Source organism: Streptopelia decaocto (assembly GCF_964273445.1).
Source record: "Streptopelia decaocto genome assembly, chromosome: 8".
NCBI classification, from domain to species: Eukaryota; Metazoa; Chordata; class Aves; order Columbiformes; family Columbidae; genus Streptopelia; species Streptopelia decaocto.
In genome coordinates this window covers 18,375,658-18,664,015 of record NC_138662.1, presented here as the reverse complement: position 1 = coordinate 18,664,015, position 288,358 = coordinate 18,375,658, and the positions used below count along the sequence as shown (strand labels likewise).

At 43.4% G+C, this 288,358-nt stretch overlaps 9 protein-coding genes and 1 long non-coding RNA gene across 14 annotated transcripts; 4 read left to right on the top strand and 6 right to left on the bottom strand.

The window, feature by feature from the left end:
- Positions 1–68,886: 68,886 nt before the first annotated feature.
- Positions 68,887–71,835, bottom strand: LOC309443210. The gene is made up of 3 exons (XR_014184760.1): positions 71,733–71,835; positions 71,218–71,275; positions 68,887–69,584 (listed from the first exon to the last, which is right to left on the bottom strand). It is a non-coding gene; the product is annotated as an uncharacterized lncRNA (long non-coding RNA).
- Positions 71,836–81,694: 9,859 nt separating this feature from the next.
- KLF15 (KLF transcription factor 15) lies at positions 81,695–95,607 on the bottom strand. 4 transcript variants are annotated; one of them, XM_082059946.1, is made up of 3 exons: positions 95,248–95,607; positions 89,894–91,001; positions 81,695–83,891 (listed from the first exon to the last, which is right to left on the bottom strand). In XM_082059946.1, the coding sequence occupies exons 2-3, from the start codon at positions 90,934–90,936 to the stop codon at positions 83,723–83,725; spliced, it is 1,212 nt and encodes a 403-aa protein (XP_081916072.1). In that variant the 5' UTR covers positions 90,937–91,001; positions 95,248–95,607; the 3' UTR covers positions 81,695–83,722. The 4 variants fall into 4 exon arrangements, with proteins under 4 accessions (XP_081916072.1, XP_081916070.1, XP_081916071.1 ...); XM_082059944.1 differs by lacking the exon at positions 95,248–95,607 and adding an exon at positions 92,152–92,635; XM_082059945.1 differs by lacking the exon at positions 95,248–95,607 and adding an exon at positions 91,476–91,497.
- A 5,279-nt stretch (positions 95,608–100,886) lies between these two features.
- On the top strand, positions 100,887–130,063 carry CFAP100 (cilia and flagella associated protein 100; the record flags this gene model as incomplete). Its single annotated transcript, XM_082060356.1, is given in 16 exon segments — positions 100,887–101,099; positions 115,799–115,875; positions 115,877–115,941; positions 117,995–118,072; positions 118,558–118,664; positions 120,167–120,359; positions 120,657–120,724; positions 121,355–121,518; positions 122,148–122,228; positions 122,782–123,201; positions 124,611–124,659; positions 125,239–125,390; positions 126,184–126,325; positions 127,205–127,407; positions 128,933–129,026; positions 129,944–130,063. Coding segments are annotated over 16 exon segments (2,220 nt in total). The 3' UTR covers positions 130,058–130,063.
- Positions 130,064–130,629: 566 nt separating this feature from the next.
- ZXDC (ZXD family zinc finger C) lies at positions 130,630–143,276 on the bottom strand. The gene is made up of 10 exons (XM_082059727.1): positions 142,198–143,276; positions 140,965–141,117; positions 139,936–140,014; positions 139,708–139,838; positions 138,835–139,005; positions 137,579–138,264; positions 136,815–136,899; positions 135,042–135,214; positions 133,790–133,891; positions 130,630–132,793 (listed from the first exon to the last, which is right to left on the bottom strand). Exons 1-10 carry the CDS (start codon positions 143,249–143,251, stop codon positions 132,707–132,709), a joined length of 2,721 nt encoding a protein of 906 aa, XP_081915853.1. The 5' UTR covers positions 143,252–143,276; the 3' UTR covers positions 130,630–132,706.
- Positions 143,277–145,545: 2,269 nt separating this feature from the next.
- Positions 145,546–182,662, bottom strand: UROC1 (urocanate hydratase 1; the record flags this gene model as incomplete). The annotated part of the gene is made up of 20 exons (XM_082060107.1): positions 145,546–145,772; positions 146,259–146,358; positions 151,494–151,575; positions 154,407–154,506; positions 155,220–155,318; positions 156,223–156,293; positions 158,983–159,104; positions 160,493–160,565; positions 160,796–160,893; positions 161,567–161,746; positions 162,452–162,514; positions 162,962–163,050; positions 166,613–166,756; positions 167,647–167,713; positions 168,694–168,755; positions 169,439–169,567; positions 172,464–172,523; positions 172,789–172,882; positions 175,503–175,633; positions 182,537–182,662. 20 exons carry the CDS (start codon positions 182,660–182,662, stop codon positions 145,632–145,634), a joined length of 2,031 nt encoding a protein of 676 aa, XP_081916233.1. The 3' UTR covers positions 145,546–145,631.
- A 2,185-nt stretch (positions 182,663–184,847) lies between these two features.
- Positions 184,848–231,390, top strand: LOC309443402 (netrin-4-like). Its single transcript, XM_082060320.1, has 10 exons — positions 184,848–186,247; positions 192,988–193,529; positions 203,832–204,095; positions 216,470–216,596; positions 217,116–217,304; positions 224,999–225,212; positions 225,996–226,132; positions 227,096–227,164; positions 228,287–228,457; positions 229,083–231,390. The coding sequence occupies exons 1-10, from the start codon at positions 186,181–186,183 to the stop codon at positions 229,217–229,219; spliced, it is 1,917 nt and encodes a 638-aa protein (XP_081916446.1). The 5' UTR covers positions 184,848–186,180; the 3' UTR covers positions 229,220–231,390.
- A 5,630-nt stretch (positions 231,391–237,020) lies between these two features.
- Positions 237,021–244,449, bottom strand: CHCHD4 (coiled-coil-helix-coiled-coil-helix domain containing 4). The gene is made up of 3 exons (XM_082059711.1): positions 244,245–244,449; positions 242,242–242,340; positions 237,021–238,148 (listed from the first exon to the last, which is right to left on the bottom strand). The coding sequence occupies exons 1-3, from the start codon at positions 244,264–244,266 to the stop codon at positions 237,856–237,858; spliced, it is 414 nt and encodes a 137-aa protein (XP_081915837.1). The 5' UTR covers positions 244,267–244,449; the 3' UTR covers positions 237,021–237,855.
- TMEM43 (transmembrane protein 43) lies at positions 244,449–256,747 on the top strand. Its single transcript, XM_082059710.1, has 12 exons — positions 244,449–244,695; positions 245,407–245,556; positions 246,590–246,724; positions 247,444–247,538; positions 248,056–248,105; positions 249,418–249,487; positions 251,288–251,358; positions 251,519–251,640; positions 252,210–252,284; positions 252,366–252,467; positions 253,964–254,081; positions 255,073–256,747. Exons 1-12 carry the CDS (start codon positions 244,546–244,548, stop codon positions 255,273–255,275), a joined length of 1,341 nt encoding a protein of 446 aa, XP_081915836.1. The 5' UTR covers positions 244,449–244,545; the 3' UTR covers positions 255,276–256,747.
- An 885-nt stretch (positions 256,748–257,632) lies between these two features.
- On the bottom strand, positions 257,633–270,534 carry XPC (XPC complex subunit, DNA damage recognition and repair factor). Of its 2 annotated transcripts, XR_014184756.1 has the most exons (17): positions 270,361–270,534; positions 269,003–269,198; positions 268,182–268,306; positions 267,253–267,376; positions 266,280–266,364; positions 265,835–265,992; positions 265,502–265,622; positions 264,783–264,872; positions 263,425–264,357; positions 262,812–262,972; positions 261,890–261,971; positions 261,298–261,432; positions 260,635–260,804; positions 260,245–260,338; positions 259,661–259,750; positions 258,344–258,992; positions 257,633–258,070 (listed from the first exon to the last, which is right to left on the bottom strand). XR_014184756.1 is itself a non-coding variant. In XM_082059921.1 (16 exons), the coding sequence occupies exons 1-16, from the start codon at positions 270,461–270,463 to the stop codon at positions 258,780–258,782; spliced, it is 2,880 nt and encodes a 959-aa protein (XP_081916047.1). In that variant the 5' UTR covers positions 270,464–270,534; the 3' UTR covers positions 257,633–258,779. The 2 variants fall into 2 exon arrangements, 1 of the variants encoding a protein (XP_081916047.1); XM_082059921.1 differs by having other exon boundaries at positions 257,633–258,992.
- Positions 270,535–270,566: 32 nt separating this feature from the next.
- LSM3 (LSM3 homolog, U6 small nuclear RNA and mRNA degradation associated) lies at positions 270,567–274,655 on the top strand. Its single transcript, XM_082059940.1, has 4 exons — positions 270,567–270,642; positions 272,397–272,507; positions 273,827–273,922; positions 274,256–274,655. Exons 1-4 carry the CDS (start codon positions 270,622–270,624, stop codon positions 274,334–274,336), a joined length of 309 nt encoding a protein of 102 aa, XP_081916066.1. The 5' UTR covers positions 270,567–270,621; the 3' UTR covers positions 274,337–274,655.
- The last annotated feature ends 13,703 nt before the right edge of the window (positions 274,656–288,358 follow it).

Below are 288,358 nucleotides of genomic sequence, written 5' to 3'. Positions count from 1 at the left end.
CAGATTTTTCACAGTGGTTTAAATAAATCAAGACCATAAAAGGCCAAGACCAAGAGTAACTATTGCATTAAAGGACATTGTTCTGAATCTGGAGTGCCTAATGCAACAGCCTTGTGCCTTCATTCTTTGCGTTGAATACAAGCTGTACAGGAGCAGGGTTCAAGAAGTGAGCACAGAATTGTCTTCCTGAAAATGTATTAAGCATCAATTCTTTTTTAATATAACAACTGGATATTTACAGCTTTGGAAAGACACCACAGTGAGCCACACTGTCCCTGGCGCTTAGATGGGACAAGCATGGATGGAAAAAAGACAACACAAGGAGATGGCACCATAAAGCATCTTGTTTGAAGTCCAAAGACGATCGCAATCCCTCTACAAAATTCTGCTTGGCAACATTAACGCCAGGGCTCTGCCTACATGGCATGTTCAAAATCAACTCGCCTGCACGTACATCCAAGCGTTGCACGTTCTCACCAAGGGGCGGCCAGATTTAAACACTCCTGAGCTTTGGGAAGGTCTGGATGAAAAACCACATGGCCCAGGTCCACTTCTCACTGCAGCCAAGTGCCCAGTCCTGATCTCATTGAAAACAACGGCAAAACTCCCGGAGAACAACCCTTCTCGGAACTGGCCAACTGTCTGTCATTTTTCTCACTACATAAGCTCTTATTTTTACTATTATACCTGACCAGACTCTCCAAGCTGTGGGTTTTTTCCCACCCTGATCTCACTTGAATGATGTCAGATGGGGTTAGGGAGACAAACGCAGAAATGCAGTAAATGCCAAAGCTGGAACCAGCAAATCCAAGAAATAAATATAATAAGTCGATCCAGTGCCAAGGCTGGATACAGCAGCTGAGGAAAAAGGGAAATGTAAAACTTTCTTGGCAAAAGCACACGGATTCATCCAGCTGAAAGAGGCACATTCCAGCCCACACCATTGTAAGCAATAATCTATGTCTCCCTCGAGAAAATACAGATGTTTGTAATTTTTTTGATTTTTTTTTTTTTTTTTAAACAGCTTGTATGAAGTAACCTTGTTGTCTTGAAAAATTCCTCTAGGACTTGGTATTGCAAATGTTACTTCTGTACAAACTGTAAACTGCTGACTCAAACCAAACACACACAAAATTACATACAGGACAGTTTTGAAATGCATTCTAGTAATAACAATGTACTTCGACATTGACAGAGTCTAATGAATTAAAAATGCATTCGGACTAGAAAAGATGCAATTAATAATAACAATATAGCAATGGCAATCAGATCTTTTATTTTCTCTAGTGTTCTCCTTTGCATCATGTATCTTAGAATTTTCTTTGCAGAAATGATACCCATGAAAACTGAAAAATACTCTAATCCTTTTACTTCAGTTGAGCTGATACTGCAGTAACTTCATTGTCTTTTAATCACATGTTGCTGATTTACAGGAGTGCAAGTGGCTGAAGAGCACAATCATCACATTCTTAGGGAGGCTTACTGAACTTGGCACCAAGTCCTTTGCTGGCAACTCCTATGATCTGGGCCAGGGAAATACTTTAGCTGAAGAGGCCTGATTCTTCTCTGCTTTCTGCTCTGCATTGTTATTTACGTCTGCATACGGTAACCGTCAACCGCAGCCCTTCGGAATTTCACATCTCGTGGATGTGAACAGCTGTGTGCTCTTGAGCACGCAGGTAAGAAAAGTTCAATATGCAAACACATTTTAGTATGCAAGTTCTCAGTCACCATGATTATTCTTTCTCTGCATTAACCAGAAGTCTGATTTTTGATGTTGCTTTCCCTAGCTTAGAAGTGCCTCCTGGCTGGAAGTCAGCCTTTGGGTTTTGTCTCCTCTAGGGAAGATGATGAATTTGAGAATTTCAAATACCTCTTCACAGAAGGGCTCAAGAGCACGAGTCACCACTCAATCTGTCAAGCTCAGAACTGAACCCCAAGGCAGTCACTAGGGAGAAGCATCAAATCTGCAGCTGCCGTAAATCCTCTTGGCTTTGTTAAACACTGCCAATTTATATTAGCACAGAATCCAGCCCGAAATTTGAAATATGTCCAGGATGGACCTAAATGTGCTTATTTGTGCAGTTAGAACACTTAGAGAAAGGTGAACATTCGATGCCCTGGAAATGATAGACACCTACTACAGATCAGATCACGGACATCAAGAACAACACGTCAGCTTCTGTATGGACATCAGCACCCAACGCTGAGAGCACACGCTCCCACCGAGCAGTGCACACATCCTCTTCTACGAGCATTGCCAACGACTACAAATTCCAGTCCTTTCTTTGAATGAGCCCTAAATGGGATGATGAGGAGGCACGGAATTCCCCAGGTAGCTTATAGGTGCTTTGTATAATATTCCCTTTTACGTATTCCATATGTTATAATACCTTTTACTTGCAGCAAGTGTCTCATTAGCCACAGCAAGGCAGACCAGGAGGATGCAGGTGAGCAGAGAAGCCGTTTTCCACAAAGCCCTTCATTATCTTGCTACCTCAAGCAGATTTTAAGCATTTCATCTTTTTTATGTGAACACTTCTCTGACAAGCCCTCAGTACCCTCCCTGGTAAAACATTCTGTTGTCTAATTGATCGAGTTAAAATGCTTTTCAAAATTTATCATTTAAATCTACCTGTGCTTCATTTCACAATCTACGTCTTTGCATGCATCACGTATGTCTCTCTCTGACATCGCCTCCTCCTGGCTTTAGTTTTTTTTCCATTCTCAATTATTCATATCCTGGTCTCGCTCCTAAGCCTTGTAGGAAATTAAAATTGGCCATTTAAGATGCACTATAAAAATAAGACCACTCCTTCCTCTTAAGAGGACACATGGTTTATTGTTTTCCAAACTCTGCTGCATCAGCAGCTCCAACCAGCTATTATAAAAATGAAGCCGCCAAGGCTGGTAAAAGTCACTTTCTTATTAGTGTCTAATTATCTACCAGGAGATCTGCGTCCAGTCCTCAGTGTCACTGCAGACATCTGATACTGGCTGTGGAGAGCGGAAAATTTATGATTTCATTTTTAAGGAGTCTTGTAAATAGAAATGGAGAAAAAGTTGGAAAGCAATTAAAAACCTGATGCAAACTATTTGTATTGCCAGAATCCATCCCCTTCAATTCATCTCACTCCACGGCTCATCCCTTGTGTCTAACAGACTCACTTTTCATACAAGCTGCACATGTCCCACTGGTGTAAAGCCCCTGAACTGAGAGTGCTTTAGGGTGTGGAGCTATATCACATCTTCCCTTCACCTGTAAAATTGCAATCAGTAAGGAAGTGATCAGACTGTGTTCCTGACAGTGTTTCCCAAAATGCAACTCCAACCTGACACAACAGGGATATCTCTGGAGAAGACGCCAGTTCAGGATGGGAGGATGTGGTTTCTCACATGACAGGTAACTGGTCTGTGTGATTCCCTGCCAAGGCACGTTTTGGATACATAAAGTTTACGCAGGCTAAATGGAAGAAATTTACTTGAGGAAAAGGTTCATTAAGGATTAATTAGGATTAGCCCACCTTGAATCAGTACTAAGTGATGCCATGCTGGCAGACCACTGCGGAGGTCTCTCCAATTCCTTCACATATTTAACACTTTAAGATCATAATTCGGGAATAAAAATTAAGTATTAAAAAAGCACTATTAAAGCAGCTAGTGAACGAACTACCATAGTAATAGGTAATTTCCTTCAAAAGTCAATGCAGAGTACTCAAAACTACATGTGAATAACTTGGATGAATTCATGTAAAGCAACAGTCTCCCAGTGTACTGAGAACTCAGACATTTAACAAACAAGGTTGTTCTCTGGTACAAGTAACTACTGGCTGTTAGGACTTTTATTTTTCCACCCCCCTTCCATTGGCAATGGATTCAAGACACAGAGTTTAGATCCAGATCCAAATAATCCCCAAATTCAGGGAGCTTGGATCTAAGAATTGAGTTCAATTCAATCCCCTCTTTTTAAGTTTCATTGTATTTTGGTCTATCTTAAGCATTAACAGGATCAGAATAACTATTTCCAGGATCCAATTCAAAAGGGAGCCTTCAAGCTGCTAAGAAATGGGTTTGCCACTAAATTACCTCCTCATCTTCCAATTTTGCTGCCTAATGAAATCTGGGCAGCTGTTAGCAGTTTCTTCAGAGTCCTGATTTGTAGAGTTGCAAACTGAACAACATGTAGCTTGTACACAACGCTATATCGGAATGCTTGTCAGACACGGTTCTTATTCAAAACTAGTTAGCCATCAAAAATTATAGAGAGATTTTCCTCCCTCAGCATGAGGAAACTTGTTTTTCTCTTCTGAATTTGTTGCATCAAAAAGCCTGGCCAGCAACTGTAAAACTTAACTCTCCAAGGATGGTAAAAATTATCTACTTATTGCTTTGTAATTATCTGAAAGTTTTGGATGAAAATGCTTGGAGTCCACTATCCACATTTCATCCTGGCTGACAAAGCTGGCAGAGGATCCGGCACCAAGAACAGAAGAGCAGGAAACAATTTGGAAACATGCTCAATCTGGAAGATAATCCTTTGAAACTGCGAAGGAGCCTCTGATTAATTGGTCACTCCAAGCATTCGTGACTGATTCACGTTAGAAGAAATGGAACAAAAAGCCACCTCATTTGGGACTTGTACTTTGAGCTGAACTGAACCGAGGGTAGGGAATTGTCCTCATCCTGAGGGTGCCTTAGCAAGGCTGGATCTGTGAGGGCAAAGGGGAATAGGAAAGCCAAATATATAAAAGTTCTACTTTTCAGAGAGGAACAGAGGATTTAATCTTACAGTTTTAAATTGCCTCCAGTTTATATCGTTGCACCTCTGGGCTAAGATCTCAGACCGACTGGCCCACATTACACCCTGCAGCAATCCATTGAGGGTAACAAAAGGTGCAGCAGGTAGGGCTCTTGGAGCTGAATTTAAATATTGTTTCAAGACCTTGATTGTACAGAGCCCTTGGACATATCCTGGGGTTCAGAGAGGAGGGACAAGGTCTCCTCTTCCTCCCCACTCCTCTCCTCTGTCCCACAGCTCAGAACAAGAAGGAAAGGGGTCAGGGCAGGTATGAGGACGGGGAACCTCGGGGGGTCCAGCTCATTCCTGAGCCCCCACCTGCTGATTAGCCCCTCGGTCTTGACCGTGTGACGTGGTAGCAGATATGTGGGGTTTCAGTCTCCCTCCACCTCCCAGCACATCTGCTGCTACCATCAGTCAGGCAACTTGTCTCAGCAAGTTACACAGACACCCATCACAGCTGGAGACCGAGAACAAGCCCACAACCTGCCCTGGGGACTCTTTCTCACTTGTTCAGCACGCACATTTCTCAAGTGGTTTTGTTCCGTTGTTCCCCTTTAATGTAACGCTTCCCACATCTCAGCACCCTTGAACAAAACCATCTCTCAGCGCTCCCCAGCCAGGCTCGCTGCCTCTGCAGTGCCCACAGGATGCGTGTGACTCAAAGCACATTTTATAGCGATATTTCTTTGGTTCTGAATGGGTTCTAATGCTGCTCTCCATTGCCTCTGTCAGGTAACAGGGACAGCATCTTGCAAAGCAGCCCTTCAGCACACCAGCAAGGAGCATTGTAACTAATCATCCTGAATCTCCATCCCAGTTCCAGACTGAAATATTCACACTTCTTTGCAAGCAATTTAAGCAACTTTTTAAACAAACCCAAACTGTTGCTAAATTGTTAATAAACCGAAAGTTAGGCTCTTAAAAGTCTCAATCGGAAATAAAACTGAAATTCTGCCCCTAACTTCCTTTCCTGCCTCAGACTACTATAGTAATAACCAAAGCAGAGTTAAAAATGCCAGCTTTCCATAGGATTAACAGCTATTTTATTACTATATTTTTTTAGTAAGAAAAGAAATTTTAAAATCCCTTGTTTCAGAATTTAATTGGCTGGTGTCTCCCCGTGACGAAGTCAAAACACATTCATGACATGACATTCATTTATCTTCAAACCATTCACTTAGAGTTAGTGCCATGGAATATGGATCTCATTGAGCAGGGTGGAAAACAATCCAAATATCTTTTGGAAAGAATCATTTTATTACAATTATGTGTTTTCAGAACAAACTGAAATCTGATGATTTCCGAGCAAAAGGACTCTAAAGCATTTTCCTCCAGGGAATTAGCTTTTGTTTAGGGACATTCCAGAAAAAGCATCTGAACAGATATATTCTGTTGGCTGAGACTTTTTTGCAGACTTGGTTCTGAATGCTGTTAATTAACTGAAGAGGCCCCAAAACAAAGCCAGTTCCACATGAAAGCAGCAGTACACCAGACGGCATCCAGCTCGGAGCTCCATGATGAAACTCCTAATGCTCATTTGTTCTATCTTGTGCCATTTTGCACCTTCCATATCCACCACATTTCACTGCTGTACAGGACAAGAGATTATTCCTGAATGAGGTTAAATCCCGCTCCTTGCTCTGTTTCTTTCTTTCTACTCAACCACACTGAGGCAGCCACCTCATTGTAACCTTTGGTACCCGCATCCATCATCCGAGCTTTCTTCCACACTCAACGCTTGCTTCTCAGAGGTTGTGTTCAAGGGGAACCAAACAGCACCTCAGACCTATTTGAAAGCAATTACCATGCCAAATTTTCTGTACCTCAGTATGATCAAGGGCCCTGGGGGCTGCTGTGTCCAGCATTCTAGAGCACATGAGCCCTATGGACCCATAGGTGTGGGAGCCATAAGTCCTCTGGCCCTTTGACATGCAGGAAAAAGAAGTTGTCTCAAAACCAGACTCTCCCCTCAACAGAGAGGATTTATCCTTTCTCTCAATGGTACAGAGTGCTTAGATCAATAAATGAAAACAGTAAAAGCCCTAACATTCAGGTTTTACTCTTCCATCTTGCCCAGTCGCCGCTTCGCACCATGAACGCCACCTCCAGCCTCCCTCTCCTACACTCCCAGGACGTGTGAGCACGTTTTTCTGGGTGTTTCTGTATGTTTTTCAGAGGATGTATCAGTCTGTCAGCCTCACTGACAACTGGAATCACTGCACCACCCCTCCTCCAGGCTAGGTTATATTATAAAAGAGTTCAGTGCTTCATTTCTTGCTTTTCAACTTAGGCAAACCAATTTTACCAGGACTAAAGCTACAAAGTTTCTTCTTCCCAACTATTTAACCCAGTTACTGTACACAAGCAACTATGCATTTATTCTCATCTGTTATTTTACATTTCCTTCCTGATTTCTTTTGAAGTCTGCGAGTACACAGTAATCAGTTACAAGCCCTTAGACGCATACAGTAGCAATTCAGAGGGGACATTCCCACCAAAACCAAACATAACAACAACAAAAAGCAGAATACCCGTACTGTTTGTCACAAATCAAATCCCACTATCCTTCCAAAATACTATTATCTTCAAATTATGTACCCTAACTCATCATTAGCTGACTTACAGGCTGCATCTGCTCCTGAAGATCAAGAGCACGTTTGCAAACACCAGTGTATATGAGATTCACGCTTGCCCCAGGCCGTATTTCATTTCACATGGTGGCAGTTTCTCTTTGATCAGAGGGTACAATGGGCTCTCTGTACAGCCAATACGTTCTGTTTTTCTGGAGATAGCTACATGTCCGGTAATTTGAAAATAAATAAAAAAGGCAACAGCTGAAATCCAGATGACTTAAGTACTTTGCTAACAAAGAAAGATTGTTGGAGGCTAAATGAGAATGATCCTTCCTAGAAAGAGCTACGAACAAGTAAGTACTGCATGGTGAAATGCTAGATTAGGATTCAAATGAGTATTTCTGCATAGATCATAAATCAAACCGTGCAGTGGAAAGGGTTTGAAGAAGAGCAGAGCAGATGTGGAACAACTGCCTAAGTGTTCTGTTATGCCCCTTCTAACATAACAGGTTTCTGGTTTAAGGGCTGGAGTAAAATTTGGAGTTATCCTGAATATCATGCCAGCTTTAAAAAAGGCTGTGAACAGAAAGACAGGGGATAACACTTTAGATTTTCCCCTTTCTATTGGACGCAGCCACTTCTTAGTCACAGTCTGCAGCTTCAACCTCCTCTTGCAGTCCAGATGAGTTCAAAAAAATGCACATTGCCCTGAATTTCCTCCCTCTGACACCGATATCAACCCTGAATGCAGAGTCATGTGAGAAGGGTGCACGTCTGACCTGGAACAGATGCAAATCCATGTGAGGTCTTGCCCAGGAGAGGCACATGTCTGGTGTTTGGGGATGATGGGACTCGAGCTGTAGCCTGAGGCTGCAAGCAGGGAACATGCAGTAGGACTTCCTCACAAGTACATGTCTTGGCAGTCTGTGCACAAAAAGCAAAGTTAAAAGAGCTAATCAGGCATCTTTTTTTCCCCCAGGTAAGAGAAGCTTCCAGCTGCAGGACTACGATTTCCTAGTCAGCAGATAACTATGGTGTTTCTTGGAGATCAGTGCCTAAAAGTTGAAACACCAAAAATATATCACAGAATCACAGAATCGACTGGGTTGGAAAAGACCTCAGAGATCATCGAGTCCAACCCTTGGTCCAACTCCAGTCCATTGACTAGATCAAGGCACTAAGTGCCATGTCCAGTCTGAGTTTAAAAACCTCCAGGGACGGCGAGTCCACCACCTCCCTGGGCAGGCCATTCCAATGCCTGACCACTCTCTCTGTAAAGAATTTCTTTCTAATATCCAGCCTAAATTTCCCCTGGCAGAGTTTAAGCCCATGGCCCCTTGTCCTATTGCTAACTGCCTGGGAGAAGAGCCCAATCCCCACCTGGCTATAACTTCCCTTCAGGTAGTTATATATATGAGGTTTTGTTTTGTTTTTAAAAAACAAGATATAACTACACAAACCCAGCACCACAGTCTGAACCTTAGGCTTCACTCTCTCAAATTACAGGCCTCATTAGGCATCCATGTTCAAGAGGGCAGGTTTGTCCCATGTATTTCAGACCTCCTTGCCAGCTGCCGGTGAACAGCGCTGGGATGAGGCACTTGCCCAGTCCCTGTGGGTACTGCCTGCAGATATGTCCTTGCTGCCATAGACAAAGAACACGAGCCTTCTGCTATATTCACCAATAAAAAGGTGGGAGGCTTTTTTCTCCCCCAAACAAAACAATAATATACTGAGGTGGCTAAGTTGCCTGCGTGGATTGAATTTGGTCACCTTGTGCATGCACAAAGGAAATTGGTTAGCTATCATGTGGTCCCATGAGCCCTTTTCTTAGGAGGCCTGCGTGCAGGGCATGGTTAGAATCCAGAACTTTTTGGGGACTTGACATTTTGGGAACTTCTCAACAGGAAGCCACTTATGCACCCCGAAACTGTGCCTGCATCCTTTCCCCCTAGACCACATCAGTTAACAGGAAAATTTAAGCGTTTTGCCTCAGCCCATGTCCTTTTCACAGGGGCCCTTCATTCCCCGACTCTAACAAACCCCGGCCCCTGCTGAGAGACGGGGTTTATTAGCACAGGCTCAGTCCTGTTGTAACACAGCAACGCAGCATTGAGCCAGCTCAGGATGTGGGCACAGCTCACTCAACTTCCAGCCAAAGATCTTCTGGATGAAGCGTCCAAAATCGCTATGTAAAAATTACAGCTCCTCTGGTCTTGGTTTGATGCCGTAACTGCCAGTCCAGCGCCAGCACCTTGGACTGACCAGCCCGTGAGTTGAGGAACACACCATTAGGGGCCATCCAGAATAAATTTGGCTCAAATAACTTCCCTAATGACAAGCAAGAGTTTGGGGGCAAAGGCTGGCACAGACTCCATCACAGCAGGGTGTTATTCGTAAGGGCACCCTCCGGTATCATCTGTACCCCTCGGCCTTGCTCCAGGTCACAACAAGCTCCTGCCTCTCTGCCCAACACAAATTCTACCCCGGAGTATAACCACCCTGTGCCTTGGACAAAGCAGAGGCCTTAGGAGACTTAAAGAAAGAAAACTGAAAAGTGAAAGGCTGTATTATATGCTTGCTCCAAAAGTAGCCAAATTAACCTTTCCTATCCTAAGGAGTATATGTCTTTGCTTGAAACACTTTAATTTGTCCCATATGTCAGTCAGAAACAGTCAAAACAGATTTAGAAATAGGTAAAAGTCATGTGCTTTAAGACAAGGCTTTGAAAATCCATCAATAGAGTCACTACAGCATGAGTTTGATGGGGCTTCATTTTTTTGTTTTCTCCGAATAGCCACGTATGTGGCTGCAACATTTCTGTGGAGACAAATACATCTTTATTTTAGTTACTGGAGTCCTCTCAAAAACGCATCTAAAAATCCTTCGGGAGCAAGGAGGAGCCACAATGGAAAGACTGATGGATCTGCAACGCTAGAGCGGCTCACACAGTTCAATTGCCATGACTGTTCCTTTGTGGCCGCGCCGTTAGCTGTGTGCCACCGAGCCTTAAATACACATTTTCAACTGTCACATCTAATATAGTGGACCCTGGTGGATAGTTAAAGACAAAAGAGAAAAATAGAGCAGCATGGAAATATGATGTGAAAAGACTCACTTTTTAAATATGATAATAGAAGCTGTTGTTCAACATGGTGCCTGATGCCCAGTTTATTCTGCTGGCCTTGCAGAGATAAAGAACTCAGTAACACAGACTTTATGGGCTTACTTAGCTGTACGCTCTGCATGAAGAGCTGACAGTATTTGGAGACTCTCCTTGCTCCTTTTTTTGTGTGCTCAAGACCAGAATATTCTCCAGCAATGCAATTTCAAGCTGACGTATCCCAAGACCAAATGGAAACAATAGAGCGAGATTAATGGTCTATGAACTTTGAAGAGAACAATAGCATGATCTTGGGATGAACTAGAACACGTGAAACGTAATAATCTGGCGGCGGGGGGGAGGGCAGAAACAGTTCTGCAAACAGAAACCTTTTCCACGGCTTATTTAGCAATGAGGGTAAAAGGAAAACGTGCCTGACTGTTTTGATTTAAAATTTGCTGGCTATAAACAAAGATTTTGAAATAACATGAGTCAATATCATTTTCCTTAAAACTTGATACAAGGTCTAAAAGCCAAGTTCTCCTCTGGGCGAGGCTGATACCAGTGTCATCAAGAACACAATTTGTGTTGATTGCATTTGGCGCCTGATGACGCTCACACGAGACACAGGGGCAAGAAGAACTCCATGAATGAATGGTTTTGATCTGCAGACAACAATGGGTTTTTCCAAGAGGAAACGTGCTTCCATTATCAGTACAGAATGACTCCACGGTAAATCAATCATTTGTATTGCAACTGAAATATTACTCCATTATACATTAATGATGCATGCAAGCCCTCCAATTTTTTTGTTTGTTTGTTTCATTCTGATGCTTTTTCCAGCTTGTTAAGTGTCTCTCAAAGGATCTATGAACTAGCAGCAAGAGTTTAACAAAAAAAAAAGGCAAAACAAAAATATCCTAAGTAGTATTAATATTATACAGGAATCCATCCAAATCACAATAAAACAATACTGACAGAACACAAAAACTCTAACTAATCACCTTAAGTCGTCTTTCAGTCTCTGTCTTCAATTGCATCAGCCAAAAATCAGCCTTACAAAACATTTGTGAAGAAATGTAAGCTTTGCAGAAGGCAACCAAATCTAAGGCCAGGCTACTCAAAAAAACAAACATTTTCTAGAGCCTGGCAAATGCTTCCATGACCTCTGGAATGAGTCACACGCAGCATTCTAGAGCATTGAATCCTGATCGCTGATCACTTGGTGTCACTTAAAAACCATTTATGACATGTAGTTTCTCTGGTATCTCTCATAACACCTTCTCATGCAACTTCTCTGACACCTTTTCAGAGATGCCATAGACTTTTTCTTGTAGCTGCTTTTCTCTGAAGCAAGTAGAAAAATGGCAAATTATTACCTCTCTGCCCAGCACAGCTAAAATCACCAAAAAGTCCCAGCAGGAGGATGAAGCCCAAGGCGAAGACAAGTGCCTAAGTCATATTACTTCAGAAGCTGAGGTTAAAAACACCGTATAGGAGGTGGTATGCAAAGTTTCTCAACATGGGTGATTACACTTTACTGAATGTGCAGCAAGGAGAGAAAGATCCTAGAATATTTTTAAGTTAAGATTGGAAATACTCCTGAAGAGCTCTGAAGTCAGAAGAGCTTTTGAGGTTTTGTTCCTTGTATGTGCTCTGAATCTATTATCGTTCAAAGCATTAATGAAAAAGCAGATGTGGGGAAGGGGAAGGGGTCCCTGGTAGAGAGAAAAATCTGGGCTAGATACTGATATCCAGCTGTTGAGGCCTCCTGAAAGCCATTGAAAACCAGGTTTAAATGAGCAGTGCACTCTCTTTGTCTGGAGCAGAGGAGGAGGATCTTTCTATGTTCTACTTGCCTCTTCCAGGTCCATCAGATTGTGTCCACTTTATCTAGATGAAGCATGAGCCTGGTTACCATTAACAAGGTGCTGGAGAGATACCAGGGTTATCCTTCCTACCACACCTGTTGTGTTTGCACAATAGGGTTCAAGGCTTTTATGCGCTTTTCTACTGGCCTTGCATCCAGGCTAACAGACTCGAACTGTCTCCCAGTAACGCCGTAAAGGAGTCAGTGGGTTAGGCAGATAAGTTATCTTTAACAACTCCCTAACCACAATGAACTCCCAAACACAACCTCATTCATTTCTACTACGGTGTCCTGGTGAGCACTTCGTAGTCAGCATATCAAAGCTGATTAACAGATGAAATAAAAGGAGCAGAAGCATTATCTTCATTTATTCCCAGGAGAAATCAGATGTTCTGGTATCACCAGCGACATATCTGCCTTGGCCAGCTGAGAAGGATTTAGGAAATTTAGAGGATTTCAGAAGTGTCCCAATTGCATCTGCTATTATTTTTATGACCTATTTCCTATTACCAAGCAAAAATAATGTGGGTCAAAACAAAGAGGAACTTGCTATGTGTCACAAGTAGAAGATACAGTTCTAATATTTTCACGTTTTGGATCCAGATTAAGTCTCATGGCTGTTTCTCCTTCATGTGCAGAGACCATAGTTCCCTTCACCCATCTCCAAACATTTTCACAGGCACAATCAGCCATTATATGCAGAAAATTAAAAACAAGTGGGGAAAATTAATCCAGCCTGTCAGAGGCATACAAACAAAATGAGTATGGCCAGCTACAGAACATCTTGAGTGCTTAAACACTTTTCTTACGTTGGTATGTACTGTATATAATAGACAACTGTTGAAGAAAGTGATCTGTTCTCTGAAGAATGAACAAGTAGAACTGGAGTCAGGAGCAGAGGAAATAGCAGGAATGTTAGACATTTATCTTGCATCTGTCTGCACCACCAAAAGGAGAGAGTGTTAACCTACATTGGCCGGCAGCTGGACAGCAAGGCTGGAAGGACATGGGTTGGGAAAAAATCTGAAACCAATGTTCCAGGCTACAGTATTTTCAATTTACAAACACCTGAATAAGTTGTACAGTATGGGTGAGCAGACACAGCCCTCCTTCTACTTTGAGAAACATTTCGGGCAAAGCAATATAAAGGAACACTTTTAAAGGATGGCCAATACTCCCACCATGGTACAACCCATAAGGTTCACAGATTTCATACATTCACTTCCAAATGAGGCTTCAAAGGCAGGGATGGTTGTTTCATTCTCTTGTGCTATTATACTTTAGAACAGATTCTTCATAAAAATGTCCCTGCAACCTTTTAAGGAGAAAAAGTAATGAAGGCTGGTTCCACAGCATATTGTGATTTAACTTTAAAATTAACACAGACTAAGGAGCAGGAGACACACAGCTCCCAAGAAGGATGAGAGAACATGAGCAGTAACACAGTTGTTTCTTCCCTCTTTCTTTAATTCTTGTTCGCACCTTGCTCGTTTGAGTAAGTCACGGGGATGAAGACTCCTTGTGGAATGGTTCTGTGCTTTTCATACATCCCACCATTCCCACAGGGGAACTGGGGCAGAGACAGAAAGCAACACCTGGGTTCTTTCTGCTCCCCAAGTCCCTGCCACATCAGGGTGCTCACTTCATTAGCACCAAAAAAGCGACACCTTTCACCAGTACAGCACCTGGGCACTGGTTGTCCATTTCATGTCTGGCACCAGCAGCAGCAACTAAAAAGCTGAATAACAGCAGAGAAGACAGACAGAGATCGCTCTGCAGATACAGGCATGACCAGATGCAGCAAATTCCCAACAACACCCCAGAGAGCTACTTAAGCAAGAGTGAGCACTGACATTTTTTTGTGACTTTTGGCTTTGGGGAGGGCGAAGCTGTGACCACAGCGCATGCTGTGATGGAAGGAGAAGACAGAAAGGAAAGTGATGAAGGCAGGAACAGGAATCATTTTGCACTGCGTGGTACTGCTTGACATTTACACTTCAGAGAAATTTAACCAGTTGGATGCAGAGCCAAGAGACCACACTGGGTGGAGTGCCAAGTATACAAACTCAACCTGTGCACAGATGCCTTTCCTGGGGACTATTCTCTGCAAACATTCCCAGCCCCATCCTGAGCTCCATACAGAAGGGTCTCCACTCAACCAGCATACCTCAACATACTTGGCATGAAGAGGAACTGGAGTTGAAGGCATTTGGTGGTTTGGAGAAACACATAAGGTCTTATTTCACCAAATACCTTTGTTTTTCTTTTTTTATAGGAAACTTTTTTTTTTTTTTTTTTTCATTTTGGGGATGTTATGACTGGAATGTACAGAATCCATGAGTCTGTTTTCTTCTCTTTTCTATTCCTTTGGACTTTCTCCCTCGGCTTCTTTCTCCATCAGAGGACCTTGCAGAACAACTTCCTTCATGTGTGCCTTGTTTTCTATGTGAGTAAATATGTCTCCTGGCATCCTGTTTAGCAGAGATGTATGCTTCCTCCAACACCCATACTTACACCCATTAAAACAATTGAACCTATTTCTCTTCTAACCTTTTCTTGTTGCACTCACACACTTGGATCAGAGATCAGCTCATCCATGCTGGAACTGGATCTCCTGTGCATGTGTGAAAACAAAAAACGCCTGAAGTTCAATGAAGACAGGACACTTGGCCAGAGCCACATGTTCTGCCCCTTCCACTCTATTCTAGCACAGAAAGCAGAAATAAAGGAACACTAATAAGTAAATTGAACATCCTGGCTGCTTCGATACTTGTGTTCCCTTCTCGTTTGCTTTATAGTCCTTTGGCTTGCTCTTCCCTGTCACGTGAGCAGTACCAAAGAAAGCCAGATCCTTTTTACTTGGAAACTGATGATGTATGTACCCGAGTGTTGATCCAACTGTTTTTGTGGCCCAAGAGTAACGTGTTTATCTTTTTTTGTCCCCTCAAGCCTCTTAATATTAATAGGATGGGTCTATACAAAGCCCCAGCATTTATAAATTCCTTCACTCTAGCTTCCTTTTCCAAGGCTGCCATGCAGTTTGAACACAAGCCCAGGCCAACTGTTTCCACATCCAAGCATCCCGCCCTATTCTTACGTTTATACCACTTGCCCTGCTTATTCTAAGTTTCTCCTGGCTGATTTCCCAGAATATCCTTTGCCTCTGGCAAGATAATTGCACAAGTCTAAAATACTGTCGCCACAGACCTTAGCTACAGTATGTAGTGTTCGCAATATATCCAGGGGGCTGGAAGCCCATGGGGGAGAAGTGCCAGTTCCTGAAGAGTTAATTCTCTTTCATGTTGCAGAATCACATGGTTTAGAACAGTGACTCCAAGTATAGGGTTTAGGATTTTCTAAACCTGGGGGAAAAAGTTCAGTTTTTATCTACTAAGTAAGAAATAATGAGCAGGGTAAAAGAGGCAATCTTTTGTCAGCAATAAAAAAAAAAAAAAATGACTTAAGCAAAGTGGATATTTTCACACTTTAATTTTTATTTTTAGTACAATACCTAGTTTTCTGCTGAAAAGAAGAGCAAATGGAAAATTTTAAGCTGCTGCCTTAAAGTATTTGATCCACTCACACTACACTTTTCTTAACTATGCCCTTAATACACTAACAGAGAATGAATGTTACCAGCCAAATGCCAGTCGATGACACAGCAGAGACTAAAACCTCAGGTCAGTGACCTTTCATGGGCGCCATGGAAAAATTCAGTCTTCTTTCCAAAATTAGAGGGTGGGGATGCTGATAGACAACACAGGGACGCTGGCAGACAGCGTTTGAGAGCTGGAAGTTTCAGAGGTAATACATTACCCTCTGCAAGGGGGCAGCTGCCAGCTCCTGCTGCTGTTGGATCTCAGCAAGGTCCAGGACCCAGCTCATTTCCCAGGTCTGCTCCAGCCCTTCTGCTGCCCCTCCACATCTGCCCACTGCCATCCTTAACACGGTCTCTGTGCCAAGTGGGCACTGAACGACACTGCCACTTCTTCACAGGCAAATTGCAAAGCATCCTTCACAGAACAGAATTTTTCACGTTAGAAAAGACCTTTTCTTCCAATTTGTGTGCATTCCTGCAGTTTGTTTCAGGCCACATTGTACATCTTGGTGACACCAAATGTTAGCACAGAGAATAAGCAGTATATGGGTTTTTACCTTTACTTTTGAGGGCAGACTCTTCTGTCTTCACTTGCACTGTTTTAGTTTTGCATGTGTGGTGGGGACGAAAATGAAGGGCAGGTCTCAGCCAGCAAGGTTCCCTTGCACTCAGGGCAACCTGAGGGTAGCGTCATGAGGGTTGTTTGTGTGATCTTGGGATAGGAAGCCAGACGTAGGCGTAATTGCAAGGACAACAAGCAAGGCATGGTAGAACCTTCATGATCCAAGTATTTGTTTTCCCTCCACCACAGCCCCAGAAATCCACTCTGGTGGCTACTGAGGGAGGGCACAAGGCACCTCAAGCAGCAGGAATTGAGTTCCTCCTACCATCCTAAACATCTTTCTAGACCAGTATTATGTGCTTGTGTCTCCCAGCCTTGAGTTCTGTAAGTCATGTTGACCTTCCTCCTACCAAGCACAGTATGAAAGTGCACCTTCCACAGAAGAAACACTGTTGGTTTTGGGCTCCTGGTGACCACAGTTTGGGCCAGCGTCACTACACCAGAGCTGGATCACTAGCTGTCCACTACATCCCTCGTCATCTCAGACAACAGACCTCCAAGTTAATTCTCACTTGTGCACAAATGCTCATTCTGGTTTTTAAAGGAAAGCACTTTAGCAGCAGAGTAATTATATTGAGGGGAAAACAAAAAAAAGTGCTTTGCTTCAGCAGAAATCCCTACTTAGAAATAAAGAGGAATGTATTGCTCAAACAAAAGATGAAACAAAGATCAGTGATTGCCACGCTGCTCAGCAGCAAAGACACTGATCAAATGTGATTGAACTCTGTCCAGGATGATATTGATTATAACTGCTTGCTATCCACTTTGATGAGATTAAAGAGCTTGGATTCTGCTCACAGTTACACCACAAGTTTCAGTGAAGTCACTTTGAATCTGTACTGCAGTCACAGGACAGCACACTCCCCAGGTCTGTAATTCTGCCCCAGTTCAGTTTCTCTCACGTACTTCATGGCTGAATCTCCACTGCTCGGGTTCAACAAATACTGAATGAAAAAGGCAATTCTTCAAATACACATTCAGGAAAATGTTAACAAAGTAATAAAATATCCAGTAAGTCAGAAGCACAAGTTTTGTGGTGTGTCAGAAAAGCAAATTTTATTTGGCGTTTGGGAGAGGAAAATCTAAAACAATTCCATCAGTTGGTAGAAACCCAAAGAACAGTTTCATGTTAATACGCAAATTCAGAATTCCAAACTACACTACAGAGTCTGGCATTGCTGGCTGGGCTGAACAAAGTACAAATGGGGGGAAGGCAAAGAGGAGGGGGGAGAAATGGAGTTTAAAAAAACCAGTTTGCACACAAAACCCAACAACCCTTATTCTTATTTTACTCATCCGCATGAGCAACACAGTTAAGGAGAGTATTTCAGCAATCTGTGTAATTTTATCTTTCCTGTGTTCTTCTTGGGACACTATGTGTCATCTCTGTTTGCACAATAGCCAAGTGCCGGATCCTGCTTTCTCTGCCAGCCACACAGATCATAAATCAGAGAGCGCAGCTCATAAATCATGTGCCACTGAACACTGAATCAAACTGAAACACTGAGGCAAAGACTCTGCCTGGTAGGAGCTGCAGGACTTTAAAGGGGCTGGGGGCAGCTGAGGTGCCCCCGAATGCATGGGGACAGGCACAAGCACCGTCATTCTCAGCGGTAACCGTCCCCTGGTGGGTGTCCCGGCCACGCGGCGCTGCGACCCAGCCTGCTCCTGCTCCCGTTGCAAGCCCATATCAATTCCAATGCCATGTACATGAACTGGACAATGTGATTTTCCACCATGACCCTGTAACCCAGTTTGTAAACATTCTGCGTAAAGCATTCAAATTTCTGTGGCTAGCAATCTTTGCTTTCAGTGACATGAAGGTTGCATTCAGTTTCCTTCTAAGCCCATTTTTATGGGAAGGCAACCAGTTTGCAAACAGCCCAGTTCTGCTCAGCGAGACACTCCAGGAACATCCTTCTGAAGCTGTAACGCAGCCCCGAATGCACCACAGCTACTCAGAACGTCCAGCTAGCCTGGCTGCTCATGTGAACACTCTCCAGCCCAGGCAAACACGACATCTTTACAACCCATTCTCTTTCCATCCATACCCTCTGCAATGCGTGTTGGAACACCTGCGCAGACATTGTGCCACAGCTACAAAGAACCATGCAACGTGCAGCTACAAAAAACATACACAAGGCTTATGTGAATGGGCTCAGCACCGAGCCCACAGCTCTTCTCCCAGCTCACTGCAGCAACACATCTCTGGCTGTGGGTGGGGAACATGCTTGTGCTTTGGGGAAGAGCAAGCTTGGAGTGACTCAGTGTTGGTTTTGGCTCTCTGTTTTTAAAGACATGGGGAGGAGAAGCTAAAAACATCCCCAGTGAGCTGAGAAAGTTTTCACTGTAGGTCTTTCTCAGAGCCTGATCCCTATTGTCCTGAGTAGTGCTGAAATACATGCAAGAAGGTCTCTCAGAGAAGGTTCTGGATTGTAGGGGAACAGGAATGATAAAAAGCCGGAGGCACGGGCACAAAACCACGTGGCAGTGTCACTTTCTCCACAGAAACCTTTACCAAGCAATGGGCTACAGTACTCTCATGCATGTTTGGTGCCATTCATGTAAACACACCCTTTACCTGTGTGCCCATATAACAATCTCAACAGAGCAAGGCAACTCATGGCAATAACTATTCCTTCTATTCCACCTTTGCTCCTCTCCAGATATTAAGTATTCCAGGGAAATTTCACAGATAGAGGAGATGCGAGTGCTGAGTAGCACCCAAATACGCACACATTCCCACCACGCTGCTGGGAACAGAGCCCACATGCCCCATATCTTCTAATGCCCCCAATTTTCTAATGCCCTGCTCAAACTGCTCTGAGCCATCCAGAAGAAAATTAAAACCAACACAGTATAAGGTAAAACATGCCAAATTCCCAGCTGGTGGAGCCCCACTGAAATGTAGTGAGTTATGCAACTGCGGAACAGGCCTAAAATTGAATATAAATATTATTTCTCTAAATGAATGCAAGGTTTTGTTCCCAGTAATCTTTAGCGGTATCTACAAGCCAGAAAAATCTGCGTTTGCATCTGACTCCTTCTCCCCCACTCTTCGAGTTCAGAAGAGTTTGGATCTATGGACTTGGTTTGGTTGCGAGTTCAGATTAGGAAAGCGCTAACATTATTTCAACTGAGGTAACACTGAAATGCATACGCTGACCAATGGGTTTGGTGGACTAGCCGACAGCACTGCAAGACCCGATGTCCCGCTTAGCAGAGCCCGGATCTGTGACTATGTCCCTCCTAAACTTTGGTGGGGGTTTCACAAGTCAGAAGAAAAAGAAAAACTTGGTTTTCCTTCAAAAAGCCAGGAAGTTACATACAATGAACACAGACATCAGTCACAAGCTACTGCAGGATTACATATTTAGGGTTTCCTCACCTTACACATCCACACAACATCTACAACAAATGAAGTCACTGAACCAAGACCATTTGTTTCCCCAACAGCAAGTTAGTTAAACTGAAAAAGATGTTGGTATGGTGGACTAAGACTAAGTAAAAATTGTGATTTAACCACAGGCCACTGATTATACGCTCCTGAAGCTGAACTGGAACAAAACAAAGTCTATAGGTTACACTGAGAGAATTACAGAGTACAGGTTCTCTCTCTAGATATCAACACGTAATTTGCCACAATAGCACTACTTTTTTTTTCCCTTACCTCCCTTTAAGTAGTATAAGGTAACATTATATTTTCATGCCTATGGTCTGCACTACAAAAATCCATTCTGCTTCACAACAGACTGTTTTTTCCAGGAATTAGATATCGACATCTCAATACAACCCCCACAAAATACAGGACAGAGAGAAGGATGGACCAGAGGAACTTGGCGTCTGGACCAGCTCAGTGTGGGTTGCAGTCTCAGAACAAAGGCAGCAAGTGGGAGTTGAAAAATGGTGGTAAATTCTTCTCTTCATGGGCTAAACTCCAAACACATGCTTGTATCCACCTTGCTACTCAATTACACCATTTTGCTTTAAACTGATGATCTATAGGTTATACCAAAACCAATGTAGACTTCATACGGTTACTCTGGTACTGGTTGCCTCTGGTACAGTGTAAACACTCCAGGACACACAGAAAAGAGGCTTTTCCCTCCCTTACCTTACTTTTTAAAAATTTGGGTTTATCTACTCGCTAGTGAGAAAGAACACAAAGTAGCAGCAACAGCACAGTGCCTTCCCACAACAGTATTCTGAAAATGACACTTGTAAACAGTTCCATCAAGTAGAGAACAATAATGCAATTTGGCAGAAAGAATCTTAGAAGCCAAGTTACACAGAGAAATTACGGTTAAAATTACATTAATCAAAACCAGTTAGGAAAAGATGAGAGGAAGACTCTGGCAGAACATGTCTGGGATGTTACCAATTAAACTTGTTTTTCTTCCTAAAAGGCAATAGCATTCTTTTCAATTAGCCTCTGTCATTGTAACTCTAACAATAACCCACGGTGCAATTACTATTTGAGCTACTTGAAAACTTAAAGTATGCACCCAATTTTTTTTAAAAGAGTCCTCTGTGGACGACCAATGGGGCTGGGTAGAAAGGAATAAACATTTTACTTTTTAATTTCTGAAGCTAAGTTATATTACACGATTGATTCAAATGCTGAGAAGCCATTCTGGGAACAGTAAAAAACAACCTACAACAAATAAATCAACTAGCTAGGAGTCAGAAACGAGCAGAAAGATGTTTCTTTCCAGATTTAGCTTTAATGTTCTCTGTGGAGCAACACATTGGCATTTATGAACCAGCACAGTGCTCTGCACACGCTATTGCACGACGTGAGCTCCCACTGGCATTGCTCCTGGTCCCGCTGATGCCCTTGGCACTGAAGAAGTTAATGCTTGTAGGCTGCAGTACTAACCCCAGCCTGGCTAATCCTCTGGCATTGCTACACTTTGCAACATAAATGCTCGGCAGAAATGAGATTAGAAAACTTAAGGGCATTAATGAAAGCCTGACCTATAAAAACTCCTCAAAACACAGAGACGCTGCGTTTTTCAGGTTCCCTGGGCTGAAACGCACAGATTCTCCTGTTTGCTCCAGCGATACCGTTCAGAACTAGAAGAATAATACTTCAGATCTCCCAACCTCACCAGAGAAATCTGCAATTCTAATAAAGAAGGTTCATTATTAAGTTACATTTTGCCTTGCTGAATTTGTACTAGAATCCAGTCTTCATAGTTCCTTTCCTTCTTTCACCACCAAGGACACATGTCTTCCTTTGTACTTGCTGTCATGTGCATTATAAAAGATAGCGAGGACAGGAAAGGTGAAAGTTTGATAACAGTTACACCATGTGACATGGGAAAAATTCAGTTCAAAGACAGCTGATAAGACACGCTCTAGAAACACATATTAAAACAACTACATATTAAACTTTTGAAATACACCTGTTCTTGTTGAGAATCCTTTTTATATCCTACACACTATGCTGAAATATCTTAGTGGGGAAAAAAAAAAAAAAAACCTGCAATATTTTCAAGTTCTTTCTTGTGTGTGGAAATGAGTTATCGCTAAGAATGTTACAGAATTCTTCATATCTTTACTAGAGAACGGAATGCAACAGCCAGATGATGCATCTGCTTCCCAGCTTTTGCAGTGCTTTTCCTGCAGCAATTCAAATTCAAATGGATATTTTCCCCTTAGACAATGTGATCCTCTGAAATCCATTAAAGATTTAACGATGGCTTTTACAGTCAGGTCTATGTTATGAATGCTCATGGTTGTGGCCTTTCCCCCAAATATGTGAAATAGCCAGTTCCCACCTGGCCACTTTTAACTTCCTTCTATTGTTACAGAAGGATGAGACACAAAGCAAGATCATGACTCAGGAGATCTGAAATGGCAGAGATTATTCTTGCGGGCACAAATAATACCTTCTCCTTCCAACTGGTGAGATACTCACCCCAACACACTGTACGAGATAAAAGTAAAACAAGCACCATGAGATATAACAAGGCACATTGGAGGGTTGAGAGAAGGATTCAATGGTTGTACAGATAATGAGAAAACATTCACAGTGACGCTAAGTAGGATATGAGATATTTACCTTCAGGCTCCAGGATACAAGCCAAACATTAACTGCTAGGTATTCAGAGGAAAACGTCTTTAAGTAATGATACCCTATAATTATTTAACAGGATTTTACACCTTGCTCTGAAGCATCTGGTGAAGTATTACTCTGGATGGTGCACCTGGCTTGACAGCTTCTATTCAAAAGGGTGGAAATACTCCTACTTTGTCCTACAAAGGAGTAGCAAACAACTCATAACAAAGGCTTCACATACTCTAGTCATGATCAGTGTCCATTCGATGCTAATAGGCATTTTAAAAGCAGCTCAGCTCTTTTACAGAATATAGTCTTAAAATAGCCCAGCATAAGACTTATGGTGTGCTGGCAAACCCTACATGTTGGCAGCCCATCTAAGAGCACTGCTGGCAATAACAGGACACTTGTTGTCAGTATTCGATCAAACATGATCATTTGAACATTGGGAAAGTTTGGAATGGCTCCACGAAAACCTGTCTGATGTCAAATTAGCATCCCAGCCAACCAGCAACCCAACAAAATTTTCAAAGTGTCATCACTTGACTAATGAACAGACAAAAAAATTACATAGGCTTATAGGTGACACATAATGCATGTCAGCTTGAGATATTTACTTGCAAAAAAGGCATATGCTAAAAATAGTATTTGAAAGACGCACAGATGTAGCAAACAGGTATTTCTAGTGAAAGCCCCAATGAAAGGTAATGACTAGAAATGTCTGGTGAAGCAGTCAGAGGAATGTTTAAAGAAAAAGCCACGTCAGAGACTGAAGTCACAGCCCCAAAGCTCCTGTTACTAATCTGGGAAGTGATGAACAAACAGGGATGGAATAGCCAGGATTCCACCAGCCGGGCTGGTTCTGCCCTTTACGTGCTCTCCTGGAGTGCCTTTTTTGTATTTTCTTTTTGGAAACAAGTGCCATGACTGTTCATCTGTATGTGTCAGCGTGATGGTAGCTTGAGAACAACCTCAAACTAAAGCCAAAGCAAATGAATCTGTGAGATGCTCTGAAGAACAGACATAGTTGGTAGAAGCACCTTGCGTCAGCTCCTGCAGCAAGAGGGCATTTACAGAAACATAGCTCAGCCAGAGCAGAAATACCCTGGGCATGACACTTTCCATTCCAAGGAATCCCAGAGACAGCACCGTTTATTTATAAGGCTACCCTGTTAGAGATATCCCAAGGCCAGCATCCAGAGAACTTGTCTTTTCCAGTATGTGCGTTGCTGCAAATTTACCTAAGGCACTACTTGCAGAAAGAGCCTGAGGAAAATATCTGTGACTCAAAACCAGTGATTGCAAAAATGCATCACAAATAATGTTATTGCGATCTACCATGTATGTAGCACTGCCCAAGACCGCCAGTGTTTTTCTAACACAAATTAGACTATGGGTTTGATCAACACGACTCTGGTTCTTTCAGGGGTTATGATTAAACCCAAGGCTCCACTAAGACTGTGGATACGCTGAAATTCTTGAGAATTAGACCTGTAATATAAGGAAAGGGGAGCAGCAGAAAGATAAAAGTGACCCTATTCATGTTCCCAAGAAAGTGAGAGCCTTGATATTACGACCTTGGTACAATACCTGGTATCTGATGGGAACAGTTGTGTTACGCAGGATAAGCGGCTCTGATTCCTCCAGGTACTGGGTGTCACAGGCTAACAGTTTTACTGCCATCAGCCCCAACTGGTACCCTGTGGATAATGCTCAGCTCCCAGATGCAGACTCAGCTTGACAGGTATAACCTGGGAATGACTTCACTCATCTCCTCATTTATGTTGGCACAGGCAAAGCTAAAATCAGTGCCTTTGTAAAGGGCTCAAGAGGAAATACTCAGCAGAAGGGTAAGGCAGATCCATAACAACACTAACAGGCATCCAACGCAACAGAAAAACAAAAGGAAATTACTTTTCCATACATTTCTTTTGTCTCCTTTGTTATTAATTCAGTAGCACCTTAAGACTCCAACACGGATCAAGGCATCATTTTGCTAAGCACTGTATAAACATGCAGGGTGAAATCTGGACTCCAGAATCGAAGTACAGTTCTGTTACTAATATCAGCAGAGGCAGGATTTCTCTCAGAGCAATAAAAATACCTTAGGGCCGGGATTTTCTAGCTAAATAAGCAAGACCAGTAAAGTAGAGAACAGGAAAAGAGAAGCATACAGTTCAAAATTTGACCCAAGTTCAAAATTGACAGAGCAGATCAGCAGCAAGAGAGAAGCAGAACTCCAAACACTGTTTCATACACTGCAGTCCTTCATGATACAGCAGCAAATTCTGCTAAGCTACGTGAATTAGTGCTTCATAATGGTCTGAGCCCCCTGCAGCGGTACCTCCTCACGAGGAAAACACCATTTCCTAGGAAATAAACCAGGTCGTTTCACCTGGGAGCCTCTACTAGACTCACAAGCAAAAATATTGGGCAGGATCATAAAAGTTCTGTGATGGGGAAGAGCTCCCTGCTTGTATCTGCAGGTGTTTAAAAGGCACAAAGATAAGGTTCTTAGGGACTTGGTTTAGTGCTAGAGTTAGGTTATAGTTGGACTCAATCTTGAGGGTCTCTTCCAACCAAAATGATTCTATGATCATGAACTGGTGAGAAGAGAAGCTGGACACTACAGAAATATTTTAAGCCAAGGTGAATGAAGCACTTGTACAGTCCCAGCTACTGGTGCTAAAACACACAAAAAGAATCGCATGCAAACACCCAACACTGATCTAAACCAATTAGAGAACAGAGTTACATCTTGTTTGTTAATTTGGCTTTAATTAATTTCAGCGTTACGTCTTTCCGAGGTACTAGTTTTGTTGGAGGCCTCCACTGTTTTATAATTAGCATCCTTTAATTATTCCATGCCCAGTAGCTTTAACCAGGGAGTTTTCCACGCAAACACATAGAGAGAAGTCTGAATTTTGTACTACACCATTTATCTGCATTCCCTTTTCCTTTGGCTTATTTCTTAGGATCTGTCATACAATACACTAAGAAAAAAGACAGGGTCAGCATGAAGAAAAAATAAACCACTGTTTTCTTTGGAGAGGCAAGATCAACATGATTTTCATGCACTTGTATGTGTATTCATGATCCCAAAGTAAAGAGTCTCTTAGTCTAAGAGCCTGGAATGTAAACACTATCACAGCTGCTAATGTGGGTGAAAGGAAAAGAAGGGCAGAAAGAGATGCCGAAAAGTCTTTTCCTTTTGCAGGTGTTGTTCTTAAGCACCTGACCAGATTCAGGTTTCATTTACACCAGTGGAATATTGCAGTAATCAAGTTTAATGTCTAAAGCAATACAATCGTGAGATCAGAACGTGGGCTACGGGATTATTCCTTTGTGAAACTGTACAAGTTAGATCAGTCTAGACAAGGAGATGCTACTCTAACCTGAGGCTCATCGGAGACCTTTAAACTTTGAACCATCCCCTAGCTTTATTATAAGGAATTGTGTCCTTGCACATGAATTTTCCTTTCCGCTGGCTGACCTGCCTCTAAGAGGCTTTGTAGTGTCCTCAGGAATTCAGCTGGAAAGGAGTTTCCTCCCTTCTGCCTTCAGTTTGATAGCAGCTTGCAGCTGAAGGGGCCCTTTCCAACTTAAACAGCTGACGAAAAGTAACAACTGCTCCACCAGAATCCCTCCTGGTTTATTCCAGGGTAACTGCAATCACAGTTTGTTACGGTCCTGTAGGTTATGTAAATAGTTAGAGTAAATAACAGGTCTGCAGCAAACAAGCAACGTAGCTGTCCTCTGACACAACAGGTGAAAGTCGAGCACAGCCGAATGAGGGTGTCCACAAGAGGGACGTGGAGTCACGACCAGCATGAAAGAAACACAAACTCTGTCCTGATACCCTAAAGACAATGTAGAATGGGCTCTATTCCAGCATATTCCAAACACAGTGCTCGGTATCTACCCTGATGCCTATGAACACCTGCAATTTTGCTGTCATCCCCAGCAACGTTTGCAGCGGGCACCCACACTGCAGCCAAGTCTCACCTGCCTCTCCAACCCAGCATATTGCAAGACGTAAACGTGTCAGTTCTGGCCAAATACCAGGGAGAAGGATAAATGTGTGGTCCTGCAGTACAGGGTCTGAGTGTCTATAGACCCTACACTGTCTCCCCACGGTGTGAAACTCCACGAAGATGCGGCTGACCACAAAGACACAAGGAAGAAAGTGAGGTGGGAAGTTTGTCAAATTGGATCCAAAGATCACATAGGGCCTTACCATAGATCAGAATCCCTCGCATTTGAGAGCATCTCCCGGATTCTGTCAAAACAGGGAGCCAAGTCTGCACCTCACCTGAGCTGCCTACATGATGTCTTGAGCCAACCAAGCCACCAGAACTACGGTGGTATTATTTCAGGTGGCATCACTTTGGTATATGCAAACTATGGATAGGGCAGGACGCTCAATCTCTGCCTGGTGCTCACATCTTAGTGCCAAAAGAGCGATTTTGCTCAGGCAAAAGGAACTCAGGCTCTCAGCCCTGAAGTCCCTCCATTCAGCCCTCAGACTGCTTGGAAGACGGACAGACCTGCAGGTGTATCTCATTCTCTAAGTTTACAGCTGATCCCTCCATCAAAGCCAATTGTAGTGCTGGCCAACTAGAAAACAAACACCAAACACCACCACCATACAGAAGTGAATAGATGACAGTAAGAAAACCAAAGCCTCTGGGAAGAAAAAACAAACCAACCAACCACAAACACACAACAAATTAAATTAAATTAAATTAAAAAAAAAAAGTGAACAAACCCCAAAAAACACGATTTGTGAATTATTTAGTAATAGTGGGATGTTAAGTGGAAATAGACTGAGGACATTTCTCTTACGCCACTTTTATGCCAACATAATTCAATTAGTACTGCTTTGCTTAGAGCAACGATTTCGTTCTGCACATACCAGGTTTGTCATTAGGCATTTGTTATGTGACAGTGACTTTTTTTAGTTTAGAAGTTCATTTAACCAGTGACAATATGCCTCTCCTTTGTAGCTCCTGTTTTTTGGAAACAGCTGTCTATTGACATTAGCCTTTCAATTTCCATGTTTTCAAACCTTTTAGAGGGACAGAAATACTAGAGGCCTGTGCACAATCTTATACTTGTGGCGTGGAAGGGGCAGAGAGAAAGGCTTCAGAGACATCCAATATTGCACACTTTTTTTGGATGTGGTAAGAACAGATTTCTTGAACAATTTCTCAGACATTACGTTCATGTTCTTCACACACTCAAGGCCAAACTATGGTCCTGGTTACCTCAGTTGCTTTGGATGTAGGCAAATCTTTTGAGGTGCTCAGAGTAGTGCAGACTGGTGCCAAGAAGGACTAAATCCTGAACCACGCCTAGGAATTGTTTGAGAGAATGATGGACGGCATGTGAGGGACAACGCCAATAACAAAGGTATAGATGACTGAGCCCCCATGTTCTCCAAGAACATTTCTGACATACTTTAGCATAGACACAGGCTTAAGGACTAAAGTGATTTTCTCCTACTACCACTGTGTAAGTACCCCACAAAATAATAGAGAGAACATTTCCCTCTGGAGTGACAGCTTAGCCACAGCTTTCATGAACAGCATACATACATACATAACATTATAGATTCTCTGAAGTGATACAGACTCATTCATTGTATTCGATAAGTTCAACTATAAATACTGTACTTTAAAGACAAAACTGTTCAAAAGCAAAGTTCTAAGAGCAGTACGTGGCTAGGAAGATTAAAGCTATTAAATATACAGACGCATACATTGCCCAGTGATGTGTTAATCCACATCTATAACGAGGCAGCTACTGACAGCGTTCAGGAAGAGCCTTCACAGCTTACACAGGACTCAGCAGATACAGACACACTGATTTTGGAATCGGCTTTTTGCACTTCCATCCAAAAAGTTAAATCTACACAAATGTAGATTATGTAGAAAGCCTTTGAAAACCTCACCTGCGACATCAGGTAACCAGTGACTTAAAATACATAACATATAAAGTATTCTGAAACTATTTATTTGGGACAGGACTCCAACAAATCCTTCTTTTTTGCCTCCACTTCCTGCCCCCAAACTATTAATATCAACAGTAAAATGCTGAAGGACTAAATAACACCGTTTGGCTTCAGTCAGACTGGTGAAAACCTGGAGCAGCCCAGCTGAGGCCAGCGTAACTGAGATCAGAATTTGGCCTGGACTCAACAAACTAAGCCAAATTCATTACCACGCTTTCCCTACACGTCTGCATATTAAAGAGCACGTTTTTGGTTGGTGGTGTTTGTTATTCTTTTTTTTCTTAAGTGCACATTTCAGCCGGTCTAAAAGTACATTCTGTAATTGTGACAAAAATGCCAACTGACGTAAAGAAGCTCCACAGATTTAATAATATTTTGCTTGGAAATGGGTGTATTATAGAAAGGCATTACATTTTCTAATCCAGTGTGCCTTGGCTCCGAGCTGTAGGAAACACCTTTCTGAGAAGGAAGAAAAAGGAAACTTTTCCCCCACAAAGAAAGCCCCAGCAAAGATCTCAGCAATAACAATTCTTTTTATATAAGCTTGGCCATTTTCTTTAGTGCCTGGATGAAGACAACTTAAACAAAGCAAACAAATGAAAAGCAGACAGAAAAGAGACCTGAGGATTTGGGGCACACTATAGCAGTCCAGCATGAAAACCTTTGTTCCTGCCATCTTTTGCTGTTATCAATTAAATGCTTTCTAGGCCCCAGCCCACTATCAAAGCACTGAATGAAATTAAGTAGTTATCTGCCTGCCTCCTTGGTCTTCTTTCAAGTTCTTGCCAAGTTCTGTCCCCATATAAACAAGTTCTTTGCTATTCAGTCTTAGTCCATATTAACAAATGTGGGCTGTAAAAAATCCAGGCACAGCAGCAAGGGGAAGGGGCCATAATCACACAGCTCTGAGAGCACTGGACATAGTGCAAAAAACAACGGTGAAGGGAAAGAACATCCCTTGGCAACACCCAGCCCTGAACACCATGTCATGGTCAGACTTGGACTACACTTTCAAGCGCTAAGAGCTATACCAGACAGTTATTCTGGATGCAGACAACAGCAACTAAAATCAGGATCCAGGTCCCAAAGCCAGCACATGATTTTCTCAGTAGCAACAGAGCCGTTCGATCTGCCTCTCCAAGAATGAGAGAGAGGTCATTTATTTCATTTTCTCTTGTGGTGCAGCAAATGCTGGAGGGGGTGATCTGGACCTACAGGAACATTCTGAGGAAACATTCTGCAGAACCTTCAGAAGAACCAGATTTATGGTCAGTTTGTCTTTTCTGCTTTAGTCCTTCAGTTTTTTCCATTACCTCAAGCACTCATCCTCTTTTTAAACCCATTCTCAGGACCTGTGCTCCCAGGACACTCATATACCTCCCCTCTACATATACTCTGTCCATGCAATAGTTGTGGGCTGCTCCCCTGCTCCTTTTCACCTTCTCCCATGCATCTCCACATACCTCCCTTCCCATAATCATCTCCCAGTCTGGACCTGTGAAGCTGCTGGACTGAGAAAGAGGAGGCACCCATTGCGCTTGAGACCATTCTTCCCAGTTCCCATTCGTGCTCAAGTGGATTTTTACACAGCTGTGGCCTCCAAGGCAGCAGCAGCGACTTTTACATCCACTCAAAGGCTGGTCCTCACTGTCAGATGTTCTCATAGTGGCTACGGAGTAAATTAAGCCTGGGCTTAACAAAGGCTATTTATGCTGTCTCATTTAGCAAAGCTCATGTTTATGGGGATTTATTAGGCACTTAACTGCACGAAAGAGGAAAATATTTACTTGTCATTTCAATTGCCCCGTATGGCTCTCCGACTCAGTGGCCTCTGAAAACACACAAATATTTTCCAATAAACAAAGAACTAGTTCAAACTGCTGCCCATTGAAAATGAGAGACTGAACACAAACAGATTGGATTCAGAAGCTTTTTTTTCCCCCCAAAAAAAATGGAAAGGATCCACTTTTTTTTTTGTTTTTGACACTGTAATGTGACCCAAGTCTTCAGTTTGAATATCTACACAGGGCAGTGATTCCTTTGGTCCTCAAGGAGCAGGTGACTTCACCAGATAAGAGAAACACAGCATTAAGCTTAATGCTATAATAATCTCAAAAGTACAACAGCACACAGGCATCATTTTGACTCTCTACTTTGACTACTAACCAGCACCAGTGAAGATGGAACCAGACTTCTTGCAAGAAAGCATCTTCCAGACTGAATCCAGGTGTAGAACTGTTAACAAGTGACTTCCCTTTGTAGGTCAAATTCATATACATGCGCAGCCACATGAATAGGACCCAGAAAACAACATGAAATCATAAAACTGAGCAATAACTAAATACCGGAGTCACTGTGTCAGATTAATGACTAGGCTGAACAGGCAAAAAAATACCAAAAAAAATGGAGTCAAACTGAGCCTGTTTATATCAAGAACAAGGTGTTTCATTATCATTAAGGCTCCTTATTTTTTTGTTAACAGTGACTAAGGCAGTTTACTCTCACAATTGCTATTGGCTTTCAGTGTAAACAACTACTACCCTTATGGTTTAACAGAATATTTAGCAAGCTACATATTAATACTGGCACTAGTGTCTGCGGAACAGACGGATGTCTCCTAGGAATGGATTTCTATATCTGTTTGCTCTTAATACCACAGGGCATCTGTCCAAAACTGTGTACTAAAAGAGTGTGAACATTTTTGCATCTCTAAGAATTAGGAAAAATCTTCTACATATCAAAAGTTTTCTTCCTAAACTATTTCAATCAGCTGCTTCCATTTCTAATTTTCTGCTTCATTTCTGGTTTATTTTTAACGACAGGAATTTGATATTACATGACAACCTTGCTCATCGCATAATTGAGGCAAGCTGCCTCTTTCTTCTCCCAACTGTTTGCAGTGAGAAACACAGTTTCTAAATCAACTTTTGTGTGAAAGACTTGCTCATTAAAAATTACCTAAAAATAAAGGAAGCTTCTGGATCTAAGGCAAGAAAGTAATCATTTTTTGACAGAAAACGGAATTTCATTCCTCCCCAGTGGAAAAATTTCAAAACTCACTGCAGCAGTAACATCTTGCGTCTGTATATAGAAAGATCTTATTTCTCTGTACATAACAAGTGACATACATTTAACATTTTCAAAACAGAAAACACAAGAGAGGCTCAAATATGACCTGCTTGATGAGTGATACAATTGTCCTTGCTCAGGGCTTCTTTATGTCCAATTTCATCCCATAAATGCTGATTTGTCAGGCAGCATAATTAGTGGGGAAGCGGAATGGCATTAGGAGACTGCAGGGACACTCACCTCTGGATATCAGGAGTAACAAATATCTCCTTTGCCTCCTGAACCTATCCCACCAAAAGAACACTATCTTGTGTTCACACCCATTTCTCGCAGGTAAACCATTACCAGTAATATTTAAACCCTTTCTTGGGTTGCCATACTATTTTTAAGCCAGTTCCTGAGCTTTATGATCTGTAAGTCTTACATTTATTATACATCAGCATATTAATGTCAGATTTTCCACACTGTCCTTGGCATTATGTCAAGATGGTGTATTGCACACAACCATGAGGGAGGACTGATATACGGATCATAAAGTTGGAACAACCCAAGTGTTTCACATATTGACTTTTGATTTTAGAAGAGACTCATCATGAGGAAGAGTCACTGGGTTATTTATCATTTCTCCCCTTTCAGAGATTACGACAAACCGGGATCTTTACTGTGGACTGTGAATCATATCAAACTATGCTACATTCTGGAAAGTCCTCCATCTCATATGAGCGCAGATCAAACACTCGAATTATCCTGTCAAAGAAAGGAAAATTCTGCCTTCGCAGCATCGCAAGTCTCATGATTTCAACTTGGCGCTTGTGATCAGCTCTCAGTCTTGTGATTACCAAAAGGTTCCAGCTTCCACTTTAGAAAGTCAGTGTCTATTAGAGAACAGCATAATCCTATGGTACCCTTAAACCCAACTGGTTCCAAGACTAAGCCACAGGATGCAGCATTTAACTGTTTGTGGGGAAAAAGGCTGCTTTTCACTGTCCTTTGGAGTGAAAATCACACAGAATCACAGAATCGACTAGGTTGGAAAAGACCTCAGAGATCATCAAGTCCAGCCCTTGGTCCAGCTCCAGTCCATTGACTAGATCCTTTATTATAGTTTTTCCTGCTTTGTGGAAAACCTATATCCCAAAAAACTGATGTTAGAAAAGATGTTCTCAAATATCAAAAGCACTTCTGGATTCCAAAAGCTAATTTTGTGGGGTTTTTTCTTACAGTTTCTCCACAGTTTTTCATTACTTAGTGTTCCAATAGTCACAGCCAGCAGTATTTAATGACTTAATTTAATGACTTAAACTGACATTTTAAAATTCTAACTACTGCCCTCCCACCTACAGGAGAAAAAAAGATCACTGCATTTTCAATTTTTGCAGCAGTCACTATATAAACGCTGCATTTTGTGTCACTGAGTTACAAGGAAGCCTTGATATCTCATAGCACCTAGAAACTGTAGCTTTTAGAAAACAAGTTGCTCATTTATGAAAAGGAACAGCCTGCAGATTAAAGAGAGACAGACTGATATGTCAAGTGGCATTTATTTCCTTCCCTTTTCTGAGGTTTCAAACTCAAATCATTATTGCAAACTACAGTTGCAGTTGTTGGAACAGACTCCTCATGGAGCGAATGTGTCACTGTGGATTTTACTGACAAGGAATGACAGGAGCAGCCTTGAGCAGCAGAACGATTGGGCATCTTCTGCGTTCGGATCAGAGACTTGGGAATTTTCATTTACATCCATGGTTTTGAAGATTCCATATTCTTCTAGACAATTATTAAGAATAAATCTGACTTTTTGATTTTTTGCATGATTCACCTTTATATTAACCTAATATAACTCTGCCTACCACACTTCAGCAAAAGGGACTAGATCCTTACACTTAACCATATGTTCTAAATTGAAGATTAAGTTGCAGAAAGGATAAAATTAATTCTTCTTTCCCTTTAAAAAAACAAACAGACAGAATTAAGATAATTCCCTCCAGCTGCTTCCAGTCTAAATTCCATCTTGTGAAGGTCAGTAATTCAGATTCAGTTTAGTACCAAAAGCGATACATGGAAACACTAATGGTTTATAAAAACCATAAGAACCATAAATTGATTAACTGTATTGTACTAAATTAGACTGGGGGGAAAAAAATATCAAGTTCTGAAAAGGTCCAGATAAAGCTAGAATTCCAGGCCTGATTAAAATACATACACGAAGCAAATTAGATATTAGACATGAGAAACAAGTAGTCTGCCCTCCGAACTAGTTCAGGGATGACTCAGTCCAACGTTGTACAAAACTGACAAGATTTATACTGCCCAGAGCAGTTGAAAAGCTTTATGTTTACAACAATGGTTTGTATGCATCTCTGCCCTGACATTCCTTCTAGAGTGCTTTTGTAAGCCTCCTCCATGCAGAAATTCCTCTTCAACCTTTAAAGCAACAAAGAGCAGATCATCACCAGAAAGCAAAGAGCACTCTGACCAGCTGCAAACACAGAGGGGAAGTAAAAATGGGATTACGCAAATTACAATCTGGGATTAGAAACAGGGAGAGCTCCAAATCTCTAACCCTCTATCTGCTGATCTCATCACTGCAATTCTTCCCACCTCCCTTAAGATCTTGACCTAAAAAAAAGTCAGAGCCAAAACGTATGTTTATTTCAAAACTCTCGCTACAGCCTTTACATAAACGGTTCCTGTAGAGACTGCTGGAAATTCCACTGTTACAACCAGGAAGAAAATGCCAATATTGGACTCTCCAGTATCACATCCAGCAGCTCTCAAAGTCCCCAACTTCTCCTCAGGAAAGAACCATCTTCCTTTCCACATCCTATAATCACTGAACAGACAGGTGAATGGGCGTTTTGAGGTAGCCAGAATAATTAATTCCAGCTCCTTGACAAGAAGCATCTTTTTCCAGACACAAGGAAGCTCCAAGGTAACTCACTCTGCTTCACCAGTGGTTCTAGAAGTACAATCCTTTTCCTCTGTCTGGATGCTGATGCCTTTCAGAGAGGCTGTAAATGGCTATTAAACATTTCACCATCTCTCCAATCAGATTAATGCAAGATTCTAGTTTTGTCTGGTCAGTACCTGCTAAGGAGAAAAGTGGGAAGCACCAAGTAGAAATGGAGGAATATGTTTAGCTGAAGGGGTCAAGCCATGCGAATGGAGAATAACGCAGTGGGAAGACCAGATTTCTGTAAGGCAACGCTACTTCTTGCAAGCAATTTTGCCTCACCAGTTTCCATTAGAAGATGCTAGAAAGGTAAATTTGTTGAGTTTATTAAACTACAGGCCAAGAGTCAAAGGAAAAAATCAAAAAGAGGAGTATAAAACAAATGCTACAGTATTACTACAAACAGTTATAGAGAATTTTGTGTCCCTGAAATGCCTTGCACGCTGTAGTTCATTTCTCAGCAGCTGCCAAGGCTCTGCATGCTGCAAGGATCTGACCGTCAGTCGGCCAGAACACAGACTGACCGACAAAGCCGAATTTGTGCCCCAGCTCAGCGCGTTTTCCCCTCCCTTGCACTGCACTGGGCTGGGCAACCTCAGGAAGTTGCATACGCGACAGAAAGTCACCCGCTTCCTCCCTTTATACGCTCTCACATCGATTTCTATCACCTTCACAGTTTCCCCTGCCTCTTCCCCTGCAACACCTACGCGTCACTTCGGCTATCAAGAGGTTCAAAGGAGCACTGAAGCAAGCCTCACAACAACTGCAAACCCATCAAAACTACCGAACAGAAACCAGGAGCTCAACAATTTGACCTTAACAGAAATTGTTTCAGAGGAGTGAGACAACTCAGGCAGACCCTCAAAGCAACAGGTTAAGCAAACACTGTGTGTGATTTCTCAGCTGTTGATTATATGTCAGTGTTTGAATTAATTTGCCTAACAAAAGCCACTTGTATACAAGAGTGATCAAGCAAGGTCACAGTGACATCTGGCCCTCTGGGAGCAGCTGGTTGCTCCTCTAACCCCTTTGCTCACCGTGCTGTGCACAACGGCTTTGGTCTCAGCCACTTTGATAATCAGCTGAGCTATTCCGAGCTACAGAGCTTCACATGGAAGCAGAATCTGGCCTCAGGCTTTTAATATACACCTACGGCTGACAGAAAGCAAAACTGAGGCCACAAGCACTCTTGGAACCTGCTTTCATCAAGGGACACTGGAAAACAGAGAGACACAAACTGAAATCCAACCACACAATTCAGCAGAAATTCAGCAGGGTTACAATTGTGTAACTGTTGCCACAAGTTAACTAACACATGGCAAAACAACAAAAAACCTTTGTGTTTCATCCCCTAGCACAAACATTTCTTCAGAGTTTGAGAAGGACCCCAAACGTGTCTGTACTGAAGAGGCACTTTGGCATCTCTTTCTGCAGGGCTGAGCCTTCACCAAACAGAATGAGGGATGGAAGGTTCTGAGCCAGGACACCCTGAAGTCAGGGGGACATTGGGGTGGTTGGTACCTTGTCCAAGGCACATACACCTGAGCAGGACAGGGCGGGTTATGCAACTTCATTTTGCTGTTGGTAACTGCAGCATTAAAAACCTAAGAGCAGAGCTTTATGCAGAGGAACAACCATTTTAATTGTTTCTAGCCCCATCTGTACTTCACTTTCTCCTATCAGGCATTGCAACCTTTTTGTTGCTTATAAACTTCTTCATTCATTAAGTTTAAAGATTCAAAGTTTTGACCTTGTGTCATATACAGAGATACTTTTCTACTGTGTTAACATAAAGGTGCTTTTTAGGCATGTTTTCCCACATCTGGATGTCTCAGAAGTGGCAGAACATCTATCACATGAGATACTCTGGGAAGAGTTAGCAGGAGAATTATGCAGAAAATCTACATGGGAAAGACAGATGTTTATATGGAAAAAGAGTTGCCATTAATCACAGCTATTACAGCACTGAAACCTATCAGTACAAGTCCATGTTTAATGGAACAATATGTTATGGGACAAAACATCCTACTTTAAGATACCAAGGCCCGGTCTGACCCAGTTCACAGAAGTTGTACTTTATTAACAAGTGTTATTAACTTCAGTGCAATTACTCACAGAAGGGCATTCACAGGCAAAGCCTGATTCAGTAACCTCCATAACATGACTGAAGTTGTGGTATGTGGGTAGTCAGCACTACTTGGGATGACTCAGGTCACTCTAAACATAAGATATTCACTTTGTCTTATAGCTTTAGATGTTTTTAAACCATAGGTAAAGTGATCTCATGATGTGCTGCTTTGCATCTCATTGCTCAATCAGGTATTGCTAAACAGGAGTGTTAAGTAATCCATTATGTAGTACACAGTACTCCATAGTACTACACAGTACATAGAATCCCACTCTAATTCCAGCAGCAGTTTGCCGTGTAATTCCTGGTACAGGCAATAAATTACTGTGTCCTGTATACTTTGCATTTTTAAGGGCTGCAAAGAATGCGTTGCATAACCAATGACAGATGCTACAGGGAAGTTCAAAACAGTCTGAAACAGTCAGAGAAGCTTCTGACGTTCAGCACTCAACTGGTCACTACAGACCCACCCCTCTAATCACTTGACTTATTTCTCTCTGTCACTGGGCAGTGACAGATTTGGTAAAACTGCAATACAGCAATGTGTAAAAGGAGGAGAGGAGAGATGCATGCAAGTCTGAACTGGGTCATGGTCTGTTAGCAGAGCTGTGCTAGTTTATAACAGCAAAGATTTGGTCTTGTAGTTGTCCACACGAAGTATTAGTCAGAATATAACTCTCCCCAGATTAAGAATTCAATTCTGGTGTTAAAGCCTTCTTGACTTTAAGGAGGTCACAGTTTCAACCTTAAGAAGTGGGGGGGAGACAGGGAAGCGATGCATGGGCTGTAATTCTTGCTATTTCAGCTGCCTTTTTTTAATCTTCAAAAGTTTCTCATATCTCAATCTCCCTTGGCTGATTTCTTGTGCTAAGGGAGAAGAGATAAATCAGCATTCCCATGCTTCAGACATGCCAAAGCTTTACTGTTGTGGCTTTTTTGAGGGTATTAGAGTCTGAAACATCTCCCTTCACCCAAACCCAGCAAGTGCAACAGCTTACGGATGAGCCCAGAAGAGTTCACTATGAAAGCAGATCACCTAAAAGAGAATTATACCTCCTGATGCAGGCTGAAGTTCTACATAAACTTGTCGTCTTACCCTGGCTCTAAGGGAAATCCTTTGGTCTGAGCAGCACCATGAGGAATCCCACCCTCATCTGGAGCTGTTATTCCTTAGCTGACTCAGATTCAGCAAGGAGACCTTTGCAGTACAGAACACATGGATCTTGCCAACATTCTGCTCCTATTTGTAGCAGAGCAGGAAGGTCTTCAGCTAAGTGAAATTAGCAGAAAACCCTGCATAAATTCCCATTGGTTGTGCTAAGTAGGAAACAGGTAGCATGTACACATCTCCCTTGGGAGACAGCAAAGATACAAGCCCATCCAGGAGAGACTTTATGGATGGGTTGGTGTCTGTCACCTTTAAGAAGGGACCAGTCTGGGTTGAATCCACTCCCAGATTCAAGTCTTGTAGCTCCTTGGCTAACAACCTGTTCCTTGCAGCAAGCTACAATACAGAATAAACAGCTACAAAAACAAGCACAGAGTCTTCAAACAGAAGGCTGGAGTCATTAGTGCCGCCAAACCCTGAGGCGCTTTCATCACTTCCTAGACTCTACTACAAGAATTTGCTTTATTAGCTCTTTGTATGGGATAAAACACCCTCAGTTTTCAGAATGAGGTGAAGTACTGCCACTTCAGGTACCACTAAGTTCTGCAAACACTTTCATAAGCTGCCTTTGCTGCTGAGGACAGTCTTGCCCTTCATGCCTGATGCCTTTTTTTCCCCCACTGGGCTTTCTTAGTCTGGTTCATTTCAATAATCAGATTTACACTGGGGCAATACAAACTGTCACAGTTGCAGAAGCCAGCAGGAAAGCTATGGGAGCAGAGCAGTCATTACCTGGACTAGCCTTGCCAACCAGAACCACGTTCCTGCAACAGCTCTCAGGTGAGCTGAACTGCTATAGTATGTCGAGCCCCTTGCAGATACCCTGGCTCCCAGCCAAGGCAATAAAGTTCTTGCAAACTCAGGTTAAATTACCTTCAACTTGTATGTGGTCATTTTGCTTCTGAAATGCCAAAAAACAAACAAACCAACCAAAACCCACAACATAAAATATATTCCCCTCTCATCTCCATGTGAAATTTGTTCTTATACTAAACCCAGCTTAAAATCTTCCACCATTCAAAACAGGCCTAGACTTCCAAGCAATGCAAAGACTTCAGTAGCAAGCAGCAATACGAAGGGTTGTACCCAATAAATTAGGATCCAACCCAGTTAACAACTCTCTGTAGACACACTAGAAATACTATCAGCAAAAGCCAAGAAGAGAGATAATTTTGGGAAGGTCTTGCTGGACTTTTCTATGACTAACAGGAATTTTCCTCATTTTATGTAGGGGGAAAAAAGCAGCAAGAGACAAGCTATTTGATTATATGCAGACGGTGCAGGAAAGAATAGGTGCACTGGAAGGCAGATCGTACTTCACCTGCAGATCTATACATAAGAATTCAGATGAGACATGCACCAGCTGCAATGGTGCAGACTGCAACACAGAGATGACAGTCTGTGCTATCCCCTTACTGACCTGTGATCAGCTTTCTTGGACTATCTTGTCCCGCTGGTGTTGCGGTCTTGCGCTAAGCATAGACCAAATAAATTAATACAGGTCTCTGGTGAGTCCTTCTCTCAGTCCCATATCCAGGAGGAACCAGAAAATGTCATCCCCATTGATATAAAGGGGAATAGAACAAGAGCAACGCCTACCAGCTCCCTTCTTGCCTGGAAAGAAATAATTCCCTTTACTTGTCCCAGCCACTTAAGCACATGCTGTTTGTGTGCAAGAACTCTGTGCTTTAGAGACATGGATATGAAGGGCAGGGTACAGCATGCAGGCAGGGTAAGGGGTACAAGGAAAGCAGGCTGAAAAAAAAGCAACAAAACAAAAAAAACCCACCACACACACCAAAAAAAACCCCCACAAACCACGAACCACCCCACATCAATCATCACCCAGACCATGCTTCTGTGAAGATCTTTGTTATTTGAAAGTAGCTGCCAAACCTTTTGAACAAACAGCTCTTAGCCTGAAGAGATCACAGACTGTTTGCTGCCTTTTATTTGTGGGTGGACGGCATTATTTCTTCTCCACAGCTGAATGACACTGGTTTTTGAAAAAATGAATTACAAAATGGGAGAATTGCAAATACTTGTCTGAGCACAAATGGCTTTGTTTGCCTGAGAGGGAATGCGTTTATTTGAAGAACAATCACTCCTGTACAGGTATCCTCAGAGAACACACATTCACAAAAGCGGTTGAGTTCCCACAACAGCTAATGAGTGAGTGTGAGCAGCTCACTGGCCTCCAGTGAGGTTAACTGAACACTTTCTCAGTGCTCATCTCCACCCAGAAGCTGGTATTCTCAGCCTTGCACCAAGTGATCCACCACCAGCCACACGTCTTGCTGTTGTCCCCATTAAATTACACCTGTTTTATTTCTTACCATTTATCTCGCCTTTACACGTCACTGGAAAACAGAAGTGTACTGCTTGGGAAAATTACTCCTTTAGATAATTTGAAGACTTGTGGTTGGACATAACACATTGTAAAGAAAGCAGATCTAAAGGTCAGTGCTTCTACAAGTACTCCCTTCCATCATCACCCCAGGAGCTGTAATTGGGCAATGCAGGCTGGCCTTTTACGTTGGTGTCTTTCACACTCCTACATAAGGTCCCCGGACCCTTTCCTGCAACAGCTCCCCAGCTGCAGACACACACCACACACCTTCATCGCCAAGATCTTGCACAATTTACTTGCAAGTCTGTGAGGCAGACTCTGCTGCCCATTCTGGGCTCCGTCTGGGGAGGAAGGGAAAGTAAACGCTCCCGTTTTAGCTTCAGATTATTTTAAACACAGGATGACAGATGCTCTGCAGTGGGAAGGGCCTCTGCCTGCACCTGCAGCACAAGTGCACACAAGAACACATGCATGGGACTGCAGGAGATGGGGAGAACAGCTCAGCACATGTTCTTGCCCAGCCAGGTGACCCTGCTGCATCCTGAACAGCAGTGACACAATGTGGGGTCTGAATTGGGTGTTTCCTGTCTCTAGGTCACGGGTTTCTGCCATAAACACCTTACATTAAGAAACCCACAAGAAACAATTTAACACGAAAGTAGGTGAAAGCTCCCTCCCTTCTTGTTATTTGTCCCCACGTCTTCAGTGGTAACGCCTGGGATTGCCACAGCATAATGACACTTTCTGCCAGGCTCCAAGGAGGAGCAGTTGATATTTCTGGCACAGGGAACCATACTGTCTCTCTCTTGTGAGCTGCTATAGCTCAATCTGAACTAGATCTAAATCCCCAAATTTGGTGAAATAAATATTGTCAAGCAGATCTAAGCATCACAGTCACTCCCTTTCCCAGAGGGGTCTGAGCTGGCCTTGTCACCTTTGACTGCCAGACAGTGCTGAGCTTTGCAATGCACGTCTGTCTTCAAGTCTCCTCAGCATCAACGCCTTCCACAGGAACTTCCTCTGAAATCCAACACAACCCAACCTGTCCGGTATTACCAGAAGCAAACAAATCCAGTCAGACACCACAGTTTATATCATAGTCTATCAAGTGTCACACTTCAGCAGGCCATTGCATTGAAGAGGATTTCCCACAGCTTGAGGATACTATCGGTTTAAATCTATAATCACCTCTACCTATTAGTCAGCACAGAATAGAGTCTCAAGAAACCTGGCTTGACACAGGACAAGCTCAAAGATCAAAGTAGGAACAGGAATTACTGGAAACCAGCATTTCTGAAAAAGGCTACGGGACATTTGGCTGAAAACATGCCCACTGGCAACAAGCACTGATGAAAAAATAGATCTTCATGTGTATGGTCTGATCTCTACCACATGATCCTAACTTAGGAACTGTGGTAACTGTTCCCCATTGCTTACAGAGACAGCCAGGCACATCCAGATGTTATTTCACCAAAGGTCTTCACACTGGCTGAATCACCCTGCAGGTACATGGTTAGTTCTCATCAACGAGTCAAGGAAGACCTGAGGAGTAACAGATACCTGATTCTTGTAGCTAGTGGTGACAACTGTCAGCCTTGCAACAGTAGTTACACAGACTTCAGTCACTTGGAAATTGCAAAATCAAAGGCAAGAATGAGAATGCACAAATAGAAAGGAAAATATTCATTTTTTTAAAATTTTCTGGGTTTTTTTGAGGTGTGACTGTGACTTGTGACTCCACACGCAATAGCTTTTAAAAACAAATAATCAACACAGGGCATTATCACCACAACAACTCTATACACTTCCCAATCTACAAAACTGTACTGAAAAACCATTCTTCCCTTTCAAAGCTTGGTCCCAGATCCCTAAGCTTTCCTTCAGTGATTTTTGTAGCTCCAGAAACATTTTGAGGTACAGATCTTGAGCACACAGTTTCTCTACACCCATTAAATCCATTTGTCACCTACACAAGACAGTCACATACATATTTTTCAAAGCCTCACATTGTAGAATGATACTGGCTCCATGCCTTTATAAATTTCCTTCAGACAGGATTTGGGAGGCTCCTTCATTAGCCATCCAAAGTGTCCCCAAGAGACCCACTATTTTGCTGATATTGAAGATCTGTGCCCATAAATCCCCTGCGCACCAAGAGATGCTTGGACAAGACCTTGTAAAACAGAGACAATTACCTTGTCAAAGGAGAAATTGATCCCAATCCCTGTCAAAAGCAGCCATCACAACCTAAGAGCAAAACCTTTCTGTTCTCCTTCCTTTTCTTCCTTGCAAAAGGACTCCCAAGCAGATGCAGCAAAGTGAACGCATTTCAAGAACAAATTCAAAGCACATACACATCAGAGGGTTAAAAGTGAAAAGCATACCCTATTCTCAGGGACATTCTGCTTCGGTATTTACAGGCCCAAATTCCACAAATATACATGCCTGTACTTAATTTTAGTACAGAAACCTACAGGTTTCTCTAGCCCACTCAAGGAAACCACAGTAAGGACATTCCCATCTGCAGAACCAGGGCCCAAGGCTGTGGCCTCTGACCAGTGTAGGCTGGGGACGTATCTCCCTCCATAAGACAGAAGTCAGCAGAATAAGGTCACAAAACTGGAGTAGGAACTGCAGGAAAAACAAAAAAACCCACACACAAAACACCAAAACTGTTGGTAAAGGGCAATGCCACAGTGGATGGGTCTGCAAGGCCAGTTTAATTTGCTTCTCTACTTCAGGAAAAAACCTGCAGCCTGAATGGTTTTCCATGTCTACCTGCATCCACCTGGTCCACTTAAGTGTTGGTATAAAATAGGACATGTTGCAGCAAAAAAGTGAAAGGGTAAAGCCCCTAATCACACAAATGGGAACCAGGAAGGACAAGCACACAGAGGGAGATCACGAGCCTCAAGCATTCCTAATCTCAGCTCATGTATTGGAGCAGCAATTTAAGCGCATGCTGTAGCCACCTTCTCACTGTTGTCAGGCCAGAGTCTGTTCAGCTGCATCTTGTCTCCCAGAGGCAGCCTTGCAAAAAGACTGTTTTAACAATCTGGGAGGCAATTAATAGCGTGGCATTCATCTAGCAATATCTCCTCCCTCCAGGCTTTGATCACCCCATAGTCCATTTATTCTTAAAAGTCATAAGAATGCAAACAAGTGTTCAGAGTGGGGTCAGGGATCTACACCTTCCTTTATGTGAATCATTACAACAGGGACTCGTGTTGAAATGACCCTCAGTAAAGACATTTGGTGAAAGGTACCCCAAGAACATAAACACAACACTTGACTGTTAGTGGAGTCACCATCCCTGGAGGTGTTTAAAAGGCACTTACGACGAGGTTCTTCGGGACATGGTTTAGTGCTAGAGTTAGGTTATGGTTGGACGTGGTGATCCTGAGGGTCTCTGCCAACTGAAATGATTCTATGACTACGAGGTACCAGCCTATGGAGGCTTTTGAAACGCATCAGTCTCACCTCAAGTGCCTGGCCCTGCAATACATGACATGTCATTAGTGGGGTGATTTGGGGAGCCACTTGAACTGCTATTGTCCGACTGCTCTGTTCCCAGACAGCGTGACTTACACAGCAGAATTTTTCACGGCTTCATCATAACTTAAAAGTTTCATATCACAAACCACCATCTATGCAACGTTTTAGACTGTTTCACAATTTGATTTGCATTGCTGGTCTTCCAGAAACCTGTCATAACATGTTGACAGATGGTATATCTGGCATTTAATGAGCCTTGGTTTTTCACGTTGGTCAGATTTAGGAATTGGCCTGCCCCAGGTAGCAGCTTATTTTACTAGTTTTCCATATTGATACCAAGATCAAGGATCTCAGTCATGCACAGTCCTGCTGAGCAGGAGCTGTACAAATGCAGAACAAAAAGATACCTCACGCTTTTTACTCCACTTTGAAATAGATTTTTAGACATCTGACGACAAGATCTTCCTCTCTCAGAAGCATCACAGGGAGCAGCATAGAGGTGGCCTGCAGAAATTAAAACCTTCCATGAAACTCCCCAGAGGAAGGATGGAGTAGATCAGTAAGCAGGCTTAGATCAGAAATGGGCATTGGGACATGTCTAAAAATGGATGGTTCAGTGTGTTTTCTCCTCCCATCATTTAAAATGGCCCACACAAATGCATACACAGATTTCAGTTATATTCCCACCACTATCTGGTTAATTTTTTTAATGCATCCATCTTTTTGCTCAAACCAAGCACAAAGTGGAAAAAATAATAAAAATAATTAAAAAAATAATATCAACACTGTGAGTTTCAATCTTCCCTTTTGGGTGAGGATTTTACCGGTATTATTTCTACACACACCAAGTCTGCAGTTCCTCGCAATTCCCAAAAAAAGCTCAGAAAATGCTGACTAACCCTATTTCTGAGAACAAGTGATCATGCAGACGGCAGCGAGACGTAACTTGGTCAAAGCAGGAAATTGCAATGCTAGGAAAACAGAATGGACGCACACACCTATAGACAAGCATGTACACATGCCTTTGCATGCTAGTTCTTACTCACTGTCACACACAGGGTGTTTGTGCATCAGCTATCGCTGTAGACCTCAGATCTAAAGAGCTGCAGAGGCCATTAGACACCTAATCACCCATGATTAATTCAAATGGAGCTTTCTCATTCACAGGGACACTCCCTGACTCTGAACAAGAACAGCAGAGTGTTCTCTATTGTGTCTTAACATGCTCTATAAAGTGTGGTGAAAGAAGGCAAGAAATTTATCCCGGAGAAAGACAACAGGCTAGTGGTGTTTTAATAAACTTGCACATTAAGTTCTTCACAAACGCAGCCTCCTATTAACAGTGGTGAGCCAAAATTGCTGACCAACACGCCTCTGGGATGGTCCCTTTAGAGCTCTGAGTGCACATTAACATGCCAAACACACTAAGGTTTAACTTCTCTCTGTCCCTCTCACATCCCATCTGCTATTTCCCTGAAGTGAGACCCCAGTTTCAACAACATGCACCAGTCACATGGAGAAAGACACATTCTGGCAGGTTTGTAGCTACATCTGCTGTTCCTTACATAAATAAGCCTTTCATATTTTAGAAATGTTAAGTCATGGACTTGGAAGCCCATTCTCACCTGTGAACTTCAGCAGACAAAAGCTAAGCAGGTTTCTCTGCATTAGGCTCTAGTTTCTGGGTACGTGTAGATGGAATGATTTCCCATAGACAGACTTTCTTATTCAAGGACAAAAGTGGCTGCAAGGTCAGGATTTTTCAAAGCCATGTATTATTCCAGAGAATTCACTTCTACGACATCCAAAACTGTGCACTAGAAAGGTAGTTTATACCTTATAGATAGGAACGACCATCTAGGGTTGAGGAGACAGACAGGGATGGCACAAAAAAGAACCAAAACCAAACCATGAAACACACACACCAGGCTCTACTAAAGCTTTCACATTGTGACACCCAAAATCATTAGTTCTAACCAGAAGTCACACCCAGAATCCTTAGATGACACTCCAAGCTCTTTCAACTATTACATGTGTGGTCTCGGTCACTCCCTGCCTCAGTTTCCCCAGTTACACAATCATAGGTTCAATTCTTATTTGCTAACACTGAGAGAATGTGGATAGGAGAGGTTTGGGGGGCCTGTTTTCTTCTTTTAGTCTCCCACGCTGCCCATGATTTATTGCTTAGTTTCATGCAAAAGCTCTGACTCTATTTCTTTCTTCCAAAAAACTCCAGGGGCTCCACCTTGGCTTGGGAGATCCAGTTCCACCTGAAAACACCCAGAAATTCTCTCCCCACCCTGAAATTTCATATGGAAGAACCACGCCAGCTGCATCTGCCAAGCTCTGCTCCGTGACCACAAACTCAAAGTAAAGAGATGCATAAACCCAATGTGGAAAACAAAAGAGGCTCCAGGACTGTGCCTGGGCATTAAGAAACACATGCACATTGCAGCTGGGCCCTTCTCTTGACACCAGGTATTATATATTAGCTGACCTGTCAATACTTCAGTTCCAGCCAGAGAACAGTGCACATACATCCCCTACCTAAAATGAGTCATTGCAACAATAGAAACAAAAACAGGCACCACAATTTTCTAGGTAAGTAGAGACAAACAGGAAAATTAGATGGAAAAAAAGAAGCGTAGTCAAAAGAAAGCAATGAAACATCACAGAAACACATGCCAGGAGCTCCAAATCCAAATGACCCTATGCAGTCCTCCAAATGTACCTGGAGGGTAAAGCAAACACATGCTCCCACACACATGCTGCAACCAGTTTTTGCACCAGCAAACCAACACTATGAAAATAAATAAACCCAAAGGCATGCAGAGCCTTACCTGCCGTCCTGGCACTGCCCACCCAGCTCCACCTGGACACAACGCTCCTCCAGTGGGGTGGGAAAACAAGACCAGCACTTCACCTCTCCCACCTCCAGAGCAACCAGGATGCTTGTTCCTACAGTTCAACACAGCTGCTTTAAACAGACACACCTGCAAACTGAGCCCACACACCCCACTGACCAGAGAACACAGACATTCAAACCCCCCCACGGCCCTCAAGCCTTTTCCTCAAGGGAAAAGTAAGAAATTGGTAGAATATAGACACCTTCTTCCAGTGTTTCACACAGGACTCTTAATTAACGCTCCAGTGAGAGAACCACACTGGTCCCTCATCACTTTCTACAAGGAGGTTCTGGAGCCTGTGGAGAAATGAGAGGTCTCTGCAGGGATGAGACTGGGCTGGGCAGGGATTCGGAAACTCCTATCTCCTCCTGGTAGACTGCAATGGGCCTTGGGATCTGTTCTCAAATCAGCAGGGTGTTTCAGAAATCACTACGCTTGTACTTTTGCAGTACACAAGAAGCCACAGGCTACTGTAAAATGGCCACCAGCAGAGGCATAACATCCATTTGAGAACAGGTGATATGACACCAGAGCTAAATGGTGTCAAGACTACAGATTCTTCCAGGGTAAAAACCCTTCTGAAGCCTGCACACAGTTAGTGCAGGCTTTATAATATCACTGCACGAGTCACTGGACATTTTGCATCCTGCAGTTGCTGGCAAGCCACACATTTATCTGTCCCTTCTATTCACATCCACCTTTTCTGTGAGTATGAAGACAAAAGAAACCTTTTTTAAAAAAAAAATAAAAGGGGGGGAGAAGGTTAACCTGTCTTCTCAAACAAACCGAATTAAATGTCTGGTCAGAACTGTGAGTTCTCCTTATGCATCAGAACCATCCTCTGGCTTCATGGAAAGGACCACAGAACTGATAGAAGATTTCAATCTACTTGATTTCTCAAGAAGAAGCCTTAGAGTTCATCGGCTGGAAGGTCTATCCTCTGTCAAAAAAAGGAGCTGTAAGGCTAAGACTTAGATGCATTCCTCTCACACATCACTCCTTTAAATTACCAAACCACTGCCCTAGGTTGACACACTTTATTCAGTTTTTTTTTCACTGTTCCCAGCTTGTCCTTAGAGCTGATGAAGTCACTTGTCCTGTAATTTGATAGCAAAATTCACCAATACAATCCACACCAGCTCCCAACTGGCTGCCAGAGGACAAAAAAAGCCATGTGATTTCTATTAACATTATTGGATTTGAACCTGGGAGTTGAAGAGCCACATATCTCACGGTCAGTCCTTGGCCAAGTCCATTCCCTGCTGCTCTCCTCTCTTTGAGGATTCAGATTTCATTCAGACAATGAGACACTTGTCTGGCCAAACACCACCTCCACCCCTAGCTAAACTAAATCCAGTTATCTGCATAAATGCTGAGCACAGACTTAACTATGTGAATCTCCAAAATACAGCATCTGAGCAGACACTTGGATGTGATGTCTCCTATGACAAGTAGAGCCAAGCCACCTGCGCTGCAATTACATTTATGCACCGGCACTATCTTCCAGAAAAAGTACTTTAAATATAGTAATTACTTTGGATTCACAGCTAAGCGTAACTGCTGACACCACTTTGCAGATTAAAAACCCTGAGGCAAAGGTATGTTAAGCAACCCAGATCTATGGCAAAGCTTGGAACAAAACCCACTCTCTCTGCTTTATAGTGCTAAGCTGTAACTAGAAACACAATCTTCCTTTATATTAACACCTCCTCTGCCTGGTGTCGTCGAATAATGAGATAAATATGGCAACAGCATAACTGGAATGCAAATGAGTTGGTAGCCCTTGATAAGATTGTTTTCATTACAAGGTGATAACTGCCTTGTGAGTTTCCAGCTGACACACGCAGAACTGGCAATAGCCTTGTGGTCTTGCATGGAGCCTGAAATGGATCCATTCCCACTTTTTCAGTTGAACGTTGAATGTTGTGCATTGATTTTCTACTCAGCCCAGCTGTGTCCTTCACAACCAGGGGCCTCAGGCAGTTGGCCTGAGAGATTACTGGAGAGCCGGAGATTTTGACAGGCAAGTTCTATTAGATGCTACACCATATCTCTGTTTGAAGGGTGTGGAGGAAATACTGTCCAACCTCTTAACTGAGTAAAAGGTCCTTTGAACTGTAGTTACCTGTTGGCACAGAGTTCAGTTAGGCAATCTTAATTGTTTGTGTTTGATTGTACATATAAAGAAAATGTGAAGCTGTGTCACTTTGAACCAAGATATTTGCAAAAATATGTAGATAAACATCTCAGGAACACACTTCAGGAACACCTAGAGGTCTCTGTCAGGGGAAAAACAGATGAGAGAGCCCTCGGGACAACTCATTACCTTCATTCTTCTGCTTGTTCATCCATTCATACACTCACCATCCTCCTCTTCAGTGTCAGTGGTTTTTGATAGAAAAGTCTCAAATAGACAAAACACAAAATCAGTACCCTCATATGGTGACCAGTCCTCATATTTGGACTAGATTCTCCCACAGCATATACATTTTGGGAAAGTGAAGGTTCATGTTGCACAGAGACCAGATCTCGGACCTACACACATAGCTGCAAAGAGTCACAGCGATGGGCCATTATCAAGGGTCTTTGTGGTACTGCTGCTAGCATAAAAATACACACAAGAAAACACAAAGTATTCTAGTTACCCAATATACAGGCATCCCACGCTCCCTGTGGCCGGCTCTCCAAGGGTATTTATTATGTGCTGGGGGGGTATTGGTAATGGAGAGACTACCAGAGATATGGAAGGGCAGATAGCTTGCTTCACAGAGGGAGCACTGACTGTATTGTAGAGGAAAAATATAGTGATGACTAAGGGAGGGAAGACAGAAAAGGAAGAAGGTATTTAATGTCAAAGGGCTCCAATGCACATCGTGATTTTTAGTATCAGCCCTTCTGGGTCTACCCATATTTATATGGAACAATTCCTGGGTGGTGAGTGAGAAAATAAATGTAGTTCTGTAGGCTACATGCCAGAATATTCGTGAGAGCTGCAGATGATTTATAGCTTACCAAAGACACTGAGATCAGTGTTTGGACCACACTGGCTATTTTTCTATGACAAGGCACAGGTCTATATAATACAGAGGGATTATGACCTATCCATCCATCAGAGTCACTCATGGGACATCAGGTTTCTGATGCCAGGGAAAAAAAAGCTCTCATTTGCTGCCTCCTGGCTCTGCCCCATGAGCTGCAGTGTGTCCTGTGCACCACTAGTGTTTCAGCCTCTTTGCTTACAAAGCAGATGTTTGACAGGCACAGAGATAATTCCTTCAAGATCTGTAGCAGCTGTGGCCAGCATTCAGATAAGAGGCCCTGTATTTCTACAGCCACCCAGCCAAGGCCTTATGCAACTTGGTTAAATTGCCCTTGGAGACACTGCCTTGCCAGCTCGAGTAAGTGGCAGACACCTCTCTACGGGAGAAGAAAAAATAGGTCTTTTGTTAAACGTCAATTTGTTTTTCCTTTGGGCTCAAATTTTGAAAAACTTTATTTTTTTTTTTCCCCTTCTGAATTGTTTTTGGGAGGTTTTCATAACGTGGAGTCTTCATGCATCCAAACATGGGCTGCTCCTACCCCTGCCAGCCTTCAGTGCTTTGGCGTGGAGGCAGCTCAGCTCTGTAGGAACCCAGATCTTTCCTGAGGTCCATGGTGTTGAGTGGCCATTTTCATAACCTTAGACCTCCTCCTATCTGCCTGACACTGTTTGCTTTGCACAGGGCACAGTCTGCAGTTGACGTGTGGAGCTTAAAGGATTCTCTTTCTAGAACTAAAATGCCATTCTGTGACCATTCATTAAGGAAGAGACAAGAGAAACCAGGCTGAACTCAGCAGAATCCTTTGGGTGCCCCTCAAAAAGCAGAAGAGCGCCTCGAGAAATTTTCCACACAAAATGAGACACGTGGAGATGTATTATACAGAGGTACTCTGGACACAAGCCATCTGTGGTAGCCTAACACCGACCCAGTTAAAAAAGCAAACTCAGTGTCAAGGGTTAGTGCCTTGGTCTCAACACCATCAGGTGCTACCGATTCGTCTTTTGCTGGCTTAAATATTTTTTTTTGCTATAGTCCATATCTATGGTGTCATCACAACTCCTTGTTTCACTGAAATCCGGGGTTGGTATACGTGGTTCAGAATTTACATACAAACCCTGTGTTCCCCTGCAGACAAACCACCAGGCAGCAGAAAGTCTACTTGGTGCATTTCGCATGTGGTTTTGGGATCCCAGGAGTAATAGAATATGTGCAGATGACATGGAAGAGCTGACACCAAAGCAGCTAGAACTAATCCACTAATCTTTAAACTAGGAAGGCCTTGGAAAAATGCAAGTGGAAGAAAAACTTCCATATTCTCAATGAGGAGCTGAGAATAAAACAGAGCTTCATCAGTCCAGACGTGAATTTCCTCAGGGTTGATTATTAGTCTGGGAGTGGCCATCACAAAGGCAGATCTAGGAAACAGAATAAACATGAGTGAAGTTCAAAACAACAGCACATGACCACTCTTTGCAAAACAGGAGTCATAAAAACACAGAGGAACTATTAACACTTCACCCTCCTATTGCACCTCCCTTTAGAGGACTTCAATGTGCTTCACCAACCACACGTGTCAGATTGCGATACCTTTACTTGTGCACCTTGCTATACATGTGACCTAATTTGATTTTATGGTTCAAAGCAGTATCTTAAGTACAAAGGGATCAGACTTCCAGTCAGAAATTATTGCCACTGTCTCTTGTGTTTATGTTCAGAGTCCAACGTCACATCAGTTACAAATACAGGAGTCTGTTGACCAAGATACTAGTCAAGGAAAAATGGAAAACTACCTGAGGTGTTAAGCAGTGCTCTCAGTGGTTGCTACACTGCATATGCAGCATTATTTACTGAGTGGAAAGGTACGAAGGGCTTTGGCCTCCTCTTACACTTGCTCTTTCGGATTCAGATGGGAAATCATCTCAGCTCCTCTTTGCACATAAGTGGAAGGTCACTGAAGACAGGCCCGTCAAGCTGTGGGTGGACAGAATCAGGAACCTGTTCTGTGCTACATTTTGCCCTTGCTGACAGAAAGGTCACCCACAACGGCAGTTCCATAGCAGGTAAAATGTAATGATCATCATAGCATGACATATTGTTGTTATGGTGACCCTAGTAAAAGTATTCACAAGGCTTCTCCTGCCTGTAGCTGTCATTAACAAGGATTTCCTCTTGCAACATATTGCAGTTCAGTTAAATGATAATTCCACTAAGGAACAGTGTCTGTAGAGCAGTGGTGTGTGTGACATGATCCTGCAGATGGTCAACATTAAAAAAAAAAAAAAAAAAGAAAAAGTCTTAGATGTTTTTATGGCCGTTTCACAGCAGTGAGAAATGAATTTGGATTAGATGGGAATGAATTAGATTATTTTTGTTTTGGCCTATATTCTGGGGGATTTCTGGGAGCTTGAAATCACACTGTGAATCCTTTTTTCCAAGCGGCAAGAGCTGGAGCAGAATTTCCTAGAGCTTTTCTGCTGTTTTCCTCAACTCTCAAGTGCAAATTGTGTTGATTCTTCCCCTTCAGCTCCTTCCTCTGAATTTGCTTAAGGGAGTGTTTTGGGAAAGTCCTGCTGAGCTCTGGCCTGGCTCATTGAGGTAGGGACTATGTGCGAGTCCCCTGCTTATACATCACCTTGACAGCCCAAAACTCTCTGTTCTGCCATAACCCAACTAACATCACTGATTACTCACTAGACCCTTTCTGACTTTGTATCACGTTCAGGGTTGAAGTGCCCACTAATACCAGAGATGCTTCAGGAGGTTGCTGTGGGAATAACAGAATCATAGAATCGTTTTGGTTGGAAAAAGACCTTTGAGATCATCAAGTGCAATCACTAAACTGGCACTGTCAAGTCCACCTCTAAACCATGTCCCTAAGAACGTCATCTGTGCATCTTTTAAACACCTCCAGGGATGGTGACTCCACCACTGCCCTGGGCAGCCTGTTCCAATGCCCTACAGCCATTTCCATAAAGAAATTTTTTGTAATATCCAATCTAAACCTCCCCTGGTGCAACTTGAGTCTATTTTGTCTCATCCCATCGCTTTTTACCTGGGAGAAAAGACCAGCCCCCCCATCACTCCAACCTCCTTTCAGGCAGTTGCAGAGAGTGAGAAGGTCTCCCCTCAGACTCCTGTTCTCCAGGCTGAACACTCCCATGTCCCTCAGCCTCTTCTCATAAGACAGCACCTTAGTGTTTCAGCCGCTAGCCCATACTACTGAATCAAAGAAAGCAGCTGAAATGCTGAGCAAGGGGAATGCGATCCTCTCATTTATCTGTGGCACAGAGCAGCTAAAACCAGAGCTGCCCAAAAAGATGAGGAAGAATGCTCTGAAGTACCTGTGCAGCCCTGGGAGCAGTTTCACAGCAAGTATCTTCATTAAAGTGCTGCTCATTAATCATGTATTTCCATTTCTAATGGTTCTCATTGCTTGTTTTTTAGCTTCTTCTTGTTCTCCAGAATGGTTAAGTTCTTCCCTTCCCTTGTACAATTGCTCAACATGGTCACAATTTTGAGACAATCTGTATTAGTTGAGGGCAGAACTTGGACTGCCATGCCAGAATTTTGCATTCGCAACTTTTCTGCAAGCAGATTTCTTTGGTTTAACCCTCAGGTCAGACATCTAGCTGATATATATATAGAAATGTCTTTCCATGGACCCAAAATGAATCTGAGTGTCCACTGAGAGAATTATTGATTGCGACTGCTTGCACTCAGAGTTGCAACACAGAGGAGAGTGGTTTTTTGCTTTTTCTCCCCCTTGTCGCTTTTGGAAATTTCACAACCTTCAGTTAGCCAGACTCCGAGTCTGAGCTGAGGATCTTGCAACACTGGTTTGTCAATGCCACTGAAAAACAAATCTGTACAGCGTCATAACCTTCATTGATCCACCAGGCTGGATCCAAGCTGATAGCAGCTCAGATGAGATCTCAGGAAAATAAATGTCAGACTTGTTGATTCAAACTGACATGGAATTGCAGACTGGCAGACATAAACCTTCTGGTTAGTGGACAGACTGCATATCCCAAGGCTTTACTCAGAACAGGCTCTGACAGAGTATAAGAAGGGGAACACCTCCTGGGGTAGGATTTTCCCATCTAGGACTTTCTCTTCAAGAACACACCTCTACTCAGAGTAACCAAAAACCCAGTGGCCAGACATGTTGACAGGAACCAGAGCACAAATCTGCCCTGCCTGATCGATATAAGGGACTTGAACTTGGGGAACAATTGCCTGATATTGTCACGCGAGCAAGGGAGAATGTGCAGAAGTGCTACATGCTACAGTATACTAGTACATATATTTAAAACAAGCACACAAATATACCTCACACTGAGTCTCATGGGCCTGTGAATTTGTTTGCTGCAGGATGTTATGAGTCCAAAGCCATTAACTGTGTTCAAAAAGAGGATCAGCCCATGGCCCATCTCTGGTATTAACCTGAAGACCCATACAGACATTCTGGCTTAGATCCTCTCCAAGTTGTTGACGGCTGTAACTAGGATGACAGACCAGTTATACCCATTTCTTTTTCCCTTTCTGCAAGTAGCCACCACTGGCCACTACCAGTGAGAGGAGCTCAGGCCCTGATTAAGGTTAAGTTATAGTCTAGACTTTAGCCAGTGAGTCAGAATTTCCTGAAATTACTGAGGTTCCACAGCAGGTGCTGGAAGTATTTACCACGCTACAGCCATGAGTCTTCTTTTCATAACACAGCAACATGTGCCTGATTTTATAGGCACCTGTGTTTTATAGCCATTGTGCCTCAGGAATGCAAGACTGTGCAAACGTTACTGATTTTCTTTGTTGCTTCTCCAAATTTTGGGTTTGCTCCATAATCCAACATTTATTTGCATTGGAATAGTCAATGGAGCCTGGAGTATCTAGGGCTCTCACTTCATGGCAATAGAGCTGCTGTGTGTTCAGTGCATATTTGTTGATATTTCCACCCCCTGCAGCTTCACCAATGACCCTTGCAATGCTTACTCAGCACAACAGGACTTTGTGTGAGTAGGTTGCATAAGTGGAGGATGCCTGGGGAAGGCTCTAAATCCCCGGCCTGCTGCAGGTCTCCTGACAAACATATTTTCCAGCAGATTTGTGCAGAAATAAAGAATCATTATGGGTATGGTCCTGCCTTATGCTGAGAGTCTGGATCTAAGAAAGGGCTTAAGCTTGGGAGCCTTTTTGCAGGGTTTAAGCATGCTTGTACATGCTTTTGTTGGAGCTAGACCACAAAACTCAGCACCTCAAAGCACAAAGACACACAGCTGCAGGGCAAAAATCTAGACAATGGGAATTTTTGCTGTTGACCACGATGTTATCGGAACAAGTTTCAATATCTATCATCACCTAAGGGTTCTGCTGCTGCTGCCAGCAAGAGCAGAGGGACAGAAGCAGTAGCTGCAGCCTCTACGAGAGATTCAGCAGCAGGTCCCTAGGAATAGTCAACGTTCCTCAAACCATGTCCCTCCTTTATAGCAGCAATAGCCAACATGGCCTTGCAGCCATCAAACAGTCACAGTAGGAAAGTGTCTATGTTGCTCATACCAAAGGCCAACCCTATGAGCATTGTCTTCCAGTCTTCCATTGGATAGGTAACTACGCTTTATAGCACTTTATAACACAGAAGAGGCATTGCAGACTTGCTGTAGTGCACGGTCTTTGAAACCTATAGCACAGGGCCAGGGATCCCAATACCACCCATCCAGATAACCCCATACAATCAAGGTTCGCTAGTTCTGCTTGAGCCCGATGAGAAGAGCTTTAGGAATGCTCCCATTGATGCTTTTTGGTATGTGGGACCTGAAGGCTGTTGGTTTTGTTCATGTTTTCTTCTTTATTTGCTTTCTGTTATTACATTAATGTAAGTCCTCCTGGCATGTTCTGTTGCCTGGATCTGGCCCACGGTCTTGTTATTAATGTCACAGACAGGGTTATGACCACTTGTGATAGCACATGCAAAAATAACCCTTCAGAAGATAAGGAAGCCACTGGAAGGACTAACATACCAGGAGGCAGGCATTGTCTCATGTCAATAAACGATTAAAGAGGGAAAAAAACATGTGGCATGTAAGAAAGTCTGCATCGAGCATTAGATTTTCCTTTAGATCTCATCCCAGGCTCAACAGAGAAAGGTTCAAGGACTTCACATTGGCTTCATCTCCTTCAGTGAGAATGTGAGGAATGACCTTTCCTAGAACCTCTTCCGCTTTTCCTGGAAATAAGTTTTGGGTCACATGATAGTGTTTTGCTGCTCTTTAGGAATTCCAGATCCTGAATGAGGCAGAGTGTAAACAAGGAAACCTGATACCTCAAGGACAGAAGGAGAGAGAGAACAAGATGTCCACAGACGCGCTGGAGTGTGTTCCAGCATTGCAATGTGTCCTGTGGTTTGTTTATAAATGTGCCTGTCTCTGGGTGTACACACACACACACATATATACACACTCCTACAGAGTACATACTATCATTTTTTATCCCACGTCACTAAAAGCAGCCCAGAGGGACTCAGTCATAAACAAAATGAGGTTCTCCAGGACAGACACTGTTCTTTCAGCCCAGTCCTGACCACAGCCCTGGCCTTGTGTCTTCAGCTCTGTGTGGTTTCAAACCCAGTGATTTTCTGGCACAAGGCGGGGATTGCAGGGCCTTGTTTGTGGGTGCAAGCAGGTACATGAGCACCCACAAGCTGCCACTTGATACCAGCCTCTCTTGGCCGGCTGGTTATTAAAATCCTGTCTGGTTTCTGAGGAACACGGATGACTTTGTGGCTGCTGCGTATGAGACGTGGGGTGGGTGCTGGAGAGCAAAGGGAGGATGTTTTGAGCTAATAAGCAACGTGACTAAAAAAGAGATAGGACAGATTCCTCAAAAGGCACAAGGAGAAAAACAAAAAGAAACTTGTATAAGCAGGGGCAGCAGCTGGGCTGTTACACCGCACCACTGAGACCCTTGCCCAAAGGGAATAACCACAGGAGATGCCTGAACCTGTACACCAGCACATACTCTTTCTCCTCCCAGTCAGATGCCATTTGCAGTCCTATGCCAAACACTCGCATTAACTCCAAAGAGCTCCTTAATCCTAAGACATTTTGAGTCTTAGCATTAAACATTTACCTCTTATCAGAAAACTAGTCTTAAACCTAACATAGCTGGAACTCAGCCAAAAATAGGGTCAAAAATGGCTTTTTCTCCCTCCATTTAAAATAGAGAACTTTTAGACAGTTGGAGACAAACCTTCGCTACCAAATCCTTCCCAAGTGAGTGAATTTATTGCCATTTGCAAAATGTTGACCAAGGAGCCCTGTTTGCTTATTTATTTTTTGGAGGCATAACCCTCAGTGGTACTGTGAGGGGAACATGCACAACCATAGCAACCAGGCCATTAATTAAAGCCTTATAAAACCTCAGCTGAAGTTACTGGAAGGATTCCCATTGATCCATTAGATTTTGGATAGGGCTTGAAATACAACAACTGAAAAGTGCACAGCGACCTCTTCCCTCTTTTGCTGGGTTTCTCCTGTTATTGGTATTTTCCTGTGTGTGTCCAATGCTATCGGGATCAATGTCTCTGCCAGAAAGAAAAGGTGGGTTTTGTGTGTGGCCCCTGCAGCATTGGTGCTAGAACTTGGTTCAAGTGGCTGGGTGTTCAGCCCACTGATACGGGCTGAGATTTACTGGTCAATGCAGACAGCAATCTCAGGGTATTTAGCTGAACAATTTCTCATAACAAAAATATTGTCTAGCACTGCATGTGAGGCCACTGCCCAGAGCCATTCAAAGAAGTTTTCCTCAGTCCTCTCCATTGTTATACACTGGTTTAGCCCAGAAAGCACCAAGACCAAAATATATAGTATATAAATACTGAAACTATCAGAAAGAAAAAACCTCACTCATCTCAAGGATTATGGCAGTTTAGCTTCTTGGTTAGAGAGCTTTTGGGGAATCATTTTGTTCTAGCCCTGAGCTAAGCACCTGCCATATAACTTTTCGGCTGCAGTGTCACTTTCTGCAAAATATAACTAATTATTATTTTTATATGTCACTAATATGACTTGTACCCAGCCTAAGAGGCTTAATAAATACTGGATAATTCACAAAGAAATACACATAGGGTTGCAACACAATGACAATACTCATCACATAATTGAAAACTTCAGCTCCCCTGCTACATCAATGGGGCCATATGATGTTCCTGCTATTCCTTCTTGCCTCAGGACAGCTGCACAAACAACTCACCGCGACTCTGCCATCCTGCAAAGAGCTGGATATACCCTTGGATAGATGTCAGTGAGCTTCTTTGGCCATGAAAACATGGGGAGCTGCTTTCCACCCTCTGCAGTGTCATAGCGGGCAGCTGGGCTGTTACTGGGGAGGAGGAGACAAGCCAGAAATCACCCCCGATTTATCTCAGGCCGACTCGTTCATGCAGCCATAGCCTGGAGCTGCTGCAAGGCACTTCTGGCCCCAAGTTTTCATCTCCGAATCCTCTAGAGATAGTTCTAATGGGCTGAAACATCTCAGAGGAAGATTTAAAAAAACAGCCAACAGTGATATCTTCTGCCAATCAGCAAATTTTTTTCTGACATCCACCCGTGTGTGGATGCCTGATGGTTTACATCCCTTCTGATATTTCCTCTATCACTTATAACTGTGAATTCTCTTATTAGTCATACTGCACCACTTCCAGCACACCATTTAATCTTTCTTCATCAAAACACCATTTAAACAAAGATTAGCCTATTTGAAATGTGGCTGCTGTCGTCACTTCTCTCTGCGCTGTATTTATTCGCTACGCTATTCTTTTTCGAGGTAGTCGTGCCAGGTAGCTTTTGATGAGTAACACATTGTTCACATGTTGCTGTCACGTAGCCAACAAAGCCCCAAAGACGCCATCAGGAGTAAAAATAAAGCCCATTGCGCGATACTGAAAAAAGCTTTTCCGCATAAGAACGTGTGCCCTACCCCATCAGCCAGCTCTTTTCCATACCATTCTCTCAGTCCCCCTTTGGAAAACATCCTGCTTACTTGTGCAAAAAGAAAGCACAAATCCCCTAGATTTCTCTTGAAGGAAGCATAATGTCTCATAATGTTCACTTTATGAACAATTAAAAACCTAATTGCAGATAGAAGTTGTTAGGGAGCGTGCAGAATATTCCTGTGGCAGCTACAGCCACTTCAGAGAGGCGAATTGTCCCTATTTAGGTCCATGTGAGAGCGTGCCCATTTCTTGGCTAAATAGTCACACAGGCACCGTGGATGTTTGCAAGCACAAGCTAACTTATGCTAATGTTGCAAATGTGTTTGCAAGTATAAGTGGTCAGCTTCAGAAATCTGTTCTGTTGCCTTGCTGTGTAGAAGAGGCCAGCAGAATGCACTCTACGTGCAGCACAGACACCATTTGCATCATTGCTCAATGCCCACAGGGCCAGGGTTAATAAAGCAAAAGGGAACAGAGCACCAAAGCACTGTTGATAACTGTATGTGCACCAGAGACCATTTTATTGGCCTTGTGGAGGAGCTTTCTATCATCTAATTGCTCAACATTCAAAGCAATACTTGATACTGCTTGTCTACAGATCTACGGTTCCAACCAGAAAAATATATAGACTGACAAAAAGGGCGGTGTTGGGAAAGTCACAGCAGGAATTGCAATGAAAAAGTATCTAGCCGAAGAAAAAATTCAGTGATCAAACGCTATGAGATAAAGGTTGGTCTAGAATCTGTAACAAAACTCAAACTTTGCATAGCAAGGGTGTAATTCTGGAAGGAACTAAGAGGTCCCCACTTTAATTTGAAGTGGGCTGCATATTATTCCCATCACAAAGGTAGGAATGAAGGTTAAGGGTCTGCCCAATGCCGTATGGCAGAGGATTAAGCAACAGTGGAGTCTAGTCATTGCTCCTTACGATACCATTTCCTACCAGATCTAATCCTATACCGTTTATATGCTTCTGAGCATCCTCAGGTTCTTTGAGAAAGGTCTTGGAGCTGGTCTGAGATGGCCAGAAGTCATTGCCAAACAGATAAGGTCACTTTTACCTTGCTTAGGACAGTGGTTCAAACGTTAATTTGTGAGGTCAAAAGCAGAGGAAGAATTTGTGATAAGGAGAAGATTGTAAACAAGAGTAGAACAAGAAAAAGGAGAGCGAATACCTGCTGTGTTTTGCTCATGGGAAATGGAGAGGGAGCAGCCTGAGACAAGTGTGGAGCTGGGGGTGCAGAATGAGACCAGAGTGGAATGAGCAGGGCGGCCAAAATCAAACCAACTACCTCTGAAGGGGAGGCCTGAGAGATCCCCACATCCCCTTCTTCACCACACAGGGGGATTTGGGGATCTGAACTAGAGGGGACAGGGGAAAGAGGAGGAAAGACACACACTTGCAAGCCAGATGCAGGCAGCATGTCCTCCAGAGCCAGGTCCATCTGGGAGAAGGAGGGAACCTGGCCAACCTGGGACCCAGCTGTCATTTTAACAACCAGATGGCAGGCTCAATGCCCAGCCTGAGGGCAGGAGCCTGTATGTTCTCCTCCAACAGCTAGGTCACCTTTTTGCTTCTCACCCTGCACCAACAGCCTGATTTGCTGTCATGGAAGCCCAGAGAAACCAAGCCAGATGCTGCCAGATCAGAGAGCTTTGGGGTGGCTGCACAGTCACACTCATGTGGGTGGGAGAGCAGTCTGAGTCAGTCTTTTACAAAGGGGCATTAAAAGCCGCAGGACAGTAGCTGCTTTCTGAAGTGTCCCACTGTCACTTCTCTCTAGCAAAGGCTCCCGCAGGGTCCCAGCCGGCTGTCCTGGCTGGGCAGACTGCCCCGAGGGAGCCAGGCAGGACCTGAATCAGATTGTTTTGCACGTGTTTTAATCAGCAGAGCAATGCTTCATGACTGCTCTTGTACATGCCAGAAACAATCCTCCTGCACAGAGTTGTCAGTGATATTAGACAGAGTGAGAAGGCAAGAAGGACCAAGCTCACATGGGCCAGAGCTGCTAATTTCAGGGTCAGATTGAGAGCCTGAGGGCTGGGCTCTGACTTAGGAGAAGACTTTCCTCTCAATTCAGTTGGACCCAGTGAACAGGCTCTGTCTTGGGGCAGAGGAGAGGGGGTGACAGAACAGAAGCCATGGCTTTTTATGAGAAGCAGTTACAGGCTGGGGTTTTGCACACACGCACGGCTTTCCTCTGATGAGTTTGTGTTTGTCCTTCTTATTGTTCCACTGCAGTCCCACAACTGATGATAATAAGATAATGCTGAGTTTGAACAGCTGGAAGCTTATAATTACTTCTTTTTAAAGTCTGTACAGTCTGTATACACATATGTGTGTGTGTGTATACGTAGATGAAGCTGTAGCTCACCTGTTGATACCCTGTACATCCTCTTTATCAACCAGGGAGAGGTGAGCAATACTTAAAGACACTGAATAAAGAGACACAGATTATAAGGGGCTTAACCCTACTCAGGTTGCCATCAACAACCAAAGTCCTGCTGCCTTCAGTGGGGTGGCGAGCCTGGTCATGCTTTAGCACTGTGGTGATCTGTGCCTAAACCAGTCACAGATCAATAGATCCATATCTGAGTTTGGATTTTAGACTCTTTTGGGCAAGAAACTCTTATTTTCAGTGTGTCTTTAGAAATATGAAACCCCTTTTGAACACGATAATAAATCCATTACCACTGATAGCAATTACCATAAAGATCAGTAGCAAACTCCTCTGGCAACACACAAGAAATAGTTGCAGTCTCCCCCAAAATAGTGCCAGCGAATTGCCCAGAGGTACGCCTAGTCATATTCTCATTATTTACCCCACTGGAAACAGGAGGAGACACCAACAAAGCCAATGAACCACAGCTGAGTTGGTTGTTCCCCAAGATTTGTACCCATCACCAAATCAGACCGAGGTGTGCTGGTACACAAATGGAGCCACGGGGAAAAAGTCTTACTCCCAGCAGCTTCCCGGGACTGCTGTAATGAGGACAACATTTCTCATCTGTGGGTCTGATACTGCCCAACACCAGCAGTTTAAGCACAGACTGCTAAAGATCCCCTCGCCTTGCATGGGCTCATGATCAAGTTGTAATTGCTCATCTATTGCATCTGTTTGAGTAACTAAAACCAGCTGTCTCTGTGCTAGTATCCATCCAAATACATTTTTTTACTGTTAATGTAAAGAACAGTTTAGTGGCCTCTGCCCTAACTGGCCCTTCAAAAGTAGCACTGGTGTTTTAATTCCTTCCAAGTTCACACAAAAATGTAACTCCCCAAAACAGTCAGTTCCTGTCCTTTGCTATTATCCAGCACAAGGCCTGAGATGTTTCCCACTTGTATGGATTTATTGCCTAGTAATTATCGTTCATGAAATCCATTCACAGTAAAGTGTGTCCTGGATATTCCAACTCTTCCTGGCAAACCAAATGTTTAAGATCATGAGGGGTATAAAAACATAAGCAATCGTGTTTGAATCACTTTTGAGACAACAGATTAGTTTTCAGGGTCTGGCAGTGCTTATAGCATAAATCACACTTTAGATATGGGAAAATACTCTTAGATTATCTAGCTCAACTGTTTTTGCAAGTACATATTCTCTGCTGTCTTCATCCAAACTTAATTTGAGAAATATCTCTACGTATGAGATTTCCACCACTTCCCTTTGGGATTATCCAACAACTTGACAGAAATCACTGTTAGGAAATATATCTTGACATTTAAACCTACGGTTTCCCTTGCTCAGTTTAAGCTTTTTACTCCTAACGCTCAAACGCACATTAGTATCCCATTCTCCTCATCACCTTCTTTCAGTGTTCACAGCCTCCAGGTATTTGCAAGTGGTTCAAATGTCCTGTTGTTGTTCACCTTTTTCCCAGCTGACCCATGGATGGACAAGAACACTTCTCCAGCTCAGGAATCGCCCTTGAGCTCTTGGACATGGTGTTGCAGGCAGCAGAGAAAGGAAGAGAAAGGATTGCTAAGGACAGGTCAGTAGCCAAGGCAAACAGTCACCCTCACTCAAGGGAGCCATTTCCAGAATTTCGAATTATTTCACATTTAATAGGTGTTTTTCTCCCTCTGGTAATGGTTTGATCACCTTTCCCCTAGCTGAACCACTCCTCCGACAAGAAAACAAGAGCAACCAACCGAGACGTGTTTGGAGCTAAAGGCTGCTGCTATTTACTTGCGTATTTTGCTTTCTCGCAAAAGTGCTTGGTACATTGTGGCCTTGACGCTGAGCAAGGAGAGACCATGTGTATGGGGCATGTAAAGTACATATTCCCCTCCTTGGCAGGAGGCCCTTGGCAGCAGCAGCTCAATGCACAGCTCAGTTCCCCGACTCCCTCCTCCCCACCCCGGCTTTATTTTGCACTGGACACAGGCGAGTGCTCTGCCCTCTGCTTGCTGGGTACCCTTGTGGGGACACGAGTGGCCCTGGCTGAAGGTCAGTTCAAAGTCAGTCCAAAATTCTCACTGATTCTTCCGAGGACAGGGTTTCACTTTAAATGATTGTTCTTCAAAAGCAGTGAAGGATTAAAACTGTGCCCCATGAGAGCACTGGTTAAAATGGAAGACTTGCTAAGCAGTTACAGGGTCCAAAAAAGAGTTACAGAGGGTCAAGTTTCCAGTTCAGTGAACCCTGTCAGCTGTTCCAGGGCACTGCCTTGTTCGGGAGAACAGACTTGCCATCCACACACACCAACGAGAATTAAAGGCTGAGCTTTCCAAAGCTTGAGGCCTCGGAGGCATAGAATTTTTGTTTGTTTTTCTGCTGATTGGGAATCAGATTCCTACCAGACCTCAGCCCAGGAAGGCACACACTCTCCTTCAAGGTCAGAGAAGTGACGTTATGTGGATTTGATGATGTCTGGCATTGCCACAGCACCCGCAACAAATCCATTCAATACCATGACCCACGTGGCTCCCGGAGAGGTGCAGGTTCTGCTGAGAGCCGCTCACCTCTCCCAGCAGAGAGCCGTGCTGGCAGGTGCTGTCACTGCTCTGGGGGCCGGTCCGTGCAGGGGACCAGGCGCTGATGTGACACCAGGCTGCGGTGCTCCCTCTGCACCGCTGTTTGTTGGCACAGAGGAAGCTGGCAGCAAGGACAGCAGAGAGGGACCAAGATTATCAGAAAGGGAAGCGATGAAGGAAAGAATCCAAGGCAAAGATAAAATCTTGCCTCTCTTTTTCAGTCTCTCTGACCTTCTAGCAGTTGGTTACCAATATGCTCGTACCACCTGAATATGAAAAAGGCAACTTAGGGTGCACATCAGGCAGTTACCTGTGTTGCTTTACATTTGCAAAGATACCTTGCAGCAAGCACAGAATTGTTTCATTGCCAACAATTTATCCTGATTTAAAATCAAAGCAGAACAGAGTATCTCCCCAAAAATGTTTGAAACAACCCCCCGGGCCAAACTAGGCAACCCCTCAGCCTCTTTTACTGAGGGCAAAGCTCCTGCACAATCATCTTCCAACACACTGTAACCTGCAGCTGGGAGGGGAACAAACCTCTTCTCCTAGAGATGAAGTGTTTATAGAGCAGCAACCTGCAGCAATGGTAAGACCAACACCAGAAGATATCAGGTTCGGCTACTTTCATACCCACATTCCCTGTGTGGAAATGTCACCAAGTGCATGAAGTTGAAGCGCAGCCAGAGAAACATCTCACCCCTTCCTACAAACCCCTGTTCCTGAGGCAGTTCCCTTCTTAGTCCCCAAGACACAGATGTCCAAGGAGTTGGAATGCTGCTTCCCCCACCTTAGCGCCTACACGAGGGCCCAGGTGAGGCAGGGTGTCAGAAGTAGTACAGTCACAGAACGCCAGAGAGCTCAGCTTAGCTCCTCCATACACCTCTCGTGCTGCCACAGAGAGCCGGTCCTACCAGTGCAACACGACCACCCACATGTGCCAACAGCCCCGTTTGGAACACAGGAGACCTGGCCACATGAAGCTCTATGGGGGCAAGAGGTTGGCCATGGTGCCAGCAAGCCGAATGACCTCACACTACTCCCTGATTGTTACTCTGAACATATACCATAAAATGCCTTTGTGGTAGGGGGATCCCAAATCTATAGGGTGGGAAGGTCTGAAGGTAAAAAATTCTAAGGCTTGAATGAACAACTGCTCTGAATGCAAACCTGAATTCAGTGCAAGGTCAGCACAGTTTTTCTTGTTCAAAAATATCAGGTCATGACATAGCTTGTAGCATGAATATCGGTCAAAAGCTTCCTGACAGACCCTGACCCATTGCAATGCACAGCTCTCTCCTGTGAGAATGCAGTGTGAAGATCTACACTGTGTCCTGTCATCTCTGCAAGGTATTTCATCAGTCACCAGGCTGTTCTGCAATGTGCTTAACAGCAAAATTGTGTAAGCTCAAAGAAAGTGAAGGCAAAGAGCAACTTTAGCAATCCCTGCCCAGAACAGTGAAGGTGATGAAGGCTGCAAATGGTCCTGCCGTTCAGTCACATTACAGCTGGTGATTAGATATTTGCAGAGGGTTTTGCAGGTGTTCGCAATCCAGAAACAGGGAAGCAAAGGCTCTGAAAGGAGGCATTTGTGAGCTCTTCTATTGCATCAGGCTGGTTGACTAAATGCAGCAAACAGTGTAAAGTTTCATGTCTGTGGTTTCTCCCTTTGCTGGAGCTGATACCACAAGATAAAATTGTGGTTTACAATGCCTTTGTAAAAAAAAAAATTGGTAATCAACACTAATCATAACCAATGCTCCTTTGCAAAACAATAGCCAAGGAAAGGAGCTGAGCCTGGGTGGATTTAATCAGCTTCATTGACATTTGGTTTGATTAGTGTAACTGGAACTGGTCTCCTATCTTGTTTAACATAAGAAAGTCTTGCCAGCTGACTACCAGTAAAGCCCCAGACTGATCATCAGAACTGGTCTTCACATTAGGTGGGGATGGGGGGAAGAAAAACCACCAAACCACATTTTTCTTGCACTTCCACAGAGCTTTCTCCTGTTCTGAATGACACTGCAAGGGCTGACAGTGGCTTCCTGCTGTCCACAGGATTTCAGCTAAAAAAATGCCTTTTGCTTCTCACTGAGTTCTCTTGAAACCAATACATTAGATTAGTTTGCACTAGAATGTGAAATGGGGCTATGGTATCCTTGATCTTCCTTTCATTCCCCCATGCTGCTCTTCTGCTTTGAGGGATATACACCACAAGGATAGTTTTCCAGAATAGAGGCATCCAGAAAGGAATGCATGCGAGCAACCTGGGCAAAACACACATGTTGCCCTCAATGGGGACTTAGGACGCGTCTGGATTTGTTTCACGTTAAAGGCATGTGAGGATCATTCCAGTGAAAGGTGCTGAAGCGGCGCAGACTGAAGTCCTGTATTGATCTCCCTAACAGGCAACAGCCACGCAATGCGCCCTGGCCCTGACCTGGCAGGGACATCTGTCTACTGGCTATGTGCACCTATTGCCATCAGGAGACATTTGTGTTTTACACTGCTAAACAACTCTGAAGTATTTGTTTTTTATGGCTCATAACCTGGCATTATAAGGTACGGAGGAAATCTGCAGGGTAGGTGCTTTATAAAAAGGGTGGGATTAGAAGCTACCTCTAGCAATTCATGCAGCAGCATCTCGCCGACTCCAGGGATGCTAAAGAGAGCAATACCAGTTTTCTGATCACAGATAATGCAACCAATCCATTGAAAACCTTACTTTTAAAAAACATTAAAGCAATTAAAAGCTGACTCAAAGATGTGGTGATGAGATACAACATCTTTTTGCCTCTAGATAACTGGTGCTAATTATATAGATTTCATTTTATGATGATGTTGCAAAGTCATGATAGCTCAGACAGTTCCCAGGTGAAATGAGCTCAGTTCTTCATAGACAGGGCTTCAGTGAAAGCCCAAAAGCAGTTGCCTTCAGCCAGGCCTCCAGCTCGTGATCTCAGCACCAGGGCAAAGTGCTGGCAACGCCAGGATGAAGACTCTCTTTCAAGGATGGCTTTTCCCTCTTGAGAAGCAAACCACATTTCTGCTATCCTCCCAATAGCACAGCGGCAGAAGGTGTTTTACTGGCAGTCTTGGAGACAAGATCTCCATGGTGGCAGTTTGCAGTCAAAATAAAAACCCAGAGAAATAAGAGAACACAATAGAAGAAAAAGGGAAAAAAATTATAAAGCAAGTAGAGAGCACTGATTGGAGCCCTTTGGGATTCTCTGCTAATGCTGCCCTGGGGACTGACAGATAATCCCAGGGATTTGACTCCAAAAACTTCTGCCAGCAGCATCCTTTGGTCCTAGTAACATAATGAAACACCTCAAAAGGGGCTGCTGGAGATATTTGGGTTCCCATGTGGCTAATTATATATCTTAAAGTTGTGGAGGGAGCGGGTGTTTCCCCCATAACAAAAAGTTTAATTGTAGAACTCCACACACTCTTGCTTTCTAATGCAACACACATAGGGAATCTCGTACATCAGCTACAAAGTGCGTATTGTTCTATGTCAGCAGATAAATAATTCACCATCTGAAAACTTGGAAGCTTTTCTCTTACTTCAGTATTATTGTTCCACTTGATGCATGAAGTTGGCAGCTTTACTTTCTTCTTCCCAAGAGAACTGGATCACTAAGACTTGAGTAATTTCCAGGCTAATACCTCACTGAGATATTTTTGTGTGTGTGTGTGTGTGTGTGTGTGTGTGTACGTACATGCATGCATTCCCATGGAAGAAGTTAGGTAGAGAGGCAATTTAATTTGCCTTTTATTGTCGTTCATTCTTAATCATATACTTAAAAACAAAAACCAAAACCTATGATGTTGCAACTGCTGCCTCTTGAATTTCTTCCAGTATCTTTAAAAATCTATGGTGTTCTATCGGCCAAAAGTTTCAGGGGAGGAGGAAAGGGCTGTGTTGCTGATTGAGGGTTTGTTTTTGTTTTGCTTAAAAAAATATATATCAGAGTGAATTTGTATTAACATGTGTCTGACCAGGGTGGTCATTGCTGTTCTTTATGGCAGCCTATCCCTTGCTAGACTATCCCAGCAAACAAAGCAGCGCACACTTTGTGGCAGGCATGAACTAGTCCCATACCCCATTTTTCAAACCAAGGGGAAGTCCAGATCTTTATCCAATAGCCCCGTTCCTATTTTTCATTAGTGCAGAAAAACCAAAGATCCACACAGACCTCCATCAAGAGATCAAATTCCTAATGTGATTATGCTTTTATTCTGGTATTCTTAATAGTAATTAAAATTGTCTTGAGGAGGAATGTTTTTCATTGGTTTCAGCAGGCTTGGGATGAGAAACAGCCCGGAGGTTTTTGACAAAACATTATTTTGACAGAAAATGCAGACTCACTGAAACTGAACCAGTTCCTGGGAACAGCTTTCCCAGCGACAGCTCAGTAAAAATGCTGTTATCTCAGGTCCACAATGCACTTCTCAGAATCCGAGCAGGAAGAAAAAACATGAAGTAGCAAAGTACTGTTGGCCAGGCCATCCATCCTGATACAGGAGACTCCAAGTCAGGTCCAGACTGTGGATTTAAACATGTATCAGCTGCTCCAAGATAATCCAAATTACTTGGGCTCCAACTATTTTCAATGGGCTGCCTCTGCTCTCTGGTTTGGGAGCTGTCAGTCCATCTCAGCACGGAGCAGGACTATTTTGGAAGGTTTCAAGTGCTCTTCAGGAGAGGAAAAAGCATTTCCTGCCAGCTGTGCTTTAAAATCAGGCCATAAAGCTTTATGTTTAAAAACAGTTGTGAAACATGACTCAAACGAGATGCCCTCGGGGCTGCGCACTGAAGACAGCAGCAGCTTCGCCATCAGCTTTGATGAGCGCTCAGCTATACATCTGTAGTCCTACATTTCATTAAAATATTTATAACTCTATAAGAGAGAAGGAGCATTCTACCTAGAAACAGAAGCATGTGCAGTGGTTATACTCTCATTATGGACCTCTGCATGTATCAGAGATAGAGATGCAATTGCCCAGACATAGAAAGAATTCTTGTGTTTGAAAACTATAGAGACTCAAACAACAATGTTAAGATTGACATTCAGAGAAATACACAGAACCGAGGAGGTTTCTACTGCTGCAAATACAACTGGCCAAAACCTCATCTGACATTAAATTCATACCTGCAGTGAATTCAATAAGGTGATACTGATTTACACCAGCTAAGAAGTCATCCCAGACAGAGTATATAGAATGGGACCAGCATGCAGGGGAAATTTTGAATGCTTTATGTCTGGGAGAGGTTCAAGAAGAAAGGACCTTCTAGCTGGAAGGTGTGTTTGAAAGGGACAGAAAAGCAGTAGCTGAGATCTGGGACATCACTGCACACAAGCACCTGCTGGAATCGGGGCACAGTTTTCTGCTGTCCTTCCAAAATTCAGCTCACATCACACCTCAGATGGGCACACAGCACACCGAGGGCACGTGCACTCACGGGCCAGAATTACATCGCGTACAATCACAGCTCAGCGAGAAGAACTAACGAGTCTGTCTGCTTTCTTAAACCAACATCACAGAATGGCTTAGTGCACATCAGAGGAGGGCACAAAATTTAAGGTTTGTATGGGTTTTTAATTTTTTTTTAATTTTTTTTTTTTATAACAGTGCTCAAGAGCCGATGGATTGGGATGGGGTTGCGCAAGGATTGCATTAAACCCTGTGGTACATTTCCAAGCCTTGTTTGTCTGAACAATTGACTCTGAGCACAGACACTTATCAATAGAAGCCGAAGCAAATTTCAGGACAAGCTGCTTTTTTTTGCTGACTTGAACATCAAGGTCTTCCAGGGCGGCAGTTGCTGTAGCAACAGGAAGGAGCTCATTAAATGATCAACCTGAAGGCCAAAGCTATCAGAGTTGAAATGACCAAAAGTTAATATTCAACCTAAATATTCTTATTTGTTTAAAAACATCCAGCTCAATTTGTATTAGCAGTTGCATCATGGACCTGCTTCAGAAATAGCTATTTGTATGTGTCTAAGCATGTATTTTTTAATGATTTTTCACAATCTAACAGCGTTACATATTATTTTGTTTTAAGAGCTAAGGACCGTGATCCATCTTTAGCCTCAACAGATTCTGTCCTTTGGACAACTATTCTGGGGGCAAGTTATACTCTGCCTTGGGCCCAGCCAGCAGAACCAAATGGAAATAGATTCCTACAGCAGAATTAAGTGACCCATCCCCTACTATTGCTTAAACATGTCTAGCCTCTCTTGCTGCTGTTTCAAATGTCTGGCAGGCCACTCTTTCCACAGCTTTCAATATTAACTGCTGTTTTTCATCAATGAAATAGCATCTGTGGACAGCCAAGAGGGACCTATTAACTGGGGCTGCTTTATGCTTGTCCACCAGTTGAACAAGGACACTCTAAGCAAGAATCTCATTTGGTCAACTCCTACTTAGTATAAAACAACACATCATCTTCAGCACATGGATGCTAAAGGACCTCAGTAGACCATTGCTTTCAATAATCTCCTGTGGCTATGATATGGCCAGACTAAGTCCCACGTGTGTCTGATAACACCCATTCCAATTGAATATGGCTTTTAATGAAAATACCATGAGGAAAAAATGCCTCTCTACTTTCTACTTCCAATCCTGGCTCAAAGAAGAGTTTTGTCTGCCCTGGAAATATACATCTGCCTACAGTTTATTTTTGGGAGACCTCATTGCAGGTGGTAGCTGTTGGCACAAAATATTTGGATGCAACCAGAAACTACTAAGAGTAATTTGTCAAGTCTATCCTGTCCTAACATGAAAGAAAAAAGTATATGTGGGAGAGATATGGGATGGAAAGTCTATCTCACAGGATGTCTCCAGGCTGTCCAAGGCTTTTAATACATAGAAGAAATGACAGTTCACCATCATTTGTGACCTAATTCAACATAATTTTGTGATTCTCATTAAACATCAGCAGGTCCCAGGCAGAAAACGCACATCATGCAGCTAATACAGCTACATACACATCACTGAATCACAGAACTTTCTAATACTTCTGATCCTCCTTCTAGGTATCAAACCCAGAGTCAAGACTATGCCAGTAATTCAAACATTCAGGTTTCACATGTTAATGGTCAAAAAAATTGCCACATAAAGCTGTGGAGCATGACTGTTATCCAATAGCTTCATACAAATGAAATTATTGCTGCTGCTGATAGAGTGGGGGTGAAATCAAAGCTTAACAAATATGTTAGAGAAGCCAGGCCTAGGTGCAACTGCCTGTCATGTGCTCAAATAATTTTTAGCATGAACCTGACATCTCCTTCACGCCACCACAGCTGGAAGCTGGAGGCTTTGTCTTCATCCAATGTGAGACTATTTGTTTCATTATAAAGAGGTATCATTCTCAATTGAAACTGTTGGGTCTCTTGCGGAGCTAGAAAACAGCACACAGAGATACGAGACACCCACCCACACAGCCCCAGATTTGGCCACACATCCTAACGTGTCCCAGTTAGGCAGTACCTTGCCTGGGGGTTTTTTGCTACCCTTTTGCCCCTTGTTCAGCATGTTTCCGCTGACCCTGTGAGGAAGCAGAAATAGTAGCATGGCTGAGAGAGCTTGCAAACAGGAATAGGAAAGCAAGAAGCCATCAGGATGAATCCATCCGCTCAGGTTTTTTTAGCTACCCCCACCTCACAGCTCATGAGCCACACTCATCACCAGGTCACCCTGATCTTCCCTTCCCAGACACCCTACACCAGGACCTGGGAACACTCTTCCCCCATCTTCCTCTTGTGCTTCCTTCATCCTTCACCCTCACATTACACCTCTGCCAGTAGACAACCATGAATCCAACCAGGAGAGGTTTGCCTTGAATCACCTCTACACTGCTGCTGTCAAAGGGCCGCTCTGCAAGCCAGCAGAGGTATTTCTGCAAGGGTGAGAATCAGAGCACGCCTGAGCCACCCTGAGAAGGAACCCTTCAAGAGGTAAAACCTGGAAAAACAAACAAGAACAAAACAAACCCCCACACCCACCAAACAGCAAACCACCAAGGCTCAGCTTGGCTGTTGCGCTATCTCCTGGCTGCTTGCTGAGCCCAAACCCCAAGGAGGAAGCGCGCTTGGACTTCACACACACGCAGTCAGCATGGAAAGACGCTGGGAAGGATGCCTGCACGGCGCTTCTCTCAAATACTCCCCCCGTATGATCTGACTTCAATCTGCAGCTGTCAGAGTCAGCTCTGCACTTGGTGATCGGAGGCTCTGCTGCCTGCTTTCCTAAGGCAACACTTGCTCAGCAAACACAAATATGTTTACTGTGGAAACTTTGTACTTGCCTTACTGCCCTCGCTCTTTGCCAGGTGTTTTTCTTTTTATACCCGCAGGAGACGCAGAGCTGTGTTCTAATATAGAAATATAGGTTCGTGTGCGTGTGTTTATTAATAAACAGGTAGGCAAATCTATCCGTTTGCTGCCTCATTTGAGTGATTTATTCAGTTATTTTTAGATCTGTTAGACATACAGACTCAAAGCAGTAACATCAGGGACTGGCTACTGTAATATAACCAAGCTACATTCACAGACTGATTTTTTCCGGAAAGAAAGAAAGAGGTTACATAGCTACAAGGGCACTCAGCAACAGTCAGCCCTTTTTTCCCCTCACCGATTTTAAGCTGGTGTCATTATTGTCTTCCATGATGTTGCTGTGGGGTAAATCAGCAGGAAATTCAGTGGCCAGGTAGACCAGGATGTCCTCTAAGGGCTGCAGTACAGAACCATGCCTAAGCATGCCAATAGCATTGCTTAGAACAGCATATTTTTGTAATAAGTATGGGAAGACATACACACACGTGCAAGACATCACAAGAACAGTCCTACCCAGATCCATGAGGACACACCACAAGGAGAGGACCTAACGCAGCACAGCCAGGCAAGAGGCGGCTCACAAGATGGGCCACAAAGCGAGATCCCCTAAACAGTTACAGGTCAGTCAGGGTCCCCCAAAAGGTTTTGCTCTGACAAGACTGTTCTTGCCAGTTCCTGGGCTCTGTCTCCCTCTGAAAATTGCACAGGGCCTCCCCGAGACGGCTGCCATGGGTTTCATACCCCTCTGGGGATACAAACACAGCTGAACAGGCATTTTCACTGTTCCGAGCATCCTCCCGCTGCCCTGTTGCAATAAGCAGAGTTGATTGTCAACTTCAGCCAAATAAGCAAGCATAAATGCCAGTAAAAGAAAATATTGCATACATCCCTCATCTGGAAATTATTTTTGTTTGTATTTATGTTCCCACATGTTGTCAGGGTGATGTCTGGGCTCAAGCCCACACGTGGAAAAATCTGGACTAGGAAACTCTTCCTGTACTAAGAAACTCTTTAGCTCACAGGCTAAACTATATTTTATCCTCCTTGCCTCCCAAAAAAACAGTATGTATGCTTTAATGGTCCAGCACCATACCTTTATCCAGTGGAGAGGAAAATAAAGATTTGACAAGAAGCTTATTTTGACACTAGGAGACTGGAGCAGGAGGAAGCCCTCTCTTCTGGGCCAGGAGAAGTAAAAAAACAACAGATCCAGAAAGGAGTGTGATCCCCTGAGTCGCACTTTGTGGCACAGACTAAGCCCAGCCACCTGAACTGAACCAGGGACGTACCCTACATCCCTCAAGCGAGACCAAACACAACCTGGACCTTCAGCTCACACACCTCATTTAGAGAGCACCTCAGCTCCCTCCCAGCCAAGCACAGTTCATCACCTCCTGGGCTTAAACACCAGCAAGAAGTATTTAACCACCAGCCTCAAGCCTCTTTCACTCCTGAACGGACCCTCTTTCCTCAAAGGAAAAACAAAACAAAAGCAAACAACAAAAAACCCACCCACAAACAAACCTCAACAAAACCAAAACAACAAACCAAGAGGTTCAACCGTGTCAACCACAGCCTCCCCAACACTGTACCTGCTGAAGGTTCGTTCCTCAAAGCATCTCACTGCACAGGCCAGCTGCTCCTTGCTGTAGTCTCTTCCTTAATCACTCCCCCAAAGTAGGTGCACCACAATCATCCCCCACCAGCACCCAACCACATTCCTACACCTGAGCTTCTCCTCTTATAGGAGCCTGGATATACCCTCAGCTGACACCTGTGATTAACCCCAGACCCAGCTGAGACTCCCAGTTCCCTCCCAGATCAACCCAGCAAGCAAAGTCGTTAACCCTGAGTGGGAAGGCTGCTTGAGTACAAACTGAGAATGAAGCCGTGACTCTGAAAAATTCAGCAAGACTTTACCCTTTGCTGACAGAGCTGAGACCTCAGCGGGGTAAGAGCCCTTTTTTTGTCTTGGTCTCTGCACCCAGAGCCCCAACAGGAGAGGCTCCAAATCTATGTGCTGCTTATAAACCTGGTGGCCACAGGATTGCAGATTAAGTGTGAGACAGGATGACAAAAGTTGCAAATCACATTTCCACTTCTGCCAAAGAGGTCCACCTCTGTCCTTCTGCCTGTCCAAAACTGGGGAAGATAATATCTCTGTATTGCCTCAGCAATACTGCTGCCCAGAGAAAGCAAAGCGTGGCACAGCTTAGGAACGACTGAGAATATGACCTTGAAGATATAAACACCTTTTCTCTGCCAGAGTATTTACGTCTTTTCCTTCGTAATGGTTGCTACCATATTGCAACTCCAATAAGAAATGTAATTCTGTTGTTCATGCCTCCATCTGAAGACACTAAAGACTTCAGTTGTGTCTTCTTGCCAGTGTTACACTTCACCCAGCGTACGCAAATGGCCTTGAGATGGTTGTCATGGGTGGATTCTGTGCGCTGATCCCAGGCAAGGGGAGCAGCAAAGAGCTTTCATCATATAGCTGCATTTAGAGGTTGCACCTATGGGACTCTGAGGTGGATATCTTCCAAAGGCGAGCAGGAAACGGTGGAGATTGTCCTGTGAAAATATCTATGAACAGGAAAGAAGTCTGTTCGAGCGAGCTGTTTGTGCTTTGGTCATAAAAATCACATTCCTGGGGTTGCTGAAAAGTGATGGAAAAGTCAACTTGAAAGAAAATTGCTGAGGCTTGAACAAAAACACATAATTCTTTAAATTCGCAGTGGACAAAAAATAAAAGGCATAAAAATCTTTTACAAAAACTGAAAAAGTCTGAAATTCATTTGACAGTGAAGTTTCGACTGGTGGAAAACCTTGAACTACAAGGAGTTGGCAGCAGAGCCAAGGGGGTTACAGGGAGCCCTTCAGTGCCTTTGCAGCCCATTGTCCCAGGGCTCCTCCACTAAAATGGACCCAGATGTGGCCTCATGAGGGGTCTTCAAGGACAAACTAAGAGAAGATTCCACTCCTCGTTCTCTCTGCAGACCGGCATGACCACAGCAAGTCCCCAAACAGCACCTCACTTAAATAAACCCCAAGTTGGCTGCAATGCTTTGCAACAGAAACTTTATTTGTCTTTCACACTAGCTCATCAATAGAGTCTTTCTGGTAAAATCACAACATCCTCAGTTCACAAGGGGAGCCTCTATGGAAAGAAAATGAGGAAGATGGAGCATCACTTCAAAATACCCAACACTGGCAGGTCCAGGCATTGCAAAACCACAGAGACTGATCCAGCAGCTCTGGGAACTGAACCAGCCCAGCCAGCATCCCCAGTGACCACCTGCCACCACATTATCACGACAAAGAGTAGAGTTCATTAAATCCCACACAAGTTATCTAATTGCAGAAGTTGAATAAAAGATCAGAATAAACAGCAGAGATTACATTGGACTAGATCTTCTGAACTAACTTTCAAAATGGGTGCTCTTACACGAGCTAAAATATTTGTGTTGGTCTTATCCTATCCAGAGGGCTAAAAAGCATCCCCCCTTCTTCCCCAGTGTACTTCAATTAATTGCATCTATAGATCAGTGTGTACATGTCTCAAGATCACATCAAACAATTAAGCTGTGATTAATGCCTGAGTCTGAGAAGGGATTGGTACATTTGGGGTTGCTCTACAGCTCTGCCACAATCTCCCCAAGAACTACTGGTTAAATCGTTTAAATCCTTTTCCTACTTGGCACAATGAAGGTGACAAGTACACTTCAGGGGGCTGGAAGCTGTAATTCCCCACTGGGAAACATGTTCTGCTCCTCATCTGGAAGATGCTAGAGAAGTGTCAAATATCATTATTAATTTAGCACAGCTAATTTGTTTCACTGAGACCAGCATGAAAATGCAGGAGCAAAGCGAGGACAGTGGCTCCAGCTCTCCTTGGATTTGGAGTTCTCTACCCACCAAGGATCTGTCAGAGGGTATCAGGTAACTCACATGAAGTCATCAGGACCAACACTAATTTACTATTCATTCCTTTAGGCATGGCACAGATTGATTCGCATTAAGCTTTCATGGGTGTCACTGATCTCATGGACAAGCCTGGATTATCTGCAAGGCAGTGCCAGGGATCCTGAGTGATGGGCAAGTGCTCAGGCAACCGGGCAGTGCCTGAGAAGGGCTGTTGTGAGCTTGGTGCTGAAGAAAATCCACGCTGTCTTGAAGGCAAATGTGTTACTAATGTGTGTTTATTTATCAGTTGTTGGAATACCCTGCGAGGAGACTAAAGGTCCCGGGTGGCAGGTAAATGAACACCCTCCAGTTGCACCATTAATTCTTTGGGAGCAAGAAGGAGAGTTTACCAGCAAACTTGTCAGCTGTGACTAACTCAATTTTCTGAGCGGGGACAGATTGCTCATCACCCCACTCTCCCATTTGGCCAAAGCTGACCTTCCCCAGGAGCATCTGCCGCTTCCAGAAGGGACGAGCCCATTCCAGAGGCCATTTCCACATCAGCCGAGGCAGAATGGTCCCCACATCAGCCCTGCCCCGGGTGCCACATCTGCATCGCAGCTCCACGCAGCCACAGTGTCCCAGTCGGGCCCCAGAACTGGCACAGCGGAGCCGGGTCCAGCACAAGCACTGGCCCATGAGGCCACTTGCTACGGCACAGCCACCGTCCCCACAGCCCGGCTGTTTTTCCAGCCTTTCTGTCTGCAGAATGGCTGTTCTGATGTAACGAAATTTCCAAGCCCTTTACCCTCCCTGATGCATTATCTGCCACTAGGGACACCCGGTCTAAATGAATTTAGCTCCAGCCAGCTCTCTAAGGTCCAGGACATGTTGTCCATGGAAAAACGACGCACACCGGAGAAACAAAAAAGTGAGAGACTACCTGGCTGCCGTTTATAGACTTCTCAGAAAAAGTCAGCCGTCAACAGCCAAACTCAAACGTTTGCGTCACTCCTTCACTTATGGAAGGCGAGTTTACTAAATACCTGGACGCTTTTCAGCCCAATAGCCCAATCCTTGTATTTTCAACCGTAATGTTGCAATAATGAGCAGGACTTAAGCTGGTGCCTACTGGACTCAACAGAAAAGGCGGATGCCAAAGGCTTTTTTAGATACAGAACAGTAATTCATTGTACCCTTCTTTTTGTGGGTTGGTGGACTCCACCCTCAGTCATATGCAAAACAATTCCTGGATAGATGTTTCTGCTAAAGATCTTGGAGTGTCTTGTGATTACTGAGGCTCCCAGTATTTGGGTCATATGAATAAGTAATATTTCTGCTTTGAGAAGTGCTAAGACTCACTCGAGCCCACTCCAAGAATCAGCTACAGATTCAGGTGGAGAAAAGCTGTGTCCTTACACAAGAAAGGGGACCTGAGGGACCGACAAGGAATCCCAGCCCCTTCTCTTTATGACCACCAGCTGCCCAAGGCACAGCCCTGTGACGATCATTCACTGAACCCCCTGCCATAAAGCTGCTGTTGCCCCAGACCAGCTTCCTCCTGCCAAACAAGCAGAACCCTTTCTGCAAAAGGAGCCCGTCACTCTATCTGTGCTGGAAAAGACAGAACGGTGCCTGTTATGCCATGACCAGCTTCAGTTTCTGTTTTCCTTCCTCCATTCCCTTCCAGAAAACTGTAGGCCACGCTCACCTCATTTTCTCTCTCTTTCAGGGTGGTTATGAATCCAACATGAGCAGGAGAAGCATTACCAGACCAGCACCAGTCAGAGCAAGATGAGAGCTGGCTTTCCCAACAGTTACTTGTCGTTCATGTATTTCACTCCCATTTTACCCAACGCCTTGCCTTGCTGCACTCGGCAGAGATGCAGACACTGTCCTCTGCTCGTGATGGCCAGAGCCTTGTCAGATGTTGCTCTAAACTGCGGGATGCTTGAATAGTGAGCTGGGGCTCAGCAAGATGCTGTCCAAGGCATAAATGCTCCATAGGGCAGGATGGGAGAGCTGATGAAAGCTCTCTGCAACAGACTTCTCCAAGGACCAAGAGGTTCATCCAGTCTTAGCTCAGTAAGAGATAGAGTACTTAGATGGGTTTTGCATCAGCCTAACCACAAAACCATTAAAAAGGCAATAATTGGGTAGGGAACGCAGCAAGAGATGAAGGGTGTGCTCCAGCAAGACCTGCACTGAGCTGGCAGAGCAGATCGAAGCCCAGACCTGTAAAACACTGAGCACCAAGGAGCCGCAAACCTCACGATCTAGGATCATCTGACCAGAAGAGTCATTGAGGCACATCCCTCTAGCTGTACGCAGACACACGCTAGATATTAAGACTAGAAGCTTCTTCACAGTACCTGTTTTCACACACCACACACCTTCAAACTGCCCACCCACCCCCCAAAGAAAAAGCAAGAACAAAACCAAAACCTGTGGGATAAGAGATTAAAATCCACAAAAACACAGATGTCCCAGAAGAAACAAGCAAGCGAAAACAAGGATCTGCAGTCCCTGCCTTAGTTGGAAAGTTTTTTCCCCAGATAAGCTGTGGCGGTCCCTGTCCTTGGCTTGTGCTGGACTCAGTGGGAGTTTAGCACAACTCATTCTTTAAAAGCACTGTCTCTGAATAACAAGCAAGCAAAGCACGGCAATCACCGAACCAGGTGAATAACGGGCTTCATAGGTGCTGTCAAAAGGGGAGAAGGAAAAGACTAGCTGGCTCCAAACAGCTTTCTATGTGTGTTGGCAGGTCCTTGGTATTTCTCCCAGACGGGGAGGGCATGTCTGAGCCGAGAGCCCGCGGTACAGCACATCCAGGCTTACATAACCCACAGGGCCGGGGTAATCATTAACGCTGGCTTGTTGCCACTGCCTTTGTGCTGGAGTCACCTGGTTGTTTGGATTAAATGTATAGTGGCCATTTCGACAAGTTGGAGGCTCCTGGCAGAAGGATTTAACTGGAAACAGCCCCTCGGGGAGCAGGGAACCCTTGCAAACATCGCAGGGTCCAAGCCCAAGCGCTCCTCCAGCAGCCAGATGTGCCACCTTCCATCACACCACCCTGCTCGAAGGGCTGCTTTGCTTTCCATAGCGCTGCAGCGCCCTGAGCTCCCCCACAAACTGCCAGGGGAAAAAAATCCCCCCCCTGTAACACGGGTCAAGAGAGCAGGACCCTTTTTAGGGCATTTTACCTTGGTAATTCCCAAGTGCAACACTCCAGCAAGCAAGCTCTCCTCCTCCTCCTCCTCCTCTCCTGTCATCCTTTCCAAAAGGAGATATTATCAGTGCAGCCTGACTTTATCTTATACTCTGTTTTTACTTTTCTTTGCTTATCTGATATCTCAGTATCCTACTACTCTCTGCCTTCTATAATGCACTGTGTGTTATCGATGTATGGTCTGTGCCACTGTCTGGGGCAAAGGAGATTTGGGACTTGTTGGCTCTGTTCCCATCTCCCCTCTGTGTTGCTCTGTGGTCTCAGATGTCACTCCACTGCTCTGTGTTTAACCACAAGTCACAGAAATCAGGTCACCTTTTGGAAAAATCACTTTACAATTATTCTTTTATGCTTAGTCCTTACCTCTAGTGAACCTTCTCAGCTGTCAGCTCCTCATGTCTCATAACACTGTTCCTTCACAACTAGCTTGATGAACAGCCAGAAATTGCCAGTAAAACCTTTTAGAAACATAGAGACATCTCACAGGTGTTAGGAACCAGATAATCATCATTATGTGAAGGCTCAAACACCGCACCCGTGTCCATTCACACCTCAGAAACCCAATTATAGATGTTGTAAGTCAATGAGACTTAGGCATATGTGTAACAATGTCATGCTGTGTTTTGCCATGCAGAGTTGCTGAAGCTGGGACATAATAAACTTATATACAGTTGTGGCATCGAAGCACTAAAATACATTTTTATCTTTGAGTGCATAAAGAGTAATTGGGCTTAAGGCAAGGCCACATTTTTCTCCTGAATCAGCACAGCCCAGACAGGCCGGTAATTCAACATAGAACAAACACCAAAAACTTCTTGAAATCTCTACTTTTTCACAACAAACCTCCAAAAATATCATTAATTTGCATGCAGAACTAAATCTCCTTTCACAGCAAACATGGCCCTACTCTTTCAAGGAAAATGTTATAACTTGATATAAACTTAAGTTTCCTTACTGGTATTAGCCAGAAAAACCCACACAATCCACACTCAGAAATAAAAGAGAAAAGAATAAAGAGACAATGTGTTTCACAGCAAATATGTGAGCCTAAAACATGGCTTAGATCTCAGATTTCTGCACTGCTGTGCTCCAACAGCAGGTATTTTGCATCACTCCAGCTTTAAGTATTGCCTCTTGCAGAAAAATAACACCTTCTGCCCCAGGTGTCTTGCAGGGTGAATTGCCCAACATTACAGCAATATCAGAACTCCAGAGGAGATGGGGAGGAGACTGAGATGCTGGTTCAAATAAAGCAGCTGTTTTTATGCACGATGTCGATAGGGTGAGAACAGTAGGGAATCACAGATCTTCTTGGTGCAGGCTTGCTAATTAAAGCACGTATGGGACTAGTGCTCTTAAACAAGCTGTCCTTAGGACTCTGGTCTTCAAGCTACAGCTCAGGAGGTAACAACAACCTGGAGTGAACAGAGCTTGCTCTGCCACATCCCTCAGTCCTCTTGCCAGACTCATAGGGATTCTCTGGAAAAAATAACGAGTGGTCTGGAGGTCCCAGGCTCATCAGCTGGCGTTTTCTGGTGGCTGCTCTTCAGGGAGAGTCTTTAATCCCTAAGTGCCCATTAGTCTCAGAGTGATTCTTGCTGGGAGAAGGTCTGGACCCGCAGCACCATTGCTCCCGTAGAGCCTCAGAAGTGATTTTAACACCAATAACGTTGCTGGTTTCTTTTTCCAGTGGAGGCCAAGCAAGCAAAAGCACATAGCAAGAGATGTCCTGGCTTGCAGATCACAAGAGCATCGTTTTCACGCCCCTGTTGTTACGAACGGGAAGCAATGGTTGTTGCAGAACAGGACGTCTTCTCCTCAGGCCTGAGGCATCCTTCGTACCACAGATCCTTCACATCACTCTCTCAGACGTGGGATTTACAGAAGAGCCAACTGAAGCGCCTTGGCACCAAGACCGCCGCCGTGCCAAGCCTTTCTTTCACAATCTAATCCTGTGACTGCTGGTCTCATAGCTTGCTCCTTCCATCCAAGGACCACACAAACGTAAATTAAGTCCCACAGTTTCAGCATGATGCATTTTTATCCCCCTTTTGCAAGAAAGAGAACTGCGGCACAAGGCAATCGAGTCCTTTGTCCTGGGTCACACAGTCACCGTCACAGTCTCAAGCAGATTGAAGCCCTTCCTGCTTCACACTAACCACTAGAGCTTGAATTTCCTCAAAACCTGCTTGCTCTAGTTTATTAACTACAGTTTCACTGCGGCTGCGACCTGTTCCACAGCGGTCAGGAACCACAGAAGGCATGGGATCCCAGCACGGCTGTGCGAGGGCTCTGGTGAAGGGACAACTGAAACATCTCACGCCTCCCAAGAAGAAGAAAAACTTCTGAAGGCAACTTCAGGTGTGTTCCATCATTTCCCTGTTACCCAGCACCTGAAAAGTTACATCCAGGTGAATCAAAATTTGAAGCACTACTGTCCCGATTACAGAGCTGGCCACAAAGGAAATTAATGAATAATAATTTCAAGAAGGGATTTAAAATTTCCATTTTCATTTTATTGTCAAAGTAAATATATTTTTATGAAGAACAAAAGAAAATATACAGAATTGTAACTTATGTACACTGGCTTTATAGGTATTTTTGTTTCCAATTTACACAAATTTTGATATGTTATTAAAAGATATTTTATATAGATATGCATCTATGTACAGTTTTATTTACATACATTCATAGGATGTGATATAAACCAGTCAATAGATGATAGTTCATTTATATTAATTTCTAGAGGACAAAAGGAATGCATTCGCTTTAGCCAGACCTGCTGCTCTTGCACAGCGTGGGCCCCTGCTCTGCCTAGTGCTACAATCGCAGTTTCCTATTTCCCATTTTGCCAACAAAAAGACAAACAGATGCCGCCTGCGAATGGAAAGGAAATCTAACATCCATTATAAAATCGTGCCTAATTACTGAATTCTATTTTTTTCTAAAGCTTCTTACAATCACCAGAGTTCAAAAGGAAAAACAAAGCAACGAGAAGAAACACAAACAAAATCATTTGCCTGCTACCATCTGATTATTTGTTCGAATTCCCTTCTTAGCCAGCTACTACACAAATTTGTTTCTTTTGGCTACTGTTCTCACCCATTCGCCCACCCCAGCTGCACGGAGCTCTGACATGGCTGTTGGGAAGGGGAGGATTAGCGCTGAAGATCACGCTTGGACAGAAGATCTCACGGTGCTGTCCCACCAGGCCATGATGCCTCCCACCCTCCCCTGGGTACAGGTACACCCTGCAGGACAGTGGACAAACGGAGACAGCTCCAACCAGCGAGGTGGTGACTCGCCATGGATGCTCAGGATGCCCCGTGCTCACCAGGCACCTCCAGGGCTGGTGCTCTGGTTTCTCCCCCAAGATCACACCAGAGGACAAAAGCAAAGGCAGAAACAGAGCTCAGCTGGTACAGAATCCCAGACTGGTTGGGGCTGGATGGGACCTCTGGAGATCATCCAGTCCAACCCACCTGCTAACGCAGGGTCGCCAGAACAGATCACACAGGATTGTGTCCAGGTGGGTTTGAATGTCTCCAGAGAAGGAGACTCCACACCAGCTCTGGGCAGCCTGGTCCAGGGCTCACTTCTCAAGAACGGCTTCCTGCTGCTTTACGTGCTAGACAACAGCTCTTCTGCTAAAGACAGTGGGTGCTGCAAACCAGGGTCAAAGGAAAGCAGCGTTTCCTTCTAGGTATGGGCATCCCTTCAGCCCCACAGCAGCACGGGACAGGAGAAGCTGCACATGGGACATGCTCAGCCACAGCAAAAGGCTCCGCTCCAAGCCATTTCATCCAGCCTGAGCTTCTGGGTTTGCTTGGGGTATGCCTTTGCTTAGAAATATATATGTATGAATATATATACATAAATATTTATATATAGCCCTAGCCAAGGAAAAGGTAAACGTGAGCTGGGGAAATCAGAGAGGCACATTCCAATGCTCTTCACGCCTTGCTTGCCCCGTCCCCAGCTCCCACTGTTCCTTCTCCTATGGCCAGCCCCTACAAATCCTTGGCTCAGGCAACCCAAAAAACAAAGGAGTTGTTTTCGTTTTAAAAGGAATTTGCTGTTTCCAAACTGGACAAATAGAGCAGCTTAATAAAAACTCACAATGAATGGCCTGCACATGAGCAAAGCCCTCAGGAATGCCAGGGCTATAATTAACTAGCAGCAAGCAACTCTTACATTTTCCTGTGCAGCAGAAAACAGCTAAAAATAAAACACTGCAATTTCCAAAAGCAGCAGCAGCAAAGGAGGGAAAGGTAGAAGGAAAGGAAAATAACATCCTTAAAAAAAAATACAGCAAGGAAGAAGCACCCCCCTCCCCTGACCCAAAAAGAACTTCATTCTAAAATCTTCTTTAAAGGACATGAGACACTCAGACATGGTGGTATCGAGTAACAGCATTGACTGTTCTGTGGAGACAAATAAATTATCACTAGAAATATAGTGAACAAAGTGCTGTCATCGGCTGTTGTAGGACGGCTGGGCGGGAAGGGGCAAGCGGGGCCAATCAGTTCACGGAGCGGACGGAACGGTTGCTTCGTGGAAACCGATGCACCTTGACATGTTTGGACAAATGGTCACTTCGAGCAAACTTCTTCTCGCAGACAGGACACTGGTAGGGTTTCACCCCCGAGTGGGAGCGCCTGTGCCGGGACAGCTCATCTGACCTGGAGAACCTGCAAGAGATGAGAAGACTTTTCAGATTTTTAATTATTTTAATTTTTTTTTTACATTGCTATGTCTCTCAGAACAGGAAAAACAAGTCCCCTCAGGCCACTGAGAGACTCCACTTGAGGCAAAGCCCAAACACACAAACTGAAAGGGACACAAGGGGGCCAGTCTGGTCCCAACCAGTGATGGAAACACACAGTTATCAACCTCACTCCATATCAACTCTGGACTCAGAGCAATGCACAAAGGCAACGCTTGTACTAATCTTGCCCTAAACTCAATAACATGGGTACAGCTCAACAAAAACCAGCGCTGCTCTTGATCCTCCTTCCAAAGCCTGTCCCACATGCTCTCTCCTGCAAATCCAAGCATGGACCCTTCTTGAGGAGAGATACCAACCAACATCCTGCAGATGAGGTCTGCCCCAAGCTCCCACTGGCACCAGCACAACAAACATCCAGTAACTGCATCTAGTTTGAGATAGACCCCAGATAACAGCCCAACAGAGCTGCCCAGAAGTTACATGGCTTATCAGATCCTGCTGAAAAATTGGCTTTTGTATGTGCTCCCATAAAGAGACATTAACATCCCAATACCAGAGATGCTCAACATCGAAACAGCAGAAATCCAGGTGGGCCCCAATGGCCATTAGCATAGTCCCTTCATGGGTAAATTGAAATAAAGATTGAGCCTTTAATTACCAAAACTGTCTCCCAGAGTGATTTCAATTTGGGGTATTTCCCACTTTCCATCTCCACAGAAAAATCCCCAAATAGCCATTGCGAATCCACTGGGCTTTACTGAACCCAAATCAGCTAATCCTTTGGTCCTAACAGTGGGCCTGGTTCTATTTTCAGCTTGGACGTAACTGGGAGCCACAGGGTTAATTAATAATGTCACACTAAAACAGCCCTGTCCAGATGGGTACAAAAAATTCGCTGCCTGACAAAGGGCAATTAAGTGTTTTGTTGCCAGAGCAGTAACAAAGAGCAGCACAGAAAGAGAGCTTGCAAGAAATGGTATCAGCTGTTTATTTACAATAAATAAATGAAGTCATGGGTGCTAGTTGAATAAATGGGGGAAACAACATGTAGAAAAATGTGCCCTTCTGGAGCAAAATAACACATCACCACCAGAGTGAATACGCTGTTTTTAGGAAAGGGGGAAAACAGGACTACTGGGCTCCTATGAATAAGTCCTTCATGCAAGAAAAATAAGTTTCCACATAACGGTTTTAATTAGCTCTGATCACCGCCCGCCAGCTGAGGAATAGAGCACAGGCACTGGGAAACTAGGAATGGTTTCCCCAGTTCCCACAGCTCTTCAGTCCAGGGATGCAACCCAGAGAGTGTTCAGGTCTAATGGAGCCACCAACCTGTTCCTTGTCAGTGACACATCTTCTTCGTAAAGGCTACAACAGAGGTTTCTCTTCTCCCCCAGTACCTGCATGTTTGCTTTCTCTAGCTTCCCTGCTTCTCCCAGCCATGGCTTCCCAAAACCACAGTCTAGACCTGGGAGCAGCAGGACCAGGGATTTCTCCCAAGTCCTTAGTGAGCTAGTCCCAGTGCCGCATTCCTGGAGGGATGCTCTTGGAGAGCTACGGACAAGTGGGACTAAGTCTCTTTCTCGAGAAGGTGGGATGTTGCCTGTGCAAACTCCCTCAGCAGGACTCAGAGCTGGGGAAGGAACAAACCTGTTGCCTGTGAGGGCAACCACATCCAGGGAAAAGAGGCAGCAGTCAGGGAAAAGCACCTTTGCAAAGACCCATCCGCCTATATACAGGCTTATCAGCCAAAGGAGTAAAACCAGATGTGGCGGGGTTGCCTCATCCCATGTCCTTGGTCACTGAGGTCTGGAACAGAAGTGCAGTCGCACATGGCTAATCCTGCACAAGGGCTCTGCAAGTGCATTTTGATGGGAATTGCATGGATGGTGGGGAAGAAATGGGCACATGTCAGGAATGAGCAGCTCTGCTCATACCCCGGGAGCTCGGATGAGTTCATCGAATAAAAATACACTCTGCCTCATAACGATGTCCTTAGCTGAAGAGGCAGGAATGTTGCAATACTGTTCCCCAGCAGTCACAGAAAGATCAGCTTACAGAGCCCACAGAAATAAACCTCAAGCTGTTGGTGTGTTTACAAAAACACAACGCAAAGGTTAGGACAAGGAAGCTGGGAGGATCTGGTGGCCTGGCTCTGCAGTGAAATGATATTTGCAGCATGTTCCGGCACCAAGATCATCCCAAGAAAACTGCAAATAATCGCCAGTGGAATATCAAATCCAAGCAACAGAAAGGCACCTCCAAGGAACACCTCACTATCCCAAATCACTGCCATTTACAGAAGGATTCCTCCTTCAAAAGGAAGGTGGAGGGATCTGGGCAATCCCACAGCAACTAGAAGAGCCTCCTTCAACCTCTTATCTGGTGGGACCCCAAAGAACCCATGACTGCATCTCCCTTGGAGAGAAATTGTAGAACTCCCTGATGTAGGACATGTTCTGTGTCTCCTGGCCATACAAAGACATTGATACATGGCTCACAGGGCAAGAAAGGTCAATAGCTTCAGCCTGGTACTCCATGGTCCCTACCATGGCCACCAGCCATTGGGACCAACTCAGGATGCTCCTCTCTGCAGGGGCGAGGAGGCTCTAGATTCACCCTGCCTATCCCCAAATCAGCACCTCCTGCAAACCCCTCTGCACAGCACCAGCAAAAAAAGTCTAACGCGGGACGCCTGCCCTGATCTGTCCCATGCGTGGTCCTCCCATGCACATATTAAAAGCCTTTAAACCCTCCCTACAAACCAAGCAAAGCTTTTATCACACACTGTCACTTGCAGAGCCAGCCATGGGGAAGCACCTCCAGCCAGAAGATGTGGGACAGCACTTCAACTCTATTGCCTCATCCCCCAGGCCCTGCGGGAACAGCAGCTTTGCAAACCGCTGTGCCCGGGAGGGAAAGCGAGAGCTTCTGCTCAGCGCCATAACACAGCTGCTGGGGACCGGCCCACGCTGCAGCTCAGCTTTTTGGCCAGCCTGTCTCAGGACCAGGACTAGCCAGAGGCTGCCTGTGCCAAAGGTATAAGCTGGCGTGACACGGATCAGCGCGCCGATCGGTACAGTGGGCTATCGACCACAGCGGGTCACCGGCCACTGTGAACGCCTCGCTGCTGCCTGCAGAAAACAGCTCTTGCCCCGTGCCAAAGAAGGGCACGAGCAAGCAGGGTTCACCCTCCTCCAGGGAGGTGCTTGGGGCTCTCCAGCTGTCCCGGGGGGTTAGCAAAAGGGTCTGCTGTGTGCACACCCCTACCTTGGTGCATTTAAAGCGTGCAACTTTGTCATAGAAGGGCTGCCAAGAGAGCTGGGAAAGCTTTAACCCCGCGACAGCTCAGCTACTTTGTGCTAGGCAACACTGTGTTTTGTTTTTGAAATTGCTATCTTCAGTGAGGTCAGATCTTAAGTGTCTTTGGTGAAAAAATAAATACGCAAGCACAAGAATGCAGAGAAAAGAGAGCGAAAAGCAGAGCCCAGCAGTGTTATAGTGCTTAAATCCATCCAAGATGATATAAAACTGCAAGCAAACAGAGAGTCCAGATGCATTAAGTCATGTGAGATCACAGCTCTCGCTGAACTTCTGGAAAAGGTAAACATGTTTTATTGATGAAAGGGGACTGAGTAACTCAGCGCTCAATTGGGTCTGGCCTTTGATGTGGGAGCAGCGTGTAGGGGATGTGCAGGAATGTCAGGCCGGGGCTGATTGCTGGGAGTGAGGGAAACAGCCTCCACTGATGGCTAAACCCCCCCTCCCAGCAGAGCCCTTCCAGAGTTTGGGGGTGTTGGGGATGGGGGAACCAGCCTGGGCTGTGAAATGCAACAAGAGCAATAGAGAGTTTGAAAAGCCCTTCCAGCAGCTGTTTATGGACAAGACATGTGCTCCTCATAGCTAAGGTGATTAATTGCTTATCCCTATTGGGCTCCTCATCTTTAAAAAGTTGTGGCTGGCTGAGGGTGACGGTTCAGTGTGCTCCCGATCATGGGACCTGCACTTCTCTTATCTCACCTTACACCTGTGTCCTGCTTTTGATCCACACCATTTGCTGTACCGATGGGAAGATGCAGGGACCCCGATGTAAATTCCATCTCCACCCCTTACCACCTAATATTCTTCCTAAATGTTCCCCTTGGTTCTGCAGCCTGGAAAACACCAGCTCTGTGGTAAGACAGAGCTACAGAAGGTCACCTACAGGCAACACCTCGGGCTCCTGATCCTGAGCCACAAAAGTCACTGGCAGCGCTGGTATAAATCCCAGTGGAGATCAGACAAACTCTCACATGCCACATGCATTTGTCATGCCAAAAGAAAAAAGAGAGTTTTGCTCACATCCTAGGAAAAGCAAAGGAAAAGCAAAGGAAAAGCAAAGGAAAAGCAAAGGAAAAGCAAAGGAAAAGCAAAGGAAAAGCAAAGGAAAAGCAAAGGAAAAGCAAAGGAAAAGCAAAGGAAAAGCAGCATGACACCCACAGGCAGAAGCCACATCTGCTGCCTCTGCGCACGTACTCTGGCAACCAAATGAGGAGCGAGTGGCTCCGCTGCAGGTCAGGAGCAAACCAGCCTGCGGCTGATGGGACCAATCAGCTAAATAACGTGGCTTTAATTTCAGAGCATCCTGAGCAGCAAGACACTGAGCCCGGCTGGTGAGAAGTGCCAGCAGCACGAAAAGCTAGAAAATCACCACCAGTTTGCAGAGCCACCATAAACTGAAACGGGGAAGAAAAACAAAAATCAAATAAATCAATTGCATTGATCACCTCAATCCTGCCAAGAGGCAAACTTCAAACTGGCCCAGTTGGGGAGCAGAGGATTCAGCCCCTTTGTGACCTTTTCCCTCAAACCAATCCAGCCATCTCTAACTGCTGCATGGCTCACATACTTGCATTTTTACACAATCCTCTCCTGTTACTTTTTACCTCGTCTGTTCCCCATGCTCACAACCCATTTCCTCATTAGACATTGCTCACTGAAGCTCTGTAGGATATTATTTGAAAGAAATCTGGTTTAATTTAATAGAAAGGAGTTAAGGTTTTGTTTTCTCCCATCATAATTTGTAGTGCTTTGTATTAATGCTCATCAGCAGGCAGGCTAGTAACACAACTAATTGGAAAGAGGGGGGAAGGCTTCCACCAAAGCTTCCTTAAAATAAAAAGTTGATGTTTTTTAAAGAAGTTTTAATTTTTCAACAAGTGTTAAAAATAATTTTTTAAAAAACAAAACAAAAATCAAGAGAGACCCTCTGTGAAATGTTTTGCTCAATCAAACCTGCAATCTTTCATTCAAGCGATGCTTAACTCCACCTCAGCCTTCTGGTTATGTTGTTACATCTGACAGCTTTTAGCAACTTTGAGTGGCACCCACGCTTTTTTTTCTGAATCAATGCAGAGAATAAACCCCCAAGCATGCTGGAGTGTCACAGCCAGCACTTCCAGGAGGAGTGGGATGGAGCTCATTTTCCACGAAACCGCACAGAATATTGCTGCTCTGAACGCCGCTCGCTTGTCACAGCCCCTCGGTGATCACGTCCAGCCCCGCACACAGGGATTCTGCCCTAAACCATCTACTCCAGCTCCAGCCCTCAGCTGGGACCAGCCAAGCATCTGCTGCAGCTGCTGTGTTGCAACCAGACCAATGTGACCTCAAGGTACTGCCTGCAGTAACGAGCTTAATCTGACCCTCTTGGAATGAAACACAAATTACAGTGGGATGCTTTGAGGTTTTTTTAAGACACTTAAACAGCTGGTGCCAGCAGGTGATGCGTTGCTATTTAATTTATCAAAGCCCCTGGACCAGCTAACAGGAAAAAGGTAAGGTCTTAATTCTCAAGCCAAACGAACAAGTTATAGGAATAGAAACAATAAATCAGAGTGCAAACCTACTCGCTCGGCAAGTTAAGTTGAGTGAGCAAAAAAAAAGGGTATGGGGGATAGGACAGTGCTGCACCCCAATACTGACCTCCATCCGCAACCCGGCCACGTGCATGCAAAAGGTTTTTCTCCTGTATGCCTCCTCAGGTGGGCTTTCAAATGGCTGCTTTTCGTGTACATCTTGGTACAACCAGGAAAAGAACATTTGTGCATTTTAATGAGTTCTGCTGCAGGGTTCTTTTGAAATTTCTGACCCATGATGATTCCTGTCTGACCCTGGATCATGCCTCCTGGCCCAATTGGCTTGGCGGCGATGGGGACGGGAGCAATGCGGACAAATTTAGAGGACAAGTTCAAATTGGATGACTGAACTATCTGAGGCACAAGGGCAAATGTCTGTCCTTGGATGTTGACTAGGAGTTGTGCAATTTTAACGTTCTCTTGTGCTGGTCCTTGGGAACTAGAGCTGGTGTTGGACTCCTGTTTGATCTGTACAGGCTGAATTTGCAGCATAACCGGTATCCCATTCTCCAGGGACATTCCCCCATTTGAAGCTTGGCCACCTTCCGTTGAGCTGCTCAACTGTTCATTTTTGCTCTCTTTTAAACTAGCGCTGGGTAACATATGGTCTTTCTGCTGTAGCGAAGCAACAGAAACTTGGCTGCAAGATCTCAAGTCCTTGGTCTCACTTTTAGGTCTTTCTTTGAGCTCCAACTCCATGTTCTCCTCCAGAAACTCCTCAATTTCCTCAAGCGTGGGCTGAAATGGTCCAGAGTCTTCCATATCCACAGCAAATTCAGGCAACCTAAAGTACTCCTCTTTCACTATCGGCTGAAGTCTCCTTTTGTCCCACCATGATGCAGCGGCGTTGCCCAAAGATGCCTGGGACAATAAATAGTCTAAGATACTGTCCTGACTTTCCGCACTGGATGTGCTTCCATAGCTGGAGCTGAGCACCTGGGAGTCAGGGCTGGAACAAGAACAAAAGCTGGACGAGTCGCTGTCATCTTCCGACAGGGGAGAGGGCAACATTTGGTAGGACCTCACCCCTGCTGTCATGTCCCCAAAGTATCCAAGAGAAGATCTTGTAGATGAAAAGGATTCATCAGTAGGCAGCAAGTGATCCACCATTCCTGAGCTATCTCCTAGGGTTATCCCAACAGCATATACCACGCAGCAAAAGTTCAGGTGAGAGCCTGAGTGTAGGAAAACAAAACAGCAACAGTCAGAAGTTGGTTTAATCATTTATCTCCGCGAACTAAGGCTCATAAAGCCCTCTAGCTCACGGGAAAGTCCAAAGCAACCAGCCTCGCTGAGTACACACGCTGCTACACGCTTTGATACGTCTGTACCACCCCCTAAGGACTGCCAGGGACAAAGCATTTTGCAGGATTGCACCATGTATTTGCAAAAGAAACCTTTCAGAAATCGTTTCCCAACTGAACACGCTCTAGATTTACAGCTCCCTTCCAGAATATTATTGGGAACAGAAAAAAAAACATGGGCTTTCACCTAACAGTGAAACCCAGAGCCATGGGAGAGAATGGGGAGAGAAAACAAAAATGAAGTGTTGAAATTCTTACCATCTAGAAAAACAAATAAAAAAAGAAGTTTATTGCTGGCGGCCATAAAATGCAAATCCTTTCCTTATCTTGTAGCTTTCCACCAACCTTATTTTTAACTTCCTCGGTTCCACAAATATAGGCTAATCAGCATAATGCAAGGACCAATCTGTCAGGAGCCAAAAATATTTACTGTGCTTCAGCATTTACTAGGCGGATTTTCCCCTCCAGATGCCATGAATCAGTGTGCCAACGTCACCAGCACCTGCACTGCCCCTAATAAGGCTGGCGCTGCGCTGAGCTAATTACCCTGCCCTGGCATGGCAGCTGGCGGCCGGTTTCACTCACCGCTCCATCCTCCCCTCTCTCTGCCTACGGAGGTTGGGGTGATCTGAACCTCCTGCTAGTTCCTAAACTAGGAGGGGGTCTGCAGGGATCCCCAGCATCCCGAACCCACGGCGGGCAGCGGTGCTCCCGGTGTCCCCCGCACCGTGATAAAGCGGCAAGTGGGCAGCATCCCGCAAGCCCCCACTCACGTGAGCCGCAATCCCATTGCAACCCCACGGAGCCACCGCAGCAAAATCCATCGTCCCTGGGGGGGGGGTTGGGAAACGAGCCCACCGCGATGCTCACCGACAGCAGCCACCAACCTGCACTTTCCCAGTTAAGCCGATCAAACTTCTTAGAAAGGTTTCTGGGGAGGGGAAGGTAGGAGGGGTATCTGCATGTTTGTTTTCTTTTTTGGTTTTGCCCCCCACCCAGAGGAAAAATAAAAATTGCTTACAGAGGGAGAATATGCCCCTCGGAGAGCAATCGCAGGGACCTCCAGACGGAGCAAACACTGGCCCTCAGTCATTCGCTCAAGGTGACTGATTGAAAACAGAGCTGTACATGTGCATAATAAAACAACTCTTTCTGTGGAAGGTATGCGGACTGCAGAGATAGGAGTCATTTGATCAGCCTATGAGGTTTTGTGTGTGTGTGAATTAGGAGGCATGTGACCCAGCGTGAAGGAAATGCCAGTCAATCTTGTTACACGCTGTCATTTTCCACAGGCTCTGCCGCTGCGCTTCGGACGCTTTGCCATGAATAGTCAATAGCTCCCAGTTTTGTGCAGGGAAGGGGATGCTTGTCACTGCTATTGCAGAGCATCCTTGCTGCCTCATCTCCAAAAATTTGCCCCGTCTTTGCCATCTCTGGAGAAAAATCACAAGGCGTCTATGCGCTCCGTGCTGCAACGAACGCAGAGCGAGGTATTTTTACACAACACCCTTAAAGAGCTCCATCCCAATGGCAGCATCTATTAATATTTCACAAGGAAAAAACCCCAAACATTTCTTAAAGATACAGCTTCCTCCATCATAGGCATGTGGAGGAAGTAGAGGCAGGTTGAAAGACTGACTTAAAAGTAAGATTGCATATTTTCCTGGTATGCCTGGCCCGCCAGTCAGCTCTGAACTGATAATGAAATACCCACATGTGCCGAACACGAGGAAGTTCAAGCAGAGGTTAGCGGCTCTGTCTTGTGACCTTAGCCTATAATCATTTCTTATAGTAAAAGTGAAAAGTCAAAAGAGCCAAATGACTTCTAACACATGACTTCCTTTTTTTTTTAAATCTCTGTGTTGACAGAGAGCTCCTCCAGCTGAGCCAGTCCCAGTTTTGAAATAGAAAACACAATCTGCTTCGGAGAAGTCTGTATTGGCTTCCCGTAAGAACTCGCCCTAGCAGCTTGTTTCTATCTTGCACCAAAAACTGGTGACTGCCCAGCGCAATGTGGGGCAGAAAGGGGCACCTGCCCTCAGATGGTTTCTGATCTTCCCTCCTATGTCTGTATCGTTCCAGCTAGAACTGCTGAAGAACGGTGCTGTGAGTGAAATCTGGACTGCTATGTGTTTTTTTTCTAAGAAAAGCTGGCGTGCTCTTTACGTGCAGGGAAAGATCACGCACCAAAAGCAGTTGGTAAAGTTATTAAGAAAAAAACAGTTCAAGTTTTCTTTAAATGCCTAGGAACTAGGAAGCCACATTACCAAAATATCTTTATATTTCACTGGGAATAGAACTAAATCCTCATTTGAATAAGGGCTGAAAGGAGGTGGAAAAAACCCAACAAACTCCTAGCAACTGCTGCGAGTAACGTATCCCAGCAGCAAACAGCCAGCGTGCTTATCCCCATCTCTTTTGACATGGAGCAATGTCACCCGGTGTTACCAGAGTCATTTTGAGAAGGCAGGGGACTGTCAGAGGCAAACAGATCCAGGCACACTACGGGCCAGATCTGCTTTCTGTGCTCTCTCAAAACTTGCAGAGCAGCCAAGAAGATTTTGGGGAATGCCTGGAATGCAGGATCGAGCTGAAGCTATATTTTATCCCAAAGGCCAGGCTAACAACCAAAGGGCTTTCATCCCTATTTTGCCTGAAGACACAGCCAAAGCCAGAAGATTCAAAAACAAACAAAAAGCTAGAAATGTAAGCACCTACAGAGGGACCTCAGTGCCTGAGCTGCTGAAAAACAGCCCCTTCTGGAGTGAAATACAGCAGCTGCTCAATAGCACATGGCAGCACCGCGGTCTCCAACTTTTAAGAGTTCCCTGGGTTGTTATGATGTCCCTTCTGCCAGAAACATGTTGTTCTGTTTAAAACCTGTCCATCTAATCACCAGCTGAAAAAAAATAACAGCTACAACAACAAAAAAAAACCCAAAACAAAACAGAAAACAGAGAAGGCGCATTCTGACTCGGAGTAACATTAAAATGTTAAGTCCTGGGAAGTTGTCGAAACACAAGGCCGTATTTCCCAGCCTGTCATTTCTGGACAGTCAGTCCAGGGCAGCTGATCACACAGCGCTCTATGGGCTCAGATACGCTGACAGTCATTTCCCATGTACACTGCTACAGCTCTTCCGAGTTTAGCACTAATCTATGGTTTCCCTTGTTCCCTAAAAGATTTTAAATCTGTTCAGGCCGACTCCTGCTCCACAGACAGAGCCAGAAACCAGGGAGCGAACCAGGCCCGGTGTTTCTAAGAAATTAAAATAGAAATGCACAGGGAAAATAAAGGAAAGAAATAGGAAAGGAAAGCCATCGGCTCTCATGCCTTCTGCAACGTGGCTGCGCTGCTCCCCGGACATGGGGAGGGGAAAACAGAGGGTTGTTGAGGGTCTCCCAGTTTCTTTCCAACCCCACCGCCTCTGGGAAGCTGCAGTCACATTCTCAAAGCCTTATTCTCTGGAAAATACCCCCTCTCGACCTCCAAATCTTGCCTTCCACAAGAAGATGCACTTTACCTGCAGCGTGCACCGGCGGTGCCCCCCCTGCTACCGACAGTCCCCCCGCTGCCTCTTGCACCCCGGGCTGCCCCGAAATAACGCGGGGGCATCAGCCGGGTAGCAGAACCGGCCCGGGGAGCGGGCAATTCCCACCCCAGAACAAGCACCGCCAGGTTTCCACGGCTGCAAAGCGTTTGCTTGTTTGTTTTGGAGGATTTTGCTGTTGTTGTTGTGGGTGGGGAGGGGGGGAGGTGTGCTATTATTTTTATTGTTGCTCCTTCCATCCCTCTTCAGGAGAGTTTGGGGGCCCGAGCTCCCCCCCTCGCCGTGGTCCCCAGTTCACGATGTCCAAGAGTAACCCACCCCCCCCCGCCTGTCACACCATAGCACAGCTCCAGCCTGAAAATAGCCCCCCCAGCGCTGGCCGCAGCCCGGCCCCCCCTGCTGCACCCAGGGCGGGGGGGATTTAACCTTCTATCCCCCCCCGGGGCCGGGCAGCAGCGGCACAAACAACCACCAGCCCCCCCATCGGCCACCGGTGCTGCGGCAGCGGGGGCTCCGCTGGTGGGACGCGCACCCGCGCAAACCTCCGCGGCCCTCGCACACCCTTACCTGAACTCCTCTGCAAGCCGGGGACGGCGGGGAAAAAATGCAAAGAACGCTCAGAAGAATGCAAAAAAAACAACTGGAGTAAAAAAAAAAAATCACAAATACAAGAATAAAAAGCAAAAATAATTATGGAAATTAAAAAGTAAAAAAAAAATAGAACAGCAACAACAAGACGCAGAAGACCCCACGACAAGCAGAAGGAGCCCCGGCGGGGAGCGGAGCGCGGAGCGGCGGGAGGCGGGCGCAGCTCCCCCGGGAGGCGGGTGCGCGGCTGCGGAGCGCGGCCCCGCTCCCGTAGTACTATATCCCCCTCACAGGACGGGCTCCCGGCGGGGGAGGCCGGGGAGAGGCTCGACCGCGTCCGCCGCCCCCATTGGCCCCGCCGCGGCGGAGGCCGGCCCGGCACCGGCCTCAATGGGAACCGCCGCACCGCCCGGCCCGGCCCCCGGGGCGGTACCCGGGAGGGGCAGCGCAGGGACGAGCCCCCGGGACGTGCGGGCTCCTGGAACGGTGCAGACCCTTGCAGGCGTGCACGTTTTTGGAAATGCGCGAGCCCCTGGAGGGGTGCACACGCTTGGAAGAGTGCAAGCCCCTGGGTATGGAGGGGCTCCTTGAGACGTGCGAGTCCCCCGAGATTTGCAAACCCCTGGAAGCGTGCAAGCCCCCTGGATACGTAGAGGCTCTTGGAGGGTTGCAAGCCCCTGGAAGTATGCAAGCCCCTGGATACATAGAGGCTCCTGGAGATGTGGAAGTCCCTGGAGATTTGCAAGCCCCTGGAGGGGTGCAAGCATGTCCCATGCCTTTTGCGTGCTGCACGCCCCGGCTCCTGCCCCGTTCCCACCTGCCTGCTGGAGCGTGATGGGTGATTTCCAGCATGCTAGGAAGTATTGGGGCTTGGGGTCCCTCAGCAGCGTTACTACAGACATTGCTAGTTTTTCATGTAAATGCATATACTAAATATATATATATATATATATATATACTATTGTTATGCCACGTTTGGCATGGATCAGGATCCATGTTTGACCCCTGCAGAGGTGAAGCCCAGCTGAGGAAGCGTGCAGGGCTGCCAGGTGCAGCAGCAGCGAGGTTTCTCTGCTCAGTCAGTGGTTTTCCAAATTCCGTTTTTCATTTTTCAGGTCCTGGGGAAGGTTCACTCATGATAACAGAATACAAGCTTGTGACAAGAGGTCTGTGCACCTTTTTGAGGGTTACATGGGACAGAACATTGTTCCTATTCTCCTACTGAGAGACTGTGGGCCTCAGGGCTGCAAATTGCTGTGCTGCAGGAAAAATTAAGTATTATCCCCATTTGATGATTTTATGGGGGAAACTGAGGCACAGAGGGTCAAACCGAATGTCTGTGGCGGAACCTCACCCTGGTGGGTATCACCGAAGGACCCGGGGTGCTCAGGGCTCTGCTCTCATGCACAGACCTTGCTCTTCCTCTCCATGTTATCTCAATGAATAATGCATAAATACACGCTCATCAACGTCCTACATACTCTATATACAAAAACATCAGGGCCGAACCCTGCATTAGTGTGACTTCCCTGATGTAAGAAGCATTACATCGGTAAAAACTCTGGCCTTAAACATTTTTACCCAAAATAGATTTTTGGCAAACCTTGCTTTGCTGTTTTCTCTCAATTAAAACCCCTTTGTTCCCCGAGTAGGTGAAACTGAGCTTGATGCAATGCAAAGAGCATGGGATTTAGATGCAGCTAAAATCCCAAGCCCTCAAGACAGGGTTTAAATGGAATTTGGATTGTTTGCTGTACAGATGTGAAACTCCTTTACAATGTTTACTACTGTGAAAACAACCAAAACTTACAATCTTAATTTTATCATTGTTATGACTTACATATGCATTGGGACACATTAGAGGTTTCTCTAAATTTTCTTTTTCCACGTGAAAAAGATGATTGAATTGTATTTTAGTTGCAGTAGTTCCCAACTTTCTCTAAATTGCTGGAGAAGCAGCAAAATCCCATATTTACCTTACACAGATCTGCCGCTTTTTCACATCTGCAATGGACCCATTGGTTCGACAACCAGGTAGAAACTTGTTAAAGCAGGTGAAGAGCTTGTGAGTCTGAGCCCAAGCATATTCCTGGGATGAAGAAACACAACTTCAATTCACAGTCACTTTGCTCGGCTCAGGGATGAGTGATTTTCAACTGCACTGAACCCTACAGCATCATATCTGTTCAATACAGCGATCGCTGGGAGGTGAAATACAATGGAAATAAGCAGGCAAGTGTAACTAGAGCTTCTGTATTTCTCCAGACTTCCCTGAAACAAACAAACAAAATTGAAAATGCAGCACACAATACCTGGGAATTGAGTTTAGAGCATCCCGGATGAACCCCTGACCTGAGCTCAATCATGCACTATGTGGCAAGTTCTGGACGCACAAACTTGTTGTGTATGTCCAGATACCCTTTGGTATGCACACAGGGAACTTCAGCAAAGTAAGGACATATGTTCAGTGACTGTGCCTTATGCATTTCTGGGTGTCCAGCAATCTTGCAGAGATCACTGCCCTGACCAGGCTGTTGGCCACCACGATACATTGGACAAATATCCAAAGTGCCCTTTTTCTGCCCAGACAAAATCTCTAGCCAGAGACAAACATTAAAAACAAACGAACAGGATATATAGCAGCCCAACTTCTGATACTTGGCTTTAGCATAAGGAATTTCACTTCTACACCAACCCATCATTGTACAACAGAGAATAATGAGAAAACGTGCAAAAGCCTCTGTCACTTGGAGCCCGGCTCTGGGGTCGTCCTTAGCGAAACATGTCCACAGGTTCCTCCCCAACAGCACATACATTGAGCAGAAACTTTATCTGTCAAATTTTCTTACCCAGGATGATCACCTTGTTGTACTCGTGAGTCTGCTGGGAGGGCTTCAAACCACAGTCCTGGTTTTGGAGTCCACAGGTTCACTTTGGGGTTTAAACCCAAAACTGAGAACTACAAGCTGCAGTGGCAGGTGCCAGGCTCTGGGCTGACTTGGCCACTTCTCCATCCCTCTGGGATATCCGAATGCACTTCTCAAGCTGGGAACTGATTTACTGACTGATTGTTCAGAGCCCCGTGACAGCAAAAGCAAATTGACACCCATCTAAGTTTTGCTTTAGATTTTGGAAACACAACAAGTTTTATCAACAGCAGGGCAAATGCACAGATCCAGACAAATCGGATCACTTTTGGCTTCCACTTTTTTAATGGGAACAAGGAATGACTGTTGGGCTGGGACAGGCTTTTGGGGGTGACTTGTGTGCAGTTGTGATCAATGTCTCACATCAGCTTCTTTCCTCTAGTACTGCAGCAAAACTGAGTCCATGATTCCTGGTGCAAAACACATGTCCTTTCCCCTGCCCCATCCTTTTTGGGCATCGCTGAGAGATTTGCTTCCCTCTGTTCATCTCTTCGTTAAGTCCTTTTAAAATCTGTTATTACCTCTGTCCCTTGGTTGTGCCCGGGGATTTTCCATTCTCTCATTGCCACCTTTCGGGAAAGAGCTTCAGTCAAACTGGTTCCCCTGCCCCAGCGACCTTTCTAGCATTCCTACAGCCCAGTCAAACACTGGGTTAACATAAAGTTAAGGTCCTTTTCATTGCCTTTTGTCTGGTGACCGTGTGTTAAAGATGCAGTCAGGAAAGGCAAATAAACCTCAGCATCCAAACCTTTTAAAATTTTCCTGGAGATGATAATAGCATTGCATTATAAAGTTAAAAAGAAACCATAGGCTAAAGTTGTCCCCACGCTATTATGCCACGTAGCACAGACCCATTAAAGGTGGGAAAGGCAGCAAAAGGCTCACCTGCTCCGCACTCGACGGTTTACACCTGAGAATTGTTTGGCTCTGCCCACACTTTGCCTTTCCATCTGTGGCTGTACAGAGACTGATTTTCCCTGCCTCAGTTTCTCCCATCTCTGTACGTTGTTTGTGCAGCTCTGTGCTACAAATTACTTCTCATTTTTGAAGGGCCTGGAAGGCAAAGTGTTTGAACTTCACGGAGGGGCAAAAAGAGGGATTGAGCTGCACGGGGCAAGTGCTGTGCTGACTTTAGAGGTCACCTGTGGTAGCTCTGCTCCAGCCCCTGCTATTCCCCCTTTACTGCAGCAGCAAGCTTTTAGTGATCCACCCAGCCAACCGGCCACTTGGCAAAACATGGGTTAGTCAGGCTGAATTGATCACTTGCACATTTCCATGTGATTTAAAAATTAAGGCTGCTCTTTTTCCAATGAAAGAAGCAAAACAATCAGGTAAAAAAAAATTAAAAGGAACTTCAAATTCTCTTTTTTTTTTTTTTTTAACATTTTTTTAATTATCCTCCTGCGGATTAATCCCTTCCACTTGCCACGAAGCTGGTGGCTGCGTCCAGCCGGGCTCTGCTGGGCTGCAGCTTTCAGTACGAGAACAGTTACACGGACACAGGGAACAGAAAAGCTCGTCGGACCCTCCAGTAAAGTTCCGCTCACTTTAACTCAGCAGTCCTTGACACCCGCAGATAAGGACTGCAAGTTCTCTCGGTACTACAGAAATATTGACACAAAGAATATGTTTATCCCTGATTGTGGTTCTGCAGGACAAGGTGGAAATGGCAACAGCGATCTCAGGACTTCATTTCTTTGGCCTTGCAAGGGCACCTGTGCTGCAGGGCCAACAGCTTATTGATTTTATATTTTTTTTCTTTCTGTCACTAGTTTGGAAATTACGTTGTCTTTTCAAGTCAGAGTCATAGGCCTAGAGGGAGATATGTTGGAAGAAATTCATTTTAGGATTTTTTATGTTAACACTGGACTATTAAAGACAGGAAGGAGCTGGGGAGAGTTTCTGATTTTCTCCCAACCTTTCTATCCATTACAATCCTGAGAGAGAAAATGTCAGCTGGTTTTCTGGGTGGTATTTCTCTAAGCCATCTTTAACCAGGTCCAGCTCCAACCTCGGGTTTCGATGCACAAGCCCTGCAGTGTAATCTATTGGCCAAAGCACCCACGAGCAGAGCTGCACCTGCTAGCATTATGGACATCTGAGGGAACCAGACCCCGTTCTGCAGGGTTATGGGTGGGACAGACAAGTTGCCTCATCACTGCCTCCCCCAGCTTAATGGTGAGATGAAGAAGACAACCTGGGGCTCAGCTGTTTAAACCCCGGTCCTGCAGCTGCGCAGAAGTCAATGTCTCCAACATGACACATGAGGTTCATCGGGAGAGGTCCAAGAGCAAGGGGAGCAGCCTGGCCAGGGCCATCCCTCCTGCAGATGACTCAGGGGCAGGCAGGTCTGTGGATGTGACAAAACCCATTGACTCACTTCGGGGAGATTCAGCAGCCACCTCTGCTCATCCGAGTTTAGGAAAGCAAAAGAGGCTGAAAGACGTGCAGGAAGATCTGAGACGTGAGGAATGCTGGCTCCCGTTCAGGAGCGGATCTGCAATAAACTGTGTGCCCCTGCCCTCTCCTGGAAGGAATACGCCAGAGCTGGGTGTGCTTGTGCAGGATTCTTGTGCTGAGCACTCCAGGGCAGCGGCTCAAGGTGCTGAGAGGAGATGGTGATTTTGAAGACAATGTTTACAGGAACAAACAACCACGACCGCGTTGTGCACATCGTGCGTTGCCAACACCATGGCTGCCCGAAACTGGCACACCCCTCAAGAGAATTCAGATGATTTCAAGGAAGAGCCGCCTGCCTGTCTGGCCGTTTGCATTGAATTGGGAAACAGAAAGGATGACCCAACTGGTGGAATCCAGAGCCTTACACTGCCCTTAAATGGTAAACACAATGCCTACATGAAAACACTGGTAACCTTCGCTCAGATCACAGCGGAGCATCACCAGGTCAGAAACACAGCACAGTGGCACCAACAGACAGTACTCCTGGGGTACCAGTGCAGAATGGGCGAGTGGGACCCCATCGCTTGGCCAATGATATCATGAGAGCCAGCAGGGAGGATTACTCTATAACCTCCAGAGAGACTGAGTCGAGCTGGCGCCAAAGTATAAAGTCCTCAAAATTGGGAAGATCCAGGTCTGGGGGTCTGGTCCTGAACCTCCAGCTGTGATGTTACTATTAACCCTCCAGACACACGGTTCAGTGAATATGACCCATTTGCGTAAATTCACACCTGAATATATTAGATGTTTTTGCAAAGCTTCCTTCTTCTCCAAAGTCATGCGAACTGCATTATTTTTTCTAAACACCAAACATCCAAAGCAATACTAGTTCTGTTCTACAAAGAGGACTGGTTAGCAAATCACTGCTGTTGTGATAATAGTGGGAGTGATGAACCACAAAAACCAAGTGCAAACTCTACAAATAAGTCTACATTTCAATAGTTACAGCATAGGACTATGAATCAGAAGCTCTGGAAGGGCAGGAGCAACTGTATGTGCACTATATAACCTCAAAAGTGTATCACATGCTTCAAGTTTTCTTTGCAGTTGTATTTCATCAAGTCTTTGTAAACCCAGCAAAAATATGCCAAGATCCTCCAACGTGTTGGATTGGTGAATCACCCCCTCGCAGCTGCTCAGCAGAGGGGAAAATGAGGCTGTGCATTGTAGACCGGCTGTGAGGAAATGTTGGGGGGCATTAGCTTTTACACTTTGGCTAATTGCTGCCTTCCTGATGGGGAAGTCACTGAAGACCACGATGACACTACGTAATATCTTGACCAGTTCCTCAACTGGTTTCTTTCCCTGTTCCACCCAAGTATAAGTCCCGTTTGTTGGGTTTGTGGTATGTTCAGTGCATTCCTTTACCCTCCCCTTCACCCTCTTATCAAAAGGATGAACTTCAATAAAGCAGCTCCAGCTGCCTTAGAAAGATAGAAGGTTCCCATCTTCTGCTTCAGTACAGGGGTTAAGAACAATGTTTCTGTTCATCACAGAAATAAATGTTAAATGAAAGTTGAGTTATATCCCTCCTGTGACTAATGTTCTAACTTGTTTTCTGAAGTTAATTCTTCATACACTTTTCGCCCCCCCTCTTGTTCTCTCTTACATTTGTCCAGACTCCCGTGTTCCTGAGGGACTAATTACCCACTCAGCAGTTATTCTGAAGTCCAATTGTAATAGTTGGCAAAATTCCATTCTTCCATGCAAGCTTTCAAAATAACTCCTCAATTTATTTCAAATAGCATCACTCTCTGGAGCTTCTTCCCAATTTGCATTGCCCTGGACTGAGATTTATTTCACTGGTGTTGAGAACTGACTGCTTTGCTTGTGACAAGGCAGATGGTCTCAGCAGCATAATTAAAAACAAACAAAAAAGCTCAAAACAAATGGATTGGTCATTTAAAAAATTATCCATTGTGATGTAATCATCTGTTTTCTTATCTAATTAATCTTTAATAGCAATGTAAGCAATGGAGAAAACACGGGTTGAGACCTGGATTATTCCTCTTCAAAATACAGATGTGATCATAGAAAATGTTTTCATTCATACGAACCTTGGACTTGTCAAAAGGTTTTGAGGGAAATTAGTCACACATCCTGTGATCTAAAGAGGCACATTTTCTTCTTATGCATGTATCTGGGAGCAAAATGTTCACCCCTACTGGTGTCACAAGAGCTAACAGAGAGCTAAATTCAGATTAATACCATATATTTTTTTCCAATATATATAGTGCTTGAGAGGAAACCATGTATATTGTCTGTATAGCCAGAAGTGTCTCACCTCTTCTCCTTGCTCATCGGTGTCTCCACCTGCTCCCTAAGGATGATAATCTTTGTACAATACTGAACAAACTGATGTTCATAAAATGCACTTGGATTGTTTGGTGTAGAATATATAGAAAAATATGGTGACAAAACCTTTTTTTCAGGACACCCGAATTGTGCCGGTGGCACAGAGAATATGGCAGCTCCTATGAGAAGAATCTCTGATCACTGAATGCGAGAGAGCATCACATCTCATAATATTTAATGATTTCATTTTTCCAAAACTTCTGCTTAATGACATGCTAATTCATGTTTTCCTAGAGAAAAAAATATCTCTAAACCTCTGCACATCACCCAGTATTTGGCCAAGTGGACTTGGCATCTGCCTGCTGCAGAGGCACCAAGCAGCAACTGCCCTGGGCTCTAAAGCAGATTTACCCCAATGCCTGGGCATCCTTTAGATCTGGAGTTTATTTTTAGTCCTTAACCTTGCATTTACTTGTGATCATCCTGTGAACTAATGCTGGCAGTAGGACTTTACTAGATAGTGCTATGGCTCCTGTCAATCAACAAGTATCAACTTTCTTATTACAGTTACGCACTGGTCGTGCGAACTTACTGGTTAGATGAAGTTCACTATTCTAATTCTCTTTGGAATTCTTGTCTAAATATCACAGCCCTTAAGGTAAACATTGTCTAATTTCTGCCCTGTGAAGAGCCAAGTATCATCACACCAGCGCTTCTCCCAACCAGCACGACCAGTCACAAAATTTTGCTTTTACACCCAAAAATAAGATAGTTATCACTATCAGAGAAGACAGAAAGGCTGTTGGTTCTGGGATGTCAAGCTTTTCACTTTAAGCACGTAAAATCAATTATAATCACAAGTGTAAGTTATTTGCTGATGGGACCCACAGCAACACCAGTATAATGAGGAGTTTCACTGACGGGCTCAGCAGAGGCTAAAGAAATCAATTGCAAACTCTGGGTCTCTATCAAAATTGATCCGGTAATTAAATATTTACTTTCAAGACTTGTCTCAGTCCTATTTCCAGCTTGAAATTACATCTTTTTTAAAGCTACCTCTGCTCCTACATGTTATTATAAAAAAAGTCTCCCTTTTTTATTTAAACCTAGCAAAGTTTTTTTAATACAGTTTTCTACATCTTATTGTTTCTTCACTTAACGAGCCATCAAAAATATTCCTGTTAGCATTACAGATCATCTCTTTTTTTACTTCCCCCAGGGCATTCACCACATGTGGCAGAGCCCGGGGTGCAGCTTCACGAGCAGCGCTGAGCTACGCTGGAACCGTCCCGCTGGATTTACAACATGGAAAATCCCAATATTTCCAAAAAAATCAAAACTTGGGAGCTGTCCTTAATCTGTCAGCACCTTTTCGAGAAGAACTGCCTGGGCATTCATATAAAAATTGAAACCATCAAACACTCCTTCCTTCTCCTGACCTATGTGCAGAGCTGTCAAACCGGGACCGTAGGCTGGGCCAGCGCACAGCCGGCCGAACCAGAAATATCATGTTGCTGCTCCAGGGCTGGAAGCTGCCCGCTTCAAACCGGGGCTGGCAGATGTGAAATGTCACCAGCCACCCATACCAGTGGGTAGGTCTGGCGAAGGGCTGGTGAGGCGCAGGCAAGGCTTGTCATGATGCCAAGAGGCTGCGATGAATCACGACCTGCTGAGCAGCGCAAGGGTATTTCACAACTGCGCGGTGCTGCCGGAGCCCCTGGGGAGTGCAGCAGGTTTGAGGTGCCTCGGGGCGCGGGGAAGTTGGTCTGTACTGCCCTGGGGACCTGCCAGTCTCTTCCTTCCCTGCAGCACGGGGAAACCTTCCCTGTTGCAAACAGGCAGGTGTAGCGGTGTATCTCACATCCTTGTTTCGCCAAGGCTGGTTGGGTTCGGACCGAGTCTGCTGCTTTAACTGTTGCTCTTGCCTTCTGAAGACCGCAGCAGCAAGCGTTCAAAATAGCTGCTTATAGATAACGTGCTCCTATTCTCTTAATCAGTGGAGATGAGCGTCAAACTGCAGCCAGTGATTTACTGGCACCCTCTGTCACGCTGCCTGCTGCAGCTCCGTGATAAATGACATTTGCTTGTGCCAGCCTGACTTCCAAGCACAGGAAAGGCTGAGAGTTTGCTGGAGTTTTATCTGCTCACATGCCAACATTGGTGGATGCTCCTTTTCAAAGCAACTCCCATTTGCTTTCAGTCAGAGGTTTCTGGAGCAGCAGGAATTTGCAGGGAAGAGCCCAGCATGGAAGCAGCTCCACCGTGCAAAGCAGCACAGGCCGCCTGTGCTGCCATTTGGGAACCTGTTAATTGCACTGCACGGGGTCGAACCAGCAGCAGCCGTGCAGCTGCACATCACCAGGTCGGGCTCTGCCAGCGCCGGGACGAGGTACAGGATTGCAGCCTTTGACGTCATTCCAGCAGGACCGAGCTCAGACGTCTGTCCCGAGCAGAGATTGCGCACGGCCTCCCCGGAGAACAGACACGTTGTGCAACACCGAAACAGACTTTACCGAGGAACTGGGCATCGCAGCAAATCACTGCAGCACCCCCAGGATTTGGCCTTCGGTGTGTAGAAATAACAAGGGTTTGGCAATGAAACCGGTGCACGTCTGCTCAAAAAGCTGTTTAATAATTTGCCTTCTGGCAAAAACATTTAAAATAGAGGGGGCATTGCTGTGCAGCAGCAAAATGATGGACAAAAGACCTGTTTGCCCTCCCAAGAGGGGCTGCTTGCATGGGGTAGAGCAGACAGTTTGAACAACCCTTGAATTTTTTTCATGTTCTTTGGGTACTGCCCAATACAAACAGGCTTGGGTGAGAGAAATGAAGACTACAACAATCCCATGGTTAGTGTAGGTGCACGGAGATGTTTAGGTCTTTCTCTGGAGTAAGAGAACCAATGAAGGTTCATGAGGAAGCCAAAAGATGATGTTTTGGCTTTTCTAGAAAGAGAGGATGGGAAGGTGGCCCTGCCATCAGAGCCCATAAAATCCTCATAAGAATACAAGCCAGCAGAAGAGCTTCAACAACCCAGAACAAGAGGTGCAGAAAGGAATAAAAAAGCTGAAAGAAACCCCCACCTTGAGCAGAGGCTCCTGAGCCGTGCTGGAAGGCGGCCTCCGCATGGGACAGGGCCAGCCCAAGGACTTGGCACTTCTCGACCTTCTTTTGGAGCCCACTGAGACCCAGACAACAAACAAAAAAATTTGTCGGCTCAATTACTACAGCTGCCTCCTCCCTCAGTCCCACTTTTGAGAGGAAAATGCGCCAGGAGCCTTCTTTGGCTGCCTTCAAATCCACATTGCTGCTGAGGAGCCACACAGGCTGCTTCAAGGGGCTGTCTTGAGCAGTCGTGTGTTAATGGAGCTGCAGGATTTACCCTCTGAAAAGAGATGGAGCTGTGACTCAGGATGAGCACAAAGTCCCAGGTCTAGCACAGCTTGTGGTGAAGGGGAAGGTAAATGAGGCAAACTGCTGGAGTTTTCATTGGGCTTATCCCAAGGTGATGCTATGTAATCAAACAAGGAAACTTTAAACAGCTTAAAACACCTTCAGTGAGGAACTGGACTCTGTTCCTTCTGCTGTAACTAAATATAGATGTATTGTAGAAGTAAAACTCCTTCACCATTTAACAATGCCAACAGCAGGAGATGGTTTACAAGATGCTAGCGGAACTATCACAAAAGTCTTTAACTAGTCCTTGAGAATGGTTTAGCCATAGGCCAGGCACAGAAAGCACTGAAAGATCTACAGGAAACTAAATATAAGCGTAACAGAAATCCAGACTCTCTTATTTTACAAGTCCCTTTCCCACAGCCGCCACCTATCTGAACAGCCTTAGCAAGATACATTAGATTTTATCTAGGAAGCTTAAAAAATGGGAAATGGCAAAAAGGGCTGGATCCGAAGGACGAGCACCAGGTTGCTTTCCCTGTGGGGTACTGTCTGGGGAAACTGGGAGCAGTACATTTTAGTCCATATAACACAGACGTGTGTGGGGCCATTGGAGAGGGTACAGGATGGCAAGCGTTTTCAGTCTGCTTTCCATACCAGGGTCGTGTCCTGCAGCTGTACCAAAAAGGCCCACAGCAAAACAGAGGCTGCCAATCTGAGCTCAAACCAAAACCGTTCCAAAGAGGTCATTTACCTTGGATGTGGTGTTGCTGACAGGGGGAAAAACCATGGGCAGGCAGCGAGCAGAGTCCCTGCTGAGCCAGCCGGTGCCCGGAGCTGCCAGTGCTGGGATGGCTGCTGCTCCGACACTGGGCTGGCCAGTGGGTCTGTCAATATTGCACAAGCCCTGGGGAGATGGGGTGAGAAGGGAAACCATTGCGGTAGGCACCTGGATGCACCTGAGCCTTTCATCAGCAGAAATGGCTCTTGTCCCTACACCTGACTCAGCCTCCCGGTGTTGCAAAATCCCTGCTCATATCACAAAATCACAGACTGGTTGGGGTTGGAAGGGACCTCTGGAGATCATCCAGTCCAGCCCACCTGCTGGAGCAGGTCACACAGGATCATGTCCAGGCAGGTTTAAATGTCTCCAGAGAAGGAGACTCCACACCTGCTCTAGGCAGCTTGTTCCAGTACTCTGGCACCTCAAAGTAAAGAAGTTTCTCCTCATATTCTGGTGGAACCTCCTGTGTTTCAGTCTGTGCCCATTGTCCCTCTTCCTGTCACTGGACATCACTGAAAGGAGTCTGGTCCATCCTCTTGACACCCACCCTTGAGGTACTGGGTGGATGCTGGTGAAGGGAGAAGCTGGTATAACATGGGAGGTAAATATTAGGAGACAAATGTCCATTAATTTAATCCCCTAACCTCTAAATGTCTAAAAAGCAGACATCAATCAGTGTGTGAGCCATTCTGTGGCTGTCAGGAGTCAAGAAGACACGTCCAGGAGGAAGACAGGCATTGAGAGCTCAGCGCAACGAGAACGGAGTCAGAAGGAGCAGCTTACCTAATCCAGCGGCCTCAGGAGACACCTGCCTGCGGCTGAGCTGCGGGAAAGAAGGATTTTCCTACAGGCTGAAGGGACCCGTGGGAAACAGGTGTCATTGAGTAATGACAGCATTCACACCTAGGAGAGAAAGCAGCCAAAAAACCCCGAAGTTACATTAAGACTAGTACTGGCAGCATTGTTAAGAGAGAAAGGCCAGAGGAGGGAGACATTTTTTTGAGCAGGGTCCTGTCTACCCAAAAGGGGATGGAGACTGTGAGCATTTCAAGCGTGACAAGCTCAGCGTGACAGGAAAGGAACCTTTGCTCTGTCTTGGGAAAGAGGGTCACCTTTCAGAAGTACCCACCTCCTCCTCAAACGTTGGAGGCTTTCAGCAGCTAATTCCACCTGCAAGCAGTGATGGGCCAAGTGATCTGTAGGTTGTTTTCAGGTGATAAGCCTTTGAGTTAACAGCAAATATAGGCAGCAGCCTGCTGTGTTAAATGAACTTTATTCTATTTGCACTGCTGCTCAGCTGTCTGCCGGCCACATCCATCGGGTCAAACTGTGTTGGAGGGATCTGACTCACTTCTTGCATCAGACCTGCAAGAAAATGGGTCAGGGATAATCTTAAATATCCTGATCAGCCTCCTAAGCCTGCATAGATCTCCTGCCTAAATTCATTTCTTTCTGGCAGTCTCTCTGGGAGCCAAATTTGAGGCTCATTCAGTGCAAGTAAGGGGTGGGAAGTGACAATAGTTATCACTCCAGAGGTCAGCAAAAGAAAACAGGGCTAAGGGGTACATAGCAAGGAAGTAGAGAGGAGTTTGCACCAGGAGTTGCTGTCTTTGCTGCTTATGGTCCGCTGGAAGCCAGAGCAGGTTGCGTTTAGATGGGAGCACTGGTGTTCAGGAAAACATCGCAGGACAAATCTCAGCGAGGACGGCCAGGCCCATGAGGGACATGGTGAGCCCATTGAGAAAGGAGGATCTGGCTGTGATGGAGAGGGAAGAAACTGGGAATGAAGGATGTAAGAGGAGCCCAGGGGTGGCTTGTGAGAGAAGAGGTGGGAAAGGACGGGGGCTTATAGGTGTGCTGAGGGAACTGGAGCAGGCAGGGCAGGGAACAGGGGAAGAGCCTCATTACTGGAACGACACCTTTGCCTCATCTCCTAGGGAGGAATTGCAGATGAGACCGAGGAACTGCCAATCTGGAACAGACCCGTGGTGCCTGCAGTCAAGTACCCAGCTTCCAGTAGAGGCCAAATTTGGATGCCTTAGAGAGCAATCTTCGATAGTTTCTAAGTTCCAGGAAGAGTGCAATATGTTGAGTGTTCGGTCACGTTGGGGTAGCTACAAAACCATAGCAGGGCAGACAGGCTATTTATAAGCATATCAGATATCAGCTGAGCTCTTTGCACTTTCTATAGATCATACATCAAGTCTAATGAGAAGGAACACAGGCTGAGGGGAACAAATGAGCACAGGTTAAAGAAGAGGTGTCAATACACTACATACAGGGAAGAACAGCAGCTGGCCCCGTGTCCAACACTACTTACAAGGCCTCTGATGCTGAGCAAGATCGCTTTACTGACAGCGCTGTGAGAAGGACGGGTTGAGAAAGGTGGTTTTGATGATGATTCTGCATTATTGGACAGAGAACCTTTTGCTCCTGAAAAGAAAATAAAGGATCCAAACCAGTTCATATATGTTTCATTATGCTCCCTTCTAAGGTTGTGCTGTGCCTAACAAAATAATAAGCCAGAGAAAGGGTTAATTCTTTCTCTCTCCAAACCTACTACGAGAGAGCTAGAATACAGATTTAAGCACAGACAAAAGATGATAGTTGTTCAAATTAACGTTCCAGCTAGCATCTGCTCTTCTTAATTAGTTGAAGTCTGGTTTTGTCTGGAGACAGAACTGCTGAGTGGAACTGCGCTGGCTTATTTTCTGCTTAGCCGGCTATTCCGATCTCTCTTGGTCTTTGGAAACTTCTCCGTTTCACAGAGGCCAGGGCCTGTTGTGCATCGATACTTGGTACGTACCCACGGTCTGTGTATACGTTTCACTGCAACAGGCTTAAACCTGTGTTTCCCACTAGAGGGAAAACTGACACAAGAAGATATTTTACAGATGTTCTCCCCCCTCCCAGACACATATCTTTACATTGCTTCACTTATTGACAACTCCATTTTCTTCTGCAAGCAGGCATTATCATAGAGCAGATGCAGGTGGATGGAGCAGGGTTCCCCAGGACCTGTTCACCTTCCTGTTTTGCTCCAAGCTCGCTGATCCTTCACCTCACCCTTTGTAACAAGACCTTTGAGGATCTGTGTTTCAATTGCACACAGATGAATAATTTACAAGCGACAGCTGTTGCAATAACCAAGTCCGTCTGCTCTGCCCAAGCACTCGGTGGCTTTTCTTAAATTTCCCTCACTTTCCTAAAAATTCCACGACTTAAGCAGCATTCAAAAACCTTTAAAGGAAGAAGCTAATAAGGGTGGCATATTGCAGCAGCAACCAGCATTCACAGAAAATATTCCTCTTATCTCCAAACAGGGCATTGACCCGTTGTTCAAACTCCAGGTAGGAAAGCCACTGGCAAAGCAATGCCAGATGTAATATTTACCTAAAAGGAGACATTTCAGTGGAAAACAAGCTACAGGATCTGCTGACATCCTGATGGGGAGAACAGTGGGTATTCACACAGGTGCAGGCAAAGGAGCCAGAATGGGATGTGGAAACTTTCTAGCACTTCCAAGTAATAAAGCTGTCATTGCATGACGAGCACGTTTGTGCTGTCTGTGATTCCAGCTAAGCAGCTACAAGGAGTGGACTTGGGGCTTGTCCCACCAAAGACCCACCACACAGCATCGGCGGAGTCACTGTGCTTCTCTGTGCTCAAGTATTCCACACTTAAAATAATGATGCAAATAGGCAGATGCTGCAAGAACACTGCCAGGCTGGCACCAAACGTTCCTGAACCGTTGCAGCTTGTACCCAGTGGTGCCTCATTCTCTGGCAAAGGGAAGTGGATCCCATGAGCTGCCCTGGGGACACGAGCCACAGTTTTGGATCACAGATAATAAAGCCTCTCTGGAGAAGAAGACAGGACTGAAACAGCTCGAGAGCGAAGTGAATAACAGGGTTGTTTTTATCTTTAATCCATTCCACATGAGCACAAAGAGTTTGGAGCCGTGAAGCACGTGCTCCCTTTTGCAGGTCTTAAAAATCAGCATGACCTGTAACTTTAGTTTGGAATCCTTTTTGGTCTGCTCTGGACACCCCTGTTGAGGCAACTGTGTGTGCAGGCCTTGCAGGATCAGTCTGTGTCACTACCACAAAGCTGCAGTTTCATTAACTCCCTAAGATGAACAAAACACAGGCTGTAACTGAAAGGGGCAATTCCACCTTCCCCCGGTGCATGTGTCCGTGTCCCTCTTCCTCAAGCCATCACAGTGACCATTACAACAAGGATCTTTTCCTCAGGCAGGGTATTTTTCAGCTGGATCAGTTCCCACGCAGTCACAGCAGCTGTAGTTTTGCCACAAAGCAAGGGCCAGGAAAAACGCTGGAACTGTGCCTTAAGGGCTTAATGCAAAATCATGAAGTTGCAACCTCAGGTTCCTGGGTCATTTGTCCCTGCAAATAGCCTGGATTTATAGCCCTGGTTAGGAAAGGCTCCTTGGCTGCAGCTTTGTGGCTCTCGTTGCAATGGGCCAAATGCAAACTCCTAGGTCCCAAAAGTACTGAGCTCTGAGGGAAGCCTGGAACTAGTTTCAGTTTTTGGTTTGGGATCAGGTCTCAATGGTTATTCAGAACTGGTGTTGAAATTGCAACCATAGCATTTATTTATAACCTTACCAGAGCAAACCAGTGGGGCCCAAACCAGCCCAAGCTCAGCCTCCCAGATTTTACCCTCCATTGTCTGCAGAGTTTGTGAACTCTCCATCCTTAGAAGTTTTCAAATCAGCTGGGCAAGGCCTTGAGCAGCCTGGTACAACTTTGAAGTTAGTCTGGCTTTGTGCAGGAGGTTGGACTAGAGACCTCCAGAGGTTCCTCTCAGGTTATCTTATTCTGTGACTCTGGCATCTTCTGCTGCATTTCCATCAGGCTGTGCTCCACCAGCACCACTTGACTGACCAACAAGCAGTCCCCACATTGTCCGATCCAGAAGTCAGGGAGCCTGAGCCAACCGATTTTCATGACATGAGCTGTGTTAGCTCAGGATCTAGAGCAAAGCACAGGGCTTATCTGCGTGCAGCTGTCTGAGAGCGCTGCTGACAGCCACTGCAAGAAAGACCCCTTGCCACCACAGCACACACTAGAATAAGCTTTGCATTGCAAAATAAGCTGGCCCAGATTTTGCAAAGGTCCCAAAATGAAGATTGCAGAACATTTTCTCTTCTTCTCAGCAGGAAAGAGTCTGCATTCTCAGCAGGAACGAGTGTGAAATCCAAATCACTGAGCACTCACTGCTTTTTGTCCAAGTCATTACACAGCATCCATGTGTACCGCAGGAAAAGGACAGATGACAGAGGCTGTCTTTTCATTTCCATGTCACCCTTCAGGGATTTTAGCAGCTTTTATCCACCAGATTGAAATCAGATCTGTTGAAAGAACACCACAAGTTCGTTTGAGATGAGACAGCCCAAGAACACAGTGGGTGCTGAGGCTCAGTGGTGGGACACCAAGACCCGAGTGAGCCCTGCTCCATCAGCCTGTTTGTACAGATGAGAGTGGAGCTCACAGGTCTTGCAGACCCTCCCTCTGGGAGCAATTCTTCAACAGCCAGAGGATGGGCCATATTTTTCTTGGTGCTCGTCCAGCCTGGAGACTTCATCTACAAGGTAAAAGGGGCATGAAGAAGCAAGAGCAGGAGATATGGGTCACTGAGCCAAATCCCTAGCCCTGGCAATACAAGGTTGCTGCCATCTCCTGGCTGTCTCTGGCCGTGAAAAGGTTACAGGACATATTTTTCCAGCAGAAACATTTTGCATTGAGGTAAAATCTCTCCTGGCAGTAAGCTTCAGCAGGGGGTAACAGGAGTGCCAGTGGTTAGACACCATGGGGCCATGGCACTTGGACATCATAGCTTTGCTGTTCATGGGAGGTCTCCTGCTCACCTTCTGCACTATCTATCTGCTCACCCCTGTGTGGGATGGCTCCACCTTAAGCCATAGTGACCCTTTTTCTGACAGTCACTTCCTTGTGTTCCATGACCCAAAGTGACAGCAGACATCCCTGTTGCTGTTGAGAAGCTGCGCACATGCAGCGGTCAGTGTGTCTGGCCATTCAGCTTGGCCTTCAGGACAGTCTGATGCTGGGAAGGGAGAAGAACTGCAGAGAATAGAGGCATGTTCCAGCCCTATGCTTCATCAGATGGGTTGGACATGGTCTCCAGTACTGCTTCTTTCATTGAGCTGTCACCCTGATGCAGGAATTTATACTGTGAATGAAGTACAAGTGGAGGAGAACCACATGGACACTGTTTCTTCCCATTTCAGCCCCTCTACAGAGCTCAGCAGCACGCACAGACCATGCAAGAAGTGTGCGAGCAGCCACGTATTCCCCGTCAGATCTCCCTAATCAACTTGAAGCTGCTTTCCCTCCCAGGCAGGAGAATGACAGGAGAACAGTGCCCCAGATTTCTCCTTCTTCCTTGTGTCTAACCCTGGGAATAGGCTCCAACTTGCCCTTGTCCCTCCCAGGATGGTCCAGGTTCTGCAGCCACACAGTTCACTGGGAAACAGAGGAACAAGGGCTCCAGAAAAAGGAAAAACTGCCAACCCGTTCAGTATTTCAGTGCTGTTTGCTGGTTAGTGCCAGGTTTTTCTCTTTGTGTGGTACATATTATGTCTCACAACACAGAAACCGAAGTGAAATACTTAAATAAATTAATCCCCTTGAGAAGATGCCAGGCAATGGGGAGATGACTGCTCAGTGACCTGAGCAGTATCCTGGCTACAGGATAACGACAAGACTACAAAGGAGTGTTTATCTAGATACTTAGTCAGCTTTCATCTCTGGCAGCATTTCTCAACCAGCCATTTCAAAATGTTTTGCCAACACTAATTAACCCTTGCAGCACCTTTGTGGTGGGGATCAGCATCCCCATGTCACAAATGGGGTGACTGAATGAAGAAGACAAGTAACGCGATCACATCACAAACTGGGTGACCAAGGAGTGGATGAGTAACCCCTTCAAGAAAGAAACGGGCAAAGACATATCCTGAAATCCCAAGCCCATGTCCTAACAAATCCACCCCCTACAAGGCTCTGAATCTGCAGGCATCCTTATGCTGGAAATGCAAACAGCAACCTGCCGTTCTTACCGTGCAAACTGCCCGTCTTCCTCAGCTGTTCACCGTTCAGACATTTAATAATCCCCAAAATTGTGGTGGCCTGAAGTGCACACTATATTTACTCCATTCATTAACTAATGGTGGCTAGGAATAGACCCCAGATATTCTTGTGGCCTTAAAAACTTCTTTGGCCTCAAGAAGATGCAAAGCCTATGTGGCCTATGGCCTGTGTGGGACACAAACAATGAACCAAAGCTATGAAGAGCTTGCACATTTCAAAGAATTCACAAAACACGTCTCTGCTTTTAAATAATCTCCATTCCAGTTTGGGGAAGTGTTTAGCAAGGATAACACAGAATGGGTCTATAATTGTATCATTCATTGATATAGAGATTATGCCAGACAGAGCCATAGCTGTTCAAATGTCTTAATTTTCTGTTATCTATTTCTGTGATGTTACCACTGCTGCAAATTTGCAACTCTGTAATAAACTGGTATTTCTGAACAAAGACCATTTGACATTATGCCTTTAGAAAAATGCATCTTAAGTACAATTTATGCCTGAATTATTTTTTTGGTAATGGAAATGATTCTGTTACCTCATTTTTTATACATACTCCCCAATACATTTGGGATATTTCCCAAAGCATACTAAAGATAACACTACAGTTTTCTGCATCACTGCTAAAAATCAAAGCATTCACATTCAGAATGAAGATAAATTTCTTTCTGTATAAGCGTTTTCCTTCTGTTGCCTGAATCCAGTCACTTGATAATAAGCAATTACAGAAAAGAACTATGACAATCAAATGGGAGTTTGCACTTACAGAAAATCACGCTATTTATTGCATGACTTATTCAGATGGAGAAAGCTGTTTGGAAACCTGTCAGTAAATGAAAGAAACTGCTGTTTCAGAAAGCTGAAATTGTATTAATAGAGAGTCTAAAGAGCCTAGAGAATAACACAATCCATTTAGAACGTGGTCTTCTCAGAAACAGGAAAGAGAAAATATGGGGGTTTAAGGATCTTTGCTTCTCTTAAAATGTGTTACTTCTCTCAACTGATATTTTATCAAATCATCTTCAGAATGATATTGTATTATGGAACATGATATTTGAGATTTGATAGGAGTGTTGACTTGGGGAAGCTCCAGTAAATGACAGCTCACCCTCCCATACCACACACAGTCTCCAAGCTGCGGCCGTTCAGACTTCACCAACAGAAACACCAGGGCAGAGGCTGTGAAACGACAGCTCAAAGTCACACAACGATTGCAAATCATGGCCATTTCCACACTTAGGGGCGACAGCTCCCACTTCCTCCACCCACTGCTTTCCTTGCAGAGATGGGGTTAAATACCCAATTCCCAGGCCACGTGGACTAAAATAATAAAGAACCCAGCAAGCCAGAGAGAACTCTTACACCACACGGGTTTTCTTTTCCATCCCAAGGTCTGGTGTGAACGTCCATGCGCGTCCTGCTCAGGGCACCTGGTGTTGCCGCCAGGCAGGTGGTTTTGTGAAGCCTCCTGTGGTACAGGAGGACCCACCTGGCTCAGCCCCGCTCCAGCGTCATGGGGACACTTGTCCTGGCCACAGGGGACCCGGGCCCAGCGCCAGAAGGGAGGAATCCATCCCCTGTGCCTGCGGAGGGGATGTCGCCAGGCAACGGGCGCGGGTTTCCATGGCGGAGCAAACACCAGCCGGGCCGAGCAGAGCTGCACGGCGGCCACGGACCACGGGCCGGCCACAAAACCACCGGGAGGAGCTGTTAGTTGGGTGACACGCCAAAAATAAACAGGTGAGAGCAGTCACAGCAGGGGTTTTTTGTGTTTTCAACATTCAGACAAGCAGAGGCACTGGCACGTGTCACCGGGGACCCACAGGGATCAACCGTCTCCTTCTTCATGTGCGAGCGGGGGGTGAGTGATGGAAACAAGACACATCTGCTCTGTAGCTCCAAACCTGGAGCAATTTCCCATTTTCTGCAAGCGATGGTATTATTTAAGCATGTATAAAATACATGTTCATCGAGTGCGAACATGGTGGGTGAATTTTATTGCATCATTTTTTAGAACTGTTTGCGTGTTTACTTTGGTGTACTTTTTTCTGCTTGATGCTAGGGAGAAGCACTGAATAAATGTTTCAGTAAATTAAAACCATAAATGCCTTATCTATTGATTCACATACTACTGGCCATTGGTATGTAGCTACCAAAATGTCAGAGGCAGTGAAATATATGCCAAATAATTGTAGCAACAATGCAATTTTTTATTGGCATTATTGAGCTTAATAATTATAATTAGCACAACTAGCACTTCTGTAGCTCTTGGCATTATTTCCGAAGTGATGTACAAGCAATCTATTAAAAAAACTGACCACCATAAATACCTTGATAAAATGAATATTTGTAAGTTAATCTTAGAAACAAATTCCTTTACTTTGCTAAAACTGTAGCATAAAGCACCTTTTATCTGTGAGAGTTTCACTGATAATATTCCATATGCCGTTACCCTCTGTCTAGTCCTGCTTTTCAGTGCCGTTCCCCGTAGCATGAATTTAAATCAACCACATGAAGGAGAACATTTTTATGAGGGGGGTTCAGATTACGGCATTCAAGGTGTGCATTAGGAAGGCTGAACATCCAGGTGTTCGCTGCAATTGCTCTGCATATTCACAAAGTGTATTCAACTGAACACTGCAGGCGTTTTCTGCCTTCCTACCTCTGCCCTGATGGGGTTTACTCCAAAACTTACATCATCATCAGGGGTTATGTTGTTCCAGAACATAGATGAGGCACCCCTTGAGAAAAACATCCTGTTAAGTTACGCCAAAGCTCAGAGACACATGAAATCTAAGCAATCAGTCAAGGAGGCTTTTGAAAAAGGCACTTCAGGAACAGAAAAAGAGAGATGAAACACGTGGGGCGTATTCAATCTGCCTAAATTCTACCCCAGCCACTGGGTCTCTTCAACAGTGAAAGTCTGACACCTCCAAAGAATAAGGTACTAATTGGGCAGCTGCAGAAACCCAGCCAATAGGAAACACAAAGCACCAAGGACGTACGTGGAAATTAGGCCAGATGAGTTTAGCTCAAAATACATAAAAACTGGAGGCTATTCAGAGCAAAAAACGATGCTCTAAAATAGCCTTAAAACTAGTGCAAGCGGAAGAGGATAATTTCTGCTGTGTCTTATATCAGTGCAGACCAGGAATGGTCCCAGCAGCAGAATCGCATCAATTGAACTAACACCTCCCTGGACCCAGCTTGCTGCCTTTGTTGATCAAAGGATAACTTTAACAATTGTCTATCTGTTCCTTATAAGTGAGATCACTACAATTATGCCTTTTCCCCTAAGATCCATAGTAACAACTACAAAGAAACAAAAAAACTAAGCCTTGAGTGGTTTGCCAGCCTAAAATTAAACACGACAGAGCTCCCTGCAGCATGTCTGTGCTGTCCAACAGTCCTTCAGCCTTATCACAAGAACCAGAAATTGCTTCAGCACTGTGGGTTAAGAGCCTTAGGGACTAAAAACGTTGCTCACGAACCGGTCATGGGAGGATGACAAAGTGTGGGTTTGGATCAGAACCGGAGATGCGGGTGGAACAAGAAGCAAGGGACTTGAGTTGCTTGTTATCTCCAAATTGGTTTGTCTTTGCTTTTCCATCAGTGTGTGTGTAAGAACTGTGTTTTACACAGCTTTCACATAAGCCAGGGATGAACATGTATCTTTTGGGGGTCAGAACACAAACATTTTCAACTTTACTGAAACTTTGTGTTGATTTCTGCAGATGCAAAAGGCTCGGTTAAGATCCAGAAAGCCCCCAAGGCCATCACTGCTGTAAAACCTACTGCATCCCCTACTGGCAGTAACTGGCATTTGATTGATTTGTTTATGCTTTTCCTTGGGCCAAGGTCAAAGACACCATCTCCACTCAACATCTTGAAGTGTTTCTTCCAAACCCAGAATGGAAATCCTACTTGAACGGCCAGGTAAGGTCACAACGTTGCGCTAGCTTTTTGTTCTTAAATCAAAGGAGAGGCCCATCTACAGACTCTTCTGCTCACAGTCACATGAGACGGGTAAAATAGTTCCAGACTTACAAATATCCCTGGCTGAAATCCCAAGTGGATCAGCAGATATGGTCAAGTGACACAAACACTAGAGAGGTCTCAGTTCTATCACTGGCTTCTTACAAGCCATATCCAGCTCTCTGCTCTAGGTTCAGCATCATTAGATGCCGACAGCTGCCTGCCCACCCTTCAGCTGTGACACAGCAGATCAGAGTCCCCATGCACCAGGTCGTGATATTCTGCCTCTCATCTGCTACATCCTCATCCATTTTTTTTGCAGGAATCCCAGAAAAGGTTGAAGAAAGACCAATGGAAAACCCATTTACATTTGCTCCAGATATTGATATTTTCTCAATAAGAAACGAGGAAAGAAAACAAGCCAAGGAGGTATGTATACGTGCTTTAGTCCAATGTACACACAAGTAGTTCACTAGGGCAAGCAACCAGCCAACATAAAGTCATATCAAAATTCAGTGCACAAGAGAAACAATAGCTACCAAATTCAGCTGAAATTTCCCCAGATTAGCTTCAAGTGCACTGAAGTCCATGATGTGAGATTAACTTTACCAAGAGTAGATCTGAGCACAGGCTTGCTGGTTGCTAGCGCAAAACCTGGATGTTGGCATTTTGTTTGCTTACTTCAAGGTAGATTTACCACTTACTCCTCTTCCTGGAGAGGATACCTGCTAGTTCTTTTACCATAAAGCTTTGGTGCAAGATCTCTTGCTGTTCACTTCAACAGGCTTGGCTTCTCCTTGGGAAGCTGTGTCCCCATGTTTGATGTGACCTTCTTCTGAACTGGCAATGAAATGAATGCCTAGGAAGAAGGACGACATGGGTTTCATGCCTTAGGTTTCTCTCCATAAGATAGGGAATTGCAGCCTACCAGACCAAAGAACTGACCTCAGGAATGTCTCTTCCTTATTTCTGCAGCAAACCTTCCTTAGGGCCTGCAATCCACAGGGGGTGAGAAGTCATGGAGAGGCTGTTGCACCTCTGAGAGGTCCAATTGTCGCATGTGGTTGCAGAAGCCAGGCAGTAGTGTGGAAGCAAGAGGTGTTGTTTTCTAAATCAGAAATGAAGGCCTCCAAACAAGCTTAGGCAAGCCTCCTCAGCTCACGTTGAGGACTCACAGTCTGGTTTTAGCTTGGTTTGAAGGTCACTATATCTATATAGATATATAGATATATAGATATATAGATATATAGATATATAGATATATAGATATATAGATATATAGATATATAGATATATAGATATATAGATATATAGATATGTGTACATATATATATATATGGGGAAGGTCTTAGGAAGATGTGCACTAAGGCTGTCTACTGAGTGATGTCCTCAGCCCAACCCATGCCCAAATTGTGCAGAGAGCAACAAATTCTACTTCAACTCATGTGAAAGCACGAACAACCCTCCAGAAATCTCTGCAGTGGGTTTGAATAGATCCTCTCCATCCAAACTTGAGGGTTTACATGCCTTTATGAAAGCTGGACTGAGTTGGTATTGAGCATGGGCTGTCCTGTTGTTCCCTTTTATTAGGGGACTTGAAGGATGAACCTCTGAAAATTTCCATTCTCCCCCAGGAATAACCCAGGAAGGAAAAATGAGGACAGTGAGTAGGTACAAACTGGTACAGCTGGTGGCTGGATGCAGGATACAAATCAACAAACTAATGAGAACAAATGCTGAGAAATGAAGTGTTTCAGTTGCCTCAAGAGAAAATATCATTGGCATTAGTCAAATAAAGCAGGCAAACATGCATCAGCAGGATATCAGTAGCCTGCAAATTTCTATACTGTGAATAACCGCTCATTTCTTTAAAAAACACAGCAAACGAAGCACATAATCAATCTGTCCCCATAACTGGCTTCTCCTCATAGGAACGTGAAAGGATGAAGACCATGAAAATCCACGAGAAAATGACTTACTCCACTAAAATAAAAGCAAAGCAAAAAGATGGCAGGAAAGCTCTGCAAATGGAGGAGGGCGAGGAGGACAGAAAACTGGAAACAAATGAAGAGAGACTCAGAACTCTTCAGGAGAGTCTTTTATGGAAGACAGCCATGAAAAGAGGTAGAGAACAGTTATTGCCTTTGTAGTGCCTCTGACATGAGGAGTAGCTTCACCTTTAGAGGCTAAAGGACATTGACCTTTATAAGGACCAGACTCTCCACTCTATTCTACCTGGTGTTACTCCACAAAAGCCCATATGACCTGATCCTAAATAAGGCCAAAACCATAACAAAATAATCAGTACAGCTGGTTCCAACGCCAACCACATCCATACTGACAGCAGCCTCCATATTTACTGTGTTTTGCCTTGGTCATATTTTCCCCTCAAGTCTGATCAACTTTATATCCTCATTTCAGATTATTCAGTAAAAAAGGAGCCATTGTGTGACTACGTAGATGGCAGAAGAGAGATATTTTTACTTGAGGTACTTGACTTTAAGAATATTACTTTCTGTTTACTTAATGATTCTTTGCTGTGTTGCTTTCTTTTGTTTTGTTTTTTTCCCATGAAATCCATTGCCTACAGATCACACCGAGGGACACAACAACCACAGACCTCACAACCTGATTGTCCAAGTACTGTGTTAAAGACACTCATAGCCTATAGCTTGGCAATCCCCAACCACGAAAGAAAGGACAAATAGGTTGTTTGTGCTATCCAGTAGTAGCCATGCAACTGTTTCATTTGTGAGATGTGCAGATATACTGACCTTTTGGCTCCCATACATAAATTATAACTGGGACTATCCCCATTATTCACCTCTGTTACTGTGCTGTATCACAACTGAATCAATCTTTGTCAGCCAGAAGTTAACACAGTGTTGAGACTTCTGGATTTTGACCTTAGTTTCACTGCTTATTTGTTGTGCCGCTTCTGAAACATCTCCTGGCCTCTATGTACCTCGTTTGCACTAAGACACATACCTTGGTTTGAAATCCTTACCCTCTCTGCCAACAATTGTAAGGTAAAAAGGCAACCAAGAACGAAGCAAAACCACCTTACCTTTAAAAACAACCAGCCGAGGTGACTGTGTTGCCTTTTGGGTTCATTTCAGTATGCCATGGCAGTGAAGCGAGATGAGATCCAAAGGATGGAGGACATAATAAAGGACGAGGAAAGAAAACTGCAGAAGGCTGAATACTACCTGGAGGAGGATGCTACTACCTTCGATGAGTTACTGAAGGAGAAACATAAAAGCTCGGTTCAAGCCCTGAAAATGTAATGGAAGCTGAGTGAAGCACTTGCGTCCCCTTTTGTGCTGGACACAGGAGGTCTTTTGCTCGAGCTCGAGCAGGGTTTTGGCTGGCATCCATCCCTGGGTGCTCTGTGTCTGAGTTTTCCCAGAGTTAGTCTTGGTGGCACTTTCTCCCCACACATCCAATGAGAGAGAGGAAGGAGATCAACACCTGGGGAGTCCCCTCATTGCAAACCCCCTTGACTTGGCTGCAGCAAGGAACCTGCTGTTGACCCCACCGCTTCTATTCTTCTCACAACGCTGTTACAAGGGGGAGATGCTTCTGCCCAACCAACCCCTCACAGCAGCAATGGTCCCTAAATGAAGCAATTTAAGGATTTTGGTCCATGATAGGTTATCACAAGGGCAAAATAGTAATTGATGCTCAGCAGCAGCCAAATTAGGGAGGCTTTAACCTGAACGTGTCGCTGGGACCCCGTCTTCTCTTTGCCAAGAGAAGCAGGGCCTTCAGGCAGCAGACAAGCATCATCTGGGATGCATCTATAAGAGATTTCTAGTGCTACCCCCACGTCTCGTTCACTGTTTTATATGTACCTCAATTCACTACCCACTTACCGCTAAATTGTTTTATGGTTTGTGCATTCTTCCCCAGTTCTGAAAAAGAAACCACAGCAAAGACAAAGAAAATAAAGGAAATCCAGGCAATCACTTCCCAAATAGAGAACCTCGAAAGGTAACGGTTGCACACTATTCCTGCTGGCCTTTAACAGCCCCTACAGCGCAATTCCCTCACAGCCCTCGGGAAAAAAGGGAATCGGGGAAAAAGAGTTCTAAAAATGTTCCAACTCAACTATTTTTTTTTAATTAAATTTTTTTTAAGGTGTAAATATTCCAAATCCAAAATTAAATGCCTTGTCTGAGATTAAAAACCAAACAAAACTAAGTAATGCATTTTAATGCTGAGCTGTGAAAAGAAGGGAAAAAAAATATACGGATTATGAGTTGATCTGGCAAGATTTCTCATTCCTTTTTGAGTAAAAATTCCCACATTAGCACAGCCAGCGCCATATCGAGCACCTGGCCACGCAGACATGACCAGACAGCTTCCACGTGAGAACCACAGGGAGCTCGCAGGGCAGGTTCCCATCTGTCTTCGCATGTCCATGTAGACATGTACCCTCTTGTCCCTTTTCCGGGAGAAGATGAGTATCAAGAGCTAGAAAGAACCCATTGAAACAGAGGCTTTCTCCTCAGCTAACAAACTTTATCCACTTTTCTCACCCTAGTGATATATACAGATTCAATAACACTGTGCGGGACTACAAGAAATACAGAGACTTCCTCTATCAATTGTGTCCAAAAGAGTGGCAGGAGGAACATGGCAAAAAACACACAAAGGAAAAGGATTTGGAAACAGCATCCAAAGGTAATGAAGAAAGTGCCTCATGTCCCACCACCCCAGGGCAGGGTGAGAGCCAGGGAAGAGCTGCCCCCTCCTCACAGGGACAGCCCCCTGCTCTAAGGGTCCATCTCTTCTTGTCTCCAGCCCTGGGTCGCAAAACCAGGACAAACAGCTCCAGTCGCAATAGTATGAGTGATATGGATGCGCCAGGTCCGCTGCTGTCTTCAAGAAGTTTGAGATTAGGCTCATTACAGGACATCAGGCCACAGCTCAAAAAACTCCTGAAGCCTCTAACAGGAAAACTGTAAGTACAAGATAATGCCAACCTTGGTACTGTAGAGAGCACCCAACTGACTGGGGGTCAGTGCAGAGGAAACCTCACCTTCACTGCGAGCATTCCGAGACCTCAGTCTCACTGGAACAAATCCAGATACCAGTAGAGAGCCATCAGGTGTGCAAGTCAGTACCTGTGCACCTGCTCCAACAGAGCTTCATCCTCAAACCCTCTGCTGAGACGCTGCCCAAAGAGTTTGGAGGAATCATAGACCTTGCACATTTGTCCTGGAGCAAAGCTTCTCTGTGGCCTGTTATGGCTGAGTTACAGGTTCTCTCTGTTGATCACAGTTGCCATGCAAGGAGTTGCCTGTTCTTTTGGAATGAATGAAGGTCAAAAGTCATTGCAGACTCACACTGCAGTGACCGTTTACTTTCAGTAAGAGCCTTCAGACAGTACATGCTGGGATACAGGGGATAACACTGCAAGGTAGGCAGGACCACCTGAGAAGTGGAGAGGCAGGTGGGAATGTGATGCAAGTATGGCCAGCTCTGGATTTTTGGGGCAAAGAAGGAAATTGCCTGGAAAAGCAAAGAGAGGCTGGTGGTCTCCTGAGGCCAAAAATCTATCAATAGAGTTGGAACTAAGTCATTGCTGGCAGGGCCATTTCCTCTGCCTCTACTCAGTGTTGCAGGCACTCTTTGAAGTGGGGCTGCTGTGTGCCACCCCTTGTGAAGCCACTGCAATTACTGGGCTGCTGCCCCACAGCAGGAACGACGCAGACACAAGTGGGGCTGGCACCGAGCTGATGCAAACGGAGGTTTCTCACCCCTCTGTGGCACAGAGGGGCAGGTGCAATGGAAGGCGATGAGCGGACTCTGCTCCCAACATCAGTCCGGCACCTCCTGCCTTGCTCTTCCAGCTCTTGCACTGGGCTTGTCCCTGGGGCTGAGGAGGGATGGAAGAGGCCGCCCTGCTGGTTAATGGCAGTCGTCAGTGCAGAGGAAGAAGCACTCAGCAGTCTCCTCCCAGGGCAGGTAAACACTGCAGACTCCGATGGTGGCCACACCGTGTAGTTTAGGAGCAATACCACATCCCACATGGAGCACAAGGCTTTCTCTACACTTGCCGTGCTGCTGCCTGGGCCTTTTTGATCAAGGCTCTTGCCTCTGCCTTCTGATTGCCCAATAGCCCAGCCTTGAGCAGCAGCCCCAAAGGCAACTTGCTTGTGGACAGACGTGGCTCCCACGCTACATGTCTGTGCAACCCCTACCTTCTACTGACCCCCAAACGGCCCACAGCCATGGGGGACCAAACGTGTGAATGTGCAAAGGACAATTCAGAAGCAAATAGCAAACAAGAGTGCTCACAACTCACTCACAAGGTCTCTTTGTGCTGTTGTTTCTCTACGGGCCTGATACACAAAATGTCTTTTTCAGAGGTTCACTGGAGGATGCAGGAAGCGAAAGCTGCTTGGATGAAGATGAGGTCAGGAAGTCTCATGTTGAAATATTTACACTTTCTCTTTGTCCTGTGTCATTTATTGATGTTAATAGTTTATCTCACCTTCTAACCATTCATTATGGTATTGAGGAGTTACTGTAGCCACTAATATGTATGTTTATACGTTCATAAATGTTCATGTTTAGCAACACATTATAAACATTTTAGTTTAACTTTCCCCCTCTGCTTTGCAAAAACCTACCATCACCTCAAAGCTTGCCATCCCTCAGTGAGATAGGATGTCGTATAATCAGAGATTTTGAAATCAGTGGAGTTATTGTTTTGTGTCTGAAATCGAAGTTCTCTCACTCACAGAAGTTTGCACCACTTTTTACTCCCCAAAATGCCAGTTGTTTTGGGGGTGAGCTACGAAGGCAGCATGAAGCTACACACATGTCAGGAAGGTGGAAGACATTTGTAGGTGGATGCTCATGGACCCCTCAGTATGGGAGAGCATTTGAACATCCAGGGCTGGTGCAGACCAACCTCCATGTAGTTCAGTGGAAAAGAAGCTAAAGGGGGAAAGGAGGACAAAAACCTCATTGCATGTGTTTTCCACTCCAGAAGCCGGACTTGTATTTTACTGATCCCCAACAACTGCTGTCTATTTTCATGGAGATGGAGGAAGAGAATTTGTCCTTCATCCAGAATTCCCAGGAGACTGAGGAAAGTCTGCAGAAGGTCCAACACACTTTTGTCACCATACATGAAAGCAGGTAAGTGTGATCCTGTGAGGAAGGGGCTCTTGTGCCCCAGCTTTCAAACATAAGCGACCCCCTGTGCCCCCCAGTAGCGCCATCAGGCTGCAGACCACAGAGTGCTGCTCATGCAGCACAACAGAGTCCTTTCTCACACCCTGAGCCCAGCTGCAGCCCATCCAACTCACCGTCTTGTGAGCTCCTGGGGGAGTGTCCCATCTACATAATTTAGGAGATAAGACTTGACATGGGGACTATTTCCTTAGTCCTCGAGGCACAGGCTGAGGAATTGATGCATTTAGCATTCTGGAGCAGACATAAGCTAGAAGTATCCTGTAATTCTCAGAAAGAAAGACCAAAGGAAGAAACAAGGCATGTACTGGAGTGGTCCAGACCAGCACCTATTTTGACTCAATGCAAACCCTTCCTAGAGGAAGGCAGCAGGGAGCCCAAGTGTAATTGCGATATAGTGTTTCAACAGCAGGTAGGCACACATGATCCCATTTAAAGTGCAGCTTATCCCCTTGTGCAAGTTTTTAAATGTAATCTACTTCCCCCATTGACTTAATAAAAAATAATTAATATTAGCTATGCTTTCTCCCTCCCCCACACCAGCACAGGGACTGTTAGTCCAGAAAAATCACAAGATCCCTCTGCTCTCAAAGCTGTGGGTTCAGGCTCCCCAGGAATGCCATGAAGTGTTACCTCCATCTGCCGGCAGCGGGAGGGACGGTCCCAGGCTGGAAGGCAGCAGAACGCTCGTGTTCCAGAGATGCCCTTTTCTAAACAACCTCCTTTTCCTCTGGCCTAGGGAGAAGACGTTGGCAGAGCTGAAACAGCAGGTAGCCACCCTCAAATCCTCCATCGCCAAAGAAGAGGAGAGAGTAGCGGATCTGAAGCTCAAAACTGATGACCAAGCACATCCTGAGATCAAGGCAAGGGGGATTACATGTGTATTAAATGGTTCCTCTCCACCAGCCAGCTCCATCCTGGGAAAAAAGCGGAGGGACCAGTGCTGCTCCTCAGCAGTGGAGATACAGCATGGGCAGGTTTGGGGCATGGCCAAGGCAGCAAATTGGGGTAAATGTGCCTAGTCCATGCAGCTGCTATGAGGTGGGAATAGCGCTTGCAGAGACAACCGGGCATCTGCAACATGTCCCAGGCCACAGCAAAGCTGGGTAGTTGGTGAAGCTACAAAGCTGGTGAAGGGTTTGGAGCGGAAGCCGCATGAGGAGCGGCTAAAGTCACTCGGTTAGTTCAGCCTGGAGAAGAGGAGACTGAGGGGGGAGCTCATGGTGGCTACAGCTTCGTCACCAGGGGAGCAGGAGGGGCAGGCGCCAAACTCTTCTGTTTAGTGACCAATGTCAGAACCTGAGGGAACAGCAGGAAGATGTGCCGGGGAGGGTCAGTTGGACATGAGGAAAAGGTTCTTCACCCAGAGGGTGCTGGACACTGAACAGGCTCCCCAGGGAGGTGTCACAGCCCTAAGCCTGACAGTGTTCAAGAAGCATTTGGACAACGTCTTCAGACACGCGGTGTGAACTGTGGGGTGTCCTGAGCAGGGACAGGAGTTGGACTCGATGATCATTGTGGGCCCCTTCTAATTCAGGACATTCTGTGATTCTGTGAAAGCTGGGAAGATGAGAGCAGCAGACAAACGGCTCAGTACAACCACCTACCCCAGACACTGGTGCTAAGCAAACCCAGAAACAAGAAACTGAGTCTTGTTGAGAGAATTAAAGTGTGCTAATTTCCCTTGTTTTTGGAGGGGTGTTGTGGTTCTGCTGGGCAGAACCCAGCTGTGCTCTCACCCTGTCTCGTCTCATCGCCAGGATGAAATGCTCACAAGCCTGCACAAGAAGGTGCTGGAAGTCTATTGCCACTGCACTGGAGAAAATGAGACAGACCTGGAGCCTGTGGAGATGTTAAAGGTGATAGAAAAGCAGCTCATTGATTTACTGGACTACTTGGAGACAATCCCACCAGAAAATATAAAACAGGCCAAGAAAGCCAAAGAAAAGGAACAGAGATTGAGGTAAGACAAACTCTTCTGAAAATAGGACCTCTGTTTTTAAATGTTGACAGTCAAAAGCAAAGGCACTGAAAGAGCCAGGATCAGCCAGGACACTGTCACAGCAATCTGAAAGCCCATGTGACAATACATCCCATTTTACTTCTGTAATGGTTTCACATTGATAGTATTTGCATCTCCCACTCAGCAAGCAGGAGCCCACAGGTACGTTAGAAAAGACCTGGAAGCTGCATTAGAAAAGGGCAAAAAGAAAATAAATTAAAACCAAACAAACAAAACAACAAAACCCACAAATAAACAAAACAAATAACAAAAAAACACCCTATCTCCTGAGTAAATTCAATTATGAAAATCACCATTTTAAAGAAGATAATTTGCAGTAACAATATTTAAACTAATTAAAGAGAAAATTTCTCCTCTGTAGTTATTTGGCACACCCTGATATTTTGCCAGCGTTCAAGAGTCCATAGGAGCACTTGTCAGCAATGGCAGCTTTCAAATGTTTCTTCTACAAAACTGTTAACTTTAACTTGTATTATTAAATTAAAATAGTAACCAATTAGCACGATAAAATCAGCTTCCGAGATGAGACCCATTCCTCTTCGCTCCGTTACACACGTGAAATTTCTCCTTGCTAACAGCAGAGATGCAACTGGACAGCTGATTGTTACCTGGGCATCCCCAGGTGAGTCACATCCAGCAAAGGGGAAAAAAGTAATAGCGTGAGCATTTAAAAGCAGAACAGTGACACTTCCCTGCATCTTTTTTCACCTTTGTAGTAAAAGGGTGTGATGCTTCTTCCTGATATTCTATGAATAGTTTTGCACTCTTAACTTACTAAAGAATTAAGATGCATTTATTCTACTCTGGGATGAAGGAGAAGAATTTAGGAGGGAATCTGAGACCTCCCTTCCAACCCCCCGCCAAATAAAAAGCAAAAGCAACCAAACAAAAAAACCTTAGAAGAGCATTTTAAAACTTCCTGATGATCACAGGTTAAGAATTCATTTCCTCTGCACTGCAGCTTTCAGCAGCTCGAGCCTGTTTCTGTTCCCATGCTGCATTTCCATAAGGAATTGCAGCCAGTTCCCAGCACCAGCCTCCACGGTGCCCATTTAGGCAAAGTTTAGCTCCACAGATGTAAAACCCTCCAGCTCCCATCTGTACATCAGAGACTTGGCTGCACGGGTGAGAACTTACGACACAATCACCATCATTCTGGTGAGCACCCTGGTCCACTGCAGAGGCACAAGCCACCTGCTGAAGATGGTACAGAGCAGGTCTGTCACTGACACCAACCATCTGACAGCTCCATTAGCAAAGCCTGATGAGCTTTTTCACTCTGGAAAGAATAGAATCAACTGCACCAAGTGTTTCCCTCTTACCACCTTCACAGCAACAACCTCCAGCATCAGCTACACCCAAAGCCCTACCGGCCTTACGCTGTCAGACAAGGTGTGTGTCAAAAGCACATTCGGTGTGGCTGCACACCACATCTAACCCATCCTTTATGTGCTCCCTTCCAAAGGTTCAGAGAGGAAAAGCTCAGACAACAGAAGCAGCAGCAGGAGGAAAGATTGCAACGGGCCCTGGAAAGATCACAGGCAACCGTAAAGATAAAGGTAAGTGAGATAATTCATAGAAACATCTCATCTCACCAGCCCACCTCGGAGAAACTGGGGGTGCTTGAACATCAAGCATTTAAGGGAAGAGGGTTACCAGGAGCCTCCATACCCAGGAGGGGCTGGATCCATACTCAGGTGTAGGCCAATTTACAGGACTGATGGATCTTAAGCAACTGCTGGGAAGCCAGTTATAGTGCAAGTTATTCCAGCTCAATGTCCTTCCATCATCCTTGTGTCCTTGTATCTTGACCGCACGGCCCCCTCCATTACTTGCCGATTTTCTCATTAAGCTCGTTTCAATTTATTAACCTGGCAATATAAAAAAAGCATGAAAATCAGCAAAAGAGAAACCAGGCAGCAACAGGATGCTCCCAAAAACAGCAGCAAGCCCCTAGATCAGCTCAGCCGTACCGTCAAACCGCATCTTTCTTGGTGTATTCCGCATTACCCCAAGCTGAGCTCTGGCCCCTCAGGAGGCACAACGCGGAGCTTCGGGCCACGGCTCCTGCTCCATGTTTCACAGGACACCCCAGTTCTCAGTCACACCCCAAGCACAGGTGATGGAGAACGGGCATCACGAGTCCCTGCTAAGATAAAATAAGAGAGTTCTGCAGGCTCCCACAGATATTTCTTCAGAATCCAAACTTCCCATCCTCTTGAGATCACACAAATAAGCCTTTAGTCAGAAAAGTTACAGGTGTAGTAAGTACAAGTACCTTGTAGAAGCTGAAGCGCTAGCGCATGCGTGGCCTTCAGGTGCTTGACACTTAATTTCCGACAGAAAAACCACACTTAGACACACTGAAACCTGCTTAAAAAGCAGAGAGTGAGAGGCCACGTCCCCAGCGGCCCGGAGCGGGCTCAGGGGGTGGTTCGGCCCCCAGCGCTGACACTCGCGCCTTTTCCCTCTGCAGAGCGGCAGGAGGCTGGTGTTCCGCTCCAACCCCCCTGCCAGGAGGCAGGAGGAAAAGCACAGCCAAGAAGAAACGGATAAGGAGAAGGAAGAAGAGCTCTATTATTTCACTTGACAGCACGAGCCTGAACCGCAGCGGGTAGGGCCGGTGCTGCTCTAGAAAAACGTTTCCTAGTGCCTGTTAGCCATGCGTTAGCCTGTTAGACCAGTTCATGGTCCTGTGAAATTCCTTATCTTCTCCCACCCTGTGATCCCAGGGGAGGCTGCTGTGTCAGGCAACCATTTTTCCCCCCCACTCATATCTTTTGCCTAAGAAAATAAATTAAACTTCTCTCCTTTTGCTTCCCAAGCTCCTGCTACCAACGCTCTTCTCATTCACTTTTTGACACAAATAGCACCATCCCTACAAACCTGACTAGGGAGATTTATCACAGTCCTGGGTAAAAATCTGTTACGCCACGACTAAGCCAGACACCTGACAGACCTGTATTATAACCACAAATCTGTTGCAGAACTATAAAAAACTAAGGCTATGCTTTAATCCAAAGGATGGGTTGCTATAGATTCCACCCCACTCCTGCAGAGCAGACACAGGCGAAGGAAGACACAGCTCTGCATAAATCAAGCTGCTAACAATCAGCTTTATGTCAGATGCATCCATACAAAGAACAATACCCGGGGACAAACTGACCATAAAAAAAAACCTTTATTGACCCTTTTGCACCAACAGTTCTTCAGGCATCCATTGCCAGCAATGGAGTTCAAGCCAAGTGATCCCATTTTCATCCCAAAGAGGTTAGCACTTTACATTCACTTACAAAGCTGAGTGAGGTACATTTTAACAAGTAGAAAGATTCGGTTGCAAGTCCCATAACAAAAAAAAAGAAAAAAAAAAAAAAAGGAGTGTTCCTTGGCCATTTTAGTAGATTAAGAACTGGTGTGGTTGTTGAGAATGGAATAATCCAGGCATTGGGAGCTCAAGGTGCCTCAGCTTCCAGGGAGAGCACGGTGACCCCGCAGTCGCCGTTCAGCACGATTCCCCAACCCTCCTACCTCTCGGGATGGATGGACTCCGTGCTGCAGTCACAGGCTCATCTACCAGTTCGTTTTGGTTTGGAAACCCAGCCTGAGAGGGTTAAGAGATTCCCTGGGCATAAGCTGTAAACTCAGGATGAGAGGAACAGAGAGACCTCAATGCTCAGTTAAGCTAAAGATAGAAAAATAGAACTGGTTCAACCAGAAGATAAAATACTGCCTACAAATCAGGAGCTGAAGTTGAATGTAACCTGGATACTTTTTTTCCCCCTCCCCAAGTCTTCAACCAAAAGAGCATTTATCTGGACGTCTACATAGTTCAAAAGGCACAGGAAGTAAAAGCATTTCTGAATGACCTCGTGTGAATTCGATATAACTGTAAAATAAATAAATATGTGCAAGATTAGAAAGATCACAACGTTCTTCTGCATGACATTATCTTATTCTGTAAAAAAAAATACACATACGTGCATACACACACCTCATTGAGAATAAAAAACAGTACATACACCCTTTTATCAAACTCCTATACATAGTTTTATAGGCATTCAGTACATCACCATAAGAAACATTTAAATTACTACCTTAAAATGTAACCAAAGGTGGTGGTGTTTTTTCCTATACAACCCTATGCTTATTTAAGTGACTGCAATCCAGGTAAGTAGAGTACATACAACCTCTCCCCCGTCCTCAAGAGAAACTGCCAGTTTTCAATGGGGCAAATCTTCCCAGGTAACAATTCCTTACCCCTCATGAAAGACTCTTACAACTGCATATTCTGTAAACCAGCCGGAAGCTCCACATGCACGTGACACTCTGGGATATCAATAAAGAACAAGTGTTAACAGTGTTCAATTGAAAAAGAAATAATATAGTGACCAGTTTCTAGGTAACTTGGCAGCAGTCTATAGATGAGATAAAATCAAGGTGCTTACGTTTAGGTTATGGTCAACATTCCTCCCAAAAAAGGGAACACAAACATAAAACTAACCTCTCCGATGCTGTTGGACTCGTAGCTAAATCACTTACAGTGAGTACAGTTCTATTGCAGTTTTCAAGTTTTGCTGGAAGAATTCAGCAAAGTATTCGGGACGCAGGAGCAAAGAAAGGGAGAAACTCAACATGAGCTACGAACTGATTCACAGCTAAGTTAACATTTAGAATCTAGCTTTCTAAAACAAAGATTTTAGAGCATCTCGTTTTCATGGCATAGGACATTAATTTTGTTACTCGGGACAATTTATTCCAGTTTTCTGCCAAAACACAGGGGCCGAAAACATTATTTTTTGTGTGGAAAACACTTGCAAATTAACTCTTAATTCCTCAATAACACTGGTTCCTTCCAGAAGGGAAGTTTTAACTGTTGTAGGCAGGATTAGAAATTTGTACTTGTTAGCTGTAGAATACTTGCTTTCCTGTGAAAACAGTAAATATTACCTCAGTTTGAAGTTTAATACAGTACTTCTCCCTGAAACAACACTGTACAGCGTCTGCCTCGGCCTCCCCAGCCCCCAGGCAGACGGGGTATCTTACACAGGCACATCAAGTGGGATTTACATTTAAGAAAAATCTTTCAGCTGCAACTGTTCTTAGCAAATTGCAAAGAGTGCAACCATAATCCAGTATTCCTAGTTTCCATATTTTCCTTGGAAAAAGACCCCCACAGTTATCTCACTCTGTCGAGACATGATTGCCCACTTTGTTTTCAAGTAACTGTTCTTCGTAACGGTCATTCCAGATCCTGTAAGTTGATTGTGCTTCCAGTGAACTGAGAATTATCAGAACCTGCATCATCTTCAGCGGAATTGTGTGGTTCCTGTTAAAGCAAAGAGCAAGACAAGTTCAGTGTTTTCACGCCCACAGGCTTTTAACGCTTCTCAGTAAGATTATTTTGCCATTTATCCAACACCAGATAAATGCTTTGAATGGTTTACAGGAAACCCAAAGCTTTCCTGCTTTGGGGTCTCACTCAAACAGCATCGCTACACTGGAACATTTCAGATGAGCATTACTAATGGAGATAAATTTAAAATCATTGACTATTTGCTCATCCTCTATTAACTGTCTACCATGGCCAACAATTCTAGTACTCTTCTTGGATTTCTAGGTTTATCACAGCACAAAAGCTTTAGGTTTATCACTAACACAAAAGCTTTATTTTCTATCGCAGAGAAGCACCCTTGGTAAGAATAACTGCATTGCAGAGTTTATAAAAACTGAAGCCACACACAGTCAAGTAGAAAATGCAGTTTACGTACACACTAATCGTTCATTGCTGCTCAGTTCTCAGCTGCTCCTACATTTACACAAGAAGCCACAGGAAGCTTTCTGTGTTCAAACACCACTGATACTCAGTAGGGCAAGTACTGAAACCAAGGACTGCAGAAGCGAGCACTTTTTAATCTGCCATTCCCAAACAGACAGCGCTCTGAAATCCACGCTCAAGATTTTCTCTCCCACTTGCCCACCCTTCCTGTAGCCTGTTACATATCAATTCCGATCCTCTTTCTAGACCCACTTAATGTCTACGGGATGGGATCAGGAAAACAAGGATGGGGCACTTCAGTAATAAATGAGTAACACTTAGTTATTCATTACTCGGTAACAGAGGAAGAAAAACAACCAGCTATGATGTGTCAAAGGTTGGTAACACAAGATAAATGCTGCAGTGCAGCTCTCTGCTTACTGCTTCTTGTAAGTGAAATTAAAGTCCCAATGGAAAAGGAGTTATTTTCATTAGGCTGAATACCAGAGTCTCCACAGTAAACTCTCCTCTGTTTCAAGCTAAGCAATACAACCCAGCGTGCTGTACCTGAAGTATGTGAACAGGTAAATCCACTGTAAGCTGAGAGTGTGACGAGGAGGACTGAGAGCTCAGCTGAAAGGGCAAATCTCCCTCTCCCGGGGAATCATCCTGTTAATGCAGAGACATTATGTGATTACTAGAACTCCAAACATTCCAGCACAATATAGCAAATTTCACTCAGCCTCACAACCTAAAAAAAAAATCTGATAAAGCTACTGCACTGTAGCTTTATCCAAAAAGATACATGGAATATTAACTGCTACTTAAATCTGAACCTTGCTCAGTGTACAGCCTATTAACCTATCATAGTCAGCTTGGAAAATTGGCAAGATCTGGAAAGGAAGGAACGGTTCACCTCCCAACAAACCAAACACTCACAAATCTGCAACAAGTTTCATCGTGTTGTTTGAAGCTGATACTTAACATCAAAGTTACAAACATCTACACCCGAGAGAAAATGAGACAGATGGAGAACTCAGCCCATAGCTTCCTCCATACCATACGTTGTCAGGAATAAAGTGGAATTAACTCACCCTCTCTCTGGATACTATATATATATATACCTGGCCAAAAATGTATGATCAGCCATGCTCTGCTAATCAGCCCACATGGATTACCAGGTATTTTTAGAAAAGAAAAATTCTTAACCTTTATTTCAACAATTATGAGAAATAAGAGTTCAGGCTGAAGCTTCATTTTGAAGGTATCTTTTGTCATAAGTCTCATTGTAAATGAGACTGACTTACCTTGTAAATGAGAGAGAGAGATGGAATAACGTAAGAATTTGGGAGGGTGTCGACAAAAGCAGACTGGAGGAAGAAGTCCTAAGCCCTTAAAGGATCACAACTCTCACATGCAAAACACAAGTTTGCTAAAACTCTTAGTTCCCCCGCAGCGTTACCTGCATCGAGTGCATCCAGCCTAAGAACCTGAACAGGATGTTCCCCACCATTACAGTGCCTGTATATTCCAGGCTGGACTGACTCTAAGGACTAAACCAAATAAAAATATCTCACCCATTTCCACAATGCACCCGTTTGGGTCCTCAGCAGTTGTATGATTGAACCAGCTCTGTTTTCAGGCATTTCTAGATCTCTCTAAAGCCAGTTTCCCGGGAAAGTACATGGTACATACTGCAGATCTCAGGATTCCTTCTAGGGGCATTAGTACCTTAGTCCACAAGGAGTCAGATTCTTCCATAAATGTGCCGGTTTGGGTAACAAAGAAGAAGGGCATGTTTTTCCTCCTCTGCTCTTACCTGAAGCAGCTGAATTTGCACGTACTGGGCTCCGGTGGCCGGGTCCCTTATCGTCAGCCCTCCGTTTGGCAGAACTATGTTGCCACCCAGTCGACTGCCAGGGGTGGATGGTGAAAAGCTGGTGGGGCTTACTTTCCCACCCTTGCTTTTCCTCTGCCCAGAGCCAGATGCCCCTAAAAAAAGAGAGCGATTTGAATATTTACATGGTCAGAAGCAATTTGCCAAAGTCTCCTGCTAGTATTTTTCAATTTTTGCAGTATTTTACACTATGCAAAGGCCTGGAACACTGCAATATAATTAAGCACCATCTGATAATTGCTGCAAGGCCAGACAGTGACGAGCTGATCACTCCAACTGCTGACTGAGCATCTTTTTACATGAATGCACTTAGAACCACAGCACAAACTGCTAAGCTTAGGGCTCACTCTGGTGGCAGCACACAAATATCAGCACATTTGTAGAGTTAGGAATGAGGAAGCATTTCTATTTTTAGTTTTGCAGCTCATTTCCTGAGAAGTCATGTACGTCATTTTTCCAAAAAGAGCACAGTGAAGCTCACCTATTTCCAGAAAGATTTCAATGACTATTCAGTAGAATAGGCCACAGAAATTCAACTACCACAACCTGGAGCATTTTTCAGTTTAAAACACAACAAACTAGCTGCTTGTATCACAAGCTAGTTTTGGTTGTTATAGTAAATAAAAGGCTTGAGTAACTTCTCTTTAAACACTGAACTTCCCTCTCCAGTGTTCATTCAATCCAGTTAAACCAATTAGAAACACAAGACCCTTCACACCACTTTGAAAAGCACACAGCAGCAATAAGGCAGCAGCTGGTGAGGAGTGAACTACTGGGATGCTTGAGTAGCAACAGAAATAGGAGTTTCTGAGCTCACTTCAGGAGACATGCAGATTAAGTGCAACCATCTTTTTAAACTGACGTCCAAAAGACATGTTTAATGATACAAGCACGCTTAGAAATAGCTTCGTAAAGCAGTTATCCTTCCGTGTGACGATTCACTAACCAGACAGATTTATGCAGTTATGCCTTTTACAAGCACTGAAACCTGACAGTGCCCAATTCAGAACTAGTCCCTTAACTCACCTTAAAAATTATCACCTTGATTTTCAGAGGTGGAAGGTACTAAGAGGCACCCCAGCCCCAATGACAGACACAACTCGAACGCCTGAGCTCACACAAGTCTAATGAGCCACAGACCCCGTTTGATCTGACAAAGTAACGATGTATAATTCACATCAGACAGCTTTGTGACAAAGAAATCGTGACCTAAACCTCACCCTGCACAAGAACGCTCAACATGGCTAAAATCTAAGAGAGGGGTTTGAGTAATTCTAGATAACTAAGCAATAAATTCCTTAACGCTGTTACTGAGCGAAACATGGAAGCAAAACAAATCCAGCTGATGCTTACACTGTCTGTACTGAGTAAAAGAGAATCCACTAGGTAAGACCAAGAGCATAAACAGAAAGAAAATGATCTTTTTTGTTCTAATAAGAAAATAAAAAGCAGATGAAGAGATGGAGGGATGGTGTCTTCTAACAATCATAAAACATACGGTGCAGATTTGTCATCTTACAGTGAATTAGATATTCGACAGAATGTGATTATCCTGAGTAACAGACGGTACACCACATGCATAATTATTTTAACTAGCAATAAACCAGATGGGATGTTTAAGAATGTACTCGGGTACCTGCTCAAAACACTAAGTAATTGTATTTAGTAAACTGTGCATAATTAATGGCTTCTCACCTGTGCTGCTGCCATTCCCTTTCTGTTTTCTTTTCTTGGCCAGCTGAATGGCTCTGTAGTCTGTTCTTGCAGATCCGCTGCTCTCCTAGGAAAAATAAAAAGCCAAGAGACACAAAGTTTTTTGAATGCAAGAACAAACCAAGACAACGAACACAGACTAAAGAGTTCTCAAGTGCAGTTATGTTACACTGCAAACACTGAATGCTGATTTCCCATGCTCTTCTGATTAGTCCTAATAAATTTGCTGTATGTACTTAATATGCGCAATTCAACACAAAAGGAAGTGGGCACCACATTTAGAAGTGTTCAGATTTTAATGGGGTAAGCATTTACTTTGTAATCTAAATAAAGTTACCTCTGCAGTAACATAGTAAAGCAGAAAGGGAAGAGTACTTAAAATGGGAACGAGGACTCATGTCAAAATGCTTCAGTTACTCTCAGAGCCCAAATCTTTCCCTGGAACCAAATGCAGAAGAAATACCACATATTCTTGGGTATTCTCGTAAACCTTTGAATCGTTCTCCCTTAATTCTCCACACTGGAATTCCAGTATTTCTTAAGAGAACTTATCACCACACTGAACCTCCTTCTGACAACACACCATTCAGCATAACAATCAACATCCTTCATCAGAAAAAGCCAAAACACACGATCTGCAAAATCTGAGAGGAAAGTCTCCCTATGAGGCAGAAATAGCGATGGATAGCCCCAAAGTCAGGGTGTCTCCGTCATCCAGGGGTAAAATGAACATAATTACTGCACACCAAGAATGAGCTGCCAGTCACTGTGCCAAGATCCATTTCTTTCTGGGCACTGTAGCTCCCCGGGGGGTTGGAGAAGACAAACTGCGTCACTACTTTGCTGCCCTCTTGTTGACTGACAACGTCCGAGCCAGGAAGCAAATTCCGTTCAACTTTAGTCGTCGTTAGTAACTCAGGCACATTGGTACCGCCGAGGCTACTGGAAGGAGTCAAAGTGGCCGTGTCGATTGTTAAATTACTGCTGGACGTCAAACCGTGCACTTCTTGACTGGAATTCCTCACCGACAGAGACGCCAGCGAACCCAAGGCTTCCGCGTTGACAGTCTGTACATCATCCAAATTTAAAGTGCTTTGCTGCAGAACTGTTGTGCCGGTTCCCAGCAAGAGAGAACTGTCCAGGCTCTGTGGCATGTCACTGCTGGCCACCAGGATCAAGGGATCGACCGCCTGGCTTAAAGAATTGTTACTGACAGGCAGGTTTCCGCCGAGCGTCGAGCCCACCGAAGCGACATCGATCGTGACGATCCCCGAGTTCACGAGCGCCATGTCTGTTGCAATTCCAGAATTATTACTTGACACGTTGGAGAACAGGGATACGAGGTCTATGTTGCTGAGGTCGCTCTGGCCCGGACTGGTAAGTTCACTGCTGGGTGTGAGGGAGCTGGCTGCTTCGAGCTGAGTGAGGAGATCTGGGAAAGAAGGGGTTTGGTTAGAAGACAGACCTTCATCAAACAATGGGTAGAAAAATATGAATGGGCAAGCTTAAAACGCTAGATTCTCAGCCTACTAAAGCACTTCCCAACTTCTCTGAAAGTAGATGAAAGGAAAAGCAGTTTACTGAAATGAGAAATGAGTCACTCGTTCACTGAGATATTTCAGTTACAACAGTACTTGCCAAAAGACAACACTAAGGCAACCCTGACTCAGGTTGTAGAGTAGCAAAGGAGTACAAAAATAAGTGCTTTTAGTTCTTGATGACATGTTACAGATGGCACAGGGAAGGACAAGCTCTACCTCATCCAAAAAAGCTCCAATTTCTTACAGTTTCACAGAGGTCAAGCTCAAGTCTCACTTTCTGACATTCAGTTACAGGTCCCACTGAAAATTCTAAGGGAGGAAAACCAACCCCAGTCTCACTGAATATTCTGCCATTCATATCGATGGAGCTCAGGTTTCAACATCAGTAAATACACTTTTTCCTTAATAAAACACTTCATTTTTCCGTTGCACCCTCCTGTAGTTCGAAACAAATGCTTTACCTGGGCTGAAGTTATGCTGTTTGACCATGTGTGTCTTCATACTGTGTTTGGAAGTGAACAATTTATTACAGCTCGATACAGGACAACGAGTCTTCAATGAGTCCACATCCTGCAGGTGTTTTTTGGAGTGAATATACAGACTACTTCGTGCTGAAAATTTTGCGCAACAGCCTGCAAGAAGATATTCAAAGCTTTGAAGTTTCATCTAATTACAATTTGATGTTCATATTTAGTATCTTAATGAATCAGAGTAGCTCTGCAGAACTCTATTTGCTATTTTGCAGTGCCTGTGCACAGCCAGAGGAATCAGAAGAAAGCCAAATATAGATTTCCTCATTTTACATCAAGGACATCTCAGTGGGTAGTGCTGTTCCCACATAGGATAATTCAACAACCTGTTTCTGACAACAAGAAACTCTTAAATCATTCGGTGTAACACACAACCTTTGCCTACTGTGGCATCTTAAATTTAAAGTCTTAATGAAAACCGCTGACAAAACCATTAAAAGGAGAAACAATCACCAAGCAGAGCTGCTTTACTTTATGAAGCAGAATATTCCAGCTCTGACTATCAGAAGCAGGACTTTTCAGAATAAAACAGTCCTGTTCATCATAAAGAAAAAATAAATATCAAGCTAGAAAATGAACCAACGTTTTCTCCGCAATCCATAAATTTGAGAACGATTGCTCATATAGTTACAATGTCTTCTGTTTAGTTTTACTTCTTCAAACTCTGTTAGAAGACTCGCTCTAAATTGTTCCAATCCTGTAACAAGCTTATATTTGGGGAAAAAGCAATAAACATACCATATACAATCTTCAGGCAATATATACACCAAATACCAGTTTACACATAGAAGAGTGGAACAATACCTTCTACTGGACACTCAAATGGCTTTGTGCCAAGGTGAGTTATACTGTGGCCTTTCAAATGTTCCGCTCTCGTGAAGGACTTCCCACAGCCTTCCACTGGGCACATGAATCTCCTGTCGTCTTCGTGTTTCCTGCAAGGGAAGGAAATTGCCATCGGCATGATTAAATCCACTGCCGCTTAAATACTGGAAGAGAAACAAAGAGCATAATCAGAAAAGGCTACCTTACCTTTTATGCCTCAGCAGCTTGGACATACTGGTGAAAGACCAGCCACAACCTTCAAAGTCGCAGATAAAAGGCCTTTCACCTTAAGCAAAGAAAGGTTACATCAATAATTCAATTTGGAAATACACACTTCTACTAAGAAATCTCAAGAGCTGCTTAAACTGGATTAATTTAAGGCAAGACACAACCACGCTCTCCTGCAGTTCCTGTGATGCCCCATCCTGCTGGTACTGAGTCTTCTTTAACTCAAGCCCATCATGTCGGTGTCGGTGTGCACAGGTAATTTTCAATCCATCTCGTATCAATCTGAGCTATCTTGAAGGTGCTTCAATAACCAGTAACAGCATTATTCAAAACAGAACCACAGCTGATATTCTTTTCTTTTTTCATGACCCATGATTATATATTGATTATAATACAGTATACTATATGAAACCAGCTTCCATCATGTTCTCACTAAACGTAAGCAACACTTAAAAAAATAACAAAAACAAGAAACACCCCAAGCAAAAAAAAAGACAGAAAAGCAAACCCCACACAGTAAAGTCATGAAAACAGGAAACCAGAGGGCAGCAGAGTGTACACATAGTTGTCTTTAAAACATTAAAAGGCTGGATTTCAGCTCAGCAGTGGTCCTGGGAAGTCAGGAGTGCTTGCTTAAGTTGAAAGTTACCTTCTTGCTGTTCCAAACCTTGGTACATACATTTCACATGTTCTGAGAGTTTTTTGTTTTGACTAAGAATAGAATTTACACAATGTTTTGAATTGTCTATGAGTTTGGGAGTAGAGCTGGGATGTTTTTCGGAACAGAATTTGCATTCCAAAAGCCCCAGCTTTGCATGTCCATAGCTACTTTGTATTTTGCAAATTCACTCAGCAGATTCCTAACCCCCCAGAGGGCCAAGAATCAAACACTTTCCCTGACTCTAAAGAACTCATGTCGCCCTTTCACCCTTCATGACTTTCATTTTTTCCCAGCAAACTGAAGTCCACTCTCCACATATTCTGTGTACAAGTCACCCTTATGAATACCTGTGTGGCTCCTCATGTGGATTTTCAGCCGGCAGGCTTTGTCATACTGCTTGTTACAGCCAGGGAAGGAACAGGAGAACTGCTCTTGCTCTCTGAAGTGGGCTCGATTATGGGAGAATAACGCACTCACTGTGATAAACGTTCTGTCACAGCCTGGGAAGAGAAGGGAAACAGCACATCAGTTTGATACAAAAACAAATCAGGGAAATCACATTGTTTTCTACCTCCCAACTTTTCTTGAGGGACGTTCATGATCCTTTTTCCAAGATATTACACCCTGGCACATAGAAACGACAAACACACAATCCTAAACTACATTAGTTGCAGGGATTACAACTATTTAGCCAAGGTGTGCTATCAAAACACATACAGCACAGTATACCACTGAACAACTGCAGAATCATAGACCACAGAATCACTGAGCTTGGGAAAGATCTTGAGTCCAACCGTAAACCTAACACTGCCAAGTCCACCGCTAAACCATGTCCCTAAGCCCACATCTACACTTTACCCAAGATGATTGTTAGGATTCTTGTGCACTGAATACTAAAGAAATATACAACAAATTTATTTTGGTGGCTTCACGATTTCAGCCACAGGCAGCTTATTACAAGGATTCCAGCCTCACAACCTATGTGCTGCGACTTCAGGTGTTTCACCACACCAGCACAAAGCTGCTGAATCCCAGACTGCTTGTGGTTGAAGGGACCTCTGGAGATCATCCAGTCCAACCCACCTGCTAACGCAGGGTCACCAGAGCAGATCACACAGGGTCACATCCAAGCGGGTTTGAATGTCTCAGAGAAGGAGACTCCACAGCTGCTCTGGGCAGCCTGGGCCAGGCTCTGGCACCTCCAAGGAAAGAAGTTTCTCCCCATATTCAGATGGAACCTCCTGTGTTTCAGTCTGTGCCCGTTGCCCCTCACCCCGTCACTGGGCACACTGTGAAAAGTCTGGTCCATCCTCTTGACACCCACCCACACCCAGGCTGAGCAGCCAAGGCACAGCATCTTCCAGCACCTTCCGTCTTGCTAACGGAGGTGGCCTGGAGCGGGGACCTTCCTCCGGACTCAGCGGGCGACGAGACACGGATGGAGGGGCAGCGGTGCGGCAAAGCGAGCTGAGCCACAGCACGGCCTCAGGGCAGCGATCCCACCCGCACCCGCCGAGGTGTTTGTTTGACAAGGGTGCGGGGAGAAGGAGAACCCAGCGCCACGCCGGGCGGCGGCTTACCGGGGAAGTCGCAGCGGTAGGGCCGCTCGGGCTCCAGGTGGCTGCGGCGGCGGTGGGCGGCGAGGCGGGCGGCGCTGGGGAAGCGCTGCCCACAGGCCTCGCACTTGTGCGCCGCCTCCTGCTCGTGGGCGCGGCTGTGGGCCCGCAGGTTGTACACGGTGGTGAAGCGCTTGGCGCAGCCCGGCGCGGCGCAGGCGAAGGGCCGCAGCTTGTCGTGCGAGTGCAGGTGGCGCCGCAGCTTGTAGGCCGTGGCGAAGGACCAGGCGCAGCCCGGCACCGGGCAGCCGAAGGGCCGCGCCGCCGCCCCCGCCGCGCCCCGGCCGTCCTCCCCGCCGCCGCCGTGCGCCGAGAGGCGGTGCAGCCGCAGCTGCTGCTTGCGGGGAAAGGCCTCGCCGCAGCGCGGCTCCGGGCACGGGAAGAGCGGCGGCGAGCGCGGCCGCGGGCCGCCCGGCGGCTCGGCGGGGCTGGCGGGCGGCGGGGCGGGCGGCGTGGGGCCCGCGGCCTGCTCGGCGCCGGGCCCCAGCGTCAGGACGCCGTTCTCGATGCGCACCAGCAGGCTCTGGTTGTTGATGGTGATGGTCCCCGAGAAGGAGCCGTCCTCCGCGCCATCGCCGCCGGCGGGGGGCAGCGGCGGCGCCGGGGGAGGAGGCGGCGGCGGCGCCGAGCCGGGGGCCTCCTCCGGCGGCTCGGCGGGCGGCGGGCCGGGCGGGGCGCGCCCCGCGTCGCCGCCGCTCAGGCCGGGCTCGGCCGCGCCGCGCACCACGTTGAAGACGAGCAGGAGCCCGTCGTTGTCGGGCGCGGGCGGCGCCGGCGGCGCGCAGGGGCTGGGCGCCGGGCTGGCGCCGGGCTCCGGCTTCTCCTCCACCAGCAGCACCGGGAAGCTCACGTAGAGGCCCGACGCGGCGGTGCTGGCAGCGGGGGAGGAGGAGGCGGCGGCGGCCGCCGGCTCCCAGTCGGGCGGGCGGCGCGGGGCGGCGGGCGGCGCAGCGGGGCCGCCATGTTGTGCGGCGGGCCGGGCCCGGGCCGCCTCCGCGGGCAGCCCCTGCGTTTCCATCTTGGGGGTCCCTGTAGCAGCGGCTGAAACCGGAGCCGCGGGGCGGGGCCGGCGCGGGCCAGCGGGGAAACCCGGAGCCCGGAGCTCCGGAGCGGGCGCGGCCTGGGAGGCGCCGGGGAAACCCGGAGTGCGGAATTCTGGACGGGGCGGAGCCCCGGAGCTGCTCGGACCTGGCGCCCCCCACTCTCCTCGGAGAAAGCCCCAGGACACCTTATTGTGCCTTTCCGTCCTTAAAAAAGGCCGATAAGAAAGGTGGAGACAGACTTTTAGCAGGGCCTGTTGTGACACAAGGGCTGATGGTTTTAAACTTAAAGGAAGGGAGATCCAGGCTGGACATGAGCATGATGAGGGTGGTGAGAGCCTGGCCCAGGTTGGCCAGAGAGGTGGTGGATGAACCATCCCTGGAGACACCCCAGGCCAGGCTGGGCGGGGCTCTGAGCAACCTGAGCTGGTGAAGATGTCCCTGCTCATGGCGGGGGGGCACTGGGGGAGCTGGGAAGGCCCCCTCAACCCAAACCATTCTATGATTATTCTGGTATCTGTTTATTTCTGTTAATAGCAAGGAAGAAGCCATGCCAGACCAAAGCAATTCTAAACTTGCAGCCACATTCGGAGACTTGCAGCAGGTAAAAACTTGAGCCATATAGCCTGTGCACCTTCTGCAGAAACATGAAAATAGCATTATAAACCAGCCTTGAGCAATATAGATTTCCTGTTCAAAGCACGGCCGTGGCCCTCTGCCCCTCCACAGCCAGGGAAAGCAGAGCTGAAGGAAAGGGGGCAATGAGGAGGGCTGGGGTGCTGCACAGGGGCACGGGAAAAGGACATACAAGATGACACTGAGGGTAGGAAAGAGGCTCTCAAATTATACGCTGAAGTTAGTTGAATCCGACCAAAAAACAACCCAAAAACCCACAAAAACTGAACCAAACCACAACATAGAGATTTATCTAATGCATACTTTTTCCTTTTTTTTTTTTTTTCATCCATGGGCAAAGGTTTCTTAAGGAGCTGCCTTCTGGCTCTCCAATGTTAAAGAAAAAGGGAAAATTATCCTGTATTTGCCACCGAAGTGACACAAGCCCTTTCCTGCTGTGGGACCAACACGCAGCCCCAGCAGATGGTGCTGTGAGCCTTCCATTGCACAAATGGTGTCTCCTTTCTGCTAAGCCATTTTGCATCCAGTCTCCAGCGGCAAGGATGGGAGCCTGCTGGCCAGGCTGGTCCTTCTTGCCATAGAGCTGTAGGTACACGGGTGTACTTGCAAGGTTATGACCTCTGGTCAGTAAGGATGAAAAGATTCCCTTTTTTTTGTCTGGCATGTGAAGGTGAGCACGCTGGCAGGTACCCCAATACTAAACAATGCACACATTAAGAGTTCATAATAAATATTTCTTCAACATTTTGCCTTTGGTGGATTTTTCAACTCAGAATTAAGATGAACCTACAGAGCAGCTCTACATTCCTTAGCACAAAAAAGCCAGCATGTTTTCTGGTTGTTCCTCATGCCAAAACAGTGCCCTAGTGCTTCTGGGCTATGAAGACTAGAGTGATTTTGTACAATAGCAAGATACAAACTTGGACCCAGTCCACTGTGGTTATTAATAATAGGTAATGCATAACATATGTCAAAGCAAAGACTGTCAAATCTGGCTGACAACTACTCACATCTCAATCATAGAACTTGGCAATGTGCGTGGGTTTTTTTCCATAAAATAAAGCAATCCTGGATCAACTGCAGATTGCGCTTCACAGAAGGTTCACAGCTACAAGCAGATGCCAGGCTCTCACTGCTCATCTGGAGACACACACAGTACGTGAACAGAGTAAAGAACTGATTTGTGACTCAGAATAAATGGTTTCCTTTACTCAGCACCAGAAAGAGAGTTGCAGAGTGTGCTCACCTGGCAGGTACCACAGCTGCAGAGTTTCTTGAGCCCCCCCAGTTCTGAGGGCTCATCACACATCATCTGCAGCAGCCAGCACAGGTTTCCCTGTGTCACCCCTTTCCCTTCCAAGGGGTAACAGATATGGTGCCCAGGAGACCAAGTGACAGACCAGACCAAGGTTGGTTTGTTTGTGATTTCCCCCCCCACCATTTACTTTTCAGGGACAAAATTCCAGTTCCTTTCCTTACAAGGAATAGTTTCTTACTGCAAACAATGTTCCAAACCTGCTAGTGAAAAGACTTCATGTGACATCAGTGGATCTGTCACACACAGACACAGGTTTGCCCCATTAACAAGGTAAAGGCGTAAAAAAGAACTCACATGGAAGAGATATTTGCAAGGTTTTTATCATTTGGCCAGAGAGCAAAAGAGCACATCAAGGAAGCAACTTCGACTGTATCTGCAAGGACAATATTGCACTTGGAATACCGCTAATGTTTCATGGCTTGTTCCAAGATATTCTCATCCACCACCTTGTGAGGGAGAGTCACCTTCAACGTTGAATTCTCTTTCATTGCTTGGCAGATTGTTTCATAAGCATAATCATTACCCGACCAGCAGCGTCTGGCAACCTGTCAGACCAGAAAATCAATGGGTGTAAAAACCCTACGTTTCTCTTGCCACATCCATCTTACACAATATTTGCACAAACACTGGCACCCAAGTTAATGTCAATAAATCTTTCAACCCTCCGCCAGTTTTATGAGTAGTATTTGGGTAGACTTGGTACATTTTCATGTAGAAATATAACATCAGACATAACACTGTGGAGCCCGGTACCTTATAAACTTTACAAAATTCTCTCACTAAAAATAATTGTGCACTCCATCCCAGCGCTGTAAAATTAGCACTTGCTTTAGATAACCATATCATTTAAGCCATCAGTGCTTTTGTAGCAGGATAAATATTTAAAAAGGAAAACATCACTCAATGCATTTTAAAACCATGAAATCAAGGAGCCAGGTTCTCTGCCAGCATGTAAAGGACGAAGCGCTATGGACAGCCAGGGAACTGTTAAGAAAATATTAAAATGAACACATATAATGAGTCTTACTTACCCCATTGGAAACATCCCAGCTGAGCATCATCTTAGCCCGTTCTTCAGCTTCCTTGGACCCATCCAAAACCAGGCCAAATCCCCCATTGATCACTTCACCCCTAAAATATATAAATATAAGAGAATTAAATCAAAATAATTGAAAGCAATCCCCCCAAATTCATGGGAGTTAATCAGTTGAGTTGCACTGCAGTAAGAAGGAAGAGAACATAGACATGGTGCTGAATAAGAGATGTTATCAGTAAACTTTATGCTTACCGTTATATAAAAGGGAATTTAGCGGTGCAAAGACCTGTTTTCCTGACTTGCAGCAAACCTATTCCACCTATGCCCAGCTGGCAGGCGATATCTGCTCCAGGCGGGAACGCCAAAAACTAAGCGTGTGCAGCATCTCCTGAAGGCTGCAGTCCGCACTGACTCCAGGAACACGTAAAGAGTCACTGCTCCTGACCGGCCGGAGAGTTACCTGTCTCAGGGCGGTTTTAAAGGTTGTGCTGTTTGTGTTTGCTACTTTAGAGCCTGCCATATAGACAGGATCGTGAGGAGGGCCGTGTACTTATTGAAGCAGACAGATGGATCTATTTACACGGTCTTGGGACAAATGGGAGAGCATAAGTGTTTTATTAAAAAAGCGTTAACCACCACTTAATGCACATCTGCCTCGATCATATCAAAAACAGCAATTCATTTTGTATGAGATACAGAAATGTTTAAAGACATCGGTGCCAACTTTTCAGGAAGCAGACTTATTGGCAGAAGAACAACATTAAAACTAACAGATTATACTTAAGAGAAATACCAGTCTGGTTTTAAAAGAGCAGGGAAAACACGTAGAGAAACGCATCTTGTCTGACTGCAGAATCTCCCTGCTCACGTTCCTGTTTCGTTGCATATGGAGAATAGCGGTGAATGCAGTTGGATAATTACCCGTTGCTGTAAATGTATGAGAGTTCTGGCATTGCTCAGCATCAGCAATGCCCGAGGGATGGGGCATATCTGACAACAACATACATGCTATAAGAGACTCCTCATAGAGATCCCCAGAGGCAGGAGTTTGTCCTTTGCATTTTATAGTTAATATCAGGAATAAGTTTACAAAATTTACATAGAGTAACATGAGATATGTCCATGAATCAGACAGGAGTTCGGTGCCTTCCAGCCCAGGAAGGAATCCTTTCTTACTGTATATTTTCCAGCAGTAACTTGAGCTTCTCAGGAAATGAAGCTACACTGGAGCCCCACAGACCTGAGATCTACTTACTGAGACTGGAGCTGACATTCTCTTGTTTTCAGTGTAACGTTATTTATGTGATGTTAATTCCCTTTCACTAGTTATATACGTTACCTGTGTGCTAACTAGAACCCTGTCGCGTGGCTGAGGGAGGAACTTAGAGCTCCAGGTCTCACCATGGCAGTACCATTCTGTGACTCCCCGCTACCTTACCACTATTAGATATATCATTACTACAAATACGTTTTCAGGTGAAAGGCACAGCTTTCTTGAAACTGACAGTTCTCACAGCAGAATGTCAGTGAATGAATCGTTTCTCTTTAGCAGGAAAATTTGAAACAGTCATGTTTTCAGTTGAGGTGTTTGAATATTGTAAGCTCTGACTCTTCAAAATAAGATGTTTCCTTTTGATTGACACTGTCAACACTTTTCAGCCTGGAATTTAATTCCCAGGACCTTTTTACTGTGTGAAATCTTTCATTATGTCTGCTCTTAGTCTCATTTGGGGATGGAAACAAACACCAAAACACCTGCATTTCTTGCAAATTCTACTTTTCCAATAGCTCGTGTTGTTACTGTCATCTCTAAGAGAGGCCAGACTGGATGACAACATTACAAATGTAATTATATTAAGACCAGAGCCAGTTACCTCACTACATTCTGCTGCTTCTGTGTACAGAGACCACATTTGCAATATTCCTTACTGCCAAAGTACCAAGGTAGAGCACACTTATGAACATAATTGGGATCACAGCATGAACACACCTCAAGACCATCTATTGGCAATACCAGACAGTACGAAAACCAGACCTCGGGACCAGTGCTTTATAAAGATATCCCACATGGGAAGATGATGTTCCGTCAGTGGCAAAGATCCCCTCTGTGCCCAGCATCCCAAAGAGCATCCTTTGAAGCTTAGGCACGAGCAGTGAGCGTCTGATCTCACACTCCATAAATTTAGAGCCTCTCCATCCATTTCCATGGAGTTACTCCAGTGGAAATCAGAATCACTCATCAGAATCTGTCCTACTGTCTAAAAATCACTCATAAATTAAATGCCAGTGTTTGTTAGGATGGATTTTCTAGCAAAACCTCTCACTTTTAAAGGGGAGCTCTTTGCCTTCATTAGCATTAGGTCACATTTTCAGGTAATTAAAGAAACGTGTGGCATTTTGACCTAACCTACCTCCTATAATTTCCAGATGTCTCCTTCTAAGGTGATCAAAGAAAACAAGGCCTCTCTCACAATCAAGATGTCACACTGTCAACAGTGCAGTTCAATTCTTAAATTGCTTCTGCCTTTTTGTTACCACAGGTTACTCAGGCTCTGTGCTAATGTACATTCTCCTACAAACAAACAGGCAGCAAGAAGTGAATAACATTCATTTGCTGTAATTATAGTCAAGACTGTTAATCTTAAGTCTCTCAAACAGCACATGTGACGCAGATTCCAGCTAAATAAATATTAATCCTGCTTCTTCTGTTCACTCCACATAGCAGGAAAGAAAAATAAATCAAAGCAGGTAAAAGGCATTTCTCTAATATTGTAGGGAAGATGTGGCAGATCTGTCAGCCGTTCCAGCCTCTTCAGGGAGGACTCAGCTGAAGACAGTGAAATTGCCATTTCTGAACGCCCTGAACAAAACTTTGCCAATACCAATTTGATTTCCTTCTCATCACACGCATATTTGTTTATAAATATATATATATATATATATGTATATAAGCTTCCACGTGCACTTTCACACTTCCAAATCAGCTGATGAAAAGAAGATTTTGAGGCACATGGAGATTCCTTTATGGCAAAATCAGCTGGATTTTTACCTCTCCAGAAAAAAAAAAAAAAAGAAAAACAGGGTACTATAAACCTAAAGGCATCTGTCTCTTCCATGCAAAGAAAGTAATCTGTAATGGTTGGTGTTGGTTTTGCTTCTTTTGCTACCTTTAAATTATTCTTTACAGCAATTCTCCTCAGCAGGCAGAGGCTGCAGTGCTGTCTCCAGCCAGGGTGGTGCCAGGGGTAGTTAAGCTGAGCAGAACCACCGGTCCTAATCGGCATCTAATGACACGACATTGCTACCACGTCCCAGTCTCAGCATGGTCGCTTATTAAGGCTTGTGCAGAGCCAGGTCTAATTTTCAGGCTTTACATTCTTCACTGAAGCACAGTAATTTAATCACGGAGGGCTATGACTGCTCCCGGGAACGAGGTGAGCAGATACTGTTCCACCGTGACAAGCCACTAAGCTGCCATAGCAAGTGGAAGGTAACTAAACCCTGCTTTTCCATCGATATTTTGATTTCAGTGAATAGCCACACGCTAATTTTCTGATGCATTACGTAAATGACAGCACCTCTGCTCTGCCTTGGGGAAAGAGCTTTTTTCTGATGATATAACTCCACTTAAAGATCAAAATTGAAATGGCAGCGTGGTCGGTGCCAGTTTTCCAGAAGTAACAGCAGTCTTACAATGCAGCCAGTCTCTGAATTGCTCAGAGGGCTAAAACATGCAGGAGGGATTGGCTGTTCAGAAACCAGAGAGAGAGAGAGGGAATATGATTATTTGTATGCTTTAAACATCATCAATACACACAATATTGGTGACATAAGCAACTACTTTAGCAATTCTAATACTTATAATTATCATAAAACTATTCCAAGTGTTTTGCAAAACGTAGTGGAAAGTTATTGTCTTTGCTTGTATTTCATAACCAGACATTTTATAAGGTTGAACTCAGCTAAGGCCATTCAGACATATGTAGTCTGCTGCTGTCTCTGGAGTCTGAGATGACCAGAGTAAGCAGATATTCTGGTATATATTTTCCATTCAGAGTTAAGGAAGTTGTGAATAAAATCCTTGCCGTGGGGGTTGTTATTTCTGGAATCAGTAAAGCCAGATTTTCACTCGATGTGTCTAAGCCCTCAGAAAGCTTTCTTATCCCTCTGTCCAATTTTGCTCTCACATACCTTCTATTCTGTAGTTAATTCAGTGAAATCCAAGGTGTTAGAGTACAGGAGAGAAAATTCTCCATCTGACTTGAAGGGGGATATTTTCTAGATCCAGCTCATCTGCATGAGTAATAATTAAGTATCATGAATAACATGATAACATCTGCTAGAAGTTCTTTGGGTTGCTATTGTTGCTATTCCAGAGCTGGATGGAACAGGGAAGTGGGATTGTTCACAACAGTATTTAGGAGAGGGTTGTGCCCTTCTTGACCGGCAACACCACAAAATGAAGACATGACTGTAAATGGGAGAGACTTTGCTGGAAAGAACAAACCAGGACTAAAGACTCTGCAGTGTGGCCAGTCTCTCATGCCCTACATCCCCACCAACCCAGAGTAACCTCTTAGTGGCATATGATGGAGACCAGTTTCCCTCTCCATACACAGTCCTTTCATTCTGCTTCTGAGTTTAGACACTTCTTTTATTTCTGCATCTTATGTGGAGGTGTTTAATCCAGCCCTTACTTGGCTGTGGTCTATTATTCTACCAGGCATGAGCAAGGGGAGAAAGACGACTCGGGGGGTTTGCTGGCACCTGGGCTGGTTTGTATCAATAACCCCTCATTGCACTTTAGCACATGGGCATTTATATTGGGGTCCTAAGGTCACAGATTTAAATACAGCTTAAGGGGAAACCTAAACATAATCCATCCACTAACACTCTGGCTGTGCATGTGTGAAGACAACTCGGGAAGCAGGATCTGTTCAAAAAGACCATGGCAGACCATCCTTGTTTGGTGAATTAAGTTCTTCAAACTGTGCTGTGGCCAATGTCCAAAACGCTTTATCTAGACATATGGGCATTAAAATACACACAACACCCTGCTTTATAATACATCCTTTCATCCCTTGTCTCCAAACCCACCCTTCCCATAATTATGACACTGTACTACTCCAGTAATACACACATTTTTGCTGCAGTTCCCCTCCCCACACACATGCACAGCAGTGGTAACAAAGTTCTGAACCCAGCTTTAGAAATATAAATCAATTCTTACCAGCCAACTCCACCACCATTGTGCAGTGCAACCCAGGTTGCTCCTCTAAATGCATCTCCTACAAAATTTTGTACCGCCATGTCTAGGAGGAGAGGAAAGGTGTTATCATGGCTCTGACGTGTTGCGTTCACCTTTTTATTGTTGTTGTTGTGCTGCTCATTCCCTTCCACCGACACCTCGATTCTGGCTGTGTTGGAGGACAGGTTTACTCACAGCTTCTCTCACAAATATACAGTGAGCATCTCATTCTTGGGAAGAACAGAAAAGAGAGATTTTCCTCCTGATCTTTGCCCCTACACTGGAGGAAGCAAATGCCAGTGTCACACCGGTTTGTGAGGACTCTGGTGCTTTCTGCATATGTGATCCCATTCAAGTAGCTGAAGAACCCACCACTCTTAGGCTAGAGATAAGTCCTGAGGTGGAGAGAAATACAATCCTCTCCTTGGGGATGTCTCGGTCATGGAAAAACAAGCTGGACACCTCCATGTGGAGGGTTTCAAAATTGGGGGGGGACACCTGGAAAACTACACACCTTGAAGTTCTCAGAAGCCTGAAGTATTTTCAGCTCAGAGTGCAGAGTTAATTCAGGCCGGTGTAAAGCTAAGGAGCTACATTTTGGGAACACACTTGGGATGAAAGTGATATCAGCCATGATTCTCTTGACATAGGGGAATTTCACCCTGAATGCCAACTGCTGAAATCACACAGGTTTCTTTTGTTTGAAAAACAGTTTAGCAGACAAATGTCACGTGACTGTGAAATGTATGATTTCCACTGAAATGTTCCCTAGAATCGTGTATGTTCACTACAATTTGTGCTAAAGGATACACCCAGAGAGGTAGAAAGAGGTACACGCAGAGGACAACAGGGTAAAATTTACTGAAAATATTTGGCCAGATTTAATAGATTATTTGCTGTGCTTTTAGCAGAAAAAACAAAGAGACAAACGGCAATATCCTTGCCAGCCACATTTCTGAATATTTCAACAGATCCACAGTTGTTACATGTCTGATGGATAAATGAGTTTACTTGAGCGCTAATCTATGTTAAATCCTGTCAAAAGCCCCATTATGGCATCTTATCTGGCATTATGTCACTTTAATAACCCAATTATCATAATTACAGTGCTGTCAAGAGGGAACGGGAGAGATCAAAATCCCCATATTCTAAAAATGTACAGATTTCTTCCTCAGCCACTAGTGCAATAAGAATGGAGGCTGGACAGGGAGCATGGCAAGTGGTTTAATGGTGTAATAATGTGCTGCTTCTTGGCTTCGATAAAGGTGCAAATGTCTGTGCTGAGCTACACTTTGCCAAGCAGCGATGACCCATGTTTGCCAAGGATCAGGCTGAGGTACTTACTACAAAACTAAATAAGACAGGCAAGCACTCTGGAAAATTCCTGTGTGCTACAGAGGAGCCAGTTTCAACTGAACTGGCTCGAATGTGGTGTGAAAACAATGGGAAAGAAGGGAGACAGGAAGACCTAAGATATTTTTTTATTACCTCCAGAGGGTCATCTGGTAAAGCTGCGTTAGGCTGGTTTCAAAGCCCAGTGAAATCAGTGGCCAACAGGCTTTAGATAAGCCCTTGGAAAAGGCAAATGGTTCGTGAAAATAATAAAATGCAAAGAAAAACACATAGCATGATAAGCAATGGGGTTTTAGCAAGCCTTACTTCTATTGCCTTCTTCTGAGGGCATTGCCTGAGCTTTACTGATGTTGTTAAGCCCTTTGGTGGAGACATTACTTTGGATTGCTGTTCTCTGTGCAGCTGCACCATTTTCTCACAGCTTGTCAGAACCAAACATTATTCCAGGCATCTATCTGGCCTATTAGAACGAGCCAACAACCTCAAAAAGTGTTGAAGTGGGACTAATAGACACAGCTAAAAGCCTCATTTCATCAGGAAATTCAGTTAAGATAGCAGGGAACTTTTCTCCTTAAAATTGAGCCATAATTTGGTTCTATTATGAGTTCACATAATGGAAGTAATTCAATATGCTCAGCTACCTCTATCATAATTTCTCCTACAGCAGCTTATATCCTCCAATCTCAAACCACTTTGCGATTGTCAGTCCATGACATGCAGAAACACTACTGGGCTAAAGCTATTATCGTAATTTCCACTTTATGGTTGGAAAATTGAGGAAGATTTAAGTTAAAAATTGCTTAGTGCTTCACTCTTTTTTTTTTTCTGGCCTCTAATCTGATATTTCTTAGGTTTATTTTCCTAAAGCACCATTTCACAAACTTAAAAGCAGAGTTTGGTGAGCTCAGGTCAGGTGTGTAGAATCAAAGGTTCCTTCTGTATAGCAAACTTACAGGATTTGCCCACAGTCACACTGTAAGTGAGCAACAAGACTTGCAATCCAATCCAGGACACTTCCATCCTTATGTTTTAACTATCAAAGTATGTTCCCTTATGACCAGAAAAGTTCCTTTCAGACTCTCCAGACTGTTTACTTGAGTCCTCAGGCAATGAAAAGAACACAGCTGTGAATCTTTTTGCTTTAAGCAAAATACTATTATAAACCTGATTTGGATCTTGTGGATCCCAAGGAAATACGGCTGTAATTCTGCTTGGATCACCTCTTTGAAACAGAGATGTGCAAAATTAAAATCAAACAGAAGACACAGTCCTCTGCGATAGGTTGCTGTCTATTTACAATCAGGTAAATCTTATGCATCTTCGTTGAATTTTCAGCATTGTTCTGGACCTCCTCTGTTTAACTAGCTCCACATTCATGTCTCTATTGCTATTAAATCCCACAAAGCTTCTCAGGAAATCTGATTAATTGGGATTAAAGGGTTAAACAAAAACATTTTTAAAATGTTGCATTAAAAAAATAACTGTCTTTTAAAGCAGTTTCCTTGTTTGCCCACACAGACAAGCCCCAGCTGCTCTCCCGACCTGCACAAAAGGCTGATCCATCATAAACGTTGGACGTTTCTCTGTAAGGACTGTCGGTCCCACTCACATCATGGTGATCTCGGCTGAGGACAACTGGAGCCTGAAAAAGCCAAGGATGAGAAAATGGAATCCTTCATGGACTGTCAATGCTACTAGGAATCATCATTTGCTGAATGCACTTCTGCCTTAAGTCATTTCAAACTTCAGCTTTGTCCCCTCTCCTAAACCCCCTGGAACACCTTCCCTGCCTATTATTTCTTATAAAAATTGTTGCTCACGTACTGTTCATGAAAGCCACCATCCTTTTATAACCAAGAACAGGAGCTTGTTTTTATGCCAATGGCATCCTCAAAGGAGGGCAGGGAGAAGAGAGGAAGCAGTGTGGTTATTTCACCTGAGCATCTTTGAAATTTCAAAGACACTTGCAAAAATCTTTATTAAAAATAAATCTTTAATCTGCTCTCTGTTGAAAATGAAAACAAAGCAAGAATTTTTACACTTCTCCATTCTTTTGGAAGACTTCAAGACTGAAAATAGGTTAGCAGTGAAAATCAGTGATTTCATACAGCTCAAACAAGTCCATTCTTGATCTGGATTTTAACTGACAGTATGAATCTAGATCAGCTTGCAGGTCTTCATTATCATTTGCCACACATGGGGTTTATAGAAGAATAATTCACTCTTGGCATGATGTGACCTGGAATTAGCTGGCTTGAACAGCAACTGCTTGAAGCTTTCTCCTTTCCCACCTGCCACCCCAGTCTCAGATATTAAACACAATTACCAGATCGTATCAAGACAAAAAAGACAAACCTTAATCTTTCCTTCAGAAATTGCTTGATTAATAGCCACAGCTATAGACACACGACCCCTCTGATCAGAATATAAGATTCTAGCTTGAGAGCCAACAACCTGAAAAATAAAAATGCCAGAGCGATAAGGTTCTCTGTGCAACTGGCTTATCTTCAGGGCCCAGATAAATGGAGTCACAGGAGAAAGTGCAGATTATTTCTTCATCAACATCCGGCTTCCAGAAAAAATAAATTAAAATCCCTTTTTGAACCGAGTTATCTCCACTCAGACAATCAGTGATATGTATTTCTGTATTCAGCTGCTACTGTCCAATAAATCCCACTTTTTAAATCAACCTGACTGCTAGGCTATAATCCTCCTATCAACAAATCCCTTATCAACAGCTGAGAAGCAGAGGTTTGGACCTGGCAGACTGGAAGGGAAGAGAAATATGGAGACAAAGAATGGCAAAAAACATCTGTCCTGCACACTGATGCTCCTCTCCAGCTTTTACCCCACAGGCCAACCTGGCCGCCAGATGAGGAGAGCACATGTGAGCCCCATAGTGTTAGTGGTTCGCTTCCCAGTGAGAGCCTGCCCTAAAACAAAAACAAAGGATGCTTCACTGCCATCCTGCTTCCCACAACACAAACGATGGCGGTTCTTTGGCCTCATCACCTATTTTGAAAAGGGCAGTGGGAATTGAAGAGGTTAGGCCAAAGCAATGCCAAGAATGATGTTTTGAATAGTGCTCTGACAGGTAGTTAAAAATGAGGTGCATGGTAAATGCGTTTCACTCCAGATAGAAGACTAGATATTTGAAGATTTCCAGATGAGAATGTGAAGGCAAAGAACTGCTTCAGCTCACCCTAAAACCCTGCTGTGGAGAGAGGTTTAAGCTCTCGTCCCCAGGAGTTACAGACAGTGTTTTCATTCATGCCCATTCCTTTTTTCACTCCAGCATTCAAAACCTGCATTCTGGACCAGGAATGGACACGAGTGCTGAAGGAGGTTTTGCACTCACCAACCGGTGCCTGCCAGCTTCCCGAATCCAGCGGATGTTGTCATGGTACTGCTGCTTCACAGATGTGCTCACTTGCAAGAGAAAACAAAAAAGAAAAGAGGCTTTGAAAATGAATGCAATATGCTCTAAATGTAATTCATCTGACAGCACTAGGAAGTCAAATTCTGCTCCCAGATACAAGCACGCATATAGGAAATGCTACGCATTACAGAATCCTCTGTGCAGCTGATGCAGTAACTGGTACCGTGTATGCAGAGGAAGGCACAAGGAGGCAGCTGGAATGAAAACTCCCATTCAGATCTTTAGCAAGCTAAATTAAACCTTGAGTACTGTTCCTTTTTCTGTCACCTGGCTTGCTGCCTACTAAACACCCAATTCCTTTCCGAGACTTTGCTTAATTAGTAGCTTTAGCAAACTCCATGACATTGGGTACTACAGTTCCATCTTGCATCAGGTAGTAACTAAGTCCTTTGAGTCAACCAGCAGAAGAAGCCAGCAATATATATTTGAGGATAAGTTATACCAATGCTGGGATATAGATTTATAGCGCAGCAATTGCTCGGTACTAAATGGCGCACGTGAAGGTTTTTGTCACAAGATAAAACTGAGATCTCCTCCTCTTCTCTGATCAATCCAGTCATCAGTGCTGCATCTCCCATCTCTGCAAAAGGCCACATTAACAGCTCAGATACCTTAAGAGTAGAAGCAGATAATAAAACTACATCGGACTTTTTCCACAGTTTGTGAGGGTTAAGTGCAAAAAGTCAAGTCCACAAAAGAAGAATGTTGAACATTAGACTCAAGGCCAGGTCAAAAATTTGGATTTGGAATGCAACAGACTTCAGCTCTGTGGAGTCTTCACTCAGCCATCATAACAGATTCTTTTATAAAATTCAAAGGTAGGTTCAGATTTTAGATGTATGTATGTGTGATGATATCCAGATCCCGGAGTTTGGTCCAAGCCCAGGTCCCATAGGGAACAGAGAGCAAGTGGAATACTCAAGAACTGGAATCCATGAATGGATGTTTATTTTCTGGCTGAATTCTCTTTACATTTCTCTTTGAAATCCTATTCCCATTGTCCTGCCAAATTCAACAGCAAATCCAATTATAGCCTTGCCCTTAAACCTGTTTTCACCTGCTGGGATATTTTTAAATGTAATATTTCATTTAAGAATTCCATGCAAGAGTTCAATGCATTTTGTCTGTGGAAGAGATTTCTCTTCCCAGCTTTACATTACCACCTATATAAACACTCATATACTATAGTGCACACAGTAACTAATTCATTTCCTAGTCTCTCAATGCAAACCATCCAAAGGTCACGCATCAATTCACTCTTGAGAGAAGATGGCTGGAGATTGCTGTACATGGCAGAAAAATTACTGCAGATTTCTGAAGACAAATCCAGCACTAGACTATTGGATTTCACCCCCACTTCACTTAAGCCAAGGCACCAGGTTTAAAAACATGAGAGTTTCAATATCCATAGAACAGGGGAGGCACTTCTGGGCTACTGCATTAAAAACACCTCATGCTCCATTGCTATTTCTTCAAGATGACTCCTAAGGAAAGTTTAAGAGAATATACACCACTAAGGACCCACTCCATCAATAATTCACCTCTTGGGAGGAAGAAGCTGGACACCAGCCTTGCATTAGAGGAAGGCAACAGTTGTTTTGTTTCAAATGAGAGAAATATCTGAATATGGTGTTTCCTTCTCAGAAACACCACCCTGGATCCTCACAATGCTAACTGTTCCAGAACAAATAGGAGAGCATTCAAAATCTTCACACATCTATTCATATTTCAATGATGTTTTTCATGAAATATTTCAATATTACCAGATACAAATATTATGCTCTTCTCCCCATTAAAATATGCATTGGATTTGTGACCTGTTTCTTTCTGATCCCTTCCTTGGCTCTGAGAAGCACAAAGCTCCAATCTTTCCAAATGGAAGAGCTGAGGACTTCAGTGCCAGGGGACAACGACACTTAAGTCTTTGAGTTTGCCATCCAGCTACTGTAAAAGCAGACAAAGAAAGGGAAAGTAGCAGGGCCCTCCACTGCAACCTGGGGGACACGATTCATGTTTGCTGACACAAAATTAGCTTTGTCTCAGTGGGGAATAACAGTAACAGCCAACTTTCAAGGATACAGAAGAACGAAAATATAATTCCTAGATATAAGAATAGCATACAGAGCCATGCATATATTCCAGATTGATTCCACCAGTGAGTAGAAACAGCAGTGAATTTATTAACAAAAGACAAAAAGACCTCAAAATTGTAATCACAAATAAATGACACTGGATGGAGCACCACATGCAGGAAACCGGGGGTTCCTGCCACTGGGCTGCTTGGCGGCCTCTTAAAAACCTCCCGAGATTCCCAGGCTTCATTCACCTGTCAGACAAGGGCAAAACCATTTGAATCCTTTAAAAAAAAGCCTCTTGGAAACCTATTGATGAAAGATACTGTTGGCCTTAAAGTTTCAAGGTGATAAAGTGCAGGAAAACCTGTAACAAATTAAAATAAATGCTCTTAACCAAAATTGCAACAATAGCTTTGGGATCACTAACCTCTCCACAGAGTGGTTTTTATATTTTACCTACTGTTTACAGTCCTTATAGGAGTTTGGAGAACAGTGAGGTTTCCTGCTCCTGTAGATCAGGCCAAAGAGTGCTTTCTACAGTTTTGACCAAAAGTCGTCACGCATTCTGCACCTCTGGTGATGGGGACATGGGACCGTGTCTTACCTCCCCGACGTATCGAGTCTTCCAGCACAGACATGGCAATCGAGTCAGTGGCAGCGAGATCCTGTGGGTCACCTGAGGTGCAAACCCAGCGGAATGGCCCAAATCCCAGGGAAAAAATGTCCCTGGGAAGAGAACATGTTTCATTAAGAGATAGTTGGAATTCTTTCCTTATTTATCCTGGCTGCTAGCAGTGCTTTTCTTTCATTAGCTGGCGACGGAAGAATTTGAAACATTTTCAATGAACTAATCTAAACAGAAGCATCAGGGACCATTAATTGAGAAATTAAACAGTGCTGTTTCATGCGGCCATCAGCTGGTGTACTGAAAGACAGTCAGGCCAGAATTTTGACAGGAATGTTGGGCAGTTCAATCAAACAAGTGCATCACCAGATGAATTGGAATTTTTCTTTTGTTTCATCAAATATATTCTCCCTGATGCCTGGTCTTTTGTCCTCAACCCAGGCTAACTCTGAGTGCATCTACACTATCACACAAGTGTAGGCTCTGAACAAGTGCTCAAGTCCAGACTTATTTGCTGTCCACGTTGTTAAAAACGCAATAGTAAGACATGTTTCAACTGAGTTCCAGAAGAGATCTAATCTAGTTGTACCTTACTCTATGTTCAAGTTCTTATTCACAAGCTAAGCATATGTCAGAGGCAAAAGGTGTTATAAACCCAGTCCCTTGACAGATCTGAGCTCAGCTTTTTCTACCAGCAGTATGCACAGCTTGGGTAAGAGGTACAGTTGGCAATAGGAGCAAATGAGTGTCCTATTTCAGATATGCTTTTAACATCAGTGTAGACATCAGCCTTGATGATTTGGAACTGAGCTCTACTGCTCTGAAGAGACAAGCTCTTCATTTTTAGCACCTAGAAGTGAAGTTGTATTTAGTTACAGTTTGAGGCTGTGACTTGCCTATTCTCTGAAGTGAAGCAGAGCTGCTTAAATAAAACTGATGTAACAAGAGAGAAAATGCAGCTATTCATGTAAAGGAGTGAAGAGTTTTGATTTGGCAATGTTTTAGCTGACTGTTCACACATCTGGTGTCTGCTTTCATAACACTTTTTAATCCTAAAAAGGATAAAGCTTTACATAAAATTATCAAGACATGCTATACCTTTCAGGATAAAATATTAGCAAAACCTGTGGTGTCAGAGTTTACTTATGTTAATCACATACAACATGTCCCTCCAGGTCTGGCTCCTCTGTACACAGGAAAATGCAAGGAGTAACTAAGGAAGCCAACAGAAAACATGAGCATGATGCTCACAGCCAACAGGACATCTTCCTAAATCACACTGCACATTACTCCAGAGTGGAGAAAAATAAGACCAACTCCGAGATAACACCTGTGACATCAATTTTCCTACTGCTGTGGTTGACTCCTTTCTGTCATTTATAGTAGACTGGAAAATTTGCATGAAGTAGAGTCTTTGTAGTACTGTCCCCCTAAAGAGAGAGAGTCACAACACACGTTAATGCTTTATTCCAAGCTCTCCTCAACATACCCCATGATGTGCTGAACATAGGAAGGATATCGAAATTCTGTTTTATTGGCTCCTCTTTTCCCAACATCAGCACCTATAAAAAATATTTTAATAGTCAGTGACTTAATGAAGAAAAACTATAAAATGTAAAACCAGACTGCACCTGGGTTCCCAATGAAGGCTCTGCCTCAGCCACGGAGATGGTCAGGGCTCTCAGAGAGCAAGAGAAAGAAAGGGCAAACCCTATCCTGCCAAAATATATAGCTGGGAAAATGCATGTAGGATTGTCCTTGCTTCCACCTGACAGCTCCAGGATCTACTCACCAGCCCTTTGAGCTTCCAAGAGAAAAGCATTGCCATAATCCCAAAAAAACATGCCCTTATCAGCCAGTCTGTTAATAGCAGCCACATGTCTCCTCAGACTGAAATAAAAGAAGGAAACAGTTATTCTTGAGATGGATAAAATACCAAAAAGAATAATATCATGAACTCACTAAAGGCATGAAAGCAGGGGGAGACAGATGGAACTGAAAGACCCCAGAGAAACTTAGATATAAACCCATAAGATATCATTTGATATGCCTTCAGTCTCTGTAGCACCTGTTATACCCAAATCTTGAAGCTATTTACAGTCATTAAGGGAACTTCATTAATTAGCAGAGAGGGGTCACATCTTTCAGCGAAGAAATGCAGCCAGCTCTGAGGATGGAATGTAATAACAAAAAAACAGCCTACGCAAAACTGCAGAACAGTTTAAGAAGTTCACAGAGAAAGTGAACAGAGACAGAAAAAATGAAAATGGCTGAACACCACTGTTCTGGCCTCTACCTTGGCCCAAACAGTGAAATAAATCATTAGCGTTCTAACCTCTGATCATATACACTAGAGACTGCCCCTAAAATGATGGGTAAGTGATGTCTGCCAGATCCTGAGTGACACAAGTACCAGGTTGGGAGTTAATTAGTACTGTAGCTCTACCCAGATTTCTACTGAAATACTAAAGAACAGAAAACTCTTGCAAGAAAGACAAAATTCATATCACTTGCAGAACAACTAAACTTAAAGGTTAAAAACATGTATCACCAAAACATTTACCTCTCTTGTACCAGGGTCCGGAACTTCCCTGGATCGGTGGAAAGGAGCTGCTTTGCTTCCTCAAAGCGAAGCTGTACTGGGTAGTATCCCCCGCTGAACGGGTTGTGACACGACGTTTGGTCAGAGCCCAGGTCAACCAGCAGCTCTCCTGTTGTGTCCAGCTCGTGCACCAGCCGCTCCCTGGGAAGCCAAGGAATGGAGTGTTTGAGCCGAAGCTGTTTCACATCCCAGCTCCTCTTTCAGGTGAACTTCTTCCATCCCAAGAGGTTGTTCATAAGTTATGCCCTTGGCAGGCTAAGTCTTTGTTTTAGGATGCCAGGAGGTAGGAGATTATGGTGACAAAGATTTAGGTGAAACTTTTATACCTCACATTTTACCTGTGCAGGAATGCTGATAGATACATCAGATACCAGTTTGACATAGCAGTCTTACTGGTCAGTCTCAACCCTCGGTATGTGGTGTGACAGCAAGATTTACCACTGGATAAAGCCTTGAGAGTGCTAGAATTTCTATCCATCATCTGATTATTTTTATTCAACCAATACCTCAATACTTCGGTTCTTCACTCAAGTCAAAGACACTTTCTTGCTGTCTAGCAGGAGGTTAGAATGAAAGGGATAAATACTTTCTTCATCCAAGGGAGAATCTTAGCGATCTCTTTCCCTAAGAAATTCCTTGTTCCATAGGAAAAGAGAAGGTGCATGGGAAGCAAATGGAACACAAGGATGAAGACCCCTCTTTTGACAATACAGTTCTTCATGAGCATCTAGAGTAACGAACTCTGCACTAGGTTTAATGCCTCTTCTCTTCCAAGTTTGGGAACTAATTCCAGGTTGACTAACAGCAAGAACATTAATGTATCCACTATCCATATATATTACTTACCACAGATCGACCACATTCCCATGGTAACCCAAACTAAGGGCAATTTTATTCTTTCTTGCATCTCTAGAATAGATTAATAAAATGGTTGAAGAAAATGCACCTCATGTAATTCCATCTTGCAATGCACAAATCACAGACAAATCTATATGTGGTTTCCAACATCCATCAAGGCAACCGATCTTTCAACCTTCATGTGATTGTTAATCACTGATTCCAGAAAGCTTGAGCAATGCTTCAGGTGTCACATTATTTGTAATTGTTCTATGCATATTCATGAAACTGAATGAAGACACATTTAACATATAGAAATGATGTGAAGCATTGGTAATGGCTTGCAGTAAGCATTGGTAATCACTACTAATGACTGCTGCTGTTTGGAAGGATGGATTCACATTCACAAGCAGACCTGGAATAAGAAGAGATGCCCCTCAACTCTTATACGCACACTGAAATGTACAGTAAGGGTTAGGAAGCAGGGATAAACTCACTGAATTATCTTACAAGTCGTACCTAAGGCGAGCAATGCAATGGTCCAGGCTGTTCGAGATCTCCATCAGCCATCCCTGCTTGTGACGTTTCAGAAGTGCTGCTTCATCAACCTGAGAGAAACAGCAGAGGTCTCAAAAATCCCCTTTCCTCTATCCAGTCATTTTGTCAATTAGCCTGCAAGGCAGAGTGGCAAACAGGAAAAGGGAACAGCCCTGCCTTGGCTTCCAGAATACAGAGTGATTGTTCTGCCAATTCTAATTATTCTTATTGTTTCTTTTCATTATTATATTGAAAAAGAAAAGCCAAAATGCTTCCAATTTATTTTTCAAATCTGGCTATTTTCTGTGAAAATTTCTATTTAATTAAGGAAATATTTTATTAGATCAGATCAGAGATAGACATTTCTGCCAGACTGCCCATGATGAGGCAATGGTTTGCTGAATAAAATTGACCCTCACTTCTTTTTGACTGCTGGTTGAAAATCTCGACCAAATCTGGAAAAGAGGAAAGCATTTTCTTGACCCAGCCGGCTAATGCCTCTGAAAAATGGAATGGATCAAAACAAAACTACGTCTTTAATTCCCTCTTGTTTGAACTTGGAAGCTCCAAACAAGCTCAGTCCTAAATTTGCACTCTCTTCTGGGCTCAGCTTTTGTGTCCGTGTGTATATGCATAAGAGACAGCTGGATAAAAATACAAAAGGACAGACTAACTGTGGAGGCTTTGGCACAGATTGCATATTAATGGCTCAATGTACAAACTTGCACATCATTAATACTTTTATAATGAGCTATCCTTGGCATAAAGCAAGCGGCAAAATTAATTTAAGCCAATTTTCTGTGGTAGCAATGGATTTAAACACGCACAGTGGTGTCTGTGCATAAGAACACATAACCTGGTTAGCTTCTGGTATTCTGTTAATGCACTTTTACTTCTCTATAATCCACCCCCATCATTTTCATTTTATTATTTGTCATTAACAAAGTATTTATATGTAAATTAAATAAGTTTTGTATTCAGGAATTCCTTGAACACCAGGAAACCTCTTTCCTAATTATTCTTAGCATAAGAAACCTTCCATCATTTCCAATATCAGTAACAAAGACTGTCCTTCCAAACCCCCAGATTATGATAATATCAGTGTCACTGCCAATGGAATTATTCAATAAAGTCAGGTGCCGTGAGGAACAGCTTTGGGAGTTATTTAAATCAGCACAGGAGGAAAGATTAAATGGTCTTTATGAATTACAGGAATTGGGTTTATTTAAAGCTCAGCATAACACAGATCAGATCTATTTAAATCTGTTACCACATCCTACATATTTTACCTCAGCCCTCTCTGACAATTCTAGTCTTTCACAGACTTGCAAGCGTACTGAGGAAAACTGGCGTCCTTTGAACCACACTTTCAAAAATAGGTTCATTTTTTGATCAGCATCTCAGGCGTTTAAAAAACTGCACAAACATGATGAGCTAATGTCACCTCCAGTGTAACCTCAGAGAGCTCAGTGCGGCTCAGAGGAGATAGTCTGGCCCTCCACATAATTATTTCAGAAAATTACAGTCTGCTTCACGTCAAACAGAAGAGGTAAAAGACTTGAACCATTAATCCCTTCTGTCTGAGCTTCGGAAGCCCTGGCTGACAAAATGACATCTCTTGCACAATTCATCAGTGTCATTTGCATAAATAGTTCCTTAAATAAATAATCTATACATATGTATAGCTATCCACATGTGCTCCTGAGACTCATTTCCGACAAGGATCATCTCGCAGGAGATAAAAAACAGGCGATATTCAGTCTCCTGAACAAAATCATCTGCAGCCATAGAGATGAAAGGGACAAAGGACGGCTGTGAACAGCATTCACTGGAATCTCTCCTTTGTATTTCAGCATTTGAAAGGCCATGATGATAGAGCAGAAGTCTGAATAAAGCTAATTTATTCAATAATAATTTATTCAATAATAAACTGAATAAATTTATTTCATCTGCAGGGAGTATCTGATGAGGTCTCAAATACATTTAAAACTCATGAGCTAACAAAACCACTTTCACACTATCATTCTAAAAGAGATGAACCCCTGACCTTCCATGAATAACACCTGAGCTGGCCAGAGCAGAGTGGGATTACTGCATGCCGTCTGGGCAGACTGACCCATCATGTTTTGAAGTTTAATTATAATTACCATCGGTCAGATTGCAATGTTCTTACCCTTCTCATTGCAGCCAGTGACAAGCCCGCAGCAGAGGTCTGCCAACTAATTCTCTCTATAAATGACTTTGGCTGAGAAGGCTGAACTCCCACACCAGTCAGCTCCGACTGGAGTTTAGTTCTCAAAAGCCTCTTCCTCTGGAGCAGTACCAAGAGTCAAAAGAGCTCAATGCATTTAGGTCAATCCTTTATCTGCTCCACCAAGAACGTTTCCCCAGTGTACTGAATTCAAAGATAGTCATGAGGAAAGAAATGTATTGAAGTTTTTATTTTTACTCAATAGTCAGTATAATTAAAGATATTCACTACCATTTTCACAGCATTGCAGAGCAACATTTACTGTTAAAATTGTTGCACTGTTTCTGTCATCCATCCTTCCATCTGATTTGTTAGAACAGAACCCTCTGATAAGCATGAGAGCTGAAAAATGCAGGTACTAGGATAACTCAATGTTACTTTTTAATATGAAAACTTATTTCACTCAAAACTTACAGGCATATATACTTACCAAAATTATGATGATGATGGTGTTCTGCGTTATATATGCTACTTAAGAATATCTGTGAATCCACTGGATCCTACCATACACTATTCCGATTACTTGGACATTAACAGTCTTTGAATCACAGATCATTATTTGAGTCTTGGTTATGGGAGGAAATAGCAGGGCTACTTTAATGTATTTGGAACAGAGAAACATTACATCAGGATGAAAGTCTCTCTACAAAGAATGTATGCTCTGGGTGAGCTTCAGGGAACAGGGAAAATGGTACTACAGAAATTCTCCCTTCAGCACTTCCCCTCAGCAGAACTTACCTTTGTTTTCTGCAAACTGGGATTCTCCTACGTGCCAGTATTTAACCTCCTCCTCATCATCATCATCATGAAGATAACTTAAAATTCTCAGTTTTACAAAATCCCATTGACTCCAAAGAATCACAAGAAGAAGCAACTTCGTTAGTCCCAACCTTGATGAGTGAATCACACCAACATTTTTAACAGGTACTTTGCCTTGTACCTGATAAAGGTGCCAGAAGCATTAAAGATTAATCATAATGTAACTTAACACCTTTTAAACATGGATTGTTTTCAGCATAAGTGAGTGCAGCTCCCATGGAAATTGCCTGTGGAAGTTACACCCTTTCACACATGAAATGAGGGCAGCTCAGGCACTGAGAATGGCTCATCTGACAGCATCATTCTGCATTATTTGTGAAGCAATCATAAGTTAAAATCCATATACTCACAATCTGATCGATCCAGTGAGTGAAAAAATAAAGAGTGGAACAGCCATGGAAAATGCTCAGGAATGAAAAAGACAGATATAAGAAAAGAGTAATGTTGGGTTTTTTTTCAGTTTGGCTTGTCAGGGTTACTTGAGGAACATGTCGGATCAGGAGAATGAGGGTTCTGATTCGGCACATTGGGAGAAGACAGAACAAAAGCAGCGTTGCTCTCACCTCTGCAATGATGCCCACACAGCCAGCGATCACTGCGGCCTTCGCTTGAGCCCCACTCATCCCTCCAAGACCAGAAGTAACAAACACCTTTCCAGACAGGTCTTCTGCCTTCAAGTAGCGACGGCCCGCATTGAGCACTGTGAGCTGCACACAACACAATATAGCAATTATCAGGAGCTATTGCTCTCTAGAGTCCCTGAAATTTAAAGATCTTCTATCCCTTTTGCAAAGAGAGTTTGAAACTCTGGAATCATTGGGACCGTGAAACTCTTTTAATCTTTTTAAAAGGGAACATGTTACAAAGTGATGTTATGAAACCATCTGTCCTGATAATTTTTATTTCTCTCATCATAAAACAGGATAAAACAATCAGAGGTTACCAACATGCTGCTCGTGGGGTAGAGACACTTCTTGAGAATGGCTGCAAAAGACAGCTGAGGAAAACACCTAAGAAAACAAGCTAAGAAAATGTTTATATCCAACACATTTTGGTCAACTCATACACTTCATTTATTGTAGCTAGATACAAGCTCAGACTGAGACCTTCCTCGCAGATTCCTTCAGGATAAGATCACAGAATCACAGAATTGACTGGGTTGGAAAAGACCTCAGAGATCATCGAGTCCAACCCTTGGTCCAACTCCAGTCCATTTACTAGATCATGGCACTAAGTGCCATGTCCAATCTGAGTTTAAAAACCTCCAGGGACGGCGAGTCCACCACCTCCCTGGGCAGCCATTCCAATGCCTGACCACTCTCTCTGTAAAGAATTTCTTTCTAATATCCAGCCTAAATTTCCCCTGGCAGAGTTTAAGCCCATGCCCCCTTGTCCTATTGCTAACTGCCTGGGAGAAGAGACCAATCCCCACCTGGCTATGGACTGATGGGGAAGGACACCAAATTTTAAGCAATGAGAATTTCTTCGGTAGCCAGAACATCCTCTCACAGCAAACCATTCCACTGCAGTCACCAGCCACCCGGAGATACCCGCCTCCAGCAGGTATTGACAAATAGACCCTTTCCCAGCTTCTTACCACAGTCCCATGGACAATCCCCTGAGGCCCAATGTAGCAGTAGCTCCCTGCAGTCATCTGCCCATACCTGCAATAGCAATCAACACAACAATGCATGCTACTCAGGCTGGTATGAATTCTGTACATCTCTACATGTGTTTACAGTATAACAACAACAAAATCTCTGCTTTGTTTTGTTGTTAGAAGTTTGCTGCTATCAAATTCACAACTTAATTGAGTTTCTTCATTAGCAACGTACCAACATGTTTTCAGAGAATCATTAAGCTCTTTAAACTGAGTTCAGAAATGCTTGGATCAAAAAACTGAGTGTAAACTTGTTTTGGCATTTAGCATAGTGACTAGGACACAAGGACACTCCTTTTCACATTGTTGGCATCTCTGTGCTATTGTTTTTCAGTGGCACTGGTGCTTTTAAGTCACACAGTCACTTTTGAAGCTGTCAGCCCAAAATGGTTGTCCACATTCCTACGAAGCTGCCAGGAAAGCATCAATGGAAATTCTTTATTCAAGCCCTTCCACTTCTTCCAGCTTCCTTATCTGTACACACCCAGCTCTCCAGGTTTAATTTATTCTCTCCATGGTACACAACAGAATAACATTCCTGTGCTCATCAATCAGACGAGCAGTAAAAAGTGGGTAAATAATCATTCAAAAATATAAAAACTAACTTTCTACTTCAAAGTTTTCTCTTAGTGTGAAGGCATGGTTCATAACTTGTATTTTCTGTAGAATGCAGAACAACCACTGCAAAGTACAACTAGCCAGTGTTATAAGTAGGTGATGATTAAGGTTTCAGACTATAATTCAGCCAAGTCCCACACATAAACCTAATACTAATTCCTAACAGACCTCAATTACATCCTTATATGTGTGGCTGAACATAACTCAAACGCCTAAGTCATTCCACTTAAATTAATGCTTTGCAGCATTAGGACTTTATGCAGCACAGTTGAAATCCATCTGCATTAGATATTTTAACCAGCTGCTGCTTGATGTCTGAATTATGTTAAGTATTTGATACAGTTTAATAGTGAGGTATCTTCTTACATTGTTACTCCCAAAGCAAACATCTTCTCATATTCATCTCTGGTGGAATAGTTGGGAATAACCTAAGGAAAAAAAAAAAAAAAAAAAACAAAAGAAAACCCAGATAAGCAAATAAGACATTTAAGCAGATCTTTCCAACCACCTACATTTGTCTAACTATGGTTACACACAGAGAAAAACAGTGAAACTCAAGAGGAGTAATTCAGGTGGTTGATTCCATGCATTATAGTGTTAGAAAAAAGATGTCTGGTATTTCTGGCAGTGTGACTGTCAGGTGAGTTTTAAGGAAAGCAGCTCACGACCCACAAAACTAGGCTGTAGAGAGATATACAAAATGGCTCAAAAGACTGGCAATGAACCAGCGTGGTCACTTGCCCACCTTGCCTTCCAATCAAAGCAACCCAGATAGCTGAGCATCTGATTAAAAATGATCTGTTTGCCTGTTGAGGGCTTTTAAATCTTCCAAACTGAGCCTAGTTGAACAGTTCTGGTCAGGAACATGTACACCCCAGGCTCAGTCAGAATAGAAGTCATCTGATAAAGAGGATTGTTCCTTCCACCAATGCAGATCATCACACTCAAGGGAAGAGAGACTGTACTGGAATCAATATTGCAGAGTTCGGACCCCAGATTCTCCTGTGTGCTGTTGTAAGTTCAGGTAGCACACATAACATTTTAATTCAGTAAACACTTGAAAACTAAAGAGAAGAAGAGAGAAATGAGAAAACAAGATGCTAATACGTACCATGCCATTAGTAATGATTAATCGAGGAGCATTCCGATGGCTGGGAAAGAGTCCCAGAGGGTGTCCGCTGTACATTACCAGTGTTTGCTCTTCAGTCATCTCTGACAAATAGTGCATTACCAACCAGAACTGAAAGGAAAAGCAAGCAAAGTGAGGGAATCTGTTTCCATCTTACTTTTGTGTTTCTTTGTGAAGCTCCTAAACTTTGAGTATGAAGGCAGCTATAGAGATGAGGTGTATTCGTATCTGGAATAACAGCCAGAGCTCTCAACACATTCTTGCTTTTAATAAAGTCCATTAAGAAACATCACTCAGCAGGAAACATAATTCACCAACTAGTAAAAGCCTGAATAAGTTCCAGAATAATTTCTCCAGTAAAAATCCAGGAATCCTTCACTTTTAAAGCCTTTCTAATTTTATCTTGAAGTTACCCATTTGATTCTGGCACTTTCCTGGCAATCTTTTATAAGGAAAACTTTGCAGTTTGGCTTTGCAAAGTGATGAAAATACCCATGCATATAGTTGATCCTAACCTGAAATGGATAATTCAGAACTGTCTGGTGCTTGTTATATTTTCAAATTGATATTACAATGTGCACTTAAAAATGAAATAGTTCTTCTCAAAGAAAAAAATTCAGCTTTCACTATGGCCAGTGAAGTCCTTGAGGCAGCCGGGAGTACACAAATAAATGCATCTCAACTTCATCTGCATAATTCAATAGTTACTCAATATATGCCAAAAAGTAGGTTTTGACCATCTAAGCTGCCAATAGATTTGATTCGCATGCATCATTGTGTGTCACAAAGCCGATGTGTCAACTCGGCCCAAGAAGAGCTTTCCCATGCAATACTGGAATTCAAAAATAGCTTGAAACTAGAGTTGCTGGAGGGACACAGAGCCAATGTTTTGAGATAAAATGAATTGTTGATCAGAGACAGCAGTATCAGTTGGTGTGGGCACTGAACCTCTCTGAGCCTTTGATCTGAATTGAAAATGGTGCAGATTTGAAGCCAGTCCCTCCTAACCCAGTTAATTTCCAAGCTGCAAGTTATGTTGAGGAGGAAAGAGGTACTAGAGTTACTGCCTTGCTTTTAACTTCTTTGGTTCAAGAAAAATGCTGAATAACCAAATTCTGGTCCTAGGACAGAACAGGTAACTAGCTGAACTCCCAACTCCTTAGCAGGCTGGGAAAAACATTGTCATAAAACTAGAAGCTGTGAGACACTTAGATCTTCATGCATGGAAAGATATGACTAGCAAGGAGGAGACAAAAGCCTTTCCTGGCTAAGGAACAGTTCTGTTGTCTGCAGGCTTGCAAAGTTAACTCAGGACATGGTTCTTACTTTTAAAATTATTCAGAAGAAAGCACAGGTCTGTGCGGATGTTATAAATCAAACGGAACCTTTTCACTAGGAACTTTGCAATGACAGATTACCAAAAAACATGTTGTTTTCAAGCCACAAACAGAACAAAATGTTCTGTCATAACCAAATAGTTCATGTGATTCCTACTCTAAGTAAGAAAAGACAAAAAAGTTTTGTTTGTTGTGGTGTGAAACAACCGCAGGTCATAGCTCTGGACAAGAGAAAAGGGAACATTCCTGACTTTGGCAGCGCTTCTACTTCACCTTGCAGACCAGCAAGACCCAAGGGATGTCCGTCCACTACAGGCTGCTATAGAAACTGCTGGTGCTGCTCACATCAGAAATGCTGCAAAACTCAGATAGTTAAGAGGCATTTACTAAGTAGTACACAGAATTAAGAAATGGTGTGCACTGCCACGGTACCTCTATTTTTAAAGTCAGAACAGTTTTGCCTCAAAAGCTGCCTAAGACTTGTATTTAACTGCCATTTACCAGGTTAAGAAACTGAAGCAGGAGTTTTCTCTCAGCCACAAACAAATAAATCACAGTCAAACTGCAAGGAAAACACAGGTCTCTCGGTTCCATGTTACAGGGAGGAACCCATTCCTCTCCCCTACCCAGGAACTTCATTTACACATTAGTTTTGCTTGGATTTTTAATAATTAAGAGGCCATATTCAGGCAAGGCCCTGACAAGGAGCATACACGATCCTTTCTGACAGAAGTTGGCTCCTGAAGTCAGGTTTTGTTTGCATAAGCTACAGATTCAGAAGCAAAATTGTCATTCACAATAACATTTGTGCCATCCACACTCAGGATGATTGTTCATTAAATGTTCCTCCTGCCACCACACACCTGTAGAGGATTCAGACGCAGAGAATTGAACTCATACAAAACATGAGTCTAAATATGTTGCTGAAGTCAAATATCTCTTGAAAATGTTTCCCACACGCATTTTGCAGTACTTGGGTTCAATTGTATTTATTACCATTTTTTTCAATAGAGAAAGAGAACAGAAAACATACCACCACACCTTAAACATCCCAGCTCTGATTTTAGACAGGCTTTTACCCACCTGCCATTATTCTCAGAAGACCAGGGGTAACATTGCTAGGCGAGGCAGTGAAGTGCTCTATGATCTGACAAGTAAATATGTAAGAATTTACAGCTAATCTGATTTGCTTGGAAAAAGACTCAGGATTGCATTTTCTTTAATCAAAGCCTTTTTTCTTTTAATTTCACTATTGTTGTGAGAAATGATGCAAAAGTACCAGAAACAAGCAAGCAAAATATACACCTTTTTGTTTCCTAAAATTCGTTTTTACTCGAAAGTTGTATGTCAAAAATACACAGGCACATAAAAACGCATCAAAGGGGAAAAAAACAATACAACAAACAGTCTTTACATCATCATACGCAGCTTGGTATGTTTATGGTTTTATGTTTAGTATTTCCACTGTGTTGCCTGTGCTCTCCTTACTAAATAAAGCTCTCCCCATCTACGCAGTTCCTAACCAAGCATTCCTCTAGCCAGACAGGATGTTTTGGAGTATTTTGAGACAGCGACTGCCAAGAATGATCACAAACCGCCTGAGCAGAACGTGCGTGGGGGAGGGTGAAACTGGTTTTGTGAAACAAGCTGGGAAAGCAGCGATGTCCTACCTGCGCCCAGTTGCTGAAGACCTGCCCGTTTCCTCCATAAGTGACGAGCTCCTGGGGAAACTGAAAAATGCAATTTAACAATCAGAAGGCAAGCGCTTTCCTGTATCTCCAAGCTATTATTTTAGCCTCAGTAATAAACTGCATCAACACTCTCTGGATTCTTGAAATCAGACAGTATCATAGAAGTGGTAATCATCTGCACAAGGAGTAATTTCACCTATATGCCTAAATTCTTCAGTTTTCACATGAAAACATGCGCAAGAAGTAACTTGCAGATTTGCTGCTGCCCTACGAATCCAGGCTCTTTATTTCCACTGTACCTTACCTGAGCCACTGAGGGATCCAGATTATTCATGATCATCAACATAATGGCAGCAGCCGATTTGGTCTTGCACGGGTATTCTCCTATGGGGTACGCTCTGAAACGGTAATCGCAGCAATTTAGAAGAGGCACTTTGACTCACAAGGGCAACCACAACATGCTCCACAGAAACATCCCTGCATGCCAACACATTTGAGTTGCTGGCTTTTTATTCAGTAGGGGAGAAAAAAAAGAGTGCAGATCTGAAATTACACATGCACCTTAACAGGCAAGTCAGGATTTAATTGTTTTCAGAACTAAGCAAATAAATGTATTCAGCTTATCATTTGCTGGATCCGTTAATCACAATTGGTTATAAATATGGTAGCCAAGAGCTCTTCTTGCTTTTTAACTGCATTATTTTGGAGATGCTGCAACTGGTCTCTGTAATGTAGTTGCCAGGCCAAGGAGCAGAGTCCTGCAATGCCAAGGCAAACAGCATTGGTGGAAGGTGCCGTCGGGCTCATCAGCCCTTGCTGCTTAAGATCCTATCTAAGGAAAAACATCCAGCTTGAATGTCAGTCCCAAAGAAGCTCAAAAACTGAACTCGTTAGGAGAAATATGGGCCTTTTTCCTGAAAAAGATGCATTTGGCCAGGAAGTTGAGAGGTGAGGTACGGGAAACCCTCACAAAAGTGTTGGAGTTGGGTTTCTCGGCGCTTATGTGCGTCAATGCCAACTGCTGCCATCATCTCACTGTTATCTTCTCCTCCACCATCTGTTGGTCATATGAAATTGCTCTGAAACTTCTAGTCCTAGATTTATAGTGCAGCTCTTTGGGGCAGGGACAGTTCCTTTGCTGTGTTTGCACAATTGTGATGCCAAAAGGAAGCGTAACCACCGATCAAGAGTTTTGCACTTTCTGCAAGCAACGATGCCATCACAGATGCTGGAAATTCCTGAAGGTAGATGGGATCATTTGACATGGTTTCTAAATGATCTTCCTTTTATTGGACCATAGATCTTGGGTGGTTGGACACTTGCTTTGTAGAGGGAAGACAGTTGCACTGAAAAGCTCAGGCTGAAGAGTGCCAACTACAAAAAAGAAATTAGACATCCCCTGACCAGCTCATGAGCCAAGATCTGGAATGTATATTCTACAGATTTAGCAAATGGGCTCCTCCCATGATCATATGCACTGTATCCCCGCTTCTTACATCAGGATACCAAAACAAATACCTGGCAGTCATTGCCAAACCAGGAGGGAAAGCATCTGTGTTTTTCCACAATACTTTTTTATTAGTGTTTTCTGCTTTTCTAAGGCTGATGTGATAATATAACAGAATTTCTTTGGAATTATATCAATTCATCAAGAAGAGATATTGCCACACAGTATTGCCCAGAACATGAGAAACCCAAAATTCAGATATCAGCTGAACATGGGAACATGGGTGTTAAATGGAATAGAACCAAGTTGGACTGTGCTCCCTGGGACATACAGAACCAAAAACCATGTACTACCCAACCAAAGAGAACAAAAGGCATTTTCTTGATCAGAGACTGTAAGAATCAGAGTGATCAGTGAAACGGTCACAAAGCAAAAAATTATCTGAAGCTATCAAAGAGTCACTGATGCCAGTGATGGAAACAAGCTGGTGGATGGTCTCATCCAAGCCTGGCTGGGAAGTGCCCTCCTCTGCAGGTTGGGATCAGGGCCCTCTCAAGTCCAGCTCTGCAGTATCTTCCAGACAGTCTTCCATTTGCCGAATTCTGCAAGAGCTGACCCCAGACTAGCATGGACCACAGAAATACAGATGTCTGTGGAAATCAGAGTGCTTTCTAGTGGCTTGCTTTATTCGGTTTTCTGTATAGACATTAACCAGGCCCCTGCTGGATGCAAAAAGGAATCAATCAGTCTAAAAAAAGCAGCTAGCCCCTGGCAGCCCTCTCTAAAACCGGTCTGCTTCACAAACATTAGCCCCATCAGCCCTAGAATGAAGTGGTGCTCCAGGATCAACATGCAACAGGCACAGCACATTACAAACCAGGGTCAGATACAGGTTTGTGATGGAAAAATGTAATGTCTTAAGTCCGAAAAGCCTTCTCTGTGAGACTGGGAAGCAACCAGCCACTCATAGCAGGTCCCAAGCCATCTCCTCATCTGATCCTACCTCTTGATTCAATTGAGACTCCACTCACACCAGCTCAGGACCTCTGCAGGTTTCCTGTCCAGGTCACAACCAGAGGTCTCTGAGTAATGACTGGCCTGTAGAAACTAAGCCTTGCCATGAGGCAGAGCATTTGGGGTCTCTGGGTATGGTAAAGCCTGCAATACCAAGCACACAACCTTGCACAATCCTTTCCCTGTGCTCAGTTGTGCTGAGTTGTGCTGTCCTGGCCCTGCCCCAGCCCGTTCAGAAAGGTGAACACTCTCCCAACTTGTCCCATGGGACTCCCACGAGAACAGAGAGCAGGATGAAAGCTGGAGAAGCAGGATCACTGTTATGCAGCTTTAAAGAAAAAATACAGTATCACTCACTGGAAATGAAACCACTGCTATCTAATGACAAACAGTTCACCCAATTTATTCAGATTATGTACTTCATTGATATCTTATGACACGGCTTCTACCACAGGTAAATCAAAGCACACCAATGCCACTGTTTAAAGGTCAGTTCCACAGGTGAAAGCTGGTAACCAAATGGCAGTCAAATGCAATGTGAACCATCCAGTCCTTACCTCATCTCGATATCTGGGAAGAATCTGTACATATAGATATGGCCATACAGTCTGAGTTCTTCAGCAAATTCTGGTGCCAGCTTTTTTTGTATTTCAGGTGGGAAATAACGCAAGGCATTGCGCAAAGCCAGCTGCGAAATAAACCAAGAGAGACAAAAATCAAGGTAAAAGAGAAATGGAGGTAAGGGGGTGCCCCTGAACTTTAACCTGACCCAGCTGGAAGCCTGCCTAAGCTATCAGCAGGATGATAGAATTTAAAAGGCCAAGCTCACACCAGGGATGCCCCATTCCTGCTTTCCCATGGAACTGCCTCCACCTGCATCTTTTCTTGTAGATTCAATTGCTGTACAGCAATAACCCTTCCCTTTCCACCCCCCCAAATCTCCATGGAGAGACCCCAGAGATTTGTTAAGTGGTGCTCAATCCTATCGATTTCAGACATGGCGAATTCCCTCTCACAATGCTAGGGGGCACTGAACTACCAAGGAAAACATTGTCCAGAAATCCTTAGACTGAGACCATGAACTTATAGAGACCCTGAAGACCCTACTGTACTTTCCATTCAAAAAAGGGCGTTTTAGCCCTGAGTTACGTGACATACTCCCAGATGAGTTCTTTGGCTAAGTTTTATTAAAGTTCACTACATTTAGCATCCTAATGTATTGCAGAGGGTGGTGGTTTATTTTATTGATGCTACATGTATCACTTCCAAATTAGCTGAAGTGATCACCAGGCACTGAATTAAATTCTGCAGATGATACTACGTGGCTTACACTCCCTATTGCGTTCAAAGACATTGCCTATGGTTTGCAAAGTACAGTATGTCCTCTTGAATGAAAGAAACCATAAATAAATCACTATCTTTAGCAACAGTCTGTTAAGTCATGTCTCTCTATTCCATGTTCCATATGATTAAAACCATAACGAGAATTCTAATCTTCAAGAAGTTAACTTCACGCAAAGATGCTAAAAGATCTTGTAAGTTCCCTGACAAATGGCAACAATACCAAAATAAGTTTTAGTTGAAGAGATTCACTGATCATATGGAATTTCACATCTTCATTAAGCTGATTTTTATTGGCTGTGGAAAGGATAGAAAGTGATCAAGCTTGCTTCCAAATCTGATAACAGTTTACAAAACCACCAGGAAAGCCCAGTTTTGGAGAGGACCGAGTATAGCACGGATACTCCGTTTGTGACACCTGGCACTGGCAAGTCAGAGAGTTACGGAAGGAAGTATTTCCTGGAGAAACTGAAGGGGTGGGCTGTAGTACAGGTATCTAGAACAAAGGCATCTAGAAGCATCCAGTCCAGGTATCATCACCATCCATCCTGGTAAGAAGTCCTGAAAAGCTCTATAAGGCCCTCAGCTCAGTAATAAACCTCCTCACTCAACGTGAGGATGGTCTGGCTCATAGGTGCTCTCCAGCTCCTTCATCTGAGCATATTGGTCTCACATACCTCAGAGCACACTGAAAGAACAATATCTCTACATCTAAAAATGCCCCATACTAAGAGAGGTTTTTGGTGGTGTACTTGCTACTGAATAGGCAGACAGGTCAGACCTTTTCAGAGCAGTGATTCTATACTGATTTGCACCAGCTGAGGATCAGACCAGTAAACCCCTACAAATTAGATTCACCATTCCTCACAGAGAATGACAAGGTGGGGAGAAATCTATTTGCCAGATGAGAAAATGCAAATTCTGTCTTCAAACACTACCTTACTCTTCTCCAGTTAGATAAACAGTCGTTTTTCAAGGGCATGTTATTAATAAACACAAAAATCCCAGCTATATCAACACCATGACAAAATACATGGGGATTTTCAAAGCCAATCTCAGAAGCAAGCAGCCACCACAGTGGGTTCTAGGTTTAAGAAATTTCTAGGGAATAAAATCACATATACCCCTTACAACAACAAAAATCAAGAGGAAAACATTGCCACATTTGTCTGCCTATGAGAACTACAGAGAATTATCAAGACAAGTGTTTTGTTTCCAGTCTGGCAAGGATCACCCTGTCTTTGATCAATGTATTATTTGTATCATAATGAAACTGATGGGCAAATATTTTTCTTCGCCCTAAAAACAGAAGCAAGTGAAATCTGCTTGGGCTTTCAAATAAATTCACTTAGACTCAGCCTCTAGCCTATTAATGTTACACATTAGCAGAAGCCTGAATTTTGATGATGCAAACATTAATGAAACATGAACTTGGATGTTATATGAAGGGTGGGAAGGGCACCTTGGTTGCACAGACAATAGGGAACTGATCTTATGAAAAAAGACTAGAACAGGGGCTTGTTTAGCTTAACTGAACCAAGGTGACATTTGATTGCTGTCTCAGTGCAGGATAAATGTCAGAGCAGGAAGGAGTTTCAGGGAAATGCTGGAAAGGGAATAAATAGCTGTGAATTAGCCATTAAAAAAATGTAGTATTCAAATTAGAAGAATTTAAATACAAGAGAGTCCAAAACACTCTCTCAAAAGGAGAGCTAGGGCTCTTAAAATTGCTTAGATGAAGCCCGACTGCTTTATGAAAGGGCAATTGCCATGTGCATCAGGGAGAATTTTGCATATTCATTATTGAGTCATAAATTAAATAACCTGAGAAAGACAATCAAGAAGCGAATTCAAATAGGCTGTTCATCCTGCTTTTGTGGAAAGACAATACAAGGCCATTATTCCTTACATTTCATTAAAGCGCCATACAAAACATTATTCTGACCTCTAAGTAGGATTGATTTTACCTATAAGTCACACGTTGCATTCTGAATATTAGACATTGTGCATTTGATATAACTTCCACTGACAGAAGCTTAAGCTGCACATGCTCAGCACCTTTGAGAGAAAGAAAAACAGGTCCAGAGTTCATTGAAGATTAATAAAAAAGATTAATAAATTGCACTTATACTCCTGAGCCTGATAGGCTATTTAAAAATAAAAACTGCTCTGAATTTGCTGAGTTACTGATTCAGTTCAGCTCAGTGAGACTCAAGCATCAGATGCAAAAGTACCCTCTTAGAACTGCCAGCTGGATCTAACATCTGATTTTTGCGTTTAAGCTCTAGTCACTAGTAGGATGACCATTTTTGTATTTACTGGTATTTATACAGCAAAACAGGATCCTGTGGCTATTTAATAAAGATTCAGATGTCTCAGTGTCAAGAAAATGTAGTCAAAAGAACCCATGAAATCCTGCTCCTGTTGATTAGCTGTAAATATCTTTGTTGTGAGATCCCTTTGTTGAATAACCAGTGCCTCTTCAGAATGGCATTAATTTCCCTTTCCTAAAAACATCATCAGGACTTCCAATTTAAAAATCTTGAACACTCAAACACTAAGATTTGCAACCTCCCATTTTACTGCAGGAAAGGGAAGTGTGAGGAAAGCAAGTGACTCCTGAACTCTACAACCATTTCATTCTTAGTTCTGTGCTTTCCCAGCGGGGCTGTTGTTTGCCTCCCACTCATCCTCTCCTGCCAAATGATATCCAGGCCGAGAATCTTTACTAGCACTATTCTCCAAACAGCAACTGTAAAAGCAAGATGGTTGTTTTCATGTATTATTCCTCCTGATGGGTCCCAGTTTAGACCAGCTCAGCTGGGAAGGGAACATACTGACTTCTGACTGGCCATTGCTATAAATGCCCTATGGACCGTGAAAGTTCAACCAAGTTCTTTATCACCTAGACATAGAATAACTCCAGTTTGAAGAGACCCTCAAGGTCATTGAGTCCAACCATAACCTACCCTAACTCTGGCACTAAACCATGTCCCTAAGAACCTTGTCTATGCACCTTTTAAACACCTCCAGAGGTGATGACTCCACCACTTGCCCAGGCAGCCTGTTCCAATGCCTGACAACCCTTTCCATGAAGACTTTTTTTTCCTACTATCCAATCTGAACCTTTCATGGTGCACCTTGAGGCCACATTTCAGAACAAGAGCCAACAGGTTGGCCTTCCTAATACGCATACAAACTTTTAACAGCAGCCTCATTTCTGGATGCGTAAAGCAACCATTAAGGTCAAATGTCCCACTTCTTCGCCAGAAAGTTCAACAAGAACTTCAGGCACTACACAACTTCACAGGCTCTGGTTTCCAGCTCTTTGTACTAGGATGTCATGAAGCAGCAAGGCCCAGCAGCTCCCTAGGGTTATGGAGCCAGAGTGACAGAGCCAGCAGGACGGTGTCCAGCCTCATAGTACCTGAGGGAGGTGAGCAGGGCAGCCCAGGGGTGGCAGCCAGGTTCCACCAGGAGTCCAGCTCACCAGGCAAGGTCACGGTGATGTGCAGACCTTGGGCCAAGCTAGGAGAGCAAGTCAGAATCAGGTCTGGTGATGGTTACCACAAGGAGAAAGGCCAGAACTCACCAGGAAGGTATATAGTGGCAAAGTCAGCCATGGCTGGGCACAGAGACACCCCATGACAGAGCAACAGACACATCACCAACTCAACTAAGAAAAAAGTCCCAGGCCTGAGCTTAAATGAAGGCCCTAAGCCTATGGGCTGAGGGTGTGGGTGGAGATCTCAGGTGAGGCTCGTCAAGGTCATCAAGGCGCATTACTGACCTCAGAGCCCTGTGACAGAAACACAAATGATCCTTTGTGCAAGCAGCAGATGATCATGTTGGGGTAGCAGGAAGACTGTAACATGATTTGGCTTTAAGATAAGTAAGGGAACTACTGCATGGATGAAGACAGTACCATTTTTTTCAGATTCTGAGCAACGCCGAGAAGTGCACGTTCTTCCTAAGCTGTGCCAGCTTTACTGAAATGCCAATGAGTTTTGAGCATGCAGCTTGTTCTGCAAAGGACAGATCATGCAGAAGATTTTATGGGTGATTTCTTTACAGCATGTTTACATTAACATACAGATGCTGAGAACCAGCAAGGTAGGGTTTCCTGAGCTGTGGAGGGAAAGAGAGAGAATGTGGCTGTTTCAGGTCTCAGGCAAAGAATGCTGAAGGAAGAGAACTCAGAAAACATATAAACAGAATCAGTTTTGAGAAATGGCCTGATTTATCCAAGAAGATTAAAGTATGTATTATAGGAAGAACTATATACCTCTTCAGCAAGCCCCAAAACACAGAGAACTTTATAAATCTCACTTACAGAATTTCTATTATAACCATAAAAAGAGGCCCAAGAAGATAAAGCACTGGCAGTGCTAAGGTTTTTTATTGTGGAAAGGGCTAAAACTGCAATGAAGGCATATGAAGAGAGGGACAAATCCTGAGGAAATCAGCAGAACATTATTAACTTCTGTCAAAGCTTCGCCTGAGTACTTCAGGTAGAAAACGAACAAAGTGTCACATACAATGACAAGCCTTGCAATACGCTCAGCGTTACACGCTGCCAACAAGATCTGGAAGCTTGTCTCAGGACTTACACAACACCATACAGACAGACAGCCTTTTCTGGAGTTGTCTGTCCACATGCTTTTCTGAGCACGGAACACCTCTTAGAAAAAAAAGATATTTGACCTTTCAGATATAAAATAAATACCACCTGAGCCTCTAACTCTGTTAAGAGTTTAAGGTGGAAGATTCAGAGTAAAATAGATCAGAAAGGAAGCTTTAAAATCGTTAACAGTCTAATAAAAAACTCAGCTAGCATGACCTCTTATCACATGTGGTAGATAAGAAGGAGAGATGAGGGTAGGATGTTAGACAGTAGACTGGGACCAGGGAATCGGTCTGCTGCCATCTCCCTGCAGCACTTAAAGGAGGCAGGAAACTATTCCAGTTTCTACATAGGCAAGAGGACTTTGTCATTACCTTTCTCTCCAGGTAGAGAGTAAGGTTTGGCGTCCTTTTGAGAGACACCACCTTCTTTCCTGCAACACGGACTCCTCCACGCTATAGCAGACTTCTCCGGGGGAAAAGTGATTAGCAAAGGCAAGGGATAAACCGGAGATGATTGGCAATGTTCCGACATGCGATGAAACTCACTCCCTGCTCCTTTACCCTCACAGCCATCACCACACACCACAGCCCCTTCTTCCGCACGCTTAGTAGCCACAGTTCCACGTGTCTGAGCTGTCCCAGGCACGAACAGCATGCCTCAGCCATGAACGCTCCTGACATCGAAGTATATCCTCTTTGGATATCTCACAGCTGTTGCTCTTTCTACCCTTTGACTAGGCTCTGCTCCGCTTGTGCAAGTGGGCTTTGAAAGAATTTGCCTGCTCATGCCAGTGGGGAACTCCCACGAAGGCAAAAAAGTTGCATGCAACTTGTTAGTGGGGAAGGAACTTCTCTGTTCTGACCAAAATGGTACATTTTAAGTGATGTTACACGTGATGAAGTACAGACTTCCAAACTAAGGAACTCACCTTATCCTCTCCCACACAAATTCCTAAGGATCTCCACCCATTGACCATTATTTTCTGCTGATGACATTTTAAAAATCACTAACGTGAAATAATGCAATGATTACTTTAGTGTGTACGTAGACTATTCAAACAAAAAGAGACAGAAAAAGAATTACACAACTAAAGACAAATAATTAACTCCCTACAAACTTGCCTAAATTCCAGGATGCTTCAGACTACTAGTTAAAATGATTTATCTTTGGATCTCTTATGCAAATATACATATGTGTAGCTTGCACCATGATGTTGATTCACCACATTTGACATTTATTGTATCTGAGGGATTAGCTTTCACTCCCATACATATGCAGTGTTTTCACAACAGCAGTCATCATTTCACCTCCAAGGAACAACGCTGGATTGACAGCATTGAAGTCTCATGCCTCTTGTTTAGCCAGTCAAAGTCATGGTAGCTGTTGGGCAGTGAATTTCCTTCATATCAATCTGCTTATCTCTGGGGGAGGAAGAAAGCAAGCAAGCAGAAGCGTTTTCAGCACTTTGTCCCTTTACCCACTGAAATTATAACACCAAGGAAACACGTTTGCCACAAAGTTAGGTGAATATTCAGAAAAGCATTTCAGGCAATCAGGTCTGCTGCCCTGAGCTGCATTTATCTGAAAGGAAGAGAAGTGAGGCCCTGGGAAAGCCCATGTTACCTTTTTCTCCTGACCAGTGAGATTGGGGGTTCTCACGGGTGCATGGGGTATTCCTTTCCTCCGACCTCTGTTTTCAGGCAAAGGGTATAGAGGAAGGCCACGACAGATTTCCTTCAGGCTGGTCATAGCTGCTGAGGAAATACGAGGAGGAAAGGCTGGAGAGGTACGAGGAACAGGGAGCGATGGGCGCGAGCAACCAAGGTGCAAAGCGACTGAGATGTAGCACCACTCCGGGGGGATCTGGAAGAGGACAGCCCGTCCTCTGGCTTTTGCAAACAGGCCTGTCAAGCAGAAAGGGCAGGTGGCACAGGTGACACACCTCCCAACTTTGTGCCACGCCATTGGCTCTTCCCTCCTCCCCCCAAATGAATGATTCACAGTTTTGCTGTTTATTCTCTGGATGCTTTGTCAGCCGGTGCTGTGCCAAACCACTAGAGCAAAGCCAGTCACTTTCCAAATCATAAGATTCCCCCAATGTCCTAGTGACAGTCATGGTCTGGAGCACGAGCCTTACCTGAGATCTCAAGGACTGTATTCATATTTCCATAGTTTAGGAACTAACTAAAATTAATCGTTATCATACATGTCACTGTTCATACACACTGTTCGGCTAAGATGGGCATTCTCTGACAGCTCTAGGTATGGGCTGTTCCCCGAATCTCATCAGTTTGTTCTCTAAACAACAGTGTTTGTCAATAATAACCACAAAATTTTGCCCTTAGGTGTTAGCTCCTCTTAGCTCCCAGGCATGAATGGATTTTAGTAGTGTTAAACTAGAAATGTGCTCATTAGCACTGGTATTGGTTTTCTCAAGACAGGCAATAACAGGGAGGAGTAATTAAATCTTTCAGTTCTAAGTCACTTTTACACCCTACAGTCAACAACAACTAGAAAGTTTTATGGTACTGCCATCAAGATACCACAAATAAATGAATATATTTAACTTTGATTTTCAACTTACAGTGCAAAATTAATGTTGCTCTCCATGTTGAGTTCTTGTTTAAACTATACACAGGACCTTCTTGACCTTTATTACATCCATGGAACTACAGCTCTTGGCCTGGGATCTTCTCAAGTGCCACAGTTTAATCCTGGTGAAATTTACTGAGAGAAACATTTAAGTTAGGCATAAGACTAAAATCTGGGTATAAAAGCAATACTGCATTTTTTCTTAAAGGCAGCAATCAACAAACGATGACAACAAAGCGCAGTTATTAAATGACAGCATCTCATTAATGTCACATTGACTTTAGCTCTAGGAAATACTGCATATCCCCAGCTCCCACTGAAGATGCCCGAGTTGAAAGAACTCAGAATATCCCAGGGGAGCAGAGCACACAGCATCCTCAAACCCTCTGAAGGACACTAACTGTCAGTTATGGCAGGAGATTTTTGGGTTGTAATTATACAGTATTTTAGCTGCTTTCAAACAAAAGGTAAAGAGAAAAAGGAGAGGAAAAACTCTCCATATTTTAACATTTTCTATCGTGTTTTCTTATTAAAAACATACAAAAAAGGAAGGGTAAAGTCAGAAAATTCTACCCCAAAACCTAACTAAATAACCCTGCCTTACATAAACGTTCAAAGGGAAATAAACTTTTCCTTATTCTTCTTTGCGTGACCCACATTCTCCAAATCCCTCTGTGGTCTGATCCCGTGCACACACGGGCACAAGAATAACCTCATCTACTTTTGGGCTCCCGTCAGACCTGCTTCCCTCTGCGACGTCAAACAGAAGTGAATGGCGTCACACTGCCAGGAAAGCTGAGGAAAGGGAGAATGAAGCTGGGGGGGAACTCACCCCCTGAATTAAAATGATTTCTATGGCTGAGCACTTTCACCCCCTGATCGCTACACACTGGAGCCTCTCCAGTAGCTTTGTTTTGGAGTCACCTGAGCAAATCACGCTCAGTGTTGGCTGGGTCAGTGTCAGTGGTGGCAGAGCAGCCACCCCAGCTTCTCCGGGAGGTCACAAGCCCCCTCACTCCCTGGCTTGACCCAGCTCACGTTTGTGACTATGGAAAGAAACACGATGAATGTGGCCGTTTCAGCATCGTGTGAGCCACACCTAAACCAAACCCCAAAGCCACCCGTTGTCCCCACGCCCTGGGGCTGCCTTGTGGGCGCTCGGGCAGGGACTGTGTCACCAGGGCGTAGGGGACAGGGCCGGTGTCATGTGCCGAGCGGGCTGGCAGAGGGTGCTGCAGGGAGAGCCGGTACCAGGCGGGCGGGCGGTGCAGGCTGCCCCCGCCCCGCACACACAGACAGACAGACAGACAGACACAAACACACACAGACATAAACACACACACACGCACCGGCTGCTGGAGGAGAAGATGCGGCTGGAAAACACCGCCTGCATCTGAACGCAGCAAGGACCAGCCCCGCCGACGAGGAGGTGCGGAACCGACCCATCCTCCTCCTCCACCCTAAAAAAAAAATTAAAAATTAAAATATAAAGAACGGGAAGATCACATGTTATGATAATCCCCTTCGCAGCTAGACAGGACCAGAGAGGAAAACCGCCCAGTTAGGACCGAGAGATGTGCTAGAGGCTGAGAGATAAAACTTGGGGATAACTAACCAGGGAGGGCAGGAACCCCCCAGCCCTCAGCCTTGCGGGAGCAGGAGGGAGGAAAGATCCTCCAGCGCCACTCTCCCCCCCGACCCTCCCCTTTTTTCCCCTCTCTCCTGGGCCCTGGACATTGCACCCCCACCCCCGCAGGGCACCCCAGCCCCAGCCTTGTCCTCCTGTCCCCCCCGGCACCCGCAGCGGGGACAGCCGGGGGTTTCCAGGCACCGGCACCGGGTTTGGCGTTGGGTTTGTTTTTGACTCTTTACCCCCTGGCGCTCGCTGTGTGAAGAAGCAAATCCCTTGGAGGTGGAGGAGAAGCGGCTTCCGTGACAGCGCAGGGAGGAGGGAAATAAAATAAAAATCAAACAAACCCAAAATTAAAAAAAAAAAGAGAGAAGAGCCAAGAAAGCACTTGCTTCTCATCATCTCTCAGGGAGAAAAGCCAACTCTGTTCTTCTTATGACCCTCTGCTGCGGGGAGCAAAGGGAAAGCAGGTACCGGGGCAGAGCTCCGAACAAAGCGGGGTTCACGCTGCCCGGACCCCATCGCCACCCCGGGTAGCAGCGGGAGGGGCGAGGGGGGGCAGGGGAGGCTGTCGGGGGGAACACGGGCAAAGCCAAAAGCCAAGCTCTCCGCCAAAAGCAAGGAGCAGCAATGAAAGTTTCTGAATAGCACCCGAAGAAGCGCGAAGGACCGGACCGAGCAGCGCTCCCTCCGCGGCGCATCAGCCCCTCGATGGTGCGTTTGAGGGATGTGACCGTCCCCGGGCCGCTGCATGGAGAGGGGTAAAGCCACGGCAAATCCTTGCTATTTATTTATTTATTGGAAGCGATGTACGGGTAACACCCAGAAGGCATCTGAGCCCTGAAAAAAAAAAAAAAAAAGGCAAACAACACCTCTGGATCCAAACGAGAACAAGAAGAATGAGACAGCAGCCTTGACCCTACGCTGGGAGGAAGGTGAGCAGAAAGAAAGACAGAAAATACAGAAAAGCCATGCAAGCACCAAACCTGTAGATTACTGCAGCTTTTTTTTTGCTTCACTGAGGACAGATATTTTACTGACAGCCATGCAGCATAAAGGCATCATGCTGATTGTGTTCTTGGAATATTTTATTTCTGACCACGGGGAAGCAGGTAAGCAAAATAAAACAATATTGACATTCATGAAACAATTTATCCTAAGTTTAGCAAGGGGAAAGGGGAGAGAAATCAGGTCTGATTGTTTAAAAAAAAAAAAAAGTATGTCAATGTCTTTATTTTAGGTTGGATTTTTATAAGCAACCTGGGTTAGTCAATGTATAGAAAAATGCTTCTTATACCCTGCTATACAGTTTCATAGCTCAGCCTCCTCTCAAATAACTATAATAGGATGTACAGATTCAAACACCCTAAAAAAAAGAAAAAAGGTATTATTTTTGTGGACAAATGAAGAGTAAGAGAGAAAGAAAGAGAGAGATGGATTCAGATATGCTGAATATTTGTTTTGGGCTTGTTTCGCACTTGTAACACTGCCTTCCTAGGCAGGACCAGAGTGAAACGACAACATCCTTGGACAGCATCACTGTTGAAATCTGAATTATTCTCTGTTAACTTCATTTTGCATCATTAAAAGTCAGAGACACTGTATAGGAATTACAATTTATCCAAGACAGTCCATTCATTCAGTGTATGCCCTGATTTAACAGTTAACATGCAGTGGACAAGATTAAATTAACATTAGAGAGAAAATGGATTAGGACAGAAAGAGAAGTTGATTAGTTGTGTGTGTATATGTGGGTGTACAAATAAGCATATATAGGAATGATACAGCTGTAATGGCATTTACACGGGGACCTAAAAACACCTGGATTATGATGAAGACAAAGTCCATAAGAGAAAGGAAGCAAAGCATTAATTGTTTTCTTCTTGTTGTGGTTTAATACATCTTTAAGCTTAAAAGGGATGAGTTATGCAGATCAGGTCAGAAAAATAAAAATAGGTATTGATAAAACAACAATACGCCCTTGGTGATTTTCCCTTTGAGATACTGGCTTGGGATCTCTCTTTCTGTCCAGGAAAGCACACCAGTGGTTTGACTTTCACCTGCGTGCTCAGTGTTAGCACAGGAACAACACTGACACGCACTGATTTGAAAGCGACTGGAGAGTTCAGCTGCCCTGCAAGCCACAGTCAAGCCCAATGCACATCAGGTGCCTTCAGCTCAGATTATTCCCCAGCCAGAACCTTTTTGATAACACACACATCAGATTTCCACAACTGCAAGAGTTATTTTCTTAAAAACTGAAAACAGCTCATGAATTTACAATCCTGTCATATTATCTGGTGACTCATCTGGGAAAAGGGCTGGATATCACAACGTCACAGGGAGGACATGGTACCTTCGTCCTCTTAGTGTCTTATCTTGGATATTCGCTAGTTTTCCAGGCTAGGACTATGCCTATAGGACACATATGTTGATATATAGCACAGAAAGGTTATAGAGATGTCTTGTGAAGTTGCTGATAATGTTGCGGACAGCACTCTGTTACCAACTAGCCCACATTTGCTCTGCATCCCATTCACAAAGTGAAAATGAGTCTTCAAGGAAACGCAGCCCACAGCTGCCTGCTTGGAAAGCGAATCTGAGGGGAGGGAGTGCGTTCTGTGTGGAGCCAAACACACTTGTTTTTAGGACATAGTGAATAACAGGGAAATAACTGGATATTGAAGGCAATGACACTAAGGATTCAATATCACTTTAAATAAGTATACGCTGCTTGGTCAAAAGGTTGCACAAACCATTAGCCTACAAAGCACAAGGGTTACCCCCTATTTATTTACTTATTTATTTTTAAAAAATGTTTTTTAGAAGTAATTTTAAAATCTTGAATTAACCTTGAATGTCTACAGGTTCTGTTACTCACAGGGTCAGTACTGCTCAGACTAAGGTTAGTTCAGACAGTGTTTAGCCAATCTATGTAAAATGATTTGGAAATCTCAGCCTTTTTCTGAGCAGAGCTGTACAGGGAAGTATGTTTTTAACATACTTGATCAGCCTATACAGTAAACTCCCTTTTCAGCCCTATGGTTGATCCCTTCTGGTCAGAAGTGAAACAAATTGATGGGGAAACAAATGTGTGGGGAGTACATGGAGGGCAAGATTTGTGGAGAGGATAATATTTGCTTTCTGTCACCTCTGTGCAGAGAACACAGTCAGGATTGTCAAAATTGGCTACTGAGGTCTTTAAATATAATACCAAGGGGAAAAAAAAACCCTTAGTGGTTAGGCTGGAGGAGTGACCCAGGTTTTATATAGTGAGATGTGACTCTTGGGTGATCCTTCCCCATGTCTTACACAGGTGGAGGGTGTTATTCCCCTCAAATAAAGTCAGCCCTGGCCAGCCCAGAGCTCCTCAGTGAAGCAGCACTCAGGGAGCAGCTCCCCCACCACTGGAACCCTCCTAAAGGGGGCACGGGGTGGTCAAATATGGCCATTTCCAGCACCAAGCTTAAAATCAATTGCAGGACTTGCAGGGTTTGGTTTTCTCTGGTGCAGGGTTATTCAGCTCACCGGGAAATGAAGCTGTAGGTGTTGGAGCCCATCCTTGCTACCGGAGGGAAGCAGCATCAGACTGCAACTGGCCACCATGGGATATTGCCCAGACCTGGGACTTCATTCTCCTGTCCGTGCCTCAGGCCATGGGGGCAGCTTGGTTTCGTAGCACATTCAGAACTTCACCTTTGGGCTATTGCTGAAGGCTGGTTCATTAACTCCAGTTGTGAGGGCTATTTTAATGCAGAAATATATCATGCTACTCACAAATGGATGAAGACTAGCCAAACCTACTGCATGTTGGCCCCAGACAAACCACTTCTGTTGGAAACAGCATTAAGGGGTAAAGTTCTCAGTCTGATTAATACAAACTTGAGCAACTCATGTCCCCAGCTTAGGTAACTTTAAAAGAACATTTCAAAGTTTTTGGTTATTAAGAAAAAAAGTTAAACAGATATAGAACAAGTGAAATCCAGGATGGACATACAGGCTGAAACTGCTCCATCAATAAATGTAGCAGAAGATGCCCAAAGGTTTTAATGTTTCCATGTTGCTCAGAACTGTGAAATTCATTCTCCTATAGGAGACTTGAACACACAAAATCATAAATTTGCATATGGAAAAGAAATAAAAAATCCACTTCAAATCACTCAGAAAATATTAGGCATCTTTTCATAGATCATCAGGCTTTGACTAAGTTGCTGTATGACCTTTCTTCTGTTGGGTATCCAATGGAGGCTGAAAAAAAATAAACGCTAAAAAAAACTGAGCCTGTTTTAGTTAATGTCTACAACGTTCTGTTGCATTACAAGACCCTGAAGTAAGAGATCTCTGTTTGAAATGGTGTCCCAGGAATATCAATAGTATGACCTCCCTTGAACTGTATGATTCCCTAATCATCGGATAACACCATTGTTACACCACGTGCTGGGCAAGTGCCATTGACCTGCCACTTTGTGGCACAGCTCTGAGGGACCAGAAAACAAACAAATAAATTAATCATACCATTTACAGAACCAAGCCATCCTCCATGGAGTAACAGCTAATCAACTTCAATAACATGCAATGCCCATGCGCAATCAAACTGTTTAGTTCTTGATGAATTATTGAGTGAGTCCTCCTGGCAGTTGGGGTAAGATGTTTGTTCTCCTGGCTGCTGTTTCTCTTCTGCAGCAATTCCCTCTTGATGTCCAGATTCAACATTTCATGTTGTTTCCACAGAATCAGTGAGTGATGGACAGGCTACGCTGTCCTTGCGGCCAAACAATGTCCTGCCAATTGATTTCTTTAAACACAAAGCTTTTAATCGACTGCAGATTTTGTTCTCCAAACTCTCTCCTTCTCCAAAACTGCTTTCTGCTAATTTGCACTTTGTTCTTCTCCCATTTTCCTAATGACACAGCAGTTCAGACAGGAACTGTTTGTTGATGTTGTTGCATTAGCAGGCAGGGCAGATAAACCTTCTTGTGACTGTTGTTCAGAACAGCCATGGGTTTCTTCCTTTTCCAGGTTCAGTTAAAAACAGCTGAAAAACTCAACACAAGACTAATAGCCCATTTATGGGAAATATAAAAAGCAGCCATTCCCTTTAAAAAATGTTTCCTTTTTTACTTGTTCACATTCTTGTCTGCAAAGCTTCTCCTATATAACTCCTTAAACGTAGAACCCCAGCAGCCCATTTCCTCTATGAAAGCTTGAGTGGTGTGATCCATCAATAGAGATGGACTTTCTTTTAATTACGTGCTATATTTATCCATAATCCAATAGCATTTGTAACGTGGACCCATTCCTAATGAAAACTAAGTAACCTGACTCTTAATCAGAGCTAATGCTTCTACAAAGCTCAGCTGCAAGACCAGTCCCACTTAAATTCTCTGGAGACAAAGATGAGGCCTTTCTGCAGCACTGAGCAAAATCAGTTCATATCCAATCTCCTTTAAACACAGAAATTGCTGTGCTTTCTTGTAATTTTTACCAAATGGCTTGGACATGAACATGAACCGACATGCCACTTGCAAAGACATTCTCGATGCATGCAGTTGCAGCTCATTCTATTTTTGCTGACCTGCAAGGATAGATTTATCTTTATTTCAAGAATTCTGCATGACTCAGTGAAATTCACCCTCCAGAGCAGACAAAAATTTGGAATTTCAGATGCTCTGCAAAAAGGAGGAAGCTCTATACAACTTGTGTGGAAACTCGAGTCCTTTCTCAGGACAAAAAGACTCAGAGAAATTGCAAGGAACTTCCCAGATAGCATCTCTGAAGCTCCTGCTGTTCCCCTGTAACTGTACGAGGCTGAGATGGAATAAGAAGTTCATAATCAGAAAGAAAAGGCATTGAAATGGTCATCAAGCAGTCAGGATGGTGTGAGGATTTGGTGGAGGATCTCCAGTAGCGCCACAAGTCACCCGCTCAGTTGTAGTTTGGGAGCAAAGAACGGAACTGATAGAGCCAAATATCTCCATCTTCTCTCCCTTCTCCAGCTGACTTCTGCAACTCCTCCTCTCATGAAAATCCATCTCTGTGCTGGCACGGGGAGTGGTGGTAGGACCGAGGAGGGGCAGCTTTCATTCCTTTGATCCGAGGTGTATTAGGTGCACATGTAATCCAGGCACTATGACCCTCTAAGCTCTGTCAGTCTCCTAGAACTTCACTGGGATACTAAAAATAAATCTTGGCCGGCCCACTCCAGCCACTGGTGGAAAACAACTGTCACCAGGAGGAAACCTGTGTCTCCTACACCCCCTCCTTCCCTGAGGCTGCTGCTTACATTGGCTGTAAGGCAAACACAAATCCAGTCCAAGTTCCTTTGACGGTGGCTTCCACCTGTTTCTAAGAGTAGTCAAGAGCATTTTTGGATGATCTGCTCCCTTGATATCTGAAGCTTAAGACTACCCGATACTGTACGTAAGCTAAAATGGCGCGCGCCATTGGTCAATGGGATTCAGCGGACACAAACCAACTTCTTTTTGTGTCCTAATCCTGGGAAGCAAAATGCATGAGGTGTTTTCCAAAACAATGTCCATCTCTGACCTTTCTTTTCTAGCCTGTGTCGAAATATCACTGAAGAACTAAGGACAGAAGCAAAACCGTACCTGCTAGACACATTTGTTCACCTTAAACATTCCTTTTGGAAAGAGGGACATCAGTTTCATTTGACTATTAATTAATTACGATTTGAGTATTTTTATAGGGCTGAATTAGAGAGACTTTTCACTGACATAACTTGATCTTAAAACTGATTTTGCCTGAGGAAAGGCTGAGTATAAACCAAGTAGGAATTTTAAAATTTGACCTAGAATGTTGAACTAACAGCTGACCTTTGAACTGCTCCTCGATTACCCAGGGTTTACGGTCATCCTACGTTTCATTGGAAGGGTCATTTCCTGCAGGACTTACATCCAGTCATCTGACTTGTGACCTTTTGGATTAGATTTATGACCTTGCAAGGTCAGTTTTTAACTCCTTCTGGACTGTTAAATTGCATGCCATTACAAAAGCAGTTCTACCCAGTATGGTAGTAAGGTTTTGGAATGAACTGTAATTCCAGTGTCACAAGACACTACTGATTTCCAAACAATATTAAGAATTTGTAGTTATCCCTACCTTTCCTTAATTTAGAACTAAGTAGATATATACATTGAAGATACCAAAAATTTGCCAGTATTTGCACACTTGGAAAAACAGAATATAGTCACCTACCTCCATGTCAAGGTATTTAACCAGAAGAGAGATAGATTTTCAGCTCTGCTAAGTATTAACAACTCCAGCTGATCTCAATAGGAGCAGTAGAAACTCAACGCCCCTCAGAATTATGCGAGTAACACATAACTACAGAAATACATGCTTTTTTTTGTGTGTTTGTATATGTAATTAGTGTTTGTAATTTGCTGGGCACAAATAATATCTTATTGTATCTACAGTACAGTCTGACTTTGCTTTCTGATGACAATGAAAATAAATGTATTGAATAGATTCGGTCATCAGATACAGAGCTTTACTAGAGTGAAAGTAAGAAAACACAAGATTTCTGTGGTTAAACATAAAATTCAACAGATCGATGCGACGGCATTGTCAACCAAAATCAAAGTTAAGCGCCATAAGCATGAGTTTTCTAAAGACTTCAGTTTCTTAGTTAGGCACCAAAACCAAGGACTAGATTTATTAAGCAACTCCTCCAAACTTTGTGTGGAAAGATGAAGTAGCTCTCCTTAGAAGGAATCCTCTTGGATGTCAGTCCCCAGATGAGGACTCCAAACATCTGCATGGTCACCTGTGTTACAGTCTGAAAACTACTGAAGAAATTCTACTCTGTTGTGTTTCTTTTCCTGTCTTTCAGATCCCACGAGGCCTCGAGCCTTCCGCTGTAATGGCCGTTCTTGCAACCCTCCGGTGGGAAACCTTGCAACTGGGAGGACGCCAGTGACTCTCACCACGTGTGGTCAGAACAGCACAGAACTCTACTGCTCCTACCCCGACCAGAACCTCCTCCATCAGCTCTCCCATGGCTGTGGGCAGCCTCGCTGCACCAAATGCAACGCCAACCAGCCCGATAACTCCCATCTCCCTGCCGACATGACAGACGATTTCTTTGTAAACCCCGTCTCCTGGTGGCAGTCTGCCCAAGGGGTGCACAGGGAAGAGATCAGGCTAGACTTTGAAACAGAATTCTACCTGACCCACGTCATCGCTGTGTTCAAGTCACCTCGCCCAGCTGCGATGGTGTTGGAAAGGTCCCAGGACTATGGGCAGACTTGGAGGCCCTACAAGTATTTCGCTGTCAACTGCACAGCGACTTTTGGACTCCAGGATGATCTCGTTGAGGAGGGCTCCATGTGCACGTCCAGGTATTCAGATGCGGTGCCCTGCACCAGAGGAGAGGTAAGCGATAACTGAGGTTTGGACTTAAGTTTGACGTCAAACAGCTGAAGACTGTCTGAAAATCAGAGAGTATGCGCTCAAAGAGATACTGCGCGTATAAATTAACCAAGGTAGCCCATTTGCAAAGGCTTTGTGTTAAAAACAGAAAGGGGAAGAAGAAGAGAAATTATATATCAATGAAAATGAATGGAAATGCTTTAACAAATTTCTTCTCATGAGAGTTGCACAGGACAGAATTAACTTTGCCTAATTTTACATTGCAGATGCCAATAACTGAACTAGAATTACACCAACATAGGTGTAAGGAAATATACATTTGTAGAGTCTTATCTATCCAAACTGTTTTCCTATTTTAGGATGATGTGAACTGCATGTTCTTTATTTTTTGCCTCCATATAAAAAGCCCTAGATGCTTGGATGACTTTTAAATAAATCTTTCCCCTAAGTTTAATGTAACTGTCTCGCTGGGGGTGACCTCTCTGATTGTATCAAGCCATAAAGTCCAGAAATGAAACCATCTAGAAGCAGGTAGTGGAAGTGAGCAGCCAACTTTCATTATTCAACAGTGAGAAAAGGCCCTTCCTTGGTATGAGTATTCTGATGTGCTACTAAACATAGGCAGGAGGCTTTCTTTTAAAATAAATGTACAATTTTCTAATAAATTCCTCTGACAAGAACACTGACTGCTTAGTAAGCAGATGCTTAGTTTAGTTATAACACTTTTCACTCATCAATCTTGAAACAGATTAGATAGGAAAGATGGTAAATATAACTGGTATCATTCTATAGAGGAGATGCAAAGACACAAAGGGAGAATATAAGACATTCTTGTAGTCACGACAGAGGCTGGAGGCCTTTCACTTCCTTCTCTCTTAGAGAAGTCACACTCCTCCTGGTTCCCCTGTCTGGAAGTGATCATGCAGGTTTGGCAGGAACACTTTGCTGCAAATTAAGCTCAGGTGTGAAGTGAATGGTCCAGATATGCTTCAAAACCACAGTGGTTTCAGCAGCGCATTTCAAATTGCGCTTGAGAAGAAAGAAACTAGTGTACTATACCTGAGACAGGGAGACAGCAGAAAGGAGAGACTGAGTTCATCTTTGTGCAACAGGCTGGGAAACATCTGTGCATATTAGAAATTAGGAGCAGATCATTTGACTACTAAACTGGCTTGTTTCTGGAGTAGTAATTCTGCTGCTTAGTTACGATACATTTAAGCCAAATACATTCAAATTTCTTCTGTAGAGAGATCACAATTTGCCATGTCAATACAGAATCTAGGCAACTAATACAATTTTCCACTCGTGTGCCTTCCAATCAGAAATCTGGAAGTACTTTGCAAGGTCTATTTAATGATCTTCAGCACACATAAAATGGTCTTGTTGCCATTTCACAGATGGGGAAAGAGCAGCACAGAAAGGTGAAGTGTTTCATGGGAAAACAGGACAATTCTGCTTGAGTAAGGAACAGAATACAGGGTCTGAAGCAAATGCTTTGGCCTTGAATGCAAAACAACTCTTCCTTCTCTAGTACACTATCCCCCGTTGCCCTGCGCTATGTTGGCTTTTGTGCTTACTTAACCTTGGGGAATATCATTAAGACCATGTGTTGCTGCTACAACAAATCTGAGAAGCGGATGGCAGAAAAATCAAATAATGAAACATTCATCCAACACAAGCCTTTGTGATTACAAGTGTCAAAATGATTCTGTCAACTTGGGCAGCAACTACACTGAAAGGAATAAGTGTATGCTCAATCAATCTATGCTGTAGCAGTATATGTTAGAAAACAATAGTAGTAGTACCCTTGCAGATCCCAAATACTTTCATAAACTGTTGCATGCACTGAATATGTACAGAGGTCACTTCTTCCATGGGACAGAGAGCTGAAGCTTTGAAGCAGCACCCAGGAATCTCTACGGCAACATAACAGAGAACAAGGCAAATACTGTTTCATAGCACGTTAACCCAAAAGGATTCTGAAGTTCTGGACAGACTTTACAGAGACCTCTTAACCAGTCCACGAAATGCCACTACGGCAAGGGCGCAAAAGCATCAGGCTTTTCAGGTCAGCAATATGACACAGCGGATTCTTTTGTGAATGAAAATAAAAGAAGGCAGAGCATAGTTATTTAAAGTGATACCTGATTACATTTGCCACAGTGACACTGCTACTCTTATTACAAGTCTTGCAGGAGCTTTGCCCATGCATCTCAGAACTGCAGTTTTACAACCTTATAGTAAAGATGTCACAAATGTCACCAGGGCATCCCCTCAAGCACTGACTCACGACTAACTTGGAAAGAAGCTGATTGAATCCCCACTGCTCCTTTCTGCAGTGTTCTCTGCTTCTTTTTCACCTGCACTATGACCAACCCAATTACTGACACCGGCATAGTCTTGGATGGCTGAGGAGCTCACATCACAAGCTGACAACATTTCTGAAATGATCAAAACTGTTTCCAACTCAAATGCTAACCAATGCTCTCAAATAAATCCCAGTTTTCTCTGCTTGGGGACTGAAGTTATTTCCACTGCATGATACTGAAGTTTTTCTTGGGCACTGTCTTATTCACATTGAGAAAAGACACAAATTCTTTTTTAACAGGGCACAAAAGAAACCAGACAAGGAGATGGATTACCAAGAACACTTAGGTTTAAAACCCATGTGGGACACATCATGAAACAAGATTTCAGGTCAACTGGCTGCCAGAACTGAGAATGTAGGTGTGAAAGAAGAAGGTGGTAGAGCTGCAGTAATATGTATCTATAAACCAAGATGTTTTTCTGATTTACAGAACACTGTTCTCTATAGTCATGGAGCCTAAAGTGAACCTTCAGCTCAGCTAATGTGAATCAAAACTGGGGGCCAAACAAAACAAGAAATTACCACAATGTTGCATCAGATGTTAGTGTGACTTACAGTTCAAACATCACATGGGGGAAACAGGGACCGAAATATTCCAACCTGCATCCTGACAGCACGTGCACTAAAGGATCTGAGAGATTAAGAGTACATTTTAATAAACTGGAATATCAGGAAATGAAAACAAATGTTCTCCTCCATCGAAGATGATGTTTGCATGAAAGGAAGACATTAGCATGCAAAGTAGAGCAGAACACCGACCTACTTATAACCACCAGACCCAAGAGGAGACCCTTCCCCTATTGGGTCTAGTGAGTGGAAGGGAGTTTTGAATCAAAGGCTGGTTCATTTCTGTGAGTGTCTGTGTGACAGATGACACCAATGAAGTGTGATATAATAAACCCATTACTGGAATTCACTGGGGGCTGGAAGAATTGTGTATGCCTGAATTAAGTAACTGGTTTCTATGGCAACATGTTAAGTGTGCCTAGTGCAGAAGACCTGTTCATTCTCCGTTTTGTATCCTGTGGTGACCTCTTTAGGGACAGAAGTCCCCAGCAGTGCCTTTTGTCAAAGATGAGTGGACTCGCTTTGTAGCTGAAAGACTTTTAATCACTCTTCTAAACACACTCTGTGCATCAAGACATGTTGTGATGGGATGCGGTTCTGTCTTCTTCAAAAGCCACCAGGTTGTTCAGCCAGGGCCGGCCCTATGGGTGGCCTTTTCCTCTGCACCAGCACTGAAGATCTCTGCAGCCTTTCTCCAGCTATAGGGACTCCCTGAGCAACACTCATGCGACCACTCGCACAGACACCCAACGAGGCCAGGGACAGGGCTGTGTGTGGAATGCATGGGATCTTGTTCCAAGGACCTGCATTTTTTCCTGTCTTTTCTCAGGCTTTTCTTTAACTGTATTCATGCCAAACCTTTTCATAAACACAAGAGGATCCCCCCCCCCACCTCGTTAAGTGGCAACATCAATAATTCAAGAGGTCACCACTGAGGCTTCAGTGCCTTCTTAAAGGTCTGATCTCGTATGGCAGTGGGGTCACTGGAAAGAAACATGCTCAGCCCATCCCAAGGTTGAACTCCCAGCAGCTAAGATGCAAGGGCAGGGTCTTGCACTGCAGCGAATTGTCCAACGGTCATCAGGACCAGCCTATTGAAGTTGCACGATGCTCGGGTTGTTCCGACTTCCAGCCGGAAAGGATTCCAGGAGGGATTAGTCACTAGTGAACCTAAGTGCCCAAATGTTATGACTAGGGCTGTCTGTTCAGCATTTCGTTTAACTTGAACTGTAGAGGAGATAAAATGCAGAGGCAAGTTGAGAGGAAGCAGTTAACACCAGCAGTGTAAACAAGCAGATAGCGCTGCCAGGCCCTGCGTCCCTGGAGGAAGAATTAAGGGGCTCAAGGATTTGTCTCTGAAGGGAATTTGAACTGACATGAGACCAGTCCAGCATTTCCATCCCTGGCAAGTGAATTTCAGGAGGGCACCAAGTGTCCTACTCTGACCTGGTTTGCAATGAGCCATTCCAGGGCATTTGGAACCTTACAAACCAGCCAGAAAGACACAGCAGAGTTTTTTCAAGAGTTGCTTCTACATTTCCTGAATGTACAAGGCAAATTAATTTTTCTTCTCACTCTGTTTTATAAAACCTTGGTGGAGTTGCAGCCACGACTTTTTTTTTCAAGTCTCAACTGTTAAAAAAAATTTAAGTGCTATGCACATTACAGATTCATTGTTGTAATTTTCAAACCCCAGGCAAAATGACACTTCACTGTTTGCTCTATAGTTGTCCACACATAACTGTCAAGGAGAGATGATACTGTTAGCCAAGTCTGTTCATGTATAAGATTTCAGCCAAGACCTAGAGATATAAGCGACTCCACGTATAAGAAATGGATGATCTCTTATGAAAGTACAGTCTTTCCCTGTCATCATATTGGCAGCAATGCCTAAACATTAATATTAATGCCACACTGCCTGGATTACTGGAATGACCTCAAAGCAAATACAATCTGAAGGGACATTGACCATTTCTGGTTTGGAAAACACAGAATGAATTCAAGATGCCACTCTCTTGGTAGTAGCTGAATTTACCCAGATCAGAGAAATTTTAAAAAATCAAATGCACCATTATTTCTTTAACAAACTATCACATTCTATACTGGCTTTTAAGTTTTCTTCTCCAGGAGAGAAAAGCAATGGATCTTGACTAAAAACCACTTTTCCACGAATATCCTCTGAATGGGCCTCCTAGCAGCTAAGAACAGCTGAGCTTTCTGTGTGCTCCGATCAGTATTTCAAAACAGGGAAAAGTACTTCTTAGTACAGACTACTGCACCACAAGATGGAAGAATTCATTTCAGCCAAGGGGCTCCGTCAAATAAATCAGTGGATATTTGCCACTGGATAGGAAAAATTCTGAGACAATTGTTTACAATTCCTTTAGGAACAAAATCAACTCACATAAAAATTTTTAATGAAGAGTTTTTAGGATTGATGTGAGTTTTTATTGCAGCTTCCTTCTGATGGGCCCAGTATAAGCACACAGACATTTCTGACCTCATTAACCTGATTGTGTGCAGCATGATCAACAAAGCTTAAGAACGACTTGTAATATCAAATTCTTGTTCTGCACAAGGATGTTCTTTTGCAGGAGGCCACGTATTGGCACTGCCCTCCATTTCTGACGCATGTTTCTTGACTTGAGGCTATGAGCTTGCAAGGGGGAACCTTTGCTGTGTCCACATCTTTTCTAACTAATACTGGCTGGAAGATCAGGTTAAGAAAACAGAATTATCTGCATCAAGAATGGAGAAGCAAAACATATGGCAAGAAATCAAAAATCTGAGACACTGTCTCCGGAATGAAGATGATCTCCTGACTGGTGATAAAACATCCCCCCCTGTGAAGCTGTGCCAAGTTGTGTACGGCAAAACCAGCCCCCTAAGAGCAGCTCCCCGTTTCAGCTTTGCACACTCACAGCATTCCTTGCTCTCAGAAAGGTCAGGAGAGGACAGGGTAGCGACCATCTTTTTTTGAGGTGCAGCTGATTGACTTTTGAAAATGAGAATGACAAATATGCGCTTGATAGCAGATATGCAGATAAGCGTGAATGTCCCACTCAGCATTCAGCTCCAGTGGCAGCTCCTGATTATAAGGGAAACTCAGGACCTAGGATGTATTCCCACTAAGGGCTGAGAGTAAAGAGGTGCTGAATACCCTCAACGTCCACCCAATTCAATGGAAGTGCAAAGATTTTAGTGTGTCCTGAAGTTGTCCAGCCCTCAGCAGACTTAATCACCATTAGATTTTCCTCTGCGGCTGTGCACATGTTACTTTTATGAACGCTGCACACTGATGTGTAGAGAAATGACCGGGAGATTGCAGAGCAGTCTGTTACAGCAAAAGAAATAATAAAGAAAGAACAGAGCTTCCACAGAGCTTGATACCAGACAGAGATTTAATCAGATGAGAAACAGCTTTACAGTGAACATGATGGGAAGCTCTTTTTCAGAATGGGGTGGGAGTTGAGGGTATTCAGCAAAAATAGAATTCTTCCCTGTACCATATAAAATTACCAATCTGTCTCCTAATTCAGGATTCATTTTTTCTTAGTGAACCATAAACCCAAATACATGCATTTAAATATAATCATCTGGTTTTAGGACAGAAAAAAGTTTAGGGGACTTTTTAGGTAAATTATTAATTTATGGGAAAACAATGCAGGGACATGTAAGGTGAGATACCAGGTCTGTTTTAAAATTCATCCCACTCTACAATTATTTGAATCAATACACATAGTAGACTAATAACTTTAAATTATGGATTGTAACATATTGCTCTTGACAGCAGTGCAAGACATATGTTAAGGAAGATCTAACAACCAGTACTTTAATGTGAGAAGAAAGATGCAATCAAATATTAAAAATGAGCCAAGAGGTGGTGATTACATTATACTCATCCTTGTGCTCAAGGGTTTTAACCACCAGTATTTCAAGGAGAATGCGTCCTCCGGGAGAAAATTCCATTTCCACTTTCATGTGTCTATGAAATAATGCTGCTAACCTGATTTAGAAACCAAATAAAACTGTGCTTCCTCTGTGCAAAATGCATCTCATCTAAACCTACTTACATTGGCCCAACATATCTGCTTTGATTCTGATGATACAAAATATGGTTGTTTAAGAAGTCCTCAATATCTTTCATTTTTAGCATGTTCAGGAAGGCTAATTCCTTAGTGGTTGTTGAATCCAAGAAGAACATAAAAACGCTACTCCCAAAAGACGTCGCTAGTGTTATGCCACCCAAATCAGATCTTTAACACTTAACCAGTGTTGCTTTGGGAGACATGAGGACAAACGAATCAAGTCTCACCACTGAGCTTATTCCAGACAGAAATGTGTCATGAATTAATCATACAAACAAACCCTTGTACTTCAACTGGAATGGAATACTGTTTTTCCTTAAAAGGATGCCACAATCGCTATGGGACATCCAGGCTGTTAACATCTCTACTCACAGTGTTGAGAGTTATAAGGGGACATGGAAAATACCAAAGCAGCTCCCCTCAAGAGATGCAAGGCCAGAAATGAAAATATTTGCAAAACAATAAACCCACAGGGAATCCAATCTACTTCCAAGCTGTCAAGCAAAGAAACAAAAAACCAATACAGCTTCATGAAAGCAAATAGCCCAATGCAGAGAGACGAGCACCCAACAGCTGTTCTTTTGCCTAAAGAACTCTGGATGTCAATTAAGACATGGGGAGGCTGGATAATTGCCTGGAGATCCCAAAATGTGAATCCATCTCTTTAAACTTATCATACCATATTCAAAATAGGTTTCTAGTAGGGCAATACAATGCACAAGATTTCCTTCACAATGAACGCAGCACAATGCAAGACTATCGTCATCAAACAGAAGTGTAATGCCAGAGACATGGAGTACAAAGAAACACTTTGGCCATTATCTAGTAATGTATTTCAGAGCAGGCCAGTAAAAACTCTTCTTCTTCACCTCATTCACCCTTCTCTCTGTCTCCTGTGAGGAGATCCATAGTGGTTCACAACTGGGTGCTCTGCGGCACAGAGATGTTAAACCTCTTACCCACCCTTGTCTAGGGAGGTCACTGGCAGGGCCAGCGCAGATCTTGCAGAAGGTAACAACAAACTGATTACCTTTTGTCAGATATCTCGTCCTGGAGCAAAGTACTTCTAGCATTTATGTTCTCAAGCCAGAGATCTGTTAGGCATCCTCTGGAGAGCTAGCCTGAAAGGAGGTACCATTTTTACTAAGCATCTATATTAGAGAATCATAGACAAGAAAGACAAGTGTGAGAATAGAGCTTGTAAAAACTGCAAACTGAACAGACTACTTTACCCTTGGTTCCTCTGCTTTATGCAAATTTAAAACAGTTTCACAAGGACTTTTAGCCATTAATAGCCTAGTATTTAGTTCTTAACCCTGCTTTAAGTTTTCTGAGCTTAGAAGGCTCTGCAGAACAATTCCATCCAGTTCACTGCCTTGGTCTTAGATTAATTGACTATGTGGGAAGAAGATGTGTGTGTCTGTACACAAGCAGGTGCTTAAGACTCTGAGAAACCACTCGACTTCTGTGTGATCCACAGCAGACTGGGAAGAAGGAGACAGGGTTCCCATAACTGTTTTCCACTAAAAAGACCAGACCATCCTGGATTAGGGGAACCGGACAGAGGAGATTTGGTCTTTATCCTGTGAATCCGTCAATAAGGGGAATGCTGGGCACCTGGACAAAACAGAATGGGCCATTTGCTTATGGTTCCATTGACTGGGGGAATGTAGACACTGGGGTGGGAAGGCCTGGGCTATTTTATCATGGCTGCATTGGTCAGGGGAATGTAGGCACCTGCATTGCACAGCCTGGGCAGGCTGCCCACAGCTCTGTCAAACAAGGAAATACAGACGCCTCTGATCTCACCCAACAGGGCTGTCTGCAGCTTTCTAAGTAGCTGACAGTATAAGAGAAGGGAATTAAAAGAAAAAAAAAGAACAGAGCTAATCAAATAGAAAATGTTGCGGCCAGGTGGGAAATGTACCACGGCCAGGTGTAGCTCAGTGCGAAGTCTGGCAGCTGATTCTGTTAGTTCAAGGGGGTTCATCTCCGCATGTGCCATCAACATGCAATAGAATTATCTTCCAGGCTCTTTTCTGGCTCCTGCAAGGAAAAAGGAGCAAAAGTATTTAATGAGCTGCAAGTATTTAAATTGGTTGGTCCCTAGAAAGAAAGAAAAATAAAAACATGGAGAGAGAGAGAAAGAGGGAATCCCTATGGGAACAAAGCTTTCATTCCGCTAACGGAGTTAGTCAGACAGACACTGTCACCACTTATAAAGCAGGGCTAAAGAACCCCGAGGGCAGGTCCCTCTGCTATCATAGAAAAACTCAACCAGAGGAGAAAATAGCTCTCAAATTGGAGTTAACATATCCACAGAGGACATCTAGGCCTGGGAACTAATGCAGCCAGCTCTTTAGTTCACTAACTCAGACTGTGGTGCAGCCCTCTGTTGTCACCCTCTCCCCAAAAGCAACAGAAACAAACACACCCTGAGATACAGAAGGTAAAGCGCCGCATGAGCTGCAATACAACGTGTGTCCCTTTAGTCACTGCTCAACATCAAATTAGAACTGTGATACTCAAAACCAAACTGCTGCTGCTCTGGAGAACTATCAAACAGCATAAAAGCCGTGGTAAAAAAGTAATGACCCGTGGTCAGGAGGCACAAAGTGCCTTCGGTCCTGCAAACTGCAGTGTAGCTACTTTTCTCCTGATGAATAAATTGATTCGCTTTGTTTGGGGACAGGGTTCTCCCAGTGCTTACTCACCCTAAGCCAAGCTGTGTTTTCCAGCCATAGTTCAAGTGGCCAAGCCAAAAGTCTGATCACAGTTTTTACTTCTTTCACAGGTCCCTTTAGTGCCTTAGTTTACCTGACTCTAGAAGTCATATCAAAGCCGTGTTTCTAAAATGTTTTGAGAAATTTGGATGGCGTTAATACTGCATTTATGCCAATAAACCTTGGATTTCTCTGAGTGACACTGTTGTCACTTGGCTCAGAAACTCAAAGAAGTAACCAGCACTTGACAAGTTACCACATATTGGCTGAACTGCAAGAAGTGACTGGGCTCAGTAACTCCAGGGAGAAATGGTTAAACTAAGGCACTTCCTACCTCATAGCTGAGACAGGATGAAAACAAGTACCTGGTCACCTGCTGGGGCTTGACCAGCTGGTGTTAACTCAGCTGTGATGTTCTGGAATCAGTCACAGCTCCAAAACTGCTTAGGAAGAGTTTCTCAAATAGGAGCTATTACCTTTTTCCTGAACATCACTGCGGGTTGTTTGCTGCATGTGCTATCCTACATCTATTCCTGCATGGGAATCTTCTGTCTTTCAGGTGATTTATCGTGCCTTAAGTCCAGCTAACAAGATTGAAGACCCCTACAGTCTTGAGGCTCAAGATCTCCTGAAACTCACCAACCTCCGTCTCCTTTTGTTAAAAAGACAGGAATGCCCATGCCACGGCTCAGCACTGGTAGAGAAACCTCAGAGATTTGCCCACTATGCTATTTATGACCTGATCATTCGGGGAAGCTGCTTTTGCAATGGGCATGCAGAGGAATGTGAGCTTGCCAACAGGACAGGAGTCACAGAGAACACGGTGAGTTCTGGACATTCACCAGCTTACTAGACTTGTTACCTGCTTGTGCTTTCTCAGCCTAACAGTACATTTTGTGTATGACCCTGTCAAGCCCTTCCTAAGCCTATCTAAAAAAGGGATGCACTGTTAATCCACATTAGTGGAACTTAAATGACTCTGGGAAAAGATTTCTTACAAGCCTTGCTGCCATTCCATGTGTATTAATTGCATGGCTAGAGATGGGTACTTCTAAAAACCCTGGACCTCACAATATCTATAAATTATGAAGTGGCTTTGTAACTGGAACAGAGATCCAACCCCAAATACAGTGAATGAAATCTCCTGCCTCTATACCTGCATAGAACTGAACTAATCTCTTTGATGCAAAGAATGCCCGAACAGAATTTCAGCATGAGATCTCCAATCTCAGATGTTCTGAGTTTGTGAGACATGAGCAGTTCTGTCATACTTAGGGTTTCAGCCTTTACATTTAGGTTTGCAGCCCTCTGTGGTTTTGTTACTTTCACTAGCAGTCTTCACGATGTGAAAATAATTTCCACTCCCTCTCCTTTTACCTATTCAGCTTGATATAAGTTGGAGTATTTTTTTAAACCTTTTTTTAACCAAACCTTGTAGGAAGATTCTTCTCTAGTACTCTGACTAGACCCTGTTCAGTCTTTTATCTGCGTTTGGCCCTGGATGTGCAGAAGATGCAAGTTGTGTTTCTGTGTGTATTCAGATGTTGTGATTAAGAGAGAATGACCACTGTTTCCTTTTTGATTTAGCTGCAAGTGTTATATAGAAGAACTGTAACAACAGTAACAGGGAAATGATGTTAACCAAATGTCCAGGTACTCCTAAACACATCACAGACAGAATTTCAGCCTCTTTAAACTAGTGAATGGCTCCACTGGTTCCAGAAGGCTATTTGTCTCTGTAATGGGTTTTGAAAACCAAAATAACTCTTAGAACTTTGGTCCCTGGTGCACTCTGACATAATAGACTCAAGAAACACATCCTCATCTAATTTCTGACCCTGTAGATATAGAGTACACTTGACGTTTTGGTTTATTTTCTTCTGGAATGTGTATCCACTGACTTCCTTTCAACTTTTCTAGGTCCGGAGGTAGATATTGTAAGATAATTAGGACTGTATGAGTTTCACAATATTTGCAGAATCATTTCTGAATCAGTCCCACCTGTGATATAAATCTAAGGCTCAGCTGCAGTATTGTGGCGCTAGGTGATATTATCAGATTCTGTTTACTACAAGTATAGACTCAATACATAACAGTGTGGAGAAAAAGCGGTTTAAAGAGTGCATCATCCCTACTGCAAACTGTTAAAAATAGACGTAATGAAAACAAATAGATGACTAACATGCTAAATGAATACATCTGGTAGAAGAATAAACACTCGGCCCACCAGAAAAGGAAAACACAATATTTTGTATATTACTGGCATAACCACTGTAAACTATGACTGGACTTTTTTCTCACTAGTCACAAGGGAATAAAATCTTTTTGTGCCATCAATGACTTCATGGGGCAGAAGGTGAAATAGTTTTGATGAAATGCACTTCATGAGTGACTCATGTCCCAGGAGTCAGGAGGGTGGATACATCACATCATTTGCACAGGCACAGATACCAGCAAGGCTTTGCCTAAGCAGGGATTCAAATGCAGCAGGAAGCGAGAAGAGACTTGCAGAGCTTAAACTACCCCTAGAATCCTACATGTTGGCTGGAAAACACCATAAGTGAGCTGGTCTAAGTCCTTGCATTAAGGTATGATCAAGCATACATAAGCCACTCACTAGTGAATGCTTGTTCAACTGGTTATTGAAAATGTCTGAACAAGTAGATTTAGTAGCAACCCTGAGCAGTTGTTCCCATTTTGACAGCTGGAAAGCTGTTCCTTAGTGCCTGCCTGAATAACCTCTGCTGCAAATGGAGGCGATTCCTTCTTGGCCCCACTCGCCCAGTGATCACAGAGAACAGTTAATTCTCATTCTGCTCGACTTTCACACACACGGTGACTCAAACAGGACGGGGAAAAGCGATGTTAAAAACAAACGCTGCGTGTCCAGAAATAAGCTGATTCATTCCACCGGCCACATCTGGTATTTAATAAACCCATGGGCAGGGAAAGTCTCAGGACGCACAGTTTTTAGTGTGGGTGATATCACAGCATGAAAGCAAAACAGCTTCATGTTTACTGGGCTGCTGTCAAGTAACCAAATAAAATGCTGGAAAAATACAGCCCTCTATAGAAAGGCTTAGGTAACAGGAGTTTCAGTCTCTTAAGAGTTCTGAGTCCTTCTACAATGCCTTTATTTTCTGTAGTCAACAAAACAAAGCAAGTCCATGCAGAAAACAACTGTAGTTGTTTGCCATGGGATAGGCCCAAAAGCTGAGGTCATTCTGCACTGAGGTCTTAGAAGAGACATAACTGTGCTAACTTTTAAGTCCGTTCTTTTTACTCTTGAAAGAAATCTGTTCCATTTGTAATAGTTCTATCACTGCTAGACTAATACTATATGGAGGCTAAAAAATTGAGAAAACTGAAGGCAATTTCTTGACATTTTTGAACGAACACTTTTCAACACCATTTTGGAGGGACCAGATGATCTATGACTATTGATGATTTGTCAACAACCAATTTATCTATGGATCTGTCAGTTCAGTCACGACAACACATTCAGATTCTGACTTCTCCTCCGAGGCTGCCAATAAGAAATGCAGCTCTATGAGAAATAATGTCACAGTGTCATAGAAACTGATGGAGACAAGACAACTGCAAATTGTAATAACGCTCTCCAGACAGCACATCATTCTTCACAGCCTGAAATCCTGCATGTTCTCTCTGGTCAAAAGTAATTTGTGAAAAAACTGAGTAGAGCAAGCTTCAAAGTCGACTTCTATAGGACCCAATGGAAATGTCCTTTCCATTGTTTTGGCAGAAAACAGTAATAATTAGTCTTTCCATGTGGCTTTTTTTCCAATAAGCCATGTACCCACCTCAAGACAATTTATCTAGATTGCACTTCCCTTAGTAACTACTCAGAATATCATATCAGACAGCAGAAAAAGCTTTGAGAAATGAAGACGGGAGCTGTAAACAACAGGCAAGAACTTCTGAGGGAACTTATCTTGAATTTGGTGTTTGTTGCTATTGACAGTGATATTTTCTTGTTTTCTGTTTCCTTTCCTCGGACCAAAAGAAAGAGACACAGAGATATCACAGCTGCTTATGACAGCTAAAGACAAAATTCTCTTTTCTGAATTTCACAACCTATATTATTCAAACTCTTACAAGTACCTCACTTGTCAGTGAGGGAAATTATTGAGATTGCATTTTGCTGCAGAAACCACAGAGAAGCATTTTCTTTGAAATGGAGGACATTAATATGCCTTTATAAGGGAAACAAATGCCAGGACCTGGCTACCTGAATACACCTACTTTTTGTCCACCATTGGATGCAATGGGATCTAATCCTGCCCCAAGTCTGGTGGCTGCAGGATGTACAGTTATGTGTTGCTCTGCAGTAAATTGTTTCTTTATTAAGCTCCTACAGAGTTAGTAAGAGCTGTCAGGTTTAGGATTGGCTTTGATGACACATTTTAGCTGAGTTCGGGGGTGCATCCAGAACGAAGTTTGCAAAGCAGAAAGTGCACGTGGACAGACCACAGAATCTAGACCAAAGTCCTTTCTGTTTGCCAGACATTTCACAATTCTCTTTCTAGTGCATGAGACGTAAGTATGGACAGAGGAAAGCAAATTTGGATTAAAATGCTTTTGTATAAAGCATCAGGTTTTTTTACTTGTTAATTATTGGCGCCTACATTGCCAGGAAACTCTTACAAGTTGCCTCAGATGTTTCTTTTGCTTCTTTATCCTGTTTACAGAGACAAACTAGACTCCCTTTGGGTCCGATCCTCCACAATTAAGCAAATGAAAAGTTCTCCACTTACTTCAAAGGGAGCAGGATCTGGTCCTAAGTAAGATTCCTTGTTTGGCATAATGGAGGTTACATAAGGTAAAACTTGTTTTTCTACAGCAATTTTCTAGGTGAATTGGCTGTCGTATCCTTTGCAAATATTACCTCCTCTTCAAATATCTTGTGCAGTTCTACTGATAATCCGCAGCTAAGTTTTCACGTTATCTGATCCGAGCCGTGCCAGTCTGTTCCGTGTCCAGCACTCAGAGATGCAGGAGGGGTTCTGTGTTGTAGTGGACAACTCAAAGAGCAGGTATTGTTTGAGAAAAAGTGAGGCCGTGTACATCAACTATGTGAATTGCATCAGGAATATTACAAAAAATAATTTAAAAAATAGATAAAATATTAGAAGAGCTTCTAGATCTCATCAGACTAAAATCCCCAAGCAAATCCCTATGCTAATCTTTTTCCAAAAATTAAACCTGACTACAGATGCCAGGCTCTGCCCATAATGATCTGAAGACACAGAAGATGATGATATAAATGACTCAGGAAAAAGTAGCTATGAATTACATGAACTACAAGAAAAGACAGTGGTGTCACTGACACCTTTGCTACCCAAAATGGACCAGAGCATTTCACAACAATTCTGGTGCGAACATGCAGGTGGATGAGAAAGTTTCAGGTATTTGTGTTCAGAGATGACAAAGAAGCTGACAGGGGAGCATCAGGGAAAGGTTCTCTTTGATTTTCATGGATAGTTTTAGTGAGTTCCTACTTTCCCAGGGCAAAATGTGCTTCAAAACTGGGACTTTAGATGACAGGTAAGTTCTCAAACAATTAGGTAAAAGTTGAGAAAGGATATTGAGACTTGTAAGTCACATCTTTGAGATCCTATTTTATCACATTCTCAGAAAAGTCACCAGAAACCTTAACTGAAGAATACCTAAATAAATCTAAAAAATAGCTTTTCTATATATCCTATGCTTCTCTTGCTCATTTAGAGTGAGTGTGAGGAAGACTGGCACATTAAATTAATGCCTCCATTACTGCCAGGAATTAGTTCCTGGCCAACCCAAAATCAACGCCCTGTCCTTCTGAGTTGTTAAAAATTTGAATCCAAGGAAAAATCTGGTACATATCCCCTCTTTATTTTAGATATATTGCATCCTCCAAATTCAAGCACACCTCTCAGTTAGTGTATGAGGTGTTCCTTTTCAAAAGTGAATTCATTCTGGTTGGGTTTCTTGCTACATCAGGTGTCTCCTGGAATTGCACAAAACCTGAAGTGTATTCCTGATGAAAAACTCTGAAAGCTTTCAAAGTACTGTTCAGTACAGATTTAGACTCTGTAATCTAGGTTCCTCTCCATGGTTTTTGTGAACATGTCTGGTTTTGCTGGCTCTTCCACCACTAGACTCAAATGATAACAAGATTGTCATCATTCATACCATCAACATTATGTTTTGAGTATCTATGGTTTAGAGAATAACCACAATTTTGACGGTATGATCCATATAGTGGTTCAGTCAGCAGGAATTCTGAAATTATAAAATCGACAAGTATTCCCTACATTTTATTATTATTGTGGAAATATCTTTTACTACTACTGAAGTACAAATCAGAAAAACATGTCTATTCAGGAAGGGTATTTAAACACATGTTTAAATGCTTTCCTGAATCAGGGCTCAGTATAGATCCACCCAGGCAGACATTCATGTTACTTGTAGGAAACCATCTCTTGTTTTGTGGGATGGGGTAGCAAACAATTTCATATCTGACATTATTAGCCTTTAAACACAGCTCTTCTTAAAAGCAATGTCTATGGGTGAAGTATTCAAACGTATTTTAATGTTATTGTTCACTCACTGTGCTAGAAGGGTCCTGGGGATCAGCTTTGTGCCCTTTTGGGGTTTAGAATTCTTTTCTTGAAACGCACAAGTTTTCTGCTAAATCATGGACTTTCTCAGCCTTTTTCTCACTTTCCAGTTTCCTTGTAAATTTGGCTGGTCCTGCACCTTTCTCAGCCCTGCCCTTCCCCCATTCTCCAAGCTGGAGCCATCTGCAGAGAAGCTGCAGAAAACTATTTTTCTCTTGGCTTCATCCATTCCATTACTCAACATAATTTCACTTGAATGGGAGCGATGCATTCTGCCAAGTTCCCTCAATACAGAGGTAAACATTCAGAGAAGAGCTCCTGCTCCTACTTTGGGAGTGGATTTTCAATCACACTCCTGGAGCCACTGTGGATTAACCACTAGAAACCCAGTTAAATCTGGAGTTAGCCAGACTGATTATAAAATACATGACAGGTCACACTTCTCTGAACTGTCCACAGTGTGCTAACCCATTATACCTGACCTGTAAATCCACAAATCCTTGTCCGTATCTCAAAGGCAGAATCTAGAGCTTCTCCCATTTCTTCCTCCCCTGAAAACTAATTCTGGGTCTTTCTGCAGCAAAGTCAGACCAGACTGGTGGCATCAGGAACAAAGCCTTGGACAAGACCAAACTCACTTGTGCTGTTGACTTTCAGGAGATTTGTGGTATTTACTCGTTATGCTGTACTTCAGGCATTCACCTAGTAAAATACCAAGTCTTACTCCTTCTTCTGCTTCCTTCGTCCTCAAGACGCTCACCAAGAGCTGGTGACCTGCTGTAACTCAGGTGCTGCATGTCAGCATGACAGCTGTCACTTGCATGCAGTTTGTTAGAGATTGAGGATGGAGTTGTTGGCACTGCGAGTAAAAAATAAGAGGACAGATTAGTCCGACAATGAATAAAAATCCAGTTAGCACTAAGGGAGAAAACAAGAAGAAAGTAGAGTGGAATGTGGGCTAAATCACAGCCACATGTGTGTAAAGGCTGACGGAGGTGAATTCAGGCAGAGGATGGAGTTGTATCTTGAAACTGTCACAGGCTGAGTTCTGTTCCCTCACATGAAGCATGAATTTTGTACCTCTTCCGGCCTATTTATCCTGTTCTTTTGTTACTGTTCAAAAAGGGGCTTAGTGATGCCAGTCTGAATATTCTACTAAACAAAATCACTTATTTTTGTTCACCATTACCTATTTAGTGAATTTGGAACCAGTGGCAGCTCATTCACTCCCTGCTGTAGAGACCAGAGCCCGTATGGGCTCAGGTGGCTTTGCCACAAGTGTCCCAGCTCCACTTGTCCCTGCCAAGTTCCCTCAGACTTGATTTACCAAAGTGACCAAGGATGAGCCAGAAATTCAGATCCCTCAGAAAACACGCATTTGCATACTAGTTTTTAGACACATACACTTATTAGACCTTTTCGCAGAAATGAGCAAGCGACATAGGAAAATACTGGACTTTTTCATTCCTGATGAGAGCAGGAATTTGAGCTGTCAATCTACCCATAGCAGGCTCTGTAATCTGGGACTTACTCCCAAGCCACCCATTCTTTTAGGTCTTTGCGAATTTGAAAAAGTTGAAGGAAAAGTTTAATTTGGCCTCCTAAAAGTCATATGTGCTCTCCTCAGGACCTGATATGGAAGGATTTATTATAAATCTGCATGGATACATCTCTTCATTGGGAGAGACAGCAGAGCCCATTTGAACTGTAAGAGAAATAAAGCAGAACAGCAGACACAAGTTGGTATTTAACCACTCAAAATGACCCAGAAAGGGTCTTTTACTAAAAGCAGGTAAGGGACTAGCCTCTGATGTCATTGCAAACTGCTGCATCCAAAATTTCTCTGGCGACATTACAAAGTGAATGCAGAGCCCAAAGACAAACATTTTCTCCGGATCAGCAACAATTGCTGTGTTCTGGAAGGCTTCCAAATGTAACCTTCATTCATTAGGAAAAAAACCCCAAAACAGACTGAGGATAACCCAGGAGAAAGAGCAACAGCCACAACATTTACTGAAAGGACAAAAGGTAAAAGAAATTAAATGGGCAGAGAGAAAGCAAGAGGCTTCAGGTATTGTGCAAAGCTGAAAAGAGTTTAAAAATGATAAACAGATGGAAACTGTCCAGTCTCTCAGCTGTGGATCACAATTCAGGTGAAGCAACTATGTGCAGCCAAAGATGAATAAGTATCCTGTAATTTCTTGGAACCATTGTAGAAAAGCAGAATATGGTTCAACGCTATTTGTTATAAACTGACCAGAAATTACTGAGCCCCACGGAAGAACTTCTGGATGAAATTCATAACTTAGTATAGCAGGTCAAGCTAAATGAATGGAACTGATCCTCTTGGCATTAAAATCCATGAAGCTATAACCTGCTCTATGTCCTGATTCAAAGCTGCTCAGGTGGTAGATGTACAAATCAAAGCTTTTGGCAGCGATACCAGACTTGTAACAGCATGACTGTACTATGAGGCAGATGAGGTAATTAATCCAGATTAAAAATACTGGTGCCAAGGAAAAAAAAAAAGCTGTTTTAACTTTTTTTTTTAACATGGTTTAGTTTCACAGCCCAATTTACATATGACTCAGGGCACGATGCAGGAGGTAATAGCATAGAAAGACGTAGCAAGGAAAGCAGAAATGTCTAAAATTGAGATTGCCCTCAAAGACATTATATCATGAAACCACAGCCTGGGAATCTAGCTGTTATACCAAGAAACAAAAGCAGAGCTTGCTTTCAGGTGCTCATTAAATCCAATATGATGGTGATTGAGAGCATAGCATTTTTGTTCTTTTCCTCTAGCTGAAAGTACGTCAGCCTATAAACCTCTACCGTTTGCAAAAGCTGCTTAGAAAACTGGAAGCTTGATGTGGCCAGAATATCAGTATTTAAAGCAACAGCTTTCATCTTTCAAAGCTCATAGCATGTGCATTAGTGACATGAGTAACCCTGGCTGAATGCTCTGGGAAAGCTGAACTGCAAGAATACAAACTGTTACAGGTTATGCACGTAGGACTTCAGAGTGGTTTTACGAAATGGGGAGGTGTCTCTGATCACACAGTCTGCCTGCCTGCTAGTACATCTATTTCTCTGGTCCGTTCCCCACAATAACTTTGGAAGGCACCATCCAGTTTCAAAAAAATTTGTCAGAGCAACTGCACTCGCAAAACAATGATGCTCCAATGAATGGGAATGACCACTGACATCTATGCATCACCTTTCTTGTCTGTGTTCTACTTGAGCTGCGTCTCTGCTATCTTCTCATGTCCGGCTCCTTTCTGTCCTTCAGTGTCCCCTCATGTTGCACTCTCCTCCTGATCTGTTTTCACCTATGAATCTCTGTGATTACTCTCCATGGAAAAAAACTTCCATGGCATATCCACCCACACATAACATGCTGGCAGACTTGTTTTCTCTTCCATGACCCTTTACCTTTGCCCCAACAGTGATCAATTCTCTTTTCCTTGTTCTCAAACCTATACAAAAGAGCTAACTTCTCAGACCTAACACTTCCTAAAAAGCTCCATGCCAGCTCCCCTGTTAATTCTGCCTGTTCAATGGCTCTGCTGGCTGCTTGGCTTTTCAACCCTTTTGTCTAAGCCAGTCATCCTTCCACATATATTCGGTAAACTGTTCAATAGCGAGGATCACAGGCAGGAAGCTTTTCTTTATGCCTCTGTCCTACTCACAGCATGCCATTCCTAGGTAGCCTCCACAAACTACAGTTTGCAACAAACAGGTGGGCAATGAGCAAACTAACACATCTATGTACCCCCAAAGAACAACCGGACTCTTTCTTTCTCGCTAAATTTTCCTGTTTACTTTCTGAATAATTGTTCACGAATGTTCACACCATCTGTGCTGTGAACTGTAAGCACAGGGTCCTGTGGAATATTTGATCGTGCCATTCAAGGCTACAAGAAGATTGCATGGTTTAATTCTGCCATTTCCCAACTGTACAATCTCAGCATTTCTTTCATGTATTTGTTCTATATAGTGAATGAACAGTTTGTATATATATTTCTAAAAAATACAATGGGCCAACTTACAAATTTTGCATTGAAATTCACTAGCGTTTTCCTAAGAAGTGATTGGATCCAAGATTTTAGTTCCGATTCATTTTGGAATGAGCTCTAAAGTTCAGATAGAGTTTGAAGTTTGGGGACATTAAAACCTATGGTTTTGAGTCAGACTCATTTTCTTTTCCCACTCCTGGTCCTTTTCTCTGTTCTATGGCTTCTGAATAGCAGCTACTGTGTCCACAGGGTGGAACTTACAAGCCTGAAGAGCCAAACCCGACACTGTTGCTTATTAGTATTTTTGTCTTTGTGTCTATAATTTGTCATCCTATTTAGCGCTCTGAATGTAGATGACTTTCTTGCACAGAGGTCTGGAGAGGCATCACGTAATGTGCTCCATGCTGTACCCTCCTGAGGTTTACTGGTGCTGAGCTCTGACAGAAATGCAAACCCTGAAGTCTGTGCTCAGTCTTCCGTGAGGAGGCAGCCAACCGCTCTGTGCGCAGCGACGCTGCCAGCTGGCCGTGGAGGGACGATGGCATCAGCTGCAGCCTGTCCCTCGGCGAGCTGCATGACAGATCTGCTCCGGGAGGATTAGAAACCAGGGGAGCGGAGAGCAAATTGCTGCAGGGAGATGAGTTTGGGGGCAGGGGAACGCGTTCACGCGGCTGCTCCTTTGAACGTTTCTCTCTCGATCCCAAGTTACCTGCTATGTGAGATGGGGGAAGTGAGGGCTGCAAAGAGAGAGGCTGATTTTCAGGAAAGACTACGGAGAAACATAACTCACATTAGTGGTGAGATTAAAGGATTAGATTCAATTCACACCCCAGTCAAAATGAAATTTCAGCCTCTGCTTTTTGTGTAACGTGCAGTGGGCCAGAGCTGTGACAGAAGTTACAGAATTCAGCATCCTCAGCAACGCATGGAGGGAGAGGGGTCTAGTCCCTGATTTCTGCGCTCTAGTACAAGTGTCTCTTCGCATGTGAAATACGCACCACTAATTAGCAGCTTCTCTTGTGATGAGTGTAGAACATGACCTATGGTACCACCTTTCCCTTTCTCCAACTCTCTATGCTGGATATTTCCTCAGATAATTTCTCCAGGAAATCCTTTCTCTGAGGCACTGCAAACAGATACTGGGATCCTAATTAAAAACAAACAAACAAACAAACCCACAACATAAAACCCCTCCTGTAAAGTACTTCTTGGATGCGGCTTGATATTACAGAATCCGGTGCACCAAATCACAGCCAGGAGTGGAACTGGCTGTTATATTCCCGGTGTGTGAAATGACTTGAGAACAGAACCAGTTTCAAGAGTAAGTTTCCATTTGAAGGCTGGACTAGCTCAGTTTCCAAGGTCAGATTTCTGGTGCGAACACCTGATTCCAAAACTGACATATATGAGAATATTTCTATGATTAAAAATAATAATTGTGTTCCAATGACAGCAGATAAGTACAGAGGAGGAAGGTTATTCTTTCAGGTAATTTTTCAGGCAGTTAGTTACAGAGAGAACTCTACTATTCAGCCACTTTTAGTCAAGGCTTTTTGCACTTTTTTCTTTGCTTCCCTCTCAAATATTTTGTAGGCTGTTGTAGCTTAGGTAGGTTTATATGCTTAGTGCTTGTAGATCAGCCCCATTCTTCAGCCATGCCAGCTTTTGCTCATTTTTGTTGAACATCTTCCAGTTTCCCATTCATCTGGTAATAAGACGTTCAAATCTGAACACAGCATTGCAGGTACGATTTCTTGTCCACTTGGAGTTACAGTGCTCTTAGTTACATAGCGCAAAATTTTACTGGGCCATTTCTGCTAACCTATTATATATATGTGTGTATATATATATATATGTTAATATGTAAGTTGGTAGGTTGATGTCTACTGTAGCTAATTCTCTTCTAACATCAGTGCTTTCCTCTCACAGAATGTGTGGTTTAGATTGTTTTTGTGTGGGTGTACTGGTTGGTATTTTTCCAGGATTAATATTTTTGCTACATTTTTAACTGTGCTGGGAGAGCTAGGATTACTTGCCTATAATTTAGTTTATAATTTAGTAATTAACGGTGATTTCATTGCCCTGTATTTACTCTCTCTTTCGGACCACTGTTAATGTCAAATAAGGCAGGGTCCACCATTCTCTGTTAGACTGTCCCCTCCTGTCACTCAGCCCTTCAATCCCAGTGTATTTGACACATGCTCTTGCCATTAACTTGTAAGTAAGTCAAAATAAACTGCATTAGCTTACGCAATTTAAATAGCCTACAGGCTGTTCACCAATGTAGTAGTAAAAGAGCCAAGTGGAGAGTTAAAAATAAATTGTTGCCTCATGCATTTAAACTGGAAGATAGAGGAAAAATCTACGTCTTCAGTGACTGTGTGAAGAGATAAAAGCTCCACATTTAAGCTTTGGGTTCTGTGGGTTTCCTAAGAAAAGCCAGGCAGCTGCGTGGGAGTTGTGCACAAGTCCCATCTCCTTGTGAGACTGCTGGGTGCTCCAGCGTGTTCTTGCCTGTAGCTATTTGAATGTGTTCTCTTTTCCCCATTCCCTGACAGGTCCATGGGAAGTGTGTGTGTAGACACAACACAGCAGGTGACCACTGTGAGAAATGTGCACCGCTATACAATGATCAGCCCTGGAAGCCGGGAGATGGAAAAACAGGGGCACCAAATGAATGCAAAAGTAAGTGGGAGGGGGTTTACCAATCCAGGCGTTCAGGATGAGCACTCACCGTGCCAGGCAAAGTTCCCTGACGAAGGCTTCTGTCCATTTACACTAATGTGCTATTACAGAAATGGGGCATTGATGGAAAACTTCATTCTGTATGTTGTTTCACTGCAGCTGACCCATTTGGGCTATTGGGAAGTGGAACTTACAAGGCAGAAATCTGTTCTTCATGCAGCTACATCTGCTCATGTGTTTTAGCGTTCCAGGGTTTCGTGCAGGGCTTATGATACCATCAGATTGGTTTGTTTTACTGTAAGAATTCCACCCAAGCTTCTGACCAATTCCACCAATTCTCTGACCCTGCTGGGATTCTCAGTTGTGTTGCCATTTCTCATTTTTAGGAAAATCCAGGATTGCCGGCAGATGAAATGTATTACAGTCAGATATTTCCTCCATGATTCACAGTAGGAAAATGATACCAGTATTGTTGTGTCTATTATATAAGCCTGACTATATTGTCCTGTTTCCCACCAGAATGTCGCTGTCACAACCACGCTGACAGCTGCCACTTTGATCTGAGCGTCTGGCTGGCGTCAGGAAAGCGCAGCGGTGGAGTCTGCGACAACTGCAAGCACAACACAGAGGGACATCGGTGTCAACGGTGCAAACCAGGGTACTACCGGGATAGGGGGAAACCCATGTCTTCTCCAGAGGTCTGCAAACGTAAGTGACTATTGTTACATGTGGTGAAGACGAATGGTAGAGGAATCATTAAAAGAAAGAAGTCAATAACTCCTACAGAATCAATAACTCCTAAAGAAGTAACTAATGAGTATTACTATCCTTTCTTTATATTCTTTTCCTAAACAACAGATTTTTGATCAAAGGTCATCTTCCTGATTTTCTGTGTCTATTCCTCCTGCAGTATCACACATTTTTTTTGTGATAACTACTACAGTTCTCCAAATGCACTACATTCTGGGGAAAGGTACACTATTCTTGTGCTTGCATTTAAAATAATATGGTTCCTTTTCTCTTGAGGCACACTTAGCAGTTTTTTTATGCTTCTTTCAAAACTATGTGTGCTTATGTGTAAGCTATTGTTAAATTCTACTGTGCAACATCTGTGCACATAAATATATACAATAATAGCTGCAAGAGGTGTAGGAAGCAAGAGACCAACTCTTCCTGAGTAGATATACTCAGGAACAAACAGATCAGAGCTCACTCAGACTTATCTCTGGATTCTACAGCTGCATTATGGGGTGCTCTGCCCAATTTAATTGCCACATTAACACTTCAACTTGGGCACAGAGGCACTAATGGTTGTACACAGAGGGTGTACAACCTCTGGATCAAGGTATTTTACACCCAGCCCAAATCCTCCTTACTTAGTGTGAACATTTCCTGAGTATCCTGCCAGGCTTCGCATATCCGATTCCATCTTGCATCTATTTCGGAGGTTGCCATTTCCAACAATATACATCACTTCATTTCTCCCTTTGGACAGTTTTCCTTCCCCATAGCTCAGACATGAGTTGCCAGCACAGAGAACTTCATCCTCTGTCATCTCTACTCATGCCCCCTGGCATCATGTGCTTTTGAAGCTTTCCTGACCCTTTGACGTTCTTCATCAAGATGCCTCTTAAACACTCCGGTTATAAACGCTCCTCTCCCTAGGACAGCGTGGCCTGTGATATTGCTTAAACCTTCTGTGCACAACACGTCCTGTTTTCAGCTCTTTTGTATTCTTTCCACTGGATCTTAGTGCCAGCACAGACCATTTCCATATGACCCCTTCTTTTTGATTTTGCAACGTTCATCACAGAACACTGATCAGCAGACAGAGCTGGGGTGAGCTGATCTAACTCACCCTGTATCCCATAGTGTTATATGGTGGCCCAGTTCCAGTTCTGTTTCTACACTGAGCAGATTTGCCACAGGGAAATATTGTAATGAGAATAAATTGTTGTGCCAGAAGATTTGCTGAAAGAACCTGTGTATGAACTCTTGTATTTAACAGCAGGGTGATGATGTAGTAACCAACATCATGTAATATTAGATAACTGCTAAAGTCAAGGAGCATTGGAGAGCAGCGAGGAGGAAAAAACATGGCTCGAAAATACAGCCTATTTGTGTGGAAACCCTAGAACAGTCTGCCTGGATGAAATCAGACCTTGACTGTACCTTTGCCTCTTTTGTCCTGTCTGGTTACAGGCCTCTCGGTACCTTCTGCCAATACTCTGTTCAGAAATTCACCTTGCTGAAAGAGCTTTATTCCTATCGTGCCAGACAAGCACAATAATGTTCTTTTCACCTGGAAATGTGCTGCTGCCAGCAGAAGGCCTCCAAATACAATTGTTTCCTCGCTGACCTGCACGCTCAGGCCTAGAGAGCTGCCATCCCGCTTTAGCCACCTACAAGTTGTGTCTTTTCTAGGCTCCCTGTACAATCAGCAGAGAAACAGTGGGACCTGTAGGGAATGATTTACTGCAGTCTAATGTAGAAGACTTAGATGAGCTGAATTACATTCTATAGGATATCTGGTTTTCTTCCTTCAGAGGTATTCTGGATCACTAGCCTGCACTAGGGTTTCTGCTGGTTGAGATGAATCTAACGGGTTTGATTCAGCACTGATGCAAATAGCAGAACATGACCCTATCTGTGCATGACTTAAGTCAAAGGGACTTTTCACCAGCGTGTAAAAGCACGAGTGAGTGCTTGCCATATCCAGGCATAAGGAAAGAATATTGCATTTCACTGTAGAGAGCCTCAGATTTTACAGCAGCCTGATATGTGCACGATGCTTGTACCTGTGTGGAAACAGAAGGGATGCTGCAGATCTAACTACAATTAAGAGAAACCTGGGAGGGTGGTGGTTAGTGCCTTTTTTAATTGAGGTGAGGAGAATTCCCACAATGACAAATTTCCTTAATAGTGTTCTGCATGATGAAAGAGCTGATCCCCAAACAATTCTCCATGTGGTTTGCAGGCAGCTTGTGAGTGTGCATTTCATGTTATGCTGTAGCTGTGCAGAGAATTTTCAGGGAAGGTTTTGCTACTTCAGTTATTACCAGTGACAGCAAAACCAGAAACACCAGTGCAGACAAGCAGAGTTGCTTTGGTTAGAACAGACTCAGTTTGATAGACAGAAGATTTCACCTCCAGGACCATCATCAGCTCCTTATGCCTCGAGATAATATTAAATTGAAGTCCTTATGCAGGATCTTCTCCATCCTTTAGGTTGCAAAACTTGCATGGCTATTAAACTTAACCTGGTGTGGTCTGAGTAAGTTGTTCAGGTTTTTTGACCCTAAACCCAAGTCTGGTTACTCATTATAAAAACAGTTACTGTTTTGAGAATTGCTAATATGTAAAATTTAGAAATTAGACCACCAGGTACATTTCTCTCATACCTCAGCCTGCTGATCATAAATTGAAGAGCTGCCACTTCTGGATTAGCATGTTTGTGAGGATTTAAATGTAACAATTACAAGGCATCATCGCACTTGGAGTAAACCACGCAAGCAGTGCCAGCCTAACAAAACTAAATGAAAAACCCACCTACTGGGCAAGTGCTGAAAAGCAGTAATAAACTGCTAACAGCAGACTGAAAGGATGATTTTGGTGAGAGCAACCTCAATGGGAGATCAAAACTTGACCCTTGTGTACAGTAGATACTGAGCTGGGAAAGGAAATCTGATGAAAAAGCTGAATGAAATGCTGTGCTAATCCCTTTGAGAAAGCACGCTTGAAGAGTGCTCTGCCATCCAGAGCAAAGTCTAAGTTCAGCTGTGACATCCCCCTCAGGCTCCCAGGAAGTTAACAGGATGCTGCCCAGGCCCCAAAAAAGTCTTTAAGCATTAGTCATAATAATGAACAGCATTCCCTCTTAATCACTGCTAAGAAAAAAAAAAAGTTGCATAACAATTGGATGTCCTGGCACTACCCGAACCAGCCTTTGCTGACCCTCCAATGTGAGACTGCAAAGACATTCCCTTGAAAAGAAAAACCCTTAAAATTTGACGTATAAGTGTGAATCTGCTATTCCTTTTTGTCTGCAGGGGTAGCCTGTCTCTGATCCCTTTGCTTCTCCTGCTCCTAGCAGCTGGGGATGATTGAGAGCCAGGTCATGTGCAGAGCCTTGTTTTGACACTGCTTAGATCTATACTAAAAGAAAAAAGGCATGAAAAGAACCCCAGAGCAAGGCACACACCTGCCTGTTATTGGGGGTGACAACACAGGATTAAGTAGTTTGGATATAGAGTTGTATGGGAGCTTTGACTCGGAAGCCTAATCGTTTCCTAACCAATGGTTAGAAAAGCTGTTGTATCCTTGGCTCTTTCCTGTGGCTTATTTAGAGGCTTAAGAGATCCTTCTGAAATGGCACCATCTTTTGTACTCACCCTTTGCTTAGCTTTAAAAATAATGCAGGCATGTAGACCCATTAAAAAGAGTCTCCAGGAAAACAAGCTTTTTTACTCTAAGCACAAGGGTTGAAAATTAAAATGTGCCCAGATGCACGTGCACACACACTCTGAAAAGCTCTGCTTCTCATCCTTTTACTTCTGAGCAGAGGGAGTGAACTTTTAATTGTAATATCACAAAGGCCTGATCACGTCTCAGTTCAAAGTCTGTCTTAATCAGCCCTGACCACACACACAGCTGTCTATCTTATTTCCTTCATTTATGAAACATCACTGGCTGAGTCAATCCCCACATCTGACATACTTTAAAGACTGCCCAGATTTGGTCATACGCTTCAAAGTTGCACGGGTATGTATTTCAGATTCAAAAGGCTTTGTTTGAGTTTTTAATTTTGCCTGTTTATCATCAAACAGCCAGTCTGCTCATAGCTGAACCTTAGGCAGTATTATTAGACAGAAATTTAAGGCAAGATACCTTAAGGTCCACCGAATTACTCGGAGCACTTGCTATTTTCCTCTAAGTTGGGACCATATTGTTACAACTAATGTTATATTTTACATCTGTGTCTAATTACAGGGGAAAGACAGCTGTGCTGAGGGCAGACAGATTTATTGAGGACTTGAGTGGAGGCTGCTGTATGAATTATTCATTTTTCATTATTCCTTGTCTCCTCCTTTTTACAGTAGTTTCTGACAAAACAAACTTAGTAGATGAGTGAGACTAAAAGACAAGAGGATGCTTTGTGATACTTTGTGACCGAAAGCCAATTCTAAAGTACAGTGATGAAATTTTTCATTACACTGCTGTCAAGGGGAGAACCCAAATAAACCAGCCATCTCTGAGCCAGAACTGTCTGCACACCGTCCCTAACATAATTGATGATGCCTTTGACAAACAAGGCCATTGTCACGTCGGCTGGTGTTTTGTTAGACAGGGAGGCGGATGGAGAGAAAAATAGGGTTTGCCAAGAGAAAAGAAGCAAAAATCAGCAGGGAAAGATGCTGTGTTGTCAAATATTGGGAAATATAAAAGGGTGAGGTTTTGGAGACTTGCTTTAATGTTGGTGTTTGGTTTTTTGGTTTTTTGTTCTTTTTTTTTTTTTAATTGTGAGGTTTATCTGCAAATCTGTGGTTCTATTAAAGAGATAAAACTCAGTCATCAACAGCTGCCCCCTTCAGCATGTGACATGTGGGCTCTTATTTTGGGAGTTACCTTAGATGCACAACTGGGATTTTGGCCATAATACTCTGGAAGCCAGACAATGTACACACCCAAGCTGAAATGCTAAATAAACACAGACTGAGTAAAGCGTTTGCAAGCCACTTGTATAACTCATCTGACAGTGTCGTACATTTATTGATTCAGCTTGCCCTCTGATCCACCAGAAGCTGCCCCAGTTTCTAATGGGGGAATATGCCCCACACTTCATTTGGGAATATTAGTTTTCCTGAACTATACCCCCAAAATAGGAAGAAAAAAAAATAAAGGAGAGCACTTTTTTCCTACCTCCTCATCAGCTTCTGCAAATGCTGTCAGTCACTGTCCTGTAATACTTCCCTTAGGGATTGGATTGGAGAAGGTCTCATCTTCCTGACTCAGGATCTAGTCTCGGTGATTAGTCTAAAGATACTGATGATTTACCCATCTGTTACGTGGCCCTAACTGGTGAAACCTGAAAACCAGAAATAAAATGGGAATAAAGATGGGCCCAGAAGTTGCAGAAATAGAAGAAATTTAAGGTGAAAACTCCACAGGTAGATCCTACATACAGAGATATTACAGTGAAATCAGAAGCCTGGATTCAAGCCAACCCAGATGTTGGCAACCTCTTACTTGTGGCTCAGGCCTGTCTGTAGCAAAGGAAGCAGTTGTTTCCCCTCCTTATCCCCAAATCTATGACATCCATTTTTTTTCAGTGATGGAAGGAACTAAGTGTCTTCTTTTTTAGGGTGCTCTAGTCAGCCCTGCAAAAATCTGGGCAAAAATAATTCAGGTTGAGCAGCAACAAATCAGAACTTGCCTTTGAAACTGTCAGTGCTAATGAGTGCTTCATTGTTACACCTGCTCTCCAGAACTGACAGCAAAATCCCTGGGTTTGCTCCCAAAGTCAAGACTGCTTTGTGGCAAACAGGCGAGCCTGCTGCCATCCGCCAACCAGCTCATTGTGTTGAGTACATTGCCCATGACAGCACGCTTATTTTCTGTCCTTAGGCTATTGTGCTAGTGTCCCTTGAAAACAACGGACTGAGATCCATCTACAGCAGAGTGTAATAATATTATTAAAAATATTGGCATAAAGAACACAGGGCATGGTGAAAAAAATATGTAGTAAGCAGATCATAAGAGAAATGCACTTTAAACAAAATCGCTCACTCTTTTTCTCATATGATTTTCAATGGATATTTTATTTTCTTGAGCATCAAATATGAGGTTGCAGATGAAAGTGAATCTGTCCCTGCTACACTTAATACTCTTTATAGTCATATATTTGGAAAATGATGTGTGGAATCAGTGTGTTCATTTGGTCTCTTATCTGTGAGCTCATGAAGAAAAGTAGTTTGATTAGAACCGATGATGGGCAAACTTAAAAAGCTTTGGAGATCATGTTTGGTTCAGATAAGCATCCAAAAGGCTGGCCCCCTGATCCAAGCTATCTAAACACTTTGGGTGTCCAGCATTTAACTGAAAATCTCTGTTAAAGCAGGTCTTAGCCACAAGATTTTTATTTCTGTCCTCTTCCAGATGGATGAAGTAGTGATGCATTTCATTTTTTGTCTCTGCTACAAGCAAAAGCCAGGGCACGCTGCCTTGTTAATATAAAAAAGAGATTACATAGAAAGGCCTGGAGTTCAGCTCAGTTCTCATTTTAATCAAACTTGTTTGAATATCAGAAATGAGTGGGTATGTTTATTGCTTGTACAGGGTGTTTCAAAAAAAACTGACCCAATTTCAAAGCAAAGTGATTTCAAATTGGGTCCATCTTTTTGAAACACCCTGTATTTTACCTCTGTTGGCACAAGGCTTGACCATCTCAGCCTCCAACCCGATGGAGAGGAGTCAACTGTGTTGGATTTGCACCACCCCCTGTATATGACTTTCCACCTCACTCCCTGATGCTGTCACGTGGGGAATGTACCAGTAGTGTGGGATTATGACAATTTCTTTTCTATGAAGGCAGAGTTGCCCACAGGAGCTGTAACTATCTGTTTTACTGACAAGTTGCCTTGAGTTGCCAGCTTGGTGTCAAACTGGCCATAGTGTTTACTAAGATCTAGAATTTTTTTCCTCTTCTTTGCTCATCTCCATTTACATGGAAAATATGTCTAGTGAGTTTAGAGATCTTCTCTCATTCTCACTGCCTTCCTCATAACAAATCTGCTAATGCATTTATACAAAAAATGTCATCAGCTTCCTTACACGCATACCATACTGCATGGGGAGATACATCCCTCAGAACTCACACTGAAGGAAATTTGTGGACTCTTTGGAGGTAGAAATTGAAAATAATGTTTCAGATCATCTGAACCACGTGTTTAAGTCACATGTAGCCCCAGAGGAACCAGTAGGTTTGTGATTTCTGTGTTCATAGGAAAGACAACGTAGGCGATATCTACAATATTTTACCTCACCCATGCTAGTGAATCTTTTTGCAAAACACTAAAAGTGAATCCCCGTTATAAATAAACACACAGTGGAGGCTTCCTGACACCTCTTCAAAATGCTGTATGGTCAAGGTTTGTGCAGTAAAGAAGAACCAGCTTCACACATAAACAGGTCCCAGTTGTACTTGTTTTGCTGTGTTTAATGAGTTAAAAAGAAACAAAAATAATATTGCAAATGTAGGCTGATGATGTGATATTTACCGGTTCTGACTTGAAACTACTGAGCATAAGGAAGAGGGCACGAGTTTATCAGCCTTGCAAAAATGTCTCTTAAGCAGATGGCCCCTGGGCACACAACCCCAGTCACCTCTTACCGTATCTCCGCAGCTTGCGCCTGCCAGCCCGTGGGTTCGGCCAACGCCACGTTCAGCAGAAGCTGGCGATGCCACCCCAAGACAGGATTCTGCTACTGCAAACCAGGTGTGGCCGGGCCCAACTGCGACAGGTGTCTCATGGGCTACTGGGGCTTCGGAGAGAACGGCTGTCGCCCTTGTGACTGTGCCAGAGACTGCGACCAGCGTACTGGAAACTGTTTCAATGGGTAAAGAAGCCCCTCTTCGGGTTCACTTTGAGATGGGTTCTGTGAAATAAAACAAAGATTAACTGAAATACTACAGCAATGGTGGTAATCGGAAGATGCTGGAGGGTGCACAGTTGTTTGAAAAGGTGGCTGTAAGTCACAGAAGGTTTCTTAGATTCCATTTGGTGGCTGGCACATTTTAAGTCCATTGTATTATCCAAGGCGATCTTGAAAAGATGACTTTTTGCAGTAATAACAGGCAACTCCACAACCCCCTGGAAACATGTACAGCATCTTTAAATACACCTGTTTGCCTTGGAAATTGATGGAAGAGTCTGGAGAGCTTTCCTCTCATCTGTGCCCAGGGTAAAAAGAATTACAAGGTTTCTCTCTTGTTTCCAGAGGACAGGCATCTGTACCCCAAAAACACATTAATCAGTATAGAAATGCTATGATTTGCTGGGTGACTGCAGTTTTATGGGTTCTGCAGGTGTCTTCAGTTCCTAGTGACATTAACAAGTTGTCACTAACTTCGAGTTGCTTAATTCAGTAAAAAAAAACAAATGAAAGCAAAAAAGGCCCAATATATAGTTACCTAAAAAAAAGCTAAGTTAGCAGTGGTAAGACCTAAATAAAAGCCTAGATCTTGTGATCTCTCTATATGGCATGAGGTCTTGCACTTATTTGCACTCCCAACCTGAAGAAAGCAAGTTCATCTGGCCGGATACAGCCACGTGCTACAAACACCTGCTGCTCACCCGTCTCGTGTCCTAACCAAGATTTCTGGTTTATCTGTTTCCCCAGCTATGACAACGAGCCGTTCTTTAACATCCCCATTGGGGGACGAATCCCTGACCTTGTGCAAACGCCAACGAACGAGAGCGAAGAGGACTGGAAATGGAATGACCACGAGCAGGGATTTTCTGCACTGAGGCATCCAGGTACAGCCCAGAGTCTGGGAACGCGAGGAACTGCACTCAGTGCCAGTTTTTTCTTGTCTCCACCCTGACTTAAATTCCCTCACTCATCTCTAGTTTGCCCACCCCCCCCATCTCCTGGCAACATCTGCCAATATGAACTACATAGGTTATCACTACACTTTACATTGTTATTTTCTAAACCAAGGGTACTATCCAACTTTGGTTTCGGAAATTCATAAGTCATGAATAAGATCGTGTGGAGAAAATACACTCCTTTTGTTGTCTGAATTATAGTTATAATGCTTATGGTTTTACACAGATACTTCTCAAGCATTCAGTTGCTGTTCAGAACTTCAAATGCTACTTGTGAAACGATCGTGTCATTTATCACTGAAATGTGCTTGTGGAATGCAAGATTTTTATATTCCTCATAGCACAACAGCTCAGGAGAGAAAGTAAAAGTATACTGTACCCAACTAAAGTTACAAAGTAAGTGGGCTTATAGAATGAGGTGGAGCCTATAGTACTAAATAGTTCCTAGTCTTCTTGCCGTATATGAAGATCAACACTTAACAGCATCACTGGCTTTGTAAGACCCAGAGATGATAGTGCCACGTATTGTATATCTTGACTTTTCTGAGATGGATATTACCTTAATATTGCTTAGCTTATGAGATCAAACAAGGGTATTATTACTTACATGATTTACACCTGGATCTGATTATTACAAATCTTTTTATTAGTATCAGTTTATTAACTACAATAGATCCCATGAGTGCTGGATTTTACCTGACAGTACTGACCAGATTTCAGAACAATTATTGCATCATCTAACAAGAAATAGATTTGCAAATAGCTGAGCTCGCTCTCAGATGATGGGACGTATATACATATAACTTTTTAACTGAGTATCATTTGCTTTTCTTTCCTCTCTCATGTCCCGGCTCCTCTCCAACTCTTTGTGTTCTGTGGTTCCCCTGCTAGAAAAGTGTGTGTGCAAAGAAAAGGTGCTTGGAAGTGTCACTGACTTCTGCCAAATGAAATATGCTTATGGTAAGTGGGTAACATCCCCTCAAGGTATGACGATTTCCCAGTGTTCTCTCTATGCATGTTATTAGCTGACAGCTATAAAAAAAAAGACAAGGACTGGCTAAGCCATGAAATAAAAGGTAGGATTTCTGCTGCCTTTTTTTGTGTAGTGATATGTCCGATTTCTGATGAGAACTCAATAGCATTTTTCATGCAAGGCTCTGTGGTGTCTCCTTTCCACCCCATCAGCTTCACTCTTTACAGCAGGAGCACTGGAGTTGTAGCTCAGGGTTGGCCTCTACATCAAGAATAAATGATAAAACCCTAGCATCCAAACTGCCATTGTTTTTGCACTCATTATGCACGTTCAAATGGCCATGCTTGTTTACCAAGAATGCATTTAATATTGTGGTTTATCAACACCGGGTTCATGCCATCGCATGAAACAAGAAAGGAAAGCTCTGGGTTGCAAAGTCTGATGTGCTTGTGTCATGACCCAACAAAGCCTGTTTGTGAGACTGATCTAGATGAGACTACCCTGCCAAAAAGTGATGGGATCCTATTAAATTAAAAGAACAGAAATTTATCACGGCAACCAGATGTTGGGCCACAAAACAAAAATGCTTTTTCTGGTTTGTTGTGCAATCATGGAATTTTAGCCATGTGACTTGTCTGCAGTCTCATGGGAAACGTCTCAGCTTCCTTCCTGCAGCACAGACAGGACAACATTTTTGAGAGGCCGCTATTACAATTCAACACAAGTTTTCGGACTGCAAAATGTAAGGCCTAGAATCAGTGTGCTTAAAATCTGCTGCTGATCTGTTTTTTTCCCACCCTTCCTAGGTATATAAAAAAAGTGCTTTCCTGTGATATCCAGGCATTTGACATCAGCCCATTAAAAAGTAGTTGCTGAATAACATGGTGAAAGGATCTGTTAACTACTTCTATAGAAAAATCAAACTTTTATTCTCCAAATTTATTTAGAAGAACCATGACTGAAGTGGACAAGCATTGGAATACATTTCCTGTTAACTGCCATGTTTCTTCATGTATTCCTTTAAGGTGTTAAAATTCTACCTTTTAGCAGCATAAACCAAAATTAATTTAGAAAGTCATTGTTCTCTATCTGGATATATTTTCTGGCAGTGATAAAAGCAAGAATCCTATCAGCTCATGACAAAGGGACCCATGCAGAAGTTGTTGTGAAAGTGAAGAAGGTCCTGAAATCGGGCAAAGTGAAAATTGCTCGGAGCAACAGAAGCATTTACCCCGAATCTTGGACCAACAGGGGATGTACATGTCCCATTCTCAATCCTGGTAAGGGCAAAATGCTTATCAGGTATTTTCCTTCTCCTGTAAACAGGGCTGAAAATTCATTATGAACATTAGTTATTGCTACTTAACACTTTCCATCAGGTCTTCCTGAGGCAGAGTCCTTTGATCCATGCACACCAAAGAGGGAATTCAATACACAGCTGCACTACAAAACATCTTATCAGAAAAACAAAGTTTTACCAGGAAGCCCAAACGTCCCTCACATCATGCTTTACTTCTTTTTGGAAAAACTAGAAATTATTATGAAAATTTTGGGAAGCGGAGTGAATCTAACTTCTTCTGTGCTTTTGGAATGGTTTCAAATAATGAAAAGTCAGTCTTCTTTCTTCCACTGTAAATTCTACTGCGTTCAATGGTTCGTTCCATCAAAGCCCTAAAGCTGACAATCCGAAGCATACTGGAAAACAACCATGGGTGAGGAGCATAAATGCAAATGAATTTCAAACCAAGTAAAACAGGAAAATCTTTAATAATTAGAAAAATAAACTTCTAAGTAAATAAGCCCCTCTTTTTATAACCAGTTTAAGATTGGTCTCTGAAATAGAGAAATTCTGCATTTAGTTCTATTTTCTTCTATTTATTGACTAATTGATTTTTTTTCCCCTAGGTACTGACTATCTTATAGCAGGCCAGGAGGATTCTAGGACCAGCAAACTCCTTGTGAACATGAACAGCCTGGTGAAACCTTGGAAAGCATATTTGGGAAAACAAGTATCAGATATTCTTCGAACTGGGTGCAAATAATTTCTGCCTCAGAAGTGACAGTGCTGAACTTTGCCTGTTAGTGACACTGCAGTGGAAGGTGTAGTTAGTTTATGCGTTTCCATTCAACATGCTCCTAGCAGAAGCAATGAAAGCAGACTCACCACCCCTTCTCCTTTCACGTGCTTAGACAGGAAACATGGGACATGACTACTTTTTTATGATACAAAATTAGTGCATCATACATAGCTTACAAGTCAGTTCTTAATTTGAGCCTGATTCCGCACACCCAGAGAATCATTTTACAAGGCAAAACTAAAAATATGGATTAGCGTTTCCATACTTCAGGTCAGAGCCTGGTATTAATATGTATAAGCTGCTTACATAATGCATTCATTACTTGGGTGTAGTTTTCTTTGTAAGTGACCACTAGTAGGCAGCAATTTCTTTCAGCTTTACAAGTGGCAAAATACTAAACAAGCATGTCAAATAATACTTATTTAAAAGAGCTCAGATCAATTTACCATCAGACTGCAATGATGCCAACGTAACGGGCTGCTTTCTAGAAGGCAATATTATCCCATTGCTGAACAGAAACAAACTTCTCTTGGGACAAGGTCCTTTATAGCTGTGCATTGCTATCATGAATGCGTAGCGCTGAGGTCTGCTGCAGAAACCACCTTGGCTCAAACTTGATTCCAAATCCAGCCCTCGCTCTCTAAGGTCATTTTGCTCTTTGCTGAAGTACTTCAGTCTGGAACACCACGAAGGTTTCACAGCGATTGCCACTAAAAAGCCTCGATGCTAAGAAAGAGTCAAAACACATAAGGAGCGAGCAGCTGCTCTAATGTTGAGATTGTAAAGCTGCAAAGTTACAAGAGAGAAGCAGAAGGAGGTAAAAGGGTTGGCTGGACTGTGCATTACACAAGGTAGCTATAGTTACTGGGAGAGCAACCAGGCTATTTGAACTGCGCTCAAGACCACTGGCATTTGATGGTAATTACTGCTTTCACTCTGCTTTATTTCTCTTGGTCACACTGCAGTTTAAGACACTGAAGCCAGGCTTCCTTCCCATTGTGCCCAAGGATTAAGTTTCCCTCCACAGAATTACAGGAGTGGTAACATCTGCACTCTAGGTAAAAATAATTCTGTCTTGCAAAAAGTATTCTTTCCAAAGCAATTTTACGCTATAGGTAATTAAAAGGTAGCTACTTAAATAATTGGCTAACACAACATTTTGAGGGAACTGTAGCTTAAGATCTGTGTCCCCTATTTAAGGACTCACAGTCAAACGAAACTGGTTGGAGCACATTCCCTCATCAAATAAAGAAAAATTTATGAGTCTGTCTATTCTTGCAGGGGGTTGCGGAGAAAAAGCATGCACACATGCTACTTTTGCATATTTCTATTCCATGTCTTTAATTTTTTCATGCTCTCAGGAAAGAGGAGATATCTTCATTAACACTGTCTGGCACATGGGGTATCTAGAAAAAACTAACACTAAGGCAGAATGATGGAAGTCCCAGTCTACAACTTAGGCCATCAATTTATTCTCTTTATCACTGGAAGTCTGAAAAACCACCTGCTTTCATTCCATTTATTGCTCTTTTCCTTTTAACCTTATATTGGTTGAACAGCAGAAAAATCCTCAGCTCATTTGGAAATGGATGACAGGCAGATACTTACAAAATAAAAGCCGCACTTTTCTCCCAGCAGTGCATGAACAGTGTTTCTTCCTATACCCTTTTCAGGAAGCTTCCCCCAGTCCCTTGCCATTGCTTTCCCTCTTTCACTTCGTTATTTATTTGTTGTTAACTAAAATGGTATCCCACAAGGTGGCATCTCCAACAAGCCATTTAATTAATGCAATAAAACACTTTTTTAAACCAAGGAATTTGGCTTAATTTGAAATGTCAGCTTACAGAAATTAAGAGCATAGCAACTGCTTGCTTTACTGTCTCCAGAAATCATCTCACAACAAAAAGATTGACTAGTTCTCTTCCAAGTATCAATAAAGATGTGTACATGAATTTACAGTCTGTTCTCAAAGGGCCTCTCAGAATAAATGAAAATCAAGTGTAAATTTAGAACTAAGCTAAGGAACATGCTTTTCAACACAGGCCATTTTACCTGCAGGGGATCTTATTTAATGACAATTATATTCCATTTTGGTTTATAGGCAGTACCATATTAAAGGAAACTCTCATACTCCACTGTTTGTGCCGGATTGGTGATTTTGTGGGGAGGGTAAATAACTGCATGATGCCTTTCTGTGGATGAAAGTTATTTTTAACATGGCCATTTACAAGCATTTCTAGCTACTGCTAGTAGAAATACTATTTGCAACAAGAATATTGATACCCCGGTGCGTTCTCTTGGGGCCTACTGTAATACAGCAATTAGTGACTGACCAAATGCAAACACCATTGTGTGCAAACAAGATAGACATCAATACATCACACATTTCAGATATCTCAAAAGTAAGTGATACACACAAACACTTGAGTAAAGTGTAAAGCAAGTACAGTGGGGAAGCCCAAAAATATTCAGCTAATTTCTTCTCCTTCTAATTCCCCATTCTTTTTGAATCTCTGATTTACTTGCTGGTACCTGCATAGCTAAGTCTACTTCATTTCCCCCCATTAGTTAGAAACATTGCACACTTTGTTCCAACTACTAGCTCGTGTTTAATGGTTTTGCTGTACAGCGTAGCAGGTATTCCACAACCATGGAATTTAATGTGAAAGTGAAAAATGAAAGCATATTAAGGTGAGTAAACACAGCAAGTTGACTTGTTATTGGTGTCACTACTTCTGCTAACCGGGTATCTCCAAGTTCCCAGAGAAGAAAAATAAAAGAACCAAGCTCCCACGTGCAATCTCTTCATTCTGCAGTGCTACAACCCAGGTAGCTTGTCTGAAAATAAGTATATAAACAGAAATAAGCAGCATAGATCAAGTTGGAACAGCAATTGACTAAAGAGGAGATGAGAAAGTTTAAATTGATTACCATGAGACTTTGGAAAGGAAAAAAGTTATTTTCTTGTGCACTGGTACCTGGAATGAAGACAAGCATGACACAGTGCAAGATGACAACTGTCTTCCTAGTAGAAGCTGTTACATATTCTTCAGAAGAAGCAAACAAGGTCATACATAGTAAATGAAAAGAACCACCATAGAAGGTATGGTATTCCTGTACCAAAAGAGTCGGTTTGTAGGCCTGTGTACAATATCGCATACCTTGTGATCCTCTGTGACTGTGTCTTAGGTGGCACAATAATACAAAGAATACTAACATGGAAAAAAGGACACACTTGTCCAATACAGAAGTGGCTGGACAGCTTCTTTTAGCACATCTAAAATGGGGCCAGTCTTTAAATAAAACTGCCGCATGAACAACCCCACAGCACCCAGCTCAACAAGGTGCCTCACAAGCAGTAGCAAGCACATACCACACAGTAGCAATGATGTATCACTTGGGTGAAATAAAAGCATTTACCCACAACAAAAGAAGTCTGTAAAGCTGTGGAAAATTTATAATAGAACAGGTGATAGTCTGAAGCAGAAGCATGTGTAACTTTCCACAGGTAGGAACAAACTCAGGATTGCTGGATGTCCAAGTAGCTCTGCAACAGCTGTGCAGCACGTGTGTCCATGAACACACGATCATTCTGAACCCTCAGAGCATCACAGGAGTTCATTAAATGAACATTTGGAGTGCTGAGCCCTAACTCCAGTGGACTGACAAACTGCTACTAATACTTCCCCAGCTTCTGCTCTTGGCAAGCAGCTAAGAAGGAAAAAACGTATGCACAGCCTTTGTGCATTGCTCTTTGAGAGGGGCTCGCTGCTATAAAGACTAAGTTTTGTCTGTAGCATTTACCGTGTCTCCTAAGTTTTCCATGCTGCTTTATGTAAACATTCTTTGAACTGACATAATTCACATGATGTTCTCCCTCAAGTTCCGGACCCGGAAAAGTTAGCGTGTTATTTGTTATGTGTTGTAGCACTTTATTTTTTTTTTACTTAAAATTTCAATTAAAAATACTCAGACACTTATATTGATATTTTTCGATTGATATATTGATCTACTTTAAAAAAATGTAAACCATGCAATCCTCAAACCACATGCACATGAATTCTTTTTAAGGTAATAAACGACAAACATTCCAAACATCAGGTTCTCGCTTCGACAGTGTTAGGCAAGTGGTGAAAAGCATTTAGCTAATATGGCAACCATGACATGTTACTTTGCTCCTGAGCAACTTACCAAAAACGTACAATTGGTATGAGAAGATGTACAGATTGGAAACAAACCAAGTAGTTAATTTATGTAAATGGTATGTTAATTCAATAACTCATCAAAACCCAATTGTGCAAAATCTTGCATGTAGCTGCTTGCAGGTGCTTAATTCCCATGAGAAATATATGCAGGAAGTTTTACTCGTTTGAGATCTAATGACATGTAAAAAAAAATACTTAACAGGTCCTAAAACTGCTCCTTTACCTGGAGTTGGTTTGTGGGATGCAAAGTATGAAGATAGAAACAGATGACAGGTGGGTGGAAGATGCTTTAGCTACAAATGCTGAGGACTCAGGACTCACACACACAAAAAAACCCTAAAAGATTAACATCTGTTTAAGGCCTTGAGAACTTCATGCTCTAGCTATGAATTCACCACCAAATTAGCTAGTTTGACATTTTAAATAACCGCACACTGACCCACAAACTGTATTAGGTACTATCTTGCACTAGTGGAAAAGAATTATAACCTTGGTGTTACAATAATCACTGCTGCACTTCTCCACTCTTCCTCTGTGGGGTGGCTCATCTCTCAGGTTCTCAGTATCACTAATAAAACATCAGCTCCAGAGGGGTTAACAGCAGTTGAAAACCAATTGCAGGCAGGCTGGTGCTGTTCAACAAAATAAAGTCACATCCAATGAACAGAGCTGATTAAGAATAAATGACAAACTGCTGGTAGCTTCTCTACACTGTCCCACACTAATGCTGCTAGAATTTTAATGAGAAGTAAAACAAGAGTCTAAGAAGCATATAATATCCTTTTTTTCTTCACTAGGAATAAGAAAGTAGGTTCTACCTATTTAGGTGAAAACTTTCCTCAAAGAGATTCATTGACATGTGATCAGATAAGTGCCTTAGATGAACAGGAGACATCGCTGTAAGGTTTAACAAGGACATTCTCAATAAGAACTGCCTAGGATATAGATCTTGTTTCCAACACAGCCCTGCCAGATCCCCAGATCTAATGATCCTTAGAATGAACTGCAAGATAAACATCTCCCTCTAGACACTGTTGTGTATATCATTCTGGCTGCAGGGAAAAAGGGAGGAAAAAAAAAAGGTCATTTTCACACCTGAAACAAGGTCATCTCTCCAGGAAAGTTACTGAACACAAGTTAAAGTTCAGTCTTTGAAATGCAGGTAGGCTGTACTGCAGAGGAAAGCAAAAAAATAGAGTAACTTTTGAACACATTCTGAAAATGCTATTTGTCTAATTTTAACCACTTTTCAATGCTTAACTATGTTTTGTAATATATTTTATGTTAAAACAATCACCTCTAAGAGACAAGTTTTATATGCAATCTTTATCCACATGAGGAGATGAGACACATCCTCCACACATTCAAGTCTAAGTGGATTGCAGGAACAACCCCATCCTAGCAAGCAAGTTATCCCAAGTTATATATTAATTTGTGGCCTACATCATGCAGGGGTTCCAGCCAGCTGATAACAGTTCTACCCGCCTTCAAAACTATGGCTTGTTTCACCACTGCATTAACTCCAGAATTACAAGAGCGTACAACAACTGAATAAGAACGATTAAAACTGGAAAACTGAAGTATAACATAGTAATATTGTACAAGGCAGTATTTTAGGATCAGTGATAAAAGTCTGGAGGATGAATACCATTAAAACCACCTCTTTTTATTCTAAAAACTAAATTAATAAAATCCAATTGGGATTATACCTGCACATAACTGTTCAGGGTAAGTAATTTGTATTAAAAACATTCTATTACATCTACATGTGGCTCATGTCTTGTTAAGAGTCCGTTTGCACTAAACTCTAACAAACATTTAATCACAGTCAGTACATCAGAGATCAACTAAAAGGCATGGAATTAAATGAAGAGCATTTATTCCATAATGAAAGCTTTCTTCCTTCCCATGAATGAAGAGGAGGTGAGGAGAGTGAGAGACACTTGGGGTCTTTTTCTGTAGTCCAAGTTACATCACTTCCACTTTTAAGGGATTATGCAGAACTAAAATGCACTGAAGTGATGACACTTACGCTAGTTTCTAATTTGACAAGGATAGGAGGAAAAAAAAGTGATAATTTCCACAAAGACCTCTTTAGAAATAGAGCTGACTTCCTTTCTCAAAACACTTTAAACACATTACATAGTGTTTTTCCACAGCAAGGCCCTTTCACATATTCCATATTTATAGTGGATCTAGCACAACAGGTTACCAAGCCACAGCTGTCAGAAAGAAGCAACTCCAATCTAAATATACCTTCAAATACGTTAGATTATATGCTGCATGTTCCCTCTGTCGTGTTCAGGTCTTGAACTACTGTTGGACCAGGATTCTTGCATTTTATGTTTTGTACACAAGTGCTATAAATACTGTTACAGAGGATAAATCCAAAACCTGTAGGGAATTGAGGCAACGTGGGAAAGAAAAGAATAGTGGAAAAAAACAGGAGGCAAACCATTCTTAGAACAGAGCACCCCTTCACAAACAGCTCTTGCTTCTTCACAAATAATACACTGGATTTCCATTTGAACAACCAAAAGCTTGGGTGCTTGTGATTTTTTTTTTTTAATTTGGTGCCCAGGGTTTATCTGATTGCCTAAGATTTCATTTTCATGGGTCAATTGCCTAAGTGCCAAGGTTTATCACTGCTGCTTTTGTGCCCATTTACTCAAGTTAACTTGGCATTCGTCTTACTACACCTGAAAGAGTCACACTGAGAAGCTCTGTCACACTTTGTTTCTCTTAAAAGCAAAGAAATGATGAGGGTATCTGCTGTCCACGGCCTCAGAACTGAGTAGCTGTCAGCCTCTTAATTGCCTACAATTTTTTTTGAGGCTCCAAATATAAAAAAAAATACATCAACAGCTCAAAGACACCATAAAATTTAACAGAAATTTTCCTCTAACATTCAGAATCATCATCACTAACACTGAAATAACTTATGCAAACAAGATACCAAAACATTATATGGAAGCAATGCTGCTGAGGACTCCAGGCTGGTGCCCACAGAGACGGGCAAGTGTTCAAACTTTACCAGACCTACTGGGCTGTATTACTGCCACTACAACTTTTAATGCTTTGCTTAAGTTTAACCAACACATAAGGAGAGAAAAAAACCCCAAATAATCCTGCAATGAATGGTTACTGAAGCCACAGGTACAATTTGTTTTGTAATACATTTCTCGCAGCCTACATTTTGTTAGGAAAGAAAAACAATGTAGCATTCCCTTATGTGTGGGTATTAAGCTGGAATGAATTACTACTAAATTATTTGCACCGCTGAAGTAATTTTCAAATATTTTAATAGCTGTTCAGGTCCTCTCTAGTGCTGATTCATGATCCATACTCTACTATTGCTACAGAAAATACTCTGCATTTTTTATACTTCTCCGCCTTGGCTGGGGATAAAAGAATTGGACACGAATAAAAATCCAACAAGCTGGAACAACTGCTCTTCACAACCCACAAACCGATTAAAGGGCTGCTTAGAACACAGAAGAGTATCTCAAATCCAAGCAGTGTTAACAAAAAAATACACGACAGGAACAGAAGCTTTCAAAGAATGTAAAAAGTATTTGCTTTTTAATATGTACTTAAGTCACAGTATCTGTTTTGAGACCATTGTACCAGGTAACATTTTCATTGTGTTCTCAAAGTATTTTGCAAGAGGCTGTCTATACACTGACGGAGCAGGTACTAACTAAAGGAACCCAAAAACTGGTTTCAGAGCAAAAAAATAAACCCAGTGATCAACATTCATTCCATTCATCTTTATCAAAGGTTGTACAACACACCATTTTTAAAATGCAAAAGCCATGACAAGAAGTAAATGAAATCAAAGGAGATAAACATTTCAACACTTTCTGGCACTCCTAACCTTATCCCAACAGTAAAATGCAACCATAAACAAAAAATTGAAATTATTTTACAAATTCTAGATTTAGGCCATTTTCAATGTCCTCTATCACTCTGGCAAAAAATCTTTAAGGAAATTATTTAATGCAATTTCTATTAATAGAACAGAATATATTTTAAAAAGCAGCCATTGATCAGAACCTACTGAAATGAAGACAGACCTGGTATGCTAGTGGAATTTTAGTTGAAAGCTATTTGAAGACATTATTCAAGTCAAAACTCCAGGAGAACTTGAGGGTAAAAAACGGTTGTTAAAGTTTTAACTGTGTCTGATAGCAGGTTACACAATACACACACATACTATGCAGTATTTATTTGCAAGGCTGTAGCACTGAGATTTCTCCCTCAGCAATAATTTACTATAATACAGTGTATAGAACAATGGTGAAACATTTCTTGACGATTCAAAAGACAGACATACTGCAAAAGTCCAGGTCTCTGAAAATGAGAAATGGAGACAACAGCCTCCTTGCATCTTCATTAGCTAGAGCCCTTCTCTTCAGCAGCAGAAGCCTCCATAGGAGTAGCTTCCAAATCTTTGCTTGACTTCTCTTTTTCGTCATTTTCATCCTCTTGAGGGTAAAGATCTGGGTATTTTTGCATGCATTCCTGCATGGCACGGAATTGGTCCACACAGTCTGATCCCTTGATTTCTTCCGTGCTATAGTGGAAACAAGAAAAGGCTGACTTGAACTGTTCCCCACAGGGACCACTAGCCATTCCACCCAGACACGGGCAATTCCAATTGATATCTCCATTGGGCAAGATCAATCCTGAAGAAACGAGAGAAAAGAAAAGTTAAGCGCTCCTTCCAAAAATTGATTTTATTCAGCAAAAGCTTCTGGGTTGCTGGTGTAAGCTGAAGTACTAACAATGTCATATTAGTTCTGTAGCTTCAAGGGTGCTGAACACCTTTCTCTTCCTGGCCAGCCTGTTTCTGTCGCTGATCTGAATGATCCTTCACTGGGCAGAAGGGTGATTAGTTCTACATCTGTGCCTGAATTAAGTCTTGCTCCCTGGACTACAGACCACTGAGAATATCTAAGGAAACTGCAAAAGCAGATCAAAGTCAGTCCACTCGCCAGACGCTGTCAGGGGAAGAAGTGAGCCTTAAAACTGTGTCATACAAGTCATAAGAATTTAATTCTGGTATTAAGACTAGAATTCTTTTAAATCAAGTTGGATGGATGCATTTTTCTTCTCATTTTAAATGAAGGCTGGAATACTAACTACAACTTTCCCTCTTAAAATTTGAACTGGAAAACCAGAATTACAAAACCAAAAACCAGTTTATTTGTAAGGCACAGATTAAGTCACACACCACAGAACACAAGGAAGAGCAAGAACATGCCAGCCTGTCTGGTTCCCAGAAACCAAACTGCGCTTCAGATCACTAATGAAAGTGAATTAGGTCTCATTTTAGACTCTAAATGGGAACAGCTGTAAATTTCTGCTCTGGAACAGTTAAAGTCACCACAGAAATACTTCAGTGATGGAAGAGCAAGGTGAAGATTTATATGGGCGTATGTACTTTCAAACATCAACTGATTTGCACAATGAAGTTCAAACAGCAAGGCAGAGAACTCATTTGCTCTCAAGTTTTGGAAAAGCTTTTTAACAGTCAGGTATAGAAATGTAATATAACAGACTCAGTCAGGTGGGCTTCTAGAACCTCTATTACATTGCTCTAAAGCAACACTTCCCCACCCGCTTCTCTACTTTGCACAAGTATATATGTAATTATGGTCATATATGAAGAACAGGAAAAATACTGTGCTGTGATCCAAGCTGTTTTTTTTTCCACTTTAACAGTTTGCTCTCCTCCTCTGCAGGAGATTTCTCTAACTTTGTGTCCAGGTTGAGGTTCTGCAGAAGCCAACAGCACGTGCATAAACCTGAAGTTTAAGTTCTTTCTCTTTAGGAGCAGGTATGAAAATACCATTGTCAGAGAATAAAGTTGCATTAATTCTGACCCAAACATGAAATTGAATTTAGAGCCTGAGGTCACCTAAAATACTCCCAGAGAATTCACCAAGCCTACTTAACTGTCTTTGTCATCTGGGAGCACGAAGTTCTAGACACCAGGTTCACTCCCACTATCATCTCCTTGGACACCAGGCCACAATATCATGAATCTTACGTGCTGGTACAGCAAAAGCAGCTCAATCATATTTACTGACATATTATAAGGAATGAAAGGAAAGTTTTACTCTGATTTGCAATTCATCAGCGACGTGCTCTCAATGTGTGGTTCAGTAGAAAATTACACCAAGTCAGTGAAATCTCAGTGTTGATCAGTCTCCTTTTCATTACAGAACGTAACAGCCTCCTTAGCATGATTTAGCTAACTACAGCAATACTGTAATTTTCCATAGGTCATGCTTTAATCAGCAGGACAGTTTTGTAAAATATCTGTAATTACTGCACTGAGAAGATATACGTAGTACTGTACATCATGGTATCTCCAGTTGCCCAGAAGAAAAAAGAACTTTTGAGACACGGAAATGGATGGCGGGTGCCAGGGTCATTATTGTCAAGGATGACAAAGCAGAAAGATGTTGATCAGATAGTGTAGAAAAAATACAGCTTGATTTGTAAACTATATTTTGAAGTCCTTTATTTCTCCTCACTAACACCAGCCAGTCACTTTAAATGGTCATTTTTCTAATACTTCAAAAAGAAAAAAAAATGAATTTTGAAATGTTCCTCAAGACACCACAGCAATAAAATTACTTGTAAAATAATTCTCTTAAAAATAAATTGTTCCCTTTAGAACCAGATCTGCCTTGTAAGCATGCAAATTTTAACAATAAGAGTTATCCCATAAACAAGTCAATCTTGTACATCACATGAGCATTGATTTGCACCTATTTGATCACTGAAATAGCATCAGTTTGGGATATATTATTCACAGAAACCATGCTTAAAAGAAAAAGATTAATAATGCAAGCATTTCCTAACTGATAATTACAGCAGAATGCACACTTCAATGAGTCAGTGTATCAGGTAGCTTAGAACACAATTACAACGGAAACAGATTTAATCCATCACTCTCCCTGAATTGCAAGTTTGCAATAGACGGGATTACTATTTTTAATTAAAAATGAACTGAAACTTCTTTCAAATGCAGCCTGAACCTCACTCATCCAGTGGGTCATAATCTACTTGAGCCTGGGCTTGGGGAAGAAAAAACAATCCTGTTTACATCATAGCAGATCAAGGCTTGCATTAGCAATTAACTGCTGACATCACACAACCTAATCACTTGTCTTTGTACTTGCTGTAATGAAGTCGTCCTGTGGTTCTGAGAAGCTTCTTCCCTGTTATATGGCAAAAGTTCCAATAACCAATTTATCTGCCAATGATTCACAACGTAAGGTGACATGCACATAGGAAGCATAATTGAAAGGGGCATCAACAGTCATAAAACCCCTCCTGTACATCTGATCATTCATCAAGTTCTTTCTTAAAAGAATTAGGGTTTTTGCTTCAACAATCCTCTGTGGAAACTACTTGAAAACTGTCTCTAAAATAACACAACAGGAACAAGCCTGGAGAAACAGAGAGAGGACAGCAACCATCTGTGTTTGAGGTGCAATTCCATAAGTTTTACAGCAGGAACGCTATTTCAAAACCACTGCAAATGAATTCTTAATTTGTTTCCATCAGCCACAGCTGCTAAAAGGTACACAGAGTGAACTCATAGATACACTGCAATATGAAATGCTAACTTGAACCTACCCTGCAGAACAATATGGTTCAAATTAAACTACATACCGTATCAGCTAAGAAAGTGACCCTGTGTGCTCCAGCTGTGAACTGTGCTTAAATACTGCCCTCTACAGGTCACAGAGCCACCTGCATAACTTTCAAAATTTCAAAAAGGGTGAAGCATTTACTTCTATCTCAGCTGAGCTGAAAGCAGTGAGACCACTTCACACAAAAAGGCTAAAAGATATATAAGCATAAAGGCAATTAGAAAAAAAAATAACCCAAATTCACAGATGTTCACGACAATTTCTCAATGTAGGGCAACATTTATTTAATTATCACGATAGGAAGATTATTTCACTTACCCACCAGGAACAACCTAAAATATGCTCTGTGCAATCAGAACGTTAAAGTCTTGATCTCAGAAATATTCTGCTCTCTTAAAGGTTAGATATACTTCATACAAGAACTCTAATCTTCACTGAAAATTTAACTTACTATTTTCAAGGCAAGATGGTTACAACTGAAAACTGAGTAATTTGAACTTACCTGTCACATGCCACTGAAAGATATTGCTACCAGTTATTGATTATGTTGCTACTAGTATAGTACAGGATTGGTCAGATATAATTGTTGTTAAAATGCATATTCAGAGATCCCGAAATTAAGCAATTTCTGCTGCATGCAGGCAGGTGAGCAACTCCTATCAATGACACTGGTACGTAACCCACTTCAGCTTCTCTGAAAATTGCAATTCGTCATTTAAAACAGTGAAAGAACAACCATAAATTTCACTGGTTAAGCTCTAACTTTATTAATAAAAGAAAGGAAGGAAAGCTTTTTCTGGATATCTCTGGCTACTAACCAAAACTACAAGCCATCAACTGATGCATTTGAACAGACCACGTTGAAAGATCATTGAAAATGTTGAAAAAGAAAAAAAATCACTCTAACAGAAGCATGTTCTTTGTGATGTCTTGTTTTGGAAGGTAAAACTGCTGAGAGTTTGGGTGTTTATCTACTGAAAAAACAGCTGCCCTCAGTCTTTAAAAATGAATGAATAATTTGTTCCTACTTCATACAAGGTTTTTTGTTGGAATTGTTAGAATATGATATATGTAACATAACACTCCTTCAGTTCTACTCACTACTGACCTTGTTCTTCATAAGGGTCATCAGGGTCATCTGCAACCAGCTCAGCACTGCTGGGTGTCTCATGGTCCTCCTTGGTTGCAAATATAATTCTGTCTTTTCCTACCATATAAGAGACAACAAGCAAAATTTCAGAGAAAGCCAAGACACGAGTCATTTATAAACCTGCTGAACACCACAAGGTAATGAGATAGTATGATGCATTCATATTAACAGTGAATGAGTTCTGTTGTACTTGTCAATCACCTTCAATCAGAACAGTTGTTGGTTCAGAAGAACACGTACACAACCGAAATTCTATTCTTCTAAAGCTCCTATTTCCACAGCGACATACTGTACTAGCTGTAGATCACAGTGCAGTTCATTGAACTGTGAAATTAAAAAACTGTTTCTAAACAAGCTCAAAGTACTCCAGGACTAACCTGGACCAAGGGGTTAGACCGAAAAAAAAAAAAAGGCAGAATGAAAGAAAAGCTACACTAAGTTACAGGAAAGTGTTCAATAGGATACTTTTTAATAATAGTACCCTCCATTAAAGACTAGTGAAACATTTTCCAGTAATTATCTGAATTAAATACTGAAGAGGACCTTAACAGTGTAGAACTACTATGAACATTACCAAAGACAGAAAAACAACTCAGCATATCTTGATTTAACAAAGAAGTTCTGTGGCTGGGTTGGGGGAAGCTCGTCTGGAAACCTGAGCAGTTTTCTAACAACTTTGTGAAACTATGAAGAACACTGAGGCAGACACAGCAGAAAAGAACAGCTGGCTGAAACTCTTCTGAAAACACAACTGAGTATTAATTGAGTGCAAAAAAAAACAACAACAAAAAAAAAGGTGAGCTGCCCAAGAACTTCCTTTCATTCTCTAAATTCAAAAAGGCCACTACAGTGACTCGGCATATTAGAAACTATCTTCTTGTCCCTCAATGTGACCTCAACTAGCACATGTTCAGCAATTCCCTTTACTTTGCTCAGTAACCAATATGCATTTAAACATGTCTGAGAAAACAGATAAAACGAAGCCCTTTTTAAAAGGTAAGCAGTTTCCTGTCAACTCTGCATAGCACTCCAACAAACTTCACAATGTAACTGCCCAATCATTTTATAGAATATATGTCTAGAAATATTTAAACTCCAACTGTGCCACTGTAATTTTGCAGGGTGCCATAGACAGCTTACAGATCTCACAAAGATCCAAGATGTTGTTAAAATAAATAAACTAAAAATATAAAGGTCCATAGGTCACAACCACCTCACCACAGTTTACAATCAACAGTCAGTGTGCCAAAGTTTTTAATTTCCAAGTGGCATTTAGAGCTATAGTATGGCTTTTTTCCAGTTTGAAACTTTACTTTTTGTCACTGTACGTTAATTAACGGGGGGGGGGAGGAACGTATCTCCCAGGATATTAAGTGGTCAAGCCTCACAGATACAACCCATATAATACTTCGCATAGATACAGAAATATAACATCCCTACTCTACTCACCTTGTCCACCTACCGTGTTTGCCTTAAAAAGTTAAAAAAAAAAAGAAAACACAAAACAAAAGCCAAACCACAAACCACACCTCTGGCCACTTAAGCTCACTCGGTAGAAATTTAACCCCTGCGGGAAGATTCCGCCCCAACAGCTCAGCCGCCCCACCGCGGAGCCGGCCGGGCTGAACTCCGCGCCCCGCACATTTCGCGGGGATGTTTCAACACCCTGCAGGGCAGCATCTCCGCACCCCGCCCGGCCCAGGGGCACCCGCGGGCCCCTGAACGCCCTCTCACGCCTCACGGCCCAAACCGCCTTCCCGCCTCCCGTGAGGAGAAAGGTCGGAGGAAGGAGTCGAAGCAGCTCCTCCCGCCGCCACACGCAGCCCGCGGCCTCTTCTCCCCTCAGGGGCTGAGGTGAGCGGACAGCCACCCCACATCGCCCCCCCCTCCCACAACCGCCTCATGGAGAGCACGCCCGGCCTGTCCCCGCGGCGTGACATTGCGGGGACAGCCGTGCGCACCTTCTTGCCTGCAGTAGGACATGGCGGAGCCGTGCGGTGCCTGGCGGCGCGCGCGCACACTGACCCCCGCCGCCCTCTCCGCTCCGCTCCGCTCCTCCTCTACCGCCGCCACAGCACCGGGCAGCGGCGCGCTGCTCCACGCGGTGACCTCCCGCCTCCGGAAGCGCCTTCCCTGCCCGCCGGCGGCCGCTGACGCACCTCCTGCCGATGGCGGCCCGAGGGAGGGAGCAACCCGCTCCGTGAGGCGCTGGACTACAACTCCCAGAATGCCCCGCGCCCGGCCACAGCCGGGAGGAACTACATGTCCCGGCATGCATTGCGCGGCGGCGGGAGCGCCGGGGGAGCCCTGAGGGGGAGGGCGCGGCTGCGGCTTCGCGGTTCTTGCCGTGGCTGCTGCGGGCTCTCCGGGGTGGTACTCGGCGAGGGCAAGAGGCTCAAGATGTCGAGGAATGTAAGTGCGGCTTGGGCTGGTCGTGGCGTTACTCCGCGGTGCGTGTGGCGGGTCCCCGCGTCGGCCTGTTCCCGCTCCCTGAGGCCCAGCCCGCCTCGCGGCCCGAGGCGATCAAAAGAGAACCCTCAACCCTCTCTCTTGGCTGCGAGTGCTAATCTGAAATTACTTCTTGGTTATTTCCCACAGCCATTGTACACAGAGATAACCCCTGGGGGTTTCATGCTTTAACGTGGCACTGGCCAGGACGACAAGAGCAATTTTGTTTAAAGCTATCTCGTCTTGTTGCTCTAGATGCAATTATTTTAAAATATGCAGGCACTTACCATCGGGGAGGTAACATGGAACTTGTTATTTATAGCTATGTTTTAGTCAGTCTGGAATTCAGGAGTATTACTCAGTTTGTCAGGGGCTGGGTGTGGGGTGTGGACACCAAATAGGGAACCTAGAGACAGACTGAAAAAAGCTTGAAGGAACATGTTGAACAACTGTCATTGCAATTGTTTTTTCCGTTAGGCTTGAGTTCTGTTTATTGACTGTGTTTCCAGTATCAAAAGTGTAATGAGGCATTTAATAAGTGTAGGAAAGTTTTGGTCTGAGGCAAGAAGTGCTACCCTGTAAATCAGCAGTATTACCAAAGCTAAAAGACATATTTTGCAACATAATGCCTTTCCCTGTAACCCAAATATTGCCTTTTGGGTTTATCTCCAACAGTTCTCTGACACAGGCAGCAGAAAAGAACATGTCAAAATCACAAGTGAGGCCAAACCGGGGTTCCTGGAGAGGCTCAGCGAGACTTCTGGAGGCATGTTGATAGGACTTGTGACATTTCTTCTGTCTTTCTACGTTCTTTTTACCAATGAAGTAAGTGAAATACTGTCAGTGTTTATGCACAGCTTTAAAATGTCACAGCTGAGGTGACGTTCAACTAGTTTTGCGTTTATAGGCTTACTAAAATGGTCATGTCAAATATTTATTACTTCACACATAAGAAATGAATGCTATGTTTGGAGAACCTGGTGCTTATATTTGGGATATAACAGAGAGTAAAATCATTGGGCCACAGACAGTCTTTTTGTAGAACTGAGTGTGGTAGAGACTCTGGCAGCGTGTGATGAGAGATAAGATCCAAAACCTGTGAGCTGGTGCAGAAGGAGCCTGTAGTATCATTGAAAGAGGGTTGCATGAGCCAGACATGTTCCAGTCTTTTATCTTTTCTTGGGATAACATAACATCCTCATTTCTAGTGTTGTTATAACTGTATTAAAGGAATTCATGCTCTATGTGGCAAAACTGTTATCTTATGTCTCGAGTTTTAGACTGAAAAAATTATTAGATTAAGCAGGGAATCCTAACACCCTACTGTTGCAAACATACACACTTTTGGCAGTTTTGGAGTGGGGGAGCAGAATTCTGTGAATTTTCACTTAAGACTTCCTTTTATACCTCTAAAGAGGAAAAATAACTACTACAAATTTCAGTGACTTTGCAGGAAAAAGCACACTAATAGGATCTGGTAAGGAAAACTTCTGCCAAGTAGTGATATGGGTCTGTGGAAAAAGGACCATAATTGGCATAAGTTTTGCAGTTATTTGTGAACAATGAACAGGGTAAAAGGTGAAGAGGAATAACTCTGGACCCTTGTAGGAATAATCTATGTATGTTTGAGGAGCTTAGTAAATGTGAGTGATCCTGCTGCATGGATAAGAAGTACTGCCCCAAACTCTGTCAGACATGGAGAATGAAAGTGGAGAAGAGTGTTTTGAGAAAATGTCTTGAACGCTGAGTATATGAGCATTCCTTGTGGTCTTCAGATCACATATCTGTTAAGTTTTTTCGCAAAATACTTCTGTGCCATCGATTCTTCACAACTTGATTTTGCTTTTCTTAATTGCAGGGGCGAGCTTTAAGGACAGCCAAATCTCTTGATGAGGGACTTTCTCTTGTGATCCCTCTTGATAACATCCACAGTGTGTCTCAGCAGAATGAAGGGAGATTGGTGCACTTAGCTGGCGCTTTGAGTACGTCTAAGGTAAATAAAATAATATCTTAAAATTGTATTTCAGGCTTGGAGGGAAGGAAATTAAAGTATTTGCCAATTAAAATTATGTTTGATATCCAGGGAGAAGACATGTAGCTTCTCTCCTCCCCTGCAAGCATTGCCAGCTACCACCCAAAATTTGGTTCTTGGCCCGGAATCGGGGAGATGCTCTACAGCTTTGAGCTCCCTACTCCTAAGCAACATGCTGCCTCTGCCTGTATTTACCTTCCCACTGCCTTTGGTGGATAATTTCAATCCCCTTTGTATAGGCAACCTGTTGCATGTTCAAGATACTGTAAAGTCTTTAGGCTCTTGGAGTACAGAGGCTCTGCAAGTTATGACTTTTCAGTAGTGATGATGTTTTCCATGGTCAGTTTGCATTGCAGAAAGTTACACAGCAGCTTCCAGCAAAATAAAATCTCGCCCTGATTTAAACACTTAAACCTGTGTGCCATTAGCCAGAATTTCTGCTTTTATTCTTCACTGTGGCAATAATTTTTGATGATGATTCTTTAGGTCAGACTTACCAGTGATATACGGAGATGCTCTTTTTTGTCTTTTGTAACATTTATTCTATATTCAACTGTGTGTAATGTAGAATTAACTATGTACAGTGAGGTATGTAAATGGGTTTGATAATAAAGCACAGTGTTTGAGTTTGTGAGGTATAGCATTTATCCTGACTTGTATTTTCTTTAATTTTTAAATAGCCTTTGTTTGATCCCAGCTATGGCGTCTCCATCCAGGCTGTCAAACTTAAGCGTAATGTGGAAATGTACCAATGGGTAGAATATGAAGAGTCCACGTAAGTGAAAGAAATCCTTAAAAGTTGTTTGTAAAGCTGCTGTATTAACAGGATCCATCACATTTTCTTTTCTCACCCCCCAAAAGATCTAACAAATCTTTATGGCAGGGGAATTCTAGAGCTCTTGGGTTTTTTTAGAGAGTCGCTTGAATTTCCTTGGAGTCATCAGGTCTTGTAGATGGTCAATGCTGCAGAATTTGCATCTGATAAGATTTGGGTAACATCCGAGGCCTTTTTTTCAAATGTTTCCACTCCCTCTGATCTAGTCAACACCTCCTTCTTGGCAACCTGGGAATAAAAGGGTTGTGGCTGTTTAGCATTTTTGTGTAATCTTCTTCTTGTACAGAGAATCCATGTCTTCACAATAGGTAGTTCAGAGAAGAGTTAGTTTACTGGTAAAGTTAAGTTTGTGTTGCCACTGAGCTGTCTGTGCATTTCATGTGTGAAGTATGTTGAGCCCTGAGCAGGGGTGTGTGTGTGCACTGTTTTAATTCTCATCCCCGCCTTTTCTTTGCAGGGAACATGAAGAGAATGGTGAGATTAAGAAAGAGACAAAGTATTCATACAGTAAGTTGATCAACAGAAAGTCCCTTTTATGCATGAAACTTTGGACTTTTATGTGTGCGTACTTTGATTTTTGTTGTACACCCTGTATTTTCTTGTTCAGAAAGAAAGGAATGTGAAGAAATAAGCAAAAATTCTGTTTCCTAAACCAATATCAGGACCTCCCTTTCTTGAGGTAACGGAGATGAAAGGTTGTGTGCTGTTAGGAAGTAGCTCTTACAGAAAGTCTTGTCTTGGAACTCCTGGAGGTTCAGAGGAGCGTCCAGGGACAGGATGCTCTGGAGATCGGACCCAAAAGGTCCTCAGTGACAGGAGATGGGAACATGTTGAAAGTTGTGCCCGAGATTACTTTTAAGAAGTAAAATAATTGGGCATATGTCAGGCATGAGCAGAAGAGAATAGAGAGGGAAGAGCAGTGTAGCTCCAGCCTGTCAGCGTCTTGAGAGCCTGTTTAGGTGTCATTACCAGCTAATGAAAACCGTCAGCACCTTCTGATGTGTGCTGTGGCTTTTGCCAATTGCTTTTTTGGCAGGAGCAGAACTGCCAGCATTATTCTGATCTACCCAGTGGCAGAAAAACACTCTGAGTCATCGTATATCTGGAGATTGGTCTCTGAGCTTCGTTTATCTGTGATTAAAGCACGTGGATGTGTAACGTGGGTGTGCAGCAGTTTCTGGGTGTGATCCTAGAACCAGCCCAGCTCAGTGAAGCATTGGGCCCTGCAGCATGGAGATACATAAGGAGCAAAGCTGGTGGTTGTGAGCTGTGGAAAACTGGCAAGGAACAAAAAGAAATGCCATTGGGAAAAAAAAAAAGTGTCTGTCTCAAGACTGATGGATTCTGTTCAGTAAAAGTCTGTGTGTTAGTAGATGCGGCGGGTTAATTTTGGCCCCGAGCCTGCAGAGCCACTTGCCTACTCCCTCCCTCAGCGAGACTGTGCAAGAGACTGAACAGAACAGGAATGGGAGAGCTCGTATGTTGAAATAAAGATAAGGAGATCACTTACCAGTTTTGCCATTGTGGGCAAAACAGACTTAATTTGGGGAAAATTAATTTATTGTCAATTAAAATAAATATTTAATTGCTGATTCAGGTGTTGGGTAAACACATTGTTTCTCACCCTTGCACAGGCTCAACTTCAGACTCCTCTCCCCTTGCCCCCCCACCTTGTTGCCACATACATACTTTTATGTAAACGTTATTCCTGCAAGTGTAACTTAGAACTGATTCATTGATTTAAAGGTGTCTTCAGTAACTAAGATCTGAGTAGCGATTTTTCCTGTTTCCTCCACAACCTTCATATCATTTTCTTTAGATACCGAATGGAAATCAGAAGTCGTGAACAGCAGAAACTTTGATCGAGAAATTGGACACAAAAACCCAAGGTAATTTACCACCAAGCACAGTCCCTCTGGATTCTTTCACTGTCTCTGGTTAAAGGTGAAAGCTAAATGATTAATCTTCATGACACAGTGAAGCAGTTGGAAACTGTTGGTCTTTTGGTAGCAGGGAGAACTAACACACAGAGAGATTGGAGAGCGATTCAAAGCTGCCTGGTGGAACCAGAATTAAGCTATCCATTAGGAATTATTAGGATATTGTTTTATTACCTCTGGAGCATGTGGTCCCCACGCAGGAGAATTTCACTTGGTTTCTTTCTGACTTTTATTGTCTGTTGGTGCAGTCAGTTACTAAATCTTTCCTCTATTACAAGTACAGAGTTAGAATAACAGGCATCTCATGAGCTCACCATGCCACTTGCATGCTGCCTTTTCTAAGGTAGCATGTGTGAACTCACAGGCTTATTTGTGGTGATTGCCCATATATAATTTGTTTCATATATCTCTCATCTGCAGCATTTTAGTTACACTATGATGTGCCATTTTTAATGCTAAGTTTTAGCTTGTTTGTCATTCTCGCAGCACCTGCTTGGTTCCTTAGGGTGCAGGATGCCATCTGGCAAAAAACATCATGTGTGAGCGAAAAATACAGCTGGAGAGATAATAGGACTAGGATTTTAACAAAACCAAACTTAGCAAAATCTCCAGAACTTTGTTTTCGTTGTGTTGCCTTATCCAAATTTACTGTCCTTTATTTGGAAGTACTTCAGGAGACAAAGCAAAGATCTATGTGTTTTTGATTGTAAGTCCCCACTAGATTTGTATAGAAAAGAGATAATGGCAAAAAGGCTGCACAGATAACATACATGCTTTCTCTTTGCCCCCGATGCACGCTTCTTTGTTAATGAACATTCTCCAAGCATTCTCCAGTAAATGCAAATCTCCATTTGAGAGTAAGAAACATTTGGATTTAATGCTACTACAGTCCATAATTTTAAAAGTGCTGCAGATAAAACCATTTCATCTGAGTGATTGTTACAAACCAAGGAGACTGAGCAGAACTGTGGTGGATCCTTGTGTGAGAGAGCATGGTGTACACAGACATGCTGAACTTCAGAATTCATGCCTTGCATTAATAAGACTATTTTAAGTGTGTACTGTGTGTCTTCTTCCATCCGCCCATCCATCTTTTATGCAACTGAGAGATTCGTGAAAATAAAATTTGTTGTCTCCTGCCAAGGAGATTCTAGTAGTACTGCTAGTGAGAATGAAGTCAAATCTGTTAGTAAAGGATTCCTGAGTTTGGAGTTTAATTAACTTGGCCATGATGTAGCAGTACCTTTATATGGAGAAGGTTTATGATCTACGTTTCTTAATTTAGCAGGTAAGATCTAGCAGTTGACAGTGGAAGATAAATACGTCCAAGCTAGAAATAAAGTGCATTTATGAATGTAGATAAATGTTGCAGGAATTCATCTAGGAATGTGATTAATTAATTGCCACTCAAGAGGTCTATATTGCCACTGAACAGCTGCCCAAGAGCTGAACTCCATGTCGGCCCATTATAGGCTCAGTACCAAAAAAAAATGAAATCCTATAATGTGAATGGAAGGTCAAGCCAGGGGCTGAGACAGTTGTATCTTGTCTTATTTTAACGGCTCCAGCGCTATGAAGTCTGGACACAGTTTCTTGATGGATTTGTTTTCATGTCCTGAGAGCCATTTAGCTCTTTGAGTTTCTCCTGATATTCGACATAATACCTTTTACGTGCTGTGTATTACATACTGCAGACCAAGAGTTTTATGATAAATCTGGGACTAACTGGGCGCTCTCTCTGTTCCTCAGTGCCATGGCCGTGGAGTCTTTCACTGCTGTTTCTCCTAATGTCCAGGTTGGCAGCTTTGTTCTTTCCAAGGGTAAGGATTGCTCTGCGCTGCCTTTGTGGTCACCGTTGCATCAACGGTGGATTTTGGTTCTTTCCGCAATGACGGTCATTTCAAAGCATAATCAGGAATCCAGCCAGCAAATTGGCTGTTCCAAGTTAGACACCTGAGCTTGTTTCTTTATTCTTCTTAGGTCTTGTGGATAAAATTGATGACTTCAAGCAGCTGAGCTTGTCAAACCTTGAGGATCCACATGCTGACGTTACCCGAGGAGGAGATTACTTTTACCACAGCGAGAACCCCAGACGTCCAGAAGTAAGATGAGAAAGATAAACCAAAGTAGTGATTACTACTATGTGAAAAAGAAAGTAGGGACATGTTCCATTTCTATTTAAATACATAGAAATCGGAGTGCTTCTCTTGCAGGAAGCCTCTGATCCTGCTTCTTTGTCTTCTGTTTTCTTGAGCCTGCCATGCTTTTAAATGGAAAGACATGGGATGGTGCTGGGAGGTGGGTTCTGCCTCTGCCTTGCTGTGCCGAACAGAGTACAGCAAAGTATCTGCTTGTCAGCTTGTGCTACCTGCCCTCACCTGCCAAAAGATGAAATGACAAGGGATGAACGTAGGATCTTATTGGTGTTAATGTGCTTCTGCAGCTAAATCAGAGGGAATAGTGCAAAACAGCATTTGAGCTACCTTTTTTTTAGCTGTCAACTAGGCCTGGAAAAAGTAAAGCTTGGGAATCATTCTGGGTATCCTCTGGCTTGACATAAATGCTCACAAAAAGTGTTAACAAACAAAGGGTTCCCTTGCAGAGTTGTCTTTCCTGTGATTCTTCTTTGTAAAGAAATCTTTCCTGACTTCCAATATTCTCTTTTTTGTAGGTAGGAGACCTTCGTGTCTCGTTCTTCTACGCAGGTCTGAGTGGAGATGACCCACATTTGGGCTCTGCGGATAAGGTGAGTCTTCAGCTCTTTCTGTATTTCGCAAACTTTGTTCCCAGCTCAGTAACCAGTAAATCTTTGTCCCTTTCTTCCAAGGTGACTGTGATTGCTCGCCAGCGAGGCGATCAACTGGTTCCGTATCACACCAAGTCTGGAGATGTCCTGCAGATCCTGTACCCCGGGGATCTCTCCGCGGAGGTGAGATCCCACTGCACTGGTGAAGGGTTGGACCTGGAGCTGGTAGTGCCGAAGCAGCAGGGGGTTGAGCTCTTGTTCTCCTTCAGCCCTGCTCTAGAGGAGGAGCTGCTTGATGTGCACATTGGCTTTTCTGTCTCCTTTTTCTAGGATGACACGTTGTAGCCTTTGTTTGCCTTCCAGGTTTCTGCGCATTCTTTGTGTTGCAGCAGAATGTGCTTCACCCACTAGCAGTATATTATTTGCCTATAGTTATTCCTCATGGGTTTTTTAATTTTAAAAAGGAACTGTGGCTAAAGTAGCTATATATATGTATATATATATATTTTTTTTAATCCCCTTGTGTTGCTGCTGCACATTCTTTACTTAAAAAGCTGTTTCTGTGCCTTCTTGTTTTGCTTTTACTTGCTCTTTGGTAGTTTCCCACTTACACATGCAAGCATGTGATTTTTGAAAAGGTTGTGTGTAAAATAGTAAACATCAGGCTTTAATTAAACAAACCGTAGGAGCTATCCTCTCTTCAGCTGCTAATAACAGGAGTTTAGGCTTGTTTGAAATGTTTATTGCTGTTCTGGCTGAGAAAGAACCTTCAGGCAGAGCATTATGCTCCAATAAATCCTGCGTGCTCCAGCAATTTGGTGATTCATTTACTCCTTTTAGTAGGTTTGTTTCCATTAATGATTGTTTTGTGCCCTGCTGCAAAAATCTAACGTGTGAAGAACTTACAGGAGCTCCCAGAAGCATTTTAAAAGGCTGTTGTTTTGAGGGTAGCAGCAGAATCAGCTCTCTGCTGGGAGCTCTGAATCTTTATTAGGCAGAATTTTAGGTTTTTTTGGAAATTAACTCACTACAAATGAATAATTTGTAGAGTACGTATATGTGTGACTGACTACTTGTACGTACCTTTTCCCATTAAGTTCTTTATTATGTTACATTTTATAGAGCCATAGGGGCACAGAACCCGTTTTTCAAAAGCCTTACTCAGAATTCTCACAAACAGATGCTTTGCTTTGCCCGATGCAATATACATACACCTTTTCTTTTTTCTTCCCTGTGTGCTGCTTACTTTCTTTCATCTACTTTTCCTTCAGTCATCAGTGGACGTTGTTGCCTTTTCTCTCTTCCTCCAGAGGCAGTGAAATCAGATCGTTCCTCCTTATTACTTTTACTTATTAGTGTCTTCTTTTCCACAGTCGTGTTGAGCGATGTATCCATTTGCAGCAAAACCTGTGTGCTTTCTGCCTGTGGTTCTAGTGTGTTGAACGGGGCTTGTTTAGCTGTCTTAATTTAGAAAAATGTCGGTTTTCTTTGTGCTGCACTTTGAAATCTCTTGTAGTACGCAGTGATATTGTGCAAAAAGACCCTGCAGAATGAGCTGTACTGTATCTTCTTCATACTTCTAAAATGCTGTTGGCTCTGATTCGCTCGTAATACACTGAGATCAAGAGGATCTCAAAAGGAATTGAGAACAGGCTGCACATAACGGTGTTTGCTTGCAGGAAGTGTTTCAGAAAGAGCACGAGAGTAACGCCATGAAGACCTGGGCGCTCCGTGCCGCAGGCTGGCTGGCGATGTTCGTGGGCATCAGCCTGATGACCCGGATCTTTTACACTTTGGGTAAGTTTTTTATGGCAAGGTAAAATGGTTTAGAGATAGCATCGTAATCCCTAGAGAGGTCCTCTCTTGCTCACATATGCAATTAATTCATTTGGCCATCAGGAGGAATCTGGTTTGAACTCAGATTGCTTTTGATTTGAAAGTCACTGTAGGCAGTTGCAGGTACACAGGAGCCCAGAACCAGGTGGTTGTTTTGTGAACATTAAAAAACAAAAGGCAAATATCTGTTGCTGGTTCCAGAAGATCCCAGCCCAGTGCTCACCACAATCAGAAGCCAAAGCACACGCTGGGCTGGTTGTTTCAAGTCCAACTCAAGGTGCTGCAATCCAGTTACTTTCTACACCCGTACACAAGTGGTCCCCCCAACAGGTTGTAATTAGTAGTCATGTAGTAATGTGTATTTGTGTCTAGTTATTCTACGCTACTGTGAACACCCAACAAAAAAGGGTTTTGTTTATCCTTATAGCTTAGAAAAATGTTGGAATACAAACTTAGCTAAAAGCAGGACAGTGCCTCCAGCTTGTATAAACTTCAAACATCAAAGCTGTCATTTGCTTTGTAGCCGTATGCTCGCTTTTATTTTCTTATTTACTTACCCACGTACATGCTACTGCAACATTTCTTGTTGCCAGAAATCAATTTCTATGCTAGCACATGTTATCAGGTGCTCTGGGCTGGTTCCACAGCTGCAGGGTGTCAGCTCTGCCTCTCCAGCCTTGGACAAGACTACAGGCTTCATTTGGGATTCCGACTTCATTTTGGATTCCTTCTTGTCTGAAGAGATGAGGAGCCTGGTGTCTTAGAGGTTTAGCTGTTGCTTAATTATTATCCTTGAGGATACTCTGCTGAAAAGCCTTATCCAGTGCTCTTGATAAATAATTTGAGTCTGTCTTTTGATTGCAATAGTTAGTGTGCAGATCCTAGGTATGAAGAAGACTTTTAAACTATCATCTTGTCAACTGCTTTATCCCTTGATTCATTCTTGCTGCAGTGGACTGGTTTCCTGTGGTGAGAGAGCTGGTGAACATCGGATTAAAAGCGTTTGCCTTCTGCGTGGCCAGTTCGCTGTCGCTGCTGACCATCTCGGTCGGCTGGCTCTTCCACCGCCCGCTCTGGGCGCTGCTCATCGCGCTGCTCTCTGTGGTTCCAATTGTGGTTGCAAAATCTCGTGTTCCGCCAAAGAAGCAGCAGTGAGGAGGAGCGCTCGGGTTTTGCACCGAATCCTGGTTAGAAACTTCTCAAGCACATTTCTGTCCCGGTTACCGCGGCGTGTACAGCGTATCGCAGCAGCGTGCACCCAGAGCTGCGGAGGGGGCTTGAATGCGGTTATCGATACAGGTTATCCGTGAAAAATCAGACTACAGGATGCTGTTTGTAGGATGTCGGTGACATTGTTTTGGGAAAAAAGCATTTTGGAGTGTCCGTATTGATTATAAGTCAGTGAATGAGCAGATTTGTGCTTTTTACCACTTCCTAACTCCCTTTGCTTTGAGCACTGGCAAGGCCTCACGGATAGTTGAGGCACATTGTGTATTATAAAGTGCCATCGCGTGGGCCGTGAGTTCGTCTCCTTCGGGAATCCGCGCGTGTTCCTGACAAACCCTCCCGCTGCCGCCTCTTTGTATGTGTACAGTCATGGACGCTTCTTTGATGCATTTGGAAGTGTACGTGTTCGAAGGACAGACGCAAATTAGTCGCATTTCACACAGCGGTGACGTCAAGTGGACTGAGGATTTTCAAAGTGACTTGAAATAACAAGTGGCCGGGCCAGCAGGGCGGATTTGTCAGAAATCATTGATTTTCTCCAGCTTTTTAAAAGTCTTTGAAGTTGTTCTTGGTTAAGCATCTGAAGGGGTAGCAGGACTACACCATTGCGTAACTATTTCAGACATTTAACCTTGAATTACACTTATTTAAGGGGGTACTCAATGGTCATTGACCTTTAAAAATAAAACCTGCTGCCTTGAAACAAAATTCAAAATTCTATTTGAATGTATATTTTTAAAATATTTTTTTGCTGTGTATACTGTTTGTTTCTTCGATTTCACTTAGTAGGACGATGAACATACTCCATGAAAATGAAATGATGGAAACATTTTTGCTTGATATTTCCTAGACTGTAGTAGATAAACATTGAGCTTTGTATATTGTCAGCGGATGCTGCCCTGTAGTGCTGCGACGGCGCGTGTTGACGTATTTCTGCTGTAACCAGTACTTGGCATTATAGACTGTCTTGTTCTGGTTTTAAGTCTCTCCCCATCTTGCTAGAATGTTCCAGATGTGCCCTCCCTATACTACAGTGGTTTTGTTTTCTGTTAATTTACACAATTCAGTACAAAAATCACGTCATTTATGAAATCCAGTCGTGACCATCAGGAGAAATGTGTTCCCTGCACCGAAGGAACTTGAACATGCATAGAAGCAAGTGTTTGTTACAAACTGTACCAAAGTAGAGACCTGAGTTATAGACGTTTTGAGAAGCAGTACGGGCTTCGTGCTGCCGCCCACCACCAGCTTTACACCTTGGATTAAGAATTGCACTGGAGAGACCAGCACTGCTGCCTCACCAGGGCTGCAGGACATGAATCAGCTTCACCACGTTAGAGATGAAGGTACAATTTTCTACGCAAGTGCTGAGCTTTTGTATATTTAATAAAATACAGTTTTCAAAAGGTTGGTCTGTTGGCTGTTTTATTACATGTAAGTATTGTGTGTTTCATGTCCAGGAACAGTGTCCAGGTACATGGACAATTTGCAGCTTCCACGTGAACTGATTTGCTGTTGTTGAGAAGTGTGCAGTTGGGATTTGTTTAGGCTGCAAGTATCTCCCCATTCTGGGGAGCAGGTTCTTGGTACCAGCAGAGCTGCTGTATCTACACTCGAGGTGATGAAAGGCCAATTCCCACCTACTGTGGTTTTACTCCCCATTACTGCTTAAGTAACTTCCTTCCATAAGATTATTTGAAAACTATGATGGTTCAGCGTGACTGGATACAGCCTCTTGTATTTTTAAAGAGGCTGGGGCTTCACCTGTGCATCCAACAGCTTAAAATACTTCTATCTTTACAGACTCATGTGCGCACAGGAACAATGTAAAATCAAATATGATTCTTCTCATGGACAAGAACTTTGTGTTGCTCAGGCTGGGTGTGCTGGTGGAGCCAAAGCTCCATTTCATTGCACGTACACAAACAAGGTTTCTATGGCAACAAGTGAAACTGATATTTCTCTTGCTTCCTGACCAAAATCGGACAGAACACGTACCTGATCTGTCCATCATCCGCTTTGGTGTCCCTTAAAACATATTTACTCACCCCCTGTGTGCTTAGAGGAGAACTTGCTGCCTGAATTTTGCCTGAAGCATTATAGACAGGTCATATCCACTCCCCTAAGCTACATCTTACATTGCTTTTATTCAGAATTTGGTAACAAAGACTAAAAACTCCGAATGAAAACCCTTAACATAAATCCAATTTGCAAGCGGTCAGCCCTGGGCTTTGTGACTCCTGTCCCTTCCAGGCACACAGAAGAACGAGCAGGCTGGACGGAGGTGGAACAGAAAACATTCTCTTTCTTCCATACTTTATTTTGTTCTACAAATACAGTATAAAAATAGACTTTTTTTCTGCACAAAATTAAATGTAAGCCATTTTCTTGCATTTCCATCTTTCTCTGGGACAGTGTCCAGCAATGACTGGACTGTATTCCCCCCTATTTTTAAAGAGCCAGTGTCAGTGTAACTTAATTATATTACAAAATTATTTAATTATAAAAATACTACTAAAGAAAGAGCAGCATTTCTATTAAAAAAAACTGCAGGAAAAGCTTGTGTGGATGTAACATTCCTTAAAGGTTTTTAAATGTTTAACTACTGAATAACATTTCCAAGAGCTCTCTGGTTTCAGTCACTTTGTTTCAGCCAACGACGCTCAGCCAGTTTCAGGTGGTTTTTGCCCCCAACATATCCACATAGTCTTGATGAAACAAAACTGAAACAAATATGCATATATTTAAATGACTTAAGACATATTTCACCTTAAGTTTGAAAAGGGGACGGGGCTTCTCTCTTCTAATACACAAGATTTCTGGAAGTAAAGGGAGAAAAGGCTGAAAACCCCAACCAGAGTTGTCACGAAAGGCAGGGATTCAGAAAGTAAATGTTCAGATTCCCCCAAATCTTGGTTGTATCCTTTTTTACACCTAAAGGGAAGTATTTTGTCTCACTGGGATTGAGAGACAGTCAGAGCAGAACTCGGCCTCACCGATTTGGAAAAGATCCAAATAAAGAGCGTGCCAGGCGTCCTTTGGCCAGTTCACCACAGGCTGTTCAACAGCAGCTCCGTTCCTTAGTTCTGGGCAAGCAGGAAAAGATGGAAAGGAGAAAAATGGGCAAGGACAGTGGCAGTGAAAGGAATGGCGCAAACCCCAGAATTATTAGTGCTGAGCGACACAAAAGAGCAAAAAACCCCAGCAACACAAAGCGATGTTCTGAGAAGGTCCAACTGCACATCTGCTTCCAAGCCCAAGGGGAAAGGGGTGAACCGTGATACCAAAAGAAACTCTTGATACTGAATTAGGTGGATCCTCACAGCTCAGAAACACAAGCACAGTGCAAGATTAAGTCCTTAACTAGCAAAGGATACTTCGCTGTGACTATTGTTCTTGCATCTGGAAATGGCAAAGAAATACGTCTTCTGATCACAGTTTCTCGAAAGGGAACAACTGTGCTGCTTCTCCTTTCTTTTCCCGCTTGCTTTTTCTGGTTGTGTTGCTTTCTTTCGTTTTCTCTAACTGGCGATTCTGGGGCCAATAAATGGCCGTGTTCCCTACTGCAGTCTCTGAACTTGGACCTTCCTCTTCATCAGAAGAGAATCCATCTCCTTTCTGTGCCTCAGGTGCTGATGGCTCCGTCTGCAAAAAACAGGCCCAAAAATCAAAAAGGTGCTCTAGAAATCACCCACAACTACCCCTTTCTAAAGGGCTCGTCTTCCATCGCAGCGACACTTGGTGACATTACTGGAGTTGGCTGCTCTGCTCTGGGCTCTCCCCCAAAGTGATGTGGTTCTACTCCTGGATGTCGAACATTCTTTCAACATTACCAAAATAATTTTGGCTGCAGAAGAATGAAAATAAACCTGCTTTAAAGAGATGACACCTTTCGCCTTTCCTAATGGGGAAAAGATTAAGAACTAAACCATCTGGCTTCATAACAAAAAGCAGCCTTTTTCATCCTGTGAGCTACTTGCTTGGTTTGGAGGAATAAATCTAGGAACGGGGTGTGTCAAAACAGAAAATAATACCAAAAACCGATGCTTTAGGAAACACTAATCTCTTGGTAATTGATAATGAATCTTTCATGGACGTGAGCACATCAGATTTCTGGTGTATTTTTTTTACTAGTTGCTAGTCACATGGATACAACAGGAAAGATGATTCTTTGAGCAACTACGCTCTGGAAGTTCTACACAAAGAACTGGAAACAAAACACATCGGAAAGACTGGAAAAAAACCCCCAAAACAACCTCTTGATAGAGAAATCTCATCCTGAAAAAGAAATCACTGCTAGAAATGCAGAATACCTTGAGGGAGTAGCGCTGCTTCAGTCGCTCTCTGATGAGAAGTCCTTTTGTCAGCAGCTTCCAGTTCCCCAGAGCCCTTTTTTCACGTTTCTGTGTGGGATTGTTATTGAAATAGAGTTGACTGTTGGAAGTTTCAATGTGTTTATGCCCACAGAAAACACAAGATTGAAGATTTTAAACTGCCATTAAAAAAACCCTCACACTAACTTAAATGTGTCATGTTAAAAGATAATAGGCCAACAGGACTCTTAAAATATGTTGGTGTCCAATTATCTGCTAAATACGCTAATTACTGTCACTTTCTAATGTGCACCCCAACTGTGTAAGCGACATCAGGACCAGTTCCGAAAGTCTAACCTCATATGTGCATATTTATTTTTGTTTCCCAGCAGCTATGAAAACTCTTCCAGAGTTCACCCATTGCAGATCCCGCACTCTGGACAGCAAGCCCCAAATGGGGTATTTGGGGGATGCCAGTAGCCCCTGGGTCACAGAATTCCGTGTCTGTTCCTTACACAGCTCACCCTTGTTTGACTGTCCACAGTTACTTAATACATTTCACAATGAGGAAGATAAGAAATCACCTCCTTCTCTTTCTTTTCCATTTCTGCTTGTTCGTTCTCCCAGGCAGCGAGGAGGATGTCCTTATACTCCTCACAGACAATGTAGCCATCGGTACTAGGAAGGAGAACACAATCCTCTGTCAGCTACTAGAAGAGAAAGAAAGGGAGCAAATGCCTGCTGACCCAGCTAAAACAAAACTACTGGTTGTTCACAGAACCGTCTGTCTCATGGGACCTGCATGTGTAACTCATCACTGATCCTCCCCACACTTCAAGTCCCTTCTGTGTGCCAGGGCCACTCACTCCACCGCCACTACCAGCACAAAAGAGGACATGAACTCCTTAACACAGGGTGTAGAGCTTCTGCAGGACACCAAAATCTATCAGCTGCAGCAAAGCGGCTTTACATACACTGGGTGCGAGTAGCCGCCGTGGAAATCAAACCCCGTGATGGCCTGAGCGCAGTCGATGTCCAGCTTCCGCGCCAATCTGTTCAGGTTTGGGAGTCTCAGCTGCACACAGCCAACGGGTAACATGGAGGGCAGGAAGAGATAGACGTTTCCGTATTCATTCCGAGGAACCTGTTGTCGTAAAAATTGAAGAGGAATGGTGACACTTCTGCACTCTGGGAGGGTGAAAATCCCTGCTGCAGCTCAGGGACTCTCCTTTCCTTCTGACCTGCTACATTCCACTCTACTATTCAGTATTCACATGACAAGACACAAGCCGAGATTATAGCTGCGTGGTTATCTCCTAGTTATGTTCTCTGCCCTGGCCTCGTTACTCAGGCTGTAATGCAGAGAATTAGCAAAACAAATGTAGCGTAGGCAAATTAGATCAACAAAATTACAAAGTCAGCAGTCTGCGCTGCCAGCACGCATTACTTGTATTCAGTAAAGAAAGGCCTTGGTGTAGTTTTGACCATTTCTCCCCGGGTAGAGTTACCTCAGAAGTCTTAATCCTGAATCCAGATGTTATTGACCGATCTCACCTCTGAAACGTGCAAATTGTGGAAAAATAAAGCCCATAGCTCCATACAAACAAACACTTCCAGGCCTCTGCCTTTCCAGGTACCTTTCCATCCACTGCTATAGGTGGCTGATACTCCTCTGTCTGCCAGCGACCGAACAGCGCCAGGTCCTCTTTGTCGCGGTTTGCAGGCTCGGCCAGGCGGGCCTTCCTCGCCTGGTTGGAATATCCTTTCACCATCTGTGCAAACACAACGCCCAAGGCTGTAACACCAACACCAGAAGCTGCCAAGTGATTTCAGACTTTCTTAGGACATCAAAGGAGAAGGCTCTGGGCGGGAAGAAATGCCTATTTTCTAGCTTCAGTATCCATTGTTTATAAATGATAATCCACAACACCTGCATGCAGAGAGCCAGATCCTGCAGTTCATCTAAAATGCTAGGATGCCTTTGAAGAGGATGAAAAGGGTGAGGTTCTGCTAGATACCCTTGCAGTCGGAAGAAAAGACAGCTGGGCTTTGGGTAACGCGTAGGAGCTACAGGCACAGTAGGTGGACAGATTCATGATGCAGCTACCACAAAGCATGCAAGTGAGAAATCTTCCTCTGCTGACAGAGAGAAGGCAAAAACCAAACCAGAATTGAGCTTGAGCTTTAGAGGGCAGACATGCTGCACAGAAGGAAGTCAAACCCTCTTACTTTGTAAGGCGCTTCTCCGATCCTCACCACCCGAGCTTGCTTCAGCCACGTGTCCCTGGAGTGCAGCGTGTGTACACAGTCTCTGAAAAGGCCAGAAAGAAGGAGCATAGGAGTTTTGAAGTGTCTCCGTAAGAGATTTCCTAACTGTTTTGCACACTAGGAATTGAAAAAAAGCTCTAAGTGATACACAAGTGCTACCTAAGCAGCTAAATGCCTCACCCTGTCTCTGCACACAGCCGAGCCCACTGCTGATACCATCGTGATCTTAGAATCATAGAACAGAATCATGGAATCATTTCAGTTGGAAGAGACCCTCACGATCATCAAGTCCAACCATAATCTAACCCTAATCCTAGCACTAAACAATGTCTTTAAGTACCTTGTCTAAACTCCTTTTAAACCCCTGCAGGGATGGTGACTCCACCACTGCCCTGGGCAGCCTGTTCCAATGCCCGATAGCCCTTTCCAGGAAGAATTTTTTCCTAATATCCAATCTAAACCTTCCTGACACAACTTGAGGCCATTTCCTCTTGTTCTATCACTTACTACTTGGTAGAAGAGACCAACACCCTCCATGCTCCAACCTCCTTTCAGGCAGTTGCAGACAGTGATAAGTTCTCCCCTCAGCCTCCTGCTCTCCATGCTGAACAGCCCCAGTTCCCTCAACTGCTGCTCATCACACTTGTGCTCCAGCCCCTCACCAGCTTCATCGCCTCCTCTGCGCTCCCTCTAGTACCTCAATGTCCTTCTTATGATGAGGGGCCCAAAACTGAACCCAGGATTCAAGGTGGGGCCTCATCAGTGCCGAGTACAGTGGCGCAATCACTTCTCTAGTCCTGCTGGCCACACTATGATTCACAAATCAGCTCTTAAATTTGCTACAAAGATCAGAGTCGCACAGGACAAGACGTGCAGCACTCACCTGGAGTAGACGGCCTCCCCCCTGCAGTACCCCAGGACAGCGGCCGACTCGGGATAGATCGCCTGGTATTTCAGGAGGTGCCTCTTCAGCGCGTACAGAGGGTGGTTTTTGTACTCTCCAATTGCTGTTGGCAGAGGCTGATCTTGAAGCTTAACTTGAAACTGTAGGAATGACACAAAGAAGAGTGATTTCACAACTCTTTTGCACTACCCTTTGTAATAAAATAAGAATGATCACAGTTTGGATCAAAGGAAAAAAACACCAGAAACTCACATGAGACAACAGACCAAACCATTCTTGTTGCAAATATGTACTTATACGTGTACTCAGTTCTACGCATTTTAAAGACTGAGAATGCTAAACTGCACGGAAACCACACTAGCAAGCTTCCAGCATGGGCTCTCTGGTACTTTTGCTACCCAGATTTCTCTGAACAGCCTCCATGTGATATTATTTTAATCTAACATTGTATATTCCCTTTAAAACATGCTCAATCTGAACATTTCAAGCTCAAAGACAACTTTCCTTTCTCATGGAAAGATGTTTGCCTGAATGAGAATCCAAGGACTGGACTCCTGGCACTAAATGTCCTGAAAGACCTATTGCCATTTACCTCGTTTTCCTCTTTCTTGTCCCTTTCCACATAGGGAGTTTTATAGGGCTGCAGTGTCTCCTCCCACCACTCAGGGTCCACACGACTCTTCCTCGTTGCCGTCATCCATACCGGGTCGTATCTTTGCGTCACATCCCTCACGCTCCCATCGTTGTCGAACCCCACGATATAGAAAAGCGGCTTTGTGGCGTACGTGAAGCACAGCTGGGGCTGCCCAACGTTCCCGTGAACGCAGTCTACACACACCCACTTGTCCTCGCATTCAAGGAAAACCTCCAGCCACTGGTCTGTGCCCGTCTTCCTTAGCTCCTGCTGTCCATCATCCTCATCACTAGAAATTATTTTGTTTCTCTTTTTCTGTGTGTGAGGCACAGGTGGAGCTGTACTTTCCGCTGGCTTATGATCAGCTTCCTGTGAATTTTTGGATAGCCTTGATTCTGAAGTCTCAGTTTTTGGGCTTTTTATAGCTGTTACCTTTGACTTCTGGGAGCCCAGTGAGCTCCTTGGTCTTTTAGGGACAGTTTCAAAATCCTCATCAGAGACATCACTCTCCTCCTCTGAAACCTCAAAGTCCGAACCGCTGCCCTCATCGCTTCCACTGTCTTCTTTGTAACACACTTTGGAGGCCACTCGTCTCCGGCGATCATTCTTGGGCCGGACGGGCACATCTTTTTCTGCTAAACTGCTTTCCCTGTTACTAGATTCCTTCTGTTTCTGGCTGCCTGTAGTCAGCTTTGACTTGTGTGTCCTTTTGGTCTGAGCAGTTTTGTGTGTCTTTGGCTCCTTATTGTCTTCTTCACTCTCTGAGGATTCTTCCTCGCATTTGGCTTTTCTGCAGGGGCGTTTTTTTGCCACGGCCTTGGGTGTTGTGGCAGAGCTCTTCTTACCCTCAGAGGTACTGCTGAGAGACTGCCTGTTGGATGAGCTTTTTCCCTGCAAAGAAAAAGCCTACGTCACTTTTCTTACCACAGCTAAGAATATGTTAAAAGAAAGACTGGAATCAGCGCAAGGTACGTGCAGACCAAAGGTTGGCAGGCATGGTCAGTCTGCATGTCTTGGGGACTTGAAAGCTTCAGGCAAATGGCTGAAGAGAGTTTACTCAAGCAGCAAACGTTCACTGTCTAAGTTTTAAAGAAATTTAAAACCACTGAAGCATAAGAAGTCTTTGCTGAAACACTTTTTTTTTAAGGAGAAACCTAAAGGTTAAGGGTTTCTGTCTTGTGTGTTACAGTCAGAACAGTCATCACCCTGGTTAACGCAGTAAACAATTCATCTCAAGCTGCAACAGTCGGAAAGTTTTTCAATCCTACTCTAAACCAGTAACCTATTCCTTATTCCACACACTCAACAAAAACTACCTTTGCGCTTGTCTCCTTGAGAGGAATAGGCTGAAAAGACAACACGAGGCGACACAGCAGCTGTAATGCTCGCAGAATAATTAAAAATATCTGCAAAAGAAAAAACAAAGCATTTTTAACTACTTCTTAAGGTATATGAAAAAGAATCTTAAAACTCTTACAAGATGGGTTCTATAACAAATAATTGCTTGCTTTGTCCCAGAGGTGACACCTCTGCATTTCCACAGCAAGGCACAGCAGAACACAGAGCGTGCAGTGACACTAACCAGAACTACTCTGTTTCCCCAAAAATAAGACTTACCCCAAAAATAAGCCCTAGCATGATTTTTCAGGACTTTTGAGGATGCTTGAAATACAAGCCGCACTCCAAAATAAGCCCTAGTTACAGTTCATTAAAGAAGTCAATTTGAATAGTGTCCAGGCAGCTATACATGTAAAAAAGTAGTAAGTTTTGCAGCAAAAATTAATATAAGACGCAGTCTTATTTTCGGGGAAACAGGGTAGAGGCTCCAGTCAGGCACAATTCAAACTGAAGAACTGAATCACAGAAGGACTTCAGCTAAAAATACAACAGAAAAAGCCATGGAATTACCTCAGTCACCAATTTGTTTCCTCCAAATCCATCCCTCAGACACCACTTTGCGTGTGACCTGACAGCACTACAGCAACGATCCAACCTGCAAACCCAGCGACCAACCCCGCGCTTCCCAGTCACTTACATGAACCAACTCTTCCTCATCTCGTGCAGCATAGATGGCAAAACGCTTCTCGAAGGTCGACTGAAGGGACTCCCCTTTTTCCATGGAAAGCTCAGCATTGACAGTGAAGGTTCCAACAAACCTGAAATACGAGACACCTACTTACTGGCTGGTGTCTGTGACTGCATTCTTAAACTTCACAGTTTATCCTTTCCTCCTGTAAAAAGGACTCTCACCTTTGTATTTAAAATCAGAAGAAACGCTGAAAATTGGTGATTATACTACATTTACCCCCCTTCCTGAACCCTGATTCTACATTCTATGCGACAGCATGATTAGGAGAGAGAGTTTTACCATTTCACCAAGTTGGACAGGTAGAGAAGGTTCACTTGGTCTGCAGGCACTTTTGTGAAGCGCGTGGGGATGATGGACAGACCGATGGCATGAAGATCTGTCTGGCTGCAGATCCTGTTCCGATAGAAACCATTTGCTAATAAACACAAGAGGTGAACCTGAGAGAAAAAAGTTCCTGTAGTGAGTTCACAAGAGATTGTTGGAACTATTGTCCCTGGTACAGATGAGGAAGGCTTTACTGCTGCTTTTAACAGAAACAAGCAACAGTGAAGCCTCCCGAGTATACAGAGGGTGGACACAGGGCTTCTCCAGACCACAGCTTTTTTTTCATTCCTAGCCATGGCCCCACATGATTTGCTCAAAATTAGTTTCTTCTTCATTACAAATCAGTTCAGACACCTTTACGCTCAATTGTTTCTCTGCCAGGTTTCTCTGCCATCAATACCTTGTGTGTGTCCTCACGAACCTCCTTGCTGAAACGTTTCATCATTCTCCGAAGATACGTCTCAAACTCGGCTTTCCTTTTTTCGCTGTGTGAGATTACAGAAGAAATGGATGTTGTGGGTTTTCTATGGACCTGCTTTTCTAGATTCCTGAACTGGCTCACTTCTCAAAGAGAATCCATCCCAGAGAAGCTTCTGTGCACACTTAACAGAAGTTTAGTTACTGGCTCTGTGAACAGACACGCAGGCTGCACACAGCTAATCAACTGGGAACTTCATGTACCAAATTCCTGAGATCTCGAGTATATTCAGATAGCCTAAAACTCCACCTGACTTTATGTGCGTACAGTGTCCCACCAGACAGCTTTGGATCGCTCCATTCTAAATTTGTAGTTCACTGTCTGATCTGTTTGATTTTCAGATTACAGCTAGCATTCCATTCAGATTCCTGGAAAAATGGTTTTCTCTTCATTGATGAAGTCTTTCAACTTATAGGCAACTGACATTCTGGTTTCTTTGTTATGAAGGGTGGCCTCCAGCTGCCACACAAAGCAAACCCTCCTTGCTATAATGCTCCCAGATGCCGAGGGTGTTCATTTGATCTATTCACACCCCAGCTATGGACACAAAGAAACTTCTACCTGAGCTGTTAAGACATTTACAATACAACGATGCCATTCACCCACAGCTCTCCTTGAAGAGAGCTACTATTGTTTGGAAAAGTGGATATTAAAGCACGGTGATTTACACACTTGATTTTCAAGGAAGCTGAAAAACCTCCATTCCCACAAACTGAAGAGTTTTGGTACAACTGTCAGTGTGTGAACTGTTCTCCATTCCATGACCTCACATCATTCCCACTCAACAGTCTGCACAAAGTGGGGATTTCTACCCAGAGCAGATCAAGTCAGTGACAGCGAGGACTATTTTTAACTTCATCCTTTAACAGCCGTCCATTGCCTTCCCTGTTCTTACCTCCTCTGTCTTTTCTTCATCTGCTCTGGGGTTTCAATCTCTATCTCGACAGGATTGCTTGGCAGTGCCATTGCTGGAAGAACAGCAGCTTCTTCTAACTTATCTGTGGCAGGTTCCTGGAGTTCTGCAAAAAGAAAATATTACTAAATGACAAGTAAACACGGAATAGTTCCCCCAGAGAGGGCTGGCAATAGGATAAGAACCTACCCATTCATGTTCAAGTGTTCAAACCACGTACAAGCAGAATGTACCCAGTAATTACCAGCTCCTGCATCTTCCATAAGACTGTGTATGCTCCGTTATTTCAAATAACTGCGGGATTCCAGTCACTTGCTGTTGAGGAATCAGCTCAGCACAGTCTAATGGCAAGTGGCTGTCACAAGCAAACTCAATCAGGAGAAAGGTGCATGAAGCAGATGTGATTTGAAGGGTACTTGTAGAGTAGCAAAGAAAAAACTGACAACTGTTCACTTTAGAATGCATAAATCTTTAGTGGAAAAATACGAAGATTACGATCACCATGATTCTTATCACAGTTTGTTGATGGCCACCTAATCGAAGAGCTCAGTTGGTTGCATCTTCACTCTCCTTTACCTGGAAATTGCAGTTTTGAATCTTCAAATCGTCTCATTCTTAGCTGCTCAATATTAGACAACACAAACACCTGAGAAGGTGCTTTGTGCATTGTAGCATAATTTTAACATATGCCAACAAATCAGGTCAGTAGTTGTGTAGGTTTTTTTGCTTTGGAACCATTCTAGAAGCATTGTGAGATATGAGCTTTTAAAAATACAGATAGGCACATGGAGCACGCTTTAGGTATACAGAGTATATATATTTACCAGAGAAATGGTTCAAAAATCTAATTACAAATGAAAAGGTATTTAAGAATATTTACTCCCTAAAACAGATAAACATATAACTTTTACCTTCCACATCCTCCCATTCATCTTCGCTTTCATCATCATCACCAGCATTGTCTTCATCCATCTCTTTTTTAACAGGGGATTCTCTCTTCAATTTTATCTCCTTCTGAGGGGGCTTCAGTGAGTCACTGTTAAAATTATCAAAATGGCTTTAGCACCAGGAAGTGCAAGTGCTTGTTTACTTAAGAAAAACGGAGAAAGAACACACTAAAAATAGGGAAATAAATGAAGCATGACCTCTGCATCAGTAACAACTGATTGAGTGTTTGACAATTAAACCACAGACACCTTCTCTGTAAAGCAAACCATCTTTGCCATAAATAACCATGGGCTCAACAGCACAACACTTTTTCAGTGCAAACTTAGGTCCTGCTTCTGCAAGGATATTTAGGAAGGAAGATCCCTGAACCTACAAAAGGCCCCATCCTTGAGAACAGGTTGTACAAATGGAGAAATGGTTCACTGAATCATTTGTTCTTACTGAACCTGTAAATCATACTGAAATAGGAACTGTTTCTTTTTCACTACACTAATATGCAAGGCTCTGGCTGGCCAGTGAAATGAGACCAATCACTTTAATTTCTTTTTATTAATTCAGTTGCTATAGCAATCTCCATGGGCAAACTGTGCTGATATCATCATGCATTTGTTTCCCATACAGACGATCTCCCTCCAGACTGACTCTGCAATGAATAAGATGCTACTTCGGATCAGCTGTTAACACAAATTGTATTGACAGCCTAAAAAAAACCTGCTCACTAAACAAATAACATGTAACCATGAAAAAAAGAGCTCCTATAGACTCGAATGATAAGTACACTTACCTGCATGTTTCCTCTTCGTTGTCATTCTCTTTATTTCTAGTAACTTTCTTGTTTTCTTTTATTAGTGATTTTGCTCCTTGTTTTGAAGGCTTATTTTCTGAGTTGGAAACTGCAGTATCACAATCTTCTTCCTTCTTCCTAGCCAGAGCTTTTGAGTCATTCTTCTTTATAATGGGCTTCTTTTTTACAATATCATCTGCATGGGACAGAAGAAAAGAAGATATGTTACAGGATGAAGTTGCATCTCCATGGAAATCAGAAACAATACTGCCACGGCCTTCATTAGAGCCAGCTACAGATGAAATGAGCACTGACAATGTCAAGCATGTAGTTGTTTCTGAAAAAACAGGTAAGAAGAGAGAGTGCAGAGGAGGCCATAACGTTGATGAGGGGCTGGAGCACAAGTGTGATGAGGAGTGGGTGAGGGAGCTGGGGCTGTTCAGCCTGGAGAACAGGAGCTGAGGGGAGACCTTATCGCTGTCTGCAACTGCCTGAAAGGAGGTTGGAGCATGGAGGGTGTTGGTCTCTTCTCCCAAGTAACAAGCGGTAGGACAAGAAGAAATGGCCTCAAGTTGTAACGGGGAGGTTTAGATTGGATATTAGGAAAAAATTCTTCACGGAATGGGTTGTCAGGCATTGGAACAGGCTGCCCAGGGCAGTGGTGCAGTCACCATCCCTGCAAGGGTTTAAAAGGCGTTTAGATGAGGTACTTAGGAACATTGTTTAGTGCTAGGGTTAGGTTAGGTTATGGTTGGGCTCGCTGATTCTGAGGGTCTCTTCCAACTGAAATGATTCTATGATTCTATTAATTAAGTGAGACACGTGTAAGAAATATATTTATAATAATGTAACACTCAAGAAGTACATAAAGATTCCTATGGTTTTACCAATGGGGTCAGCTGAGAAACAACCATCGCACTTGCCACTCACAAGAAATTATAACTCTGTGAATCTGCTCTCTGGAGCTTTTTCTCCTGGGACAGAGACCCGCAGGTCCGGCCACCCCAGCCCGCAGCGGGGGGACGCTGAGGTGACACCAGCCTCGCTAAGTGACAACAGCCCTCAGCGGCGGCTCCGTGCCTGGTGTCCAGCCTTTGCCAGCGCTTCCAGACAGCGTTTTGTGGCCAATTTCACACACGGATTTAAACCCCCGATTTCTGCGCGCCAACCCTGCCAACCTCTGGCGCTGTGGAGAACAGTTCTCCGCGCCTCCAGCCTGAGGCACCGGCTCTTTCCCTCAGGGCGGCTGCCGCGGTGCAGAGCTCACACCCGCCCGCCCGGCCCCGCCGAACACCAGGGGCCTGGAGCGGCCCCGCGCCGCGGCGATGGCGCAGCGCCCGGCCCGCCATGGCGCTCACCCTCCTCCTTCTCCTCCGGCTCGTCCCGCGGCGCCCCCAGCCTCCCGGGGCGCCTCTTGCTGGCGGCCGCTGGCCGGGGCGATGCTTTGCGCTTCTTGCCCATGGCGCTCCCGGGCAGCGGGCAAACCGCGGCCCCTCCGCCGGGCCGCCTCGCTGCCCTCCCCGCCGGGCCCCCTTCTCCGCCCCCCGTCCCGCCCCCGGCGGAGGGGAAGGGGAAGGGCCATAAAGTCTCGCGGGAAAGCGCGGGAGGCGGTTTGAAAGATGGCGGATGAGGTGGACCAGGTGAGCGGCTCTCTGCTTCTCTCAGGGCGGGGGGCACCGGCGGGGCCCCTCCCGCCACGGCCGGGCCCGCCTTCCCTCCGCGGGGCCTGGGGGAACCTCCGCGGCTGGAGGCGGCGTTGGGCCGCCTGGCTGGGGCTGGGAACCCCCCAGCCCGGGCAGCCTTCCTGGGCCGCGCAGCCCCCGCCGGGAGCGCTTGGTGTGTGGAGTGAGGGGGCCACAGGGCGGCCCGGCGCTGGTGCTGCCGCCGGGCGGTGAGGAGCGCGGGCAGGGCCCGGGTCCCCAGGAACCGCCGGAGGAGCGAAACGGAGGAAAGCTGCTGAGGAAAATACCTTCGGCTTTGCCTCACTGCGTAGGAAATAAGTAGCATGCTGTGGGATATGCGGAAAAATGCTCACTTGTTTTGTTCAGCTTGGAGAAGAGGAGACTAAGAGACCTCATGGCGGCTCCAGCTTCTTCACCAGGGAAGGAGGAGGTGCAGGCGCCAAACTCTTCTCTTTAGTGACCGATGACAGAACCTGATGGAATGGCAAGAAGATGTGCCAGGGAAGGATCACCTAGAGATGAGGAAAAGGTTCTTCACCCAGAGGTGCTGGACACTGAACAGGCTCCCCAGGGAGGTGTCACGGCCCCAAGCCTGACAGTGTTCGAGAAGAGACTGGACAACGCCCTCAGACATGCGGTGTGAACTGTGGGGTTGTCCTGTGCAGGGACAGGAGCTGGACTCGATGATCCTTGTGGGTCCCTCCCAACTCAGGACATTCTATGATTCTATATTTTAGCTGTAATCCTGAAAGTAGATCTTTATCATAAAAAAGAGACCTCAGCCCGGTGTGTGTTCAGGTTTCTGACCTGCTCCAAGGCCTGGTGTGGCTGCTGTGTTGTCTCCCTCAAGGAGGAGTGTTGGGGGTGTTGATCGGTAGTGACTGAACATGAGCCAACTTGTGCCCAGGTGGCCAAAAACGTTACCAGCATCCTGGCTTGGATCAGGAACAGCGTGGCCAAGGTTGGAGCATGGAGGATGTTGGTCTCTTCTCCCAAGTAGCAAGTGGTAGAACAAGAGGAAATGGCCTCAGTTTGCTCCACAGAAGGTTCAATTGGATATTAGGAAGAAATTCTTCCCGGAAAAGGTTGTGAAGCAGTGGAACAGGCTGCCCAGGGCAGTGGTGAAGTCACCATCACTGGAAGGGTTTAAAAGGCATTTAGACAAGGTCCTTAGGGACATGGTTTAGCGCTAGAGTTAGGTTGTGGTTGGACCCCATGATCTCGAGGGTCTCTTCCAACCAAAATTATTTCTATGATAATCTGAGAAGGGTGTTTTTGGGGCAGGATGGGCAGTGTGTACCCAGGTGTGTTGGTGAAAATGGCAGCATGTGTTTGGTATTTCTAACCTGTGCCATGTGAGCACAGGTGGGGTGCTGGTCAATAAGCTGCCTGGTTCATGCACATCAGGCTGTCTACTGCAGCATGGACGCTGGTTGTTGACAAGGAATAAAGTTTATGCAACAGTATGCGTGAAGCATGATTTGCTGCAAACTAAACTGAAGTCTTTGAACTCATTTTGCTGCAGCTGGTGAATATCTGTGGAGCAGTAATATCAGCTGCACTCAGGTTCAACAGGAGGTGAAGGAATGATTTGTAATATTTGAATCTATGTTCTTAATGGTTTTGTTTTCCATGTCTTGCAAACACTGGGGAGTAGAAAAGTTCACCGTTTTCTTCTCTACTAATGAATTTTTTAATTTTATTTTTTTTAGCAACAAACCACCAATACTGTAGAGGAGCCACTTGATCTCATCAGACTCAGTCTAGATGAGCGAATCTATGTCAAAATGAGGAATGACAGAGAGCTTAGAGGCAGACTACATGTAAGTAAAACTTTCAGAACACTTATACATATTCAGCTAAGCGCTGGCCAGCCTTTTTATGTACAACAATCTACTACACAGATACTTCATCCCTGCAAACATTCAAGATCAGGTTGGGCAGGGCTCTGAGCAACCTAATGTAGTTGAAGATGTCCGTGCTCATTGCAGGGAGGCTGGACTAGATGATTTTGAAAAGTCCGTTCCAACCCAAATGATTCTATGGTTCTTCCATTGATTGTTTAAAAATATTAGTTTAAAAGTGCAAGTAATCGTATCTAATGGTTAAAAGTGCAGAAGTGGTTAGAGAAGGTAAGTTAAAGATCATCTTAACAAGAGCTGAACCCTTTCTATTATCAAAAGTGTGATGTGATTGGTGGCAAAATCTAATTTATTCAGTACTCAGTCTGCTATTAAATGTTTCTCTAGAGATTCAAGAGATGTATCTTGTTTTTCTTGTTTTTTGAAGGATACCAAGCAATGCATTCCACTGCTTTTGGCTTCTGTTTCTGTGAAATAAGCAATAACACTCCAGGTGTCTTCTTGTGATATACCATCATGTCTCTTTAAGACTAAAATGAGAATATAGTTATCAAACAAGTATCTTCTAAGGCACACCCTGTGAGGGTATTATGTCATATGTACTCAACTGGATCACATGTGAATCTTTTTTGTCTAAGTACTTTCTCCTGAAAGTGATCTGTCTCCTGATGAGACAGATTTTTTTGCTTTCTATTAAGTCACTCATCTTTCCTGAGTGTTGTACTGTGTTGGGGAAGGGATCCAGCTGCCCCATGTGTTAACTGCGCCTTAAATCCTTTGAGAACATGAACATGAGGAGAAATCTGCGAGGCACACGTAGTTTGCAACATGCTTTTTGTAAGGTGGTTGGAACACGTGCTTCTTTTCAGTTTTTGTAGCGTTGTATTAATTACAGCTTTCATATCACTTGGGTTGGCCCCAGGGGATTGATTCCAGGAGGCTGAGCTGGGAGCGGAGAATGTGTGGCTGGTTTAATGTTAAGGAATAGTGTCTGTCTCTGAGTTCTTGCATGTGTTCCTACTGGAAGCTTCAGAGCTATTTCCTGGAAGAATGTTTCAGTGAATATAAAGGTCTTTTTTTTTTTAATGCTGCAGAGTACTGATTTGTTGGCATTTGTGTTTGAAATCATAACGCATACTACTTTGTTTTGACATGGTGGCATGTTTTGGTTGAAATCAAGCTAAAATATAATTATGTCTGAAAGTCTTGATATAATTCTCATTTCAATGAGCTTGTGTTTGAATATTGGAAGAAATAATAAATGAACTTCATTCCTACAGGCTTATGATCAGCACTTAAATATGATTTTGGGTGATGTGGAAGAAACTGTAACTACAATAGAGATTGATGAAGAAACTTATGAAGAGATTTATAAAGTAAGGACTTGAGTGTATTTATCCCCATAGAAAGCTTTTTTTAAAACTAAATTATGTTGTATTGTTAAAGTAGTTTATTGCTGGCTACTTTTTGAACCAAGGTCTAAAAAATTGTGGGCAAACTGTTACGGAAGTACAAAAGATATTCAGAGCCGTGGTGTTAGTTGTATTGATCTCTTCAGCATGCTGGAATGTTGTATGTTTGAGCTTATTTTTATTGCAGTTGGTTCTGGTGGTTTTTTTTTGTGATTGAATTTGGTTATTTGCTTAGCAGCTTTTTTTTTTTGTAAACTACGCTTTTGTAAATGTAAACTTTTCTTTCCTTCTTCATAGTCTACCAAAAGGAATATTCCGATGCTCTTTGTCAGAGGTGACGGCGTTGTGCTTGTAGCTCCCCCATTGCGGGTTGGTTGAAGCCACAAAGTTGGGAAGTTTCAGACTTTTGGACAGTGGTTCGTGTTTCGATCATGTGTCTCAAAATTCTGTATGTGTTTTTTACAGGATGTTTTTGTCTGTTCTTTTGGAAAGGGGAGGGAAGGGGAACCGCTTTGTCTTTCAGAAAGTACATGTAGTCAATTGAAGCAGTGTAAATCCAACCTGATTTTCTCAGAATTAATGTAACTGCTGTAAATTAGCTGTCTTGTCACATCAGTAAAAGAATCTATAAGTTTTTCAATCTTGGCAATAGCGCTGTTATAATTTTTTGTTTTAAATAAATTGGGTTTATCTTTCAGATTTGACTCGTCATGTTTTTATGTTGAAGACATGATTCTTACGGTCTTCTATAAAGCTAGTGCTATATTAGGTTGTAGTATGTAGCCTCTCTGAGGAAATAGTAACTTTTGTGTGTCGTATGTTAATTTCTGTCCTTACTAATGCCTGAGTCTTGCACATTGAAGTTCAGTGGGGGGCAATACTACATGAATCTACTGTGTTATAATTTATGGCTTTTCTGTGTTCAAATTTTTGATGCGCATCCTTGTAGCAGGGAAATAGTATATCTATGCATCTTCCACAATGCTTTCAGTTGTTTTTGTTGTGGCTTTGTTAACAGAGCTATGGTTTACAAGGCCATAAGCAGAGACTGAGGTTGTTACCTCCTGTACTGTTGAGTTGCCTGCTGCGTGTGTTTATTTCTCACTGTCTGGAGCCTGTTTCAATTCTTGGGTACATTAAATTCTGCTGAATGCTTAAGATACTCATTAGTTTTCTGCAGTGAAGGTGCACTAGAACTCCAAACAAAGCTCCTCACTTTCTCAGGCCCATACTGTTTGTAATTTATTCACATTGTATTAAAAAAAAGGCACTTATGAAATGTTTTAATAAGTATGCTTGAAAGGCATATGAGAGATATAGGTCTACACTGGGACACTTCCTAAAGAGCTTGACTTGTGGCTTAATAAACTTTATCTAGATTTTTAGGCATGTTCTGTGAGGCTGGAGGAAGCAGCTTGTTCTGGCACTTTCTCCTACAGTTAAAATCTTCATAACTTATGTCCATAGCTTGTGACAGTGGTGAGGAATGCAAGATCTGCCTTGGTAAACCAGATTCTCCTTAAAGAAAGAATAACTCTCTTGGCAGTAAAATGTATACACTCCGAAGATGAATGTATACTTCAGGCTGAGTGTGAGTTCTCTGAAGAAATAGTGGTTTTGACATTGTCTGGTTTGGGCTTGGGTTTGAACTTGCTGCCTGTCACTTCTGTGTGTGTGTGACAATGTTGGCTTGGTGGTATTCAGAGATAGCAGAGTATACATTTATCTTTCCATCATCTTTGCTCCTAATTGTCCTTCAGTTTTCTCTTTTCCAGGTTGCAAACAGATTTCCTGTTCAATCATTTTTGATGAAAGCTCCTCCATTCCTTTTTGTACGGTGTTTTTTGTAATGAAGGACTGACCTTGATACACAAGGTGTTGGTACATCAGGATCTTATGACTTGGTAACTTTTAGCATGAACACCTGCTCTCCAAGAATGATAATAGAGATGTGAGGTCTGTATTTCCTTTACTTGAGCCATATTTGCCAGCATAACACATATATCTAGTAATTCTGTATTACAGAGTATTAGCATGGTTGGTAGAGCTCAGCTCACCTCCGTAGCTCACCTGAATCCCTGTAGAACTCTTTTAAAAATGGTCTCATTTGTCACTATCTGCTTCTTTTGAAGTTTTAAGTGAGAGATTATGCATGGGTTTTGCTAGCTCAATTATTTTCTAATTGATTTATTGGGTATTTACCATCTGATTATAAAGATCTATTGTTTTTTATATCCCTGAAATGTCCAGTAGCATGTTTTACTGACCCTCCAACTTGAAATGAGCTCTCCAGAGTGGGAGCCAGTCTGAGCTCGTCTGTGATAAATATGGATTAAAAAAACCCATTTAAATAGCTTTTCTGTAGTCTTGTCTCTTTCTTACTGTTCTTTATCTTTGATCTGTTGGCTGTGCTAACTGTCAAGATTCCCACTCCTGATGTGTTTGAAAAAGAATTTATCGTTAATTTTCCTCAAATAATTTCTCAAGATTTCTCAAATGCCTTTTCATATTGAGTTGTGGTTTCTGGCCTGCCAGAATTTTTAATATTACTCTGCTTCTTGAAGGTTCCCTTTTTATTTCTAGTAGTTTTTTTATACCTAGTGGTAGCCTTTCATGTAGTTTTTAGCCTTTGGACTGCATCTTTTCAGTAGGTGGCAGAGTAATATCTCCATTCGTTTTCAAAGAATTTCTGGTCTGCCTGCAAACATTTGACTCTCAGCGGCTCTTTAACAAGATTTTTATTATGTAATTCCCTTTTCCAGAATGCTGATACAGTTGGAATTCCGGTGTCTTACTACTCGTGAGTGTCGGCTACCTGGGCAATTTCTGTGTGGACTCATTCCAAAATGGATTTTTGAATCTCTAACTGATACAGGACACTAGATGGTGCTGCATTGCCTCAAATCCAGGCTGGGTTGGCTTTGCCTGCCTGATGTATGCAGCCTGTGTCAACAGGCCCTGCAGTTGTGCATTTAGTCATTTGTTTTTAATTAGGATGGCACTTGCTGACAGTTTTAAATTAACTCTGCTGCTCACCCATAAGTAGAGATCAAAATAGGTTTTGAGGTTTATGTAGGCACAGACCGAGCCCCCAAAAGAGTTAAAGTAAAACAGTATGTGTGCCTTCATTGTCAGATTTTAACCTGTGTGAACTCCCGACTCACAGCTCTGCTAGTAGCGCTAGCTGGAGAATGATGCCATATAGAATAAATTGGGGTTAACCGCTTTGCTGTGAAGCACTGCGTGGAGGAGAACAGCACCTTGCTGTGTGTGGTATTTAAAGCTGCTTCTGCACCCAGCAATTCCCGTGCTACTTGCATGGCTGTCCAATAACTTCACTGGAGAATTGCCTTGCAGTTAAGATTCAGCAGGAGGAACAGCCGGCACTTATGAATGCACGTCCATTGAGCTGAAGTAACAAATATTTCAATTAATTTCAAGTTGCCAACGCCGCTGCCTTTTTGAATCTACAGAAATAGATTTTGATCCAGTCTATGTATTTGAACAAGATGGAATTTTGTTCTAGGTCATGTTGAGTCTGGGGGGATGGTTTTTTTAAAGTTGAACAACGATTCCATTATGTCTTTCACTCCTATTCCTCAGCACAGGACAAGACCAGGATAATATGTTACAGTAAGACTTGAGCAGTGTGAGTAATGGCAGCTGCTGCAGGGACTTGGGGCTGGAAAAGCAGAACAATATTGATTACATTGGGACTTCTGCAGCAAAACTGTCTCCTCTTGATGCTTCTGTTCTTGTTCCATATGCACTGGAAACCTATAGTTTGAAATATTTAAGAGAAGGAAGCTTGTAAGCCCCTAGAATTCTTATTAGAACTGTAGCTCTGGCAAGGGAGCTGATTCAGTGCAAGATGACAAATGTTGTGCATTGTTTTCTGGACGGATGATGACATGTCCAGAAAATCCCATCAGGCTTATTAAGGTTTAAGGCATTCATGCCAAGATCATTGATGGGCTGAATACATCATTACTGAGGGTGTAGGACTGTTTCTAAACAGGAAGCCGCTTTCATGTGCTAAACAAAAAGAATGGAAAAGAAAAATAGAAAGTTCTACAGAAAATTGAAGCACTGTGTCCAAACCCGCCTTTTTGGGGGGGGAATAATGGGTGGAAGGAAGAGAATAGATGATGTGGGTTGGAGCGGAAAACAAGAACCACTGACGGAAAAAGATGTAGTCAGAAACCTTGTTTATGAGTGAGCTTTTTCATTGTTACCCAAATTAGTTTGAATGGAAGAAAGGCCCACTCCCAAATGATGGAAACTTAGGCCAAAAGGCCTATTTAGTTTTACAATGGCATTTGATCAATTTATGATGTGATTGCTTGCAGCAGCAAGGGACTAGAGGTGCTGACTGTCTGCGTGGGTGACAAACAATTGCAGAAAACACTGTGTATACCTTTGGAAGAGTTGGGTAATAACTGATCATGAAGGGGGAGTTTAGCAATGTTTTCCTCTGTATGGTATATGGTAAAAATAGGGATTTACTTACTGAATGTGCATACAGAAATCTTCAGAAGAGATCAGAATATTCCAATGTAAGCACTTTTTGTGAATTAGAAAGGTGTTCTTTGACCCACAGTATGTGTATCCTAGTCTTATTCAGTTTCATATTCTGAAAGTAAGGGATAGCATAAACCTTAAATGGAAAAGATAAGTTTTCTTATTTGTGAAGATCATGAAGTATTCATATGGCTACCTAAAATAGTTATTGAAAACTGGTAGAGTTGCAGAAATTTCAGTAAGGGTAATCTGTGTTATATACTTCAAGCATTAAAAAAACAATATCTTTAACACCTCAGATATTTGATGTATTTCCATTTTTTCTTTGGTTTTAATGCTAAAATTTCTCTAGGTTTTTAGAACCACTTTTTAAAATTGTCTGTTGAAGACCTCTGCTTTATGCATCTGTGCTGGCTGAACATGACCCTCTTTGATCACAGTCTGTTGGTTCAGGGCACCTGAAGCCCATGTTGGTACAGAGTTGCACTCTGCAGTCAATGATCCCGTGTTTTCCCCAGCCTGTTTCAGGATGATTTGAGCAAGGAACCTGGACCAGTGTCTTTAAACTGTTTGACAAGTGGAAGCCTCAATTCCATAAACTGTTGAGATAGTGGATCAATTTTAGCCTCTGAAGGAGACCTTAGTGCTGCAGCCGCCTCAGTCCTGTTCCTTTCTCACAGTGCTCAGCTGTAGCACAGCAAAGTTTCTGTCCTTGTTGGTAAGGAGGCTGTAAAACCTTTGCTAGCAACAGCACAGTTTATTAAATGATTCATAGCCAGATCACTACCTAATAGAACTCACACTTGTGGCACTTTTGCTGCAGTAAATTTTCATTTGCTCTTCTTGAATCTGCTAAACTGTTGGGCAGTAAAACCTCTAGTTTTATCTAAATTATTTCGTCAAATGTGTGTGTCACTGGAGTGTGTCACTTAACACTAAGTGGTGTGAAATGCTGTGTAAAACTTTGACCAAGGAAGGCACACAATCCCTTCCCCAATCTGTTCTGTGGAAATCACAAAGAACTTCCAAGAAAGCAAATTTTTTCCCTTAAAAAAGAAAAATGCTACTTTACATTTAAAGTTAAAGTATGTTTAATATTAAGTGTAAAGCCTATTGTTGTCATAACTGGATACATTACTGAATTCTTCCAGGGCCTTCAAATTTCAATGGCAGGGAAAAAATCTGAAACAAGTAAATGGTGCTCCAAATCTTGATTTCTTTAAATAACCTCTGCAACACATGTCTGTAACTTTGTCACTCAACCTTAGCATATAATTGCTCTGATTAAGTTGGCTTTTTATGCTGTAAAGGGTGACACAGGCCAGGGAGACCTAATTGCCTTTTTAGCAGCAGGTGTCTGTTCCTGGTGCTTCCTGTGCTGCAGGTGATGTGTGTGGTAAAGCAGCATGTTGTAATTTGTTCCGTAGCACCTATATTTAGTACTTTTTTAGTAAAACAGTTGCCTCTCCCAGCTGCCCAGATGTTGCATTCCAGTGGTTAGCAAATTCTGAGGAAGAAATGAGATATCAGCAGATAATGTCTGAGAGCTAATTTGATTTGTTCTACATTTGTAATGCATTCCTCCAAGTTAAATTCTTGTTGACTGAGGTGCTCCTTATAAAAGGTAAGACATCTAAAGCTCTGCTGCAGCCTGGGAGAATATGCTATAAATTGAACATAACTATTTTTTTTATACCAAATGTTCTCATCATTATTGCTGCCTGTTGGTGTAATTCAAATATTGAGTGGTTTCTATATTAATGCTGTCCTATCCATAAAGCCCAGACTCTTATCTCAGTACCAGCTAATGGAGATTTTCCTCATCATTAAATGTTAAACCTTTAGAACTTAGCTGTCCTGCACTCAGTCCCTGAAAACCAACTTCAAACCAGCATCTCTTCTACTCTGTATTTTTTCAGTACAGTTGTGTCTCTTATAATCTTGAATTCCCAGGGGTTATATGGAAGGTGTCCCCACTCATCATACATTGCCTCAAAGTTTTAGACATTTAAAAAAAAACCAAAAAGCCCCTCAGCTAAACATGTGACATTTAAAAGGCTGTTCAATTTAGCTTTGAGATGAGTGTTCAATAACTTGTTAGGATGTTGTGTGTGGTTTTTGTTTTGTTTCATGTTTCATCAGATGATGTTCACCCACATCTTATACAGCAGAACTGAGAGATTCCTATACAGAGAGGCTGTAAACAGAGCATGAAAATATATGATGCAAGCAGCCAATTTGCCTTGAGCTTTTTTCTCTTCCACAGTGTCCTGTTGCATAACTGTTCCCTTCAGTCTTGGCTCTGGCATTTATGGGCTGGATGGTTACGTGAGATACTAATCAGAACATTTTTCACTTGTGAGAACTAGGAATTTCTGGAGAAATCTGGAAGTTGTACATGTAATAATAGCATCCAGAGAAGCAAGGGTTAGTTTACATAAGATTCCTTCCCAGTGTTTTCTCCAAATAAATAATCTTTATGTTAGGAATGAACTTAGTATTTTGTGTCCTTTGAGCAGTAAGTTTGGGACAAGAGGCTTTGTCTTTTTTTTTTGCTGTTCTAGAGAGTTGTGTGTGGTGGCTGCTAATCCTTGGTGTGTGTCTAAGAGCAGCAGAAGCAATTACTGCAGGTCGTGCTGACCTCAGGCGAGGTGCCTTTTGTTTTTAGGTTGCTTATTAGTTACCCTTCTAACCCACCATCCTTTGTGTGAGACAGAAAGTCTTTGCAGGAATGCAATAGCAAGGGAAGGAGGAATGCTTCATTCATAAATCTGAGAGCATGTACAAAGGAGGCTATAAATTATTATCTAATTTCTTTCATCTGAAGAAAAGAAAGCAGACGATTGCAATTAAACATTTGTTCAAGATTGCATGCCGAGACTGTGGCGGAGCTGCAAACAGGGTACATTGCTCTTCTTTGTAAAGGATCTCTTAAATCCTGGAGTCCAGTAACATAGGCTGCACCATGAATACACAGACCATTGTTTCCACTATTATACTGGTAATGTGGAGGAAGGAGGAATTAAACTGAACCTACGGGGTAAAATTTAGTTTCCTTCAATAGATAATGTGAATAGAAGTCAGTAATGGTAGTAGAAAATAAGTTTTAGTTTTAATATTTCTATGTGGGTTTAATATTGTAAAGATAAAAATATATTTTTAAGTGTCAGTCTTGAAAAACAAGTATATCCTGAATAATTTAATCTGTTTCTCTACAGAGAGCTGATAGTGGTTGACCATACTGCTGTAAAGTTCAAGTCAACAAAATGTAGCTGAAAACACAGAATGGAATGCTATGCTAAGAACCAAGAGGTGATCCTCAGCTTTGGTCCAAGATTTGGCAAAGAGAAATTACAAATTTAGCCTAATCCTTTCTTATTCTGTTGCCACAGCTAAATAACTTGGGTGTCATTAGCACAGTTGATACTTTTGTACTGATAGCTTTGGATCTACACTGAGCAGTGAACTGACTTGATGGAAACTCCTGGTGTGCAAACTGTGTCTCTGCATTTCAGTCTATTATTAGCTATTTCACAGGTGTATTGAACTTGTAATATGTCACGATTACAACTATTACAGACATCTGTATTAATTATAATAACTTTCCACTGGCAATCTTGGAAGGTAGATGATGCTAGCAGGCCTCTTCATCAGGATTATACTGTGAAGCCCTGTTAACGTATTACAGAGATACAGCTGCAACTACAATTTATTCAAACTTTACTTTTCTAACATTGCTTGTTATTTAACATTGGGTCCTATGGTATAAATTATCTATTGTGAAAATTCCTTTGTTTATATGAAACTTTGCATGACCTTCTTCCTTGCTGTCTTTTCAGACATCTTTACAACCAAGCATATACTCAATTTCTGTATGGTTTTGATTGTCTATCCTTGGATTTTGGTGAGATAGGAGAGAAACACACTTGGTTTGTAGTTTTTTTAGTGACTTGTAAATATAGGTGTGGGACATCAAGAATCAGCAAACTGATGGGTATGTACGCTGTCAATGACTTCTGAGCAAGTAACAGCCTTGTAGGAACCTTGCTGGTTGTGAAAGCTACACCTAGGTCTCACCTCAAAATCCAGACTAAGCCTCCCATGCTTTGAGTACTTGAAGATACAGTGAGCTGGGAGCCTCCTCAGTTGTGGTGTGACGGTACAGCTTGTGGAACACACAGGCCCTAGCATGTGATATGCATTAGGTTGGAGCGCAATGGAGCTCTGCGTGTTGAGATCGTATAGTCTCTGTGGGCCGTACCCCAGGGGGCTGAAGATGAAAGCTGCAACAGTGTGAAGCTCTGCGTGGGCTGTGTTTGGCCCACAGGCTATGTTCACCATCCCTCATGTTCACTGGAATGTAGAACTTCCCAGCCTAATACAGATTGTGTTTGTCTTTTTTTTTTTTTTAACTGTTTAACAAAATAGAACTTGTAATTTTTTGTCCCGAAGTGGGAGTCACTTAAAATGCATTAGTTGAGGCCAAAGGAATTTCCATTTCACCCATGGCTCACACTAGCCTGCATTCTAAGCTCTTCTATGTTGAGAAACCGCCAACTCATCTGCGAATGAACCGTCTTTACTGGCGTGATGTTGCTCAGATTTGATGCCAGGCATTCTCACTTTAAACTTCTACACAGTAACCCCGTGTATCCCTCGGGTCCACTTGTATACAACCTGTGAACCTGCTTTGCTCTGTGTCTGCTTTGAATCTTGAGGCTGAATCGATAAACCATCACAGAACTGATAAACCACAGCAGTGATAAACCCAGCTTATCCTCTGTCCAATTTAAGGCCAAGGGGACTTAAATTCTGAGTGAGTTTTACTTTTTAGAGAAATGAGGCAAGCAGTTGAGAAGAACCTTGCAGCTGGACAAGATAACCCCTCTAAATTAAACTGGAATGCACTGGATATATGGATTACAGAGTGCAATGTCAAATAATTTTCAACAAGGGTTCAGACCATGAAGTTTGTCTCTGGTAGATTTCAGTTTCTTCAGCATACTGACAGTGGCTTCATCCTTAACTCCTGTTATCTTTAAAGGGTCTCTCTCCATATTTGTTAAAAAGTCCCTTTGAAGGTGGATGGGAATTCACTTTTAAAAGTCAGTGTTTGATACTCAAAATTTCTACTGTTTCTGGCAAAATATCTTGTCTCAGATGGAATATTCCATTCAAATCTGTAGGTGACAATGTACAGCTTGGGTTTAGCTGAATGTAAGCATCTGCCTGTCTCCTTATCTTCCAGACCAAAGAAAATGAGACTTTCTTTTCCTTGCCCTTACAGAAAGCATCTACGAAGGTGATGAGGCATGAAGAGCAATTGTAATACAAAACTGACTTAATGTGGGGTTATGAGAATGACCCAGATGCCATGGAGGAAGGAAAACTGGATGTGTGCAGCAGCTCTGCCTGGCTGGCCTTGTGGCCTTAATGACTTGGTGATCTAGGGGGTGGAGGGAGGATTTTTCCTGTGCTTTTTCTCCTGGAACTTTGCTGATCAATAGACTTTCCAATAGTTACGCGATGGAATGGCAAAAATGGTCCTGTTGCCTAAGAAATGTCTCTGGTGGCAAAGTTTTTAAAGGTCTGGGAGTTTCCCTATTGTATTTAATGGGGCCTTTGGCTCATAAACACATTAAACAAAGAAACAATAGATCCCTAGGGGAGTTTTAAAAGCTGAAGTGCAGGAACTTTAATAATATTATGAGGACCTAATATGTCTTATGTGGGAACTTAATTCTGAGGCAAGAATTATGAAAAGAATGTTCGAAGTGAAGATTTAATTACATGATTTATTGTTAATCATTCATTATTATATATACAGTGCCAGGGGCACTCCTGGTGCTTTATAGATGATTACAGAATAGCAATTCCCAGATCAAAGATCTTGATCATGCAATCTTTATTCATGTAAATATTCCCCATGGTGCCTGATCTTGTTCCATGTTAAAACTCAATAATCCCCCCCCAACACAGCCCATCACAGACAATTAAAAGAACTTCAGCAAGAGAATGCTGATTAATTATCCTCCCCAGAACACTGACTATTTTGGTCCCGTATATTGTATGGATAAAAGATATCTATTGTGTTTTAGCAAACCTCACATTTTTCTGCAGCTTTAATTCTTAATTACAGTGTCAGCAAGCATTAAGATTATTGCCATGATAGAAGCGGCTTATTTCTGGAAGAAAAAAGTCCACTGGCTTGCCCCCATATGTTTCAGACCCTGTTGAGTTAATGGAACCAATTTACTTGCATGTAATTGTTCCCTCAGTGACCAGTATAGAAAGTTTCACCTTCAAAGACAGATGCTGGATGTGAAGTACTCCTGTGAGCTACGCAGATGCTGAAATCTCCATTTGCAAAAGGTTCCGCTTTTCTTTGTTTCGTCCTGTGATGCTTTGCACTCCACTGGAAATGCCACCGATGAGCAATGCACTTAAATGGTTTTCTTCTTCCTCAGCTGCAATGGCTGTTGTTTAGCAGGGGTTGCTGGAGGCAGCCACAGAAGCGAACGCAGCTTGTGCAGCCGTCTTTTGGCTTCTGTCTTTGGGACACAACGGCTCTGGTGGAGAGAAATGGAGGCGATTGTGCGCAGAAGGCAAAGGAGGCTTTTTTTCCCTCCATCTGTTACAGGATTTTAATGGAGCTTTTTGCAGCATGCTGTCCCATTGCTTGAAAAGCAGTGCCACGTAGCACAGAGAAAGGTATTCTGGCCAGCGATGTGTGATGATCCACATTCTGAAGATTCCAGTGTAGTGATCAGGATTCAGATTCCTATCTGAATATCGTCTGTCTAGACAGTGGGTAGGGAGTATTGCTAGAGGAGGTGGTTTGGATGATAACCGGTGTTGCCTGCTCTTGAAAACACTTTTTCTTTCAAGGTTGTGTTTAATCATTAAGATTAAAACAGCCCAAGGTGTTATGTAATTAACTAGGATGTTAATGAAGTCTGATACTTGGTGCAGGAATGAGCATTGCTGGATGGCACTGACCAATTTTGTGTTTACCGCTAATGATAGTGAAGGGCTTTTTCATATTGACTCCATTTAGAAACTTAGTGCCACAAGATGGTGTGGACGTTGGAAGTTGATGTAGGTTGAAAATGGGGGTAGTATAATTTATGGAAGGTTTGTATACCAGTCAGTTAGTGACTGGTATACACACCAGTTCTGATGGGATCTCTCAGTTCTAAACTGTTGATTGCTGGAGAGTAAGGATGTCCCTGGGGAAGAATTGCTCTACATACACACCCTGTTTCTTATATTCCTTACCTTACTGTTGAGAACAATGCACTGGGCTATAGGGAGCTGTCAGCTGCCTTGGCGTGATTGTTCTTACATTCTCATGTGTTCCACGCTCTTGGAAACTTGTCATTTCTGACCCTAATTGTGTGGCTCACAGTATTATTAATTCTCCTTGTATTGTCCTCATAGCCACACAACCCCTTCTGAACTGCCTTAGTGTGCCCAGGGTTGAATTCTCAAAAAGGGGCAGGTCTGTAGTTGCTACCAATTCTACAGGTAAAATTCTGACTCTCCTTCAGAGGGACTGGAGATTGACTGCAGTCATGGATCCCTTGGACATTGCTCAGATCCAGCAGCAAACAAATGCTGAGTGACTGACCTTCCCAGTTCCCCTTCAGCTCTCTCCTAAATGCTTTGGCAACAGCAGTTTTGATGTGCAACCCTGAAGTATGGCCATGATATAATTTACTCAAGGTACAAGTGAAGGAGTTGTGAACCAGATTTAGGATTATTTAGACACAGAAGGTCAAGTTCCTGGCTAAATAATACCATAGCACTTTTGAAGGGTTTCTAAACCACGTAATATTATATTAAGGATCAGCTTTACAGTCACAGGCAGGTTTGGCTGTCAGCAGCAGACATCCCCTCTGTCTTCCCCCTTTTCTTTCCTGGAGCGATCGCATTTCCCAGACTAACACATTAGCGAAGACTGCAGCTAATTTTAGTTTACGTGAATAAAACAAGCTATATTACATGGTAACTGAATAGGGCTACGTATACCATTCAATCCTCCTTGGGAGACCAGTGAACTCTGGCATAAAAATGGTGTAAACGGATGGGAATGATAACTGCTTCAGCTCCTGCAGCGACGTCCACCTCTGGTCATAAACCAGAGGCCTTATGGTGTAAAATCATTTGGGAGTGGGACAGACTCACCCCGTAGGTCAGATACAGTCTGTAGGCTGCTGCTTTCTCCCATCTGAACAGCTGTGGTATTCATGTCTAGTTGGAAGGTCCCTGAATGTGCTAATTTTTGTTAATTATTCTAGTGCGTTTTCTGGTAGTGTTTGGAAGCACAGAGGGAGACGGGGTTCTGTTGTGTTAGGTGCTGTGCTGTCGTAGAATCACAGACATCATGTTTCATCATGTTTCTGTTTTTAGTCTGTCTTTTGTTCAGCGAGGAGCATCAAAACAAAAATGGAAATTAAAGGTAAGATACTACTGATCTGAATTGTCGTAGCTCCGCTGAAAACAGTGGACATTCTCAGGTTCAGGTTTTTCCCAAAGATACATTTTCCCAGAGACTGAAAACATTCTCTTCACTTTTAAAAATAACTTTAGACATGTTTTTTATCTGTAATGTCTTATGTCGATGTAAAGCTTCACAATAGAGCCTGAAACTAGACAAGTGATCCTGATATGATTGCAATGAATCTTCAGCACTAAGTAGAATTGAGATTCACTTCATCCAGAGCTATAAGTTTTCTAGCTTTACTCTAAATGGATGCTTAAGAAACAAGTGACCTCCTGAAGACCTCAGGATTCAAAGAATAACTCAGAAGTGTCCATACAGGTTAATGTGACCCACAAAATATCCATTACTCATTCCGCTTCAGCTCTGAAACAGCAATGCCTTTGTTTCTCTCTCTCTTTTTCTCTAACTTGAAGGCAATTACAGGACCTGTGGCTTTGCTCAGTACATGTCACTGCTTGCCAAGAACAGCAGGCAAATGAGTAATGCTATTCCTCCCTTGGAATTCTTTCCTTGAAGTAAAATTAATGAAAATCTTTACCATGAAAGAGAAGAATCCAATTTTGTGGAGAGTCAAAGGAAGGATTTAGACTTAGATTTGCTTTATCCCATTTTCAGTTGTTTTACAATAGTGGTGGTGGAAATAGCCAGAAAAACAATGTGAAGAGGAAAAAAAATGATTAAAGTATGTGTGTGTGTGTATATATATATATATATATATATATATATGTATATGTATAAAATCCTTATCTTCTGGTAACTGGCCAGTTAAAAGCTAGTAAAGCAAACTTAGGACAGCATTGTGATCAAAATGGGAAATACACCCAGCCTCTGGTGCTGGAAGAGTCATTGTTAACCTGTTTTTGCACCAAGAACCAGGAGCTTCAGGACAGGGCTTTGTAAAGGCCATCAGCTGTAAGAACAAAAATTGGTTCGCCACCGAGTAAACTACTGTGCTCATCTTCAGGGCCAGGAGGTAAATGTATAAACAGTCTCAGAGTAGCAGAGGAGATGAGCAGTAAAAGGATTTGCCTTTTCTTTCTTGTCCTTAAACAGCGTTCACCAGATTTTGGTGGTGTTATCATCAGACAAGTATTCTCTTGTAAAATTGATACCTCCCGGCCTACTTTTTATTAGTAATGTAATAGCTGTGTTGAAGTCATGGTGGTCTAAGGATAGAATGGAAGCGCGGCATTCAGAGAGAGATGATCTCTTTTCTTAGATATTTCTATGTACATTCTGCCTTCCCTGAGAGACCTTAAAGGGATTTAGTGGGCAATTTTATAACGTAAGCTGATGAATAGAAGAGATGCTTTCTCACCCTTAAACTTGTTCTCTCTGGGCATGGTGCAGGGTCATGTAAAGAAGCAGCTCCC

What these genes read in the sequence shown, in the direction of transcription:
- KLF15 (XM_082059943.1), bottom strand. Translation starts at nt 91,434, where the DNA reads ATGGCCGCCAGCAATAAACTTCTTTTTTTATTTGTTTTTCTAGATG. An exon ending in TTTATTTGTTTTTCTAGATG is followed by an intron (nt 91,002 to 91,388) that starts GTAAGAATTTCA and finishes TCCTACACTCAG; the next exon opens with GCTCTCACCTGAACTTTTGC. An exon ending in TGGCCGGGTTGCGGATGGAG is followed by an intron (nt 83,892 to 89,893) that starts GTCAGTATTGGG and finishes CATCTCTTGCAG; the next exon opens with GTTCTCCAGGTCAGATGAGC.
- ZXDC (XM_082059727.1), bottom strand. Translation starts at nt 143,251, where the DNA reads ATGGAAACGCAGGGGCTGCCCGCGGAGGCGGCCCGGGCCCGGCCCGCC. An exon ending in ACAGCATAACTTCAGCCCAG is followed by an intron (nt 138,265 to 138,834) that starts GTAAAGCATTTG and finishes CTTCTTTCCCAG; the next exon opens with ATCTCCTCACTCAGCTCGAA. An exon ending in TACCTGTTCACATACTTCAG is followed by an intron (nt 132,794 to 133,789) that starts GTACAGCACGCT and finishes TTGCTTTAACAG; the next exon opens with GAACCACACAATTCCGCTGA.
- LOC309443402 (XM_082060320.1), top strand. Translation starts at nt 186,181, where the DNA reads ATGCAGCATAAAGGCATCATGCTGATTGTGTTCTTGGAATATTTTATT. An exon ending in ACTGGAAACTGTTTCAATGG is followed by an intron (nt 225,213 to 225,995) that starts GTAAAGAAGCCC and finishes CTGTTTCCCCAG; the next exon opens with CTATGACAACGAGCCGTTCT. An exon ending in ATGTCCCATTCTCAATCCTG is followed by an intron (nt 228,458 to 229,082) that starts GTAAGGGCAAAA and finishes TTTTTCCCCTAG; the next exon opens with GTACTGACTATCTTATAGCA.
- CHCHD4 (XM_082059711.1), bottom strand. Translation starts at nt 244,266, where the DNA reads ATGTCCTACTGCAGGCAAGAAG. An exon ending in GTCCTACTGCAGGCAAGAAG is followed by an intron (nt 242,341 to 244,244) that starts GTGCGCACGGCT and finishes CTTATATGGTAG; the next exon opens with GAAAAGACAGAATTATATTT. An exon ending in TGACCCTTATGAAGAACAAG is followed by an intron (nt 238,149 to 242,241) that starts GTCAGTAGTGAG and finishes TCGTTTCTTCAG; the next exon opens with GATTGATCTTGCCCAATGGA.
- TMEM43 (XM_082059710.1), top strand. Translation starts at nt 244,546, where the DNA reads ATGTCCCGGCATGCATTGCGCGGCGGCGGGAGCGCCGGGGGAGCCCTG. An exon ending in AGAGACAAAGTATTCATACA is followed by an intron (nt 248,106 to 249,417) that starts GTAAGTTGATCA and finishes CATTTTCTTTAG; the next exon opens with ATACCGAATGGAAATCAGAA. An exon ending in AGAACCCCAGACGTCCAGAA is followed by an intron (nt 251,641 to 252,209) that starts GTAAGATGAGAA and finishes TCTTTTTTGTAG; the next exon opens with GTAGGAGACCTTCGTGTCTC.
- XPC (XM_082059921.1), bottom strand. Translation starts at nt 270,463, where the DNA reads ATGGGCAAGAAGCGCAAAGCATCGCCCCGGCCAGCGGCCGCCAGCAAG. An exon ending in GGGGAGGCCGTCTACTCCAG is followed by an intron (nt 261,972 to 262,811) that starts GTGAGTGCTGCA and finishes TGGCCTTTTCAG; the next exon opens with AGACTGTGTACACACGCTGC. An exon ending in TCGGAGAAGCGCCTTACAAA is followed by an intron (nt 261,433 to 261,889) that starts GTAAGAGGGTTT and finishes GTGTTTGCACAG; the next exon opens with ATGGTGAAAGGATATTCCAA.
- LSM3 (XM_082059940.1), top strand. Translation starts at nt 270,622, where the DNA reads ATGGCGGATGAGGTGGACCAG. An exon ending in TGGCGGATGAGGTGGACCAG is followed by an intron (nt 270,643 to 272,396) that starts GTGAGCGGCTCT and finishes TATTTTTTTTAG; the next exon opens with CAACAAACCACCAATACTGT. An exon ending in CTTATGAAGAGATTTATAAA is followed by an intron (nt 273,923 to 274,255) that starts GTAAGGACTTGA and finishes CCTTCTTCATAG; the next exon opens with TCTACCAAAAGGAATATTCC.